The sequence below is a fragment of the Thermobia domestica genome, chromosome 14, assembly GCF_964235325.1.
Source record: "Thermobia domestica chromosome 14, izTheDome1.hap1.1, whole genome shotgun sequence".
NCBI lineage: Eukaryota > Metazoa > Arthropoda > Insecta > Zygentoma > Lepismatidae > Thermobia > Thermobia domestica.
The window spans coordinates 40,349,876-40,638,233 of NC_137467.1; positions in this window are offsets into that span (position 1 = coordinate 40,349,876).

The window sequence follows — 288,358 nt, forward strand, 5'->3', positions numbered from 1 at the left end:
GGTCGCAATGGGCCATGTGCTGTTGATCTACGACCCACTGACTCACTCCATCCCTGGTTGTATCAAATACTGTTTCATCAATTTGACTTGTCAAATATGGAAATAGGCTATTTTCAAAAGAAATGAAAGCAATTGAAGGTACTCTGCTGCTGCTCTTTCTTATCTGAACAAAATATATTTCCGTAAGATGAAGTATAAATCTAATAGGGCCCAACTGGGGCCCTGGAAATAATAAGAATGTTTATTAAGATTTTAAATTCAGAGGGGGCAAATTTATTTTTCTAGGCTCGAAACTGAATATTTTTCTACGAAATCTCCCAAATATTAATATTTTCTCCCCTAGAAAAAGTTCCAAGTTACGGTAATGACTGAAACTAATTATGAAAAATCAAATGAAATCCTACACGTTAATTTGCTCATAAATATCGAATAATTTTGCCTGGATGTATTTTTTAAAAGAAGGGTCACTGTGTCTCAGTGGTAGAGAATTCAGCTCTAGTGCACGGAGTCCTGGTTTCGATCCCAGCTCGAGTCAAGTGTACTTTGTGATGGACAAACATCGTGTGTGTGGGTTTTCTCGGAGTTCTCCCGTTTCCTCTCATTTCCTTCATTCCATCATTTCATTCATTTCTCATCATCACCGTCTCCTTTAGCCTAGCCGGCATGGATTCATTACATACCTGGAAAAGCATTACAAATACGGTTTATCTACTGACTCACACAGTAACTATTAGAAAACATTATTTATTATGGGTTTTCACGGTAATTTATCACTGATTTAGTAGATTCTTTTCTTCTGTGCCCCATTCGCTCTTCCATTAGAAGCATTCTTTTCGGAAAGCAAAAGCTTAACACAAAAACACAAGGAAGAGGGAACTTTGTGGAGATGAAAATAAAAAGAAAAGAAAACGCAAAAATGGCGATGATGACTCTGCATTAATAATGAATGGAAAAGTATATTATCAGCTTTTCTTTTCTTCTTTATATTTATCCTTATTTTCTTTTCCTTGTGCATTATCTTCTAATCTCTTTTTACTTTGTCATAGTACATTCTCCTTTTCCGGTAGTGGGAAGGAGGAGCAGTGTTTGTTTTTGTGTATTATATATTTTTTCTTACTTTGTTTTCCGTTTTGTTTTTTTGTCTATCTCAATATATGTATTCTTATCGGCAATCACTTCCAACAATGTTGCCATAAGCTTCTGCAGAGTGCTTTCCCACAGTGATTATAGATCTTGAAGGAGGGGGGTTTCAGTTTAGTTCTTCCCCTCTCCTCCTTCCCAATAGCCGCGAAAGCAAAAGAACAAAAAAAGGGGAGAAGCTATTCTTTTTTTTAAAAAAAAAAAAAATCAGAAACCAATTCTTTATGCTGCTCCTCCCTGTATCCATCCACTTCAAAATCTTTTCATACGGATAGTTTGAAATTGTATTCTTATAGGCACTACGTTGGTCTTTCAGATAAGTACCAAAAGCGAAAGAACTTGTATATTTATCATAAGAGTGAAGAAACCATTTCTTGAGGATGCTCCAGTAACTTATTTTAAAAGGAAGGTGAAAAAAATACTCTTACCTCAGCTCAGCTAAACTGAGCATATGTGGGGCAAGCAGCCCAGGTGGTGTTGCTAACAATACGTGGATATGTGTGTGTGGGGGATACTTCTTTCAGGAAGAGAAAAAAAAATTGCAAGAAAGATGAAGAGTACAACATAAAAATGTCCTGCGCAAGGTTCTTTCTTCTCTGTCCTTTCTTTTGGTCTCTGCAACAATGTAGAAAGACAACAATACCAACAATGGAAATGAACATAAGGATGATACACATTTGTTACATGTATTGTGTGAAGCAGGTAAAAATTATCATAGGTACGTACAAACACACACATACACAAACACACACACACACCAACATACACATACACGCACAAAAAAAGTATTGTCATTTGCTTTCGTAGCGTTGTGACACTCCGAAAGGACATGGGGGTTCAGTGTTACCAGTTAGAATTTAAAAATAACCCAAAACTATAGTAGTCGGTCAAAGATCAAGGTGATGTTGGTTGTATTTTTTCATTGAAAAGGCATTGTCCATCATGAATTTGTGTCACATAGTTAGTCGTTAAACAAATAATTGTACCAAGACATTTTAGGGATGTTGTGCACAGGAAGAGGTCTGAGTTATGGAAAACCCAGATTTGGATGGTGCATCGTGCCAAAGTGTACGCTTCGCTCCTCATCCGTAGATATCTGGGAAAACATCTGGCATCTCCAGTTGTGCTCCATCTACCCTCTTCTACGGACCTAACCTTAGCAGACATTCTCCTGTTTCCCAAAATTAAAATCACTTCAAAAGGGCGTCATTTTCAAACCACAAAGGAGATTCAAGACAACGCGACAAGAGACTTACAGCTCACAGATGACGAGAAGAACCCTAAAACAGGGATAGCGGGGAAAGGTCAACGACACGGTCAAGTCCATTTTCGGTTTTTGAGGTGTGGTCAATGCTTAGATGTCGTCTGCTACTCCGGGTAAAGTTATATGTATGCTATTCTGTGGTGTCCTGTGAAACCCCCTTGCGAAAAGTGGGCGAGCCCATACCTACGTCATACTACTTCTGCTAGAGTTTTTCTCGTCATCTGTAAGCTGTACGTACCATCCCAGAAAGTACGTCTCGGGAGGCTTTCCAAAAATGGAAGATACGTTGGGAATAGTGTATTGCCAGTAAGGGGAACTACTTTGAGAGCAACAGTGCTTAAAATGTTGTACAATGAACGATAAAGTTATTAAAGCGAAAGTTCGGTTTCTTTTCGAACACACCTCGCATATTCCGCATTAACGTAAGGGTGAAACCTACTATAACTACTGTTTTCAATTTCATATTTTGACTGCACTTAAATATTATTATTATTATTATTATTATTATTATTATTATTATTATTATTATTATTATTATTATTATTATTATTATTATTGGCAGTGTATTTATGAATGCAATTTAATGGAAATACATACCAGGAAATAGTACATATTTGTAGTAAACAATACATACCAGAATATTAATTTTAGAACATTTCAGTGATGCATTGAATGAATAACATTTCATTTCATTGTTTTTAATAAGTAGTGCTTTGTTATACTCTTATCAATGGAATGGTGATGATTCATTTTTTAAACTCACAATTCGTTCTTATATAGATATAAACAAGATTTAATAATAACAAAAGAATTGGATTTAATACAATGAATGATAAATATACTTCTGTAATACACAATATATGTTTGCAGATATTTTACTAAACACTAGGAATGCAATGGATATACCCGATTGCAATGAAATGAGCTGAGCGAGCTTAAACTACGTAATCAGTTTATTGTGAGTTTTTGAAACATTTGTCTTTGATCGTTTGCGGCAAATGAAATGGTGCGAATTCAGTCACTGGCGTTTCAGGAATAGTTTTAGTCTCGAGAACTCTTTGTTTTATTAGCTTCTTTTTTTGTTGAATCTTTGGAATGTCGATGCGTCCATGTGATGATATAGTGAATACTTTTTCACCAAAGAAATTGTTGGCAAATTTTGGTTAATTGTTGGTTGAGATCGGCCAAACGGTCTAGGAGGAAGCGTTTTTCGGTGATTATTCCTCGATGGTACATCGGATTTTTGATTTCGACCTATGTTGTCACTCAGCACGACATACTCTATCAGCGTGCTAAGTTTGGTTGAGATCGGTCAAACGGTCTAGGAGGAGTTCGCGGACAACCAAACGGCTAACCCGAGTATAAGAGCTTCGCTTCGCTCAGCTCAATAAAACGAAATGAATGGACTTTCTTTTATTCATAATTACAATTAGTCATCTTCAAATTTTTTACAATGTTTCGGATGAAAAACGTCAAAGAACTATTTGGAGAACAAAACTTATGATTCAAAGTGTTGATAAAATGTTTTACGACGCTGCACCTTTCTTTTTAACATTTGGCACTGGAATTCATATATATATATATATATATATATATATATATATATATATATATATATATATATATATATAGAAGTGTGCATGTGTGGAATGTCAATTTAATAAGCTCAGATATTGACTTACAATTTTCTCAAACAAAGCGATGTAAATGGGGATGAAAACTGACAACTCATACGTAACTATTAATATTGTAGAACGTTATGCTTCAATCTATTTAAATAAAAACGAAAATGACTACGTTTGTGACTTAAGGTTGGTGTAAAGGGACAAGTTTTGCCGATAGATGTCACTACAGTCTTCGTATCTCTCTCATGTATTTTTCACCTTTCACAAAAAATCACGATTTCTCTTATAAATTTCAACTTACAGACTTCAAACTTTGAGGAAAGGAACTTTATAACCTATCGAAGGCAACAATCCTTGCCGATTTTATTATTTATAATTTTCTTCACTGTTGAAATAGCTTGATTGTTGAAATGGATATCCTAACCTTTAACAATGGAACTGTTTCAACAATGAAGAAAATTATAAATTAAAAATCGGCACGGATTGTTGCCTTCGATAGGTTATGAAGTTTCTCCTCTAAAAATTTGAAGTCTCTAGCTTGAAATTTGTAAGAGAAATTGTAAATTTTCGTGAAAGGTAAAAAATACACGAGAGAAGTACGAAGACCGTAGTGACATCTATCAGCAAAACTTGTCCCTTTACACCAATCTTAATAACTCTGGAAACCACCCGACCGATCTCAATCAAATTTTCAACATAGTTGAAGTTCTGACCTGGGATCGCTTTTATCATTTCACTTTGACAGTGGAACTTAGGGGTGAAACAGGGGGGTAAGATATATAAAAAATGATCGAAAATGACTTATATTAGTGTCGAATCCATAGTTTTTGGTGACGTTGAGATCAACAACAGTGATGCTTTCGATGACTTTTAAATCCAAAATCAGCCCCGCAACTTGGGGAAGGGGAAGATATATAAAAATTATCGAAAATGGGCGATATGAGAGAGCGTTTAAGTAATACTAAAAATTGACTGGCAAATGGAACATATTAAAAATTTTTCTTATTTTAACCCAACGAAATGGGTAGTTGACTCTGGTACATAAATAAGCATCAACAATTTTAAATGATAAAATAGCGACTAGATTAGCTAGGAGGTAAAAGAGGGAGAGAAGAAGAGATTTAACTGTTGGGATAGAATACGAGCACTTGAATCGACAATGCTGTAGTTGCTACAATTAATGAAGAGACTCCCCTAAGTTGCTGTCTAACTTCTTGAGATGGAACTAAAGCTAATGTTGACGATTTTATTTCATATCTCGCCAAATCTGACAGGGGGCGATGAATGGATTGTTGTATCTAAGCTCGATGATGGTATCTGGATGATTGCCTGGGCTTCCTTTGTGGGCTGCTACTGCAATTTTACAGTAATTTCACAGTGTTACACAGTACTACCCAGAAGGAAGAAAGGAAAGAGTGGAAGCCGGAAACATCTGATGGATTTTATAGTAAAATTGCACTTTAGAGGAAAGATAAATATTCATTTTTTGTATCACGAAGATACTTTCTTCTTTCTATGGTTGTGTATTCCTATTTCTTGAAAATAACAATTCGTTACACTGAGAAAGAAATGTATGTGGCGTACGTAAAAACGTAGGTACATGTGTAAATCCTGTAGTTTTTGGACTTAACATACAGCAAACGTACCAAGTATAATTGAAAAAGTATATTTTGTACGTACTTTCCGTATAAGTGTTCCGAATAAACGTACTTTTCGTACGAATGAAAGAACTGTATATAGACGGTCATAATCTCACATAGAGATATGTAACATATAGCTGACATATGTAGCATACGTATACATATGTAATATACAGAAGACTGTTAGATGTCAGATATCCTGCAGCAGCACGAAGTAATATCTAAACGGGAAAGAGAGCAGTACGTATGTAGCATATGGATAATGTATTTTCCATACAAATTTTTATAGTAAACATAAGGATTTCGTATATTTGTACAGTATACCGCTGTCTGGATAACGGGATTTTTCTCAGTGTAATGTCCTATTAGATTTATCACATTGTCGTAGTCAGTCCGAAAAAGATGATTTGACTCGCTCTCCGGAACTCAGAGCATCTGATTATTTTTGTTTTGTGAGTCAATCTCAAAGTTTATGCGCAGTACCCGATCAGTATTAACGAGGTAAAATATCACATTTGTGATTTCATTCGAAAGATTCTAAATGACATATAACGGCGAATTGTGCTATCTTTTCTGGACAGAATACAAGAATATGTTAATCTGCATGGTGGATACTTATTTTATGTTATTTTCTAGAAATAGATATACATATTATTTCTCTATGAAAATAAAAATGCATCTTTGTGGGTAGGGATGCGCACGAGACGAGTCGAGACAGGATTTTCCTGACAAAATTCGAGTCGAGACACGGCTCTTCCAATAGAGAAATATACATTTTTCGAGTCGAGACATCAATTTTACAGCACATTTTCGAGTCGAGACAGCCATAAATCTTGTCTCGTGCGCATCCCTATTTGTGGGGAAAAAACAAATATTTACTCTTTTCCCCCAAGTGCTATTTAATTTTCGAAACCGTCAAGTGATTTTTGCTTACCCGGTATGCATAACAGTATTGCTCTTTGAAACTCTATATGTGTAAGTACAAATACAAATACAAATATATAGGCCAAACCGTTCAAGTTAGAAACGTGAAATTTAGATAGGGCATAGGATTTGTGATGTAAAGTCCCACTAAGGAGGGATTTTTGGAAATTCGACGGGAAAAGGAGGAAAGAAGGGCGGCAATTATTTTCTGAAAAATGTCCATATCTTATAATTTCTGAAAGTTAGAGACATAAAATTCGACATTCTCATTCATTTAAAATATTTAGACACGCGTTTGATCGTTATATATATATATATATATATATATATATATATATATATATATATATATATATATATATATATATATATATATATATATATATATATATATATATATATATATATATATATACAAGGGAAGAAATGAAGGTGAGAGTTACAATTGTTATAATTGGATGGTCATACCTCGAAATTCGTTAAAGATAGAGACATGAAATATGATACTTAGACTTCATTTAAAATAATTCAACACGTGTTTCAGCATTTTTTGATATTTGCCCTACAAATGAAAGAAAAAGCGGAAATAGAAAAAGAGTCGTCGTGGTTGTAGTTGTTAAAAAGATGGACATATCTCAAAATCTCTTAATGTTAGAGGTATAAAAATTGGTGTTTAGCCTATTAATTTAAAATAATTAAACACGTGATTTCGCGTTTTTTGATGTTTCCTTTAAACTAAACATGCACTACCGTATTTTCCTGACGTAGCCTTAAAATTTTTATGTGGTAGTCTTGTAAGCATCTGTCAATACGGGTTAGTGTATGGGAACCATTGTGAGTTTAGGTACTGAGGGAAGAAAAAGAGTGGGGATTGGTAATTTTTAAAATAACATGTCATATCTCGAAATTCCATAAGAGTTGAGACATGTTGATTAAAGTCTTGTTTCAGCGGTTTTTTGATGTTACCTTTAGAAGAAAGGGGGGTGCACTTGTTATAGTAAGATGGCCATATCTTGAAATTTCTAAAAATTTGAAATGATGACATTTCCAGGTCGTAGACCGATCAAACGTAGAGGTTTGTGGGTGAAGTCCCTAGCTAGTACGTATTATATATATATATATATATATATATATATATATAATGAGTAGAATCATCATCATTATCATTTTCATAACACTTTCTAGTTGTTCTTGAAACTTACCACCAACCCTCATTGGTGGTCTACTGGCTAGCGCATGTGCCTTTCGTACGAGGATTTGATTCACAATGAGAAATCATCGACCATACTACAATGGTTTATGTCCCAGTTTAAACTGTGTTTTGTTCCCGTATTCCCTCGTTGCTGACAAAGGAAATAAATTCAAAACAATCAACCAACTTTAAAACACTTCACTACCTTCAACTTTAATCAACGTTAGCCTCTCGGTCATAATCAACTTGAACCTCACAACGCTTCCTCACTCACTCACTCAACATTTACCTCGTATACAGGCCCGTAGCCAGCCCAAAAATGTAGGGAGGGGACCAGTAGACGTTAGGGGGACCAGATCCAACCATATTATAGTTCATTTGCAAGCTTAACTTGAATATTTTAGGGGACAGTAAAAATTTAGGGGAGCGGGCCCTCCTAGACCCCCTTGGATACGGGCTTGCTCGTATATATTGAATCCTCAGCATGAAACCAAATAATTATATGTTCTCAACTTTAGACTTCAAGTTTACGTTTCCTTTAGAAACATTTGTATAAAGATCGATATGATATTAGGTGTTCCACAAGGCTCCAACTTAGGTCCACTTTTATTGATTTTTAATAATAAGCATTCTGCTCCCATATATATCCAGAATTTTAATTTCTATTCTATTTTACAAACGTTAAAATCAAAATAGTTTATGTTTTGAAAGATTATCAAAGCTCAACTAAAAATCGTTTATCATACTTTCTAGTTTATTTTCATGAGATATTGTCTACTTTTCTTTTCATTTCTTTTTACTCTTCTTCATAGACTTTGGCACACTTGTTTTTTTATCTACAAAATCTTTTTTTTCTTTATATAGTTGCATATATTCTACATTTGTAAGAGTATTTTTAAAAAAAATATGTTATAATGCTAATAGTATTTTCTTTTTATCTAATTTCTCTACGTCCAGAAAAATATTTAGATACCTAGCAACACTGATATTACACGTACAGAAGAATGAATGAATGAATGTAGTAGTAGTAATAGTAGTATTGTTGAACTATTATTATACTAACAGGAGGGAGGGGAAGAGAAAAGAATTGATCTTTTATTGTGGCATTTTTTTCTTTGCTCTACCTGCCCAGATGTGAGAACTGAAAGATCAGAGCGCGTAGCGTTGCCGTGGAAAAAGAAAAAGAAATGAAAAACTGACTAATACCCCACTATTCACAACACACCCTCTCACGACATATGAATGTGTGAGTTTTTACGACATTGGGAAGAAAGAAGGAACTAAATGGATCAGATGATACGTCATTCCTTTCCGGTTTGTAAAAGTTGGAGGACATATTTCTACGTGCATATTGAAATTTTTCATTTGCAGTGCAGGATAAACTGGCAAACGATAAGAATATTGTTACCAATTTAGTACAGAAGATCTTAGTTCATTTCCCGGTTTGAACTAATGTTGTTCGATATCCATTTTAAGCTTTAGGTCCAAATCTTATAGAAACACTTGCTGTTTAACTCTGAAATTCACATTTATACAAATTTGTTAATACCATTCCTGAGGAAAATAAATCTTCAATTATTTCTGTCTTTTCGTTTCTTTCTTTAATCTTTAGTTTAACGTCCCATGATCAAAGGCGCCCAAACTCATGAGATTAGCGTTCATAGTTTGGAACTTATGTTTAATCTTAGCTCATCCTCACATAGTGAGAGTGAGTTCCAAATCATCTTGTAACTGTCAGGTCGAGTGAGCGTGATGTCGAAAGGTTGTGAGTGTCAGGTCGACTGGCTTATGTATCCTTTCGAGCTTGATGCCAAAAGGATATTGTGAGCATGAGTTAGAGTAAGCGTGATATCAAAATGACGTTTGTTTGCGTCATGTTGTGTTGATGGTGTGAGCGTGATGTCGAAAGGTTGTGAGTGTCAGGTCGACTGGCTTATGTATCCTTTCGAGCTTGATGCCAAAAGGATATTGTGGGCATGAGTTAGAGTAAGCGTGATATCAAAATGACGTTTGTTTGCGTCATGTTGTGTTGATGGTATGAGCGTGATATCGAAAGGTTGTGAGTGTCAGGTCGACTGGCTTATGTATCCTCTCGAGCTTGATGCCAAAAGGATATTGTGAGCATGAGTTAGAGTAAGCGTGATATCAAAATGACGTTTGTTTGCGTCATGTTGTGTTGATGGTGTGAGCGTGATATCGAAAGGTTGTGAGTGTGAGGTCAAGTGACCGTGATGCTGGGTTGACGGTTTGAAGTCGTGTTAGCCTGACGTCGAAAGTCAAGTGGGGCAAGTGTGAGGTCGAGGATGCATGATGTCGAAGAGATGTGAGCGTGAGGTCGAGTGAGCGTGACATTGAAATGATGTTGAGAGTGTGAGGTCGAAATGATGTCGTGAGCGTGAGTTTGAATGAGGTTAGTCCAAAATGGACACTTTTGCCCGTGATAATGCACCGATGCTAACGACGATGCGACAGTAATGACATGGATGACAATGGTGGAATGATGAAAGTGGCAGAAAACGGATAAAACCCTGAGAAAATCCACTCACACGGTGATTGTACTCCACAAAGTCCATTCAATATGAATCAATTTCAATGTTCATCTATTAGTGTTTATTTTAAAGTTATTATTATTATCTTAGAATCCAATTAGAAACCTAATGGTGCGTCCAGAGTTGTAACAAATGTCTTTAACAAAACATTGCACAGCACATGTTACTGATACATGTGCAGCCAATTTAATTGCTCGCACATAACACCGTAACAAATCATGTTATGATGTTCTGTGACGCTGTATTCCGAGTTGAGTCGGTCTTTTACCGTCACATCGAAGGAATCATAGTTTTAGGGCATGCGTTTGTCTGTATACTTTCCGCACATACACGCGTAACATTAACCCGCACATACAGTCTTACAGTGGGGCCAAACACACACAAAAAAGTGCTTTAAACTAAATAACTTTTGGAAAAAAATGAGCGGAAACCTTAAGAAAATTGGCCCACTCACTAATCTCACCCAGAAGATCGGTGGCTTAGTCAGCCAACTCAAGTTTATCATGTTAAAAGACTGAAAAAAAATTAAAAACAGAGTGAAAAGTAATGAAAATCACTTTTATTTCAAAATTAAGGTTTTCGATGTTATAACGCTTCCAATGTATATTAAGGTGAACAATTCCTGCCTAGCAAAACACTTTCTCGGAAAAATATGTTCATGTGACAAAATAAATATTAAATGATATAATTATGATTTAAAAAATATATTTCCACTTCTCTTTTAAAAATCATAAATTTATTCCTACTTACAGATGTTTAACCTATGTTGTTACAACAATTAAATCACATATTCATATAGGTAATAACACACACGTACCAGTACATATTTCTTGGAGCTAAGTTGAAATGATAATTGGCATCCATAAAAAGAATATTTAAAAATAGATAAAATAAAACGACAAATTGATTAAGAAACGAAAGTGATGTTATCAAAATATTAATTAAAAAATAATATATGAAAATATCTACTAAAATATCTGGTACAAGTCAATGTCGATGAAATCAAGCGTACCTCCATTCACTTCTTCGACAACATCTACAAAATCTTCGGAATTGTCATCGTCTTTTTCAACTTTCCATTGTTAGTTGCATCCTCAGGAAGAATAATGCATAGGAATGCATTTCTCTCCCTCTCTCGAAGAATGATGCATAGGAATACATATTTTTAAAGAAGAATGAGGCATAGTAATTCATCCTCCCTTAAGAAGGATAATATATAGGAATGTATCCTTCCTTAAGAAGGATAATGCATAGGAATCCATCCTCCCTTAAGAAGAATTATGCATAGGAATGTATCCTCCCTTAAGAAGAATAAATGCATAGGAATGTATCATCCCTTAAGAAGAAGAATGTATAGGAATGTATCCTCTCTTAAGAAGAATGATGCATAGGAATGCATCCTCTCTTAAGAAGATAAATCATAAAATTTTATAAATCATAAAGCTAGATAATTTTTCAGCCCTGACATTTTTATTTTTCAGTTTGATTGATCACCTGAGAGATTTGCCGCACTTGCCTGAACGCATTTCGGCATCGGTGGGTACAATTACTGCAGTGTGTGCTCAGGTGCACCGCGGAGGGATAGCAACTCCGAGGACAGTCATGTGGAACTGCTGAGAATTAGTTGACTTTCAGTGTTTTCTTTGATTTTGTAAACACTTAATTTGAATTCAAATACTCCTTCTGAGAAGTGATTAGGGATTTCTATATAAAATGCAGGAGTTAGGCCTAATCTCTGATTATTTATTAAGCTTGTCTTTGGACAAAGTTTGAAGATCCACATCTTGAATTCGATTGAATTGTTTTCAATTTTGCTGCTTCCTATGAAATACATTGGAAAGAAAAGGGGCTCGTACTGCCATCTATCAACTATTAGCGCTTCTTTAAGTGCCGTAGTTACTGAAAGGGAACCCGCGGGAAGGCAATTTAAAGTTTTTTCTTTTGTGGATCTTCAGCTGAACAGATCCAAGGGAGAAAAGGTGGGTTGAAAGTTTTAAGATTAGCCAATCCCTACAGATAGTTAGAAGAGTTACTTTTCATCTCAACGCCCCCGAAAATATTGTCAACTCAATTCAAATTTCAACTCAATTTTGTTTTCTCTACGCTGCGCTGCAAACACGATTAAAGAGGTCAGATTTAATTACGTCTCTTGTTCCTGCCACGATTAATATCAGAGGATGAGCTTCAAAAGTTTTTTCTTTGCGCAAATTAAGGAGCGAACGTATATTGCCTAGAAGGGAAGAAAAATGGCGGATTATTCCTCGTAACTATTAGCTATCGATAAACCAATACGCTCCATTTCATAGTTGATAGGTTCCTTTTTCCACCCTTACTCCTTATCCTTGATGAGTTCCCCATTGCACCTGTAATCCTCATCCTTGATACGTTTCCCTTTCTATCCCTAGCCCTCATCCTTGATAGGTTTCCCTTTCCAACTCTATCCCACATCCTTGATAAATTCCCCTTTCTATCCCTATCCCTCATCCTTGATAGGTTCTTTCCACTCCTATCACCCATCATTGATAGATTCTCCTTTCCATCCCTAACTCTCATCTTTGATAAGTTCCCCTTACCACCCCTACTCCTCATCCTTGATAGGTTCCTCTTTCCACCCTACTCCTTATCCTTGATAAGTTCCCCTTTGCACCTGTACCCCTCATTCTTGATAGGTGTCCCTTTCTACCCTTAGCCCTTATCCATGATACGTTTCCCTTTCCACCTCTATCCCACATCCTTGTTAGGTTCTCCTTTGCACTCCTATCACCCATCACTGATAGATTCCCCTTTCCACAACTACCTCTCATCCTTGATAGGTTCCTCGTTCCACCCCTACTCCTTATCCTTGTTGAGTTCCTCATTGCACCCGTAATCCTCATCCTTGATACTTTTCCCTTTCTATCCCTAGCCCTCATCCTTGATAGGTTTCCTTTTCCACCTCTATCCCATATCCTTGTTAGGTTCTCCTTTCCACTCCTATTACCCATCACTGATAAATTCCGCTTTCTATCCCTATCCCTCATCCTTGATAGGTTCTTTCTACTCCTATCCCCATCATTAATAGATTCCCCTTTCCATCCATACCTCTCATCCTTGATAGGTTCCTCTTTCCACCCCTACTCCTCATCCTTGATGAGTTCCCCTTTGCACCTGTACCCCTCATCATTGATAGGTATCCCTTTCTACCCTTAGCCCTTATCCATGATACGTTTTCCTTTCCACCTCTATTCCACATCCTTAATAGATTCCGCTTTCTATCCTTATCCCTCATCCTTGTTAGGTTCTCCTTTCCACTCCTATCACCCATCATTGATAGATTCCCCTTTCCATCCCTACCTCTCATCCTTGATAGGTTCCTCTTTCCACCCCTACTCCTTATCCTTGATGAGTTCACTTTGCACCTGTACCCCTCATCATTGATAGGTGTCCCTTTCTACCCTTAGCCCTTATCCATGATACGTTTCCCTTTCCACTTCTATCCCACATCCTTGTTAGGTTCTCCTTTCCATCTGTATCCTTCATCCTTGATAGGTTTCCATTTCGACCCGTATTCCTTATCCTTGATAGGTTCTCCTTTCCATCCCTATTCCTTATTCTTGATAGACTCCCCTTTTACCCCTACCCCTCATCCTTGATAGGTTCCCCTTTCCACCCCTATCCCTCATTCTTGATAGGTTCCCCTTTTCACCCCTATAACTCATCTTTGATAGGTTCCCCTTTCCATTCCTACCTCTCATCCGTGATAGATTCCCCTTTCCACCCCTGCCCCTCATTCTTGATAAGTTTACTCTCCCACCCCTGTCCCTCATCCTAATAGGTCCCCTTTTTAAACCCTATCCCTCATCCTCATATCATATAACAAGGAAGCTCCTTAATTGGTAACTAATAACCTATCAACTGCTTGGTTGATTGGATCCTTTCTAGCGAAATCGAAACCGGACCTAATACTGAAAATACCTTAGTCCTTGCCAATAGGCAAGACTAGGGCATACGACTTTCAGATGTCGGATGGAAATACCCAAAGGGTATGGGATAACCACTAGGGAGAGCTAAGTGATCTATCAGTTAAGATTAGGATTAGGATTTAGATTTTGTGGGCTTTTGGCGTCTATGGCCATATTTGCTGGTCACACATATGCGGGATGACATCTTTCGGCGATCATACTGCTTGGAAAATTGGAGAGAAAGAAAGTAAAGTGAAGGAAAGAAACGACCTGGGAATATTATGTTAGGTACCATTCCTGTATTTGCCTGGTATGAATAAGGAAAACCCAAGAATGGCTGGCCTGGAAAAGCTGTTACACACCTTTTCGACCGAGTGTCCTCACCGAGAATCGAAGCCAGGACCGCTCACCCTATCAGTTAAAACTGAATACACATGTTGATAAATAGGATATATCCAAAAAATAATTTCTTTAGCATGTAAGCATTCATAAAACTTATGAATTCTTTTAAAACCTTGAATTTCTTTTCATAATTTTACGACATCCTGTGGTCCACTGTACTTAACAAATATAATAATAATCTAAAAAGGAAGCTTTTATTTCCGTTTGTGGTATAACGATATCAAATTCCAAATGTAATAGTTTTAATCTTAAGTTAACCACACCTGCCTTCAGAGATAAAATAAAGAAAAACTTCACATAATATACGATTTTGCTCTAATATATGTATATACTTTTCTAAAGCATGAAAACAAGAATACTTAAAAAAAAGCAGACGTAAAACTCGATGTCCATTTGTTCTTGACATGGTCCAGTAATTTCCATGATGAATCATTTGTACTCTAAGGAACGCCGCGCTGGTTTCTTGGTTTCGCTGTCTTCTCAATATACGTTACACACACATACGATGGACGAAAACTGCAAAACAAGAAAGATATTAAAACATACAGGATAAATAACTTACAATTCCAATTAAAAGCAAGAAACATTTAAGATACATGCAATATCTTACAATTATCATGCTTTTATGATTAAAAAAAATTACTTAGAATAAACAATAAAATGTTTTATTTTCTCCACTTACTAATGACAATCACGTTCTTCAGGGATAAATTGCGTCAAGTTTCTTACTCCTAGCTATGTTCTTTGTGTCTCTCTTGAAATGCATATAACTTATATAAGGTTTAGGTAAATGTAAGAAAACTAATTTGCTACTTTAGCTGGTTATATTTCTTTTGTACTATCATGTTTTAAAGTATTTGGGTTCTATCCTACGAACACTCAAATTCCGTGGTAAGTGGTGTGCCTGATACGATCTCCGACCAAGTGAGTATGTAGTCAGTGCCGGATCTAGAAGGTAAAAACTAAGGGGGGGCCAACATCCAGAACCCAGACTATGATAGGTATAGCATGAGTTTACTTTAAAATCAAAAAAATAAGTAAATAATAGCTTAAATTGCTTTTGTCACTCAAGAAACTGGGAGGCCTAGACCCCCCTGCCCCGGGTTAGACCCGCCACTGTTTGTGGTGAACAACATCGTGTCCGTGAGTTGTCTCGGGTTTCAGATAGAGCTCTTAAAAATTGAATATGTCCATGGAATGATTCCGTATCTACCATGGGAATCCACAATGGAACTGATTCCGTATCTACCAGTACCACTAATGTTACATGGACCCTGGAATCATGTGTGTGTGTTCCATTGTTCCTATGCAGTCAAATGATTTGTGCGTGTATCTTCTTTACCGCCGAGTACGCGCCTTTGGCGTGGGAGGCCCGGGTTCGATTCCCGGCGGGAGCTCATGTGGTTCGGATTCCACGTTAATCAGTAGGTCCACGTCTCATATAGCCTCGCTGCTGAACGGGACGTAAAACTAAAAATCAACTCAACTCAACTCTTTACCGCCGAGGATACAGAATGTTCTGTATTGACTTACCACAATATATTCAAGAGCATAAGACATTTCGAATACCTGTCAATAAACTCATAATCAAATGGAAATTGAACATGTGTGTGCTAATACTTCAAATCATTCAGGAATTGATCAGTATTTCGGTATGGTTCGGTATTTCGGTGTTTCCGGTATGTTGATATTTCGGTATATTGGTAATTAAGCAAGTGAAAAAGAAATTTGGATATTCAAAAATATTGATTTTGATGTTTTTGTACTTAGTACAATCCTAATTTGTGATAGACAAATACCTATGAGTACTCGGGGTAGGCTACTCCCGTTTCCTCCCACTTCTTTTATTTCACCATTTTATTTATTTATTTATTTATTTATTTATTTTTTGCTAGCATCAATTACCCACTTCGTTGGGTTAAATTAAGAAAAAATATAGTAGTATGTTCCGTTAGTCAGTAACTTTTTACAGTTACTAAAGCGCTCTCTGATATCGGTCATTTTCGATTATTTTTATATTTCTCTCCCCTACTCCTCCCCAAGTTGTGGGTCTGAATTTGGATTTAAATGACATCGGAAGTGTCACTCTTTATATCAGCGGCACCGAAAACTATAGATTCGACACTATAAGCTATTCCACGCAACCTGATAGGAAAAAGAAGAAGTTTTTTCCCCCACCACGCTCAAGTACAGGTGAATGTTGCTGTTCCATCTTCCATCAGCCCCCGCACACGGAAGTATAGAGTGTACCTAAATATGTCTAAATATAAATTACAACTTTCATAATAACACTAGTATTTTAAAACAATTACATTTGTCTGTATTATAATGAGATAAGTAATACGTGTTATTATAATGGAAATTTTATTGAACAGTTGTATTGTTTATTTTCCTTCTTTTTCGCAGTCGGGCTTGTGGCATAATGTTGGCATGGCAAGGGATGGCAGGGTTGGTAATTCAATGGGTATTTATTTATTGATACAATAATTTCATAATAATATAAAATTAAAAACCAAGTACAATATATATGGGTAAATTAGCGTGAAGATGATAACAATAGAACCTGAAATGCTTCAAAAAAAAAAAAAACACTTGTCGTTCCCTCTCTTATTAACAGATGTTCTTACATTAAAAAGAACTATATATATATATATATATATATATATATATATATATATATATATATATATATATATATATATATATATATATATATATATATATATATATATATATATATACACGGATAATATTGTTCCAATAATAATTTTGTTTGTTGAGCCCCTCTTGCAGAAGACCGGGAAATGACTTTTTATTGTCTTAGAAATATTATCTATCTCCATTAATAGGAATAATCATTTGCAGTACTTAACTTGCAAGAGAGAGACGTTTATGGCGTGCAGAATATAAAATGAGTTGTACGTCCCACGGTTATTGGGATTTAGATTTCTGGGCTTTCTGCATCTATGGCCATTTAGCCCGTCATATGTGCTCATCGAGCACACTACCCGGAGAAATGGAAGGAAGGAAGCGGCCTGGGACCTATAAGTTAGGTACCGGCCGACTCCCGGGTGGCTGGCCTGTAAAAGCGTTATACACTTTTTCGACCGAGTGGCCCCTCCGGGAATCGAACCCGGGACCGCTCGCACCGAAGGCGAAAGTGTTAGCGACTACGCTATTCCACGGTTAGGCCGGCTAGGCTAAAGGAGACGATGATGATGAGAAATGAATGAAATGGTCGAATGAAGAAAGTGAAAGGAAACGGGAGAACCCGAAGAAAACCCACATACAAGGTATAAAATCGTAAACCAAGTACAATATGTATGGGTAGATAAGATGATAACAATAGAACCTGAAATGCTAAAAAAAAAAAACACAAAAAAACTCGTTTTCTCTCTTATTAGCCGATGTTCTTACATTAAAAAGAATAATAAGAAAAAGAATTATATATATATATACACTGATAATAATGTTCTAATAATAACTGTGTTTGCTGAGCCTCTATTAGAGAAGACGGGGAAATGATTTTTTATTGTCTTAGAAATATTATCGGTCTCCATTAATAGGAATAATCATTTGCAGTAATTAATTTGCAAGAGAGAGACACTTATGGCGTGCAAAATATAAAATGAAATCTTTGAGTTTTCGTCCCACAGTTATGCCGGCTAGGCTAAAGGAGATAGTGATTATGAGAATGAATGAAATGGTGGAATGAAGAAAGTGGGCGGGAACGGGGCATCCCCGAGAAAACCCACGCACACGGTTTTGTCAACCACAAAGTTTACTTGGCGCGAGCTGGGATCGAACCAGGGACGCCATGTACCATAGGTGAAAGCTCTACCACTGAGTCACCGCGGCCCCGGGTGTGCAGGATAGTGTAATGTTGTGACAAGGGTTGATTATTGTGTAAGATAGAAATAGTAATGATAAATACTGGTTCGTTCAATCATACAAAAATAACGAACGCTTTGGCTTAAAGATCTCAAAGGCTCATCGTAGCAGAAACAAACTTTTCCATTAGATTTTAATCTGCAAAATGTCAATCTTTGTTTTCAACCATCCTTTAAAGATCCTGCTTTACATTGTCCGGAAGCCTTCTCTTTCTCTCAGCTAATAGTTTCCTTCGCCTCGGCTTTTTGAATAGTACTTGGTGACTTCGTGCGCATTTCCCATACAAGCAACGTGTCATGTCGATCTTATACGTATTAATTTTGCTATCTCTTTAATACACGGTGACCTGTAGTTGCTGTGAAATAAATGCTTGTATAGCGTTTTAATTTACCTGAATGTATACCTCTTTTGCTCCAAACACTTTTATCAACATTTTATTTTCGAAACCCGGCAGTTCGAGTTCTTGTATTCGTGTTAGGGATTAGCTTCCACATTCATACAAAATTGGACAGATTGAGCTCTTAGTGATTTTAATGTTTTCGATATTTGTTAAGACAATAAAATGTTTTACAGTGGGATAAACTTTAGTACGTAAATAATATGCAATACTTTTCTACAAACAAAAATTAAAAAAACAGTAATTGTTTGTTACTCGAGGTTGATAGCTAAAAGAAACAGGAGTGCTTTCTCAACATTAGGTGCGAGCGAATTGACGTAGGAATTTAGAATTTACACGATTATATTTATTAGAAAAATTTCCCTCCCTGTGAAGGTCAACGACTAGCTTTCCCCTTCTGCAGTGGAACGTGGTGGGAGGTAGGGGAGTTTCCTATCCGGTTGCCTGGAATAGACTTTAATATCGGTCATTTTCGATCATTTTAAAATATCTCCCCGATCCCTCTCTCCTAAGTTCTACCATCAAAGTAAAAACATCCCAGTCTTGAACCTCATCTATGTTGAAAATTTGATCGAGATCAGTCAGGTGGTTCAAGGGATTAGGAGTCACAAACATAGTCACTTTCAATTTTATACAAAGGTAACCAAGAAAGTTCTGTCGCTTTTTCACCCACCACCTTCGAACATCGATATGTCACCTAAGACGTATCTGGAAGATCAAATATAGTCCAATCAGCATCGTTGACCTTCTGCCAATGTTCTAGAAGCCCGTCGATTCTATCGCGGTAGAACTTGGTAGGCCGTGAGGATAAGAAGGTATCAAGTGCATTTTGCACCTCTACTAGAGATTTGAAGTGGCGTCCTCTAAGTTGATAGTCCAAGGAACGGAACAGGTGACAATCGGAAGGTCCAATGTCCGGGGAGTATGGCGGATGTAATAATGTTTCCCATTCAAGGAGTCCCGGGTCATCCAAGTCACGTAGGGATTAGAGTTGTTCTGTAACAGGAGAACCCCTTTGCTATTCAGAACTGCTGGCTCCAGAGTTTTGAGTTTTTCTTGAACACGGCGCAACTGCTGACAGTACACAGCTGCATTGATGCTCTGATAGCTGGTAGCGATTCCCGATGCACGATGGCACGAGCAGTCCTCCAAATACACAAGAGGACCTCCTTCTGGTGCAGTGCTGGTTTTGGTTGTTTTGGAACCGATTCATGGGAGGTTAACCAATGTTGACGGCGCCGTAGAGCTTCGTACAGGACCCACTTTTCAACACATGTCAACGCCTGTCCAGAAATGGCTCTTTCCTCAGACTAGACAGCAAACAAACACAGATGTCTGCTCGCGTTGCCTTCTGGCCAGGACTGAAATTATGTGGGACCCATCGACCCAACTTGTAGTGCTTCCTAAGTTGATGGAAGTGCTGCCGAATGGGTTTTCCACTCACATTGAATTGTAGTCCTATTTCTCACACTGGTCTTCCGGCACGTGGTGCGTCTTCGAGTATTTCGTCTCCGTCCTTAAACTTGTTAAACCAGCGCTGCACTGTCCGTGGTCACGGCACCCTCACCAAAGGCCCGACATATTTTCGCCCCGCTGAAGAGGTGTTTGACTCCAGTTTGAACTCGTACAGCATACACGGGCTTATGAAGCTCTGTGGAGGTTCCGTGTTCGCTCTATCCTTACACAAGTTTACGGTGTAACTAAACTGCCACAACCAGCCAGTATGTTGGATATACCCACTCCAACTGACCTTCGCCTTATCTTCATTCACATTCAGCTCACGGTGTGAGGGTTCATTGAACGCAGACCTCCACAAAAAGCGACAGAACATTCTTGGTTATCTTTGTAATATAGATTGGATCAAAAGATTCAGCATATTTCAATAAAAATAATTCTTGGACGTCTTATATTCATAGAACTAAATATAGTGTTGCCAAACCCAAACTATCACTTAACTCAGTGAGTGCTCATTTCGTAGAAAATACGAAAATTGGATTTAGGGGCCGCTCAAAAATTTTGTGACTCCTGATCCAAAAAAACTATATAATTATTGGCGAACATCGCAATCTTTTGATCCATTTTTAGTTTTCCTAAAATTCTTGTTTTTCATTGCCACCTCCTGTCTTAGCGTCGGAGCATAAACATTGGACATTCAACTACAAAAATGACCCAACTAAGCACCTGTTTATTGTCTATGGCGCCAGGAGTTAAAAATTTATACCACATAACCTCACCCATCAAATAGTTCACAGTTATGGAAAGGAAGGGGGAAAAAAAAGAAACAATAACAAAAAAAGATAAGTAATTACCAATAAAGCATAATTATACACTAAAGGTGAAGAAAAAAGGACACAAAGTATTAACCTTAGTAATATATTTAAAGGAAGGGACGGCAAGGTACTTTTTTTAAAAAAATTAAAAGAAACTAAGCGTTTTTGTTGCTACAATATTGTTGAACACTATTTTCCCTTTCTATTGCTGAAAGCGACGTGGCCTACATAAATACTGTTGCTGCGCACGAGTTTGAATAAAATGTGAAAGGTGCAAATTGGCAGCAAAACAATACTGTTCTTCAACATGCTATTTCTTTAAATAAAAAATATTATTTCTTTGAGGCAAATGATCATACATACATGTAAACCAGCTACTGAATTATTATTTAAAATATTTAATGAGGTCTCCAACACCAGCCATTTTTGTTTCTATTTTGTTCATGCAAGGGATACTTAAAGGGATTGTCTTCAGGGTCTTAATTGCGAAGTACTCGTTCAATTAAGTCGAAGTTTGTCTATGCTTTTTCTCTCTCTCTTTTCTTATAGCACTAAATATGTTATTACAGGTGAATATAATCGTTACATCTGTGTTAGTAGCTACTGCGTTTTGTTGTTGTTTCTGCTAAGGTGGCTGAGGAGGTAAGCAGATAACACAATAGCTTGTAAGAAGGAGGGGGAAGCTTGCTCAGAGATAGAGAGCGCTTACCTCTGCTATGAAAGGTATCTTACTTATCCCTGCTGCTACTGTATGGGGGTAATAGCTCAGAACTACACCACAAGAGTTCCGCACGGAGGGTCTCTGGCTCACTGTCATGTGAGGTTATGGAGGACAAAAGATGCCCTACTTTATCTCACAAAATAAAATAAAAGTAGTTACTCTCTTACGTAATTTTTACGTGTGGTTGCAGTAAAAAAGTAATCAATAAGTAAGTTGATCAGACGTCCTGTTGTACTTGGGCCAGATCCATTTTCTTTTACAGGGGCCGCAGTGGTCCAGTGGTAGAGCGTTTACCTTTGGTGCCTGGGGTCCCTGGTTCGATCTCTGCTCGCACCAAGTGAACCTTGTGGTGGACAAACATCGTGTACGTTGGTTTTCTCGAGATTCTCTCACTTTCTTCGTTCCACCATTTCGTTCATCATCACCGTCTCCTTTAGCCTAGCTGGCATAACACGACGTAAAACTTAAAGATTTCCTTTCATTTCATTCTTTCTCTTACGACCATTTTCTCTACTTGGGATGCAGACATCTCCGCTCGTCTAGTGGCTACCGTGTGCATCTTTGTTGTATGGAGTCCTGGGTTCGATTTTCTGTGGAGGAGTCTATTGAACATATTACAGTGCTTTGGATTTAACCTTAAACTGTAGGTTCAAGTGTCATACAGTCTGGATGCTGGAAAAGGTATCTAAACATTAACCAACTAAACCAAAAATCATTGGATGGATGATCTAAGCATCCGTCAGCGGGTTGCAATTTCCAAACTGTTGATCACCATGAACAAGAAATTGTAGTGAAAACCAAGGGCGTTTTGGGAGGTCAGCAGTTGGTTATTTCCCCATGAGTTTCATATAAAAACGTCATACTCTTATGGGTGGTAGAAAAGTTTCTCATACTACCCATTCCAAAGTAAAATGTGAAATAATTCTGCTGCCGAGAATCTAAAACGTAGTTCGCTGATTGTTGAAAACACGTAATACGATATGATGACTCTCATACAGATATGCAACTCGTGTCGGACTGTGCTTGTCACAAAAGCCTGTTCCAGGTACTGATTCGGTTCCACACTCACTTTTGCCTAATTTGCTGTACGGTCTTTGGCAATAAAACTACAATATTCGGTGATTCCTGTAACTGAAGTTTGTCTCCCTTGGCTGGTACTCTCCGTTGATGATATTTTTCCATGAGTTCTGAACAGCGTCTCAATGACAGCGGATACTGTTCCACGCCAGAGAGCTAACACACTACTCACTTACGTTGACTAACAGTGTAACCACAATTTGGCCTTTTTGAGACTAAAAATAGTCTCCTATTTTGTATCGCCACCGTCTGTCCTCTTGTTCTAACCCGCCTAACGTACCACACAAGATCACCTAACAACACTAACAATGGTTATACACTTAACCTTAGTGTTGTTATCGCCTTCACATCTTACGTATCCGAACTACGATGTTACTACAATTTTGATAACTACCTGTATGTAAATGACTACCTGTGTATTAAAGGTACTATTACTTAATTCCTGCAATTATGGTAACAAATTATAATTCTCAATTTATCTTTCCATTCCAGCTCCTTAGTTTCCTATTTGTAGTGTAGCTTTCCAATTTACAAGTAAAATCTAGCCACACTACCCTTAATCTACCGGTATAGTGAATCCGCGTGGTTATTTCAGAGCAGCGATCGCCAAACCGTCGATCGCGTTAACGTTCTAGTTTGCTAACTTTGATTCCTCCACTTGTATTTTTTTTAAAGTAAGACTTTTTAAAAGTTGGTAATTATTGTGGTTGGTAGCTCACACTAGGATTTAAAACGGTACTGTAGATCAGTAACTTCATAAGTTTAGCGCAGGGGCGGATCCAGGGGGGGCGATCGGGGTGTCGCCCCCCCCAGAAGAGGAAACTTTCTTATTTTATATATATAAATAAAACCCATTCCAAAGTTTGCAACCCTTAAAAGTAGCAGTATGACAACCCACTGCCCCCCCCCCAGAAGTCGGTCCTGGATCCGCCCCTGGTTTAGCGACCACTGTCTTAGAGGATAAGTAGTCTAGAAACTGTTGAATAGTACACTTAAGCAAGCTCTAAATAAAAAAATAAAATAAAATAAAATAAAATAAAATAAAATAAAATAAAATAAAATAAAATAAAATAAAATAAAATAAAAAGCTAAAAAAAAATCGATCAACTCAAATCCACCTCCATCCCAGTGGCCTCGCGTAGCTAGTTGCTATACTGTCGCCTTTGCCGGCTGCCAGGTGGGTATTTTTTATCGCAAACTTTTGCGATAAAAACTCAGGTTATGCGATAAAAACTATGTGCAAATTCTCATTGCTTATCATTAATTAAAGTAAATCGCATCTGTTGCAGTAATTTTACGACAACAGTGTTAGCAGGGGCCGATTTTCTGTCAAAAAACACCCATTTTACAGACTTGCATTAAATAGCCTTTTTAAATGGCAACACTGCAACACCTATAAAAAAATGTAAACTAATGATATATCTATCATAGTCTGAGTTCTGGCTGCCCCCCCCCCCAGTTTCTACTATCTAGATCCGCCACTGGAATCAAGCATATAACGCAATAATAATAATGGATAGTTCTGGATGATTTCAGTGTTTCTTCCAGACATGTTCTTTTGGGCCGCACTGCCCCCAAGAACTTTATGAGTGCCCCCCGGAGAAGACCAAAACAGTACATCAATAATATAATAATAATTAGAATAGTACCATGTGAAAATAGTCCCCTCCGAATATTAGATACGTATGCTCCCCGGAACATTTTTTTTTCTGATAGAAACACTGGTTAATCTTAGGAAGAGCTCTTCGTCTTACTACTGTTTTTTTTTTATTTACCCTTAATAAAAAAGTTTTTTGTTTTTAGTACATTTAAAAAAAATACGCTTTTAAAATAATCTGTTTCTGCTGAACTTAATCTCAGTCTACATTTTGCAATATCTGTAATTTTCTTTAACAGCTCGTATGAATACTTAGGTGTAATAAATTGGTGTTTCGTTTTAGGTGTTTCAAAGCATTTACTGCATAAGTAATATAATTCTCTCTGTACACACACATACACACACACACACACACACACACACACACATATATATATATATATATATATATATATATATATATATATATATATATATATATATATATTCTTTATATTGATTGGCTTACCTTTCCATTGAGACAAATAAAGAATAACAAATATGCATAATTTGATTTTCGTGTATGATGTGTGTTTAAAGTAACATCTAAAAGCATAACAAAAACTGGATTATTCAGTAGTTGTTTTCGGGTCGGGGGCGGGGTAGAGGAAAATGAAATTATTGTGAGGAGATTGGAAGAGGTCGGCGGCGGGAGAGAAGTCAAAAATCTGACATGCATAAGAATAAAAGAGTTTTTTTTGTTTCTTTACACTTGTTTCTTCAATTAGGTACACTGCTCTGTAACGTGAAGAAGAATTGTAAAGTATTCAAATGATATGCAGAAAACGTGAGGTTCCTTCAGAGGCAAATGAAAACCGAAACTTGTGTTTAGCGAATAAGATGAAGTTCACTGTATGTACAGGGTGTCTTAAAAGTCCCCTGACATAAGATAACTCTGTTATTATCATAGTTACAACAAAATATAAGAGGGAAAACCGTCTCCAAATATGACGTTTTCAATCTAAAGTGAAGGATTATTATTATTATTTTTTTTTAAATCGGACGAGAAGTTTGGGTTGTACACTCTTTATGCGCAAAATGTTAAATGAAAATGCAACGTTGCCATTTACCTGGACCACAACATAAGTGAATGAAATTACTGTCTTTTACGCTAACGTGTCGATGGCCGCCCCCATTTCAAATATGCCCCTATTTACTATACTTTTATAAACGTTATCTACCTCCCGATAAATGGCAACGTTCCATTTTCATTTAACATTGGGCACACAAAGAGTATAAAGCCCAAACGACTAGTGCGATTTAAAAATTCCTTGGTTTTAAATTGAAAACATCATATTTGGAGACGGTTTCCCTTCTTACCTTTTGTTCTAACTCTGATAATAATAGAGTTACCCTATATCAGAGGACTTTTGAGACACCCTGTATATACGCTTCACTTTAAGTGTCTCTTAGGTTATCAATAATTCAAACCAATCCATTACGGATTTTACATCATAGTACTAGAGATTGGCCGTAGAAATAACAAGAAAGACGTCATGTGTAGTACGAAATTTATACCATCTGAATATAAAGCTCCTCAATGAGCTTTTGAAATATAAGACTCTCAGCTTACTTGTCAGAAAATGGATAACTTGTAAATGCAGTGGAATTGAGCTGTACACCCTTTTCTTCTCTTCCACCTTATCATAGTTTGTTTCCATTTCTGGTAAAGGGTACATAAATGGTACATGTAGTTGTTTTATATCCATGTAAAATTAGTAAAATATAAAGTGCTCCAGAAAAATGTATATATACACTGTTTAGAAAAAGAAACTATATATCGTTTTCTCAATTACATTTAATTATTGTTCAAACATGTGTTACAAACTTTCTAGTAAGAATATGTTTACATTAGATGTTCAAAATATTGGCCGTTGGCGGCCAAACACCTAACAGAACGACGAGCGGTCAATGTATCAATGGAGACCGATGCACATGCCTCTGCGAATATGGCAAATCGTTCCATATTCATTTCCCCAACAATGTGTTTGATTTGATTGTTAGGCGGGTTGGTGGTTCAGTACCAAACTCCCGTCTCCACTGACGCTGAACTTTGATGGTATTCCCAAACCTGATAAAACACTTCAAAACTTACTTACGCTACTCGAACGTCAAGCGTGCTCCTCCCATTTTCTTATCTCACTAACCATGCTTACTGTACCGACATCTATTGAGTGAAACACCGTTTGGCAGCACCTCCATCAACTTGAAAGCACTACAAGTTGGGTTGGTAGGTCCCACATCATTTGATTCCGGGCCAGAAGGTAACGCGAGCAGACACCTGTGTTTCTTTACTGTCTCGTCTGAAGAAAGAGCTATTTCTGGACAGGGTGTTAACATGTGATGAGAAGTGGATTCTGTAGGAAGCTCCACTGCGCCATCATCATTGGTTAGCATCTCATGAACCGGTTCCAAAGCAGCCGAAACCAGCACTGCACCAGAAGATCCTACTGTGTGTTTTCTGGACTTCTCGCGGCATCGTGCATCAGGAACTGTTACCAGCTGGTCAGAGCATCAACGCAACTGTATACTGTCAGCAGTTGAGCCGTGTACAAGAAAAGAACTCAAAGCTCCCAATCCGTAATTGCCCAATCCGAATTAAGTGAAGAAGTGCTACTTTGCCGGCATTTGACGGAGTTAAATGTAAATTGCACAACACACGTCCTAAATAATTTCTACCTATTCCGTATTCATTAGATGATCTTATTTTAGAAGAAAGATGGAGAAAGACATTAGATGGAAGAGGATATTTTCAAACAGACGATGATGTTGGATCAAATCGTCTACTGGTAAGGTATTTTGCTTCAGGAGTTGAGATTTACATTATGTGCGCAACTATTGTATTTATTTACTTCAATTTATATTTCATTTTTATTAGAGAATCATGTATCGTCATCATATAGAATATATATATAATCATTTTTATATATATGATACAGGAAGGGTAAATGTTTTCAAAAATATTTTGTCATCCACTCAGTTTGAAGTTTTATAAATTTCAAGGTATACTTTTCTATGCCGTTTTTCTGAGGGAGGGGAGTGTTCCACGGGGATCTTTTCCGTATTCTAATTTCCATAGTCTTTTTTTTTTAAATCTATTTTAGGGTTGTTCTTATGTGTTGGAGAAATGTTCTGTTCATTGTTCATTATCATCCTTTTGTTTTTCAAGATGTATAGACTAAGAACTAATAAGAATGATTATTCTAATGTAAATTTAATGTTATTGAAACAATGAATACTAATTACAGTTTTCTCTTATAGATTTTTGGAACGGTCGAAAAAGCTGCAGAAATTCTGGACGGTACATTTTAACCTGTTCCCATAATTTCCCGCCAGAATTTCTTTACATGGAAACTATTTGGGGCTGCTTTTTTTTTCATATTGAATTTGTCTTATTCCTAATAAAGAACAGAAACGTGTTTCAGGATACTAACTTTAATAGTAGAAAAGGTCAGAGAATACAGCTTTTCCTTCAATCCTACAGAAGATAGTATAATCGACTTTAAAAGAGCCGTTATAAATACTGTGATTAGCGTCCTCTCGAACGCTACAGTGTATGGATGTTTCTTTCATTACACGTAGTATTTTTTGGAGAAAGGTCCAATCACTGAGACTGGCTTCTCTGTACCAGGAAGATAAAAAGAGTTAGGAAACGGATTCGTCAGACCGCAGCTCTCCGGCTTGTTCCTTTGGAAAATATAGGTGATATTGTTCTCCATTTGCAAGAAGACACGCCAATCATTCATAACAGAGACACTATACTTTCCATGATTATCTGGTGGAAACGTGAGTAGACGAGATAGAAGCAAACTTTCATCCGTAAGTATCACTATCAAAATTAACAGTTTCTCGATTGAATCTACTTTTTACAATTGTCTATATTCCGAAAAATGTTTCCTAGTGGCGTGTTGAGCATCCTGTCCTGTGTTGGCGGGGTGGATACAGACTCTGTATTTCATCTTAGTTATTTTGAGTTTCTGTTATAACGGATTTTGTTGCGTCGCATTATCTGAATTTCTTATAACTATTTTGTACACCCATTTCACTTATCTTATTAATGATTGTATGTATAAGGAAGTATAGATATATATAGAATATGACTCCCGAATCGTATTTCGTCAAAATTCGATCATCTAGTTCACATTAAAAATGTATGTAAGTAACCAACATTGCACTTTGAATGTGTGATTTTAGTAACATTAATGTATGTATTTTCTTTTTACTTTCAGTTATGGTTAGTAGAGTGTTTTGATCTTATCATTTCAATGTAGATAATTCAAGAAGACATCTTTTTATATATTGTATAAAAAAAACACCTGTTCTTTTTATCTTACTGCACACGTGTAAAAAATTGTCCACCTGTTTCGATAAAGGCAAATCCTTTCCTTTGCCCAATTGATACACAACGGACAAAAACTTAAAATATAACAAAAATGTAGAAAATTAAAAAAAAAAAATAGATTTTAACAGTAGATATAAATATGTATATAGAAATAACATTAACTACAAGAATTTTAGGAATGATCAAAAGATTGCGATCTTAGCCATAATTAAGTTTCGGATCAGGGACCACAAAATTTTTGAACGTACCCTAAATCGAGTTTTTTTGGTTTTTTTTTAACGGAATAATCGCATCATTCTGAGTTAAGTGATAATTTGGGTTTGGCTACATTATATGTAGTTCACCAGATATAAAGCGTATTTCAAATATGCCCACATTCACCATACTACCCCCACCAGCCCCATTATACAAAATTTATCCACCTCCTGCCGTGTCCTGCCCTCCCAGCCCCTCTATTAATTTCATGAGGTTCATTTCTTGAAAATAATCCTCGGACCCAATTTATATATTTATACGAACATATTTGCAACTACATACCACTATTTACCATATGGTTACAAAATTTACCCACATTAAATTTTGCAAGACTAGGGTGAATGGGGCCTGGCGTAAAATTCAGTAACTTCATTCACATAATGTTGTGGATCCAGGTAAATGGCAAAGTTGCATTTCATTTAACATTGGGCGCATAAAAAGTGTACAAACTAAACGGCTCATCCGATTTAAAAAAAAAAATCCTTTAACTTTACAGTGAAAATATCACATTTGGAGACAGTTTGTCCTTTTACGTTTTGTTGTAACTCTGACAGTAACAGAGATACCCTATATCAGAAGACTTTCGAGACACCCTGTATTTACATTGTTGGAGTTATTAAAGCAAGAACAGCAGGAGAATGAAAGTCTAATGTTGTTACTGGAGGTAGAGAACCGGCCAAAAGTGCAGAAATTGAAGTACAACCGCTTAGATAAACGAATTAATACTTTGAAGGGAGGGACTAAAATCTAGAGTTATAGGTTTAATGGATTACATTGATACTGTATCCTATTGCATACATTTGGAAACTAAGCAGGGGTGCCCACAAGGGGGGGGCTATGACGCAAATTGCGTCATTGAAATATTTGGGGGGTTAAAAACCTATAAAAATATGTTTGAGGGGGTGTAAAAATTAATCGAAAAGATTTTTTCTCATGGAAGAACACCTATGGATAAACAATGGGGGGGGGTGCGTCATGGATATAAGGGGGGGGTGGGCACCACTGAACTAAGTAAGAGTGCATGGCAGGAAACGGTACAAGTAAATGAATATGTACAATAATATCTCTTCTCTACTGTTGGATCAAAAGATTCAATGTATTTCAAACAAAAATTTTGTTGTAGGCCCTATATAGGAAGAACTACATATAGTGTAGCCAAACCCAAAGCATCACTTAACTCAGTAAGATGTGCTTATTCCGTAGAAAACACGAAAACTCGATTTAGGGACCGTTCAAAAATTTTGTGGCCTCTGATCCAAGATCCAATATATTTCAATCAAAAATTTTCTTGTAGGTCTTATATCTGGAGAACTACATATAGTGTAGCCAAACCCAAACCATCACTTAACTCAGTAAGATGTGCTTATTCCGTAGAAAACACGAAAACTTGATTTAGGGACCGTTCAAAAATTTTGTGGCCCCTGATCCAATTGGATCAAAATATCTAATATATTTCAATCCCAAAAAATTTTTTGGGCCTTATACCTGGAGAACTACATATTATAGTGCAGCCAAATCCAAACTACCATTTAACTCATTATGATATGCTTATTCCGTAAAAAAAAAAAAAAAAAAAAAAAAAAAAAATCGATTTAAGGGCCGTTCAAAAATTTTGTGGCCTCTGAACCAAAAACTAATTATTGGCCAAGATCGCAATCTTTTAAACCATTTTTGGTTTTCCTAAAACTCTTATTCATTTCTTTTAAACCTAAGCACTGAGTCATATTTCATGCTAAAATGTTTCCATGCTCTTTTCCTGTTTGCGTTAAATCAATATCTGGATTTAAAGCTAAAATACCCAAGAAAAATCCCCAACTCAAAAATTTCCCTTTGTCTGAACAGTAGGCGAAACACGAAAAAATCTACGTATAAATATTTATCTTTATATCTAATATCACCAATATGCCTGAAGGAATCCTTAATTCTGTTTGTTTCATGATTCTGAAAGCTTTTCTTTTCTTTGCAGGCTTTCATGAAGAGGACAGTGTTCTGTAGTAGTGCCGGAATCATGGTGAACAGTAAAGTTGAGCTGCGCAATAACATCAGATTTCTGGTGAAATTAAAAAAAAAAAAAAAAAAAAAAAAAAAAAAAAAACCCGAAAAGTTGTGCAATATTAAAAGAGGAGTATGTGATAATGCTATGTCACGTGCGCGAGTTTTCGAATGGCACAAACGATTTTCAGAAGGTAGGAGGAGGTTGAAGATGATGGACAACCCGGCCGCCCTTTGAGTTAAAGAACGGACGAAAATATTCAAAAAACTAATGAACTTGCGCGGAAAGACAGACGTCTGAGCATTCGGATGACCGCAGACATGACGAACATTAACAAAGATACAGTAAGGCAAATTTTTGTTTGTGACAAAAGTTTGTGCAAAAATTGTCCCGAAAAATCTCTCTCAGGAACAAAAATACATTCGAAAGACCATTTGCTGTGACGTCATGGAACGACTCAAAGCAGAACCAGACTTGCTAACACGTGTCAACACATGTGGTGAAACATGGATTTTCCAATATGACCCCGAGACTAAGCGTCAATCCATGCACTGGAAGACTCCCACATTGCCAAGAAAGCAAAAAGCACGAATGAGCAAGTCGAAAGTGAAGGCAATGCTCATCGTTTTTTTTCGATATCTGGGGTATCATCATGACTGAATGGGCGCCTCAGGGTCAAACGGTGAATCAGACCTACTACAAAGAAGTCCTAATCAAGCTGAGGGAAATAATAAGGAAGAAGAGACCGAATTTGTGGAAGAACGATGCATGGATCCTCCAGCAAGACAATGCACCTGCCCATAATACCCTTTCTCTGAAGCAGTTTTCAGCAGCTGAGTGCATTCCTGTGCTCGACCACCCTCCGTATTCCTCAGACCTGGCTCCCTGTGACTTTTATCTATATCCAAAAGTGAAAAGTGCATTGAAGGGAATACATTTTCAGTCAGTGGAAGAGGTGAAACGAAAAACGGCAGAGTTGTTGAATAGGATGACATCTGATGACCTACAGCATTGCTTTGAACAGTGGAAGGCACGTATGCAGCGGTGTATAGATAGGGGAGGGGAGTATATTGAAGGGGATAACAGTCAATTGTAACTTTCTTTGCAATACATTACATTTATGACACCAGTCCCGTTATTTAATTGCGACACCTCGTATTTTGGGAAAATTCGACTTCGCTTGACGTCTTGGGTGTGAAACATCGGTTCTTGATTTCTGAATAACTTTGGTTGGAAGGGGGGGGGGGTTCAAGTATTGTATACTTCGTCGTCAGATATCCAAGCAAAGGTCTAAATATCCAAATTCTGGAGGGTCAGAGGTAACTTTGGAAGTTTCTGGGCCTCCCCAGCTTTCCAACTTTCAGAGAGTTCGAAATTTGTCCGAGATCTTGAAAATTCGTGTTATAACTATGGTCGACCCATAGTGTTGACCATAGTTGATGCCACACAGTGGTCGTACGAAGCACTAATGAGTCAAAATTTACACAATAAAAGTTTCTGTATTGTGGAGGAAATCGCTCTTCAGTGATTGTAACAAACAGGGACGTACGCAGGGGGTGGGTCCTGGGGGTCCGGAACCCCCGAAATCCGGACTTTTTAAAAATTTTAGTCTACTTTTAGGAGTAATTTTACAATTTTAAATATAATTTAGCCTGAAATTGTGTTCGGACCCCGCGAAAAGCTTTGGACCCCTCCCGAAATAAATTCCTACGTACTTCCCTGGTAACAAATCTTCATTATATGTACAATCTTGTTCAAAAAAAATCTTAGTCAGCCATCTTGGTTTAGAAGGTCCTATTGTGGCAATCATGTGAGATTCTAATAGGCTACTTTGACTCTAATTAAAGATCTTAATTGGTCAAAGAAAATCTCTCTTTTTTTTTTTTTTTTTTACTTGATTCTAACTGTAGGTAAGACTACAGAAATTTTTTAAAAGAAAGAGGTTCTCCAGTTTTTTAAAAATAAAAAAACACCGTACATACTGTATTTACTTAGATGTTCCATGAATTTTCACCTAATTCTTGTTCTCGTTGAACAAGTCGAGGTCCATCTTCGTGTAAAGATTGATCAAGATCGAATGACTTCTGTGGATCGCATGCGATTTACGAGGGTATTGTCAAAACCTTTCGGACCTGACACTGAAATATCACGTCACTTTAGTAATTAGGTCGTTCATAGCATGTAGTGCCATCTGTTGAAGAAATAATGCATTAGTTTCAACTATCTAGTTGCGTCAGTTCGTTGGAGCCATTTTACCAATCGAAATTAAAAGTTTTTGTTATAGGTTATATAGTGTAATGTGAATTCAACTCATCAATGTATATATTAAAAGCTTTTAAAATTTAAAATAAAAGAAACAAACAGGCTGAGGTTCCGTAAAAGCACTTTCAAGGAAGTGAAATCTAAAAATGAAAGTGAAAATGTCAAAATACAAAAAACAAAATAACAAACTTATACAGGTAAAAAGCCAAAAAACAGGATATTTAAACTAAACAAATGGTAAACAAAGGGTCAGTTATTTGGTCAGTCATTTTGACAGTCGTTCCGTCAGTCAGACAAAATAGTTAGTCGACCACTAAAATTGGAACCTTGGCAGTATGGATCAGGGGCGGATCCAGGACGGACATCTGGGGGGGGGGGGCGATAGGTTGGAATACTGCTACTTTTAAGAGGTCCGAACTCTGGGATTGGTTTTATTTATATATATAAGATAAAAAAGTTTCCTCTTCTGGGAGGGGCGATGCCCTGATCGCCCCTCCTGGATCAGCCACTGGTATGGACCTCAGCCTATACCAACAAACTTTCCTGTGAGTACTTCATTAATTATGCTAAGAAGCAACACATAGAAGTTCGTGCATGGAGGTCTTCCTCCATGACAGGCGTAAATTATTAAAAATTATAATTTCTATATGTATTTTATAACCTTCTTCTCAATATAACTTGTTCAATAATAATCAAGATGCATCTAAAATAGTATTGTCTTTCTACCGAGGATAAACAGTAAGCAATATCCTATAATAATTGATTCAATTAGCAACAAATCTCTGTATTTTAAAGTTACGAAACAATAGGACAAGACTTAACTAAAAGTGGGATCCGAAGTTCTTCTTGGGGTTTTGTATCTGACGCAAGTGTCCCCACCGGAAATCGAACCATGAACAATATCCAAAGAAAGCATATGTGTCAAACTATTTGATCATGAATGGTTAACACATTTGGGGCTCGAATTGGTTAAATATATGCGTAGCATGTCCGTAGATAAAATAATATACTCAAGATGATAATAATAATAATAATAATAATAATAATAATAATAATAATAATAATAATAATAGGACGAAACTTAAAAGGGAAAAGAAACATACTAATGGAAATAGACATGTTAAAAGTTGTAACAAAAGGTAGGAAAATAAACAATTAAGTGTGTACACAACACTGAGTCAAAGTGTATACAATTGAACATTAAATTCTAATAATTTTAACACCTCATTTACAAGAAAAACTGAGTCCAAATTGTTTTAAAAATTCCTTTTCCTATTGCATACTTTTATTGTTTCTTTTATATAGTCGAGATCTTGTTACTGTGTTTTATGGTGCAACCATAAACGGTTAATGACTCATTTCATTGTTCTCGAAGCAAATATATTACTTCATTCGTAACACCCAACGTACTTCACAACCATACAGCGATCTTATTAGAGTATTTACATACGATTAATGTTAGTAACATTATAGTTCTTTTAGCACAAAGTACATTGAAACAACGATAACAAATTTTTAAATTACAAATTCCTCAGATATGTGCGAGGATTGTCTGAAAAGTATTGGACTTTTGGATGTCAAATTTGGAAAGACATTTATTATGATTTGCAAAAAAAATCTTTGAAGTTTAGGTCCCACGGTTGTACCGGTTAAGCTAAAGGAGACGGTGATGATGAGAAATGAATGAATTGGTGGAATGAAGAAAATGGGAGGAAACGGGAGAACCCCGAGAAAACTCACGCACACGGTGTTTTTCCACCACAACGTATACTTGGAGCGAGCTGGTATCGAACCAGGGACCCCAAGCGCCAGGAATGAACGCTCTACCACTGAGCCACTGCGGCCCCAAGATTTCAAAATAACATTATGAAATCTCTAATGGACCATTTTGTTCGATTACCTTCTGTTATTGTTCCGGCTACACTATAACTAGTGTCGCAGACGAGACAAGACGAAAGATATTAAAAGTTTCTCGTCTGGTCTCGTAAAGTGTTGTAGAAGTTTCCTCTTGTCTCGATTTTCGAAGTATTCTTTCTCATCTCGTAAAGTTTCGTAGAAGTTTCGTTTCGTCTCGATTCTCGAAGGGTTCTTTCTCGCCTAAGAAAGTTTCGTCTCCTTTCGATTTTCGGATTTTTCTCATCTTGTAAAGTTTAGGGCTGACCAAAGAGTTTAGGGGTTCCCCGCAGAATCGGTTCTTGGAGATCTGGTTTTCAGAACTGGTTCCAGACCTTGATCGATAAACCCGGTTCAGAACCTAGATCCGAAAAACCGGTTCCGAACCTGGATCTGAAAAACCTGTTCCGGAACCGAATCTTCTAGAACTAGATCCGTTCAGAACCGAAAACCGGTTCCACCAGGAACCGGTTCGGGCCATCCCTAGAAAAGTTTTGTAGGTGTTTTGTCCGGTCTCGATTTTCCAAGGAATCTTTCTCGTCTCTTGAACTTTTGTAGAAGTTTCATATCGTCTCAATTCTCGAAAGATTCTCGTCTCGGAAAGTTTTGTAACTGCTTTTCTTAATTTTAGAATAATTCTTTCTCGCCTCGTGTCGGTTCTCGGCAGGACTCTTCTCATCTTGTTTTCAGAATTTGTCGTCTCCTAAATATATATACAATATACTTCCAACTATCAAGCCTAGCCTACTGCGGCGGATCGGCAAGATCTGTAATTACTTAGAGTTCTGTAATTACATTTTTGTCCCTACATACTATTAAAACAAATATTTTATATCAAATCCCACTCTTATTAATTGTGCGTGGGCTTTCTGGGGTTCTACCGTTTCCTCCCACTTTCTTCACTCTCCTATCTCATTCATGATTTCATCATCGTTTCCTTTAGCCTAGCCGGCTTAATCGTGGAACGTAAACTTAAAGATTCATTTTTCATTTTTCCCTCTCTAACTAACAATTTCTGACCAGTACTTTATAAATATGTGTTATGTATTGTAGTTTACAGAAAGTCCAAGAAAAAAAATATTGTACACATTTTAAGATAAATTTAATAATGTCTAAGTTAATTGCAGGAAACATGAAATAATGTATACCAGAGGTTCTTAACTTCATCATTGGCATACAACCATAAGTCGTTAGTACCACTCTGCATCGTGGCCTCTCGTACCACAAGTTGAGACTGTACATAGGTAAAACTTTAAAATAAACAAAAACGTTAACGTTGATAAATGATTACATAGCGTCTAAATTGAAGAAAGTAGTCCTAAAAGGTAGATGCTTCTGTTTGGCACAGTTGTATTTTGATGAAAGCGTTACAAGTAGAACAGGCCCTATACCGTTTAAAGAAATATTCCTAATTTTATTAAGGAATTTCTCTCTCTCTCTCTCTCTATCTATCTATCTATCTATCTATCTATCTATCTATCTATATATATATATATATATATATATATATATTTACTGGGCTAGGTAGTTATAAGTCTACTCTACTTGACTGTTGGAAATAATGCAAACAGTAATCTTAATAGATTCATTTAGTAATATAGTACTCGCGCCGAGTCGTGAAGCTTGGGCTCTAAACCAATCATAGAAATATTTTGCTTGAGCTCCAACACATCGGGAAACTTCGATACAATTCGTGGAGCCGCTTCCCGAGCGCACACTTGGGGAAATGTCGAACAGCTTAAATTCACCAACAATGTTGCCAAACTTTGAAGACATAGTAAACGAGTATATAAAAAAGGCTTTTAAAAATTACCAATAATAACACTGCACAATAATAACTACTGTAACAACTATTCTAAAATGGTAACAATAGCACAAATAGTAACAACGAAAATATAACGCAACAAAAAAGAATTAACAAAACGGCATTTGACGCCAATCCGACAACACTGGGTTCTCGGGAGATGTTTTTCGTGTAGCGCGAGGGAAGACACTGACAAAATTTGATGGGTGGGGGTTGACGACTTGAACACACCCTCGCGTTTTATTGGGTGGTGAAATAGGTAGATCTATGTCAAGCTTCACGACTCGGCGCGAATACTATAGTACCAGTGGCGGCTCATGTCTAAATCCAGCATGACTCGTGCGGCGCAAAATCAAACGACCATTTTCCTATAAGTTTCCAAGCATATAATTTCCTGATGGACTTTTTTTTATTATTATATTTATTTCTTAGGCTTCCACCTTCTCCTGCTGTTGCCTCTACTTCCAAAACTTATTACAGAGAAGACGCTACTGTCTGTTATTTGATTTGATTTGATTTGATTTTTAGTTTAGCGTTTCTTTTATCACCAAGGCTATATGATACATGGACCTATAATTTAAGGTGGAATACGAACAACAAGAGCTCTTGCCGGGAATCGAACCGGATCTCCCACGCCAATATTGCCTATTATTATCCGTTCTCTCTCTTTACTATCTTTTTTTTGGTTTTATCTCCTCTCATGTTCGATTTATTTCCTTTTAGCTAGGGGAGAGGCACTTTATATTTAGCACTTTACGTTAAACTTTAAAATGTGCCCTTAATCTCACATTTTTAATGTTACTTATTATTTTTATTACACCTCCCTCCACTTTATAACAAAAAAATAAAGAAAAAAAAAGAACATTGCTTCATAGGGTTTAGTCTTATTTCTCTTACGTCTGTCTAGAACTTAGTTTTATATTCTGATGCATTGCAGGGTATCCCTGTGCTCTATATGATTGGGTTACGCAAAATTAATAATGCAAGAACTCGGGCGATTTGATATATACCAATGGCCATAAAACATGCTGGTTCTATGTGTTTTTTTTCAATATCATCATGCATTATTTGGGACCTCAGGAATACTTTGCAATCAAATTTGAACTAAAAATTCGCAGGGCACTTTCATCTATCCTGGCCTTAAAGGGTAAATTCTATCCTCATTTTGGGCAACTTTTAGAAGTTTCCCGAATGTGAAATTTTCTGAAATCAGTATTTGGGACCTCAGGAACACATTATCACCAAATTTGAATGGAAAAGCCGTGGGCCCTTTTATCTACTCTGCCCGTATATGGTAGGTTCTATCGTAATTTTAGGCAACTTTTTGAAGTTTCAGCAGTCTGAAATTTTCTGAACCTCAGGAAATTTTGGCAACTTTTTGAGGTTTCCGCGATCTGAAATTTTCTGAAATCAGTATTTGGGTCCTTAGGAACACATTATGACCAAATTTGAATGGAAAAGCCGTGGGCCCTTTTATCTACTCTGCCCATATATGGTAGATTCCATTGTAATTTTGGGCAACTTTTTGAAGTTTCTGCAGTCTGAAATTTTCTCAACCTCAGGAAATTTTGGCAATTTTTTGAGGTTTCCGTGATCTGAAAAGTTCTGAATCAGTATTGTGACCTCAGGAACACATTGTGATCAAATTTGAATGTAAAAGCTATGGGAAAAGCTCTTTTATCTACTCTGCCCACAAATGGTAAATTCTAATTCGTAATTTTTGGCAACTTTTGGAGGTGTTTCCGCGGTCTAAAAATTTCTGAAAACAGTATTTGGGATCTCGGGAATAAATTGTGAGCAAATTTAAATCGAAAAACTGCGAGCCGTTTTATCTACATATGTACCTTTTGTTCAGTTGAGTTTTTACGCTACGTAAAGACAACCGTAGATACTGCACGAGAAATACGAAGCAACTCGTGCAGTAACAAAATCAAGCCAAGAACATAAGCTCGTAGCTATTAATTGGTCTGTCAGCTGTTGCACAATATTATTGTTCTGGAACACCGAGCGCAGATAATAATGAAAATAACTTATTTCTTGAAATATGGGCATTTAAGCCGTCCGGGGTTAAAACCAAGGATGTTGTAAAATAGAGGATCTGCCCATACGTATCGTCATCATATGCACTCAATGAAGCCAGAAAACAACCGAGCATCGTCCGAGGCGGCACGTCTGATTGGCTACTTTCGTTTCCGCCATGATTGTTGGCTCGAAACATTGCGATTTATTGGCGCGGAGTGGGCAGAGTAGGTGTGGCGAAGCTATGACGTATGGCTCCACAATTTTGTTGTATAGGCAGATCCTCTATTTTATAACATCCTTGGTTAAAACAGAGTCTATTCTGATCAGGGGCACATACACGAGGGTCTACCGGCAGTAGCGTCATTTCAGATTTAGCTTGGGGGGGGGGGGGTCAAGACTCCTTGATATAAGTAAAATTTCGCGTTTTTCACTGATGTACTATATTGATAAAATCTATACAGATCTCAAACTCAGGGGGGATAAATGTCCCTCCCTGTCCCCCTAAATGACGCCCCTGTCTACCGGGTCCGGACCCCCCAAAACTTCCTGATTCAACATACATTAGTACACTTTCTTAATAAAACAATACTTGTTTAACAGTGAAATGATTGATGTAGGATGAACACTTGGTTTTACACTTCGTCTGTATTCTTTCCCCTACAAAAGCAATCTACTTCTACTATTTTTTTCTGAAAATATAGGTAGAAGTATTTTAAAATTAATTATCGGGTATAGAATAATATCTGTTCAACACTACATACTACGTGTAGTGGTTTGTAATATTGGAACGGCCCTTCCAAAACTTAGAGGCCCCCAACAAAAAATTTCTGGGTGTGTGCCTTATCGTAATATTGTTATGTATTCCTATGTGTTCCACATATACAACGCTATGAAGTTGGATTGTAATTGGCAAGTTTACCTTACATGGGCGGGAGAGATTCTTATTTTGATTTTTTCTTTAACAATGTGCATCTTAACGTTGTACACAAAAAAATCGTTTGTGGCCTACGTAAAAACGTAGGTTACATGCGTAAATCCTGTAGTTTTTGGACTTAAGGGACTTAACTATATATAACGTTATGCAGCAAACGCGTAAGTGAAAAAATATGTTTTATAATACTTTCCATATAAGTGTTTCATCTATACATACTTTCAGAATGACTGTTTATAGGCAGTAAGGATCTCATATACATATGGACGTATATAACATATAACTGACGTATGTAAATACGTATACGTATGTAATATACGAAAGACTGTTAGATGTCAGACGTCCTGTAGTTGTATGATGGAACTTCTAAGCGGAAAAGGGGGAGTACATATGTAGCATAAGGATAATGTAGCCTCTGCACAGATTTCCGTAGCAAACATACGGATTCTGTATATTTGTACAATATACCACTGTACGGATAACGGATTTTTTTCAGTGTACTTTTGTTAAATATGTCGAATAATGTATTTCATAAGTCAAGCTATCGTACAAGAGACAAAATTTAAAATTTATCTATCTCTCTTTTTTTTATTATTATTTTCTTAGTTGCACAAATTCTCCTCTTTTGCAGTGAATAAAGAACACACAGGACTGTCACAATGGACTCATTTCAAAGGCTGATTAAAATAGAAAAAATAATACTTGGGTAATTTTCCTTTAGAAAAGAAAGAAAGAAAAAACATTGTTACACAAACTTAGTTCTGTAAATAGGGTAAAGTAGGGGAAAATATAAAATGGGGCAAGAGTAACATTCAACAAGGGGAAGAACAACAGAAACAACGTTTAAAAATGGAGAGAAAAGATTAGAGAATACAAAAAAAGACACAGTTTTGTTGATTTCTTCTTGGTTTTCTTCTTCTTCTCGTCTTTTTTTACTCTGCAAAGGAAACAAAAGAAGAAAGAATGACGCTATTTTAATCAACGTATTTGTTAGGTTCCGAAAAGAATGAGGAGAAAAGAAAAAAAGAAAATCGTTTTTACCAGCATTTAAGCAGATATAAAAGAAACCTATTTCCTAAGAAAGGACAGTATTATGGTATTCTTTTGTTTGACTTAACTTTTCGTTGATAACAGAAAGAGTATTATGAAGAGAAAGAGGGGACCGGAGAGACAAGGGAACAACATTCCTCTTGTGTTAAGAGTTACACAAGCCTGAAATTAATATAAAATTTGAAAATAAAGACCATCTAATGGTTCCTTTTCTTAATGTATGAAAAGTCCTATATATTGTTCAGAACAAAATACTTTTTTTTTTCAAGAATAAATAAAAACATTCAGCTACGAATGTAAAATTAATCTAAAATATGAATGTGTTCTTTTTAAAGGCTTACTAACAAAAATAAAATACAAGCATAATATGGTAATTTTGTTCTAATTACTTTGTGAATTGAAAAAAAAAAAACTTTCCAAACTGCAACTTTGTTCGTGTAGAAACTTACCGCAATTCAGAAATGAAATGAAATCTTTAAGTTTTACGTCCCACGGTTATGCCTGTTAGGCTAAAGGAGACGGTGATAATGAGAGATGAGTGAAATGGTGGAATGAAGAAAGTGGGAGGAAACGGGAGAACCCCGAGAAAACCCACGAGCACGGTGTTTGTCCACCACAAAGTTCACTTGGCGGGGACTGGGATCGAACCCGGGACCCCAAGCACCAGAGGTGAACGCTCTACCACTGAGCCACCGCGCCCCCCGCAATTCAGAACGCGAGGATAATTCGTCATTAATCGGAAAATTATTACGTCATTAATTTTACTGCAACTTATATTAGTAATAAATATTCTTAATACTATGTCTCGGTTAAAACGGCTTTAGTTTAATTTTTTGATCCTGTACACTGAGAAAAAAAATGTAGGTGGCGTACTTAAAACGATAGGTTACATGCATAATTCCTGTAGTTTTTAGACAACGTACAGCAAACGTATAACTGAAAACACATGTTTTATAATACTTTCTGTATGTGTTCCATCTATACGTACTTTCCGTATGAAACAATGTAGGCGGTCAGGATCTTACATACAAATGGACGTATATAACATATAGCTGACGAAGGTAACATAAGTATATGCATGTGATATACGGAAAACTGTTAGATGTCAGATATCGTTCAACGGCATGATGTAACACGTAAGGGCAGTGCCTATGTAGCATACGGATAACGTATGCTCCGTACTGATTTCTATAGTAAGCAAGAGGATACCGTAATATTTGTACAATATACCGCTGTCCGGAGAATGGATTTTTCTCTGTGTAGTAATTACGGCAGGATTAACGCATTTGAAGCTCCGGGCCTAGAAAAAATATGTGGCTCCTGTTGACTACACCTAATACATTTCTGTCAAAGTACAGTAGAAAAGTTAAGGGAATATGTTTCATATTTTATTTTATGATGATGATGATGATGATGATGATGATGATAGTATCTTCGTGATTCTTTTTGGATAACCACTTGAGATTTTGATTAGAGTGGAGGCCCCTGTTCAGCTTGAGGCCCGGAGCTATAGCTCCTCTAAACCCTTCCTCCAATCCGGCCCTGAAGGACTGATTATCATTATCATTATCATTATCATTATTATTATTATTATTATTATTATTATTATTATTATTATTAATATTATTATTATTATTATTATTATTATTATTATTATTATTATTATTATTATTATTATTATTATTATTATTATTATTATTATTATTATTATTATTTGAGTTTGGATGAGCTAGTCTTCTCTAAAGAACTTTGCATCTAGGTGACAGGTGTCCAAAATTACTGATTTTTGTGTTTATTAAAAAACACATCGCATTTATTTGTTGCAATTGTGTCAGAGTATTATAGGGTCAAAAGCTGTCGCTGAGATAAGTTCGGTCTCACTGATTTCCATATGTTCCTGGTTTCGTCTACCAGATCTTTATAGTTGCTAATTTTTGTACTGAATGGTGTACGAGTACACTCGTACGTGTTTTAAGTGGCGCTACTACATCTACAATAGTTACTTCTTAGATCATTTTATTGATGATAGTAATGTCGTATCTATTTGCAGACATTATTACATCTGTTCTAATTAATTACTATCAGTATATAGTCCTCCATGGTTGTTTACTGGCTAGCGCGCACTGCTTTGGTACACAGAATTCCGCATTTGATTCCCAGTGGAAAAGATTTGAAATTTGAATGCATTACAATGGTTCGGATTTCACCTTAAACCGTAGGTTCATGTCTCATATAGCCTTGTTGAAAGGGACGCTAAACTCAAAATCGATCTTCTCCTCTCTTTCCTGTCACTATATCCTCTAGCATGTTTCATGATGCAGTTCCTTCTTATTCAATATCCCAACCAATTTCTTTTCTTCTTAATAACTCAAAATTCAGCTAATGCAAAAAAATCAAAGTACGTACATTTAGGAAACGAGACGAGACGGGAAGGAATCCTTCGAGACAAGACAAGATTTCTACAAAATTTTCGAGAAGAGACAACCAGTGGTTGAAGTGAGACGGTATGCGGTGGTATGCCATACCGCCTCTGGTTTTTCAGTGATGAAGACATACCGTCTTCAACGGAATGGGGAATGGCGGAAACTTCATAACGAGGAACTACATAATTTATATGGTTTACCCAACATTGTTAGGGTCGTCAAGTCTAGGAGGCTTAGGTGGGCGGGTCATGTAGCTAGAATGGAAGAAAGTAGAAACGCTTTCAAAGTCTTGACAGGAAGACCAATCGGAAAACGACCATTAGGAAGACCTAGGCGCAGATGGGAGGACAATATTAAGATGGATCTCGCAGAGATTGGAATACAAAGTAGAAACTGGATGCAGTTAGCTGAGGATAGAAGTCAGTGGAGAGCTTGTGTGAACGCGGCACTGAACCTCCGTTTTCCATAGGCCATAGAGTTAGTTAGTTAGTTAGACATACCGTCACTGGAAAGTGGATGCTAATATACCTTTAATAAATCCATTTTCATGCACAATAATTGACAAATAGCTTTGCACGTTAGAAGATTTAATTTTTTATTTAGAAATAATTTGTGTTGCCAACACGGACATTTTTGTTATTTTTCCCACTTTTGTTTCTAAAATGGGGTGTCTGCAAAGAAGTTCACCCCTTGCCCTTACGCAAGAGCTCGTGTTGGTTGTGTTGGTCACAGAGAAGGATCCCTTGACTGAAATGAATGAATCATGGATCCAATCCAAACAAAAAGTAGTGTATTGAGGCAACTCGTTTAAATTGAAATCGGAAAGTATTGTTATGAGTTCGCCCGGACTTCTTTTGTGCCTACAATGATAAACAAATAGAGAACAGAGTCCGATATTTACAGGGAAAAATATATTTTATACCATAAAAAATATGTTGTTTTCATTAAAAAGTATTTTTGCGTCTAATTGGATTACACTGTGAATACGTGTGCGGCGATTGGGTGCGTGAGTGTATCCCTAATATTTAGATCTTTGTGGCAATTGCTTTTAGATAATTGAATCTTATATTGTTACTTAATGAAAGTTAAATATTTTCAATTTGGAGTTTTTAGTAAAAATTAAAAAGCAACTCTCGTACATGCTTCCCCCAATAAATTCATTTATTAGGAAGTTAACCCTCATGACATGAATTTCGCTGCATTTCCTGATTATCTTACTAGAGCACAATGGAAGGCCAAATTTCCTTCCGGGGGTCTGGAATACCTCTCAGTCGAGTGGGGGTTCAGGAGTTATCCCGTGAGAAACTGTTTAAAAAATGTTCATATAAAAACTCGGTTTTTGAGGATTTTCGTGTATAATTCTCAATAATATAAGGGGATATTTTTTTTTATTTTCCCAGAAAGCTAGGGACGGGAAGCAAAGCCTCTCCATGTTACCTTTCTCTGTAACTACGGAGAAGTTCTACCATGGTTTTGAGTCATTGTAGAAATAGAAATGCGATATTTTAGGCAACAGACCATCATTGTATTTCAATATTTAGTTACCTGATATGTCGAGTCAAAACTGTAATAAAACATACCACCTCTGCTTCCCCCCCACACACACACACAAACTTCGAACACTGGAGACAACCATATTTCTCGTTTCACATTTGTGAGAAATTGCCTCTATACTAAACAGGAAGTTACTTGTGCCAAACATGAGGAAAATTTAGTACCACTCTATGTGAATATTAAAATGTTAATTATTTTTGGTTCGGTCATTAATCAATCACTATTTCTTCCTTATTAATGACAATCTTTACTTGGTTGCAGAAGACAAAGGAAGAAGAAACCACCCACACTAAAGAATGAAAAAAAAGAGAATAGGAAAAAAAAGAAAGAAGAAACAGGATTGACTAAAAAATCTTGGCCAATCCATATAATATATCCCAGTTGCCGTTCAGCGAAAAGGATATGATGTCATCAATCGTGACGTCACAAGAGCCACATACTGATCCTCAGCATTGCCGTAGGGTCCTGCAAGGTCGCGAGACTTACGAGAGAAAAAAAATATATGGGAGAATAATATATTGTACTTAGAGTGAACAGTGTTGCCACTATTTCAGTTTTCCTTATTTTTTTTAATGTGGCGAGTATTAACCCTTTTAAACCCGTGCTTTTTTCTTCAGAAAAATGACTTTCAATTAAGTAGTTATTGATTCAGTGCTGTTTGGATTAGTGATTCAGTGCAGCAAATCTGAATATTATGGTTCATGCGTCGTTCCCTTCAGAATAAAACAGGTTTTGAAATATGTTCATGATGTACAGTCTGCAACAGAAGTTGTTTCAGTTTGGTAAAACTTATGTTGGGAATAACGGTGATGTGGCTAGAACGTACAGAAAATTATATTATTTTTAATTTACTGAAAACTGTACTCAAATTGTCCTTCCATTCTGAAGTTATTTGGGAAACTAATTTCATCAACGAAAGGAAGTTTTGTCACTGACTCTACAAGAAAAGAGAAATTTTGGGTAAGATACAGAAATTGCACTTTGGTGCCCTCTTGAGCTGCCCCGGCTACAGGTACCCCACTATACTCTATCTTGAAAAATATGATATAGGCCTATACGTGATGCGAGTGCTAATTATAAGCCTAAAGTACCAATAAACAATACTGATAAGCAGTGGCGTCGGAAGTATTTTTCAGCTGGGGGGGGCAAACTGCTGTCTTGAAAATAGACACGGGAATGTAACATAGGTAAGATAATACGAATATATGTTTGTAAAATAACAATAATTTGATTTGATTTGTTAATAATAATAATAATAATAATAATAATAATAATAATAATAATAATAATAATAATAATAATAATAATAATAATAATAATAATAATAATAATAAATGAAGCTGTAAACAGTTTTGTGAGTGAAATTTCCATCTATTAGAGGCACCTTAGTTTACATATTTAGATTAATTAATCCCGTGTCAGTTTTGTGCTGGATTTTGGTCTGGTGCAGAAATTCTCAACCACTGAAATCAGAATTAAAAACATATAAAATTGTAAATTTGTACTGCTCACAATGACTGTTTGTAAGTACAAATTTTACCATTTTATATACTGGTACATATTTTTAACTGTATTGGGCATGGTCACACGGACATTATTAAAGAGAGGAAATTAAAATTATATTTTTAAAAATCTAGTTCTGGTGTTGCAGTACACTGTAATATTAGAAATTGCTATTTAGAAGTACAAACTTTGTAGCACTTTGTAGTAGAAAGTAACTTGTACATTATAAAACAGGCTACATTATTAAGTAAAAAATAAGAAAATATATTTTTTCTACCTACTTGAGTTCGTACCAGAAATAGAAAAATTGAATTTTCACTAAAGACTTCATCAAATTTATATAGAAAATTCAATTACACTAATTATCCAGAGTTATTTGTATTTTTACTACACTTACTTCAGTATATCCAGTTTGTTATTACATCCCTCTCCTCCTAATCTCCTTATATTCACTTCACTTCACACTAAGAAAGTACGACACAATTAATAAGAAATAATTCAAGTTTATATTGAATTTTAAGTGCTATTTTGTACTTTAATTAATTGGTTATGATTCGCATAATATTTTCACTTACGTAATTCTACATTTATTTCTTTTCAAAATTGACCAATAGTATATTTTCTTTCGCTTGTCTTTGATATGAATTCTCTTGCAATGGTGTTTAAGTCTGGTCGCTACACATATGCAACAACAGCAGATGAACCCATCTTTCCTGCGTCATGGACGTCCTCAAATATGTCTTTAGACGACGCAAATAGCTGAATGATCTTTCGCAAATGGTCAAGAAGCTAGCATAGTGAGAACGAAAGTCCCTAGACGAACAACTTGGTCGAGAAGGCTGCGAATAGTTGAGGTTTCAGCACTAATATTCTGATGGTCGTCAGCGACTCAGTCGTCATCAAGGTAGGTGGAAGCAGCCTGAGCTGACCTTATAATCTATCCAGGTTAAAATCCGACGAGTGAACTCCCAATTCCTGCTTCAAATATTCTCTTGAGAGAGGCCCACCAGCACATATAGCTCCTTCAGAAAGTATCTGCTAGAGTTTTATGAGTTGTTTGAGACCTGGCTGATTGAAACGACGCTGCACTTCATTCAACAAATAGTCAATGATTTCTAAGTACAATTTTGGAAGATCTGATACAAGTTCTAAGGTAGCTGCTATACAAGGATTATCAGTCTCCTCCAACCTAATTGGTGTTCTCTTTTGATCTTGATGAAGTGGGCAATTTTAAATGTAGTCTGTCTGTTTTTCCTTTGCTTCCTTGTAGATGTTTTCAAATGCACTCTCAGTTCGTAGGTTTCTCAAAGTGTCCTCTAGATAGAATCGTTGCCACTCTTTTGGCTCCAGAAGCAGAAGCTTCAGAATTTTGAAGCACTTTCGCCAGTTGTCGGCAAGGTACAAAAGCACGTATACTGACTATCAGAAAAAATATCATTCCGAATTTGTTCATTCTTCTCAAATACCCTTTTAGAATTACTTTTTGAACATCATTTGGATCACTTGTATTACTGATGATTCTTTTCCAACGTGATTTGAATTCGTTTGTAGTAGATTGAAATATGATCAGAGATTTTCGCCTAACACACCAGCGAGTAGGACAAACAGGCAGCAAATGTTTAGGATTACTTTCGTTGATAGTTTTACAGGGTTCAAGAACAATGTCGGTTGCATGATTATTGCAGTGAATGTATACAGCTTTCGGATGTTGAGTCGAAGTTATCTTCTGCACACCATTCACTCGTCCTGACATGATAGCTGCACCATCATGACAGTTCGCTTATATTTTCTGCATTCAGGTTAGGTTTCGTTAGAATATCTTTGATCGTGAATTCTGTTCCCGATTTTGTGCCATGTGGGTGATCATTTCCATAAATATATTTTGGGTTTGATGAATCAGAGCCAATACAGAACACACAGAGACAACTGTTCTTTTAAATATCAGTCGTGGAGTCGGCTATGATTGCATAAAATGGAGACTCTTTAACTTCTGCTACCAAGTCTCTCTACATTGCATGTCCCATAATCTTTAAAATTTCATTCTTTCAATCAGCACTAAGCCAGTTATCCTGTCGATTAATCCATTGGCTGAGAACAGGCACATCCATTTTTCTTTTATCCAGGAGTGACATCAAATTACCCGTACTATGCAAATGTCCACCGACCACTGCGAGCTAAATATCTAACACTACTAGTTATTATAAGCAGTGACTGTCTTCCTTATTCTTGTTTACAAACTTGGTCTGAAAGGAGAGCTGAAACAGGTGTTCTGTTTCTGAACTCATATCTTAATCCTTTCACTACCACTGGGACATTTGTGTCCCATGATACATTCTCAGAGGACCTCTGGTAATTTACCACATTTTATTGCTATAAATCGATGTTCCACTGGTAAAGAGAAGCCTGCTAATGGTTCACAGAATTCTTATTAACATTATCAAATAGACAGTAGTGGAAGTGAACGTAAACAATGAAAGTGATAATGGAACAGATGAAAGTGAGGAACAATGTGCTAGTGATAAAGCATGTACTGTAATGTACTGTATGTCTAATGATGGTTGCATGTACTGTAATTTGGAAAAGGATGCCGAAATGTAAAATATTTGTAATCATAAATACGATCCATTTGTTTTTCTGACAATATACATTTCATAATTGAAAATACAAGATGATCATTCATATCAATACCACTGGAACATATAGGTCCCACTTAAAAATATCAGAGGGATACATAATGTCCCACCCTTCCCACGTCGAAAAACGAAACGGTGGAAAATGTGTATATATATATATATATATATATATATATATATATATATATATATATATATATATACGTTTGAAAACAACTTAAAATAGCCATATATTAATGTTTCTCACTCCAAAAAAAATGGTAGTGAAACGATTAAACGTACGGAGCGACAATAGAGTTCGCATTTTTCATATGCTCTGAATTATTAATCCTACCTTATACATTTTTCCTCCTCACTATAAAACGTACAGCACTCTGCATATTGTTTGCAAGAACATTAATTTAACTTTATGGAAAATGTATTTAGACCCTAAATGTCCTGTTACTCATTTAAACTGTTATATTTTTTTTTATCTGTTTAAAATCTCGTTCGACGACTCGTTTCACATTGCAGATTTACGATTACTTAAACAACAATTTTAAAAGAATTTACAGTGTTTTGAGAATGTACACAAATGGAAATAAAGAGAATTTTCAATTCTTTTTCCTACCGTAATTCTTTCTGCCTAACATGGGGGCAGAAAAAGCACCCGGTCCCTTGTTTCAAAGAGAAAGATGAATCTGGAATAGAGAATTTTTTTTCACATTACTGTAACTAACTAAACTAACTCTATGGCCTATGGAACCCGGAGGTTCAATGCCGCGTTCACAAAAGCTCTCCACTGACTTCTATCCTTAGCTAACTGCATCCAGTTTCTACTTTGTATTCCAATCTCTGCGAGATCCATTTTAATACGGTCCTCCCATCTGCGCCTAGGTCTTCCTAATGGTCGTTTTCCGATTGGTGTTCCAGTCAAGACTTTGAAAGCGTTTCTACTTTCTTCCATTCTAGCTACATGACCCGCCCACCTAAGCCTCCTAGACTTCACGACCCTAACAATGTTGGGTAAACCATATATACTATAAAAAGCAAAATTTAGTTCATCTAATCAGTGTTGTGTGATGTTTTTACAGTTTGAAAGTGAGGGGGCAAAACGAGTATCTTGCCCCCTTTGAAAATTTCAGGAGGGGCAACTGCCTCCCTTGCCCCCCCGGTTCCGGCGCCCCTGCTGATAAGCCTTTTTCCCCTTCTACTCTTGCAAAGTGAAGAAAAAAATGTTGATACGCCCAAACAATGTGCGTGGTTTCCTTTCAAGACCAAGCTTTAAACCCTTTTAAGACTGTCGGTACTTTTTTTTAAATTACCATTTTCTTTGGTCATACATTATTTCTCCTGTATGCGTTATAGTGTCGAAGCCTATTCGCCTGACGGGACTTTCTGAATCTCCTTTCCCTTCAACATCGTTGAGCAACAATAGAAGCAAAATGTATTTTTATATAGTCTAATGTACCTTCAATTTACTATAATTTACTATCATACCAAATTATAGTAAAAACATATAACTCAGTCTTTAAAGTGTTAAGTAATGTAATCATCCTTTATCTTCGAACACAAAGCACGGAAAATACATTTCGTTATAGCGTTTACCTCTTAGGCATGAAACATAATAATAATAATAATAATAATAATAATAATAATAATAATAATAATAATAATAATAATAATAATAATAATAATAATAATAATAATAATAAAAGCACTTTAAAGCGAGTATTTAGTTTTCAGGAGATGATAGTTAATGACATGTGTGCGCGACATAGTATTTATTTCGAAGCAGGGGCGGACTTCTGGGGGGAGGGGGCGTGAGTTGTAATACTGCTACCTAAAGCTACTTTTAAGAGCTCCAGACTCTAGGATGGGTGCTGGTGGTGGGGTGATCAGTATATGTTTCGTTTTCAACTATCAAAGCAAGGATCTAAGTATATATTTATCCAGACTCCTGAGGAGCATAAGCAAATTTTGACGGGCCTGGGTCACTTGGCCCTACAAATGGGCACGAGAGAGTTCGAGCGAGTTTTGTTTGAAAATCGACTCGACTCGAAAAATTTCCTCCAACTCGACTCGAATTTGGATTGAGTTTCGAGTCGAGTCGAGCCAAGTTGAGTTAAATCCTGTGTGTAGTTTCAAATAATTTCTTCAAGTATGATACATAGACAATATAAATATTATCAATGATATTACTAGAACTTATTATTATTATAACACCGTGTATAACCATGAAAGATAGGCGGCTTGTATCTGAATACTGAAAACTAGCTGACTACCGATCTGGGTCATTGACAAGTTTTCAGGAGGCAAGGACATCGTTCACGAGATTCTGGGTTTGAGTTCCGGAGGAGCAAGTATTCGGACTCGAGCCAAAAATTGTTGAAAGTTTCATAACGTCAGTCAAACATGTTCAAAACGGATTTAAGGTTGTTAACGGCTGGAGTGGCTAGGCTCGAAGCTTTCAAGCCGAACCGAGAAGTGAGACGAGCAAATAGCTTACCCAACCGAGCCGATAGTTCACCGCCGAACCGAACCTACCTGATGGTTCACCCCAACATGAGCCGGTTCAAGCCATCGGCCCAGTTGAGCTGAGTTGAACCGCGCTGAGCCAATTGACGACCTTCTGCTTGGGCTCAAAAATTCAACCGTGCAGGTCTCAATCTTGATGGTGAGAACTGTACTATATACTTACACTGGTGCTCACGACATTTGAGACTGTCTCGTTATACAAATCTATTGTCTGTTATCGAGACGGGACGAGATACTAGTAGTGTCTTTTCTCGTGAGCAACACTGAAAGTATTCCACAGTACTGCTTACATTTTTCATGCCTTTCGTTTTCCAGTCTAATCAGGTCATGATTTCAAAACGAGTTAAAACGAGCTGAACGAGCGAGCCATGCATCAAACTCGACTCGACTCGAAGCTCGACTTCGAAATCATTGACTCGGCACGGAACTCTTCTCGAGAAAATTACCTTTGGCTCGACTTGAAACTCGAGTCGAATTCGAGTAGAGTGGAGTTTTAGCTTGACTCGTGCCCATCCTTACTTCGCCCTCAGATTCGCACCATGTGGGGTCATTATGTCATCGATGTGGCAAGTCACTTAGCATATGGGATCATATTAATTTTTAATAAACTAACAAGGTGGAGTCTTTGACAGCATAGAAATTTATCTCTAGACGATATTCGATTCCGACACGGTCGATTTGGAATCGTAATCGATTACGAACGGAGATTCACTGATCCAAAATTGAGAAATAACCCGAAGTGTCTGTGTACTTCAGTTCTGTTTGAGCTGGTCAAATGCAAGAGTAATTAATTAGAACTAAATCGTCTACTATGTGCTACTACGTTACAGAGGAAATAAAGTTGATTAAATAACTTAGTTTGAAAAGGAAGTTTTCTTTTGTATGTATAATATTACTTTCCACTTCCTATTGATTGGTTGATCGATTGATTTCATGTTGATACTCCTTGTCATCTCCCAAGCTCTCCCATACTCTTTAAACCAGCGGCGGCGAGTGGACGTTAAAAGTGGGAGCGCAAGACATGATCTCAACATATGTATATCAATGTTAGTTTTCTTGGCTGTTTCTAACACTTTGACGAAAGTTTGTATGACTACTAGTATACTACATTTTTCAGTTAAAATACCATATATTGTATTTCATATTTTATTAAGTAAATTGACAAGAGCAACGCAAGTAGGTACTAGGAGCTCCTCCGTGGCTAAGCGGTTAGCGTACGCGCCTTTGGCGTGGGAGACCCGGGTTGGATTTCCGGCGGGAGCTCGTGTGGTTCGGATTCCACGTTAATCGGTAGGTTCACGTCTCATATAGCCTCGCTGCTGAACGGGACGTTAAACTCAAAATCAACTCAAGCAAGTAGGTACTAGCCCTTTGTACTCTTAAACAACGAAAGGTAAGAAGAAATTTTTTTCCTTGTTCATGAACATCTTAATATTCTGTCTGGAAAATTGTGTGATCAGATAATTTAATAACAAATTTGCAAAACAAATATATAGAAAGGATAATATTAATCATAGTAATGAATAATGAGGCTTGTTTTGCGAAAGTTATATTGAAACTGGGCATTAATGAACAACTTATATTCTTAATTCCACACATGCCATTAAATGTATGTTACTACTATTGGAAAATGAAAGACTGCAATACTACAAACATATGTTACGACATTTAAACAAATACGCAATTGCAATATTAATTGCTTTGAATTGCAATTAAAACACAATTCCTGTAGTTTTCTTAACTCCATGGGAAGACAAATAACCAATACGTATTCAAGCAACGGCAAATATTATATTACATCATTTTTTTCTATGAACTAGTAGGCCTAACACATATAAAACCTTTAGATTTCAAAATGAAATTACATACATTAAGGAGTAATTTCAAAAACGTAGGGGGGAACTGTCACCTTTTTCCCTCTAATCGCCGCCCCTGATTTAAACCGCGATAAAAACAGGTAAAGTTATAATTAGGAGTAAATTATCTAGTTCAGGGCATAACTGCATTGCCATTTTCCATTTCGTAGCAATGGAGGTTTTGGCACTTCAAGTGAATTTGATCTCAGCTGATAAACATCTTTGAAAGTTAATTCATACATAATGTACCGTTCCCATGCCGTGCCGTAGTCCACAAAGTTTCTTTACAGATTTTGTAGAGAATTGCAGCGGACTGTGGGACGAGTTCACGATTGGTGGAGAGAATTGTAAGCAAGGAGAGAAAAAAAATTCTTTTGGTGAAACTGGAAATTTGTTATTACGATCCATAAGCAAGAAATCTGAACTTTAAAAAAAAATGATTACTTGATGATGAACACAAAAAACTAATCTATTTGAGACGTTTTTAACTCTCAAATTGCTTAACACATTATTCAAAACATAACATGTAAGTAACCAAATATCATTTAAAGAAAAAGAAAAGAAAAACATTTCAGTTTAATGTGCGTTTAAATAACAAAAAGAGTAGTTTAGCCGTTTTAACTTTCAGGATACTAATTTTATGACAGTAGTTTTCATTTCAATGTCTTAATATATACAGATGTCAATAATCTTATTATGTATGCACATATTGCAGTACGTAGTTTTCTTTTAATGAAACGATTTCACCAATTTTCAGTAAAGTAGAAAGTATCCATAAATTTGGCAAAATTCTAGTTATAGTGCACTGGTGGCTTTCCTAATTCATTGACCAAACTCTCTTCAGCGACATTGTCTTAAATCTGATTCGGTACTTCTTGCTTTTCTTCACGTTTCCACATTCACTGGAAAACCGTATCAGGAACTGATCTGCAAAACGCAAAACACAAGTGTTATAGTCTTGAAATTTGGAACACTTCTTAATACAAATACAAGAACAAGAAACACTGCGTTAAAGTAACTCATATACTAAGTCCTTCTAAAATTGGCTAAGGAATTTTGGAGTTTTTTGGAGTTACCATAATCTATGCCAAAATGCTGATTCGCATCCACCTGGCTAACTTACAATATATTTAAATAAACATTAACTATTTAGAATATACTGTCCTCGTTACTAGGCTCAATGCTGAAAGCATATAATGAACAGAAAAGAGAATCATGGCATGCATACATTTAACCATTTAAATAAGAGTCCGTCAGAAAAAATGTATACCCTCTTTGTCTTCCTGTATCAGGACACTGGCATTTTCAATTGTTCTGAAATTTAAGTATGTTGTAGTACGGTTTTTCGTCCAACAGATGTCGGCCTTGTCAATTGATTTTAATTAAATTTATGTTCTAGTATGGTTTTTCGCTCAACAGATGTCGGTACTGGCAGCATGGCTAGTAAGAAAATGGCAGGAGTACGCTTGACGTTAGAGCAGAGTAAGTACGTTTTGAAGTATTTTATCAAATTTGGGAATGCCATCGAAGTTCAGCGTCAGTGAAGAGGGGAGTTTGGTACTGAACCACCAACCTAACCTAACAATCAAACGCATTGTTGACAAGTTTGAGGTGCATGGAACAATTACAGAGACATGTGCATCGGTTCTCCATTGACACATTGACCGCTGTAGCTGCAGAGACGGCTCGTCATTCAGTTAGGTGTTTGGCCGCCAACAGCCAACATTTTGAACATCTAATGTAAACATACACTTACTTGAAGGTTTGTAACACATGTTTGAATAATAATTAAATACAATTTAGAGATATATGTTTTATTCTTAAACAGTGTATACATTTTTCTGGCGGACTCTGCATAACAATATCTTCACAAAACCCTAGCTTAGCCATGCTCGGCAGAAAGAACTGCAACCATAGATACGGAAGTAAGGGAAAAAAGGAGCCGACGCAACAGGCTACGAGAACGATTCTCATACCAAGATAACCAATATCTACTTTCCTCGTTGAGTGTGGTTTCCGATGCAATAGTCCACATTAGAAAGACAATACAATTGAGTTTAGAAAATGCAGACAAATCAGGGAAATTCCGAAAATGTCTGCAGAGGAAAATTTTTACTTAAAAAAAAATGCAGACATGTCCGCAGAAATACTGAAAGATATTTTGTATCCTGTAAAGCCCTTTTCATGTGAACAATCATGTTACACAAATATATTTTTCCATTGTTTCTCTTACCGAATAAATACTTTCTTAACTCGATAAACGTTGATGTGACAAATCAGTTAAGTAAACTTACTGCATTTTCTCTAACAAAATTTTTAGTTTTTAAAGAAGTATGACTTTACATTAGGTTACTTAGTTATTAGTAATTGTTTACCCAACTACTTAGACTTGTACTCGCACACGGAAGAGAATGCAAACTAATATTTACAGTGGAAATAGCTATTTCTTCTTGTTCTTCTCCTTCTCCTAAGTCCTTAATCTTAATTGGTTGGACGCAGCTTTCCCTTATCAAGAATCCTGAGATTCACTTGTAATTTCCATATACTTTTTTTTCCTTAGATCTTGTATTGTTTGAACTATGTATATTTCTATCTTCCTCTGGGTAACTTTTGTGTTGCCATAACCACTAGAACTACAGTTCCGCCACTGTTTCCCGGTCTGTTCAAACACACGTGTTTAATCTTGTTGACCTGAAAGCACGTACAGTTATTACTGTGATACAATTTAGCGCACCTCTTAATTTCCAAGCTCTATAACTATACTTCCACCGCTGTTACTCCTGGCCTGGCAAAACTCACTTGTTTACTTACCCTCGATAACCTGAAAGCATGTGAAATTAATGCTGTGTTCTAATTTAGTGAAAACCCCTGAATTTCTCCAACCCTATAACTATACTTTCACCGCTGTTACTCCTGGCCTGGCCCAACCCACTTGTTTACTTACCCTCGATAACCTGAAAGCAAGTGAAATTAATGCTGTGTTGCAATTTAGCGCAGACCCCTGAATTTCTCCAGCTCTATAACTATACTACCACCGCTGTTACTCCTGGCCTGGCCCAACCCACTTGCTTACTTACCCTCGCTAACCAGAAAGCACGTGAAATTAATGCTGTGCTGCAATTTAGCGAAAATCCCAGAATTTCTTCAGTTCTATAATCGTACTTTCACTAACGTTACTCCTGGCTTGGCCCAACCCACTTGTTTACCCTCGCTAACCTGAAAGCACGTGAAATTAATGCTGTGTTGCAATTTAGCGCAAACCCTAGAATTTCTCAAGCTCTCTAACTATACTTCCACCGCTGTTACTCCTGGCCTGGCCCTACCCACTTCTTTACTTACCCTCGATAACCTGAAAGCACGTGAAATTAATGCTGTTTTGCAATTTAGCGCAGATCCCTGAATTTCTCAAGCTCTATAACTATACTTTCACTAACGTTACTCCTAGTCTAGCCCAACCCACTTGTTTACCCTCGCTAACCTGAAAGCACGTGAAATTAATACTGTTTTGCAATTTAGCGCAGATCCCTGAATTTCTCAAGCTCTATAACTATACTTTCACTAACGTTACTCCTAGTCTAGCCCAACCCACTTGTTTACCCTCGCTAACCTGAAAGCACGTGAAATTAATGCTGTTTTGCAATTTAGCGCAGATCCCTGAATTTCTCAAGCTCTATAACTACACTTCCACGGCTGTTACTCATGGCCTGGCAAAACCCAATTGTTTACCCTCGCTAACCTGAAAGCACGTGAAATTAATGTTGTGTTGCAATTTAGCGCAAACCCTAGAATTTCTCCAGCTCTATGATTATATTTCCACTGCTGTTACTGTGGTGTACAAAACATTTTATTAAATATCTCTTTTAGACCTTTATTGAAAACCTTTTTAATAAAAATGTAACCCCGATTATGAATCCAGTCGCTTATCAGTAAATCCCATAATTTTAACGAAGTATTGGGATGACATCTTCAATATTTCATCCCTGTTTGTACATAGTCGCACAACTTTTCAATTAAATTTAAATCTGTGGATTTTGCAATCGAGACCAAGTAGGACAGGATTTCAGAATGTACCTACAACCACATGCATAAGCTTTGAGCCCATGGCAGTTGTTATTATGGATAATGGAAGCGTCTTCTACTTATTCAACAGATTAAGTTGTTGAACAAATGGAAATATTTGGACACTGAAAATGTCCTGAAAACATGTTGGCTGTCCAAAGGCATTGCTACAATAATATCTCCACACCACTACAGAATCTTCTCCAGCTTGAATCACAGATAGTCGAAACACTGCGATCAAAATAGGGTTTTTGGTGCGTGATTGAAATACAGACAAATTCGCGGCTCATAGAATTACACTATCACATTTTCAGTGCGCTACACTCCTTGTAGCTCTATATGCCTCAGTGATGAGTGGCTTTTATTCGTAGTGCTTAACTTCAAACATTCATTGAATGAATTTTCTTTGTGATGTTCTTTCGGGAATTGGTTAAAATAAACTTGCATTTAGTGTTGTTCACGAGAAAAGAGATTTTTCGTTTCTTTTTGATTCGCATCTAGAAAACGACACTCAAATTCGAGACAAGAGGAAACCATCGCTTCGTTTTCGAGACGAGACAATAATATTCTTCAGTATCATCGGCAACACTAGTTTACGTAAGTCATAGATCTCAAGTACTATTATTGGTTTTCGTGTTACCTCACTCATAGTATAAAAACTACTCGTTTTGGTATTCAAATTGATTTTCAGCACCACAAAACAAATAAGAATTAGATGATTTTGGTCAATTTACACTTTCATTGTTGAACAATGAATCGAAGGTTACATTATATTCTTCAGTACGTATATCTAGTATATTGTCATCAGTTTGCAGACGATCCCGTTTCTTTCTATCTTTTTTTCTATTTCCCAAATCTGATTATCCTATTCTAGACGATGGGTCTAATTTTTGTCCGATGTATTTTACAACAGGGCAATATATATGCGCGCCGACTATGTGGGTGCTCCGGAACTCCAGCACCCACACAAATGATCTTGTGGGTGCGCCGCACCTACAGCATTTTTACATAGAAAAAAAAAATAAATAAATTCTTCTCACTTGTCATTATTCAAAAAAAAAAAATATAATAAACAATTAAAACATTGAGATGGAAGTTAAAATTTCTAACCTCTAAAACATAATTGTTTGTTTCAAATGTGTTTGCGCAAAGGCAACCAAGCAACAGCCCCCCCCTTTCCTTCCCTGCCCCCGGCCTAAACAAAGGCAGTCTACACAATAAAAAAAATTGGAACTATATTATGAATAGAATCGAGCACAAAACTTTATAACAGTGTTCACAAAAGATTTTTAACTAAAAGGAAATCAACAAAAAAATATCGAGACTCCCCTGGAAACACATAACACGCTCCGTCATTGATATTCATCCACATAAATTTTGGAAAGTTGGCGCCGTTGGCTACATATGAATATTTTGTTGGTTTTTGAGAATGATTTTAACTATTTTTCGCGAATTAGATCATCTGCGATAGAGCTCTCGCAGTTTTGGTGGAAGTGTAGCTGAAGGGTTTAGCACATATTTTGAGGCGCAGATGTGTACATGGGGGAAAGGTGATGTTGAAAACAGATTTGTAGAATGAAATTTTACACATTATTATAAGGTAAAAAAAAAAAAAAAAATAGCTTTTGGAAATGAGAAACATACTATCCAGCTAAGGAAACACAAAAAAACATACATACCAACACATTAATTTAAAGGGAACAACCAGGTGCTGGCGTAAAATTGAATAAAAATCATACACGCAGCGATACTCTGACAAATTATGAAATTTATGCCTTTCGTGATTTCACTTTTAATGCTTCATATCTAAAAAGTACGACCCCTGTATGTGAACTGCGTGGGAGATCATATTCCTCAAAAGTGCACCCTGCAATGCTGTTTCCAGAAGTTGAGAGCAGGGTTGCCAAACACAAAACGATGAACATCATAAACTTAGAAACGGCAACTTTTTTTCTTTCTTTCTTTTTTTTTTTTAAGGAAATAAACCATGTCAGAACTAAATATGCTTTGGCTATTTAATTGGTTTGGAGTTAAATGTTCAATTTCAGCAGCAAGGCTATATGAGATGTTAATATTCAGCTTCATGTCGAATCCGAGCTACGTGAGCTCCAACCAGGTATAACAATGCTTTGTTTACAAATTACCTTTGCTGACATAGAACAGGGATATTGAATCATAAATATTTTTATTAATGAGTTTTTTTTTTTTATCTGGAAAAGATAAGGCTTATTCTCCTCCAACGAGAAAATGAATTGCTGTTGCCTTTGCTATGTGGAATCCCCTGGCTCCTGATGGTTCCCAACCCCCGAGTTATTGCCACTTTGAACGATTCGTTTTCACATTTCAACTATTGCGAACGCCTGACAGAGCTCTACCCAGGACTTATCACCGTCTTTATTGCTAAGATGCATTCTAGACTCCAAGTAGATTTTGCAGTGGACAATTACCTTGTGCGTGGGTTTTCTCGGAGCTCTCTTGTTTCCTCCTACTTTATTAATTCCACCATTTCATTAATTTCTCATCATCACATTGTCTTTTAGCCTAGCCTGCATAAGCGTGGGACGTAAAACTTAACGATTTCATTTCTTTTTTTGCAATCTAACTTTTTTGGTCGCTGATAGAACACTTTAGGACATTTTTGGATTTTTTTTCAAGTGCAAAGGACTCATTAGTAACTGAATGGCTAAAACGAAAATAAAATAAAATATTTCAGTTTAATGTCCCACTATTATGCCTTTTATTTAGGCTAAAGGAAACGATGATTAAGGCAAGTGAATGATAATGGAAGAAATAGTGCAATAAAAGTGAGGAGAAACGGGAGTATCCCAAGAAAACTCACAAACACGATGTTGTCCACCACAAGTTTACTTGGGCAGGGATAGGATCAGGAACTCCACGGACCAGAGGCAAGCGATCCACCGTGCTCCCTTCTGACTGGCTAACGTGCGTGCTTTCTGCGTGGATGGTCTCGGGTTCAATTGCGATAGTGTACTTGCCTTGTAGTTCAGATTCCAACGGATGACGTCAAGTAATATTTCGTCACTTCAACTGTGATCCCAAGCGCAAGGTTCCAAAACTAACATTTTCGGTTATAAAAAAAATACGTCTGCTAGGTAAAGAAACCATAGGTTCGGTGTGTGTTTTCCACTTTATTTTCGTGTAAATAAGTTTTTCTTACCCCTCTTAATTTTGATCCGTTTCCTCTTTCAAGTTCCTTCTTTCGAAAATTTACACAAAGATTGCAAAACTTTCTTTCTCTCATTATAATATTTTAAAGATTAGAGAGTATAAGATAGGTGCCTCTCAATGACCAGACGTCTTAGGGTGTGTTGGATAGGAGTCTCTCAATGACCAGGCATATTAGAGAGGGGAATAAGGAGCTTCCAATAACCAGGCGGCTTAGAGAGTATAGGATACGTGCCTCTCAATGACCAGGCGTCTTAGAGAGTGTAGAATAGGAGCCTGCCAATATTCAGGCGTCTTAGAGAGTATAGGATAGCTGGCTCTCAATGACCAGGCGTCTTAGAGAGTATAGAAAATTAGCCTGTCAATATTCAGGCGTCTTAGAGAGTATAGGATAGGTAGCTCTCAATGACCAGGCGTCTTAGAGAGTATAGGATAGGTGGCTCTCAATGACCAGGCGGCTTAGAGAGTATAGAAAATTAGCCTGTCAATATTTAGGCTTCTTAGAGAGTATAAGATAGATGCTTCTCAATGACCAGCCTTCTTAGAGAGTGTAGAATAGGAGCCTCTCAATAACCAGGTGTCTTAGAACATAGGATAGGTGCCTCTCAATGACCACGCTTCCTAGAAAGAGGGATAAGGAGGTCTCAATGGCCAGGCATCTTAGGGAGTTGGTGGTCGATCAATCGGTGGAGACTGGTGTCTTTTATGGTGTCTTGTCTCCTTTTATGCAGAAATATTGTTGACTGCTTGAACTTCCCGATCGTTGGCGATGGTTGACGAAATCCTCTTTGTGGCTGTCGTCTGAAGTATGTTTACAGCTAGCACATGGTGTTGGAATACGTGGAACCTTGCAATATTCATAAGCCAACGCCAAATCTAAGCATTGTAAGTTCCATATGCCTCTCATGTGTTTGGAATCCACCGAAAACAAATTAAATCGGAAGTACTTGCAGGAATACGTCATGCTTGACCCATCCTTCAAATGAATTGTCCTGTCTCATATAAGCACGGGTTACAGAAAAGAGATATTAGGTGTCAATAAACCAATCGGATGATCAATGGTCTCGATTACAGCCAGACGATAAATTAATTTTAAACATATAAGTGTTGATATTGTTTCGCATTGTAGAGCTTACGGTAAATTTTCAAACTATGTAAAATTCAATATTCAAACCGAAAATAATAGATCCATAAACTCCGGTTGTAATACTGGAAGGTCAGAGACCATAATCTGTTGTACGAGCTTTGAATTCATATCGAAAACATTTACTTTTATATCTTACTCTTTTTATTATATTATAATACGACTCAATACTAAAACCTGAAATTGACTGTTTTTTTTATGACTTCCGGTTTCAGTAAAAAAATAGGATATGAGCTTAAATCTATCCTTGGATTCTTGAAGTCACTTCAAAACAGCAATTTTCACTCTACAGGAATCAAGTGGGTCGCAGTGACTTCGTGGTAGATTGCTTATCTCCAGTATATAGGGTTCTTTCTTCGATACCTGGCCAAGTAAGTTTGTGGTGGACACTCAGTCGAGGAACGGTCGAGAAACGCACACCGCGTCCGTGAGTTCTCTCGGGTATTCTCGTTTCCCTCTCTCATTATCATTCCACTAATTCTAACATCATTATTCACTTGCCTTAATAATCGTCTCCCTTTGTCTAAAAGGCATAACCATGGGATGCTAAATTAAAAGATTTCATTTCATTTCAAGTGGCCTCGGTGAGAGCGGTTCTAAATTCAACTTCCGGTGGAAACACTCAGTCGAGAAAGTAAAAGCTTTTGCAGACCAATCATCCTGAGTGTGGTCTTTCTTGGTTTTCCTCATTTACACCAGGCAAATGCCGCGATGGTACCTGACAAGTAGGTCGCAGGTCGCTTCCTCCCTTCACCAATCCTTTCTTCCTTCCCATTCCTCGAATAGTTTGATCACCGAGGGACGTCATTCGTCATTCATGACGGATTAACGTAGCCATAGATGCCGAAAGCCCAGAAATCTAATTCCTAATCTTAATCCTAGTGACGGGCTAACATGGCCATAGATGCCGAAAGCATAAAAATCTAATTCCTAATACTAATCCTAGTGACGGGCTAACATGGCCATAGATACCGAAAGCATAAAAATCTAATTCCTAATACTAATCCTAGTGACTAACTAACATGGCCATAGATGCCGAAAGCCCAAAATCTAATTCCTAATCCTAATCCTAGTGACGGGCTAACATGGCCATAGATGCCGAAAGCCCAGAAATCTAATTCCTAATCCTAATTCTAGTGACGGGCTAACATGGCCATAGATGCCGAAAGCCCAGAAATCTAATTCCTAATCCTAATTGTAGTGACGGGCTAAAATGGCCATAGATGCCGAAAGCCCAGAAATCTACTTCCTAATCTTAATCCTAGTGATGGGCTAACATGGCCATAAATGCCGAAAGCATAAAAATCTAATTCCTTATCCTAATTCTAGTGACGGGCTAACATGGTCATAGATGCCGAAAGCCCAAAATCTAATTCCTAATCCTAATCCTAGTGACTAACTAACATGGCCATAGATGCCGAAAGCCCAGAAATCTAATTTCTAATCCTAATCATTTTGATTTTCAATTTAAAAAAAAACGCTTCGCGCTATGTATTACCGTTTTTATTAAAATATTGTGATCAGCATTGAATCCGGAAACTGAATTTTCACCACTTCCGGTTTGAATAGAAGAGCCCTGAATCGATTGAGAGAAACTTTGCTTAGTATCAATGACAATTTTTGCTCTGATATGGGCTACCTGTTCACAAACAGACGGACAGACTTACAAACGGACATAGCAGTTTACTATATTTACAGACTAGTCAACATGGGCCATGGCTCAGGGAGCCAAGTTTTGGGGGCGGCAATTTCTTTCGAATTGGTTTTATTATACATCAGTTTTGAAAATTTCAGAAAATATCATATACGCGGATATGGATATGACGCATTTTTTAAAAAAATATTTTGAGAAATATCAATGTAACAAGAACCAGTTTGACTGCAAAATGTTATTTAAATTTTTTTTTAGTTATGAATTTACATTCATTATTTCCATTACACTGTATTCTTTTATCGTAATTCTAAAACAATTTCATTGCGGATTAACTTCTAGAATTATCTACAGTTTTCGAGGCTTATCAATTCACTTAAATATTAATTATTCACTTCACTGTCTCGAATTTTCGATCATGTGGTTCGGATTCCACGTTAATCAGTAGGTCAACGTCTCATATAGCCTCGCTGCTGAACGGGACGTAAAGCTCAAAATCAATCAATCAATCGAATTTTCGACATTGATATTTATTGATACTACTGCAGCTAAAGCTGAGCTACCTACACAGCGCATCATTCTAATATTAGGATGAATCTCCTTCCTATAGTTCCTCACTATATTTGTACATGTTTCTTTACAGACACAAGTGAAGGACAGGACTTACAAAGAGAGTGAATTGTTCTAGACAAACTTGTAAATGTAGAATTTTAATATATAGATGTTGGGCTGAGCTTGTGACAAACTTAGTCATAGAAGATGGGAAATGGAAATATTTTTTTTCTTTGTCAGCATGTCATTCAGGTTAAATAAAAGCATCTAAAATGTCCGTCAATTCGCTATACGTACAGGATGGCTACAAAGTCCCGATATTCTTTAATAAATGCTAATGTAAGTTATCCCGTTACCCTTGATAACCGCGCTAATACAAGTTTTCCCGTTACCCCTTGATAAATGCTAACGCAGGTTTTCCCGTTACCCTTCTTATAAACGCTAATACAAGTTTTCCCGTTACTCCTTTATAACCACTAATACAAGTTTTCCCGTTACCCCTTGATAAATGCTAATGCAGGTTTTCCCGTTAACCTTTTTATAAGCGCTAATACAAGTTTTCCCGTTACCCTTTGATAAACGCTAATGCAAGTTTTCCCGTTACCCCTTGATAAATGCTAATGTAAGATTTTCCATTGTTTCAGATTGTGTGAACGATGGTTGATACCCTCCAATTACAATATTGAAGAACGTGTTATTGTAAGTTGTTGGGTAAATGAGAGAAACCGCAAAGGTAAGAAACTGGCAGAAGTGCGTGCAGACTTTCGGACAAGATTTCAACGAGATACTCCCCCTAAACAAACATTTTTTTTTTTTTACCACGGAAACAGAAACTATTTGCTACAAAAAGTGTGAAGGATAACAGAAGAAATGACAGACTGTCCACACGAGCAGAAACGTGTTGTTTCTTTGCGGCGTCCGTGGAGGAATCGCCGCAGAAGTCTATATAAGTAAGCGATATGCGGAACTAGGTGTACCCCGGTCGACCATGCAAAAGTACATGAAACAAGACTTACTGTAGGTTTGCACCCATATTGACTTACCTCCGTGCAAGAATTATCGGACGCAGACATGAATCGGACAGTGGAGGCATGTGCGGCACTTCTTCAGAAATTCGGCACAATTTCAAAACACGACCAACTATGGGGATTCATAAAGGTCATCGTTGCACAAAACCGTTACGGTACACTGCCGAACTGACAGAAGCTGTGAAATGAACTTTCATTAAAGTTACACCTGCAATGCTCCGCAAAATGTTGCACAGAACTTGGCGGCGTATTATCCTTCGTCATGAGAAAGACGTTCGACAGACTGATTCTTTGGACACTTAGTGTTTCCTATCTTAATAAAATTTATCGAAAGCATTGTTGTTCATGCCATTCAGTTCCTTCCGTGTAGTTATTTACGTACGTTTAGTGGTTTATGCTACTTATTTTCAGAGGTAACAGGACTTTGTGGCCACCCTGTAGCTCTTTTGCTGGTTTCCTAATACAACTTAGCAAAAGCGCTAGCGATAATATTAATCTTATGGACTCAAAACAACCCATAAAACGTCGAATAGAAAAATAGCCACACGTTTTTGAAAATTTTTAAAAGAACTGGCAAAATTACTCAAAATTTGGAATCAATCAGCAAAAACGGGACGTATAGTTTCAGGGATCTCTTTGTCGAAAGGAATTGGCAACCAACTATAAACATTTTGAAATATAGATTAAGGCTGGAGGCATTTTTTTAATGTCTCAGGGCGGCAATAATGTAATTAAATATGAGTCTCCCCATACATATGTATAGCATAATTTGGAAGTCGAGAAAAATAATTAAACGTTGGCAACCCTGATAGAGGAGATCTTTGAGGAAGAAGAATGCGGCTGAGGGAAGTTGGGATTAAACGAAGAGAATCTGCCAACTACACCGGTCAGTTAATCTTCAAACAACAATATACAACCGTAGACTTCAGCCGCGTACTCCCCACAGGTTCATGCCAGAGTTTATTGTCCACGCAAACGTATCCTACCGGCTGGAAAACATGGTCCAATGACCAGCTAGCGATTTTTCTTCAAGTTTTTAACAGTACGAACAGCCACAGGTGTGACACTATCTCGTCGGGTACACTATGTATCCTTACGTGAAGTACCAAGTACATGATATATTTTTCCCACCCTTTTTTCATTTCCAGATAAAGTATAAGATAAAGGAAATCAAAGTCAACTAGATAGTCACTTATCATCAACTATTCCCAGTGTCTTATCAGTTTTATATGTACTGTAATTCACTGTTGATGGACAAGAGGTTTTAACACGTGGCCATTACACAACAAACCTTGAAATTACGGAGACAAAAGGTTTGGGTTCAATTGTCTTTACGACCTAAACTTTATTTACCTCACCTCTGGCGCTGATCCTTTGGAGCCAAGAAAGCCCGTAATCAGTGTCGTAACTTATGGAAGCAGGGGAGCAACTGCTTTCCCACTTAATTTCCCTGTACTTTGAGGAGGTCCCACTTCCAGATGAAACTTCCTTATTCTACACGAATGAATAAATATGAATGTATAAATGAAACATGAAATAGTTTCACCACATAAAAGACGAAAAACTCTCAAATGAAACGACAATGTGATCCGAGAAATAGATAGAAATAAGAATAATAGATATACAGGGTGTTTTAAAACAACACCGACAAAATTTGGTAGAAGATCCCTGACAACAAGATAGGACAAAAAGTATAGACCAACATGGGTGCACTAGGATACTACATGTTTCAGCATCCTAAGGTACTCAAGCGACAATTTTTATAGAGAGAGTTTGGCTACGGGTATTTTATTTAAAGTATTCACCTACTACCTTTATAAAAGTTGTTGCGGAAGTATCGCAGAATTCTGAAACTTGGATATTTGGATAGGGCACATGCTCGTTCCTTAGTGAAGTCTTGACCCGACTACGGTAGATCCCATAGTTTTGGAGCTATGGACCTTTAAAGTTATTTTTTTTTTCATGTTTTTGGCAGCCTATAACTCCGAAAGGAAGCATTTGTGCACCCAGATTGGTCTATACTTTTCGTCTTATCTTGGTGTCAGGAATCACCTCCCACACGTTGTTGATGTTGTTTTGAGACACCCTGTAGGATATAATAAAGTGGTAGAAATCCACTGCGACATCCGGTTTCAACATAGAACAAAAATGACAAGAAATAGCTAGAACCGGTTTGTTTGGAATCGATTTAGCGTTGTCAGAATAACCACTATCTCTTCTGTTAACTCTCTTCAAACTAGAAGTGGCATAAATAAACCATTTCCAGTTTTGACGTTGAACATAATAGAGTGAAAACGGCAATAGATAGCTAGAAGCATCTTTCTGCAATCAATTATACGTACGAAGAACATAGTTCATCTCCACTCTAATCTCTCTATTAAAAGCAGCAGCAACAGAAAGAAATCTATCACATTTGGTTTCAATATTAATTGAAACAATATAAACCAAACTTCTTCACGTAGTGTACACGTGACACTTGTACTTGTTTATTTATAGAAATAACTGCTTACTGATAAAATAGGGACAGTGAGAGAAATGGTGTCTTGTTTAAGAACTTTCTCAAAGAGTACTCGTATATTGGCACACTGAAAATAATTTAATTTCAGTGCGACCACTGGTTTTAATTTGGTAATATATAGACAATAGACACATTCCCATCACCGTTGGACTTTTATGCCTCTAGATATATTCCCGATTCACCTGCTGTTCCAATTTATTTTGGTATTCTGTGCATTCACTAGGATTTGAGTCTACGATGAAGCACACGGAGTACCTGGGAATAAGTACTATTTTGCTATTATTATACATAATATTATTTGTGTACCATTATAGAATTATAGTATTAGGTTGACCCGAATGAAATTTCCGTTTTGATGTCTGGTGATAAACTCACCTCAACAACACAACACAGTGATGGCAAAGGTCACGCATCTAAACTCTGTCATAAACTCTGTACCCATCTAGCAAAAAACGCTGGGGTACCCAGACGGCCAGAAGACAGTGCATTGTAGAACAGTATCATACGAAAATGCACCAGTCAGCCAGGGAGCAGTACACTGTTGAATAGGGTTGCATGAGCACCAATGAGCTAGGGAGCAGTACATTGTTGAATAGGGTTGCATGAGCATCAATCAGCTAGGGAGCAGTACATTGTTGAATAGGGTTGCATGAGCATCAATCAGCTAGGGAGCAGTACATTGTTGAATAGGATTGCATGAGCACCAATCAGCTAGGGAGCAGTACACTGTTGAATAGGGTTGCATGAAAGTGCACCATACAGCCAGGGAGCAGTGTATTATTGAACAGGATTGTATGAAAGCGTACCATACAGCTACGAAGGAGTGCATTATTGAACAGATGGTTTTAAAGTGCATCCTACAACTAGGAAGCAGTGCATTGTTGAACAGAATTGTGTCAGAGTGCACCATACAGCCAGGAGGCAGTGCATCGTTGAACAGGATTGTTTTAAAGCAATCCATACAGCTAGGAAGCAGTGCATTGTTGAACAGGATTGTTTTAAAGTCAGTCCATACAGCTAGGAAGCAGTGCATTGTTGACCAGGATTGTATGAAAGTGCACTATACAGCTAGGAAGCAGTGCATTGTTGGACAGAATTGTATGGAAATGCACGATACAGTTAGAAAGCAGAGCATTGTTAAACATAATTGTATGAAAGTGCATCATACAGCTAGGAGACAGTGCATTGTTGAACAGGATTGTATGAAAGTGCACCATGAAGAACACATAATTGCGAGTGATTTTCTTTTACTAATTGAAACTGCAATATTTTCCACAGCAAGCCGAAAAAGAAAACATTAACCTAAGGATCCATTTGGGGCAGGAATGGAGAATAAAAGCATTATTCGCCATCGGTTTCACTTCAGTGACATAGCATTGCAAAATGGGTTCCGTGAATACCAATCAACTTCATGTTCGAACGAGTTTCTCAGGAACACTGGTGAAACGGACTTTTCGGAAAGGTTTCGTACCACTGTAAACAAATTAGGCATATACCATATCACTTTCATTCTTTGGCTCCGTGCTATCGGTAAAGGGATGAAGTTCGACTCATGATTGTCATATGAATCGACATGGCCAATAAGAATCTTCACAAGGATTTCTCTTCATCCGATTTTCTTCAATATATATACTAGACCGGGGCGAAAATAACTCGAGACGTACTTTTTGTTTCTTTCGGAAAATAAGTTAAGGGGGGCAAAAGGGCACCTTTTCGAAAAACGGGTCCCCTTGGCTAAAAGGGCCACTGTAAAGAAACGAAACTTTGCTGATGAAAAGATGACTACAAAACAGGAAATTGGATGAACAGAAACCCTTGTGAAGCTACCTCCTTTACACTTTCACTTTTGGACTTGACGGGTTTTTGCCCCAAAAGTCTTCAATTGGTGTTTAGAGGTGTGTAATTCGATTAGTGTAAGGAAGATCCGGGAAAATTTCGTTCATCTGATTGTCACTTCAGATAAAAGATACAGCTGCTATGAAAAATGTAAATAGTTAGGATAGCTGTTGGATCTTCATTAAACAATCGTAAAAAAGTTAGGATGGTTTCCAAAACACAGTGGATCATTATAGTGCTTCCAGTATATATTCCAGTAAAGTAGTTTTTTTTTTTTTTTTAAAAAAAAGAAGGACGTTCTCGCCTTTAGTTCGAGCGGTCTCAGGTTTGATTCCCGATGGGGACACTCAATCGAAAAGGTGTAACAAGTAACAGTTTTTTCATACCAGCCGTCCCGAGTGACTTTTCTCCTGGGTTTTCCTCATTCACACCAGGCAAATGCCGGGGATGGTACCTAATATAATAGTCCCAGGCCACTTCGTTCCTTCCTCTCCAATTCCCCGGGCAGTGTGATCGCCGAGGGACTTCATCTCTCATATGTGTGACAGGCTGGCATGGCCAAAGATGGCGAAAGCCCAGACACATAAATCCTAATCTTAATATCCTAATTCTAATCCTTAAAGGAGGAGAATGTAGGAAAAAGATCCCAACTTTTGCAGAAGATTAAAAAAAAAAAAGTTTAAAATTTGGTCTGAATATGTAGAACGGTATAGCCTCCAGACCAGTGGTCACCAAATTTTTGAAGCTTCGGAGCTACCGTAACGTTTTTAAATCCTACTGTGAGCTATCAACCGAAATAACTACCAAATTTATTTTAAAATCTTACATGTGTTTATTGCCTATAAACTTACCTTTTTACCCATCCAACCAGGTACATGCTAGGCATGTACCATTTAACTTCCATACGGATCGTTTACGTACCTGGTACTTGAGGAAGTACATTTCACCTTCACCTTGCATGTGTCGCTAGGTAAGTACTCATCGAGGAATTTCTGACTCTTGAAAGGTATTTTACATGATTTGCTGGAATATGTGGAACGTGAATAGTACATACCTTTTGTACCACGGCATGGTCGCGCATACGTCTCTTCGCATTATGACACTCATTTGTCTACGCCCGTGCAGACGCAGTTAGTCAAGGAAAAAGCAGGTTTTTAAGAAGGCGATAGTTCATCGTGAGCTGTGTACTGATTGTGTTTACGAGTCTTCATCCCCGCGAAATTAAAATATAGCTAATTTTACACTAATTATGTGATATCTTCAAATAGATAAAAGATAATTCAAATATGGAACAAGAGCGCCCTAGACAATATTATTTTGCGTGAGGTACCGTTATCACAAGTCACCTAGTGGTTTTCCGTTTTCAACTGTTTAGAAACGCGAAAATAAATGCCGATTTTCAAAATGGCTCGAAATGAAAAGCAGATACGGTTGATGAGTCGTGATAACGGTTTCTCATGTAAAATGATATTGTCTAGGGCGCTCTTGTTCTACATTTCGATTATATTTTATCTATTTAAAGATATCACATAATTAATATAAAATTAGCGGTATTTTAATTTCGCCGGGATGAAGACTCTTTAAGTAATATAAAATACATTAGGAATATCGTCTACAAAATTTCTGTTTCTTCGAGGTAAGTTACACATGAAAGTCCAACAACTGTTGTTTTATAAATTTGGTAACGTATGCACGTGACGTATTTTTATTTCATATGTTCTCCATACCACTTATACGTTCAAACCTTTGCATATTACAGTAGATGGTCACTAGAGGAAAATATCAAATTATGTATAATTGTTATGGATTATAATATAATTAGCTTGCGACTTGGCTTCGATCTAACCTTTGTAACAGCTGGTAGAGTTGCTGACACATGGCTAGTACAGTCCTGGCACATGCTAGTAAATGTGTCAAGTATATACCCGGTACGTGATATGCACATAGCAGGTACTTTCCTCGATATGTGTTAGCCACATACTTTAGGGCGGAAGTAACTCTATTCCCTACTTGTAAATTTCACATGATTTCTCTATTCAAGTACCTATAATGTATATTCCAGTGTACCTCAGGGAACATTCTTTACACATGCCTACCATGTACTTGTGTTGGATGAGTAGTCAATATGAAATCAAACTATCCAAGTAAGCAAGTATCTAATAGGCTATACACACGAAAAACATAACGTACACTACCCCACGCGTATACACAATCAACTGTGTGATGAGGCAGACAACGGTCAACTATGAGAAACAAGCAGTTGTCGTCAGCGCCCCCTGTCGTTAGCGTCAGTTCAGTAGAGGAATCAAGGTTAACCAACCGGAGCGTTAACGCGATCTACCGAAAATGTCCCAGCGAGCTACCACTAGCTCGCGGTCGACGATTTGCCGATCACTGCTCAGTGCTCTAGATGAATAGGAGATTTATACATACATCGGAAGATACGAACGAATAGACCGACAAACATCCAAATATATAACTTTTTTGGCATGTACTGGATATGAATCGTGTACTCGCAAATTTCTTAATATTTCGAATTCGATTTTTTCTTTGCATGGTGGCGTAGTGGCAGAGCGTTCACGTATGCTGTGTGGTGGTCCCTGTTCGACCTCAGCTCGCGCCAAGTGGGTTTTGTGGTGGACAAACACCGTGTGTGTGGGTATTCTCGGGGTTCTCCAGAAACCTTTATCCTCCGCCTTTATTTATTCTACCATTGCATTCATTTCTCATCATCACCACTCGCATAACCGTGGGACGTACAACTTAAAGCTTTTATTTCATTTTTAATTCTTCCTCGATTTCTTCTTTCCTCCCAATTACCATATTTTCTTCTCTTTTGTTGTCGCTCGAAAGTGGACAAAAGAGAATGGTTTAAGTAAATCTATAAATGGCACCTGAAGTTAAAAGGAAAATAAATAGAAAATTATCTTGATAATAATGAAGAAGAGAAGAAGAGATAGATGTATATTGGTAAAATAAAATTGTCTATAAACAATAGCAATCACGGGAAAGAAAAGAATACAAAATATTAGCTAGGCGATTATTATTAGGTGGTCAGTTTCCTTCTTTTATCTTCAGATGAAAAACAGGTTTGAAGAGACGCATCAGAAAAGATATAAAGATCTCCAACCGCTAAAGTCTGGTTTACACGAAGCAAGATTCTTGCAAATGATTAAAAAAAAGAAAAAAAAGAGAAAGAAAAAATCAAATGAAATGAAATTTTTGAGTTTTACGTCCCACGGTTATGCCGGTTAGGCTAAAGGAGACGGTGATGATGAGTGATGAAGGAATAGGTGAAATGAAGAAAGTGGGAGGAAACGGAAGAACACCGAGAAAACCCACGCACACGGTGTTTGTCCACCACAAAGTTCACTTGGAGGGTTCTGGGATCGAACCCGGGACCCCAAGCACCAGAGGTGAACGCTCTACCGCTGGGCCACCGCGGCCACTAAAAGAGAAAGAATCTACATATTTAATTGTGTAATACCACAAAACATAAACTTGTATTTTCGTTTTTCCACGATAATTTTTAGTTTATTTACTTATTTGTGTGTTTGTGTTAGGTTTTACGAAACAAATATGTTACTTAAAGCAGTGGTGCCCACCCCCCCTCATGTCCATGACGCACCCCCCTCAATTGTCTATCCGTAGGTGTTCTTCCATGAAAAAAAAATCTTTTCGATTAATTTTTACACACCCTCAAACATATTTATATAGATTTTTACCCCGCCCCCAAATATTTCAATGACGCAGTTTGCGTCATAGCCCCCCTTGTGGGCACCCCTGCTTAAAGTTCAAATTGGTCAAGAAGAAAAAAGAGAGTTCAGTTGATTCTACTTTGTGTTTAAAACGTCCCTTCCAGCAGCGAGGCTATATGAAATGGGACCTACTGATTAATGTGGAATCCAAACCACATGAACTCTAGCTGGAAATCGAACCCGGGTCTCCCACAAGAAAAGCACGTACGCTAACCGCTTAGCCACGAAGAAGATAGGAAAAAAGAAAGAGATTGAGATTCCCTACGTATACAGAAATGTATTTAAGGAAAGTTCCTAATACAATATCAGAATAAATTATATTAACATTTTGTGAAAGTCACTCCCCCTATCTAAAATTAAACTAAATTTACTAAAAAGTTGGGATTTAGTGGTGGAGGATCCGGCCCCCTAGGACCCAGTTGCTACATACATTCCTGGTAAGCGTACATTCAGAAATTTTTGTTCGTAGAGTCCCAGTTTTGGAGAGGGAGATCCTACCTTACAATCTACTACGTCTATGTAGTACTGAACGGGTATTAGTCTCCACAGAGAAAGACTATAAGTATTTGTATATACGTACTTGCACCCATATTATCAGGGGGGAAAATGATAGAACTAGATTGTTTTTATAAGAGAAAAAGTACAAATGAAGTGAAAGATGAAATTTTCATGCTACATCAATAATTTCCTCGTTAAACAAGTATAGTTTTTTAAGAAAGTATTCAAATGTATGTTGAGTTAGGGAGTTTTTTTTTTTTTTTTTTTTTTTTTTTGAGGAAGGTTCGGACCCGGTGGTCCCCCTGTGAAGGCGCTCCTGGACGTTGGGACATTTACCCAATTTGAAAATGAAATGAAATCTTTATTTTACGTACCAAGGTTATGCCAGCTAGGCTAAAGGAGACGGTGATGATGAGAAATGAATGAAATGGTGGAATGAATGAAATGGTGGAATGAATGAAATGGGAGGAAACGGGAAACCCCCGAGAAAACCCCGCACACGGTGTTTGTCCGCCACAAAGACGTGTGTCGAGATAGCATACACACATTTAGCCAACAAGACCAAAAGTATACAATCGTTAGTGCTAGCTTCCCAACGTTAGTGCTGCTACACTAAAAAAAAAAAAAAAAAAGAAAAGAAAAAAATAGAGCGACTTTTTTTATTGTATGCCAACTTGACGTCAAGTTAGCATAAAGATATGCAAGAATTAAACACTAACGAAAGTAAATATACCAATGGTTAGTGCTACGTTAGTGCTGGTTAGTGCTAGCTTCTCAACGTTACTGCTGCTATACTTAAAAAATGGAGCGACTTTTTGTTGTATGCCAATTTGACGTCAAAGTAACTATACCAATGGTTAGTGCTACGTTATTGCTGGTTAGTACTAGCTTCCCAGCGTTAGTGCTGCTATACTTAAAAAATAGAATAGCCTTTTTGTAGTATGCCAACTTGACTTCAAGTTAGCATCTGCATGTGCAAAAATTAAAGCACTAACGAAAGTAACTATACCAATCGTTAGTGTTACGTTAGTGCTGGTTAGTGCTAGCTTCTCAACGTTACTGCTGGTATATTTAAAAAATAGAGCGACTTTTCTGTTGTATGCCAACTTGACGTCAAGTTAGCATATGCATATGCAAGAATTAAAGCACTAACGAAAGTAACAATACCAATCGTTAGTGTTACGTTATCGCTGGTTAGTGCTAGCTTCCCAGCGTTAGTACTGCTATACTTAAAAAATAGAGCAACCTTTTTGTTGTATGCCAACTTGACGTCAAGTTAGCATATGCATATGCAAAAATGAAAGCACTAACGAAAGTAACTATACCAATCGTTAGTGTTACGTTAGTGCTGGTTAGTGCTAGCTTCCCAACGTTAATGCTGCTATACTTTAAAAAATAGAGCGACTTTTTGTTGAATGTCAGCGTCAAGTTAGCATACTCATATACAAAAATTAAAACACTAACGAAAGTAACTATACCAATTGTTAATGCTGGTTAGTGTTAGCTTCCCAATGTTAGTGCTGCTATACTTTAAAAAATAGAGCGTCTTTTTAGCAATATTAACTATACCAACCGTAAGTGCGAATACGACTCTGATATTCTCTAACTTGACTACGAAGTTACTTTTTCTTAGGCGAATTTTTTTTTTAAATAACATTTTTATTAGTTTGTTAAAAATTACACTAGTTAACAAAGGTTTTGTTACATAAAAGGAAATACCTGTTCTTAAAGGAACTTTTTGCGCTGAATTAGGGGTGTTCGATAAGGCTGAGGACCTATCGAACTTCGGGACTGAAAATTTATCGAGTTGTCATCGGTTACTCGAAACCTTTCGAGTATTTGAAATTATCGAAGTTTCGGGTATTATCGAAATTTCGAATATTTGAAATTATCGAAGTTTCGGGTATTATCGAAATTTCGAGTATTATCGAAGTTTCGGGTATTATCGAAATTTCGAGTATTATCGAAGTTTCGGGTATTATCGAAATTTCGAGTATTATCGAAGTTTCGGAAATTATCGAAATTTCGAGTATTATCGAAGTTTCGGGTATTATCGGAATTTCGAGTATTATCGAAGTTTCGGGTATTATCGACATTTCGAGTATTATCGAAGTTTCGGGTATTATCGAAATTTCGAGTATTATCGAAGTTTAGGGTATTATCAAAAGTAGTGATGGACAGTTCGGTTCCTTCACCTCTGCAATGATTCCTTCTTGCAGCCAAACTAGTCAAACAACTTTTTTTATCTGATAAGTTATTGCAAAGGAAAGCGAGTAGAAAGGAAAGCGTGCACAAAGGGATTGCTTTTTCGTCCCCTCCCCCCCCCACACACACACACAGAAAGCGTTCATTTTTCTCTGAATTTTATCTCTTGTTTGTTATTTGCTAACAGCTAGTGTATTAGTGTTGCCAGAGATACGGTCTTAAACGTACAAATATGGTAATTTGCTCTTCATACGATATAGTATACGCCCAACACCTCAACCATATTAATCACTCACGGTGTTGCTAAAATGTTATAGCAAAATTTTATTTTTAAGCCAAATGTATTATCTTCTGTCGTGTTTGCTTTCTCTTAATGGCCACTAGTTCACACATTGCCGCAATCAGATATGATGATGCTTTGGGCGCAAATTCCCCCTTTAGCCTTTCAGTAAAATAAATGTTAGTCAAATCAGTGGTGATTTCAGTGGTTGTTTAGGAGGAATATTTCCCCACAAACATATCACTGATCATGTTCACCGTGGTTTACCAGTATTTTTGCCACTTTCACCCTCCGTGTATTCAAAATCTCCCGGGGTAGGATTACCATAATTTCTGGATATTTTTAAGAATGGTGTGTCTGTTTATTGCGAAGTTAAGAAAAGTCTAATCTTAACTTCCTAAAATGCTTATGCTCATTTTCTATACTTAAAAAATATTTTTTATATTATTGTCTTAATTATTTTCCTGAGTAAAGTATTCTTGCGAAGAACACCTTATCGTTATTAATTTTTTCATAAATATCAGCACAAGACAGAATTGCAAGCCAAGCACTTGACCAAACACAGCGAAATTTCCCAGTCTTCCATTTTCCCTAAAATTTCGGGCATTAGTTAAACCCAGACAATTTTCCGGATCGGGCTTGAATCTAGGACGTATGATAAGACTACGCGGGGGAAACCTTGAAATCATCACTAAGTTTAATGAAGGTGAAAAACGGAAATAAATCTATTTCTTCGACAGTGAATATACAGTGTACCATATGTTCTATACAGTTGGTTTGTACATTATGATGAATCCATACACTAGCGAATCCAGAAGCGTCGTTTGGCGTCGTTAGATTGCTTCCTGGACGAATAATGTAGGTTTTAAAAACGTAAGAGTTTTGCATCAATTTAGAATAACGTGGTGCATTATTTTATATAGAGTGTTTCAAAACAACACCGCCAACGTTTGAGTTGCCACATTACCTAATTTTAGCGGATACCACCAGATTTTCAGATCTTATATTTGTCCCCCGCTTAATCATCTCTTAATCATGAAAAACCATCCGCTTTTTCGGATTGGAGAAAAATCTAAGACGACTTTGTTGATAAAGTGTTGTTATATTCAACGTAAACCGCTACATTTCTGTGTCAATCTCAATCGCGAATGGACAGATGACAGAAACAAGATGAACGCAAAAACTGTCAAATTATTACTACTGGTTTTGTACAATATAAAAGACGTATCATGCGTAGAATTTTATGATAAGATTTTATGCCATCGAGATTTTTTAAAGGAAGTTAAAGGGAATGAAAAATTTTTAAAAAATTGGCATAATCATACACATTTTGGTTCAACCCATGAATACTAATGTATGATCTCATGGGTGCGTATTTCTTTGATAACATTCTGTCCAGTTCAACTGAACAAGTCTATGTTGTTACGTAATCTATATGTTCAACTTGTCTTTATATATTCAGAAATGATTGCAAATTAAACCTACGAATCCTTAGCATATTGTTTAGATTAGATTCATTATTAGTATTTTTTTCTTTTAAAATGTTTATACTGTATTTCATATATTGTAAAACTGTGGTATTTTCGTATGTTAGTATGATTTCAAGTAGAAATCTTTGAAAATGATCAGAAATTTTATAAGAGATGGACCAAGACTCCTAAATATGTTTTAGATTTCTTACGATAAAAGTTTAGAAATTATTTTGTATTCCTTAGAGAGAAAACCGTATGAACAACAGCTGCCATATATCGTTTGCATTTTTTTTTTTTTTTTTTGAAAACTTGTCTTAGATAAATTCTTATTAGAGATATTTTACTGTAATACTTATTTAATACTTACTTTACAATTCGAGACTCACATTTGTTGAACTTAATAAAACATTAAAGGCAAAAACTAAATTTTCTTTACTTTAGTTTTGTTAGAAAAGTACATTGGAAGTGTCACTTAACAAAGAAATCACTAAAAAAAAAAAAAAAAAAAAAAATAGAAGGATCGTCAGTATTTCTAATACACAAATTCACATCAGTACTTACGGTTTAGAATCCCCCACTTTTCTAATTTCAAAATACGTATGGCAACCCTATCCTGAGACCAAGATAAAACAAAAAGTATAGACCAACCTGGGTGCACAAATGCTTCCTTTTGGAGTTATAGGATGCCGAAAACATGAATAAATGAACTTTATAGGTCCATAGCTCCAATACTATAGGATCTACCGTAGTCCGGTCAAGATTTTATTTAGGAACTAGTATGTTCCCTATCCAAATATCCAAGTTTCAGAATGATCCAAATATCCCATATGATCTTTTCGCTGACATTTTCACTTCAGTAACTTGAACACACTTTCCAGTACTGTTTCAGCTTGAATTAGCAGTATAACCTTGTTTCCCATAGAGAAATCTGATTACAACCGAAGTGCAATGTAATCGTAATCGGTTTTAAAGACATTGGCTTCTTGTTTCTTAAAAGAAAGAAACAATGATAAGTAGTCTATTGTATGCAGGACACAACAGGAGAGATAGGGTCTAATATTTCTTTCAACAACTGCAAAGCAAGTAACTGCACGACCATCTTTCTTTGAAAGGCTGTTTGCAACAATATACGAAGCAGCTAAAAGAACTCTTGAGGAAATAATGTTTTCTATTTTTCCTTAAGAAGTGATCGGAAGTTCTTTTAATTTGATATGGAAATTGAATCAGAGCCATTGAAATGTAAGTCAGAGGATGTGTGTTTTTCTCCCCTTTCCCCTTCATCCCTTTTGTCCCTCCCTGGTTCGATCCCCGACCAAGTAAGTTTGTGGTGGACAACATCGTGTCCGTGGGTTTTCTCGACGTACTCCCGTTTCCTTCCACATTCCCATTCCACCAATTATTCCATCATCATTCACTTGCCTTAATCATACTTCTCCCTTAGCCTAACAGACATAATAGTAGGTCATTAAACTGGAAGATTTCACTTCATTTCATTTTCTTTTAGTCTTCGTTCTGTCATATGTAAAGTTCTCCCTTGTGCATAGCATCATGCCCATGTAGTAAGGGCATGTAGGGAGTGTGCCCTCAGTCGTAGATGAATGTGGTGTTGTCGGCACCACGCTTCGGCCGCATCCCCCCTCCCAGGTACGCATTGAATCTGAGGTTGGTAATACCCAGAGCCGCACGGCATCTTATGCACAAAATCAAATATCGTAAAGTAACCAAGAGCAACAGATACCTGACATATGCATTTAGACCAATCCTCTTTAAAATCGCATAATTCATTCGAAAGTTATCGTAGCTTTCACACGCCTACGCCCAAAGTAAGAACAAATACTTCAATTCGGGAAAAATCCCCTTGTGGTATGGCAACCAAAACAATAGGTGTCTGGTGAAAGCAAAAGAGAGCATTTTAAAATGAGTTCCATCAAAATCGGACAATCCGTTCGAAAGTTATCGTCGGATGCCACATGCAAACAGACAGACAGAACGGTCTGTAATAGGGAGCTTCACACCCAAAATTCTCAAGGTTTGTTTCACGACAATCTCAAATACTCGAAGGCATTCGAGCGCCGGAGAGTAAATTTTCGAAACGGAAGTTTGATAAGTCTTCAGCCTTATCGACTTTCCTTACCTCTACCTATATCAGTACCTATCTCTATACAGAACTTTAAATTAAACCCTCGAAATCATATTAAAATTATTTTTCTGCTTGCCCCGTTATTGGCGCAATCGGCAAAGTGACTATTAGTAGACTAATGGTGTCTTGGATTCCAATTCCATTCAGATGATGCATGTTTTCTCTTTCTCTTTCTCTCTTCTGACAGACTGCTTAAACCTTATACAGATCTGTGGGGAAAAAACTTTTCCTTCACTTCATTGCTAAGGAGAGAAGTTTTAAAATAAACACTCTGCATATATGTAATACATATTATATACAACTATGATAACCTCGAATTCATAGTTTCTTCCGAACACTCCGATAATCCCGAACTTTTCAAAATATTCAAGCGACTCGACAAATGCGATGATATTGATATATTTCTGTATTCGCTGCTTTCAAACAATTCGAGACTCTCGAAGAATTCGAGTGTCTCGAAGTTGTCTAATGTTTCTTACATTTCGAGTGTCTCGAACACTTCGAGAGTCTCGAACATTTTGGGAGTCCCGAACATTTCAGGAGTCTCGAACATTTCGAGAGTCTCGATCATTTCGAGAGTCTCGAACATTTCGGGAGTCTCGATCATTTCGGGAGTCTCGAACATTTCGGGAGTTTCGAACATTTCGAGAGTCTCGAACATTTCGGGAGTCTCGAAAGTTCGATAATTCGATAAAATTAAAATTCTTTATCGATAAAACGGTTTTGAAATTTTATCGAATTGTTATCGATTACTCGATTATCGGAACAGCCCTACGCTGAATTCGAATATGCACTCGATTTTTCTCCATCACGTACGATTTTCCCGTAACAGAGGGATTTTCGGGAAAATCCCTCAAATATTTCCCTTTTCGTTTATTTTACACCCCAAGATCTTGTCCCCTTGCATATACTAACATAGAAATTATACCTAAGTATACTTTGATTCATATTTAACAAACCCTCCAAGTTTCGTAATAATCGCTTTATTCTTTCTAGAGAAATAAATATGTTTGTATGTATACTGTGTGTACTGTTTATTGCACCTTATAGTAATGCTTTCAGATTTCTTAAGTTGAGGTAAAACGTTTTGCTTTATTACTACAAACACATATATAAAATATAATACAATATAATTTACAAGTGTGACAATTTACAATAAACAATAATACAAATGTACCAAAAGGTCATGAAAAGACAATCAAAACTATCACAATATATGAAACTTCCATTGGGTTACAAAAACGTACACTACTTCCTTCTTTTGTAAGAAATGTTGCATTCTCTAACAAGACCCCAACAATAGTCCCCCATCATTGAAGGATCCCATCGTCCCTGGTACCTTTTCTCCATTGCCATTATATCTTGGTGGAATCTTTCCCCCTGTTCGTCGCTGAGAGCACCTAGGTTAGCAGGAAAGAAGCTGAGATGGGAGTGCAAAAAGTGGATTTTTAAAGACATCCTACAACCTAACTCTTTGTATTTCTGTATCATGTCCTGTACGATTTCTGTGTAACTCTCAGCTTTGTTATTGCCCAGAAAGTTGCGCACAACACACTTAAATGCTGTCCAGGCAGCTAGCTTAGCACTGTTTAACTTGCTGTCAAAGCTATCATCAAGCATTAATTTCCTAATTTGGGGACCAATAAACACTCCCGCTGAAATTTTAGCATCACTCAGGTTAGGGAACTTATCTCGCAAATACTTGAAACCTTCACCAGATGTGTCCATGGCTTTGACAAAGTTTTTCATAAGTCCTAACTTGATATGAAGTGGCGGTAGTAATATCTTATTAGGATCTACCAAAGGAGCGTATTTGACGTTGCATTCTCCAGGTACGTAATTCACTCTAGGTTCCCATTCCTTCACTTCATAATATTTGTCATCAGCTCGGCTATCCCATAAACATAAAAAACATTGGTACTTCGTGTAACCGCACTGCAGTCCTAATAAAATACCAACTACCTTGAGATCACAACATATTTGCCAACAATGGTCCTTGTAATTTATAAGATTTAGCAAAGTTGACATGGTGTCATAGGATTCCTTAATCTTCACTGAGTGCGCAAGTGGTATAGAAGGTTTTTTATTTCCATTATGTAAAAGGACAGCTTTAAGGCTGACCTTTGACGCGTCGATAAATAACCTCCATTCTTCTGGAACGTAAGGAATTCCTAGCTCCGCCATCAACCCATTTATATCCGTACATACGCACACATTATTTTGCATTGAGAAATAGCTTGAAAATTGAACATGCCTTTTCCTGTACACTGATATGTTCGTTTCTGCATCCAATAAGTTCCACTGCTGGAGCCTTGATCCCAGAAGTTCCGCCTCTTGTTTTGTCAGGTGCAAACCACGGACTAGGTCATTAAGTTCACATTGCTGGATGAAATGTGGCTCGCGAACACAGTCAGGGATGAACGTTGGATCCTTGGATGTACATGTTGATGTCGATGGTTCATCAAGGTCATGATCATCATCAGAGTCTTTTGGCCACATCTCTTCCCAGTTGGTAGGGGGCTCGGGAAGTGGAAGTTCATCTCCGTGCGGAATAGGTCTAATTGCGGATTTAACGTTGGGATAACTTATTGTGTATTTGCTTTTTTTTAGAATGTCCCTTAACTACTGTGAGACAAAAATAACAATCATCCAGATGGTTGGTGGGTTCTCTCCACACCATTGGTACAGCAAATTTCATGAACCTCCGTTTCCCTTTGGCCCATGCAAGTAAAGTGACGTAGCACGACGAACAAATTATGTTGGGTGCCCAAGTATTGTCCTGATCTCCCACACGACATCCGAAATATATATAATATGCTAGTTTCACCGATGGCGTAATGGATCTACACTGTCCTTTAACTACAAACTGGCCACACACATAACAAAAACTATTTGGTGAGTTAACACACGAACGCCGTCCTCTTGACGCCATTGTACTGATCACAAACTAAACAATCTGTTCTTAGTTGGGTATAATGCCGTTAAGATCAAACATGAAAGCACTCTTAGCAGCAAAGACAACTTTGAAAGTGAAGTAGTGTTAAACCACACGTCAATATAAAAATGTACAAAACTCCCTCACCAGGTGTCAAGAACACAAGAAAGAAAGAAATGCGCGGGGGGAGGGGGAAACGATACCGTAGTGGAAAATTCAGACTGTCAACAATGAGTCTGTATTCCATTCTTTCTTTCTTTTGCATTCTGTTACATTTGATAACAAATATTGATAACCATTTCATGAACAAAACGAAAAAACTTGGAGAATTGTATATATATATATTAAGATATACATATACTGCACGTTTGAAAAAAATATACGTTGGAAGTACATTCTATTTTTATACACGTTTCTAATTTACAGAGAGCAATACAAGTATGTTGTTGACTATTGTAAATATTCATTTTTATGTCTGTGTTTGTAGTAATAAAGCAAATCGTTTTTACCCCAAGTCAGGAGATCTGAAAGCATTACTATCAGGTGCAATAAACAGTGCACACAGTATACATACAAATATATTTATTTCTCTAGAAAGAACAAAGCGATTTTTACGAAACTTTTAGGGTTTATTAAATATAAATCAAGGTATACTTAGGTATAATTTCTATGTTACTATATGTAAGGGGACAGGAGCTAGGGGAATAAAATATCTGAAAAGGGAAATTTTTGAGGGAATTTCCCGAAAATCCCTCTGTTACGGGAAAACTGTACGTGATGGAGAGAAACCGAGTGCATATTCGAATTCAGCGTAAAAAGTTCCTTTAAGATCAGGTGATTTTTCTCATGTAAGAAACAAAAAGTTTAAATTTGTTAACTAGTGTTATTATTTCATTTATTAATCTAATTGTTGAAACAATGGTTTTATCATATAATCTTATTATTATCAAATTTCTAATGTTAATTAAAATGTTAACTGGGAAGTTTCTGAATCAGAAAGTTGCATCTGAATGGGGAATAAATTTATTTAATAATGCGTATTATGAAATTAAATTTGAGTGGAGTTTTACGTCCCACTGAAAATACGTACTAATTCGTCACGCCCAGTACGAATCTTATTATGACAAACGTAGTCATCAGACTGCAAATAAAAGAGAAATTCTATGACGAGTTGAGTCGTCACTGGCAATTAATAGGTTAAATTTAAATGTTACAAATTTGAATGAGGCCGTAAGTTATAACAATATTTGATAGTTAAATTTTAAATGTAAAATAATTAGGCAAAAGTCGCTTTGTTTGTGATTATAAAAAATGTTAATTAAATATTTATACTCATGACAGTTATATCCAGTGGCGTATTTAAGGGGGGCTTCCGGACTTAAGCCCCCTGAAATTTTATTTATTATATTAAAGTAAATAAATGCGGAACATTTCCAGGACTGAAGTTAGCAAAGCCTCTTCCGAAACAAAATCGTAAATACGCCACTGGTTATATCAAAGCTGATAGTAATAGTATCATAACATAAATAAATTAAGTTGGTCTATACAAAGGCGATAGTTTTAGCATGAAATCAGTATTTTTAAAAATTAAAATTCCTTTTCTTCCCCTTTATTAATGGTGGACATATTTACCGGTCCATCTAATATAAAACTTGCATAATGATTTCGTATTGGTGTGAACGAAACATTTTTTGGAGATTGAAACAGCCTGATGCGATAATTTTGAGAACGATGATCACGAATCTAAACCTTATTTTTCTATGTCCGTGAACTTGGTCCTCCACATAACACACTAACGCTAAAATTAGTGTCAATCGTTAATGCTTCTTAGTGCACCAATCCCTAATTTTAATGGTTCATTAGTGTAGGTGCTACAAGTAAAATTACTGTTGGGGACCAAGTTCACGCTGCTCCGCACTTAAAGCACTAACGAAAATTTTAGTACCATTCGGTAGTGTATTACTAGTGCTTCTTAGTGCACCAACTCAACGTTAGTGCTTCGTTAGTGTAGACTCTAGAGCCAAAACAATAGTATACGCTGCTCCCACTTCAACAACTAACGAATACGTTAGTGGCATTCGTGACATTAGTGCTTCTAGAAAACACTAATTGTTTTGTTACGGCTTCACTATTATTGTGGATTGGCAAATTATATTAGATACTCCATAAGAAATACATGTGGAATTTTTCATTGGATCAAATTCCCACTAAATTCAAAAGCAATAGTGATGTCTTCTACAATTGTTAGTGCTTTCTAGTGCACCAGTTCCGAACATTAGTGCTTCTTGTCATGAATGCTTTTGTGGGGAAAGGTTATCGTGTAATTAGCTTCCCCTAAGTTTAATCTTCTAGCGTCCATATTATTGGAGCACTCATGTTGGGAATTCTGCAATAAGACCCACTAAGGTAATAGTAACCTTACACTATATATGGTGATTAATGTTTTTAAATTTGGCGGGAATTTTACAAATGGAAAATGCCACGTGTCGAAATTTAGCCCCTCAAGCACATATATTACCAAAACTTTTCACATGGTTAGTGCCTCGTCAGTGCACATTAGTGCACTAAACACTATCCTTAATGCTATGATAGTTTAGGAGTTTTAGTGAATAGCTGCCGTGGGACTAAATTAAAACTTATCAAACTCTACAATAATTATCCTACAAAGGTGGAATATACGCCAAAAGTCAAGTGCATCGTTATTGCTTTCCGAAACACCAAGTTCAGTCGTTAGTACTATCATAGTTTAGAAAAGTGAAAATACTCTTTGCTAAATTTAATTTTATTCAGTTTTACAATAAGTGTCCCACAAAGATGGAATAAACGTCAAAGGGTTATGCATCATTAGTGCTCCGAAAAACACTAGGCATTAAAGATAGTGCTATCTTTGTTTAGGAGTTGTTCATGAATATTTTTTGTGGGGCTAATTTTAGATCTTTCAATTTTGATACAATTTTACTCTAATTGTCAGACAGAAATGAGATAAAACCAGTGGTTGGTGCTCCAAAAACTAAGCACTAACGTTAGTGCTGTCATAATTTAGGAGTTATTAATGAATAACTCGTGCGAGGCTAAATTTAAATTTATCGAATTTTACGATAAATGTTCATCAAAAGGTAGGACAATTGTAACGTGCTTATTTGTCTATTTTTATAGCGTTACACTGTAGCCCACAGTTCGAATATGTCTAACATCTAGTCTAATATTATACCAAAATTCACTTAAACACTGTATCTTGATATTACCTTTTATTATAATACGTAATGAAGGAAAATTTACACCATTTAAATAACATACATGTAGATTATACAAGATGGATCCTTTGTTATATCTTATATTTCTCGTTGTTATGACGACCAATAACACATATCGTCAGATTGCTATGTTAACAGAACATCAATCATAATATCCGAAAGAAATTAATTCTAGTTCTTTTTACATTTTCTTCTTCTTCTTTTAGCTAGCTTGTGCATATTTTAATAGCACGTATTGCCCGTAAATACAAGTAATAATATTAAAAATACACAATATCGTTATATAATGTCGCCCGAACAATAGGACGATTTTTGTTTACAATATATATATATATATATATATATATATATATATATATATATATATATATATAATAAAAAATCCTGGACCGTTAGATATTACATATTGATTACCTAAGTTTTTGAATGACCCTCGTATATATAAAATTACATTTCATATAATTATTTATAATATTCACTTTATATTAATATCATTTTCTTATTTATTCTAATTCTCATAACTAATTTTATTTTAAATATTCGTACAATTCATCGACGCAAAAAGAAGGTACATTCAAAATACGGTATAAAAGCTATTTATTTTTAAGTCCTTTTCGTGGCCATTAATACTCGTAAGTTGGAAGTTAATAATATCATTATTTTCTGGGGGCATAACTAAGAAGGTTTTGAAAAAGATATTATTATGACATTCATATAATTGTTATTTTGAACGAGAAAGGATCAAATACATTATACAATTCAAATAAATTAAAAATGAATATTGCGTAAACCCAAAAGTTTCACATCCATTAGTTCAAAAAACTTTAGAGTTAATTTGTTTCATACCTAAGTATGATCTTATACGCTGGACTTTTACCATATTAGGAATTAACATACTTATCAAAACTTTGATAAGCATTATCCATCTTCAAAATCTTTTGTTATATATATTATGAAATTCTTACCAGTGATATTTATTTATATTATCTTCATAGAATTCAAATAGAGTACAAATAACAAACGAAATCATAACGGTATTTACAGTGAAATAAAACAAAAATCAATTGAATATATTCTTTCGGACGCCACAACATTAGGTTACGTTATGTTACCATAGGATTGAGTTAAGTTACATTGCGTAGCGCAATCTTGTGTATTTTCCTGTCTATTGTGTTCTTCAACAATATTTCGATTTCTATATTGCGAATTCCTGCCACCTCTGAATCTATTAGGAAATCTATTTCGTGGAAACGTGTTACGATTATTATTTCTGTTGCTATTCCTGTAATTAGATTCGGTTCTGGTACCGGTAAAATTTAATTCATTTCTTCTGTCGTTGCAAGGAAATCTATTACTATTTCGCATATTTGACACACCTTCTTTCATATTGATATTACGAAGAGATGCATAATTAACTTGGCTACGATTAGGATGGATTTGACCTCGAATATTGTTTTGCATCATAGTAATAATTTAGCACTTTCAAAATTTTGAACTATCATAATAAGATGGTTGAAGTTAACACACTGAGCTGAAATTAACATTTGTTTTAGCTTAAAGGGCAACAAAATACGAATAGACGCTATTATCCTTGATTCTGGTTGAAAAGGATTGATTGACTTCAATTCATTGTATGCCGATATTACAAAGTCAGTAATACTACGGTCCAATTTAGGATGATAATGCCTATTCCGAACTAATGCATCCCTATTAGCTAACATAAAGTCATTCTCAAAATTGGATAATAACGCATTCTTAAAATCAGAATAATCACGCAAATTGACTTTGATAGCCTTAAACCAAGTGGAACAGGGAGGCAATAAAACGTGCGGTAAAATTTTTAAGAAATTGGATTCGTCCATCCCCATTAGGTCACATTCATCTTCGAACTTTTCTATAAATGTACTGGCAGGTATATCATCAGATCTTCCGCTAAATTTTGTAAGAGATTTAATTTCACTAACACAAAAAAATTAGGTAGGTGTGCGCAATTTCGCCACGTTAAACTTTGAACGACTGTTGCAAATTCCTGATATGTCTGACGAGTACGTCCGTACTGGAAATGGATACTATACGGTGTAAGTTATCTGTGGGACAAAAATAACATCTGTACGCTAATTGTATGGTACTTCCATATACAAAAGAAAAAAGTGTACAACTGGCGAAATTGCATACACTCTGTCTACAATTTTGCCACCCCTACTGTAATCAAAGGTGACAAGTCAAACCGCTCGACAAAACAAATACTGGAGTACATATTTTCACTCCATGAATATCATGATAAGTATAGTAAGAAAAAAGAAGAAAAAAATAAGAAGTATAAGAAAAATCCTTATCTGCTTTCGTCAACCTAACACACTCTTCATGGACATAAGGTGTAAAATTTACACAAGTCTCATGTCTTTTACATTCTGTGCACACAGAAAAAAAAACTTGTACAACTATTAGAATGTTTCCTTGTAATCCTAATCCCAAGCTGTGAGACCTTGTCCTTCTGGATGATCTCGTTTATGTTTTTGACCTGGAATCTGTTTCTGGAAATAATAATCCGTTAATAACGGTAGCCTGACTGTTGATGGCTTTGCGCGTGTTCTTTGCAGGGGCTTTTCTTCCTTGGGGTAGACAGAATGTTGGCAAACGCGCCTGTCCTCTAGTTACGATTGTTCTGTGTAGCTGAATTGCTATCAGAATCGGACGTCTCATTGGTAACAACATGCTGTGTGGCTGTACTTGTAGGCTGCTGGTGTGTATTTGTATATTGCTTGGCCCAGGTTCCAATTTCGCCACCCTTTGTTCTGCATGGTGAAATTGCAAGCACTTTCAAAGACTACACAAATGGAGTGACAATATGACTCCCAATGTACAATACACAACGTTACCTTTATCATTGTAGACATAAAGCATTTGTCTTCACAATTCAATACTTAACACACAGCTTCAAACCTTTCTTCTGGAACAATGGACCGCACTTTATTGTTCTCGATCTTATAACAAACAGCACTACGTCTATCACATTCTCTGACTGCCTGTCTTTCGCGACTAACTCCTACACATCGAAATGGGACAAAACATGTTCATCGTGCGCTATCTATCTTTACACTTACCCCATCTACTAACTTATGTCAACGTGTTCGGATATATAGGCACCTGGCAGAATTGCAAACATGGCGGAATTGCGCACACCTTCCTTAATATCTGTTGGAGCTCCCTCGTGGCTAAGCGGTTAGCGTACGGGCCTTTGGCGTGGGAGACCCGGGTTCGATTCCCGGTGAGAGCTCATGTGGTTCGGATTCCACGTTAATCAATAGGTCCACGTCTCATATAGCCTCGCTGATGAACGGGACGTAAAACTCAAAATCAACTCAACTCAATATCTGTAAATAATTTACCCGTATCTGAGCCTTAAGAGATTGGTTTACTTTAAATAATGTTCTTTTTATCACACATACACATGATCTTCAATGAAAAACAAAATTTTCATACAACTTCTTGAAAATCTATTATATACATCATAACTTTTGAGTTCATTGCCTATTTGTTCCCAAATATCTTTTTCTGATTTTTGTTAAGTTCGTGTCCCACTTTCTTGTCATACTCACAAACTGTGTAATTAAATAACCACGTGGTAGCAAGGTCCTGTGTTATAAAAATTCAGTCGAATCTCAGCCGACGGAACAAGTCCCAGTCCCGTGGGTCTCAGGTCTAATTTAATGTCCCACGATTATGCCACGAGGCTAAGGAAGACTGGATAGATTAGCAAATTGGAGTATTTATTAAAGTGATCTTTGTATGTACTGAAGTTGCAATTGGATCACTATGGTATAAATCGTTTATTTTCTATTTTTGCATGTTGAGTGGGCGATGGCGCAGGAAAACATGGAATTCATCTGGCAAGAGAGGAAATCAGCGACTTAAGTTCCTTCTTGTAAGAGTACAATTGTCAAGGAGGTTAATAATGTGTTACTTAGTAGTATAATTAAACCAAGTTCTTCCTATAGCACAATCAAGGAGTGAGTGGTTCGCAGAGGCGCAAATCTGTCTTCAACATTGAGGGGAGGGGATTGAGACCGTTCCCATATATGTATATTTTTAAAGCAATGTTCAAAATATTTATGAAGTTGAAAAACAATACTGTGCAGGATCTGGGGAGCAGAGTTATCTTCAACATTGGAAGGCAGGCAGATTTGAGGCTTATTCTGCGGGGACATCAATTTCATCTTACTTTTCCCTGTGGCAATAGGACACAAATCATCACATTTCTACCCAAAAAAACACATTTCAAATCGGATTATTGGGGGGACAGCCATCCCAGTTCCAAGATTGGAGGGGATATGTCCCCCTCATCCCCCGGATTTGCGTCAGTGGGTGGTTGACTTCAGGGAGGAAGAGAACATCAACTGACAAAGAGATGCGTTTAGGATGACCCAAAAGTGCAGTAACCGTTGAGAACTTTGATTCTGTGCACTCTCAGGTAGTAGTATGAAAGTGTTTTATTATACTGTTCATAAGGAATTAGGCACGAGGAAGTTATCAGCAAAGTAGTTCCCTGAAAAGCAGAACGCCGATCACTACCAACATCGTTGATTTGCTTTACGCGCAATGTTAGCCTTTTTTTTTTTTTTTTTTTTGAACACGCACCCCCTTTTTTGTTATCTTGTAGCATGTATTATTTGGCCGCAATAAGTTAACATGGAATTTTATTTTAAAAAACCCACACATCGAATAACAAGCTTAGAATTATACCATAATTTTAACTAGTTTGAAAACAATAGTTAGGATATAGGAGAAATTTAGACAAGTGGTCTGCGCTTCATATTTTATCTCCATCTGATTTAAGGTTCATAAGAAGAAGAACCGACGAAACGTGTCTTCACCATTACGATACAGAAAATCAAGTAAGTGAAAGCAGCGAAAACACACAAGTTTACAAAGCACAAGAAATTTCGACAACAGAAATCCCCTGGCAAAGTGATGGCGATTGTGTTCTAAGATGCGGAATGAATCGTCCGCATCGATTATATTCGGCAAGAGTGAATAGGAACTAGTCCTGAATAAATTATAAGCATCCGAAAGACATGGCGAAAAAAAAAGCACCTTTTGAAATGGTTCACGTTTCTTCAGGACAATGCACCATGTCACAAGGCGCTTCTCACAAAGGAGAAACTGGATCAGCTAGACCATAAGTGATTGATCGTCCCTTTTATTCTCTGAACCCAATTACGACTGTTTCTAAAATTGGGAAAGACTTGAAAGAAACACAGTTTTTCAAACAATGATGCCGTCTTCGATACTGCCAACACACTTGATTTCGGGGGAAAGACAACGTTTCTTTAAATTTCCTCTAAGGTAGTGATCGCCAAACCATCGATCGCGAGCTACTAGTGGTTCGCGGGAACATTTTCGGTAGATCGCGTTAACGCTCCGGTTGACTAACCTTGATTCCTCCACTGAGCTGACAATAACGACAGGGGGCGCTGACGACAATAACTGCTTGTTTCAACCCGCAACTGTCATTGTCAGCCTCATCTCAGAGTTGATTGTGTACGCGTGAGGTTGTGCACGTTATGTTTTTCGTGTATATATTAGACATGCTAAACATTATGTTTTTCGTGTGTATATTAGACATTTGCTAAACGTTATGGTTTTCGTGTGTATATTAGGCATTTGCTAAACGTTATGTTTTTCGTGTGTATATTAGACATTTGCTAAACGTTATGGTTTTCGTGTGTATATTAGACATTTGCTAAACGTTATGGTTTTCGTGTGTATATTAGACATTTGCTAAACGTTATGTGTGTATGTTAGACATTTGCTAAACGTTATGGTTTTCGTGTGTATATTAGACATTTGCTAAACGTTATGGGTGTATGTTAGACATTTGCTAAACGTTATGAATTTCGTGTGTATATTAGACATTTGCTAAACGTTATGTTTTTCGTGTGTATATTAGACATTTGCTAAACGTTATGTTTTTCGTGTGTATATTAGACATTTGCTAAACGTTATGTGTGTATATTAGACATTTGCTAACTAGGATAGTTTGATTTCATATTTACTAGAAATGTAAGTTTATAGGCAATTAACAACTCTAATACTTTCAAGAAAAAGTTGGTATCTCACAGATTTATTTAAAAACGGTACGGTAGCTCAAAAGCGTTATAAATTTGAAAAATGATATTTTTGAGTTTTACGTCCCTCGGTTATGCCGGTTAGGCTAAAGGAGACGGTGATGATGAGTAATGAATGAAATGATGGAATGAAACAAGGGGGAGGAAACGGGAGAACCCCGAGGTGGGGGCTGGGATCGAACCCGGGACCCAAGCACCAGAGGTGAACGCTCTACCACTGAGCCACCGTGGCCCCTTTTATAAATTTGGCGATCACTATCCTAAGTGTTACAGTTGCTGCAGGACTGCTGTCGGAAACGTGTTGAACTGCGAAAGGAATACATTAAATAAATTGATATTCGTATTGGTACATCTGTCTCTTCCACGTTAGGCTCGAAACTATTCAAACGCTCCTTTTATAACATTCTTAAAAAAAAAAAAAAAAGAATTTACTTCCTACAACCAGTGGTGCTAATCAGCCGATTCGCACCGGTTCGCTACAACCGGTTGTTAAAATATTTCCATTTTGCAGAACTGTTTGTTGTACCCAGACATAACAGTAAATGTTACCCAGTTACACCCAGGAACAGTAAATATTAACTGTCTGTTTTTAGAAATTCTTACAGCTACAGGGTTAAACCTATGATCTCTCGGAACAAGATATAAGCATTTATTTGTTAATCTCAAATGATCAGATATCAAGCATGAGAATTGGGTTCACCTGAGTGTAGTGGTGAGGGTTATTTAAATTTATATTGGAAACGCATACATACCATTATCAAGCATTGTTGATCCATTGCTGGATTAAGGTCTTACCAATACTTTTTTTTTACAACCATCTACCCTGAATAATTTCTTTCCAAGATATTCGCAATGCTACCTAACTTCGTCACACCACCTTATATTAGGATGCTGTGTAGGTTTCTACTAGGTTCTTACATTATATATATATACAGTGGCGGATTCAAGGTATGATCAAGGGAGGAGCTAAATCATAGTTTGCAGGTATATATGTTATGTATATATGTACAGAACCGGCTGTTAAAAAAATTAGAATTACACCACTGTCTATAACTATGCTGTGAGAGATTCGAATAAATATATAAAGAACTGATCATATTTTAACGGTTTTCTCATCATTCACGTTAATTAGTATTACCAATTACCAAAATAAATAAACAATTCCTTTGGAACATTATGCATTTTCTACGTATGAAAAAGGAATGGCTTGAGCTAAGTTGAAAATCCTGCTGACTTATACCACTAGCAATAGATAATCTAAGTAGAATTCTTTCGTCGAGGAATATTGAATCGTGTAAACCGGTCTTGAGAGTTGTTTTGGGTGTCAGGTGCTAAAGTAGAAATAAGGCAGAATAAGAAGTTAAGTAGTAGTTGTGAAGGCGTGGCTGTTGGTGACGTTTGGAAACTATGGTAACGCCTACAAAGCTTCCTTTTTCTCGCCTCTTGACTTTCTTTTTTAAAACAATAAAAAAAAAGCATAAAAAGAAAGAATATTCTTCCCTTTTAGCCTTTCAACTTGTTTAGATTTGTTGCTTTTTTTTAGGTTGTTAAAAGTTTTCGGCATGTTACACATTTTACTTTTTATTTTATTGTTTTCAACTTTAGCTGTTTGGTTCCTGAATCTTAATTTCGGCCTCCCTCATCATTAGACGCGAAGAAGCAAATATACTTTGACAGTAAGTTCAATGGACTTTGTTTGTAGTGTGTTCTGGTACCACTGTCCAAGGCCTTCTGCTTAACAAGTATCTGTGTCCATTTCGTGCATGCATAGTATATTAAGGGAGTCCTTTTTCTTGCTTTCTTCTTTCGATTGTTTTTTTATTATTAACTACTGTTTCTTTCAGTTTCTCTGTCTGTAGATTACATACATACATTGTAGGCCTATATTAATATATATATATATCCTTCTGTTTAATTCTTTTACGATCTTTTTATAAGCTGTTTGTTATCTTGTCATCTGTTATACTTCTGTGTTTTGTTTTTATGTTTCGTGAACGTTGGAAGCACGAATTCATTAGTGATAAAAATCTAATTTGAAAAGCCAAAGATTACGCGAAGCATGATTAAGAAATTGGCTTCTGTATACACGTACCAATATATGTAATGGTGGTTTTGGTTCTTTTGTTCGCTTGTCTTGTTCACTTACGCTTAAGAGAAAGAATGTAGCAAAAGATGCTGATGAAGATGCCGCCCGGTGGGGTATAGTTGAAGAGTCAAGAAATATAATTGGGAGCAAGATGATAATGGCCTTGTGGTACACATGTTAAACATTAAGTACCTCATTTTCATGAATTAAAACACAAAATTTACTTTTCCAATCCAGACAAGTTACATTATATGTATTAGTTCTTCACAGTGGCGTATTTAGGGGGGGCTTTCGGCTTAAGCCCCCCCGAAATCTTACTTATTATCAATGAAATATCTTACAAAATTTTCGCATTTTCAGGCAAAGTCCCCCCGAAAGTTAGCAAAGCCCCTCCCGAAACAGAATCGTAAATACGCCACTGGTTCTTCATATAGAAAGCACTTTGTCTGAAATTCATTGACTGTATTAGAAAATCGAATAAAATGAAATATTTCAGCCTAACGTCCCACTTTTAACGCTAAGGGACACAGTGATTAAGGCAAGTGAGTGGTGATGGAAGAATTGATAAAATAAAAAAAAAGTGGAAGGAAACGGAAGTACCTCGAGAAAACCCACAGACACAACGTAGTTCACCACAACTTACCACAACTTACTTGGTCGGAGATCGAACCAGGGACCTAACACGCAGAAGTAAGTGCTCTACCACGGAGTCACCGTGGCCTCCATTCGGCTGTATTGGAATTTAGAGTCGCTTTTAGCATCGAAGCTATATGAGACATGGATCTACAGTTTAAACGTGGAATCCAAATCACATGACCTCCCCATAAGGTATCGAAGCCAGGTCTCCTGCGTCGAAAGCGAATACGTTGACCATATGACCAGTGCCGTGCCGTGCAAAATCAGCGCACGAGGCGAGAGTATACGACGGCGCCCCATACATATATTCCAAGTAATTTTTTCCTTTCTTTTGCCCCTTTTCTCCCGATTTTTTCGCTCCCTTACTTTGCCGCCCGTGGCCGTTCTTCCGCTCGTCCTTTCCCCCACGGAACGGCACTGCATATAGCCACAAGGCAGCTTCGTCTTAAATGTTGAGAAAATTTGTAAAGGCTAGAATCCTAACAATGAATAACTTTTAGCAATATGAGACTGTGCCGTACGCAGAATTTCATGTTCAGGAAGTGTGATTAAATCCCAATATCATTTTACTACGTGTCTGATGAGTAACTGCATTTGCCTTGAAGAGTCTTTACTATTGTGTTTACGCAGAGGCGTATTTACGAATTTTTTTCGGGAGGCGCTTTGCTAACTTTCGAAGGGGGGGGGGCTTTGCCTGAAAATGTGAAAATTCTGCAAGATATTTCATATACTTTACTATAGTAAGTAAGATTTCGTGGAGGGCTTAAGCCCGGAAGCCCCCCCTAAATACGCCACTGTGTTTACGTAATATTATTGGGTTTAAGAGACATTGGGAACGGCAACAAGTGCTTTTCTACATTATTTTACATGGTAGCCAGAATATGGCAGCATTAAAAGTCACTCTTATGTTAATAAATAACTATACTTATTGATATAAGTAGATCCTTTCTATTTCAAATGTGCCCTCGGAAAATATGTGAAACATACTTCGGTCCCATCCCCGCCATCCCTGTTCCGGAGGATAAACCTCCCCTTTGCTTTGGGGAAAGAAGTGAATGATCTCAACTATGTTGCCAACTTGTCATTCAGTCGTTTGGTCTTAGCGAGTTAAGATCGTAGGCTTACTTAGAATGGATAACAAGACAGACCACAGCGAAACTCTTCTATGTGGCAACTCTGTTTTCATTCAACTATTGAAGGATCTCGGCCAAAGCAACTTATCCTTCCTCTTTCGAGGGAGGCACGCAAAGCATACTTGCAATAGAAAGACTCTAGTCTATATTACCATACACTTATTGACTTACCCTCGTATACAAGGGCGCCCATCGGGGGGGGGGCAAGCTGGAGCGCTCGCCCCCTTAGAAGAAATTGTACTTCGGAATATCGAAACCCAATAGAATTTTTAGAATAGTTACAGCAAAATTTGAAACTATATTTGAAATGTCGCTTTTTCTTGCCCCCCTTGGAAACCACAACATGGGCGCCCTTGCTCGTATATATTAGGACGATACAGGGGTATCAAAAGTCTGGTTCCATAAGGTAACTTGGTTATGAGTAAAGATATGAAGAAGTGAAAAGAGAAGAAAGTTGTTTGAAATAAGTGATTATCAATGTTTTTAAAAAATGGACTTTTTTCAATCATAACCAAACATTTGGGCTGTACATTAGTAAGGTGCTCTATATTAAATGGGAAAGAAACAGCCAATTCAACAACTGTTTCCCTGGGCTCTCATCTTAACAACATAAGACCATTGGGAAATCGTATTTTAGATGCTCTAGTTTCTTTCACATAAACAATACACTGCTGCTGAAAAGGACACACAATCAAATAAATAAATACATAAATAAATATAGTATAAAAACATTGTTGTTAGTAAGCACATCATCTCTGTTGAAATAAAGCTGTAACCATATTTGGACTAGTAGCGACACTACGCAGTGCAGCTATAAAGCTTTTGTCGACTGCTACGTTCTTATGACTTTGCTGATTAGTATATACGAAATAAATAAGGCTATGAAGTATTTCAGCTTAACGAACATGAACATTTAATACATTTTATAAGATATTATAATTCTGAATTAAACTTCATAATTAACGCCAAGCTTACTTAAAAATAAGTAGTAGGGGAGAGAGGTCGAATTCTACGCATACAAATTCCGTGGTTTAGAGTGACTTAACGGGAATGCTGCTGCTGCTGGTGCTGATATCTGCCCACAGTCTAGAGACCTGCACGGGCCAAATGTTTCGGCCCGAGCCCAATCCAGCCCGAATGTAAATATGGCCGGCCCGTGCCGGGCCCGAAAAATTGTAGAGATTTTCGGCCCGATAAGTTTCTTAAAATTCTTGGCCCAAGCTCGGCCCGGGCCTGATAAATTTTAAAAGTTTTTGGTCCGACCCCGGCCCGATAATTTTTTTAAAAAAATTTGCTCGAGCCGCAATCTTTGTCAAAATTTAGTATTAAACTTGACCTAACCCTTAGAAACATTTTCTAAACTCTGGTTCACAACTTGACGCTTGCCTCCCGAATGGTACCTCCTACAACTTTGCCTCTCATCGAGAGAATAAAAACTCCATTTCCTGTTACAAAAATCTAACTTAATTGATTTTTAGCATAAAGTGAAGATGGCAATATTGTTTAGCGACAGGCAAAACTTTCCCACCCCTTCTTGTCATATTTTGGGTTCAGTGAAGGCCAAGGTCAGAGCTCAATTTACCGCGCAATGCCTGCAATCCTCTATAGTGAAAGTGGAGCCGCTAAGCAACACAAACTGTAAATAGCTATTGCATTCTTTGTAACATTTTTCACGGGCACACTTCTTCAACGTTTGGCTTTATTCCAATTATCGTTTAACGAAAGTCAATAATTATTAAAGAATTGCAATTAATTGGCCCCAGCCCGGCCCAACCTGAAGAGAAATCAGTGTCGGCCCGGCCCGTGCAGGTCTCTACGACAGTCATAAGAAACACAGCGGCCGTGGTTTGCACCAAATGACAGTCTGTTCGAGAACGTGGCAGGAAGAAGTTTATGTTTATTGATTGTGTTATAATATTCGCAGTGTTTGTTCATAAATGTAAGAATAGAATAAGTGTAGTTATATAGAATGTGACTTTTCTTTTTTTGTTTTTGCAAAAATGAAGTCCGAACAACCCCCTCGAAATATCAAAACGGCTGTGGCCCTATCCTCCCCTCAAAAAAAAAAAAAAAAAAAAAAAAAAAAAAAAAAACAATACGTGCTTGCCTTGACCATATAGTCTACTGTGTAAGAAACTTTAATTTGAATTATGAAGATGATGAAGATTGTTTATGCATTTATTGATTTGAACCTTTCTCCAACTCTCAAGCAAAGGAAAGGTGGGTGAGATATGCACAAAATGCAACAACTAGGTACACGAAAACTGTACAAGGGAGATGTATTTTTGTTTGTGTTTATTGTGATTCAGACAATGATTTTTGTTAACTTGTTGATTAGGCCAACCATAATCTCACTTCTGTGTACTGTCCAAGCAATAAACAAAAGATACATTTTCAGTAAAAGCATAGATTTATTACCTGTGTTTTAACATGTGAAGTAGTTAGAACACTTGCCCCTGCATAGTTTTAGTAGGTTGGGCAACTTGCCCCGCATAAGGGGCACATTTTCCAATGGCACATGATCACACTTAACCATTGGTAGTGAAAATCAATATTCATTTTGTGAAAAAATACCAGTTCCACTTCGTTCATAAAGGTATAAGGAATATAATGATATCCTGTTTACCTCTAAATGGGTTTCAGGACCGGGACACATGCAATTAAAAAATAAATTGTCAAATGTGCCCCGGTCTTCCCTACTCTGGTTAGGTACTTCATTTGCAAGTTTTCGAGTTTCTTACTTAAAACGAAAATACGTGAGAAAGCGTTTACTTTGTGTCTTACATAACGGGGTAATTATACGCAAAAACGAAGAAGCGTGGTATTACCCCACGTCACGTGCATGGTATTCCCCCTCACATAAATTAATAGCAAATGAAACTACATGAGCCATTTGCTTTGTTTCATTACAGATGCCCCGGAAATATCAAAGGAAAACGGAAAATGGCAAATGGGCACAAGAACAACTTCAGAGTGTTATATCTGCAATACAATCGAGGAGAAAGATACGAGGAGTAGGAAGAGCGTTCGGAATTCATGAGGATACTCTACGGACTAAAATGAACTCAGGGAACATAACTGCACCTAAACAAGGCAGAAAGACTGTCTTTTCCGAAGAGCAAGAAAATGAATTGGCATACATTCTACTAATGGCAAAGCTTTTTTATGGAATGACATGTATACAATTTCGAAGGTTAGTCTTTGAATATGCTGAGGCTAACAGCATTGCACACAAATTTTAATGCCGCTTCGAGATTAGCAGGAAAAGATTGGTTGAGACTTTTCTTAAAAAGACACGAAAATATGAGTCTAAGAAAGCGAGAGGAAACTAGTTTAAATCGGACTCACGCTTTCAACAAGGAAGAGATTACTTTAGACTTCAAAAACTTGGAAGAGATTTTCGACAAGTGTAAATTCAAAGAAGACCATATCTACAATGTTGACGAAACAGGTATCAGTGCACTACAAACACTTGAACGTATTCTAGCTCCCAAAGGGTTGAAACAAGGAGAAGGTGTAACATCTTGGGAAAGTGTAAAAAATGTTACCGTTGTATGTTGTTTTAGTGTTGCTGGCTCATACATTCCTGCGATGTTTATTTATCCTAGGTAAGGGATGTCTGTCAGCACTGTTAGAAAAGAGATGACCTATCTATCACTGCTCAAAGAACGTTTGGAGTAATGAGCAGTTATTATTATTATTATTATTATTATTATTATTATTATTATTATTATTATTATTATTATTATTATTATTATTATTATTATTATTTTGAATGGATCCGGCATTTCAGTAAATATGCAAAGCCTTCTATTGAAGATCCAGTCCTGTTGTTACTAGGCAACCACGGAAGTCATATCTCCCAGCAAATATTCAACTTTTGCAAAAATAATGGAATTCTCATGGTAACTATTCCAGCCTACACATCGCACAAAATGCAACCGCTTGACCTTGCCTCTTTGGCTTTTGAAAGCATCGTTTAATGGCGAGTGTGACCCTTATATGAAAACTCACGTTAATGAGAAAATTACTCCGGATGAGCTGGCAGAATTAACATAGTCTACCTTAAGGGTCTTCACTACAGGGAAATTAAGCTTCAGCTAATTTTAGAGTTTTTCTGTAATATCTTCAAAACAAATAAAATTATTCCAAAAGCAGAAACGTAGTGAACTAGATAATACGATTTTTTATGTGATACCTTTATCACAATTCACCTATCTGCTTTTGACATGCTGCTATTTACAGAACCCGCAAAAAATGTTAAATCTATCTTCAGTTCCAAATCGAAAGTAGATAGGTGAGTTGTGATAACGGTATCACATGCAAAATCGTATTGTCTAGTCCACTACGTTTCTGCTTTTCGAATATTTTTATTTGTTTTGAAGATATTACAGAAAAACTCTAAAATTTGCGGAAATTTAATTTCGCTGAAGTGGGGACCCTTAAGGTAGCAACAATGGCGAAAGCATAGTCTGGTTTTCAAGCAGCAGGAGTGTGTCAGTTAAATCCTGATAGATTCCAAGAAAGTGATTTGAGACCACCTGAAGATTTTAGACCAATTGATCTCCAACAAGAAGACTGTCTTCAGGAAACCGAAAAAAATTGCAAATAGTGAAGTACTAAAGAAGACTTCTGAGCACAGTGCTTTACCTAACAACAGCAATGGATCAGTATCCAGTCAAAATAAAACACACTTCAACAGATTCCTGGACCTTCAAGACAAGAAGTCCCTCTCTTACTGGAACCATCAACAACCACATTTAAAGAAGGACAACCAACACATATTACGGTCACTGACATTTCCCCCATCCCTCAGTTGCAAAGAAAAATATCAAAGTCCAGTGTACGGAAGAGACGATCAACTACTTTAACGGCAACACCAGAAAAGGCCAAACTGAAAATGGAATTTCAAGATAAACAGGAAAAACTTTCCAAGCATAAAATGATTCAACAAAAGAAGAGAAAAAAGAACGGAAAACAATTGAGGCAAACGAAAGTGTCAAGAAAAAACACAAAGAACAATTATAGGCGTAAATCTCAACGAAAACTCACATGGGATGGCGCTAGCTCAAATGAAGATATAGACATTGATCCTAACGCTTTGTGTGATGACAGTGACATAGATGAGAGAAGGAAATTGCTATTTGCCCTGCGAACCCTCGCCATTGCAGAGGAAGTTGACCCTCGACCTCGAGCACCCTCACTCTCGCAGTGACAGATGGTCCTCGCCCTCGCTGTCGAAGCTTGTCCTCGCCCTCGCGTAATTGTGGGCGAGGGAATTTGAGGGTAGGAATGCCCTCTAGAGAGCCACCCTGGCGAGGGTGAATATCCCTGCCTCAGAGGGCGTCGCTTCGCTTCAGATTTCGTGACAACGTAGCTAAACATGCAAGGACATGATTTTTATCAGGAGGGAATCTTGAAACTCATTCCACAATGCGGTAAGTGCTTCAACCAATATGGCGACTATGTCAAAAAATATCCTAATGTATTGCTATCTGTTGGTTTTATTGGTTGCATGAAATAATATATACACGTTCTTCTACTGCAGGCTTTATAATTTTACTTTCTGATTAGACCTCGTATGAGGTACGAGGCCGTAGGCTCAGCAAATGCGGAGTACTGGACGCGAAGCCCTACGCTAGCCGTATGCTAATAAATGAATAATTGTTCATCGTTGTAAAAGTGAAATAGAAAATACATCCTCTGGAAGTACTGTAAACCCTAATGAGTGTTTTGGTTTATTAATTAATAGACCCGTTGAATTTTCGGGAAAACATAGTAGTACAGCATGGGTATGATAATAGCACAACATCTAAGAAATTCAGGCTACCTGAGTCAGTAGGACTACTATGAAAGAAATAAAAACAATAAGCAACTGGGAGAATGAGAAACAGAAGCAAAATAAAGGAGAGAAAACATTCTTGAAATTCGTGCTTGAGGTTAGTTGAGAAGCTAATAAAAACACATTACTAATTATGGGGAAGCCGCTTCTATTTTCTCCTGTCCATAAATGCCCTGCTTTTCTTTTAATCTTCTTTTATCTTCTTCATCTATTTCTGTTTTTTGGAAGAGATATACCCGGCAAAAGTTAATGGCTTCTTACGCTTCTGCCATGTCACGGAGTGAATCATGAACTCTGTTGCTAATTGTAGGTGTTTTCTCCTTATACCTGTTTATACATATACGCATATACCGTTAACTTTCACTTACTTAAATATACTATTAAGCTACGAACTGATACATATATTTGATACATGCACACACACACAAACATGTAAATAGCTTTTATTTTAAAGAAGAAGAAGAAGAAAAAGAAACAAACTTGTGTGAGAAAAATGTTACTTTTTTTTAAAAAAATGTTTTTTTTTCTTCGTTCTTGATTAAATAACTAAAGAATTGCTATCTGTCATACGAATTGCAACAGAAATCAAAAATGAAATATTTCAGTTTAACGAGCCACGAATACGCTCGGAAGAGGATGATTAAGGCAAACGAATGTTGATGGAAGAATTGGTGGAATGAGAAAATGCGAGAAAACGGGAGTACCCTGAGAAAACCCACGGACACGATGTTGTCCACCACAAACTTACTTGGCCGGGGATTGAAGTAAAGACCCCACGCACCAGAAGTAAGCTCTTTACCACTGAGCCCCCATAGCCCCTCCTGCAACAGAAATTAAATTAACCTTGTAGTAATTTGATTTCTGTTGGTTCTGCACAGTGTCGAGTCTAGAAGGTAAAAAACTGTGGGGAGCAGCCAGAACTCGGACTATGATAAGTATATCATGAGTTTACTATAAACTTTCAAAAATAAATAAATAATAGCTTAAATTATTTTTGTCACTCAAAAAACTGGGTGACTTACGCCCCCGGTCCTGGGCTAGATCCACCGCTGCCCCCGTCAAAATATATGCATTAGTGCTTGAGAGAACCCTCCTTTTAAGGACAGTCTTCTGTTTCCCCCAATGTTTTAGAACCGTTTCGGTACGAATCATTCTCAGTCCATTATCGTAGCACAAAAAATAAAACCCTTTTAAGCAAGTTCACCAGTAAATTGCTGTGACAATGAAAACCTCCAATTATCCAGCAGTTACACTAATGTAGAGACCTGCACGGGCCGGGCCCAGCCTAAGGCCCGAAGCCCGGCCCGGCCCGATGCCGGGCTTGGGCGGGCCGACTCTGCTATTTCTTTGGGCCGGGCCGGGCTTGGGCGGGCCGACACTGTTATTTCTTTGGACCGGGCTGGGCTTGGGCTAGCCGACACTGATTTCTCTTCAGGTCGGGACGGGCTGGAACCGATCAATTGCAATTCTTTAATAATTATAGACTTTCGTTAAATGATAATTGGAATAAAGCAAAACGTTGAAGAAGTGTGCCCGTGAAAAATGTTACAACGAATGCAATAGCTATGTACAGTTTGTGTTGCCTAGAGGATTGCAGGCATGCACTTTCACTATAGAGGATTGCAGGCATTATGCGGTAAATTAAGCTCTGACCTTGACCTTCACTGAACTCAAAATATAACAAGAAGGGATGGGAATGTTTTACCTGTCGCTAAACAATATTGCCATCTTCACTTTATGCTAAAAATCAATTAAGTTAGATTTTTGTTACAGGGAATGGAGTTTTTGTTCTCTCGATGACAGGCAAAGTTCTAAGAGGCAATGGTACCATTCGGGAGGAAAGCGTCAGGTTGTGAACCAGAGTTTAGAAAATGTTTCTGAGGGTTAGGTCAAATTTAGTACTAAATTTTGAGAAAGATTGGGGCTCGAGCTAATATTTTTTAAAAAATATCGGGCCGGGATCGGGCCAAAAACTTTTAAAATTTATCGGGCCCGGGCCGGGCTTGGGCCAAGAATTTTAAAAACTTATCGGGCCGGGCCGGGCTCGGGCCGAAAATCTCCAAAATTTTCGGGCCCGGGCTGGGCCGGGCCTAGGTACGTTCGGGCTGGATTGGGCTCGGGCCGAAAAATTCGGCCCGTGCAGGTCTCTACACTAATGTCCACAGAAATGTACCGGCAGACAACTATTTCCAGACATTTCCCGAACCTAGTCATTAACCACCATAATTGGTGAGTTCTGTGTACATTTTTAGTATTTAATACGAGGAAAAATCAGAAACTAAGGTTAGAGAAATGAGGAATGTGCGGTAATTTTAGTACATGGAGTTGGCAACTGTGCAGAGTTTCAGCTACCCACCATCTACAGCACTAGTTCTGGATAAACACAAATGGCGACTCGTTTGGAAAACTGGTCTCGTGAAGAAGTCCGCTCAATTATTCGATTTCTGTGGACGAAATATATCACCGCGGCTGAAATTCACCGGCAGCTAATAGAGGTTTAAGGAGAGGCTTAATGTCCCGTCAGCATGTAGCAGAATGGTGCCATCTTCCTTGATGACAACTCGCGCCCACATACAGCACAGAAGACCACCACGCTGTTTAAGTCAAGGATGTTATAAAATAGAGGATCTGCCCTTACAAGAAAATCTTGAAGCCATACGTCACAGTTTTGCCACCCCTACTCTGCCCACTCTGCCCAATAAGATCGCGATGTTTTGAGCAAACAATCATGGTGGAAACGAAAGTAGCCAATCAAACGAAGGCGGAAACGAGAGTAGCCAATCAGACGTGTCGATGCTCGGTTGTTTCTTGCCTTCATTGATTTAATAGGACGAAGATACATAAGGGCAGATCCTCTATTTTATAACATCCTTGGTTTAAGTAGTTTCGCTGGAGCATCATCGACCACCCTCTCCACACCCCAGACGTCGCTCCGAGCGACTTTTACTTGTTCCTGCACTTGAAGTAGCCCTTAGGAGGCCGTCGATTGGCTTCAGACGAAAAGATGGAACACTTCATCACAACGTCACTGAACACGCAAGGACAGGATTTGTACCAGGAGGGGATCTTCAAACTCATTCCACAATGCAAGTGCCTTAACCAATATGGATACTGTGTCGAAAAATAACCTAATGTATGTACTATGTGTTGGCTGTATTGATTGTATGAAATAATATATACATATTTCAAAGCAGGCTTTGTAACCTTACTTTCTGAACACTCCCTGTAATAATCTTGTATGTTCTTTCGTTATTTTTACTTTTAGTACACTCAGTATATGTATTAAAGATTTTTGAATGTACTTGAGAATAAAATTGCCGCACAAACAGTATATGTTTTGTAGTAGTTTTGTTCAAAGTCCAATCTATCTATTAAAATGCTGCAACAGCAATAAGAGTGCCTGAACTCCAACCTATAACCTATAACCTTAGCTTTCAAAACTTTCATTTACTGTTATGTGTGATTTCACGTTTAACAGAGACAAACATTTTAAGTATTTGTACTTTAAATAGTCTAAATTAGTTAACTATATCTTTTTCATAAAGTTTATGATATAAAATTATTCTTCAAAGCCTTTATATTTTAATAAGCCTTCTCTAAAATCAATGCATGTGAATTGTGCTTCCAGTTTCCGAGTTCTTTTAAACTATATGTTGAGGACGTTTATATGTTTCTGGTCAATCCTTTCGACAATGAGATCTCGGAAACTGCAGGCTGTAGAAAGATGACGTTTCTACTGATCGATTGGAAATTTTGAGTAGATTGTCCACTTCTTATTGAATATATAAAAAAAAACATGGCCATTATTTCTTTATTACATTTTTTTTAGTATACGCTGGAAGCGTTGAATTTTTTTTAAAAAAACTAAAGCATCATATCCTATGCGTTATACATTCCAACAACACATTGATGTATATTGGGGTTGTATATATCTTTGGCGTTTGTTTCATGGCCAAATAATAATGAAAAAGGAAGGATTAACCATTTCTCCCGTCTAAGATAAATCTTTATTTTTTGAATGTTTTGCCCAATGAACCATATATAACTGACATTATAATTAATTGTATATGTAATGTATTTGCTTATTACATACTGCATGCAAGAAGAAAGAAAACACTGGTCATACATGAATTAGAACTCCAACCGGAAGTAGGCTCAAATCTTGCAAACGGTGCGAGATATTGAGAAAAAATAATTGAAAAAATCTCCCCTTTATGATACCCCTTGCCGATTTTTTTTTTATCAAGACGTCTTTCACTTGTGTCTGTAAAGGGACATGTACATATGTTGTGAGGACTGAAAAGGAGATTTATGCTCATATGCGAATGATGCGCTGTGTAAAGAGCGTAGGTTCAGCTAGTAATTCAATATTAGAACATTTGAATAATAGACTCTTCGAATATTCAAGTAAAAAAATAATTATTACAACAACGAATATGATAAAACGAATACTGGAATATTCGAATAACAAAAGAAAAAATCAAATAACGAATATTCTCATAAATTTAACAGCTCTATTAAGAAGGTATTTCGCTCTCGTCCCGCCAATAATTGTGTATAGTATTTCGATACTAGATGATACAATATTTCCCGATATTAGCTGTTATTTACTGTAATAATGTATACAATTACCACACAAACTATACGTAATCTTAACTTATATAACCTCCCAATAAACGAACAACTTCTATTTATTGAAATAAACGTTCCATGATTATGTCCTTCAGGATAAGGAAACGGATAAAAAAAGGTCAATTGATTTGGCGGAATGCAAATGTGGGAGGAAATTGTAGTACCAAAGAAACCTAACGGACACGATGTTGTTCACCACAAACTTACTTGGCCAGCGATCGAACCGGGACCCCCACACATAACAGGTATGCGCTCTACCACTGAGCCACCGTGCCAGCTTCCTTATGTAAATTGGTCATGTCGGTATCCATTATTCAAAAGGTTTCATTCTACAACAACAATTAAAAGAGAAAATCATTTAGGACAAAAATTTTGAAAAAAAGCTTCCATTTTAGAACAGGAATTCAGTGAGAACACTTTAGAACAATAAATTTTGTGAAAGTTTTTTTATTTTAGAATAAGGATTATAGGGAAAATTGAATTAGAATAAGGCATTTTGTAAACGCTTATGCTTTTGTAGAAATATAATTTTAGGAAAACTCATTTTAGAAAAAGAAATTTTGCAAAAGCTTTTATTTTACAACAAGAATTAAAGAGAAAATCATATTAAAAGAATATTTTTTGTAAAAGCTTTTATTTTACAACAAGAACTAAGGGAAAAGAAAACTTCATTATAATATCATTTACGTACTAAGTAGCTTTATTAGAACAAAAATTTGGAAAAACTTCCATTTTAGAACAAGAATTCAGGGAGAAATCACTTTAGAACAAGAAATTTTGTGAAAGATTTATTTTAGAATAAGGATTAGAGGGGAAAATTGAATTAGAATAAGGTATTTTGTAAAAGCTTATACTTTTGTAGAAATAGAATTTTAGGAAAACACATTTTAGAACAAGAAATTTTGCAAAAGCTTTTTTTTACAACAAGAATTAAAGAGAAAATCATATTAAAAGAATAATTTTTGTAAAAGCTTTTATTTTACAACAAGAATTAAGGGGGAAAAAAGCTTCATTATAATATCATTTACGTACTAAGTAGCTTTGTTAGAACAAAAATTTTGAAAAAAAAACTTCCATTTTAGAACAGGAATTCAGGGAGAAATCACTTTAGAACAAGAAATTTTGTGAAAGATTTATTTTAGAATAAGGATTATAGGGAAAATTGAATTAGAATAAGGCATTTTGTGAAAGCTTATACTTTTGTAGAAATAGAATTTTTATGAAAACTCATTTTAGAACAAGAAATTTTGCAAAAGCTTTTATTTTACAACAAGAATTAAAGAGAAAATCATATTAAAAGAATAATTTTTTGCAAAAGCTTTTATTTTACAACAAGAATTAAACAGAAAATCATATTAAAAGAATATTTTTTTGCAAAAGCTTTTATTTTACAACAAGAATTAAAGAGAAAATCATATTAAAAGAATAATGTTTTGCAAAAGCTTTTATTTTACAACAAGAATTAAAGAGAAAATCATATTAAAAGAATAATTTTTTGCAAAACCTTTTATTTTACAACAAGAATTAAGGGAGAAAAAAAGCTTCATTATAATATCATTTACGTACTAAGTAGCTTTGAATGTGTGCCAACTCAGGTTATCCTCTAGCTCCCAGCCCCCGGAAAAAATCTCAGCACCTACGTTTTAGTGCTTGGACTACGGTCTTGCATATAGACTGTTGATGCCCCCCGATAGACATACAAATACTCCCACCGAAAATTAAACCCGACTCTTCTGGGTTGTGTAACTTAAAAATAAAGAAGAAACGTTTCCATTAGAAAAATCCTTCCTTTAGAGTAATCTCGGGATGACCTCCTAAGCAATTGATTATAACGATGAAATTGTAAAGGTTACAAGAGGACACAGTCTTTCACAAATAACAGAGACGTGTCACACACTCAGATAGAGAGAAGAGCTAGTGAACCCTTGTTCGTGAACAACTTCTACCCAGTAGGCGGTCCTATTTTTCTTGCAGAGAACCATAGTGTAAAAAACAGTATATACGAATATCCTTGGTCTCATATACATAGATCAGGTCGTCCGCGTACTGTACTGTGACAAAATCTTCATTCTTTACACCACATGCTTTGGTCACTATATAAAAAGTAGCATTCTACATGTATGTATATACGTATCTGTATGTAGACGCCTATGTTTAAAATGACATGTAAAATGAAGGTTGCCATCTGACCAAAGTTTTATATATATATATAAAAAAATGTCTCCGGAAGACGTCTTGATTGCATTGGGACTTCAGAAAATCTGTTTTTATGCTTATTTCGTTTTGTTCACTTCAGATCTATCAACAGATTCAATTTGGATGGAAGTTTCTAATTTCTGTCTGTCTGTCTGTCTGTCTTTCTTTCTTTCTTTCTTTCTTTTTTTCTTTTTTCTTTTTTTTTAAGAAATGAAACCAAGTCTTTCTCACGATTATGCCCTTTTGGCTAAGGGAGTCAATGATTAAAGCAAGTTACTTTGCGACGATCAAACTAGGCATTCAACACACCAGTGTTAAGCTACCATTGAGCCACCTTTTACAAAGTATTATGTGAAAAACCATAATTTTGTCAGAAGAGTGATTTTCCTGCAATAGTAATCATGGCAGCCTCCAATGTAGGGTAAAGAGGGGATAATTGACCCTCCTTGAATTTTCGAAAAACGTCTTAATAAAAGAAGGAAACAACCGTTTAAACTTCCTTTTACACACCACAATCCTCTTTAGATGCGAATACAATAACTTACAAAGAGTGAAAAAGTGATTTGACTGAAGCGAGACTTGAACCCGGGATCTTCGGCCAGGGTTGGGTTATGAAATCACAACCGTCAAAAGGTGTTCTCAATATATATGAACACTGGACTGTCCAAGCACAGCAACTAGGCTGTAGTACAAGCCATGTGGTCTGAGTGGAGAGCAGACTGCAGGCGTTGCAGGGTGTTTGGATTTTCTGAGAAGTAGACTGGATGGCGTAGTGCTTAACGCTTCGGCACGGTATACCGGAAATCCCGGGTTCGAGTCACAATCCAGTCAAATCGCTTTTTTACATTTTGTAAGTGATCTGAGATGTATTTGTGGATTTGAAAATCATTTGCGTGTAGGTGTCAATTACAGTACAGGACAGGGCCAAGGCAGCTTTCTTGAGGGACTCAGTGAGTGAGATTCTGTAGTAAAAGATTGGATGCTGTTACAAATTGCTGCCGTCCCTGTACATAATTTTGAACCCATTTCACAGCACCATCGGAGAAGTTAACAATATAAGGACGATGTGAGACTTAAAAAGAAAGAATAACGCCATATACAAACATGTTAATGAAACTTGGCATGATATTGATTTTGAAGGGGTGCAAGGTCTAGAAAAAGAGGGTAGAACAATAATAAGAAAATAGAAAGAAGCGCGGAGAATTGAAGGGTGTGAGCCAAGAACATGGTAACACACAATTTTAATGTTTTAAGAAATTAGAGAGTTTTCTCCTGCATAATTCATTTTCAAAGTCGGAAAGCTGATTTTTCACATAAGACTATACATAAATCATTAAACGGAAAAAGGTTAAATGAAGCGGTATGCGTTGCTCTCTATTGGGTGCTGCAAAACGCAGCAATTGCAAAATTGTGGGGTACCATGTTCCTGCCTCACACCCTTCAACTAAGAAAGTAGTGAACGATTAATGAACTGGAGAAATGGACTTCATGAATTATACATGAATTACAGAATAGATTTTTAGAAGGAATTGAAAGAATAAAAATCACAGATAATAGAAATTATTGAGAAACAATAGGAATAAAATTATATGACAGAACATTGAATAGAGACGAAACTTTAAAATTAACTGATATTTGGAATACAGTGGAGTCACGGTAATCCGAACACATTTAATCCGAACACATTTAATCCGAACACAGTTAATCCGAACAGATCCGGGAGAAAACTTTTAGTTTATTTATTTATTGTGACGAAAATACGCAGTTTTACAAAAATTAATACCACAATATTGTTCAAGCTTTGCACTCCCCCCCCCCTCCAGTCACAAATTGTAAGCTTTGCTAACCCATTCAACTCTGTGGCCAATTTAGTCATTTTCATTGTCTTAACTAAACGCTTCAGAGCGTTTAGCTTATTTTTAAGAGTAAAGGTTGTATGTTTACGCTTACTCGCCATAACAATCGATTCTCGCACTGTGATACGCAAAGGGAACAACGTTCGCCGTAATAATCTGGGGAGCAACAGCTGACAAAATGCTGAACTACACAAAGATAATAATACCCCTAACGGAAAAATTTGTAATTACTGTACGTACTGTATGTGGAAAAGTAAAGGCATCCTGTTTTTCCAACATTTTAAACATTTTTCCAGTCTATACGCTAATCATTACAACAATATTGACCTGTTCACCCACTTCAAACCGCGATTTTATTGTCATTCCGGCTGATTCGAACAGGATTCGGTCCCAATTTGTTCAGATTAGCGGTACTCCATTGTAATTTGTTAAAATAATGATAATAAAAAAAGAAAAGTGAAAATAATAATGATTAAGAACACAGTTATATTATAAATTTAAATTTAATTGACAAGAATTATTACTTACCAATGCAAATAATAACGTGAGAAATAATTTTATTTCAAATTTTGCACATTTTATGATGTGTTTTCTTTATATATATATATTTTTTTAAAATAGCAAGTAAACGGCAAATTGAAAACAACGTTGTGTACCTTTTAAAAGGGTAATAAATTGTCTTTAAATTGTCATGTATATCATTCAGTTTGGTTAAGAAACAACGAAATTATAACAAATTAATATTTCCTTTTTTGCTTGATTTTCCCCCATGAATAGAGAGGGCTAAGAGTAATAAAATAACCAAAGAGTCGTTTTGCTTAAATCTTTCCAGTTGTACAGTATGTGTTATTATGATACGATGAAAGAGGAATTGAAGTGGTTTCAACCTGACAGGTTGGCCGAATCCAATATGACTGCCATCAAAATGGCTGCCATAGCGAAAACTTGTTCTCGCTTACACCTGGTAAGCACCTATTATATTGATCCGTGGGTGATATTTCTGATGAGCGAAAATTGGTACTCTGGTTATTGCTTTTACCTTCGACAACCGAATTCAGAGCTTGCAAGCACATGTAAATAAATTATTCTCTATTCCTCCGTCCTGCTCATGTTTTCTTTTGGTACGGGTATTAATTAAATCACATTCGGATTGTAAAACACCATTTTATTTGTTTTAACAAACTTCATAATAATAATTCAACATCTTTAAAACTTAAGAAGAACACTTAATGGGCGGTGAAAATAGTTTGCTCAGACAACACAAACATTTAAAAAATTATTAAACTTTGTGAACGCAAAAATACATATTTAAATTGTATATTTTAATTATATTTTGCTAAGATAACGCTAAAATAGAAAGTATTTTGGACAGCGTTATACAGCAGCCGTTATGCGCAATATGGTAACATGCATCTTCAGGAATAAGCACCATTTGTTGTTTCCAAAAAGAAAAAAAGAAAAGTTTGCGCACGTAGGATATTTCTCTGTTGGTATATGCATCAATATGTTTATTTAAAAAAAAATACCGCCCATTTACTTGATTCACAACGCTATAATTATCCTGCTATAGTTTAAAACGCAAAATACATGAATGTGGAGACTTAAATGTAGATTAGCGAATGTTTGTGACAGTAGTGTTTATCAAAGACTCTCTGGATTTTTTTGTTTCCCTTCAAACAGTGTGAAACTGTTTCGTAGTTATACTGATTCTTCTTCAGAATTACTTCTTCATAGTCTAACACATGATCTACTGAATTTTCGCACTCATCTTCACACTGACACAATTCCGTGCAAGGTACTTTGAGTTTTTTGTAACGGAACGCATTGCATCCAGTTTTACAGACACAGTGAACATTCAACAAAATTGTGTCCTCCGCCGGTGGCTGCAAACACAGAATAGGCTGGAAACGATGTTATTCTACTGTCCATCCGTAATTTGTTGGGGGTGGAACTTTGGGATGAGAAGGTGACTTTTCTCCACACAAGGCACACGTAATGGGCTCTCCAAATGTGAGGTTTTAACCTTGCGCATGTTGGTGGAAGTTGTTCCCCTTCGGCATTTTTTCGTGAGAAGAGTTGCCATCGCAACTCTGAGAGATCGCTACTGGAGTCAGTGCCTGTTGAGTACATACCACAAACAAATCGCTCTAAATTGCTGCATGTTTCCTCGGTTGGTAGGTTCACAGTCTGTCCTAAAGAGGCAAAGGACTCTAATAATTTTTTGTCGCTGTTTTGGTAGATTTTAAATGCTATTTTTTTTTTCAATTTTCCAGCAAATTTTCCAGAAACATATGTATCAATGAATGCATGCAAACTTAATAGTCCTCTACACAAACCAGTTCCGAGAGCTGAATAGAGATCCCAAAGGTGAATTACGCGTCTTCCCTGGAGGTCACCGACAAAGGTGACTTGCGGGCGAATGTCTTCAAAGTAATGTAACAGAAGCAGTGCTACGTCTGTGTCTGGTGAATATATTGTCAAGTGAGCGTCAGGGTATTTTCTTAAAGCATGGATTGAATGGAGAATAATGAGTGTATCGGCTTCTTCATGACTGTGAATTTTCAACTTCTCTTCCAGCCTGATGCTGCTTCTGCGCAATCCTCCCACACAATGATGACCTGCTTCTGTGAAGACATATTTCGGAAGTAATCGATGGTCTCTTTCGCTAAGAATGCTGTTAAATGTCATTTTGTGCTGAAATGTGGAAGAAAATAGCTCATTGATACATTACTGATGTTTGTGGAAGCATCCACACGGAACTCGAGTGATGTACCTCCACTTCGCTTAGCTCGCATTTTTTCTATAAAGGAATTTTCGATGTACTTATCGAATAGGATGCGAATTTCGTCTGATGATCGTGAGAACCACTCTATTTTTTCACAAATTCGGTTACAAAATCACTGCAGGTTTTCACCATCGGGGTCTTCTTCATGCTTTGTACAATTGACATTCCATCAATTATCATGATGTTTCTACTTTGAATATTCCTGTTCGAGTTTACATCAATTTCTGGCTCGATACTATTACGTGAATCTAGCATTCCTTCCGAAGTGCGAATAATAGTGGCTTTATCTGTGCCCAATAGGAGCGAACCATCTGCAGCAAAGAGTGCTCGAGGGATCGTAGATAGCTCAAACTCTCCAATCACTTTTTCTTTTATGTCTAAGTCATTGCGTGTACGACAGATGATTACAAAACGCGCTAACAAACTTCTCTCTTCCTTCAATTTGATGATTTTACCGGCTACAGTTTTTGTTAGCTTCTTCGCCAGATGTTTGAAGGATCCCAAATTAAGCTTCCTCATTTTATCAAACACTGTCTACGCGGAACCATAAAGTCCAGATTTCAAGAACTGACCTGCTTGCTCTGTCCCCTTGTCATCACGGAGAAGAATATCTGTTTTTATTTTCTCGGGAACAACTGCTTTGGTTGTGATGTTTACAAGCTCTCCTATTCCAGCAAAAGGATTACCATAGTGAATTAGAATCTTTCTCAACTCATCTGCATTTTGCAACACTCGAGTTTTTGAAGTTCCAACGAGACGATGATGGTTATGTGACTGCAGGTATTGCTTTGAACCATATAACATTGCAATTCTTGGAGGACTTGAGTTACAACGGGTGCCGACCTAAGATAGCGATCTAGAGCTGACTCATTTTGTGTCAATCCAGTGATACCTCCTGTTACTTTCAGTGATCGAATCTGATGTTCTATCCCTTGATCTGAGCCAATCGATGTAAAAGGATGACCTGACTTGTTGAAGCAAAAGTTTTCTTCTTTTAGGTTTTCAAATACTTCAGGCTTGCTTTTCTGCAGATCTCGCATTTCTGCACAATACAGAGTGGTCATTCTGGCGTAGCTTAGTTGATCATTTGCAAAGAAATATTTTATAAGGCCTTCTCGAGCAGAAAGATGAAGAGACCAGTTGAGCTTCGTTGTGGCCCGAATATTAATTTGTTATATTTTCGTTGTTTCTTAACCAAACTGAATTATATATATGACAATTTAAAGACAATTTATTACTCTTTTAAAAGGTACACAACGTTGTTCTCAATTATTTGCCGTTTACTTGTTATTTAAACAAAATATATAAAGAAAACATAAAATGTGCAAAATTTGAAATAAAATTATTTCTCACGTTATTATTTGCATTGATAAGTAATACTTCTTGTCATTTTTTTAAAAATATTATTTTCTACGTCGTTTGGTGTTTGTTGCATGCAAATTGGTCAATTAATTTGGGAGATGTAGGCTTTTAAAGACAGCGCTGTGCATTCGCGAAGGCGCCCATCTTTGATAGTCGCCATATTGGATTCGGATGAACAAAAAAACGGCAACCATGTCAGAATTTCAAAGCATCACCGAAAGGACAAAAATCAAGTGTTAGTTTAATTTTAACAAGAAATGCATACAGATGTGTAATTTCAGACATAGCGCACCCCACTAATTTGCCTGCGGGTTAGATCCTCCATTGGCATAGGATTTTCACATTCGTTTCCTAGTATATTAGCAGACAATAGATTAAAATATATTTAATTCTCAAACTTAGGTGAGCAATTGCGCCCCTGCTTCCCAGGCCCGTATCCAGGGGGTCTAGTGGGGCGCCCCCATAAATTTTTGCTGGCCCCTAAATTTTTTACAGCAGGCTTGCAAAAGAACTATAATATGGTGATGAACTATCATATGGTTGGATCGGGCCCCCCCTAACTTCAGCCGGCCCCCCCTACATTTTTGGGCTGGCTACGGGCCTGTTGCTTCCCCGTGTTTTGTATAGCCCCCCGAAAAACAAAATTCTAAATACGCCAGTGTATTGTCTGGTCAGGATGGAGTAGCTAAATTCCGTCGCCAATTTATGGAAGAATGTTTTGTGTAATTGATTTTAAAACTTTTGAGAAATCTAATAGAGCAAGAACAGTTAGTTCTACTGTACCTGCTTTGATCCCATGGGTCTTATTTTTCACTTCGAGAAGTTGGCAACCCTACTTGTGTATGTACGTATCATGATAACATATGTGTGAAAGTATGTATGCCATACATAAAGAAGTCGTCAAAGATGTCCGTATGTGAGAAAGGAAGATTTAAACGTGGGAAATAATATTACATCGTTGCATCTATAACCAAGCTACAGCACAACAATTAAAAGGTTAAAAAAAAAAGACTCAATAGAGATATCTTTCTATTATATTAAACGATTTTTATATAAAAAATATTTGTTGAAGAAAAACGTTTCAACAATACCTTCTAACGTATTATAATTTTGAATAAAGAAGTCTTTTAAATAATGAAAATGAAGGGGTCACAGCAGAAGAATTATAACAATAGAGCAAAGCTTGATCTTCAACAATGAAGACTTTTAGCTCGAGGTGAAATAATGGTTTTGCAATAGCTTATATTACTAGCTTGCAAGGGGAGGGGAGGTACGATTTTTTCCACCCTTGCACAATGATGAACATGCAACAATAGAATATATTGTTAGTAAGATATGTATTATGTGCCATTAAGTCAGCGTTGCTGAAAGAAAAAGAAGAGAAAGAAAAAGAATGCACGATGTTAAACATTTGTTTACTTAGAAAAAAAAAAAAAAGAAACTTGTCGTACGTGTTGCTACATACGATAATTTTCGGCTTAGAATGTTAGTACGAAGCACTTGGTGCCCAATCTAATTTTTTCCCTACCGTCAATAACGAGTATTTACGTTCGCACGACTGGCAACACTTAATAGAAACTGACTTTTATTAAATACATATGGTTATATAGTTGCAGAGAGAGAGAGAGAGAGAAGAAGAAGATTGACAAGGAATGGCGAAGGGGCGGTGGCAGGTGAGTATCATGTGTGTAATGTATCAAATACAAGTTTCGTGTAAGTGGATACTTTATATTTAAAAAAAAAAAGTAAAGGTAAAGTTACTTATATAGACCTACGTCTTTTTCCTTCTCTATACTATAACGTGCAGTGATGTGTGAAAGAGGGACGCCATCCATCTTCCTAAACCCATTGTAAGAGGATGTTTAAGATGAAAGAGATTTCACATTCATTATATATATATATATAATATTCACAGAGATTCGAACCTGGTCATACAACTTAATATACACTTTATGCATCTTTATTAACTGTAAACTTGCATCTTGAATACCTACTGAAGAAAAAATATGTACAACACGTTATTACTGTACTGTAATGATGCTATGCTACCTGGTTGCACCTAATCCCAAGAACCATAATACCTACTAGAAGGATTAGAAGTGGGACCGGGATGGGGGGCTTATTTCGATTTATATTCAGATCGGTGTAAGTAATGAATACAAGATTCTCATCGTAATTACGGCATCAGGTTTTTTGTCATTGACATCAAGACTCACACGCTGGAATTTTTTTTGGGGGGGAGGGAAGGCTTCGATTTCAAATGTTTAATCCAAGAAACCTACTGTAAATCAAGCAAAGACAATGTAAAAATCTTTGTAAACTGAAACAAAGACATTTTGTACATTTTTTTTAAAAAAAAAGTCTATTGTAAATTAAATGCAAACGTACTTTAAGGAAAAATCTTTGTAAATTGAAACAAAGACACTTTTATTTATTTCCAACAAAATTACTGTAAATTAAACACTAAGATACTATAAAAATATTATGTAAATTGAAAAAAAAAAAGACTTTGTTGTGCATTTTCAAAAAATCTTTTTGTTAATTCAAAGGGAAGTATTGCAAAAAGTAAAATAAAAATACTACCCAATTCGTACAAAAGAGCGGCACAATTTTGTGTTATTGTGTGACCACGAATTGAGATCTTCTTGCAAGTAGGAGGTCACGTGTTGAGTGCAAAGTTAAAAGAAATAAAAAAAATATTGAAACGGATTGGATAAAGTATCAAGTGTGTTAAAAATATTTTTGATTTTTTAAAAAAATAAAGTGAATTATTATTATTTTTGTTATACAGAACAAAACCATCAAATTATATATTCGTATGTCATCTTGAAATCAATGCCTCTATCGCAATACCTCCTCTAACATTTGTGGGATTACAATAAAAATTCGCACTTGTGATACAGTTTTCATTTGTAGATAACTAAATAGAAAAAAAAAAAAACATGAGGAAAATAAAGCAATGTAATCTAGCTCTTGCAAATTGAGCTTGCCAAGCTACAGAAATCTATATTAGGTTTCAAATTGAGGAGAGGCAATTAACACTAATAATGTTAAACAATGGATGAAGTTTCTTGAATTAGTAACCTTACAACGATATGTTGTATTCTTTTAAACTTTTTCTGAGCAATATGTGATATTTCTTTAAATATGTACTAGTCAGCTATTTCTATGGTAGTAGAAGAAGAAGACAAAATAATTATATTTTAAAAATCAATGTTTTCGTGTATGTATTTGTTTGTTTTGGGTAACCATGACGATAGGTTAAGTGTCGACATAGAAACAGAGTTACTGTAAGCTATAATATAAATAACATCAGAGAGATCACAACGAACATAAAAGGTATAATAAACGACATTTTGGTACCATATTAATTTTTTTATTGGTGTGACTCAAAATATATCCAAGGATTAAGGCTATACAACATCAATTAAGAGTAAATAGTTTTTATTATTCGTTCTATAAATGGTGCCGAAACGCCAGGAAGTTGTGTATCGTTTAGAAGTTAAGTAAAACGATTACATCATTGAGCCTAACCTTAATTATACCGTTTTAAGAAGTGGCACGGTAATAAATAGAAATATTATGATGAGTGCTACCGAAAATGAAGTAATCAATAACAGAGAAACCGGAACAAATTCAGCGGAAAATATAGTTGATCTTCTAAAACAATTGTCTCAGGAAATTGATAATAAGCTAGAACAATTACAACAGCGAAATGATGAGAAATTGGAGCAGTTACAACAGCGAAACGATGAGAAATTGGATCAAAAATTGGATCAACTTCAACAGAAAATTGGCGACAAACTGTCACAACAACTTGACAACAAATTGGAGCAATTACAACAGAAAAATGACAGTAAATTGGATCAAGTACAGCAGCAATTAAATCAGATGAATCGGCAAATTAGTGCAAAATTTGAACAGTATGATCATAAGATGGGACAAATGTTACAAAGGTTCACTGTGGTACAGAATTCAGTTGAAACTATCGAAACTGTCGTGAATGAAATTCAAACCAGATTAGAGAATTACAGGATGAGGTGAATTTTCTCAAGGAAAAGTGTATTTCTGCGAATGAAGATCGCGATTGTGAGCACAAGAATGATATTCGTCCCTCCCTTAGTGGAGTGGAACCTGTACAGTACCCCAGAACAACTTTGGAAGATAGTGAATCTTCAGGATATAGTGAAGATAGTACAGAGACGGAAAGAAGAACGAAGCGTTCATTCCGTAGAGGTAAAAACGCACATGGTGGTTCCAGATATTCGAAGTACAATAGTACAGGTAAACCATTACTATTCAGTGAAGTCAGATCTCTCACAACATTTAGTGGGGTACCCGAGGATATACCTGCTAGGGTATTCCTCAAGAAATTCGAAGATGAATGTGAGTTAATGGGAGTAGATGAGTCCAAATTCCTAAAAATCCAACCTCACATATTATTACATCCGTGTTTAACCTGGTTTAAAGCCATTAGAGGTAACCTTAGTAAATATTCTGATTTTAAGGATGCGTTGTTGTCCAGTTATGAAAATGATTTCATGTTGGCTAATAGAGACGCTTTATTCCGAAGAAGGCCTTACAATCCTTAAGTTCACAAAAGTGTTACAGAGTTTGTAGTCTCAACTTACAACGAATTAAAATCTATCAATCCAAGCCATCCTGAATCACGAATAATAGCTTCGATCCGTATTGTCTTCGTGTATGTATTTGTTTGTTTTGGGTAACTATGACGATAGGTTAAGTGTCGACATAGAAACAGTTACTGTAAGCTATAATATAAATAACATCAGAGAGATTACAACGAACATAAAAGGTATAATAAGCGACATTTTGGTACCATATTAACTTTGTTTATTTGTTTGGCTCAAAATATATTCAAGGATGAGGGCTATAGAACATCGATTAAGAGTAAATAGTTTTTATTATTCGTTCTACCCTTACAAACAGATTAAGCTCGAAGTAGCAAACCTGCAGTCGCAGTGATGGATGAAAACAGTCATGTGGGCACACGAACACTGTATGTATAAGATGGTAAGATGGTTGGTTGCGGACATATTAGTTGAGTTGATTTTGAGTTTAATATCCCTTTCAGCAGCAAGGCTATATGAGACGGACCTACTGATTAACGTGGAACCCGAACCACATGAGCTCCCGCCGAAAATCGAACTCCGGTCTCCCACGCCAAAGGCACGTACGCTAACCGCTTGGCTACGAAGGAGCTCTGCGGACATATTAATATAGAAACATTAATGCATGAACTGGAATATAGACAAAATGTATGCAAGTGAGTACCGTGACACCTAACCCCTTTAATAATGTGAACAAAGAATGGGCGTGCGCAAAACTCTTTTGAAATGTTTCGACGTGTTTTTTTCAAGAATGTTGTTATAGAGAATGAAATCAATTTTTTTAATGACCCAGAAAGCATTAATACGTCAATAGAATGACCTATTTTTTTCACCGAAACACAAAAAGTGAGAAACACGTGATCATCATAGAAGGTGAGCTGGCGATGCTCTGAAATAGGAAGGGTATCATCTGTACAGATTTTTTTTTTTAGAACATCATGCATGAAACGGTGAAAAGTACTCGGTATGTACAGTTTCTTTTAATGAAGGAAGTTATTCAATGCAAAAGAAAGAATATTCTATTTGGCAATGTTCTTCTGCACCACAATAATGTCCATGCTCACATGTCATTGGAAAGTCACAGACTATTGTCAAAAGTAATGGTCAGTAACATACCAAATCTTTAGTCTTAATTTAGCTCCATTCGACTTCCATCTGTTAGGCTTTTCTTTCTTCAAAAATAACCTTATTAGACAATATTTACGGGGTGTGAAAACATTAAAATCATTGTGAACGTATATGGAGAAAACAACCTCCGAAATGTTTCCAGAGCAAATTTTAGTATTAAAATGAACTGGTGTGTGGTAAGCAAATTACAATATTTTGAATATCTAATTTTAATAATAAAACAAAATGTTCAATTGTTATCTGTTTGCGAGTATTTTCAATTGACAATGCGCAAATATTTCCCTGTTATTTCATTTCTGCGTTTTAACAATATTGCATTTAGTGTCTGCCATACTGAATTTTACACAATGCCATGTATTCATTGATACTCCTGAGATTACAAAGAATACATAATTCATTACAGTCTATCACGCATTTCGATTCTTCGGGAACAAAGAAACACACAAACGTATCTATCTACACCTGAGAAACGTTATCTTCCTTTTAATTTCATTGCTTTTGCAATTACTCAATTCTCTAACCTTGGTAAATAACTACCAAGATAGATTTAATAAAAGCAAAATTTTTCCCGAGAACCATTTTAAGTTTTCATCACCTCCATAAATAAATAAATAAATAAATAAATAAAATTGATTAGCTTAACTGTAACATGTGTCACATTATCAAAAATCTCTGCTAAGTTAGAACAAATCTATTGTAACTCCAGACAAAACTTCTAATCAAATCGAACTAATCTACTGTCAACTGATTGTAAATTTAAACCAAAGTACTGAAAATTTGAGCAAATCCATTGTAAATTCAAAGAAAAAATTATTATATTTTTCCAAAAAAATCTACCTTGAGTGTTAATAAAACTAAAATACTACACAGTTGGAATATATTTACTGCAAATTCAAACCAAAATGTTGTATAGTTTGAGGAAATCTCTAAATTTAAACAAAGGTATTGTACTACTTGAACAAGTCTATAGCAAATTAGAACAAATCTACTGTAAATTCAAAACAAAGATATTGGGATAATGGGAACTTATTTACTAAAATTTCGAGTAAATATATAATATAATTTGAACAAATTTGTAAATTCAAGGTACTGTATGATTCGAACAAATCAACTTAAAATTCAAACAAGAGTACAAACAATTCGAACATATATACCAAATCGAATAAACATACTGTGTAATTTAAACAAATCTACTGTAAATTATATATATATTCATAATATACATATATATAAATTATATACATATATACATATATATATATACATATATATACACATATATACATATATACATATATATACTGGACACTTCTAACAAATTCGCTCTCAGAATTGTATAATTTGAACAAATCTCTAAATTCAAACTAAAATACTATGTGATCAGAGGAAAACTACTGTAAATTCAAACAAAAATACTAATCAATTAGAGCTAGCCTACTGTAAATTCAAACTAAGTTACTAAACAATGCAAATAAATTTACTGTAAATCAAAACAAAACTAGGAAAAAAATCACATTACAATTCGAAAAATCGACTGTAAATTCCTATAAGACCAAAATGCTGCACAATACGAACAAATCTATTCAGATTCAAAATTATGCACTGTACAATTTGGACTAGCTAGTTTATGGTTGTTCAATTACGGCGTATGTATTGTCGATTCTCACCGTTTTCATATTTTCCTTTCTATAATGAAGTTTGCTCTTGATTCATCTAATTTTCAATTGATTACAGAAAGGGGTAAGAAAAATTATTTACTATATGAAGATATATGTGGTTTCGCGTAGTGTAGTCATTAACACTCTCGCATTTGAAATGCGAGCGATCCGAGTTCGATTCCCAATGGGGACACGGTCGGAAAAGGTAAAAAAAAAAAATGTTTTCCAAGTCAGTCATCCTAAGTGGGGTTTTTCTGGGTTTTCCTCAGGAACACCAGGCAAATGCTGGAATGATATCTAATATAAATGTTAGGCCACTTGCTTCCTACCTTTCAAATTTCCCGGGTAGTGTGATCACCGGGGAATCTCATCCTTCACACTTATGGGCTAACATGGTTATAGCTGCCGAAAGCCAAGAAATTTTTTTTAAAAATGAAATGAAATGAAATCTTTCAGTTTTACGTCCCACGGTTATGCCGGTTAGGCTAAAGGAGACGGTGATTATGAGAAATGAATGAAATGGTGGAATGAAGAAAGTGGGAGGAAACGGGAGAACCCCGAGAAAACCCAGGCACACGGTGTTTGTCTACCACAAAGTTCACTTGGCGGGAGCAGGGTTTGAACCCGAGACCCCATGCACCAGAGGTAAACGCTCTACCACTGAGCCACCGCGGCCCCGCCAAGAAATCTAACTCCTATTCTAATCCTAATGTACAAAAAATCACGCTTGCGCTGAAAGGATATGAAATTGGATGTTTGAAACCCCCTTGATGAAATTCAGGATACGCCACTGTACCCGAAACCGCAAGTGTCAAATAAATAAGTAAATGAACAACTAAACGTTAAGACTAAGGAAAATACATTTTTCTGTTTAAACATATTTCGAAACAGAGACAGTCTATTTTTTCTTTTTTTTTTTTAATTCTTAGTTCCATTATGAATTCAACAAATCGTTAAAGAAATCAAGAACATTCTATGATTTGGTAACACTGAAATGGATCTACACTGAGTATTGGGTGAATATTCACATAAAGAATAGAACGTGTTAGATGAACATAGTTCCTGGATTATGCAAATTGCCCAGATACACACACACACACACACACACACACACACACACACACACACACACACATATATATATATATATATATATATATATATATATATATATATATATATATATATATATATATATATATATATATATATATATATACCAACAAGAAGAATATGGTCTTTATGACAAGGAAGGGGAAAAAATCCTAGGCTATTGGTTACGCTACGGCCGGTTTCAGTCAAAAGGACAATATGGACTCGATCCCCTGGACTGTTTCGTTGTAACCCAGCGGGAGTTAATGTGTCTGTGTCTCTACACATATGCAAAGATCAAGAATAATAGAAAAAGGAAAGAAAGAAATAAGAAGAAATATTTAGCAAGACAAGGAGCAGAGAGGTTTATCTTTACAAAGAAGGAATTTGTGAAGGTACCCTTTCTTTCAAATCACTAATGCCGGAAGCTATCTATGCATTTATTCTACAGTTTACAGCAGAAGAACAAGCAGTAGTCTCCCATCATTCATTGTATTGTACGATAGCCATTATGAGTCAATTTTTTTCTGCTTGTTCCAGCAACGTGATTATTGTTACCATAAAACTATGATGATTTATGATTTTTTTTTAAAAAAAAACAATCTATTATAAAACACATTAAAAGCAAGAGGAATTAAGGCTCAAAGTACAGGCCGTCCTCTTTCTAAGTTGAGGGGTAAAGCTTTTATACAGAGGTTGATTCAGTTATATTGAGCCGAATTCGATTATGCTTCTTAATTAGTATATGCTGGGTTTCCATCACCGATTGTGTTCGATCTAAAGGCCACCCTTATTGACTATTGCCTGGCATCGAAGTTTACATTGTAGGAGACTACGTTGCAGCAAGACAATGAATATAGGATTTCACTGCTCTTACGAGCTTTCCCCAGCCCGGAAACGGTGTGGATTCGACGATGAGACAGTCGCCGCTTTAGAAGTTCGGCGCTTTAGAATCTATTGAGCTGGCATCTGGACTTTTGAAGGAGATGTTAGAGAAGTAAATTGTCGCAATTCCAGTTTCCTATTCCATTCGGCGCGTCGATTGAATTCCACCGATGGCACAACCTACACGAAAATTACGCACTTTACTCATTTCTATGCTGTGCAAAACCTACACTTAATTGATTATGAAGAAATTTCGTTCTGAGGAGAGTGACAGAAGATATGAGATTTGAAGAAAAAACTGGGATAGAATTTGAAGGATTTTTTTTTAAATATAATGAAATCAAAATCGATAAAAGTATATCCTGACTTAAGTATCAAAACATCAATCAAGAGTCAAGAGATTCATGCCACTATATTTCCCATGTCAATGTAGATAAACGTCAAGATTGGTTGATCCAAGTTGATCAGATGCTATGATATAATTAAAAACTTTAATACGAGTTAAGTGGACAGTGTTCCGATATTGATCAAACGGAAATCTATCACATAATACTGAATACAAGTTTAATTTCTATGTAGGAGGCAGAAATACAAACGGGTCACAACACAAGACCCGGTTTCAATCAGACCCGTGACACGATGACCCGGACAGTTCTACCATCCAGGGTGACCTGGAGTGACCCGGACAGACCCTTGTGATCTGGAGACGACCAAAATCGTCATGCACATGAAAATTGTATGTGTTGCTGCTAATCTGTTTCTAACAAACACGATTTTCACCTCTTGTCTCTCTTCTTACTACATCTAGTTTTCTTTCTTTCTTGTTGTGTGTCAAATCGTTGTACTGAGAGTTAACTACAAGCTGTATCACACGGACAACTGCTATAGTAACAAAACGAACAGTGGCTGTGGTAACAAAACGAATAAGTAATATGGTAATAAAACGAATAATTGTTGCAGAAATGAACAATTATTGTTATGACAACAAACTGAACGACTTCTGTGGTAAAAGAACGAATTACTCCTGTGGTAACAAAACAAATAAGTATTATGGTGATAAAACGAATAATTGTTAGCGTGAAATGAATAACTAGGATTACAAATTAGATTTCTGGACTTTCGGTATCTATGGTCATTCTAGCCTGTCTCATATATCAGGGATGAGGTCCCTCGGTCTGGGAATTGGAGAAGAAGAAAGGAATGGGGGAAGTAAAGAAGCGGCCTGAGACTATTGTTAAGTACTATGCCGGTATTTACCTGCTGTGATTGAGGACAGGAAAAATCTCACTTAGAATGGCTGGCTTGATAAAGCTCTTACATCTTTTCGACCGAGTATCCTCACCAGGAATCGAACCCGGGACGGCTCGTACTAAAGGCGAGAGCTTTAGCTCGGGGTCACAAACGAATAACTGTATTGATAACAAAACGAATAACTTATGATAATGAAACGAACAACTGCTAAGGTAATGAAACGAGGTAGCAAAATGAATAAATTTAAAGAGGTAACATAATGCTAGAATTTTTGGAAGGTATACGCTCGATTGTTTAAAAAAGTATGTAGCGTATATTCACCCATGTTTACCCTTGTTCTTTCGTAAATTTAAGATGAGTATACGCCGGAATATATAATGTATGAGAATATGCAAGTATATTCCTTATATTCCTCATTATAATCCTGATATTATGGTAACAAAACGAAGAACTGTTATGGTAACAAACGAATAAGTTTTACAGTAATGAAACGAGTAACTTAGGTAATGAAACGAATAAGTTTTACAGTAATAAAACGAATAACTTATGGTAATGAAACGAATAAGTTTTACAGTAATAAAACGAATAACTTATGGTAATGAAACGAATAAGTTTTGCAGTAATAAAACGAATAACTTATGGTAATGAAACGAATAAGTTTTACAGTAATGAAACGAGTAACTTAGGTAATGAAACGAATAAGTTTTACAGTAATAAAACGAATAACTTATGGTAATGAAACGAATAAGTTTTACAGTAATAAAACGAATAACTTACGGTAATGAAACGAATAAGTTTTACAGTAACAAAATGAATAACTTATGGTAATGAAAGAACTGTTACGCTGAAAATAATGCATAAATTATATGTCAAAACGAAATGACTAGCATAGAATCATTTTCAATTTGTGTCATGCCAGTATAAAAAGTGGCATACCAGCAGTTGTAAGTTATAATACCAGTGATGATGGTACTGACGTTTGTCAAAGAAACATACACGATTTTATATTCGAGTCCAAAATTTGCATGCATCAAACACGAGTATAGTTACCGTTCAACTAAGCACTACATGGTTGGTGATTTAGTGAATATAAAAAGGGCAAAAAAAATTAATAACTTCATTTTTTCACAACGTTTGTTGCAAAACTAGTCACGCTAAAACCACATACAGATAATAACATATACAAATATACGTATGTAGATTTTGCTTGTTAGTATCACGAAACTCTGACATTTAAGAATACACTAAAAGCATACACATATTGTACTTAACACATACTACCACTTCAAGAGAGAGAGAGAGAAAAGAAATAATATTTATAAGAAGCTAACAGAACTTCTTGTATACAAAGGAGCACGGACACCATTTATAATAAGCTGCACCAAGCATGTACAGGTATAATACATGTGCGTTATTTCTGTAATGCGTCTTGGATGTACCGGAGTTTCTATATCAGGGGCTAATTATAATATATGGTGCTTCGGAAGATGTATTATCGCTGTCTTCTGATGACAGCAATAAAGAACAGAGGATTTTTAGACTACAAAGCACGCATGTAAGATGAACTTCTTTGCTATTACAACAAGTTCCAGTAAGAAACTAGAAGGGAAGCTGGTTTTTAAGCCTGTGCTATTCTACCGCTTAACCGCATCGTCATTTCTTGTATGTCAGTCTTCGATAATCCATCTTTTAATTCTCTTTACGTATTTTAAACTATTTCTTCTTTTAAGCTTGATGTGTGAAGTATATAGAGTAATTATTTAGTACTATAACCGTGGTGTTACAACCTACTAATTGCTACTGTGGCAGGCAATCACCTTACTATTGGACGATCAGTGGTTGAATTTTGTGCCTGTGTTTTATGACCTTCCCAACAAAGAGGTTATGAAGGACAGGAATGAGAGACCCCGGTTCAATTCCCACATTAAGCTGTAGGTCCACGTCTCATATAGCCACACTGAAGAACGGGACGCTGAATTTAAATCAATCTCAATCTCAATGAAAGACAGGATCTCCTATTATGTGGGATATGACTGGGGGCTTGGATTCCATTCAGTTGACCATCATGGAAGTTCAATCCGCATGCTAAGGACCGTTCGTCACCATGTTATCTAGCCTACAAGAAAACAGACCAATGTCAGCTACCTCAGCATGATAATCGGTGGTCATCATATAGATTTGAATAGCCTTTACTTTTGGATTTTGTAGATTGAAATTTCCTGCCTACTGGTTCAATATCTTCTCAATTGCCTCGCAATGTTGGCAAAAACTACAAAATAAGTTTCAGAACCACGGACATAATAAGACGTCTACCTGAAAAAATTGTGCTGTGTGGGTTCAATCTCTGGTGATGTGACTCTGAGGTTGACCTACTCGCTTCAAATTCGATACGAGCTCATTCGTGGCTAAGCGGTTAGAGTACGCGCCTTTGAAGTGGGAGACCCGGGTTCGAACTCATGTGGATCGGATTCCGCGTTAATCAATAGGTCCACGTTTCATATAGCCGCGCTGCTGAACGGAACGTTAAACTCAGAATCAACTCAACCCATTCAAATTGGATACTTGGGTCAAGCTAGGAAAGTAAATGGCGTTTCGATGACTACATCACTTCCCCCAGTGCTGAAATTAAGAATGAGTAAATCTCTTCCACACCACACACAACCCGTGAACGTAAATGACCTGTCTCGAAAGGAAAAACGACTATTCTTACAATTAAATTAACTTTTACCTACAGTTTGAATTACTATCAAACTCTCGACAGGAACAAGAACATGGAAGTATCGAGAATAGTTGAAAGTGTCCATGCTCTTCACTGGGACTCGAACCCCCGTTAATCAACAGCCTAACGTCTTAGGCCGATGATTCGAATCATTTTTAGACCCCTGACTGCACAACAGTTTACAACGCGCTGCTAAAAATTCAAATATTTCCTACATTACAAAATTTCAAATAATAACACTGTTTTACAAGGGTTGTATTTCTGAAATGAAATTTTGTACTATGGAAGAAATGTGACATGGAAGCTCAAATGAGACATCCGATTTGACCCGTCAGGGATAGTTCACGAGTAATTCAAGCATTCATGTACTACATATATTCATATACATGCCAAACACAGTATATGGTGACAAAAGGGAATTTGGAAAGTAAGACCTTGCAACATTGACAGTTTTCATTTTTCAGAGGTTGACAAAACTTGCCCGTCAGTGTTTTGTTGTTGCAATGTGATATTGGGAGTAGTTTGTGAGTTAAACTGAGAGTGTGAATCTGGTATTTTATCGGGCGTTAGTACTACTTGCTGTATGTAAACTGAATGCTGTGGATTCATTTTGTTTGTGTTTAAGTGAAGTAAAAAAAAAAAAAAAAAAAAAAAAAATGCCTCACACTCGTGGTTATAAGTACGCAGCTAACAACTTCTGTTATGTTTGTGGCGAGTTCACCTTCGTGAGGAACAGGAAGAAAATCACACCCATCATCAAGAGAGCATATAAGCAGTACTTTGGCGTCGGAGCTGGTGATTTTGATAAGAAGCGGTCACCTAATATGTGTTGTGCTACATGTTATTGTAAATTAATTAAGTGGTGGCAAGGAAAAATGTTTCATTATTTGATGTACCGAAGGTTTGGAGGGAACCAAGGGACCATTTGACTAGTGTTGCCACGAGACGAGACGAGACTTCAAGCTGGCTCGTCTCGTCTCGTGCAAAGCATGTCTCGTCTCGAAGAAATGTGCTCGTGCCGTCTCGAGAGGTTCTGTCCCGTCTCGTCTCGTTTGTCTCGTTTTGTCTCGTAAAAAATATAGCAGCATACCATGGGAACGAAAGTAAAATGTAGCAGACTGCATCATGCTAATCAAGATACAACTAAGTTATTACCCAGAACACACAAGACAAGAAATGTCACGGTAGCTACACCGTGAAGCATTAACCTCCTGTGTGTGTGGTAGTCGGTTTGATCTCGGTTAGTGCCATGTAAGCTTTGTGGTGGACAAATATCGAGTGTGTGTTTTCTCGAAGTTGTCTTGTATCCTATCACTTTCTTCATTCCACTAATTTTCCCATCATCATCTATTCGGAGTGGGCCAAAGTTGCCTAAAGGTATTAAAAATAAATTCGAATAAGCTCACAAGATAAAGACAAGTAGTTTACAAGATAATATATCTCTGCTGTTAGTTGTCTGAGGATTCTCGACCCTGGCTTTTTTTAACATTCTGAAACATTTAAATTTGTTTCACCAGTTTCAATACACAATATACAGTAAATTGCTCATAGGTACGTCGCAGATGAAGACACTAATGTCAAACAATGTTTACACGACAAGCAAAGTTCGATGTAAAGGTGGCACCATCCCCGACACTACCTTACACTATCAGCCCACTTGCTTTATAGTGTCGGTATAATATATATATATATATATATATATATATATATATATATATATATATATATATATATATATATATATATATATATATATATATATAGAGAGAGAGAGAGAGAGAGAGAGAGATGTGTGTCTACACTTTGATTTCATATATTCCAGCCTTTAGGTTTCACAGTGTTAATCCATACCAATCCAAAAACTACTTTCCATTTTAACATGTTTAGATTTGTTGCAATTATATATATGCAAAAGCTTGGAAGCAAATAATTTTATTGAGTAATGCAAAGTATTTGATTGAAATTTTATAGGTTACTGCACAGTAACCTCTACTTAAAGTACCATAGTAATGGGAGCTGAACGACACATCGGAGGAAAGAATGCTTGGGGCCAGTCTTTACCTCCATGGTAGAAATTTGTTCCCATACCCGCGGGGTGTGTGCCCCTATATGGTGGTTGCCCCGTTTGTGTAACCAACTCATGACAGTACACCCAGATTAGCTAATAATCTAAAAAAAATATTTTGGGGTGGCCATTTTGGATTAAAGTTTCTTATATTGTCGTGATCTATTCGTAACCATACAACGCACACATTCATACCAAGCCTAGAGGTCTGCGGCGATAGACCATCGGCTTGAAGGTCCCGGGATGAGTCCCGGAAGGGTCATTTTTATGGATTTTAACAGCATTTGTTTTTCCGTTTTGTGTCAGGGGGCGAAATTGTACGGGATAAAAGGATTTCAGTCTGAAAAATTTGGAGAGAATATCCTCGCCAGGTTATTTTCATGGGAGTAAGGAATTAGTAAAAATATAGGATATGCATTTTATAGCAAGGTTAAAAATATGGTTTGGGTATCCTATTTCTTTTCTGATAATTTATGTTCTTCAATGTTCGAATTTTGATTATTCTCATGATATTTTCTGCTTTCAACGAAGTTCCACGTTCGAAAGGTTTTATGTACCTGTAAGAAACCATTTTTGAAGATAATTCAGGTTCTAATGAATATTATTCACTAGGAAAGGGATGTATTTCCCTCCTCTCAACATGGAAGCAGAGGGCAATTTCGCACTCTGGTCAGACAAAAGGAAGGCCTCCCTGTAAAACCTCTTCACCTTCAGTGTTATTGTTAGTACCATAAATTCGCTGAAAGCAAACAATTTGAAGGGTTCGTTGACAATACCTTTGCTTTCTTTGTCCTTCGCCCGGCTTCCAAACGAAGAGGTGAAATTTACATGAATGCTGTAAGCGAGCGATTGGTAAAATGGTAACAGTGTGTTTATATATATATATATATATATGTATGTGTGTTTGTGTGTGTGTGTGAGAGAGAGAGAGAGAAGACAAAATTTTAGTTGCAAGATGACGTACTTCAATTGCCGTTTTCGGTTCACTTAGCAAAAAGAATACCCCCACCAGAGAATAAAGACAAGTGTAGGCCTAGTCTGTTTTCTTCCGCCACCTCAGCCAGAACTTTCAACTACAGCCTGTGATGAGTATAGACCTTACCCAGTTTTCAAATTGAATAGATGGTGGTGGTAGTTCGGTTTCTTGACCTTGTAAAAATCTTTCCTTTGTTTTGTTTGTCATCATTCCAGCCAGAAATTAAAAAAAATGAGAATTCCCCAGTTTACAGCAAGGGGAATTTGGGACAAGAGATTATTCCTGGAAGCTCATGTATCACGATTGTTTCATTCAATAGACAGAGGACACTTTTCTATGAAGGCTTTTCAACATGTTTTCTCACAAAGGTGATTTTCCTTTTGCAATCTATATGACCACTGTCTCGCCTCGTGTCTCGTCTAAAAGGGTTCTGTCTCGTCTCTTTATGAGACGAGACACGAGAAACGTCTCGTCTCGTGGCAAGACTACATTTGACAGACTGTTATTTCTGGTTAACAAAATTCAGGGATTCACGAACAGCAAATCAAAGAAACATATTGTTTATCCGGATCTGCCGTCAGCAAGACGACCTGTGGCACATTCTGAAGCTTTACCAGTTCCTTCAGGGCCCACAGATATAGAAGAGATGAGTGATAGTCAAGAAATTAGCACTACAGAACTTACATCTTCTCCGTAAAAAAGAAGGGATCCCCCGTATCAAGGCACGAGTACGCCCACGCCACATGTATTACAGCATTATGATTTAAATTATTTAGTGCGAGACTCAGTAAACAGAAAGCAGAATTGTTAGGCTCCAGGTTACAGGAATATAACCTTCTCCACGAAACAACCAACATAACCTTCAGGAACAGAGAACGTACTTTTATGTCTTATTTTGCCAGTGGTAGTTCCGTGACATTCTGCAATGATGTTCATGCATTAATGACAGCCTTGCATATAACATACGAACCTGGTGAATGGAGATTATTTTTGGATGCTTCGAAGAATAGCTGAAAAGGTGTATTGTTGCATATCGGGAATAAACTGCCTTCAATCCCAGTTGCATATGCCACTTTTACCAAAGAGAGTTATGAAATTTTCAGAAAGATATTGACCTTAATTAAGTACAGTGAACACAAGTGGAAGTTGTGTTGTGACTTCAAGGTAATAGAATTATTATTAGGGATGCAACAAGTTTACACGAAGTATGCATGCTTTTTGTGTGAATGGGATAGTCGGGAAAGAACTTCCCACTATGTGAAAAAGGAGTAGTCTAAACGCAATTGGACAGTTGGGGAAAAGAATGTGCAACGGGAGAGTCTTGTAGATCCTAGAAATGTTCTTGTTCCACCCCTACATATAAAACTTGGACTTATTAAACAGCTTGTGAAGCAATGGATCCCAATGGGCCAGCTTTTGCATATCTTGCTGACAAATTTCTTCGACTGTCAGCTGCAAAAATAAGAGAGGGCGTGTTTGTAGTCCGCAGATACGAGAACTGCAGAAAGATAGAGGTTTTGAGGCATGTCTCACAGAGAAAGAAAAGTGCGCATGGATGAGTTTTACGAAAGTAACCCAAAACTTCCTTGGGAGAAGACGGAACCCTAAATACAAGGAGATGGTGGATTAAATGCTTGCAGCTTATCAGGATTTAGGGTGCAAAATGTCCTTGAAGGTGCATATCATGGACTCACATCTGGATTACTTCCCCAGTAATTGCTGTGACATTTCCGATGAACACGGAGAAAGATTTCATGAAGATATATCCATCATTGAAAAACGCTATGAAGGGAAGTGGATGCCCACTATGCTGGCAGACTATTGCTGGTGTATCATTAGAGACAAGAGAGATACTCAGTACAAAAGAAAAAAGTAAACCATTATGTACGGTCGACAGCTGTTTCGCAAACCTACAATTCTATGTAATATATAGTGTCAACAATATATAATAATGCTTTACAAACACAGACATTACGTGCTGATTACTCCAAAACTATCCCTGATGCAGAAAAACTAAAATCAGATTTGAATTCAGGAATAAAAATCCTTTCAGAATCACTACTTTGTTACCCAGAAATATTTATTTTTTATTTTTTTGTAGAACAGCAATTTATTTAAATAAAGTGGTAATAATTTATTTAAATAACTGGTAACCTGAATAACGAATTATCGTTAAAGTAAATATTAAAAAAAAGCATACATTTGTAGGAATAATTATTCTAGTTACGAACAACAGAAAGAAAATCGGATATATGTATTTAGAACACAAAGACTAAATAAAGAAATTACGTACTAGTTGAATTTGAATATTCTCGCATAATTAGTACCTTGTTTTAAGAATTAGCTTCCTTCCTTTTTATTGCAATGTAAAATAATAAGAAGAAGTCGATATTATAAAGCAGGGTGTTTAAAGATTGTTGAAAGATTTTACCAAGGTAGGTACGAAGTGCCGATTAAGAGGGCTTGGCCTTAAATCGGCTTGGGTAGAGGTAGGAGAAGGGCCGGGTCTATTCAGGGACGGATCCAGGACCGACTTCTGGGGGGGGGCGGTGGGTTGTCGTACTGCTACTTTTAAGGGCTCCAAACTTTGGGATGGGTTCTATTTATATATATAAAATAAGAAAGTTTCCTCTTCTGGTTGGGGGGGGGACAATCGCCCCGATCACCCCCCTGGATCCGCCCCTGGCTTTACAATATGTGCAACACATGCATTTGCACAGAGCGGCAAGTTTCGAGAGGCGGCAAAATCTGTCATAACTATATTATTTAAAATAACTATTTCTTGTTAGAAACATACTTCATGATGATGGCAGTTAAATTTACGAAGCTAGCCTTCTATTTGAAAACTACATTCATAAATCATGTTTAGGTCTCATTAGTTTAAGGTCACATGGGCAGTGCTAAAGCAAATGTTCAAACAAATCCCAGCATGAATTGCTTGATTGCTGTCAAATACGAGAACTCAATTCTCGAACAGTAACAAACACCTGTTCCATTTATTAAGTTATCATAGTTTTGATATGAAAACTAGTTTTGTCTTTCTCACAAACAGGTTCCTTATCGTTGAAGGTTGAAACGTTTAAAAAGAAATTAACAGACGTAAAATTAAAATCAAAAAATAAAGATAGAAAGAGCTAGGTGCACTGGAATTACAAACTGAATATTTTGATTGAAGGTTGATATTGAATTGTATATTTAAAAAAAAATATATTATCGCCTTTCCTCTTCAGGTGTGTTTGCTTTACCTTTCACTAATATAATAGGCTATTGTTTAAAGAAGAAAAAACAGACACGAAGAGATTGTGTTTGTACTGTTTAGGCCTTTCTGAGTGTCAGTGCTCTTTCCCTCCCCATCATTGCTTCGTTGTTCATGAGAGGGGGAGCATACTTAAAGTCGTGGCTTTTAAGATTTGTTCTTTCTGAAGAAAGGGGGCAGCAAATGATGTCATTGCACGGGACTGCAAATTGCCTAGGGCTGGCCCTGGGTACGAGAAGTTACAAAAACATACGAAGGTAAGATTCCAGGATTTACGAAGTGAAAAAAAAACAGAGTGGTTTTCGTCATATGGTCCCCACTAACAAAATATTTCTGTGAGGGAGAATGTGTTTTGAAAACATTAAAATGATAAAGTCAGGTAGGGCGAAATACGGACCATAGAATGGATAAGAAAGAGATTCCATAGGGCGAAATACGGACCATAGAATGGATAAGAAAGAGATTCCATCAGTTGAATACTGAAAATAATGCCATTTCCCTCAGTAGTCTAACATTGCCTCCTTGGCAGATAATTCCGCATAGGAAATAACTGCGTATGTGTATTTCTAGCTTAGTCATATTAGTGTCATAATGGTCAAAAGCAGTGGTTATTTGGCTATCCGATCAATGAATTCTATCCACTTTCATAACACAAGAACTGTTTTTTTTTTTTTTTTTTTTTTTTTTTTTTTTTTTTACACCTATGGGCTTATGTATTTCTTGTTATATGTAGATCAACTAACTACTTTAGTTCACAGCTTTCCCATATACTCCCATTTTTCAGCGATCTCGTTAATCCTATTTTTGCAATTGAAGAAATCTATTGCACGACGTAGCAGTGCTGTTTGCTGTTCCTCCTGTTCTTGAGTCAATTTAATGGTACCTATTTATTGAGTTGTATTGTATTGTTCTGCTTGTGGTTAATCAGAAAAGTTTATTCATGTAAAGAATGAACTATCTTCTTCTGCACATGGGTAAAAGTGAGGGGGAATGTGGAACGGGAACGCCCTCCCCATACTTCCAAAAATATGTACGGCGTCCCCTCCCCAGTCCATAAAAAAATACAATGGGTAAAGATAGGCAGGGAAACGGCGTGACGTCATGCCTCTACCTACCGTCCCCCTACATTTTCGGACCCACTTTCACCCCTGCTCCCGCACATATGGATGTCAAATATGAGATTGCTTTTATATTCGCAAACTATTGTATGGAAATTCTTATATTACGAACCTATTCGTTTGTCTGTCTGACGTTAAGTATGGGAGCAAAAACAGAAAGAGATAACAAGAAATAGTTTCTTCGTATGGATTCAGCATATCGAATATATCTCAACTAGCCCATTACCCCTCTATTAAAAGCAGAAGTTCTAGTGCTTAACTACTTATATTTCAATGCAAACAATAAATTAGGGTTTCAACATGATTTGCAGATTTTTAGAAAGAACTTTTGGTCATTGTTAACTGCCCCGTCTGATGTGTCTAATGAGTACACGGGCAAAGAAACGACTTTGTGAATGTATTAATGATAATGTATTAAGTTTCCTAACACTGTTGACAAGTCGATTCTTTGCTCGTGTACCGATTGGACACATCAAACGTTCAGATGTATTTTGAACACTATTAGGGCTCTTCCTATTATCCACTATTAGGACGCATTTTAAACATTACTTGTTCACTGACAGAACACTTCAGGATTTTTTTGAACATGTTCAATAATGACCAAAAATCCTTTGTAAAAATTTGCAATTAATTTTTAAAACACTGATTTATTTTTTGCGGTGTTCAATCTATATTGATTTCTGGGACCAATTGCTTCACCTCTAAAGTCTTTAAAAATCCCTAACCAATGAATCGATTAAAATCGAACTCCGAGAACATTATCGATAAGAGCTATCGATAATGGTGTATTGATATGGATTCATCGTCTCAGAAATGGATTCTATTCTCGTCCCTTATTCCACTTTATTAAAAACGAAAATGATACAGATCTCTCACTAGGTTATTGTAATTAGACCAATTCAGTACAGTATGATAGTATAGTTTTACAGTATGAAAGCTCATTTGTTTTTCGATAGCAATTGTGAATTGTGGTCTAATTAAGGACTAAGAAGCGGAGCATATCTTGTTTTTGTTTTAGACGTTCCTCTAGTCAACACGAAGTCTTCAAAATTACAACTTCTAAAATTATATAAGATTTATAGACTTTTTCGTAACTGCGGGGCCGCGGTGGCTCAGTGGTAGGGCGTTCATCTCTGGTTCATGGGTTCCCTGGTTCGTTCCCAGCTCGAGCCAAGTAAACGTGGTGGTGTACAAACACAATTGGGTTTCCTCGGGGTTCTTCCGTTTCCTCCCACTTTCTTCATTCCACCATTTCATTCATTTCTCTTCATCACCATCTCCTTTAGCCTAGCTGGTATAACCGTGGGGCATGAAACTCAAATATGGGCCATTTCATTTCATTTCATATGTATATATATATATATATTTTTTTTTTTTTTTTCGTAAGTTTTATGACTCGGAAAGCTACCATAGGAACCAAATCAAGAACCAAACCAGTAGTCATGCTGCAAATCTAGAACCCGAGAAAGTGTAACAAATAAAAGAAATATGCAGTACATACCAGTAATTATATATAAGGGAGAGGTGGGCAATGGCGATCACCTAAGAAAAATGGGTTGATACGCAGTTTCATTTGCAAAATGTATTGAAACAAATTTGTAAATGCATACTCTAGTCCTTCTACAATAAGTATGTAAAATAAAAAGATGGCCATTCTTTCAGTTCGGGAACACGATGGAGAAAACTCAAATTGCTACTTTGGTTGCCATACCCATCACATGTTGGTAATGGCGATCACAGTACAAGCTTAATAAACACACATAGATCCATAGGCAGTTCATGCTTGTTGGGGCAAAACTGTGCCATCGAAACACTGATTGACGTCAACTGGGTGTATTATTGACGTTTTTCCAAACACACTCACAGATATATACACGTGGTGAGTCCACAGCAGTACAGTCAGCATGCGCCCACGGTCCACAAAGGTTACACCGCTACCAAAGCTCGTCGCCACTCCCAAGTTCCACACATATAATACGTAGTTCATTTTGCTGATCAACTGTTTCGAACATGTTGTCCATTGTTTTCAGGTTATCTGCTATTTCTTTTTCATGCGTCGGAGTAAAAACAGCACTTGTACTCAATGTGGGAGAACCCATGTTGTTCCTTGCAGCCCTATTATGAAGAGTTGTATGGAATGCTGGACTGCTTGACTGCTCCTTTCATGGACTTCCCTTCTCCTACAGCGTGCATAGCTGCCTCAAGGTCATCTGGGCTCCACTTTACCTTATTAGTTTTTATTTTATAGTTTCCAACCATCTGCAATAACAAAAGAAAGAAAGGGTTCTAAATATGGGGCAACAATAGGAAGAACAGGAAAAGTTAATGCTTTAATCACACAAAGCTAATTTCACAAATTATTGTATATTCATTTCAAATAGAATATGTAAGTAATGTATGGTGTAGGCTTACATCTCTGACAAAGCTCTCCATTTTGCCTTGAAGGACTTGTATCTGCACAGTTTCCATCTTGCGTTAAATTTGAACTCGCTACCATGTGTTCCATAGATTCAGGCTTTTACAAATGTCGCAACCAATAGAAACTACCTCCTAGAGATTATTATTTAAAAGTAAATAGTTTGATGAATCCGTTTACTACTATTCCGAGGTTCTTCGAACGGTAAACCCCGCAATAATATTGTAAACGTTTCCATTCGAATTCATTTTTAGAGTACCCGTTTTTCATTTCTTTGGCCACACCTATGTTCGATTTTACCCCCCTCCCTTTCCCAACCAATAGCCCGGAATTCCTGAAGTATGTTTCCACATTTATAAAGCTCTTATAACAGAAAAGAGTTAAATTCGTTTTTAATTATAGTTTTCATTTTCTGCATTTTTGCACTTCTATGGGAGGTTTCATCTTGGTTCGATTTTCTTCCCCAATAACCTTGACATATCATTTGAAACAATAAACAAACTGTAAAAGTTGCATTCAGATCGGTTTACACGTTCGATAGGCCCTAGCTATTGTGAGTCATACAGAAACACAGAAGACATACAGATACACAGACAAGTACACAACACAAATGCCAAACGTTTCAACTAAAAGACCTTTGTTGACACTCGCTCAATTATTGAAGGCGGTACGTACACAGGGGAGTGGGTGCTGGAGATTTGGATCCCTCAATTTCAAACTTTTTTGTAAAGGTAATATAATTTTAGGATCAATTTTATGAATTTTAAATATATAACCTCAAATTAAATTTCGTCCACCGAAAGCTTTGGACTCCCGACATAAATTCCTGAGTACATGACTGGTTCAAGGCACATTGGTATGAACGTAATTTTAGCCTATACCAAACAAGATGGGCGATAGGCCTACTCGGATGATAGTTAGAGTGAAAATGAACATTTTTTCCTTTTAATTTGATAAATAAAATGGAGTTACCATTGACCACTGTATTATATTTTCAATAATTATCACGTCCAAGTAAATTCTGTGTTCCAAAATTTCAGTGTTTGTCTCAAGTAGGCGTATTACCTATCTTAGGTCTAGCTTCCTTTATAATTTCTGGCTGGAGAAGTATTCCAAAAGTTTGTTGGGAATGACTATCGCCATGATGGTAAACTGATCACGTTGATCGGCATTCCCAACATTGCGCCATTTTGAAAATTGAGCTGGTTATTTGAAATATAATTATGTGCCATGCATTAGACATAAATATAACTTTTTAATGAAATGTAGTAACTTCATTGTACTTACCATGAGTTTAAATATGCAGATCCTTATAAGAAAATCGACAAAAAAAAAAAAAAATCAGGACGCTGTAGACTTCAGCCCTCTCTGACGACTTTCTCGACAATATACAAAAAAAAAAAAAAAAAATCCTTGCTACAAGAGGCAGATGGCAGCACTAGTTTGGGTTCTCCTCGGGTCACGCAATAGGTCAAAGTGGGCTGAACGCCATTCCCTTCCTCTCCTCTAGTAATGCTGAAATGAAAAATATAAAACGAAAAATCCATGTTTTTCATACACAGAGTTATGATAACTCTAATTTTGAAAAGAAGCGTATTGAAACTAAAGTTTCCTCAAGTATAACCTAAAATTTCAACGTATAATTTCATACATCAATATAATTTAATCGAATATTAATTAAAACTAATTACCGACAGAGAGAGATAAAGAGATAATTATCAATTATATACAAGGTGTTTCAAAACGACACCAACAATTTTTGGAAGGTGATTTCTGACAGCAAGAAAAGAAAAAAAAAGTATAGGTCAACCAGGGTGCAGAAATCCGTCATTTCCGAGTCATAGCCTACCGAAAACATGAAAAAATGAACTTTAAAGGTGCATAGATTCAATACTATGAGACCTACCCTAGTCGGGTCAAGACTCCACTTGGAATCAATATGTGCGCTATCCAAAAATACAATGTTTCAAAATCCTACGTAGGGATGCGCACGAGTCGAGTCGAGACAGAATTTTCCTGAGAAAATTCGAGTCGAGACACAGCTCTTCCAATAGAAAAATATACGTTTTTCGAGTCGAGACATCACTTTTACAGCACATTTTCGAGACGAGACAGCCTCAAATCTTGTCTCGTGCGCATCCCTAATCCTACGGTGCTTCCTCAACAATTTTTATAGAGGTAGTTGGCGACTACTTCAAATTATACTCCCGTAGCCAAACTTCCTCTATAGAAATTCTTTCGTGAGTCCTTAAGAATCTGAAACATGTATTTTTGTATAGCGCACATACTAGTTCCTAAGTGAAGTCTTGAGCCAACTACGGTAGATCCGATAGTTTCGGAGCTATGGGCTTTTAAAGTTTATTTTCTCATGTTTTCGGCAGCCTATCACTCCAAAAGGAAGCATTTGTGCACCGAGTTTGATCTGTACTTTTTATCTTATCTTAGTGTCAGGAATTACGTACCTTCCAAACGTTGTCGGTGTTGTTTTGGAACACCCTATATAGTGCATGAATGAAGAATTTCGTTCAACATTGTACGTATTACAGAGACACTTACATACTACTACTATTATTATTACTACTACTATTTGGTACTGTTCTTCCTCCTTCTACCAATATTACTACTACTAATAATAGTAGTTTAAAATGGAATAGTCAATTATACATTCATCCTTTAAATGTAACCTTTACCTATCCTAGACTCATTCTAGTTCAATCTCTTACTTCGAAGTTGAATTCTTAGTGTTATTGCTGATTAAAAATTTAATTTAATAATGTTAGAGCACTATCCTATTATAGTTACCTTATTTAGAAAGGATGGAAAAAGAGCAGACCCCTGTGGTACTCCAACTATATATATATGACAAGTTGAAATGAAGATACATTTACCATATAATAACCACATTTATAGTTCATTATGCAAAAGGAAACGAAACCTAAATGCAACAGTTGGAACTAGAAAATGACTCAGTTGTAAACTTTTGACAATAATAAAAATGGACATCATAATGGGAAGAACTCATTTGCAAGCATCATATGAACTACCTGCTGGGATTAACCATTTGCCATCTCTCTAATGGACAGAACACTTCCTGAATTAATAAAAGGAATTGTTTTTTGTAGCCATTCCTTTGCTAGTGGTTGCTCTTTGTAACTGTTTTATAAATGTCTCGCCTTTAGTTTATTTAGAGACTTATTTGTATTAATATCTCGCGCACATGAGTTATCGTCTATTAAATGAAGGCTTTAAGCATAAAGTTCATATTATTAAAATATTATTCTTGTTTCAAATTACATATAAATTAGGGTTTCATATTTTTATTGTCTCAATAATACAATGTCTCCTTTACTTAAGGAGTTTTGTCCATTTATATAACTAACTACACTATGCAAAATTTCGAAAACAAGCATAGACAGTACACATGTCATCCAATTACTTACAAAAATCAGCTGTTACGTATTTGCCACATATTTTTCTACCTTTGTTTTTCACCTTCTTGCTTCTATAAAATAGACGTAATGTCAGATTTGAAAACCACAGCATCCAAAGTGCAAAATTTTCCATGCCTAATACGTATTTCAGTTTCTCATCAAACCACTCTACACTTGGAAATTTTTTATTTATGATGATTTACTTACTAGATAACACTAACGAAAACGTACAAGCATACCAAATTTCAGGTTTTTATTCCAATCCCATGTACCTAAAATATAAGATTATAAATCCTAAAAAGGCCTATTTAAATAACATATAGGACTTCTTCATCTCCCCTTTAGACCCCCTAAAAATTGAAAATATTGACTTTTCTGCAATTTTCCTGTAGATTAGTACTGGAAAGCTACAATCATCCGAAATTTCAACTTGCCACGTCAATCGCAAGTACCCCTTTATTTTGTGTCAGTTCGTGTAGTTTTATTTATACTTAGGCTATGTGGTCAGCACATTGGTTTTGTTAATTTTATTGACTGAAGTATTCTACATCTTTCAAGGAGCTGGGTGAATGCCATCTGTGTTTCAACAACGGTTTCCGATCTAAGTGCTGACCAGACCCAGCGCACTTTACCTTGGTTTTGTCTCACATTAAACAGGTGGACCATTGTGTCTAAGGCAATGGTTACAACCTTTCTAACTACGGAAAGTAATTGGAAGCAGCGGTAAAAGTTGGGGGTACGCGGGGAGACGTCGTCCCCCCACTTCGAAAAATGTACGGCGTCTCCCCAGTTCCTAAAAAAAATAATGGGCAAAGATAGGCAGGGGGAATAGCATGGTATCGTCCCGTTACCTACCGTCCCAATACCTTTTCCTATCCACTTTTACCCCTGATTGAAAGCAATTTTATTAATTAATAAAAGAAAAGAAAAGACCATTTCTGATATATCCGGACAACAAGGTGGCTCAGTGGCAAATAGTTTACCTCTGGTGCGTGGGGTTCCTGGTTCGATTCCCGATCCAAATAAGTTTCTGGTGGACAACATCGTGTTCATGGATTTTCTAGAAGTTCTCCCGTTTCCTCTCACGTTTCCATTCCACCAATTCTTCCATCATCATTCATATGCCTTAATCATCATTCCCCTTAGCCTGAAGGGCATAATCGTGGCAGGTTAAATTGGAATATTTCATTTCATTTCAATTTTGATATGCCTAACTCAATGAGCCTGTAGGGGCCGCGGTGGCTCAGTGGTAGAGCGTTCACCTCTGGTGCTTGGGGACCCGGGTTTGATCCTAGCCCCCGCCAAGTGGACCTTGTGGTGGACAAACACCGTGTACGTGGGTTTCCTCGGGGTTCTCCCGTTTCCTCCCACTTTCTTCATTCCACCAATTCATTCCTTACTCAGTATCACCGTCTCCTTTTGCCTTACCGGCATAACAGTGGGACGTAAAACTCAAAGATTTCATTTCATTTTTTCAATGAGCCTGTTTACGATTAACCAGTGTATTGAAATTATAATATGGGAAACGATATCCTCTAAACGGTGGGGCGCTAATAGAATTACTGATCTCAACTCACTCGTTAGTATATAGGTAAAAAAGAAAAAAAGAAAGAAAGACGTGTATTCCTGTCATGAAGAAGGGAAATTAATAAAAATGACCCTGATCACGCATAAAGGATAAAGTCATTTACACATTAAATGTCATTAATATGAATATTCACATACATAATTGATGGTGGTCATTATGATAATAATACATGATTAATGATCGAATTTATTAGATATGCTCTTTTTATTTCGTGCTATCAAAAGGAACTGATGTGGCATTTTAATGACAAAAGACAGAAGAAATTCAGAATATGTCTTTTCCTCCAGACAAACGTTCAAGATTACAGAATAAAATAAAATAATAATAATAAAATACTTCGTGAACTGTTGTCTGGAAGACTTAACAAGAAAATAAAAATACAGGACAGGACAGAAAAGTTTAGAATACAAACTCAATTATTTGGAAGAAGAAAAAACATCCGAGAAGAACTAGGAATTCTCATCTGCTTACTGGCTCATAAACATGACGATTTTTTTTTTTTTTTTTTTTTTTTTTGTCTCCCAGTAAATGAACTGAACTGGTCCGTCTGATCAATAGGCTAAACTCGCGCACGGACTACAAAAACCACCATCAGTTTGTTATCGCTACGCGTTCTTCTTTTGTTCACCGTATTCTGGATTATATATGTATGTATATAGAGTAGTAGCTACCGGACAATGACTTTGGGTTGGGTTGGGTTTTTAAAATAGGGTGTGCCTGCCACCTTTTTCTTTAAAAAAAGAAAAAAAAAGAAAATCTTTTCTTTTCAAGCTACAGGGAGAAGTCAAAAATAATGAGAAAAAACGAACACTGTTCCTGCTTAAATGTTGTAGAAGCTACTTACATACATACGTGCTTGTGCGAAGAATTAAAATAGAGAGGGGGGAGGGGAAGAGAAAAAAGAAAGAAACAAGGAAAATGGTCAAATGTAAAACTGCCCAAACCACGAAGAAGACAACAGCAAAACTGTATTAAAGAAGAAGAAAACAACAGCAAATTGCACAGACGAGAAAATGGACGAAAAAGAATCAAAAACCTGGTGGCTGATAAGTCATTTGCCTACTGGTTCTTAACGTATGTTACTCATGTGTATGTAGAACATACCACAGAGCAGAAGTCTCTTTTGTTACTTTCTTTCTGCAAGCGTTGTTAAAAAAAAAAAAAAAAAAGTACAAATACAAAATGGGGCTCGCCGGGTGGTGACCACATTGAAAAGCCGGTATAAATTATATCAAAAGACCTCCCCGAGTGTTTTAATTGTAAAATTTCGTGCAGAATAAAACACAGAATGTATTTACAAGGTCATTTTATTAATTCGGGAAGTGACTTTTAGTAGTAACTCAAACTTGTATTATGATTAGTTTGTGTGGCAATTCTTGTTTTAATTCGGGAGGGGAGAGCAAAGTGGCTCAGTGGTAGAGTGCTTACCCGTAGTGCGTGGGGTCCTTAGTTCGATCTCCAGCCAAGTAAGTTTGTGGTGGACAGCATCGTATCCATGGGTTTTCTAGGGGTATCCTTGTTTCCTCCCCCATTGTTATTGCACCAATTTTTCCATCATCATTCACTTGCCATAATTATCGTCTCCCTTAGCCTACAAGGCCTAAACGTGAAACGTTAAACTGAAAGAAAAGTTTTGTTCTTTTTTTAATTTCTAAATTATTATTAGGGATGGCCACAAAGTTCCGGTTCCGGCGGAACCGGTTCCGCGAGGAATCGGTTCTCGGAGATCCGGTTTTCAGAACCGTTTCTGGAACCGGTTCCGGACCTGGATCCAAAAACCCGGTTCCAGAACAGGATCTTAGGAACCGGTTCCAGACCTGGATCCAAAAACCCGGTTCCAGAACCGGATCTTAAGAACCGGTTCCAGATCTGGATCTGAAAACCCGGTTCCAGAACCGGATCTTAGGGACCAGTTCCAGACCTGGATCCGAAAGCCCCCAAAGACCCGTAAAGGAGGCACAAAGTTCACCTTCAAAAATAATGCAAAGAGGACCATGCGCTTGTGCCTTCTCCGCCCAGACCCGCTTGTGCCCCCAGAAAAAAAATTTGGTCCACCAGTGGGTGTTTAGCCAAATGAGTTGGCCAGTTTGCCTGTTTAGCCAATGAGTTTGCCAGTTACCCAGTTTACCCTGGTATTTAGCCAAATGAGACAAGCTGCCGCCGAATGGGCGCCTGCCTTTCACTTCCACCATTTCATCTAGCATACTGTTCACAGCTTGCCAGCAGCTCGCGTTTAGGTAGGGATGGTAACAAAGTTTCGGTTCCAGCGGAACCGGTTCCGCGAGGAACCGGTTCTGTTTTCAGAACCGGTTCCAGACCTGGATCCGAAAAACCGGTTCTAGACCTGGATCCGAAGAACCGGTTCCAGACCTGGATCCGAAAAACCGGTTCCGGAACCGGACCTTCTAGAACCGGTTCTGGCCATCCCTAATTATTATCACATCCGTACGCTGATTGTCCATAGTTCTGATTATCCGTGATTTCCCTTTCCTGTCTTTTTATGTTTTGCTTCTGGATTATTATTATTATTAGTGAAAACATAACCCAACAATCATGTAAGCACAGAAAAGTATTGTCTATTAAGACATAAGTGTAAGTGTAGGACCTCTATCTATCAAGTAAAATGCTACAATAGCAACAAAAGCGCCTGAGCTCCAACGTATAACCTTTGATTTGCGATTATTTGTGATTTCACGTTTAACAGAAAATAATATTTTAAACTATGTGTACTTTAAATAAATTATTTAAGTAGACCTTTTTCATATAAAGTTTACTTTTTTAAAATTATTGTTCAAAGAGTTTGTATTTTAATAAAGCTTTTTCCAAAATTTAATGCAAATGAATTGTGCTGCCATCTTTGGAGTTCTTTTAAACTATACGTTTGTGGGCGTTTATATGTTTGTGACCAATCCTTTCGACAATGAGATCTCGGAAACTACAGGCTGTAGAAAGATAAAGTTTTCACTGATCGATTGCAATTTTGTGTAGATTGTCCAGTTCTAATTGAATACTTAAAAAACATGGCCATTATTTCTTTATTACATTTTTACGGGTACACTGGAAGTGTTGAAATTAAAAAAAGAAAAAAGCTGAAGCATCATATCCTACACATTATACATTCCAACACCACATAATTGTATACAGGGGTTGCATACCACTCTGCGTTTGTTTCATGGCTAAATGATAAAGAAAAACGAAGGATAACCATTTCTCCACTCTAACAGTAAGTTGAATCTTTTTTGTTTGGATTGTTTTGCCCAATGAACACCATATATCACTGACATTACAATTAATTGTGTGTGAAATGTATTTGCTTATTACATACTGCATGCAAAAAGAAAGAAAACTCTGATCATACATGAATTAAAAACTTCAACCGGAAGTAGGCTCAAATCTTGCAAACGGTGAGAGATATTGAAAAAGTAATCAACAAAATCTGCCCTTTATGGTATATCTTGGCAATTTTTATCAAGACGTCTTTCACTTGTGTCTGTAAAGGGACATATACAGATGTGAGGAATAACAAGGAGATTCATGCTCATATGTGAATGATGCGCTGTGTAGAGAGCGCAGGTTCAGCTAATTGTAAATAAAAATTCTTGAAAAGGATTTTTGTGTTGATTTCGTGTGTCCCTTTTTTTCGGTCATTTTACGGAAAATTGACTGTCTGTCTACTTATTATTAACTAAAACGACAGAACTCTCAGCCATAAAAATGAGAACGTTATGATCCAAGGAGTATTTATTCTGAAGTAGATGGTCCACTTGATTTTGATAAAAATCGTAATAACAGCTACGAAAATTTAAAATATTTAAAATTCATATATTTTTAGGACCGCTTTAAAAGGGTATAATAGAATCGAGTAAGGTAGAATAGAGTAACTTAAGGATAAGTAGGGTAGGGTAGGGTAGGGTTAGCTTAGGGTTAGGGACGTTTGGACCCATTTTGTTCAAATTAATAGAGTGTAAGTTCTCCTCTCTGTCAACTGGAACGTCTCTGTACGCTTGGAGCCATGTTCAAAATACAAATGCTAGTTCCTTTCCCATAATCTAACCAGTGGCGTATTTACGATTTTGTTTCGGAGATTGTTTTGCTAACTTCATTCCTGAAAATGAGAAAATTCTGCAAGATATTTCATTTACTTTAATATAGTAATTAAAATTTCGGGGGGTGGCTTAGGAACGGAAGCTCCCCCCTTAAATACGCCACTGATCCAATCATACGGAAACCTTGCACGAATTGGTTCCCTCGGCTTGCCAAATAGTTTCATAATTATATTCGCTTATAAAAATATTAAATACAACTTTCGCTCTCCTTAACTCTTTGACGGTGTTATTGCTACAGTCTGTTGAAGTTTAGCATCCCTTTCCACCACAGAGGCAATATGATACGTACGCACCTTTGAAGCGGGAGACCCGCGTTCGATTCCCGGCGGGAGCTCATGTGGTTCGTATTCCATGTTGAACTGTAGGTCCACGTCATATATAGCCTCGCTGCTGAAAGGGGCGTTAAGTTCAAATCGACAGCTATATGATACGTGAACTTACAGTTTAAGGTGTAATCCGAACCATATTCAAATTTCAATGCTTTTTTTTATTAAGGAGTCGAATCCAGTACTCCGAGTACCAAAGCCACGTGCTAGTCACCAAACAAGCGAGAAGGGCTTGTATTTGTTGATCAGCAAACGATTTTTAAGAAAATTGTTTTTGCATTTTAATCTTATGCAACAGGATGGTTACAAAGAACGTTATTCAGTGCAATTCGGATTCACAAACTATTGCGCAAAATCATCTGAAACAAAATAGATTCTTCCCCAACACACTATTTTGCCTTCGGTGAAGTTCGATTTTAGACCAACACTTCAAATATTTGCTCACAATACGTACAAGAAGAAATATTCGCTGTAATGTGACAACGAAAAGTAAAGGACGTTCATATTGGGAAAGTGGAAAGATGTTGAAACATAATTAGAAATCTCTATATGTAGTTTTATACAATTTTGTAATAAAGTTGAAAAACTTTGTCTTTAATTTGATTTTGGGTTTAGTGCTCCTTTCAACAGCGAGGCTATGTGAGACGTGGACCTATAGCTTAACGTGAGTTTTGTCCTACATGAGCACTCGTCGAGAATCTAACCCGTGTCTCCCACCAAAGGCGCGTATCGTAACCGCTTAGCCACCAGAGAGCTCTGGTTGAAAAACAAATGATAAATCAAAGTATGAGTTTCTTGCAAGGGCGCTGATCCTGGGTGCGCCGGGGGGCCCGGGCCCCCCTAAAGCTCATGTGGGCCCCCTATTTTATTTATGAATATACAATATTTGGCATAATTTGAATGCAATTTGTTTTAAAATCATATACAATGAAACCTCTCTAAAGCGGACAGCCGTGGGGAATCCAAAATTGTCCGCTATAGAGAGGTGTCCGCCTTAGAGAGGTTTCAATATTTTCTTACGTAAATTAATAAACAAGGTAATGCAATTAGAAAACAATATTTTCGCATGAATCACGTATTTATGAATATTCCCAAAATGTTACTGTACCTGCATTATCTTGCGCCATCCAATTCGAGGCACAACATGGGAATAAGATGTTATAGTTCTCTGCATTTTACACTTATCGCTACTTACTACGTTTTCGGTTTGTTGCTTTAATTTGTGAGTTAATTGCAGTCCAGCAATGACTTTTTTTTTTTTTTTAAAAAAAGACAATATGCGTACCCGTGGTCAAAAATACCAAACTTGTTTTCTGTTTGGTTAGAGATTCCAGCGGGACAGTAGAATGATGTGTCATCCCAAACAGTGGGCAATTGTCAATCACTTTTGTTTCTGAAGCAGATTGGGTGGGAGTGGAATGCAAGCAAAGGATATAAGTGTTGTGAAACAGAGACTCTTCCTCTGGGTTGCTGAACAGACAGTTGAGGAGACAAAATGTTGTTACATCCACATGTTCTTCCTTGGTGACATACGTATGAATTACTAAAAGTGTATTTTTACTGCACTTTCCAACTTGTTTTTAGAGAAAGTGTCCGTAATAAGAGGTAAATAATACCTATAAAAGATAAGAAAGACTGTCCGTGTCCGTACTAAAGAGTGTCCGCTTTAGAGAGGTTTGCCAATATGTTTTTTTTCTATTACAGTGTTTGGGGATTACAAAATATGTCCGTTATGGGAGGTGTCCGCTTTATAGAGGTGTCCGTTAGTAGAGGTTTCACTGTATATACCTTCTGCATCTGAATCGTCACCGTGCAATTTTATCATCAAGTGGCAAGGAAGTTTACGTAACAAAGTGGTAAGTTTTTTAAAGTTAATTTTCATTGCAGTGTAATTTCACCTACCAGTATATAGAAAGTCTATGAACATTAGTTTTTAAAGTTATTTATTGCTAGTTTACTTGGCTGTTCAACAATTAGAAAGCACGAAGAAACAAAACACAAGTTTTTCTCAATTACTGTTTAATGCCGTGTAATTATACCCTCTCGTACTTAGAAACCACTATGAAACAAAGTGATAAAATTCTTTTTTAATGAGTTGCTAATTGCCGCTAATTTCACAGCCCTTTATGAGACTCTGTGTCAGAAGGTCAAATTACTCAGGGATAAGCATACTGCTTAACTGTCACTTTTTTAATTCGATCCTATGTGGACACTAATTAAGATATCGAGACAACTTTTTTATTGGGCCAAATGTAGTTGGACCATAGTTTATCATATTAATTTCTTTTTCTTCTGGGTGTCGAAATTCCTTCTAAAATTTCAGCCCAAAGTCAAAATTTTGAGAATTTTCGAATTTCGATTTTTTCTTTTTTCCTTGTTCGTTGTAGAAAGATCTAATTAAGGCTTGTCAATTAGATACATCGGGTGAATCAATTGGACCTGCTCGCGCTCAGTGTTGCCAACTAGATAAATTAAAAAGTCCCTAAATTTGAGCAAAACAATCGAAATTTTCGAAAATTTTGTTTATAAATCTGTACCTCTAACATGTAAGTCCGAGCGCAAATCAACTTACGCCAGTAGAACATTAGTCTTTACTGAACAAAAGCGGGTACAGATCGTTCCTATGGGATAATTAGGAAGCGCACGAAAAATTCGTATTTAGGTTCTGACCCTTGATTTTCCTTGTTTTCCCCTACTTTTCTGTTTACCGTAATCTATTTTTAATAATTAGAAGCTTTATTTCTTAAATATCGCCATGAAATTTGTAGGAAACATTAGTGATGTACCAATGTTTATTTTAAGATAGATTGCGTCCTTCTGGTAACAGTGTTGCCAGCTACAGAAAATTTTAATTCAAGAATTTAGGGAAAGGTTTGGAAAATGCCCTTTTTTGTTTCTATTTCCTTCTTGTTGGCTATATTCGAACAAACGTATCACTGTCCAAAAGCCTCATCCTTAGCCTGCACAACGCACCATAAAAAGTTTCAGTAGGATAATTAGAGGAAGTACAGTTGAGGCTTATAATAAACCATTTTCAGTAAATAGTTAGAAACAAAATAGTGTATTTCCTAGGTAGCATTATATATATATATATATAAAATTTCATGCTTACTTTGTAAGATATTACCATGATTCTTGTAGGATATATTATTGGGGTACGAAGTTTTATTTTCAAATAGTTTGCGCCTGTCTGGTGGCAGTGTTTCCAGCCTACAAAATTAATATCCTATTTTAGGCGAAAATTCGAAAAATTTCCCCTTTTCCCCTCCATCATTTACCTCTTGCTGCCTGCATCGGAACAAACGTACCATTATCTGAAAGCCTCCTCTTTGGTCTACAGAACGCACCATAAAAAGTTTCAATAGTATAATTAGGAAAGCCATAGGCCTGGCATATCTGTTGATTTTTGTTTCTGAGGCGTAAAAAGAGTAAAAATTTCATGTATGATGACAAAGATTTTTTCTTTCTTTCTTTGTATGGCACCCACAGTCTTGAGGTTTTCACTGTATATTAACAAGACACCCCCAAAAAATTAGGTGACTTAGATCCATGTGGCAACAGTGATGCCAGCTACAAATTATCTTGAAATTCGGTTAGGATTTTTTTTTGTAAATTTTCACCCCTATATTTCCCATTGGCATCACTGCAATGTAACTTTAAAAAAAAATGGCCACACTCGTCTTTTAAGAAACCAAGGCCTTAACAATACCAATCGGGTAAATAGTTTTTGAGCAATAAGTCACTAACTGAAAATATAGGAAAACGCCAAAAATGACCTATCCGAGAGGGTTAAGTGGTTTATGGAATTCCTTCTGGTCTCATCCTAAACCAGTGTTTCTCAACCGTTGTGTCGCGACACATTGGTGTGTCGCGAATACATATCAGGCGTGTAACGAGATTTTTAATATCTTCTAAGATCTACTGCAAAGAAATTATCTTTAGAAAGAAATAAACATTTATCGCCAAGATTTATTTCTCATACTCGTTCCAAAATTAAAAAGAAATGTATGTATTTTTATGTGTTTGCATTTTTGATCTAGAAAAAAATCACATGCAGGGGTCTCGCGAAAGTTTGAAACGCAGTTAGGTGTGCCCCAAAGGAAAATAGGTTAATGAACACTCTCCTAAACGATGGGAAAATGCAAACCTATATATCATAGTAGGAGAAAACAGGCAACAATTTAGGGGGCCAATGTAGGCACATAAATTACCGTTTTTGCTCTAAAATGATTAATGTTAAAACTGGAAATGGTTTGTTCTCTATCACTTCTGGTTCGAAAATCGTCTTTATCAACAAACGGGACTCGTAACTTTTGACTCTCCACATCCTAGCCAAAATGTATGGTGATCCACTAAGTAGTTCTTAGTAGGCTTTTTTTTGGGATGGGGGTTTCCCGGGAGGACGATTACGCGAATAGACATGATTTTGTCTTCTGGACTAACAGGCTAATACTGGTATGTGCTCAACACATTTTTTTTTTTTTTTTTTTTTTTTACATGGTACATTAGCTTTCGAATGTAAGAAGAGTGGTGTTGTCCATAGAACATTCAGAATAATATAGTGGTCCCTACAAAAAAAGAAAAAGAAAAAGAAAACAGTTGAGAATGCTCCAAGAGCATTGCCAGACGAACTTAAAAGTAATTAATTTTTCTTATTAACTTCTACAGGCCTTATACCAACTGTTGTGTGTACTTTATTATTATACTCATTAAACAATTCTTGTAATATATTTATCCATTTATAATTTCCTAAAGTACTAATTTTTTGCCATATGTTTTATGTAAGAGTTCTGTTAAAACGATAGACTGTTTTACGAAGCCACATGTTCACAATGGAGGGCTCAAATTTGAAATATTCGCAATATATCAACTCTGTATGACTTAGGGTCCGGTTCCGAGATATGGCTCCTTAAATCTCTCGAAATCGGATTTTTTTTTTTTTTTTTTGCCAATATCTCGGGAACGGTAAGAGTTACGCGAAAAATTCCATCACTTCTTTGAGATAGTTGTTGATGCTCTATAAGTGGAGGGCTCAAAATTGAAAAAAATCGCCAGTAACACACACACACACACACACACACACACACACACACACACACACACACACACACACACACACCCACACACACACACACACACACACACAGAGAGAGAGAGAGAGAGAGAGAGAGAGAATTCAGTAAAGAACTGTTAAAGTTCGTTGGAAAAAGAAGAAATTTGAGAAATGCAGACCCTAAGGTGCAGCAGAACGTTTTCACCCAATGCTGGATCCCAAGTTATGACTCAAATAGAAGCTACAAAGTTCTCATTCGTACATCATATTCTATTTTCAGAGATAATTGCAATTGAACCAAGGACTGCTGAGTCCTATTAGTAAGAGGATTGGTAACGTTACGCACCAATTTATCTGTGTTCCTATCTAATTAATATCACTGTAGGTGATCTCACTAATTGAGTCAATGTAACGTTGGTTCGATTACCAGTTAGGATTATGTTGTTCTACAATGGTGTCACCAACCACACGACCCATTAAGCTAATAGTAAGATCAACACACACACACACACACACACACATATATATATATATATATATATATATATATATATATATATATATATATATATATATATATATATATATATATATATATATATATATATATATATATATATATATATATATATATTAATTATTACTAATAGGCATGTACATCCCACATTTACGTACCAATTATTCTTTATGTACTAATTGCTGTGTTTTAAAGACAATTTCCTAGTTGCCCTAACTAGATGGGCGTTAGGTTATAACAATTGGAAGAAATAAGATTTTTATACAATTTAGAACTTAGTTGCTCTAAGAAGATAGAAGTTAGATTGTACAAGTTGGAACAACTTTTTTAAAAAAAAAATGTAATTTAGAACTTCTTATTTCCTTATTTTTCAACTTTTTGGTATTCATCTTCCTGTTACCTATTTTTTTTTTCCTTCTAGCTACATTTTCTCAGTTGGATATCCACTTCGAAAGTACTGTACTACTGCAAGAATATTAATATCCCAAGTTGAAGGTGATCGGAGAAATACCCCGACTAAAATTCGTATCTCCCGTGGAATTTTGCCTTGGGCCTAACCCTGAAATCATCACTAGTATCATAGTTCTTTTTTTTTGTACACTAGTTCTTTGGTTCAAATCCCGTTGGGAGAGCATTTGACGCATTACGATGATTCATATTCCTTTTTAAACTGTAGGTCCACGTATCATATAACCTCGATGCAGAAAAAGATGGAATGAAATCTTTGAGTTTTACGTCCAACGATTGTTCCGCTAGGCTAAAGGAGACGGTGATGATGAGAAATGCATGAAATGGTGGAATTAATAAAGTGGGAAGAAACCGAAGAACCTCGAAGAAACCCACGCACATGGTGTTCGGTGCAGAAAAGCGACAGAAAGCATCGATAAATAATAACAACAACAATAATGCAGTATGAACAGTGTGCGTACTTTTGTCGGCAGATTACAATAGGAAACGGTTTAACAAAATGACTAATATGTAAACTTAAACCAGAAAACATATAGCTATATGAAACATGGCAGATTTGGTAGTTCTTACTTATAATATTAGAAACATTTCAGTTTCTGAGTAACTTTAATTGCTAATAGTTATCAGTTATGCTAACAGTTGTTGCTAGCTGCCTGATACTAATAGATGTTGCTAGTATCGGATTTCAAACTACTGTGACGATTTAATTGAAATTTAAAAATGCATTATTTTAAAGTGTTTATTAAATTAGTATGTTGGATGCAATAACTACTACTGGTAATGGGAGCTGTGTTATCCGTGTTGGTATTATACTAAATCAGCTTATTATTATTAAAGTACTGGAACCATATATGGGCACTGTAACCAATATTTGCACCTTTCAGTATTTCACAGTGGATGTTTGAAATAGAGTTTGAGTAATGTAGAAATTTTCATGGTGTTCCATACTGAAGGAAAATTAAGTTGACTTTGAACTGGCAACCTTGTGAAGAGAGCAGGAGCCTATATTGTGTTGTGTTGAGGCCCATCTAATATTTGGTAAGGGCTTTTAAATCTTTCACGTTGCTAATTAAAGAAATTTTACACAGCAAGGTAACTTAAATTGTATAAACTTCCTTGTAGATTAAAATAGAAATGCCACATTTCACGGGATTTTGTTAGATGCTGTTGCAGAAGCCACTTTTTAAATTACGCAATAGGAATTAATATCGGCATCTGTCATGGCGATGGGCTTCACCGTGCCCGCTTTAGATCCCCAGTGCCCATACCGTAGAACATTTTCAGGCTGCTCCGTGTCTGCCACGGAATTTATAGACAAACGATTAGTTTAAGGGTTATTTTTGCCCATGACTGTCATTCTGGTTTATTATTTTATCGTAGAAATTTCGACTAATAATTTAATGTTTAATGAAAATCAATGTTTTTCTTTTACAATGTTAGTAACTAGTTATACCCATAATGTTATAACTCATTACATGCTTATAACTCTGTTATTGTGCTTCTGACGCTATTTGAATAATTTAATGTCACTGTTTCTCTTATTACAATAATTTATCACTTATTAACTGATTCTTATTTTCACTGATATAAATCGTGCTCATATTAGACGACCTTGTTTCAAATATGGGCACTTTGCAAGGGTCCAGTTCCGAACTTTTCCTTCTCTAACACGTCAATATCTATAATAATTAAATCCCTCATTAGATAGAGGAAGGTTCAAGGAATATTATAAGCTAATTTGAGACTGATAGCTGAATCTGTTTTCTCACACAAACCCAAAATGTCTAAAGGTGCCATTATATGGTTCCAGTAACTTATTATTATTATCAGCGGCGCAAATCTGTCTTCAACATTAGGAGAAGAGGACGGGTAAGACCGTTACAATATTTTATTTTTTAAAAGCGATGTTCAAACTATTTATAAAGTTGAAAAACAATGCTGTAGAGGATCAGAGGAGCACAGTTGTCTTCAACATTGCAAGGCGGGCAGATTTGAGGCTTATTCTGGGAGGGGGAGCGGAGATTAGACTCATATGACGGTAGATGAATCTGATTTCTGAGATGAACCTGTTGCATATTATACAGCAAGGGGCATCAATTTTATCTCACTTTCCTTTGTGACAGTCGGGCACAAACTATCACATTTCTCCCCCCAAAAAAACACATTTCAAATCGGATTATTGGAAGGACAGTTCCCCAGTTCCAAGATTGGAGGGGACATATCCCCCTCATCCCCCCAGGATTTGCGCCACTGATTATTATTATTATTATTATTATTATTATTATTATTATTATTATTATTATTATTATTATTATTATTATTATTATTATTATCAGCTATATGTATATAAAAATGAAAGTGACTATGTTTATAACTTAGTAACGCTTGAACCACCCGACCAATCTTGATCAAATATTAAACATAGATTAGTTTCGGGCCTGGGGTGCTTTTTATCATTTTACTTTGATGGTGTGACTTGCGAAAGGGAGAGAAGGAGATATAAATATGGTCAAAAATGAACGATATTAGTGTTGAATCCACAGTTTTCAGGGTCGCTGAGATGAACAGTGACACATCTGATGCCATTTAAATCCAAACTCAATTCCACAACTTGGGGTAGGGGCAAGGGGAGATGATCAATATTAGTGTCGAATTCATAGTTTTTGAGGTCCCTAAGTGATTGGTGACAGTTTTGGTGTCCTTTATGTCCAAAATGAAACGTATTCTCCCCGTGCGAAGAACATGCATTCTGCTAGTTATTATTATTTGAATTCAAGCTGTCGTTAATGGTTGCATGATCCAGTGATCTAGCTCTCTTGAAGGTGAGATAATGGGGTAGGGAATGACCTATTATGTTATGCGGCTTGACTTTAGTCGGTGGTGTGTTGGATTCAAGTTCCGCTCCCGTCCATCATATCCTCACTCTTCCAAAAGGAAGCAAAAAAAAAAAAAAATCCAAATTCCATCAGTATTCAGTTTCAGATATCATTCATCTCCAGTATCCTCAATATATTTCCAGACATGTTTTGGAGGGGCACTAACTACCCTTTCCCGGAGCTCTGAGAATGTCCCCTGGTGGAGGCCAAAATAATATCTATTAGTTCCGTGTGAAAATAAAATGTGCCCCTCCGAACACTAAGTGTGCCACTCTGTAACATTTTAAAAAAAAGAAACACTGATTACCCTACAGGGCATTAGACCCAATGCATTTTGAGCGGCGCATGTAGCCCGGTGACGAAGAGCGTAGGCCGACCCAGTTTTTTTGAGTAACAAAACTAATTTATGCTATTATTTATATATTTTTGAAGCTTTATAGTAAACTCATGATTAGAGCAACCCATATTACACTTTATTGTTTATTTAATTATGTTTTATTTTTTCCAAATTATGCTTTATTATGCTTTATTCTTAATTTCAGTCATTGTTTTACATTAATCGTATATAATTTATAATATTTACTAGATATTAACCCACAAAAAAGACCCAAGCATTGTTCAAGTAAGAATTTTTGAACAAAACTTTCATGGTTCACTAAATGAAGGCCTCAGATAACAGAAATGTCCAAAAAAATGTTTTTGAATGAATTGGAAACCCAATGTGATACTTGTGACTCAGCAAGAAACAGACGTGGTTTACAACTTTAACTTAGTACATGAACAATTACTATTTTACCAGAGTAATTATTGACCCTTTTAGATACAGGAAAAATAAATTATTAGGGTGTTAAATATTTACTTATCATAGAAATAAATAAAATATATCCGGAAGCTGAAAGACACTCGAGAACTCCATGAGTCACATGCAGCTACTGACAAGAAAAGTTGAATAAAATTGCTAAAACCTGAAGAAAAGGAACGAAACAAAGCTTGCTACAAAAGTTTATGTGTGACTTATAAAGTACAATGGGTATTTGTGTAAAACGTTTGAAACTAACTTTATAAGGTCAACAGGAAATCAATGTGACACCTGTGATACGCTGGGGATTTGTGGGTTAAATATTCTAAATATCTGGATCTATTTATTAATATTTTATGCAATCAATTTCTTTCATATTTAACGAACTTTCTACTTAATGCACTTTAAAGAGATATGCTTTACTCGAGTCAGTTTTTTTTTTTTTTTTAATCACTAGTGTGTGTGCCTTTGAGGTGCATATATACAGAAAGGGACAGTAAAAGATGCCACCAAAAAGTACACAAGATGCTCAAGTTCAACAGGTACACAAAACAATATATTCGAGTTCTTGTGTATTATTCATTGTTGGCGGAAGTGTTCTTTTTTCTTTCTTTTCTCCACATCAAAGGATTACACCAAAAAGTTTACAGAAATAAAAATAAGCTTTTCATTGTTGCATTGTTGTTCTCAATGCTTTTGTATTGTAAATATTGGTTTCAAAAAGTATTAATACACTATGTTAAACTTGTAGTTAAAGAGATTTTTTTAAAAAGAATTGTCCTATATATTTTAAATTATGCTTTATGCTTTATTTTCTAAAATTATGCTTTTAAAATTTGTTTCTTCTGGACCTTAAACAATCACAACCATATATGTAAATTGCTGTTATGTTTTTTATGCTTTTGGGTTGCTCTACTGATTACCCTACAGAGCATTAGACCCAATGCATTATGAGCGGCGCATGTAGCCCGGTGCCGGAGAGCGTAGACTAGGGTGACCAAATCTTCAACTAGAAAAAAAGGGACATTTTTTACGTTTGGATAGGTTACTCCCCTAAATATATATTTTTGCCTCTCCGTTCTCTCTCTCTCTCTGTGTGTGTGTATCTCTCATAAAAAAGGGCAAATTTACACTTTTTCATTTTAAAACCTATTGATAAGGTTGTGGAATTAATTTATTAAGTGCAAGTAACTATCAGCAACTAACAAAAAATGAAATTTTGAAAACATTACTAAAATATATATAAAACATTCATCAATATCTGATGCAGTGGTCCCCACCCCTCTCATGTCCATGACGCACCCCCCTCAATTGTCTATCCGTAGGTGTTCTTCCATGAAAATAAAATATTTTCGATTAATTTTTACACCTCCTCAAACATATTTATATAGATTTTTACCCCCCCCCTAAATATTTCAATGACGCAGTTTGCGTCATAGCCCCCCCTTGTGGGCACCCGTGATATCTGTCAATCAACATAATCTGTCAGTGGCAGAATTGATAACAAACTACTCTGAGCATCGGATTCCAACTCCCTTTATTTGCTTTTTCTGACTTTTAAACATTATTTCACTTACAGCTAGTTTTCTTTTTTACTTTCACTTTTATAGTTCTATACTTTTGTTCCCCTTTCGTAAATGCCAGTATATTACATAGTCAAATCATGGAAACACTGCACTGCACTGGTGACAGTGCCTCAGTCTTCCACCGCCCGAAACAGAGAGTAAATACAGTTTGTTTTTCATAAGACTTTCAGCCCCTTGCACTGTCGTTTGCGGAGTGGGAGTCTTGGAGGGGGAGGCCTAGGAGGGAAAACAGTGCAGCCACCACATCCAATATCGCAAACGTCGTAATGACGTTGTTCAGCAATTAGACATATTCCAATATAATCGCATAGCTTAGAAAATAATAATATTAGTATTTTCCAAGCTATGTGATTAGAAAATAATATAAATTAGGAAATTTTAGATTGGAAAGCTTTCTTGTATTTAATGTAAGTAAATACGGGACATTTTGGCGTCCCGGGAAAACTTTTCGGGACACCGGGAATGGTAGTGAAAAAACGGGACAATCCCGTTTTTACGGGACCGTTGGTCAGTTTTTTGAGTAACAAAACTAATTTATGCTATTATTTATATATTTTTGAAACTTTATAGTAAACTCATGATATACCTATCATAATCTGGGTGCTGACTGCTGCCCCCAGTTTTTACTTTCGAGATCTGCCACTGTGCGTGAGATGTTAAAACTACAGATTCTTCTATTCTTTATAGTGTAACTAACACATGCATATATACTGTACATTCAAAGAATATGAATCAAGGACACAAAAAATCTTAATGCTTAGATGATATTTAAGAATGTCCAACGAAGAGAAAAAAAAAACAACTGAAAAAGAAAAACTAAATTCATTTAACAAAAGATCTTTTTTTCTTTTGCAGGGATAGGTACCCAGTCTCTCCTACATTTTATTTTTAAAGCAACAAAGGCACCGTAGAGCCATAGTGTGTAGATATGAATGTATCTATGTCTTTTATATTTAAAACGCCAAAGCAATAAATCACTTACCATATGTTAAAAGAATTACAGAAGCCTTCTGGTTGTCTTCTATTTTATCTTATCTATTTTTTTTGATGACATCTATTGTTGAGAACAAGGATAGAGCACGAAGAAAGGATACATTTTTCTATTATTCTTTATTATTTTTTGTATTCTTATGATTGTTCGTTTATTTTTTTCCCACCTTAAACATTCTTTTCTTTTTCAACCTACGCGCGGTATCTCAAGGAATATACAGAAAGTGTTTGAAAAAAAAAAAAAAACAATAAGGTGTTAAGGTTGTTTGTGTGGAATCTTTGTAATACAAAGAAGCAAAAGATACCCCCCTTCCTTCCTCTATCCCTTCCTGCATAACAATAATAATAATAATAAAAATGACATGTCCTTGTAATACCCATAATAGTAATAACAACAGTGACAGTAGCTATGCCGAAAAAGGCTCGTCAATCAAGCGACAACTCAGTGTAAATTCATCTCATAAAGTAGACTTAACGTTTATTTTTGTGTGTGTAAAAAAAAAAAAAAAAAAAATACACCTTCAGTTACGATGAAATGCCTCATAACAAAGAGTGAGATTTCTTTCTCTATAAGTAGTAGCTGTGATGATGATGATGATGATGACGATGACTCACCTCCAGTACACAAACCAACAATCAGTGTATTGTTGAACACTGGACAGATCTTAACACCGCATAATCAAAGAAACTATGCTTAGAATATAATATCAAACTCACTTTTGTTGTTATTATTATTATTATTATTATTAAGCAAAGATTCTTGTTTTGATATTGCGTCATGATATCGTGGCACATGGACAGATTTTTTTTTTTAAATATTTTCTCTTTTGACAATGACAAGAAAAGAGACAAATAATATGGAAGAGAAAAGAGATCTCAATGACAAACGACTGTAACTACTGTTTAGTTTTGGAATATCAATGTATTATGCAGTGTACCGGTATTCTGTGAAGCAGTCGGAGAAAAGAAGCGTCCTTGCACTGCCATACTTGTATAAGCATAAGCTAGCTACTAAATCAAAATGCTTTATTATTTCTTTTGTAATAACACTCTTGGTAACGAAATGGAACTAGATGATCTCAGATTAAAAATATAATACAAGTGTGTTTGGAAAGTTTACTAAATCCTTGGGGCGTTCTTCCTCTATTTAGCGCACACTACAACGGCAGGACATGAGCACACACACACACACACACATAACCATACATTTTCCAGTATAACAATATGCTTGTTACGCTCACTTCTCACCTTGTACATCTGTCGGATTTTTTGTTGCGTTATGCGGTTAAAGCTTTCACTTGGCTATATTCAGTCATCTTTCTTAGATGGAAACAAGGGATGCCAAGCCACCAGATAAAAAAAAAAAGAAAAAAAAAAGACTACAAAAATATTTCCTATCTGAAATAATCTTCCTTAGAAGATCACGATTGGAATTTTTCAAACATAAATATTCTTCATGTTGGATTTAGATTTCTCGGATAAAATACTGTTCAAAATATATAAATTTTCTATCTTTCTTTTTCTTTTATTTCATGTTCTTAACTTTGGCACCAAAAGATTGGCCATTGTTGCCAACAAAAGACTATCCTGACGTTTGACGTCGTTAGTCAAATTAAATCTGCGATTCTTTTTTTCTCCTTCTCCTTTATTTTTATTCCAAACATATTTATAATGTTAATATATATTAGTCATGAAAAGTTCAAATGTTATGTTAAGTACCTGTTAAAAATGTGTAAGACGTTAAAAAAGAAATCTACACCTCTTCTTCATTTGTTTCTTTGGTTCATCATTGTGTCTCTTTTTTTCTTGTTGTATTATTCGTTTTAACTTGATGTCATCAAGTTTAACAGTAGCAATGTATTATTGTTAAGTAGAATATATGGTGATCTCTTTTCGGACGTTGAAAAGAGCTAGTTAAGAAACAAAACACTATGTTTCTTTCTCTTTCGTATAATTTTCATGTTTCTTTTTTTTTTTCTCTTGTATAGAGTTAGACTGAATCCGCTTTTGACATAGGTAATTTAGCCTTCCTGACATCTTACGTATGATCAATAACTATTGTTTGAGCCGTATACGTGACGAGAGCAACGTATAAATACGCTTTAAGTGCATACACCTGCAAAATACTTTTTTCCCTATGTGCTTGAACAAAAAATTAGTTCAAGAACGCAGCAGCGAAAACTAGTTTGTTCCTTTTACCATCATTATTATGTATCTTCTTGTAAAGTCAGTGTCTTACTATTATCATCAATTTTTCTAATTTTTCGGTGTGATTTGATGGTGTTATCTTTTAGCACCGTTAAATTTCTTATTTTCATTGGTCATTGGTACGCTATCACGAAACTAAAACGACGAATGTATTTTGTATTATCGGATTTATTTGAGTTAATACACGCCTCACATACTTATGAAAATGGCAAAATTGCGAAATTATTTCTTGTTCTTTTACAAGCGATGTCTGACATAATTTGACAAAGTTGTAAAATTTATTGCATATCCATATGTTTTTCAACAAAGACGAAAGGGAGAAGATAAGTTTAATCAAGTTTCTGTGAGATCAGTGGAATTTTATTTGACGTCAACCCTTGTATTACCATGGGGTCCTTTAGAGACCCCAGAGATATTTAAAGCAGCATACCTCTTGTGAATATCTCAAAGTCTGTTCTTGTATTTTCTCTCTAGTGTATATTTAATGTATTGAGCACAAAATATCGTTGTTTTGCTGTTATGAAGAAAATGATTGTTTAGAACTGGGGTCATAAAAGGACCCCAAGATAATGTCCTGTAAATAGTCACATTTTTCTTTATTTTTTCTTACCAAATAAGGACAATTACTAGTCTAGGTAATGCTTAATAGCTGGTAGACATTTCTAATATATTGTTCTCGAAAATCACTTCATTATTGACATAATGAAGTAAGTTGGGTGTTAATAAGAAAAGACGTTTTCTTCCATTACATTACGCTGTTTATGACCGTGTCTCTTTCTTCCTCAGGTTACAGCTTAAAGCAATAAATATCGATTTTTAAAGGGTTTGTGAATAAAAAAGGGGTTAGTTTCAAAGGGTTAAAGTAGGTTACCTCCAGCAACAACGCCAAGAAAATGACACGATTTGACTATTTTGGGTTGTAGTTGTGCCAGTTATCGGGTGACGAGGTAGTCAAGTATTTCTTTTTATTTCGGATTACGATGTCGAAGCTGACAATCTGAGTTACAGTGCAATTGCAATAAAATGCTGTTTTGAAATATATCTGTATAAAAATTCTGTCCAGAACACCAATAATTACTTATTTTTAATTGAGGTCTCAAAAGGACCCCACGGTATTCCCTGTGTTATATTTTTCATGGTAATACATAAGGCCTAAAGTAGTTTTGTGTTAAATATTTAAAATTATTTAACATGGGACCAAACCTCAGACCGCCTGGACGGCAGTTAACTTAGTTTCCCTATATGAATAAAATAAAATAAACATCATTGAAAAAAACTTTCTTGTAAAAAAAAGAACAAATATAACAAATCCTATTAAAAGTAAGAAAGTAATCCTATTTTCAAGGAATTTACTTTTTTTTTTTAAAAAAAAGAAATATATTTATGTATAACTAAAAAGTAAAGTATGAGAGATATTCTGGTACACAGTCAATTTATAAATTATTAAGTTCTAATGTAAATCACTTCACTATATATGAGAGTGCTACATATGCTCTTATTTTTAGTCATACATAAATATACAAAAATAAAGTAATTTTCTTACATAATTAACTAGTTTATTAATTAATAATTAATTAATCATATACTTTTCTGTGCAACTTGTTTTATTTCGTTGGTTAATTTTTTAAAAGAAAGCGTCTTTTCCTTTTAAAAAAAACTTCTTCATTTTTTCTTTTTAGTACAACTTGATTTACTTTGTTTTTTTTAAATTCTAAAACTATTCATTATGTTTTATTTCATTTTAAAAATGTTTTTAAAAAATAATGAAAATCTGAAAAGTTTGTTCGCACTTGTGAATATTAACTCCTGTATACTATACAATCCCGCTTCATTCATAAGTAAAACTGGTTGCATGCAAAGAAAATGCTTTATATCGATCTTTGAAATCAAACTTTATACACTGCATATCCTGATGATGCTAACTTAAATTGATGGATTAAATGGATGGATGGATTGTATTGCTGCGCTTAATTTTATGGAGTAATGAATTGAGTTAAATTAAGCTTGCATGATTTAAGGATGCGTTTGAACCATCATAAGGTTTCTTTTTTTTTTAAAAAAAAAGTATCTAAAAGAAATTTTAATAATAAAAAAATGTTTTAAAAAGCATAAAATTAATATGTTTAGAATGTAAGGTAATTTCCTTCTTCACAGAGTTTCGACTCTGAACATAATTTTTCTCATATAGGACCGAATTACTTTGTGTGTGTGTTTTTTTTCTTTTTTTTAACGTTTCCATTTTCCTCTTCAAATCGCAACAACCATTTCAACAATCCTATAAAGTAAGAAAACAAAGCGGGAAATGTACCCTGCCAACTGAATTTTATTTAGTGTTGCCTACGAGAAGAGACAAGGCAAGAAATAAGACTTTTTCGAGTCGTTTCGTCATGAAATAAGACTTTTTCGAGTCGTTTTGTCAAGAAATAAAACTTTTTAAAGTTGTTTCGTCAAGAAATAACTTTTTCGACTTATTTCGTCAAGAAATAAGACTTTTCAAGTTATTTCGTGAAGAAATAAGACTTTTTCGAGTTGTTTTGTCAAGAAATAAAACTTTTCAAGTTATTTCGTCAAGAAACAAGACTTTTTTAAGTCATTTTGTCAAGAAATAAAACTTTTCAAAGTTCTTTTGTCAAGAAATAAGACTTTATCGAGTCGTTTCGTGGAGAAATAAGACTTTATCGAGTCGTTTCGTGAAGAAATAAGACTTTTTCGAGTTGTTTTGTCAAGAAATAAGACTTTTCAAGTTGTTTTGTCAAGAAATAAGACTTTTTTGAGTCATTTTGTCAAGAAATAAAACTTTTTAAAGTTCTTTTGTCAAGAAATAAGACTTTATCGAGTCGTTTTGTGGAGAAATAAGACTTTATCGAGTCGTTTCGTGAAGAAATAAGACTTTATCGAGTCGTTTCGTGAAGAAATAAGACTTTTTTGAGTTGTTTTGTCAAGAAATAATACTTTTGAAGCTATTTTGTCAAGAAATAAGACTTTTTCGAGTCATTTTGTCAAGAAATAAAACTTTTTAAAGTTCTTTTGTCAAGAAATAAGACTTTATCGTGTCGTTTCGTGATGAAATAAGACTTTATCGAGTCATTTCGTGAAGAAATAAGACTTTTTCGGGCTGTTTTGTCAAGAAATAAGACTTTTCAAGTTATTTTGTCAAGAAATAAGACTTTTTCGAGTCGTTTTGTCAAGAAATAAGACATTTTGAAGTAGTTTCATTAAGAAATAAGACTTTTTTGAGTTGTTTCTTCAAGAAATGAGAATTTTTCGAAGTTTCGTCTCGATTCTCGAAGAATTGTAAAAAGAAATTCTCGTCTCCTTTTGTAAATTTATGTATATACAAAATTTATTTCCTACTTATTTTCTTAAGTTCATTTACAAGTTATCGCATCACGAGAGGTCTGCAAAAGGTGTGATATAACAATATTTTAGAAAGTTATATTTATTATTGGAGTATTATATATAACCTGAAACAGCATTTGAGAACTAAGACTTGGGTGAAATAAGATTCGTAAAATGTCTCGTCTCGACTTTAGGAAAGGTACTTCACGTCTCATGGGTAACATTACTTTTACTCCTCTTATATTCTGATAATCCGTTAAAAGCAAGTATGTGCAAGTTGGAACAGAGGGTAAGCCAATCACAAAGGACTTACCGCCGTCGAGGGCCGTATGAGACAATGTATATAACATTTTTATAACAATCGAATGACCACAGTTAATGGTGAAACTCATTCAATGTCCACTAACATCACAGAAACACAAAAACTGTTATAACGGTAATCAAAATATTTATTTACTAAATAAAAGCAGAAAAATCTATTTATTTATAATTTTGGTGAGGAATTTGATTCTTAATGTTCTAAACTAGTCTCTTAAATTTTCCATGGTGCACTGGATGTTCGAACGCGGATGATATTTTCTAAGCCGGAAATAGTTTATCCTGGAAATATTTTGAATTTAGTATAAGATTACGTAAGAAGTATACTTTCAATAAGGGGTCAGAGAGGCCGGGACTGAACCGGGAGCCGGCTATTGCACACGGCTGCTGTAAAATAATGCAGAAAACCACTCATGATTTCTCTCCCTACATCCAACAATCGAATAACGTTGTGTAAACACAACAGTAGAGCGACTTCAGAGACCAATGCAGTAATTAATCAGACATGTAGTCCGTAAGTTATTCTGATCTACAGCCATTGTTGTCATTCTTGCACTAAAAATGGACTTACAAGTAGTAATAATTGGATAATATTTGCCAGCAGAGCAAGGGAGAAATTCCGTTTCATTCTATGCGACCCCCTCCTTTATATTATTTGGTAATTGCTCCATTAATAGAGTGGAAATTAGATAAGAACAAAAAGTGCAATTTTATTTATCGAAGGCCTTACATAAGCCTGTTTCCTTGTTTTCTGCCAGTTAAAATTCTACAAATGCCATATAGAATAGAAGCTTTCATTGTTTCTTGTAAAATTCATTTTTTTTTAAATATTAAAGTTAATAAAACAGGACATCAAGTTACTAGCATCGCTGACAAAAACGAAACGAGAACAGTTGTCTCGTCTCGTAAATACTGTAGAAATCTCAATTCTCGAAAACTGTTTTCCCATTTCTTCTTGGTTCTCGTCTCATTTGGGATTTTTCTCTTCTTATTTTTTAAATGTAAGTACAAAATTTATCACCTGATTTGTTTCATTAATTTCATCTAGAAGTTATCATAATCCTTCTGGAAGTAAATTTTAAGTTTAATATAGCAAATTTAAAAATATAGTAAATTATGAGATTGTGAAATAAATAATTCAATGAAGATAGAAGTAGAAGTGACACAATTCATTTTGTCTATAAAAGAAATTACCCGTACATCTAACACTGACAATTATTTGTAAAGGAAATGGGATCTAACACCAACAAATCTTTGGCTGTGAAATAAATGACATTTAACACATCCAATTCTTTGTGAAAGAAATGGCATCTAACACTGACAATTCGTTGTCTGTGAATGAAACGGCATCTGCTGCAGAAAATTATTCGTTTATGAAAGAATTGCATTTTTAACACTGACTATTCTTTGTCTGTGAAAGAATGGCAACTAACATAGAAAATTCTTTATCTGAAAAAGAAATGCCAAATAACATAGACAATTTTTTTTTTTTGTAAGAGAAATGACATCCATTCCAAAAAATATTTTGCCTGTTCAAACATGATATCTAACACTAGTTATTCTTTGTCTGTGAAAGAAATGGCATCTATCACAGATAATCTTTATTTGTGAAAGAAATGTCATCTAAAATAGACAATTCTTTGTCTGTAAAAGAAATGACATCCATTCCAGAAAGTTCTTTGCCTTAAAAACATAGCATTAACACTGGCTATTCTTTGTGAAAGAAATGGTATCTAACACAGATAATCTTTATCTGTGAAAGAAATGGCATCTAACACAGATAATCTTTATCTGTGAAAGAAATGGCATCTAACTGAGTCAGATATGTTACAAAATTTACGATTTTGACTACATTTCATCTTTTCTTTTTATTATACAGAAAGAAAACTTTGAACTAAAATTGTTCACACTTTTTTCTTCCGTTATAAAAATGTTTTATGTAGTATTTCACCTTCTATAAACTTGATTTCTAAATTTGTTTAACTAAAAACAACAAAAAGATGTGCTTGCAACAGCAGCATATCAGACCACCTGTTCTCCTTGCACTTTCATTTGAATTATCTTTAATTAGTTCTATTTCTTAATTCTTTTTTTATTTCACTCTACTTGTCTACAGCAAAATGTTTATGAGCTTTTGCACAAAATTAAGTCTCCTCTTGCGAAATTATTTATATTTCAAAAAGTGAAGCAAGGTAACATCATTCATTAGTAGAATGAAATAGAATATTTTCTTTTATTTATTTTATGAATAGTAATAATAATAAAAACACTATGCTATACACTATGTATGTATGTATATATGGAATACGAGATCTTGTAACTTTTTTATATTATTATTAAAAACGGCCTTTTATAGAAGATGAACACGCCCCAGTTGTAAAATAATAAAGTTCAACTGTCATCAACCAGAACATATACGTATATATATACATATATCTTTGACAGTCACCAGTATCTAATTTCTTTATTACTTTTTAAAGCCTTTAGGCTGATTTCGTTAGGTTGTTTGTTTGTTACAGAGGATACAGAAAAGAAACCAAGTTGTTTTAACAGATTCGGCAAGTTTTATCCTCTCTTTAAAAAAAAATCAAAAAAGGGATGCGTGCGTAGTTTAATTATCTTATTGCATTTGTTTCTTTTCCAAAATGAAACAAAATCTCCATGTTCTTAATAACAATTCTACCTAGCTTTGCTATCAACTGGATGGATATACTTGTATGCAGTGTGACCACCCAGCAAAATATATTTCGTACTAACCTATGCAGGAAAAAAAAAAGTACTAGATCTGGGGGGAAAAGTATCTGCTCCCGTTTCACTCTTATTTATGACATTTTATGATATTAATATCTTATTAGAAGGTTCTCGGCAGCTCCCCTTTTCCTGTGGGTGGGGAAGTCACCCCACATTCTTGAAAGGACTTCCAACTTTAATTGAATCGTTCAGTTCGAAAACCGGTCATCTCCATCGAAGCTAATTTGAAAGGAGTGACAAACAAAACTAAATTAGTCAATATGTATCTGACATATAAGGTTCTTTCCATTTTTGAAAAGTAGAAAAATGTCAGTTCTACGGTCCGAAAATGAAAACAGCCCTATATGCCACACGCATATTGACTAATTTAGTTTTGTTTGTCACTCCTCTCAAATTAGCTTCAGACTATGTGGTGGACAAACACCATGCTCGTGGGTTTGCTCGGGGTTCTCCTATTTCCTCCCACTTTCTTAATTTCATTCATTTCTCAACATCACCGTCTCCTTTAGCCTCCTAGCGGAATCCTTGCTTAATTGTCGTATTAGAACTCACTGTAAAACCACTAAAGTAACACAAGTAAGATAAATATGGAGGATGTCGGGAGAAAACAAGAAATATCAGAAAATAGGCTTATTAAGAAAATCGAGTTTTAATTCCTTGATAGCCTACTGTTTAAACGAGTTACCAAAGATGTAATATTGTTTACTGTGGTCATTTATTAGTTGAAGGAGGTGACCGGACAGCACCTATGCCCCACTTCCGCTCTTGTAAATACCACTGTTGAAAAAAGAAGAAAAGCACACAGAAATAGTTATCAGGAACAGTGAAATTTTCGTACATTGCCAATTTTCACGAGATTATTTTTTCTCTTCAAAATGTATTTATGAGAAAAGAAGAGAAAGAGAAAAGTACTAGATTTGTTGGTTAACGTACTAGAACACTAAAATATTATAAAAGGTACTAGATCTAGACTTGCAGGAAGCACTTTCAAACTTCTACGGCCAACTGGAAAAACATGCAAAATGAAGATAAATAAGAAGAAAACCAAAGTGATAAAGTGTACAAGAGCAGGACAGGAAGGGCAAACGTATGACTGGATAGAGAGAAAATCAAAGATGTTAAGACGTTTCCCTATTTAGGAAGTCTAATATCCTCTGGCGGAAGAAGTGAAAAAGACGCAAATTCCAGAATAGCGCAGGTTAAACAAGTATTCAATAGGAAAAGGGGACTACTAACATCAAGAAATGTGCCGTTGGACGTTCGTAAACGATTTATTAAGACCCTGGTATCCCTAACAGCACAAGATGTGCTAGCATGTGCCATTTAGGTGTTCCAGATACTTTTTAGGTACCCGACACTTGATACATATGATATTCATGTGCTAAGTATGTACTTCAGCTACCTACAGTTTTAGGTACTTGTTACACCTAATTGATATTTGCAACTATGTACCACAAATATAACATTTATATACCTGGCTCAGTTTCGCACTCTAACAGTCATTTGTTTTTATGTCGTCTAAGTACGTCCTTTAGGTACATATTGTTTCAGATACCCTAACAGCACAAGATTACTAGGCATGCGCCATTTAGGTGTTCTAAATTCATCTCCCATATTTGATGCATTTGTTGTTTCTTTTTCTAAGCGATTGTGTACTAGAAGCAACAAACGCATCAACTTTATTAGATGGCAACTGTCCCCTATCATTTGAAAGTGAATATGGAAGAACCATGAAATAAAGTAAATAGACACTCGTCAATTTGTTATAAAGTTACATGGCGAGCAGATTTTTATTTGATCCCAAACGGTTATAGTCGAATATATGCGGTTAAAGGAGCACTCTGATTAGCCGAATGCAAAAGACCTCAATAATTTATCCCTCTACAAGCGACGTTCTCTTCATCGCTTCTGTGGCCAAGTTGAAAGAGCACGTGGCTAGTAATCCAAAGGTTTGTGTTTCGCGCCGCCTGTAGGGTAGCCCTACATTTTTTTTATTTGTTTAAAGTGTTGTTTAGCATATAGGCGATTTAAGATATTTCGGGGGAATAATTTTGTGGTTCATTGACGCTTACGGCATGGGGAACATACCTAGAACATACTAGGCCGTTCCCCAGGTACATGTCAGGCATGTGCCTAGGGGCGGACATAGACTGTGACTATCACTTACCATCCATGTGATTTCTTTATCAGAAGTATATAAGGCACATACTGGACACATTTCCATGTACACTCATGTCCAAAATGATTGTCGCATATCTGTAACTGTCTTTGCGTAAGAATATAATTTGGTAATGATTTTGCAGGATACTTTTAATACTGATATGTTGTGTATAATCGGGAAATGTACATGCATGGTAAATTTCATAGGAAAAGAATTATAAATACGAAAATTAGAATGAGTAAAACAAAATGTTGCTAAATGTACAAGAAAGTTTTGTTATCGTTTTATTGTTCTTATTTACTGCTCTTTTGACACGAAACTTGCCACACATATGTCTTTGCCGATTATACATATACTAACATTGTAAGAAATACTCGGCGAATTCGTTATCAAATTATATTCCTATAACAACATATTTATAGACATACGACAATAATTTTGGACATGAGTGTACCTGAGGGAACATGATAGGCATATACTTGCTATGTAATTGTGCTGTTAGGGATGGAGCGTGGCACTTTACAGATCAGAGACGTGGACATTGAGAAAAGCTGAAATATCGAACTTGGAAGCATTTGAAATGTAGTGTTGGCGAAGAATGCTGCTCATATCATGGACCGAAAGGAAAAGGAATGAAGACGTACTAAAAGAAATTAATGAAGGACGACAAATAACGAAGATAATAGGAAAAAGAAGAAACATCATGCTAGGCCATCTTATTCGGCACTCCAATTGGATCATCGTGTTGATAGAGGGAAAAGAAGAAGGAAAACCAGGAAGAGGAAAACCAACAATAGAATATCTAGATGCAGTTACGAAGAAGAAACCTTATCAATTTATAAAACAGCTCTCCCAAGGGAGGAAAAGTTCTAAAATTTCCATGTTGCCCACCAACCTATGGTTGACGTGAACAAGAAGACTAGATCTAGTACGAAAGTACTAGCGGTGGTCACACTGTTTGTATGCAAAGAAGCGAAAGAATTTCTCGTGTTGATTGTCACTTTAAACGCAAATTTTTCTTTCTCCCCCGTTTTCTTTTCAAAACAACATGATGGCGAAAGATGGCTGTTAAGCTTTTTCTTTCTGAAAAATGCAAAACAACAAATATATACACAAACACAGTTACTAAACATGTTTTATGATCATCTTTTAATAAATGATGTGTTATAAGGTGATAAGAAAGTTGTCCAAGCTGTATGATTACCCTAAAATTAACATACTTTCCAGGGCTGCGCCCTCATCACGATTTGAACTAATTCAATTTTCATGTTTATTTCTTAAATCACTTATAATAATAACAACAAAATAAAATCCCATTTGCCAATTTCGTGATGCTACAGTTTGATCATCTTGTTCAATTTACGCACTTTTTGCAATTTTTATCACATACACCCATTTTAGGCTTTTATACGCATTATATAAATTTATTATTTGTATATTCGTATGCGTTCTTCATGTTCTGTTAAAAATGTAAAAAAAATATGTGTGTCACATCAATTCTGTTGTGGCAGTTATTTTCGTGAAATATTTATTGCCAAAAGTAAAGCATTAATTTGTTTATTACATCAAGGTTGTGTTTCTTTAAAAGGACATTTTTATTATCATAAAATTAAGGAATTCAAAAATCTTGGCAAATATATTCAAAAATAAGTGTTCGTGACTCAATATTTTTGTAATGTAAACATTTAAGTGTTTTGTTACAAATTCTGTTGGTGTGGTCCAGTTCTATTCGAGGCCAAGGAACTGAGGTAGAGAACAAAATTTCATGTGATGGTTGTTCTTTTGGTAGAGCGCTTATCTCTGGTGCCTGGGGTTTATGCTTCCATCCAGGGGCGTCATTTAGTGGGGCAGGGAGGGGCATTTGCCCCCCCTGAGTTTGAGATGTATATAGATTTTATCAATAGAATAATAGTAAATCAGTGAAAAACGCGAAATTTTAGTTATATCAAGGGATCTTGCCCCCCCCCCCCCAAAGCAAAACCTGAAATGACGCTCCTGGTTCGATCCCAGTCGCGCCAAGTGAACTTTGTGGTGGACAAACACCGTGTGCGTGGGTTTTCTCAGGGTTCTTTCGTTCTTTCTCATTTTCTTCATTCTACCATTTTCATTCATTTCTCATCATCATCACCGTTTTCTCTAGCCTAGCCGGTATAATCCTGGGACGTAAAACAAAGATTTCATTTCATTTTTTTCTTTCAGGTTTGTGCTGATGTTTGCATATTAATGTGAGAGTTCGTGAAGTTTATTGGTAATCACACAAGCTTTTTCATATTGAGGTTGGATATCTTTATGTGCGTAAGTCCGCTCATTAAAGGAAGTCCGAAAGGGGTAACCGGACTGGAGTTCACGTGCAGCAATGTAAATAAAATAACTATTTTAAATATTTTGGCTCTATCTAATTAAAATTGAGAATTCTTTATTTTTATTTTTATTTTATTTTATTTATTTTTTTGTTTGGCAATTGAAAATTTATTATTAATTTACGAAATCAGACATTCTTGTAAGCAAGGATTGTAGGAGAGGAGTTTACATATGTTTTGCATACCAAAAATTCTTTAACCCATTATCTACAACAATTATCGAAGACCTCAGTAAGGTACGTCACAGTAGTCAATTGCCTTCAAAACAATTCAACAGTTAAATAAGGCACGAGCGGAACAATGAAAAACTCATTTTTTTATTAGAATTAGGAATTAGATTTCTGGCAGCTATGGCCATGTTAGCCCGTTACATATAAGCAGGCCCGTATCCAGGGGGGTCTAGGGGCTGGTCTCCCAAATTTTTGCTCTCCCCCTAACATTTTCACGGTAGGCTTGCAAATGAATTATAATATGGTGATGTACTATAATATGGTTGGACCAGGCCCCCCTAACTTCAGCTGCCCCCCTACATTTTTGGGCTGGCTACCGGCCTGCGTATAAGGAATGACGTCACTCGCCGTTCACACTATCCGGGGAAAGGGAAGGAAGAAAGGAAGGAAGCGACCTGGGACCTGTCGCATCCCGGCATTTGCCTGGTGCGAATGCGGAAAATCACACTTAGGGTGACTGGCCTGAAATATATTTTACAGTTTTTCGACCGAATGTCTCCGCCGGGAATCGAATCCGGAACCGGATTCATTTATTGAATAACTACAATACTTGTTCTAATAAATTTCCCCATGTTCATTTTGACTCACGTCAGCTCAACACGATTGACACTCTGAACTGAAAAAGTATGTAATAGGCCTATATAAATAGACCTATTATTTTACGGTGGGATATAACATAATTTTTTAAAAATAAAACGGTGTTATGAAAATATAATTCTTTATTTCTGCATTATTTTGACACAAAAATGAATATAAAATTAGGTCAAGAAGATAACTATGAGAATCTTTTGTTATAATCTTTGGAACAAACATTGTGGTCAAACTGGCCACTCACGAAAAAGACTTGTATCTATTGTGTGCCAGAACTCACGTTGAAAATGGCCCAAAAATTGTTTATATTGATATTTTTTGTTGATGTTCTATAGAACTAGTACATCCCTTGTTTGCACAATATCATTGTCTTGCTGTTACCAACGATATCAATATTTAAACCCTTTTGAGCAAAGAAGACAAGTTCCATCTTGACCTGTAAACAAATGAGAAACGCAATTGCGAAATACAATGCAGAATACAACAGACGCTTCTTGCAAGAGATAAATTGATAGTACAACAAAAGGTACAACAACAAAAAGAGAGAGAGAGACAATTGAACAGGGAACCAAAGCATTGGATTGGGGGATCCAAACCAAATCAAGAAGCCAGTTGGTGTTCGGTATCACAAAGAAAAAAGATCATAAGGCTTTCTGTTAAGATCTACAGTTTAAAGGAGGAGATAATCCTCAAGGACACAAAAAAAGAGAAACCCATATGGGAACTTCAACATCTGCATACAACTAACATAGTTAAGCTGTAATAAGAATGGAGATTTCCAACCTTCTTTGAACTATTCAAACATCCTGGTTTTCTAACCGTGAGCAACCAATTCTAGATTCGAAACGACAATACTTGCTTCTTGGAGACACTGGAGGATAACAATACGAGGTCAACAATGACCAAATGTTGGAATATTCTTTTCTTACGACCAGATTAAGACGACGTAGAAGCATATATAAGATCTAACAGGGGATGGGAGACGTTCGAAGGGAGGTGGATAGTGTTCGAAAGAAAAATGCCAACATATCCTAGCTTCCCTGTGACGAATGATTCAGAAATCTTTTGATCAAGAATCTTTCTCCTTCAGCTAAAACCTTTTTAGAGGCACCAAAAAAAAATATTTCGAGAAAGCACCTTCGTGCACATGAAAAGAAGATTCCTTTTTACAGTGGGGGCGAATTTGTTTCATAAAAAACACCACACAAAAGGCCCTGAGCATAACAATAGGGCTGGTCCAACAAAGCAAAATAAAAGAAAGGATTAGTTCTGCCAACTCTGATTAAGTCATCACTCTTTTGGTGATACAAGGGCTGCTGCTGCTTTTTTATTATTTACAAAGACTTACCTGGCTACAATGTGTGAAAGACCTTACAAAACCAGAATATGGTGGAAACAACTAAAGTGACCACAAAAGATATACATTTTTTTTCCCTTTCGTATTCTTTCTAAACTTGCACGTAAAGAAGAAAATGTTTCCAGTTCGTCTTTAACGACTCCTTCCCGCCATTGTTCGTTACATTCTTTTGTGTTTCAACTTTCAAAGTTGTTCTGGTATAGTTTACAAAAATGTCACCACTTTTCGAGATACATGTATCAATGCGAAGAAGAGTTATCATTCCACGTGCAATATTCGTGCAACAGTATGGAAGATACACATTTTTTTTTTTCAACCAGTGGCTTCGAAGACGGATACAGAACGGTCATTTGCTCTTTCTTACTATTTTATTGGAGGGAGGGCTAATAGATTTACCACTAGACTCGGAGACTAGGAGTGCACGTTGGGCGAAAATTCAATAAGCAAAGACGAAAAAGTAGCAGAAGTTGAATAATAATAATAATAATAATAATAATAATAATAATAATAATAATAATAATAATAATAATAATAATAATAATAATAATAATAGGGGAGAGGTCGGCAATGGCTATCACCTAAGTAAAATGGGCTATTACGTAGTTTCATTTGCAAAATATATTGAAACAAATTTGTAAATATATACTCCAATCCTTCTAAAATAAGTGTGTAAAACAAAAAGAGGACCATTCTTTCAGTTCGGGAACACGATGAGAAAAACTCAAATTGCTACTTCGGTCGCCATTCCCATCACATGTTGGTAATGGCGATCACAGTACAAGCTTAATAAATACACATAGTTCCATAGGCAATTCTTTGTTTTCTTTTTCTTTTTTATTTATTTTTTTATTTGGTAAACTGTGCCTTCGAAAGACTGAGAAACGTCAACTGAATGTTTTATTGACATTTTTTAAAAGACACGTTACAGATATATCCACGTGGTGAGTCCACAGCAGTTCAGTCAGCATGCACCCACGATCCACAAAGGTTACACTGATACCAAAATTTCAGTGTTTGACTCAAATAGGCGTATTATTTATCTTAGGTCTAGCCTCTTTTATATGGCTGGAAAAGTATTTCAAAAGTTTGTTCGGAATGGCGATTACCATGATGGTAAACCGATCACGTTGATCGGCATTCCCAACATTGCACCATTTTGAAAATTGAACTGGTTATATTGTAAAACGAAGTTTATTTGAAATATAACTGTGTGTCGTGTATTAGACGTAAATATAACTTTTTATGAATCTTAGTAACTTTCAAGATCTTACAACTTAAAAAATTGTACCTATAGTGAGTTGAAATATGCAAATCCTTATAAGAAAATCAACAAAAACAAGTTTCAGCACGCTGTAGACTTCGGTCTTCTCTGACATCTTCCTCGATAATACACAAGAAAACTTGCTACAAGAGGCAGATGGCAGCACTAGTTTGACTTCTCCTCGGGTAACGCAAGAGGGCAAAGTGGGCTGATTGCCATTCCCTTCCACTCCCATAATAATAATAATAATAATAATAATAATAATAATAATAATAATAATAATAATAATAATAATAATAATAATAATAATAATCCTCCAAGACATTCAATATGATGAAGTAATAGGCACCTTTGCTCAGAGAAGAACAAAGAGAAACAATGACAGATTTACCCGGGGCCGACGGGGCCTACGTGCCTCAGTTTTTTGAGTAACAAACATAGCCGAAGCTGTTCATTATATATATATATATATATATATATATATATATATATATATATATATATATATATATATATATATATATATATATATATATATATATATATATATATATATATGAAGGTTTTTGATCAGCGTTGCCTTTTATTCTTTATTGGAAAAATTGTTGAAACATTAAAATCCTAGATATAATTTCAGTTGCAATTGTTCTGTTCTGCAATGTGTAACACAATACTTAAGATCAACAATGTCAACCTCTAACCTAGCCGTAATGTTCGAAACTTTTGGAGAATACATGAAAAATTGTAAATCAATTTGTAAACATAGACAATCGACAAGTAAGTTCTTGAATGGATCGCAATTTGAATCACTGTTTACTGGAAGCAAAATATAAGAAAATGAAGACAAAAAGTAACAAAAGTGTTTGCTTTCTCTTATTTTACAGGAGAAACAAGAATTAATTGTTACAATTTCTTGTTACACCTTTCAAAATTTTGCTGAATAATGAACACCTCTAGGACAACATTACTAGTAGTGAGCTGTATTTATTTATGTTCAACATTTATTTTCTCCGACAATTTCTAACTTGAATGTTAATTACAATTTTTTGCAGTTCAACAAACATATAAAAAAGCAAACTAATATATTTAACTACCATACATGTAAGTGTCTACAACTTACTAATTGCTAATTCGTGATTCATGTGTAACTGTAACTGGTAAAATGAATTATTATTATTATTATTATTATTATTATTATTATTATTATTATTATTATTATTATTATTATTATTATTATTATTATTATTGAAAAGATCCAATATGCTTCAATCAAAATTTTTTTCCTACACCTTATATCTGTAGAACTTATATAGTGTAGCCAAACCCAAACTATCATTTAACTCAGTATGATGTGCTTATTCCGTAGAAAATACGAAAACTCGATTTAGGGGGGCCGTTCAAAAATTTTGTTTCCCCTGATTCAAAAACTAATTATTGACCAAAAAAATGAAATGAAATCTTTAAGTTGAACGTCCCACGGTTATGCCGGTGAGGCTAAAGGAGATGGTGATAATGAGAAATGAGTGAAACGGTTTAATGAAGAAAGTGGGAGGAAACGGGAGAACCCCGAGAAAACCCACGAGCACGGTGTTTGTCCACCACAAAGTCCATACGGAATTATTGACCAAGATCACAATCTTTTGATGCATTGTTTTGATCATTCCTAAATTTTTTTCCCTAGTAATTGTTAACGAAGTGCGTAAACGGATTTCAAATTAAAATGACGCACGTAAGCTCATAATATACCTATCATAGTCTGAGTTGTGGCTGTCCCCCCTCTTCCCCTAGTTTTTACCTTCTAGATACGCCACTGAGGAGAAAGACACTTTAAATTTGTGTTAAAAGTAAATACTTACGGACAACGACCAATTTTCTTATACTGTTTCGTAATACCCTTTTCTCTTCTTTTTAAAATTACTTTTGTGATCTTAGCCGAATAAAAAAGGCAATATAGATTTTTTTAAAAAAGAGTGGTTTGATTTATTGTAATCGAAAATGTTTTTTTTTTTTTTTTATCACAGCAGAAACATAAATTTCAACATCAAAAACAATTATTCTCTTCGTTTTAGTGGCATTTTTTAGTGTTTGAATATAAACAAACTACAATGGACTGCTCATTTCCAGAAACTTGTGCTTAAAGCAAAAAACAGGCTACAATTGCTTCGCAGGCTCGTAGAACAGCATTGGGGGCTAAATTCAAGGCTGCTTATTAACACTTATAAAGCGTTCATGCGTAGCATACTTACATTCGGACATATTGCTTGGTCCCCAGCACAGTCTAGATTCTACAATAGGCTCGAAATTATGGAGCGCCATGCAGTGCGCTTAGCATACCGCATACCGCACCCATATCCTAACCGAGAACTATACAATCGAATAGACTTTCCACCACTTGTAGAACATATCTCACTCCTACGTAAACGATACATAGCCAAATACCTAGAATCTCATAAAGATATTTTTCTGGACATAATATTCATAGACTCAGAGCAGGATTCCGATTTCAAATACTGTCATAAACCTTTAAGTATCTTGATCACACTTCCTATGGATCACTTTCATCACTTTCATCGCAGATTCTTTCAACGCCAAATCATTCATAAAGTCATCCCTAATCTTTTTCCATAGCTGCACAGTTTTTCCTCAACAATAATCTGGGCTCCCCATGTCTACATCAGTCTTGAGCCGCCCCAAGACAGAAGCCTAACATGCATTCGTTTATATTAACCATTTCATTGTGTTGTGGCGTATAATGCACTTTCATCTCATCAATCATGCTAATATATTTATAAAAATTCTAATTATATTCAACATATTATATATCCTTTCAATTTATGTTTTCATTATTTTTTCGCTTATTCCTTGTTTATAACTTTCTCATGTTAGGCCTATATCTTTCGCAATGCTCAGTATCTTAATGTTTATTATATGTGTCATGCATATTGTTCTATTAAGCACTTTTGGTAGTACATATTTCATTTCGTACGTATAGTTTTCTTTATATCACATTTTACAACTAATATTATTTATGTTTACACTTGTTTACAGCACATCACATGCCGAGAGAGAGGGCGTAACCCTCTAGTGGCAGTTCCATATGCAAATAATTGATGATTAATACCAATGGAATGAATTATGCCCTACAAATAAATAAATACTACACCAAAAAAATCGTATAAGAAAACCCATTCCTTGTTCAACCTAAAATCTTCCTCTCAAAAAAAAAAAAAAAAAAACAAAAAAAAAAAAAAAACAGTATATTCAAACTTTCAAGGACGGAAGTTCCAAACGAATTTCTTTTATTATTATCTTAGTCCATATTATGAAAATAAAACTGAATATTCTCTGTAATTTTACTTTAAGCAGAAGTAAATTTGTAACAATTCAAATTTTTCTTTAGAGTAGATTCAAAATAAAAATTTATTAAAATTTATAGAAAAATGTTCAAACAAAGGTACAAAAACTGTTTTATTTTTTATTCTATTGCGTTAAAATTTTGTACATTGTGTCGAGGGTTGGCAAACAGCGTTCTACTTTCGGGCGGGAAAATATTAAATTCAGCTTTGGGTATACATTATCATCATTATCATAAGTATATCAGCATTTTACTTGTCGTACTTGTTAGGATGAACTGTGTGTCACCACTGAATTGTTTTGACGTCTCGTTTACAACGATAATAGTTTCTGCATTGACCATCAGTGCTTGGCTATTAGCAGGATGTAATCTTCTTTTTAGATTAAAAGAAATAGGTCTATAACTTATTGTATTACAAGTAATATATGTGTTACTGTTAGGAGTGTATCTGTTACTGTTATTACTGTTAGAAGCGCATCTGTCACTGTTAGGAGTGTATCTGTTACTGTTATTACTGTTAGAAGCGCATCTGTCACTGTTAGGAGTAGATATGTGCCATTGGTGAGTATGTACAAGTATGTTACTATTAGAAGTATGTACCTCAATATTAGAAGTATGTGTGCCAACGTTAGAATTATATGTGTCACTGGTATTAACATGTATATCACTGTTAGGAATATATGAAGCACTTTTATTAGTGTATCTGTCACTGTTGTCACTGTTAGGAGTATATGAATCAGTGTTAGCAGTATATAAAAGCTTTCCTCTCCATCAAATAGCAGGTAACACGGGAACAAAAATATAATGTAATTATACTTCAATTGTCATACTATTTGGGTAATACATGTTACTTACTGTTGTTAGGTATGTGTAAGGTGTAGTAAACAAAAAAGTTTAAAAAAATACTTATCTTTACAAAAACGCAAACTTTCGCCCGCTACGACTACAACCTCCGTTGTTGAACTAATGTGATCACGAGAGACCTCTTGTTTCATGTTGAAACACACCACAACGTAACACAGAGGAGCCAATCCTAAAACAGAGAAAGTACTGTTGCAACGTGCCTTACCTTCCCCAATATGTATCACTGTTAGGTGTACCTGTCACTGTTAGGAGTTTATGTATCACTGTTAGGTGTACCTGTCACTGTTAGGTATATGTGTGTAACTGTTAGGAATGTATCTGTCACTGTTAGGTGTATATGTATCACTGTTAGGAGTATCTGTCACTGTTAGGAGTATATGTATCACTGTTAGGAGTATCTGTCACTGTTAGGAGTTTATGTATCACTGTTAGGTGTACCTGTCACTGTTAGGTATATGTATGTAACTGTTAGGAATGTATCTGTCACTGTTAGAAGTATATGTATCACTGTTAGGAATGTATCTGTCACTCTTAGGAGTATATGTATCACCGTTAGGAGTATATATCACTGTTAGGAGTTTATGTATCACTGTTAGGTGTACATGTCACTGTTAGGTATATGTGTGTAACTGTTTGGAATGTATCTGTCACTGTTAGGAGTATATGTATCACTGTTAGGAGTATCTGTCACTGTTAGCAGTTTATGCATCACTGTTAGGTGTACCTGTCACTGTTAGGTATATGTGTGTAACTGTTAGGAAGGTATCTGTCACTGTTAGGAGTATATGTATCACGTTAGGAGTATCTGTCACTGTTAGGAGTTTGTGTATCACTGTTAGGTGTACCTGTTACTGTTAGGTATATGCGTGTAATTGTTAGGAATGTATCTGTCACTGTTAGGAGTATATGTATCACTGTTAAGAGTATCTGTCACTGTTAGGAGTTTATGTATCACTGTTAGGTGTATCTGTCACTGTTAGGAGTTTATGTATCATTGATAGGAGTATATATCACTGTTAGGAGTATATGTATCACTGTGTATATGTGTGTGTAACTGTTAGGAATGTATCTGTCACTGTTAGGAGTTTATGTATCACTGTTAGGTGTACCTGTCACTGTTAGGTATATGTGTGTAACTGTTAGGAATGTATCTGTCACTGTTAGGAGTATATGTATCACTGTTAGGAGTATATGTCACTGTTAGGAGTTTATGCATCGCTGTTAGGAGTACCTGTCACTGTTAGGAGTACCTGTCACTGTTAGGTATATGTGTGTAACTGTTAGGAATGTATCTGTCACTGTTAGGAGTATATGTATCACTGTTAAGAGTATCTGTCACTGTTAGGAGTTTATGTATCACTGTTAGGTGTATCTGTCACTGTTAGGAGTTTATGTATCATTGATAGGAGTATATATCACTGTTAGGAGTATATGTATCACTGTGTATATGTGTGACTGTTAGAAATGTATTTGTCACTCTCTTACGAGTATCTCTCTTACTGTAAGGTGTATGTGTATCAACAGGAAAAGACAAACAGCGAAAGAATGATCTGCTACTTAACAATGTACCTGTCTCTACTATGCAGTATTACAAATATTCAAATAATATGTTTTAGCAGAATTAAAGAAAAAAGAATTTCCAATTATAAGTGGCTGCGAATGACGCACTTTTTAACTCCATAATAGTTTGTTCTTCTTGAAAACTACACATTAGAATTTATCGTGAAGTATATCGCTTTGATCAGCTAGATGTCACCTAACGATTTATATATTTGGACAATATTACTGTCAAATACAAATGAATACAAAGTAAATTAATACAAATACTGAGGTTATGTAGTAATATATATCATGATCGACAGTGTCAAATGCCTTTGCTATATCAGTATATGTAACATCTATTTGTCCACCACCAGAAACTCACATGATTGGAGATCGAACCAGACATCTTTTGCACGAGAAGTGAGCGGTCTGCCACTAAACGGCCATGCGCACTATACGGGAGCAACTCTTTATTATACATTATAATTCCGTTCTTAATTACTTTTTCATTTTGCAAAGAACACAGGGAGAAATTATATAACAGTCTACGTAATCAGGGACAGAATGGCGACACCTATCTTAAAACGTGAAGAAGAAACAAATAATAGCTAAAAAAACAGGGACGATACCTTTTTCTTCTAAAAAAAAATACACACAACGCATCAACAAAAATTAGTCAAGAAAAATAAAAAAAATAAAAAGAATTTTGCTTTTGTAAAAGGTGAAAATAAATGCGAATGAATAAATTGAAGAAAACATACACACAGAAAAAAAAGTAAAAAGAGGAGGACAAATTTTACAGAGTGAAATCGTGATTCGATCACGAATTTGAGTTACAACATGAAAACACGATCTAATGGGAACATGTACGCAAAATTTATATATATGTAAGTTTTAAACTACGTACTTTGTATAATGCTATAGTTGTTATGTATACCTACTCAGTTTTCAATCAATTTACTTACAAAAAGAAAAAAAAAGAAAAACAGTAAATATATAAACAAGAAAATTAAATTTATAAAAAAATAGTTATTTTCTTTCCTTCTTGTTTTGTTGTATTTATTTCAACTCACCAACGTGTCAAGACACGTCGAAAGAAATGATACTTTTATACAAGAGGTCATCATAACAATCTTGCCCTTTTCTCCTCCTCTGCTCTTGTATTATTTTAAGTTAAGTGATACGCCTCATTTGATATATATGTAAAGATCGAACACATACCTTAAAATACTACCTTCTATACCTATGCATTAAAAAAAATCTATGTTGATATTTGCGTGTCGAAAATTGGTCTCACGTTTTCATAGCTACTACAACATAAATTGTTGCTTTCTTTAAAAACTTTGTTCCTTCTTTAAAAGGTAAGAGAAAGTGGAAATAAATAAAAAGGTACGTAATATTACGTATTAGAGTAAAGGATATATTGTTTGTCCTAAATGTCTGAAAAATTGACATATATTGCAACATTACTGTGCACTTTTTTTTTTTTTTTTGCTTTGTTAAGTCTCTAGCCTCTGTGGGTGCTTTACATGCGTAAAATACAGTATAACGTATGTTTTTTTGTTTTAAATTAACTTCTTAAACTTTACATATGCAATTTTCTTTCTTAGTGAAAATCCTTGTTTCTCCGTGTATTCAAATCACCCATCCTAAATAAAAATAAAATTAAATAATCATAATAAAGTGTATGATGTATGTCTTTGCGAAAAATTTCCTTACAAACCAGAGAGATTCTACTTTAAAAAGATATAAAAAAACGGAATATTTGTGGGACATATGTGAGACGGAACATATGTGAGACAAAATATAATATTTTAAATCTTGCTTCTTGCGTAACAATTCATCGTCATCGTCATCATAGGTACTCTGCCATGATTGCCATGTCACTGGCCGCAACTGAGAAGCTTCCATGTTGCACGGTCTTCCGCTAACCATATCGTCTTCACGTACAATTTTTCTCTTTTGATATCTTCCATTAATTGTAGTCTTCTTCGCCCTCTTCTTCTCTTTCCTGAAACCATGCCATCTGCCACGTCCCTCATGATATAGTTTCTTCTTAGCCAATATCCCAAACAATTTCTCTTCCTCTTCTTAATAATATTTAAAATTGTTCTTTTCCTCCTACTATTTCTAACATCTCGTTTGTTTTCCGCTCGACCCTACTAATTCTCTTCATTCTTTTTCACGCCCAAATTTCGAAAACGTCCAGTTGTTTTTCATCATCTTCGCGTAATGTCCATGTTTCTGACCCATACGGTACAATACTTCACACGAAGCATCTCATGGGTCTTTTTCACAACTCTTTAAGATCCCACAATAATAGTGTTTTCTTCCTCCTAAAGGCTTCTTTCGTCATTACTATCATTCCTTTTATTTCATGTTCACATTTCATATCATCACTGATAATACAACTCAGCATATCGAAAACAAGACACCTGTTGTATTTTCTTTTCTCCTACTTTCTCTTCCGATTCCTTCGTTCTAATCATCACGGCTTTTGTTCTAATATTTATTTTCGTACCATATTCTTCACAGCCCTTCCTCAAATTTTCTAACATTTTATTGATTTTCTCTTTAGATACCCCAACAAGTGTCGTATCATCTGCAAACCATATACAAATAATCGTTCTAGCTGTTACTAAAATACCGTCTTCATTCTGTAGGCTTATTTGTTACTTCCGCCGTAGTATGGATATTATATTATTTTTAAAATTTTCAATATTTAAGTTTGTTTCAAAAATTGCGCTAGGATTTGGGAAGAATTTTAGATTTTATTTCTGCCAATAGCATAAAGAATATTTAATTTTTTAAAGTTTCAATTTAAAAGTTTGTTTATTTTCGCTTCTTGGACTTTTTTTTTTTAAATACGATATTTTAATAAAGTGTGCTTATTATCTATAATTCATTTTATTTTAATCCATATTCTTTACTAAGTAGTGTTTCAGATTAAGCTCATAATTTATATTACATAATAATTTTTTCTTTCTTTCATCTGTTTAAATTGAAAGGGACCTGTTTTCGGAATGTCTTTTCTTTTCTTTTTTTTTTTCAAATACTGACAATCATGGGCGCCCGAAGTGGGACCCTGGCTCACGAAAACAAATTTCTTAAGATTTTCTCTCTTACCTATTGGACAAATATTGGTTTGTAACAGTAGCAATAGAAACCAGTGGGTCTTAGGGTTACGAAGGATGTAAGTTCATTAATGAGGTTGGTCATCGAATAGCAATCAAAACTGGTGACTCCCGAGCTACTGCATTCCTTTTCCAACGTATCAGCATCGCCATCCAGCGCGGGAATGTGTCATCAATCTTAGGCACATTACCTCCTGGTAAAGAACTGGACGAGATTTTTCTTTTAGAACAGACAAGAAGACGGAAGTAGAGACATCCTAGGAGGCTGACAACCACTTTGACTATGTTCATGAAGAATGTTTTGAATCCAGTTTGGATAAATATAAATTCTTGGAAGTCATGGCTAATACCGGTAAATTTGAGAGTGGTAGCAACATTATCTACAGATTTTGCTTTGTTGATCAAAATCGTTAAAGACCTGAAAGATATTGTTGTCAAGCTGTCCGATGTTTATTTTAAAATTATATAGCTATATTGAATTGTTATCGAATTATTATATTATTATATAACATATTGTAAAATTATTGTAAAATAAAATTATATATATATATATATATATATATATATATATATATATATATATATATATATATATATATATATATATATATAATAAAAAATACCTAACGCAATATACACTGAGAAAAAAAAATGTAGGTGGCATACTTAAAAACGTAGGTTACATTCGTAATTCCTGTAGTTTCTGGACTTAACGTACAACCGTATATAGCATCCTGCAGCAAACGTATAGCTGAAAAAGTATGTATTATACGTACTGTCTACATAAGTGCAATGACGTCATTCATGTGACGTCATCTACAGTAACAAGTATATACGGAGGTAATATCTAGCTTTGTGACGTCAGGATCGTATGTAGCATGTGGGTTAATAATGACGACACTCACTGACTATCAGGACGGAGCGTAATTTCAAGAAGTATGCAATATACGTTCTGTACGTGTGTTTCTTGCGTTCAATCCCGAGACAGCATCTATATTGTACTTGTGCCCCGTACGTACGACTAGATACAGTGTACGTATTGTACCTATGTATTATACAGATTTTCCTTATGTCGCACACAGCTTGTCCCGATACAGCATACAGAATATCCGTATGCACCATACAGAGTGCACATATGCAGCTTACAGACTGTCTGCATGCGGCATATAGATTACACGTATGTCGCGTACAGGCTGGCCATATGTAATGTATGGACTGGATGTATGTAGCTTGTAGATTGTCCATATGAAATATACGGATTTTACCTGTATCGCATACGTATTGCCTTGTTGTAATATATGAATTGGACATATTCAGGATCTAGATTGTACGTATAGTGCACCATTATTGAAGTGCTGCAACATACTGAGAAATGCATGATACATTCTTACTGTAATGTTGCCACATATTGTTTTTCTCTGTATGGAAACAAAAATAGCTTAAAATATGTCTCCTTTGTGCCAATAATAATAAAATTAAAAATACTACACTTTTCAAATTTTAGTTTGGAGCAGTGAAACTGTCCAGAGAAATGTATTTATCTGCAGGGTGTAAGTTTGGACTTCCTGCTAATTCTTTGGAAAGCTACTGCAAAGCCAAGTGTTGAAAAGTGGCACAAGAGTTAATTTTAAAATTATTGGCACAAAGGAGGGTAACCATATGTTAAACTATTTTAGTTTTCATACAGAGTAAATCAATATGTGACAATATTACTGTAAGAATTTATCATACCTTTTGCAATAACTTAGTTGCAGCACTTCAATAATAATGCAAAATTCACAGCCATGTACAATCCTATGTTCAAACTCAAAAAAGACTTACGTACAGTCATTTATTAAGCCGTTATCATCCATTGCTTATACAGTCACGAAAGAAAATATTCTTCAGTTGACAAAATTTGTTTTCCTAAAAACTCAACAATAAATTAACCTATCAGAGTACCGACTTTGGCAGGTTGTCAAGTTATAACTATTCGAAGAATAACAACAAAAAGATCCAAATTAATTAATTTGTTGCCGACCTATTGGCAAAAGAAAATTTGTCAACTGTCAAATACTTTCTTTTCCGTGTGTACTATATACAGACGACTTTACCTCATTCTTTTCCTTAATAATATCCTCTTCCAAAATGCAGTTGTTACCACAAGAGGCGTGAATAGGATTTTCCAGAAATAACTTCTATGAACATTTTAATTAACAGATAAGTTATTTTTTAAATGAAGCTATAATTAAAAACATGGTGTCAGCTGAAAACGTTTTCCCTCACAAGATGATTCCTAAACAGTACTCCCCATTAAAAATGCAACTTCAAGGAGACAGGGTAGCTACGCCAAAGTTCCCAAGCCGATATCTAATAGTAAGTGTCGAATATGCTTAACCCTTAACATACCAAGCGGGGTACTCTAGGGACCCCAGAGAGTGATATTTGGTGATACTGCCGCAATTATAAGAATCAATTTATTCTCGATTTTTATATGTATCCTGCAACCCTTTGAGATATCAATTACATGATTAGATCAACGATGCGTTTCTTTAAAAAATACAAAAAATAAAAACACACTTCAAAATGTAAAAACTTCATTGTTAAACCTGTGTTTCAGATTTACGAACACACAAGTATGAAATTGTATGAAGAACTGAATAGTGTTCAAATATACATAATATTTGACGTCAACAATGTTCATTTAACTTAAGTATGCTTCTAGACATCCAAAAAATAATAGTTGGAGTAACCCTCTGCAATACTATGTTGAGAAATTAAAATAATACTTGGGGTCCCCAGAAGACTCCAGCTTGGTAAACAACTTTGACGACTTAGGCTTGCTACGTTAAGGGTTAAACTTACCGCTGTATTCGCTGTGTGACAACGTGGTGATAGCAGAGCAGAACTGACCCAACATTGACAACCAGAACGACTGTAACACAGCGAGACATCGAGAGGATGTTCTCTTCTGGTATGGTAAGCCATGCGTCTTACGATCCAATGCCACAGCTCATCAACTGTAGCTGGCGGAGTTCACAGGTATGAGAAGCTGTGCAGCCATCGACCAAACATATTTATCCTTCCCTGCTCTACACATTCTGCAAATTTGGACTTTCCTGGATGTATCCTTCTTAGTTCAACATTTTAAGTAACGAGCAGTGTAATAGTCTCATACATTATTTAAAGAAAGAGCGATGATTCTCAGAATTACTCGGAAGTTTCTAGTTTACAATTATATATATATATATATATATATATATATATATATATATATATATATATATATATATATATATATATATATATATAGATAGATAGATATAGATATAGCTATATAGATAGATAGATGTACAATAATTTAAAACGGTTATATCAAAGTTTGCATTCAGAGCACAAAAAGAAGTATAGCTCTCGGAACATTGATTTTAGCCAGATAATACCACTAGTAAACTCAACCACACTCAGTACCGTTAGTTGCTTGGTATTGTCTATGAGGCAGAGATCATCGTATCTCATTGCGTGTAGATTTTTGTATTTGTTTAACACTAAAAATTGTTTGTCGCTAACCGAACCCAGTAACATATATATACCGACAGGACGTACGTTAGTCACAAGGTTACATGAGTGAAACACTAAATTATTCGATTGACACTTGCGGCCTTGTCAACACTAGAGAAAGGTACAAAGTGATTAAATAAATACGAAACATAGTACATACAAAATATAGCGATGTATGAAGTCTCCTTTTCATACGATTTGGAGAAAGGATACATCTGTAGAGAGCAACATAAATGATTTCTCTGGATAATTTGGATTAGTCCAGAATTCGAACAAAAATAATTTTGAAATTCGTTAAGTCCAACATTTTTTCTTTCTTTCTTCGGATTCTCAATAAAGTTGACTACTGAAAAGCTGAGTTACAGATTTTATGTTAAAACATATTCACTATACCATTGCCTTATTCACAGAACAATACATTAGTTATTAATGTATGACTGAAATAATAGTGCTTCGTGCAGATTTACTTTATCCAATCGGAATTGCACAATGATAAAAAAAAATGTTGCAAGGTATAATGTTCTTATTTACAGAGAAAAAGAGTTGAAAAGACCTTTAACTAACAAACATTTTCTTTAAACAGACATACATTTATTCTAATTTATGGAAGAAAGAAATAATTTGCGGAGCAGTATATTTATTAAGGTTACATATTTGTACAAAAGAATGTAAATACAATCGGGTCTGTCTTCAGAAAGGACGTGCTTTTAGCCACAAATTACACTGCTTCTTTTCGCTGTCTTTCATGCAGAATCCTGGTTTTGTTTTGATACACGAAATACCTGAAACAAAAATCCAAAAATATTTAAAATGTTACATTTTAAAATATTTAACATTTTTTAGATTAAATGGACAAAATCTGTTCGGTCAGGTATGGACTTTTGGGTTTCTGGTAGAAAAATGATGAATTAAAAAAAAAGTGTTTGTTGATGCTGAACAACTCGAAATGTATTACTATGCAAAAGTAAGTGGGTACCCACTGGCGTTCGAGGTACCATGGGGTACCTAATATGTCTGCATTTTTAGATATGTGGAAATATATGTCTCTAAAATGTAAAGAACTGATATCTGTTTAGTACAGAAAACCGCAACTCGGTAAGCCTTATGGATACCGAGGTATGGGAAAATAAAGGACAACACCATAGAAGTGTGAGTTTTGCGTACTAGATTGTGCAGTTTCGAAAACGTAATTACTGAGGGCTATCAACAACCTCAAAAGTAGTTTCAATTTAATACACTACACACACGTCCTTATGGGGGTTTTCGGGTACTATGGCATTCGCAGACCTCCCATTTCTAAACATTCTAAAATATATCTTAATAAACTTATAAAGAACGTTACAGGTGTGTGTTTACCGAAACCGCAAGTCGGTATGTTTAACAGTTACCGAAATATGGTGAAATAAATAGGAACACCATAGGTATGTGGGGCTTCCATACTTGACAGTAGTTTAGAAAATTAATGAAAATATGACTAATGGCTATCAAGATATTGTCAAATAAAGGGAGGACCCACACAGTTGGGGTTTTCGTGTTAGGTGGTGAAATTTCCGAAATCGATCATGAAATCTGAATAAGCACCAGTAGCAATTTCATCCTAAAGTAACTGGGTATTTCCATGGGGTTTTAGAACATCATGGGTCTAAAAAGATTAAGTTTTAAAAGCTTTGGAAAATATAATTTGACATTTGTAAAGAGTATTAGAAAAGAGAATAGAGTTACCCAAAACTTCCAGCCAGTACATCTTACAGCTAGAGAGACACCGTGAAATAAAAGAGTATTAGATCTTGAAATTTCATAAAACAACTTTTGATCTTAATAAAAGTTAAATAAGATGGTACTTATATGGGTTAAGTGAGTACCTCACACTCGTCAGGGCAATTCCGATCGAAAGATTAATTCAGCTCGAAGTTTTCTTCGGGTAAATCCAAGCGTGATAATTCCTAGCGTACAAAAAGAATGAAAATTCTTTGTCAATATCTAATATAGCAACCGAGATATAAGTAATTATGTATTTTACGAGGTCGTAAAAATGGAGACCCACATGGATTTGTACTGTTGAGTCTTTGCTGTAAGAAGAAGAAATTTCAGAAAACTACCGTATACACCTTAATAGACAATTAAATGGGTGGAGGCACGGTGGCTTAGTGGTAGAGTGCGTACCTTTGGTGTATTGGGTCCCTGGTTTGATCCGTGTCCAAGTCAGTTTGTAGTCGACATTGTATTCGTGGGTATTCTCGGTGTACTCCTTTCCTCCCACCTTTACACTCCATCAATTCTATCATCAACATTCACTTGCCTTAATTTCATTTTAAAATTAAATGGGCAGTTAAGTGTGATCGTATCTCTGTGGATTAAGAGAATACTCCAGTGTAGTTTCTGCAAAACATACTAGGTACACACCCCACCACTAAGTTACTGTGTCCTCACTGATTTAATTGCATATTAAGGTATATACAGTAGGTTTTTGAATTTCTTTCTTATAGCAAAGACCCAGAAGTACAAATCCTTAAAGATCTCTATTTTTACGTCATAAAATAAATGACTCGTTATATTTTGGTTACTATATTAGATATTCACAGGGCATTTTCACTCTTTTACACAGCTCGATGAACCTTTGGAACTGCCTGAAGAAAACCTAGAACTAATCTTTCCATCGAAATTGTACTGAGGTACTTACTTAACCCATAGAAATACCATCTTATTTTAATTTTGTTGGGACCAATAATTTTTCCGAAGTTTCAACATCTCATACTCTTTTATTTCACGGTGTTTCTCTATATGTTAGATGTACTAGCTGCAAGTTTTAGGTAAATACATATTTCTAATACTCTTTACAAATGTCAAGTTATATTTTCAAAAGCTTTTAAAATTTAATCTTGGTAGACTGTAAGATGTTCTAACACCCCATGGAAATATCTAATTACTTGAAGATGGAATTGCTACTGGTGTTTATTAACTTTCCATGACCGGTTTCGGAAATTTTATCATCTAATACGAAAATCCCATACCTGTATTGGTCCTCTCTTTATTTGACAATATCTTGATAGCCGTTAGTCATATTTGAATTCATTTTCCAAATTGTACCTTCAAGTATGCAAGCCCCACATACATATCGTGTCGCTCTTTATTTTCCCATGTCTCGGTATCCGTAAGGCTTACCGAGTTGCAGTTTTCGGTAAACAAATATCAGTTCTTTACATTTTAGACACATGTATTTCCATATATCTAAAATGCAGAAATTAGGTACCGCATAGTACCCCTCTACCCCATTGGGGTACCCACTTACTTTTGCATACCAGGGTAAAAACACCAGTGGTCGTTACTTTAAGGTTGAAAACATACTCTTTTGTCTCTTCTGTGAGCACCGTGAATCGGTCGGAGCTGTACCATAGTTGGAAAGAGACACTGATCCTTCCTATATATGACCATGTAGTCAGAATTCAAAATCAAATAGCCGTTGAAGGAAAAACAATATTTTAAAATCCCTTGTATTGCACCGGTAGTAGTCATCTCAAAATCGAAATGTTCCAGTGGTAGTTAGGGTTTTGTACCAGTGTTCGTCACTCAAATAACTTGACATAATTTATTCAGAAACGCACTGTTTATCAGTTTAAAATTAAGAATAGAGTATAAAGTACTAATCTTAATAACTGTGCATCACTTTTGGCACTCAAGAAAGAAAATAAAAAAGTTTTTACATACTTTTTAAAGCAATTTCAGTAAGAAAAATGTTAACTGAATTCAAAAGTTAACTGTATATTATTTTAACGTTAAGAGTACAATATTAATTACTATGTTTAATAACTATAGTGACTTTAAGCACTCAAGAATGAAAATAAACATGTTTGTACATACATTTTTAATACAATTTGAGAAACAAAATAAGTTAACCGAATTCAAAACTTAATTATATATCACCTTAAGATTAAGAATGGACAATAAAATACTGAGGTTAATAATAATGCATTAGTGAAGAATGAAAACAAAAATGTTTTTAACTACCTATATTGTATTTACATGTTGTTATTTCTCATTAACATGCTTTTTGATAACGCACGATATGGGCTAGGGGTACGCACGAGAAATGATTTGAGACTGTCACCTCTCGCAAAGGTGTCGCGAAAGTTGTCTCGTCTCGAAAACTGTATCTGTTTCTATTGGAAGAGCTATGTCTCGTCTCGAATTTCGTAACAAAAATTCGTTACACATGCAGTTTTGTGTAAAAAGTGAAATGTATAAATACAGGAGAGAAAACATTGCAGACAAACATTATGTTAGTATATTGAACATACTTTTTTGTATGTGGTGCAAAATATCTTCATCTATGGGGTTACTTTGCACCAAAGTTTATATGAAATGAAATCTTTGAGTTTTACGTTCCACGATTTTGCCGGGTATGCTAAAGGAGACTATAATCATGAGAATGAATGAAATAGTAGAAGGAAAACTGTGAGAGAAAACGGGAAAACCCCGAGAAAACCACACACAGTGTTTGTCCAACACAAAGCCCATTTGGCACGTGCTGGGATCGATCCAGGAACTCCACGCAGGAGAGGTGAACGCTCCATCACTGAGCTACCACGTCCCCAAAAACACAACCTCAGAATATACTTCATATAGAGTAGAAATGAAACGAAATCTTTGAGTTTTACGTCCCACGATTATGCCGGTTAGGCTAAAGGAGACGGTGATGATGAGTAATGAATGAAATGGTGGAATGAAGAAAGTGGGAGGAAACGGGACAACCCCGAGAAAACCCACGCACACGGTGTTTGTCCACCACAAAGTTCACTTGGCGGGGATTGGGATCGAACCCAGGACCCCAAGCACCAGAGGTGAACGCTCCACCACTGAGCTACCGCGACCCCTCATATAGAGTAGAAGTAACAAGATGTAAAAAAAAAAAAAAAAAAATTGGCCCGTCTGGAGGACATGTAAGCTAAACACCAATACAATTGTTACAGATTTATTTACTTGCACTGTTTAGGCTGAACATCGCAACACCAATATCATTATGTCACATCCTTTCAAAAGTATGCTAACTGCAACGTAGACCTGCTTTGCTTCGTAATGTCCAAATAGTTGATTACTGTGCTCGAAAGCAGGCAAGTAGCATACAAATTTACGATGTTGAAGTCGTTATTTTTCACAGCTATGGAGAAAAGACATGAAAACGAAAAATAAAAATAAATCTTTGTTTTACTTCCTACGGTTATGCTATGTATGCTGACAGTCACAAATGAGTATTGAAAATTGATGATCTTGGAATACGATTTGGTGGAATAATGAGGGGGGGGGGGAAATAGACATTGATTAAATATAAAATTGAAAAGAAATAAGGGCCTGACGCTCAAATATTTATCTATCTGGCAGCCATCTTGATCCCTCTAAAATATCATGAAGTACTTGATTGATTCTAAACCCAATAATAGTAATAGTAATTATAACAATAAACACAGAATATACCTAGATATAATTTACGCACCTTGAAGTGTAGAAATTAATGATTGCAATCCTCAGCATTCCAATAGTTCTTTGGTTTCTCCAAATGAAGATTCGGACATCGGTTTTCTTCTCAAGCAATAATGGGGTACAATAATCAGTTGCAGTCCAAAGCCAAGTCACTAAGTTAAGCATGAATATAAAAGATTTTGTGTTAAATATTTCAATGTAAATTTCATGAAATAGAATTCATTAGTTAGTTACATACAAACTCTTACGCATGTAAGTCAGAATCTACTTGTAATAACTTGTAAATTTAAACAAACTAAATTATACTACAGTTATAGGGACATCAAACATATATTCCATAAGATATATAGGGTGTCTCAAAAGTCCCCTGACATTAAGTAACTCGATTATTATCAGAGTTACAACAAAATGTAATTGGGAAACCGTCTCCAAATATGATGTTTCCAATGTAAGTTGAAGGAATTTTCAAAATCGGATGAGCCGTTTGGCTGTACACTCTTTATGCGTCCAATGTTAAATGAAAATGCAACGTTGCCATTTACCTGGACCCACAACATAAGTGAATGAAGTTACTGATTTTTACGCTAACATGTCGATGGCTAGCCCCCATTTCAAACAGTAACTTCATTCACATATGTTGTGGGTCCAGGTAAATGGTAACATTGCATTTTCATTCCACATTGGGCGCATAAAGAGTACAGCCCAAACGGCTCCTCCGATTTAAAAAGTGTTCACTTTAGAATGAAAACAACATATTTAGAAATGGTTTTTCCTCTTACGTTTTGTTGTAACGTCAGAGGACTTTCGAAACACCCTGTATACATCATACGAAGTTCCTTTCTAAATTCTACACGGGTGTAGTTTAATTGAATGTGAGATGGGTGATACACATTAGGCCGTTTGGAAATACTCTCACAGACGGCCGCCATTTTGGATTAAATTTGTTTGTTATAAACTGGTGGGTAATGTGATATATATATGGCCACAGGCTAGAATTTTCTCAGTATGTCAAATATGCAATCAGATTCCATGGAGCTTAATTTGGTGAAAAGTTATTGCCAATTGAACGTTGTATTTACCTCTTTCTTCTAGATGTAGAACCATACCGTTAGCACGTGAGGAATGCATCGAAATATTCAAACTGTGGAGCGGGAGGAGTGCCTGTACAGTGGTTACCGATTGCAAACAGAATCATCCACAATGTGACTGTGTTACATGTTGCAGTGTCACAGTAATTAACTAAATTTGAGGAGACGGGCACATTCGTGAACATACGTCGTAGCGGACGATCGTAGAGAGCTACAGATGAAGCAACGCCTACGGCAGTGCTGACTTCTTTCTGGATGTGGCCCCAGAGGAGCACACGTCATTTATTAATGCAATGTGGGTTGAGTCATAGGGTCTGCGCGTGTATAAGTACATCCGTACAAGGTGCAAATGAAGCAACATCTCCACGAGAACGATGTTGATCGCCAAGTGTAGTGAGTAATTATGGTTAACATTTTTATGCAAATACTCTTTTCAGATGAAGCTGACCTCTACGTAAATGGGAAGGTTAATAGGCAGAACATGCACAATTGGTCACCTGACAACCCCGCGTGCAAGACCCCTCCAACATGACCAGCGCAAAGAAAATTAATTATGTTGTTGGCAGACAAATGAGGAATACGTCTAATCAGTCACTTTTTCATTCCATAAAATTAACTGCGGAATAATACCTCACGCTCGTACAGGGATAGATATTGCGAGCTGCGATGCCCGAGGATGGTACATTCTCGCAGTTTTTTCAACACCATGGCGCTTTCTTCATTATGGATTCGTATTGCGTCACTACTTGAACAATTTTCTAGAACATGGGTTGATCGACGAGAGGCAGTTGAATGGCTGCTCGATCACCGGACCTAACGCTGTTCAATTTCTAGCTAAGTGGAAAAGTTAAGGCTATGGTTTGTGCAGTAAATATTCATAATTTTTATCATCTAGAACAAAGTATCGCCATCGTCTGTGCACAAATTTGACCCTATATCCTACTTTGTGTCCACAGCAATTGGAAGAAGCTTCTGCAAATGTTTATTGCTCAGTAGGAACATGTAGAACATATACTATAACCAGGGGTAAAAGTGGACCTGAAAAGGTGGGGGGACGGTAGGTAGCGGCATCACTCCACGCCGTTCCTCCTGCCTATCTCTGCCCATTGTACCATTTTAGGATCTGGGGGACGTCCTACATATTTTTCGAGGTGGGGAACTGCGTCCCCCGCGTTCCCCCTCGCTTTTACCCCTGACTATAACAGGGAAATGTGTTCGAAGTGGGAAAAATCAGAGGCGGTGTGTTTTATTACGATTTTGACTCGACATATCGGCTATCTAAATGTTCAAATGCAGTGAGGTGTGAAGCCTACAAGATTGCATTTCTATTTACATAATGTCTGAAAACCACTGGAAAGCTTCTTTTAGTTACGGAGAAAAAACGGAGAGACTGATCCATCCATCGTGAACAACTTTCTGGAAAAAAATAAATAAAAATAGCCCTTACCTTGTATCAGAGAATTATACACGAAAGTGCTCAAAAACCGACTTTCAATATTAACAATTTCCAGCGGGAAAACTCCTGGACCACACACTCGAATGAGGGGTATTTCAAACTCCCGTAAGATCTGCCCCCACAGCAATCCCCTAAATCCGCCCATGCTCAAAATACGACGCTTATAAGAATTCAGACAAGACGACACATACATACATACGAAAGAAACAATTCAATACGGCACATCAAAATATAAACTAGATGAACTTCTTTGAAAACACCTCATTTTACAAACCGAAGGTAGAAAAAGGAAAAAATGTCAGTATTGTCAACTTAGAATCTACATAAGAAATAAAATCTTTTTATGTGCAAAGCTATTCGTCAATACGTATAAAAAAGGAATTTATTAATGGTATTTAGCATTTATTCTTCCGTGAAGGTTTATCTTGATCACTAAAAAACCAGAAACGGTATGTCTCTATCACTGGAAAAAAAAAAAAAAAGGGTATGACATACCACTACATATAGTCTCACTTGGTTCACTGCCAATAACATTTCACCAGAATAAGTTACATGATATCTGATTGCATATTTGACATCCTCAGAACATTTTAGTGCATGGCCATGTATCACACTACCCACTTATCGTCCGTATTACAATTTCGAATCTAAGATGGCGACCGTCCGCGTGATGTAATCCGAAAGTATCCCTCTGGGCCTAATGTGTATCTCTTATCTCGCAATCAATGTAACTACATCCCTGTAGTTTTCAGAAAGGATGACAAGGGACTTCTGATGCATCCTGTATATAATAGTTGTATCAATAATGACGGGTATACCGGCTAGGCTAAAGGAGACGCTGATGATATAAAGAATGAAATGGTGGAATGAAGAAAGTGGGAGGAAACGGGAGAACCCCGAGAAAACCCACTCACACGGTGTTTGTCCACCACAAAGTTTACTTGGCGCGAGCTGGGATCAAACCAAAGACCCCAAACACCAGAGGTGAACGCTCTACCACTGAGCCATCGAGGCCCGACAGGAATATTTGTTGAAGTCTACTGTCTTCTTCAGTACCAAGGTTACACAAAAATGAGCCTATGGTTTTGATGGAATTCGAACCAACATTATATGTATACTCTCTCAGCGAGAATCAAAGCTGGCACCAAGTTTACATATGCGCGCGCATTGTATTTTACTTATATAGCTCACAGAGCTATGGGCGAGCAAGCAAGGCACGTGCCCCGGGCGTGTGGTTGGAGGGGCTACTAAAAGAGAGGTTATATATTAGTACTTTTCCATTTTGGTGTTTAATACTTTTCATCAGAGTGCGAAATCATGAAATCAAAGTCGGGGAGACTGAAGGACTGAAGAGAGCGAGAGAGAGGGGAAAAAAAAGCTGCGCAGTCTTACACTTCAAAGAATTGTAGTGAAATGAGGTCAGAATTCAAGATGACATTCGGATGCTTGGCACGAAGAAAAACATTGCAAGCAATTTTGAAAAAAAAAAAAAAAAAAAAAGAAAAGAAAGAAAGAAAAAAACTTAAATAATGTGATATATTTTGTAGGCTTTGGATATGTATGTTTTAGTTGGCATCAACAATTATTGGTGTGTTTTGTCACAATTGACAGTTTAGCGAGAGACTAGGCTAACTGACAATTTTAACTTTCTGAAAGAAAAGGAAACAAATGAAAACAGCACGTTTCAAAGGATACGACTGATATTCATAGTTTGGTTTAGTATACAACAGGGGTGGATCCAGGATGGACTACTGGGGGGCGGTGGGTTGTAATGCCACTACTTACAAGATAGAGCTACTTTTAAGAGATTCAACTCTGGGTGGGTTTTATTTTATATTAAAATACACAAAGTTTCCTCTTCTTGGGGGAGATAGACCCTCCCTGGATCCGCCCCTGTCTCAGGACAAGCCACACAGACAAGTGGTTGAGGCAAAGGTCAATTAATGACATTAGTATGCTGTTCCGTCAAAATCTCAATCTTGACCTGGATGTAAGTTAGCCTGGTCTCTCACTGAACCCCTCAATTGAATGTTTAATATGTAAATTAGGCACTTCTACATCACAAACAGTAAATATAACCTACCTTATTCTACGTTTTTAAATGCATTTCTACAACTGATTGTAACTTTAAAGGTTCTCGTGAAGATTAGCTGGCGGAGGTTACCTAACATAGCCATGAGTTATCAAATTAACAGTTGTGCTTCGTGGGTGATGATAATGATCCTGAGGTTAGATGTTAAATTGGACTCGAGAGCGGAACAAGGGCTGATCTTATTCGTGTCTCAGACGGGGGGCATGGAATGGAACGAATATGAAAATAAGGTTGCTGTAATAGTTTTTCATAGGGTTTGTAAGATTTTCGAAACACTTGGCATTTTTTTTTTTTTTATCAAGACTTGACATTTTTTTAAGATAAAAATCAAGACTTGGCAATTTCAAGTTTCATCCCCCTCCCAATCTTGTAATGCTCGCTACGCCGCTGTAAGCAATGCATATTTTCGACAATATTCGTTGTTCATCTGTTTCCGCTGGGTTCCAACGTGGTGAGCTGCATATGGGACTTTTAATAGTGTTATTATAATGAGAAAGAATTGTAAATTATGTTGATGTTCCTAAAAGAGGGAAATTGAAAGAGAAATTAAATTAAAAATAAATAAGGGAGAGAAAAGTAATTACTTGAAAATAAAAATAAAGTCTTTGAGTTTAATGTCCCACTATTATGCTGTTAGGCTAAGGGAGTCGGTGATTAAAGCAAGTTAATGATTATGGAATATTTGGTGAAATGAGAAAGTGGGAGGAAACAAGTCCCCGACAAAACCTACGAGCACGTATATGAAAATGAAGTAAAACATACACTGGACTATGCTTTCTTTGTCTAGCAGAGTCATAGTTTGGAATCGAAAATGTGTTCTGAATCCTTGTATTTAGAGATTAAGAGTGTAAGTAACGAAATCACTTAATACATCCATTAAGATTTCGGAAAGCGAAATCTAAATTTAGGTAAGCTAACTCCATGTACTAACTGCTTGCATCCGCTTCGTACATTGTTCGAAGGGTCACGAAGCAAATCACCTCATTTAGTCTACACATACCTAGTACTAGCGTTAATTACCTGCTTCGTTGGGTGAAAATAAGAAAACCAGTAATACATGTATGTTACGTTAGTCAGTCACTTTTTTTACTATTACGAAACGCTCTCTCATATCGGTTATTTTCGATCATTTGTAAGATCCGTCTCCCCTCTTTCCCTCCCCAAGTTGCTTGGCTGAATTTTGATTTAAATAGTATCGGAAGTGTCACTGTCCATTTCTGCGCCCCCGAAAACAATGGATTTAGATTAGGATCAGTTCACTTAACTTAGTAAGCCTACAACTTTGGCGCGGCTCGACTTGTTGGAAAGCAATCCAAAATCTAAACAAATATATCGATGTCATTGGGGTTTACTAAAGTGTGTCGTAAGTCAAGAAGATTGAGAATCACTGCCTCGATTATTCACTTCAATTAATCATCAAACTCCTTTAACCTGAAGTATATAATCGTGGAATGTTCAATTAAAATTATAATTTTATGGCATCTAGAAAATGCACATATCGTACATTACGTTACATTACCATTCAATCGCAATAGGTTATTACAGACATGTGGTTGGCTTGAAGCTTAGCGTCCTATTCAGCGCCAAGACTGTGTACTACCTACACCTACAGCATAATATGGAATCCTACTCGCATGATCTTCGATCAAGATTTGAATCAACGGGAGGATGAAGATTTTCCCTCTCGTCAAGTAATTTCCCCAACTCGCCAAAGAATTTCTCCCTTGCCGGGAAAATATGTTCCCTCATTTCATATTTTACATATTATATACTATATATTATATCTTGCATCACTGAGAAATAAAAGGCTTGGATTGTATATCTGAAAAGTCGCCCCCTCCCCGCAGGCACGTAGCCACGATTTCGCAATACGGGAGGTCTGTGACGAAATACTGTGGTTATCACACCAGGGGTTCGATCAATGTAAACTATTTTACTGACAACATATCCATATTGATTTGTTAGGACAATAAAATGAGGATATGTTAGTAAGTATTTTAATTAAAGAATTATGAAGAAATCTTGCGTAAAAGAATAGAAAAAAGTATTGACAAAGACATAGTCTTCCAAGGTCATTCGAACTCGGTTCTTCTCGTCTTCTTTCTATTTCTCTTATCTTAGTTCAATGCCGTCAAGGATAGCAACGAGATCTCTTTCTGGAGTAAAGACATCCTATAAAATGGATTAGTGTTGCCGCGAAATTCAAAATGGTTCATATTATTGGTAATTCTGGGCATTGCTTAAGTTCTGACAGGCTATCTGAAAGAACCGGTTTATCGATCGTCATTTGTAGTCCATAGGGTTACTGGCGCAAGTCCCGGGGGGATGAGGACATGCCCCCTCCAATCTTAGAACTGGGGGAGGGACTTTCCCCTCAATAATCCGATTTGAAATGCGTTTTTTGGAGAGAAATGTGATGATTTGTGTCCGATTGCCACAAAGGAAAGTAAGATGAAATTGATGTCCCCACCCCAGAATAAGCCTTAAATCTGCCCACCTCACAATTTTGAAGACAACTCTGCTCCCCTGATCCTCCGCAGCATTGTTTTTCAACTTCATAATTTGAACATCCTTAAAAAAATTATGAGAACTGTCTTACCCGTCCCTCCCAATGTTGAAGACAGATTTGCGCCGCTGCATACGGTTAACATGGAGCTAGATGGAATTCGGAATGTTCCGTTATAATAATATCCAATTTCAACTTGATCCGCCCCCCCCCCCTCCCGTTTCCTCCACACAAAGCTCCTCGTAAGAAAGAGTAACCAAAACGCTTATTGTAGCTTTATATTTTTGAGGCTGATTCATCTGTTTCTTTCTGTTTCATCTTTCCTTAATATTTTTCATTTCTGGATCCGAAGGGGGGGGGTCTGGACCCACCCCTTGGCTACGTGCCTGCTTCCCGTAAAAAGCTTCATTCGAACCCTGAATCAAACAACTCCATCTGTAAAGCAGTGCTGAGTTGATTTTAATATCCTTTTCTGCAACGAGGCTGTATGAGACGTGGACTTACTGATTAACATGGACTCCGAACCACTCCCGCCGGGAATCGAACGCGGGTTTCCCACACCAAAGGCGCGTACGCTAACCGCTTAGCCATGAAGGAGCTCATATCTATAGCAGTGTAAGCAACAACAACAACAACAACAAAAAGAAACACACATACATACTAGAACAACAACAACAAAAAGAAACACACATACATATTAGAAGTTTGCGCAATTGGGGATCAAAACATTCTCAATGAAGTATGAGAAATAGTAAACGTCAAAGTGGGCTTCTGCTTATTCTTTACTTCGTTAATACTTAATTCCTTCTAGAAATAGTGAAACAATACTATGAAGACACAGTACTTAAACATAATCGAAAGAATAAGACAAGGAAACAGAGTAATTTCCGACTAATTAAACTAGTCATATATACTATACCTAACTGTTACATTGTATTTCTTACCATATTACGAAAGCGATATAACTTTTTTACCAGCCATAGAAGCTGGACGCAATCCAATACTGCAATTTAGACGCTGTAACGAAAGTTGCAAGTCAAACGCCTGACACTCAACTGTGTAATAGCTGTTTCAAGCGGCCTACAACTTATGACCTTGACACTATGTGCTAGTAACCAAATTAATGCCAAGGTACGATACAAACACCCCAACTTGCCACAATGACGTCATCACAAGGAAAAAAAGAAAAACATCTAATTTTTGGTTCGAAAATTATGAAACAATAATAATAATAATGTAATTCTCAGGAACTCAAACATTAGTTAACTAGAGAACATAACAAGCAAAACAAAACAAAACAAAACAAAACAAAAAGAATCTTAAACGTGAGCTCTCCCTGACTGCTGTTTTTAAATTTCAGTGAGGCTGTAAAATATGTTTTGTTTTATTGTTAAAAAACAAAAAGAAAAAGAAAAATAAAGAAAGAAAGGAAATAAATTTTGTTGCAAATATCCTAGTAAAAATAGGTTTCCTAGACACAAGTGGCTCCGCGTAGCGTAGTTGCTAACGCTCTCGCCTTCGGTACGAGCGGACCCAGGTTCGATTCCGGTAGGGGCACTCGGTCGAAAAAGTATCAAAAGCTTTTAAGTCCAGACATCCTGAATGAGGCTTTCTTGGGTTTTCCTCATTTCATACCAGGCAAATGCCGGGTAGTACCCAACATATAGGTCCCAGGCCGTTTGCTTCCTTCCCTTTCCCCGGATAGTGTGCTCACCGAGCGACGTCATAACTCACATGTGACGGGCTAACAAGGTCATTGATGCCGAAAGCCCAGAAATCTAAATCCTAAATCTTCACTACACAAGAAAATGTTCGCGCTGAAAACGGTTTCTTAGCAATTATGTTAAGCAGTCCTGTAGTAAATCTCCATCAAGTAATAAACCGTCACATATAAAAAGGAAAGAATAAACACATAACATTCATTTTGCGTACCTTGAAATGTAAAAAGTTACAGAACATTAATATTCAAAGATTTCTCAAAATTCAGATTAACCCATTTCTTTCTCCTCAACCATTAACGAGTTACAATAGTAAGAATTGTGGTCATAAATCACATTACTTGTTTAGTACTATTTTAAAGCAAGTTATACTAAAGGAATATATAATTAATGGAATATTTAACTAAAGTGATAATTTACTATTGCACTTACCCAGGCTTTTCTTTCCTTCCGCTATTCTTTTCCGTTTGTAAACAACCTCGTTTATAAACCAGCTCGCAAGCATACGACAGTTGTTTCATGACGTCATCTATGGTGCAAGAAAGAGGTGTCTATAGGCGGTCAGGACCTCACACACAGATGGACGTATATAACATATAGCTGAAGTATTTAACATACGTATACGTATATAAAATACGGAAGATTGTTAGATATCAGACATCCTGCAGCGACATGATATAACATCCAAGCGCGTTAAAGGCAGTAGCTGTGTAGCATATGGATAAAGTACGCTCCGTACAGATTTCCTTAGTAAACATAACGAATCCTTGTATTTGTACAATATACCGCTGTCCGGATAATGGATTTTTCTCAGTGTAGCAACTAGGGAGAACTCCCCTCTAGAAAATTTTGTTCAGGCGCCCATGCTGCCAATATAGTCTTATGATTTTTCCCCAGGTCAATTGCTTACTTCATTACCATAGAAAGAGGCATACAAGGTAACTAAATATAGTATTATTTCCAGCTTGCGGGACATTTATCTCAGATTGGTATTTTCGTTGATACAGCGTGTTCAGAAACTCTCTCTCTCTCTCTCTCTCTCTCTCTCTATATATATATATATATATATATATATATATATATATATATATATATATATATGAGTTTCCATTAAATCCATTCGAAAACAAAGAAACACATATAATCTACATTTAACCTCTATTTATCGCAATTTCTAATACTAGCGTCAAAATTGTCCACACAAGGTGGTAACAAAATAGTGTTGGAAACTTTTGTACAAAATATTTGTCTTTGTGGCTTTGAATAGGTTCACGAATCAGGTGTATATAGAGACTTTCAGAACAAACTGTATAAGGCGAAAATAAATTTAGGATTCATCTTTAGTATAGCTTCTCTAATTCATAATAAGAAGTGATTTTCTGTAATCGATTTAGCGTTTTAAGGATACATTTCCTCTCCATCCTTTTAACTCTCCACTAAAACCGGAAGTGATAAAAGTCCACTACAACTTCCGGTTTCAACAGTAATAGAGAAAATATCACGTCACACACCAACTAAACAGTAATCAGGTGATGTGGACAGGACACTGTTTCTTGCTTACTTCAAGACCAGTTAAATTCTTTCTTTTTTTAAAATGAATTTACGATCTACGTATATGAATTTAATATTATTTAAGTTAAAATTTGGTTATTAAATATAACAAATTTTAATTTTCACAAGGAAAGGTAGATTGAGATAGTTTTGAAAAAGATAACCAAACCAATAAAATTTCCTTTCATTTCAGACAAAATGAAAAAAAGTTATTCCCGATATAAATCAATGGGCTAAAAATATGTAAGAGGAGTGTTTGTAAGTTTTCTTTAAAAAAAATTCCCTCGATTGACACAAAATTTTCCGTTTTCTTATCAAATGCCCCTAGTTTGTGGAGTGTCCATTTCTTGTGACAGAAGTTATAAAATAAGATTAAGTTAGCTATACTAAAGGAAGTATTAAGCAGCTCTGTTTTATTCATTTGTTTTTTGCTGCTATTGTCTTTACTTTTTCCTTCACTTAAAAAGAATACAAATACAATTAGCCAACAAATGGTCCAAATTATGCTACTTTGAATACACACACACACACACACATACACATACAAACTATTGCCATTGTGCTGATTTCTTTCTAAAGAACAAAAAAAGAACTAGTATTTATCAGTCAGCCACGGGGAGAATTTCCCCGTATTTTCACGTTTTATCGAATGATTTCCTTTTTACCTTTTTGCTACCTACTTATCTTTTCCCCATTTTACCTACGAAATTTCCCCAGATTAGGGAATTTTCCCTCAAACTACGAACAGTGTAAAGATAACATTACGTATTTTACACCATGAAGCACTGTTGCCACACTTGGTACAATTGTACCAAATTCAGCCCTTTTTGTCATTCATCGGCCCCTTGGTATCACGCTGGCATTTTCAGCCGCTTTTGTGGAAAAGTTGGTACAATTCTGCCCAATTCAGCACTATTTAACAAATATAAATACACATTTTCAAAAATGTCAGTAGGACTTTTCCTACATCTCACGTTACTCATACTGTGTTGGACTCTTAAAAAAAAAAAAAATGTTGTTGAACATTTATTCTGTGACGTTGCATCGCATAACGCCACGAACTTTGTGTGCGAAATTCGTAATTCGAACTATACCGGAAAACAAGTGATGCTAGATGGACGCTATCCTGATAATTTACCGGTATATCTTAATATTTTATTATAACGTACTGTTTACACGTGAACTCGGAGATCATTGATTTGTTCCTCATTTTATGTATTTTTTCATATATAGCCATAATACCCTTTAGGTTTATTGGTCACTTTGAAATAGAGGCGCGTTTGGTTTCCTTACAATACATACCGAAGATGATAACTGTTTTCTCTTTTAATTTGCGGCTTCTGTTACACTTCCTACGTATGAGAAAAGCTTCATATACTTCCATGGTTGTTCAGGATCCTCCTATTTGGATGTTTTTATTAAAGTGATTTTTAAAAAGAGCACTTTCTTTAGACTCTTGGAAGAGGGATGAGAGATCTAGAACTTTTACTCTTTTAGAGCCATGTATTACAATTGGTATAAAGAAATGAATTCAGCCCTTTTTGTTTCAATTTGGTACTATTTTTCAGCCCACTCCAGGGCTAGGACTGTGGCAACACTGCCATCAAGTACTCTTGTCGTTAGCAACGTTCTCAAGAGATGTCACTGTATGTAAGTTAAAGTTTTGCCCATTAAAGCACAATTATTTGTCTGGACATAATACATATTGAAAGAAATTTATTTAGGCGGAAAACAAACTGAAGCAAATGAATACAAGTTCTTGAAAATATATTCAGGAAATTAACCTCGCAGACTATGTAAAGAAATATATCCACTGCCATACTCGATAATTTATGTTGAAAATAGTTAAGTATTGTAGTGTATTGGTAATCACGTACCTTAAGTACTAGATATACAGTCTGAATCTTCAATAAGCGATTACGAATGCTTTTAAATGCTGGACATTATGTTGTAAACAGCCCAGTAAGTTGTAGAGTAAAACGAAATGTCTTAATACTAACATAACTGTTGTGGCATTATAGTGAGTTGGCGCACCTACGAATAAGGTAAAAGCACCTGTAGTTGACACCCCCTCCAGTAGTTGACACTTTAGAGAAACTTTTCAAATAACACTGTTCAACAAATTTTGTTCGAAAGTATGTAAATTCTTTGAAATTGCGATTTTTACATTCATTTAAGCATAATATGTAAGGAAATGATAATAGAATTTCCTTAGCTCAGGTTGTGAAAAAAAACGCCCTTGTACAACAGTAGCTGTATATAAACAAATGTATTAATATTTATAGAACATTTAAGCAAAATCCTTGTAAAAACCTACATTTCACTTTTTTTTATCTATTTCACTGTAATGTGATAAGCTGGGGAGTTAAGAAGTACCCTAACCTATAGCTTTCTATATCCTTGTATTTCATTTTTCAAAATTGCTCAAATACCAGTTTCACAGCGATACAGAAAATAAAGTAACCGTGGTCAAGTTAAACATTAACAATTCCGTAATAAAAATCAGTATTAACATCAAAACATGAAAAATATGTACAAATACCTTTTTGTGCAAGAACTACACTGCAATGTAGACAAAAGTTTCAAGTGATCCCTTGTACAGGATTATGTTTATTTTATTTTGAGCGTCTTCGCTTGGCTTGCCTTTTGTAGGTTACATCTGGAGCATCCATTGCAATAGTCCAACAGTAGTCGGCCAATATGTTAGAACTCCACTTTCCCTCATATCTCTTCTCCATGGCTGCAATATCTTGGTGGAAACGCTCACCATGTTCGTCACTTACTGCTCCACAATCTTCGGGAAAGAAGTCTAGATGTGAATGAAGAAAGTGGAGTTTCAGAGACATATTGCAACCAAGATTTTCGTAGCACAATAACAACTTTGCTACCAGTTGTTTGTAATTTGTTTCTCGGTGTCTTCCCAAGAACTGTGAACAAAAACTCTTCAAGCTTTCCCACCCAGCTTTCTCCTCACCTTGGAGAATTTCGTCGAACTTGTGATCTTTGAATAGTTGCCTAATGTGTGGCCCTATGAAAACACCCTCTTTAACTTTGGCATCACTTAATCGAGGGAATTGTCCTCTTAGGTACTTATAGGCCTCATCCTCTTGGTTCATGCTCTTAACAAAACTTTTCATAAGACCTAATTTAATATGTAGAGGGGGAAGCAAAATTCGGTTACGATCTACCAGTGGTTCATGCTGCACATTTTTCACTCCCGGCTGAAGAGTTTCTCTGGTACTCCAATCACTTTTGCGGTAATGAGATCCACGATCTCTACTGTCCCATTCACATATAAAGCAACAATACTTTGTATACCCTAACTGCATACCTAGCAACAGTGCTATTACTTTAAGGTCACCACAAATGAGCCACTGAAAATCGTAATATTTAATGGCTTGAAGTAAACGTTTTAAGTTTTCATAAGATTCCTTCATATGAACTGCGTAACCTACAGGAATTGAAGGAAGTTCATTTCCAATATGTAAAAGCACTGCCTTTAAACTCACCTTGGACGAATCTATAAAGAGCCTCCACTCCGTAGGTTCGTAATTAATTTTAAGTGCCCTCATGAGACCATTTACATCTGTACATGCCACAAGTGTGTCTTCCATAGTAAAAAATGAAGTGAACATCTTCTCCCTATTCCGATACACTGAAATATTTACTTTTTCCTGCAATAAATTCCATTGCTTTAAACGTGACGCTAAAATTTCGGCTTTGCTTTTCGAGAGGTCCAAGTCTCTGATTAGATCACTTAGTTCCTCTTGAATAAGTCTATGTGGTTCACATGGAGGTTCTTCTACAACAAACGTAGGGTCCTTCTAAGTACTTGATTCAGGAGCTTCAACTTCTTGATCATCATCAGGAAAAAGATCGTATTCTTTAGGTGGGTCAGGAACAGGTAGTCCTTCTCCATGTGGAACAGGGCGCATTGCAGAAGGAATGTTAGGATAGATCAAGGCCCGCTTCTTCTTCCTGGAAATTCCCTTCTTGACGGAAGGAACCATACAAAAATAACAGTCTCTGATGTGGTCGCATCTCCCTCCAAATCATGGGCACTGCAAAAGACATTGAGCGCCCCTTCCCATTAATCCAATTTCTTAGATTGCTGGCACTAGTGTTACACACAATGTGGGGTGCCCAAGATTTATCTTGGCCTCCAATTTTACAACCAAAGTAATATTGATAGGCTTTTCTTATTAGTGGTGTTATAATCTGCTTTTGTGAGGAAAATGTCACTTCCCCACACACGTAGCAGAAGCTATCCGCACTGTTTACACAATTTCGCGGCATTTTTGTTTATTAAAATCCTCAAAGTGTCACTTGAAATAGTTCCGACAACTATTTAAAAATATACATTCGAAATACCAGTATTTTTTCGTTCTTGTAGTTGTATTTTTATGTCCTGCACTACACAAACGTCACACCCAAAACGCTGATAACTGCACTAAACCTGTCTTTTCTAACAATCGCAGAACACTACTGAGATAAGGAACACAATGAAACCAAGCGTTCATATAGTTTCTCCAGTGTTGCCGGATCAGTGTAACATTTTACCCCAAACGAAGCGAATATATTTATTTTTAAAGCGTTATTATTAGAATGCCTGTAAAACGAAAAGTAGAGCTAATATTCGAAAATAACTTTCAAATTCGTGATCAGCACCACAAAATCAATAAGAATTAGCTGATTTTGTTCAATTTACATTTTCGTTGTTCAACAGTGTAATAAGGTAACCAGTGCTCAGAATCGTTTGAAACACGGCTACTACCCTCTATCGTGAAAACAAATAAACTAATTGGCTGTACTGCATTGTGGGTAGACACGGCGAAGGATCTAACGAAGGTTGTGTGCGTTCGATGAGCGTTGTGAGTTTTTGTAAAGGAGTTTGTTAAACAAGTGAGTATTTCTCTTAAGGTTTTACTCTTGTGTTTTTGGTTCTATCTGGTTCAAAATTATTCTTTGTTATTTTCTGAAAAGTGCTTAACGTATTTCAATAGAGATCTTTGTCCTACAAGAAAGTTGTTGAAGTATGGCGTGGGTGTCAACTATTGACTATAATTTTTATAATGTTCACTAGTAATTGACATCCCCTGTCAACTTATAGCAGAAACCAGAATTATAATAATATTGCTGTAAATACAATATTGTTCTTGCTTTTGCTTTAAAAGACAGCCCTAGGATCGGCAGCGTGTGAATCTAAGTGGATCTAGTGGTTGACAGGGGTGTCAATTACTAGTTAACAGGGATGTCAATTACTAGTTAACAGGGCATGTCAATTATTGGATTAATAGAAAAAAAAACTTTTTTTTTTTCGATTAGCGTCCCCATTCTTTCTTTGTCTGAGTTCCGAATACTTAATTCTTACATATGAATGACAACTTATCGGGTAAAAGATATTTTTCTGATGTAAAATGATATTAGAATAACGTTCAGTTAGTGTAGATGAATTTTCTGTTTACTGAATTTAAATTTCCCGTTAAAGTCAGGGATAATAAATTATTTCATCGTGCCTCATATAGCCTCACTGCTGAAAGTACACACTAAACTTAAGCACCTTAAACTTTAAACCAAATTTTGTCAGGAGTTTGAGGTCGCTGAGTACATTTCTGAGCGTATATGTCCTTATACATCCTTCACTTTTCCTTTTTTCCCTGATACATCTGTATTTAGAGGGCAAAGGGTTATGCAAGTATGACTACTTGGATAAAAAGTATTTTTTGAAACGTTTCACCTGTTAATCACGTTCTGCCTTAAACTAGAACATTCAAAAGCTTTGTTAAACGTAATCCATCAATTGCAAAAAGAGTCGCACAAAACTTAACAGTGTCACGAGCATCCGTCACTCAGGAAATGATTTTAAATTGGTTTTCGGAAGTATTATTTTATCTAAGTGAAAATGGGTATGACCACATTCTACAAGACCCAAACAGACTGTTTAATTCTGATGAGACTGCTTTCTTTTTAAGCCCCAAAGGTAAGAAAGTTCTTGCTCAAAAAGGTGACAGGAAAGTCTATCAGCGAGTAAACAGTGATGAGAAGGAGTGCTTGACTGTGCTAATTACTGGTAATGCATCTGGAATATTTGCGCCTCCCTTAGTCGTGCTTCCTTATGAACGTTTGCCTCAAAATGTGGTTAATAGTGTGGATAAGCAGTGGGGAATCGGTAAATCTGAATCTGGATGGATGACTGAGAACTCTTTTTCGAATTTGTGGCTAATGTTTTTCATCCATGGCTAATCACTCAGGAAATAGAACTTCCTGTTATTCTGTTCATTGATGGACACGTATCGCATCTTTCTTTGAACACAAGTAGATATTGTGAGCGGAATGGTATAATTCTAATTGCATTGGCCCCTAATGCTACTCATCTTATTCAGTCACTTGATGTTTCTGTTTTTCGTGGTTTAAAAGAATCTTGGAAGAATAAAGTTCATGAATGGAGAAGTAAACACATGAATAAAAACTTCTCAAAAGAAGAGACTTTGCACCTTAGTTGAAAGAGGTTTTAGAAAAGTCGGTCTCTCCGACTGTTCTACAAAATGGGTTTAGAGTTTCTGGACTTTACCCTTGGAATCCAAATGCAGTGGAAATTGTGAAACCCAAAAATACTTCTACATGTTCGGAGAACTTAAGTGTTTCTTCTTTACTAACCGCTAAGAAAGTTTTAGAAGATCTAATTGAAAAAAAAAAAAAAAAAAAAAAAGAGAACAGTTTTCATCAGCCTTGCAAAATGGATGGATGGGGCCTAAAGAAGACTACTCGCTGTTTGAAGTGTGGAAGAAAATAGTATCTAATACTCCGGAAGAAGAAATGAACGCGGATAAAGAATTACAGGAAAACATTAAGAAGAAACAAGAAACAATTGTGAGAATAAGTGAAGAGTCAGTTTCTGCTCATGAAGTTGGAAGACGAAATAGTAAAGAAACGAAAGTAAGAGAAGATCAAACGGCAAATGATATAGAAATGGAAGTTACATTAGATCGAACGGGAAGTTATAAAGAAACAGTAGTTGGTGAACATAAAACGGGAAGTGATAAAGAAATGGAAGTAAGAGAAGATCAAACGAAAAGTGATAAAGAAACGAAAGTTAGACAAGATCAAACGCACGACTGTGAAGAAACACCACAGAAGAGAAATGTGTCTGCAGTTATTCCAAGTCCATATAAGAGGTCACTATTCTGGCCCAAGAGAAACCAAGACGATAAGAAAAGGAAAAGGAAAGAAAAAATACCGAGTGTGATTACTTCTATGCAATGGCAAGATTATTACAAAAGTAAATTGAAGAAAAAGGAAGAACAACAAAGATTAAAGAAAGAAAGAGCTGCAGCAAGGATGAGAAAAAAAGAAGAAAGAGAAAGAATGAAATAAGCAAGAAAAGCGAATCAGAGCTCTAAAGGGAGAAGAGCTGGAAAAAAGCAAAACAGTAAAGAACTTTGTTCATTTTCAATTGCTAGAAATAACAATACAGATACTTCGGATTCAGAAACAGATGAAGAAGTGATATATAAGGAATCCTCAAGTGTACTGAATGAAGATGGCGAAGACAGCTCAGAAGAAATGAACGCGAGTACTTTGGGACTTGTGAATAGATATGTCGGAGAATTTGTTGTATTCACTTACGACGAAGAATTATTTCCAGGAAGAATTGTCACAATCACAGAAAGTGGTGCAATTACATCTGTGATGAAGAAATGTGGTAGACTGTGGAAACGGCCAGAAAAAGCAGATGAACTACAATATGAATGGACTGACATTATTGGCCACATCATAGAACCTAAATCCATTAGCAGTAGCCGGAATATTTTTCGTGTTCCTGAGTTGGACTTCTTTCATATTTAGTGTTCTCTGCCAGTGTTTCAATATTTAAGTTTGCTATGTTTCACGAGTAGTTTTCCATTCAACTTATAATGAATTTCGAACCCTTGCCCTTGTATGTAGTGCGGGCAGGGTTTGAAACTCATTAACAGTTCAATCAGAAACGCTTCGAGTGTCTTACTAGTTAAACGTACTCCTGAAGTCTTTAATTATAATTACACAGGTTCGAATGGTGATATTTCTCTTAAATTGATTTAAAATTGATTTTTTTTTAAACTTTTAGGCTAGGTGCTTTTGTTATAAGCCATTATGCTTACTGTCATAAAAGTATCAGCAAAATAGCATGTTTGACTTTATTTTTAGGGGAGAAAAAACGAATGTCAACTACTAAAACCAAAAAGTTAATTACTAAAATTATTTTAAATTCAGCCTGTCAACTACTAACTCACTTACACAGTTTTGAATTAAAATAAAATAAAATATATGAAGAGATCTTTTTAGCATTTCAATGGTGTGCATAGTAGAAGAAAACCTCAACCTTCGATTTGGAAAATGAATTTTGGAAATACCACTTCAAAATATTCAGAAAATTAAAGAATTTCAGAAAAAAACGTCTTTAAGGGTGTCAACTACTGGTGCTTTTCCCTTACTGTAATCATCGGTTCAATTTTCAGTTAAGGCGTAGTATAGAATTTTAAGTACTGGTTTCTGCATCTCATTACAACTGCGCCTTTAGATTTTTATTTTTTTAAGAATCTAAGATTAATATGAATATTTGGTAAATGTAATTTTTTTCGTTGTTATACGAGGATTATTCAAAATATAAGGTGACCGGTAACGACCACTTATGGGCACACTTTTGCTCTTGACGTTCGGATTTCCTATCGGGGTGCAGCAGATTACCTGTTTTAAAGTGAAGACGTTTTCCTTAAGTAAAAAATAAAATCTTATTAAAGCATATACTTACTATTATTATTAATGTGAGTTATAATTTCGGCAAAATATATCAATCTCTTAGGTCGATGTGGTAGCTTACTTGCAGAGCGCACACATCTGGTGCGTAGAGTTCTTAGTTCGACTCTAATTCCCGCCAAGTAGGTTTTGTAGTGGACCGAGAGCGTGTGCGTGAGTTTTCTTGTTTTCTTTCTTTCTTTCTTTTGTTTCTAAACACTTCTTCATTCCGTAAGTTCATTCATAATCATCAAGCTTTTTTCCTTGGTCGCAATGATATTTTGCCGAGACTGTAACAAAGATTAGAACTTATAATAGAAATTGTTTGCTTTGGTTACATTTTGTTTATTTAAGCTATACAGGGTGGGTCAAAAGTCACTAAGGTGTTTTAACTGGGAGTAGCTTTCTTGAGTTGATGAGTTGATTTTGAGTTTAACGTCCCGTTCAGCAGCGAGGCTATATGAGACGTGGACCTACTGATTAACGTGGAATCCGAACCACATGAGCTCCCGCCGGGAATCGAACCCAGGCCTCCCACGCCAAAGGCGCGTACGCTAACCGCTTAGCCACGGAGGAGCTCGAGTAGCTTTCTTATTTATTATTAGTTTCCATTAATGTTTCAGACTTAAAAACCAAGGATGGGAGATGGTTTACACTTATATGTGGAGTATAGTCTCAGGTAGGTGTCCGCTATTATGGGCATCATAGGTAAAGGCCCTGTACAGCATATGGTTGATATTTTGTGTGAACGCAAACTGCATCCTGTGAAGTGAACTGTGTGGTGTGGCATGAATCAACCTATCATTGGGCCATACATGTTTGAAGATGATGAAGCTAATCTTCAAAGTAAGCAATCAGCAGTAACGGTGACTGGTGATCGATATTGAAACATGTTTAAGACTAGTGTGCGTCCTGCAGTGAAGAACATGTCTGAGATAAGGTTTCAACAAGATGCGGCCACAGGACACACTGTAAGGGCCTCAATTGTTCTTCTGAGGACCATCGCATCATCCTGAGAAACACTGGCCATCCCGTTCGCCTGACCTCACTTCCCTTTATCTTTTTTAAGGCTATCTGAAGGACAAAGTGTATGTTCACAAACCACAAACAATACAGCAGTTTAAGGACAATATTTGGAACAGAAGTGTTGATCCGTATCTTTGTCCATAATGGCGGACACCCACCTGAGATTATATTACACACATAAGTGTAAACAATCTCCAATCCTTCGTCTTTAAGTCTGAGAAATATCAATGGAAACCAATGATAAATAAGAAAGTTATTCACAGTTCACAGTCCCTTTAATGACTTTTGGACCACCCTGTATCTGGCTTCAAAGCTAGAATGATTAGTATTACACATGTTGCTTCAGACTCTTGTAATATCAATTGATAGGTGGCTGCGTTTAAGAAAACATGCCCAAACTTCGAAGTACGTAGTACAATCAATATTAGAGATGGCCAGAACCGGTTCCTCGGTGGAACCGGTTTTCGGCTCTGAACAGATCCGGTTCTAGAAAATCCGGTTCCGGAACCGATTTTTTGATCCAGGTCTAGAACCGGATCCTAAGATCCGGTTCTGAAACAGGGTCTTTGGATCCAGGTTTGGAACCAGTTCCTAAGATACTGTTTTGGAGCCGGGTATTCGGATTCAGGTCTTGAACCGGTTCCTAAGATCCGGTTAAGGAACCGGGTTTTCGGATCCAGGTTTGGAACCGGTTCTGAAAACCAGATCTCCAAGAACTGGTTCTGCCGGAACCGGAAATTTGTGGTCATCCCTACTCTAAACCCGTGCTGCTAGCCGCCTGTGACCATGTAAACTGGACCAGAGTCATGCAGTATGCGAAGTAAACACATGTTAACGGATTCAAATGACTGCCCATAACGAACTAACCCAGCTAGACAATTGGAACTGATACATTTTTCTTTCATATGTATTATCCTAAATGTTACATTACAATTTTCGTTTTAATTTGTTATTTAGCGTCTTGACATTTATTTATTTACAATCAATTCAAATATTATATGCATTTTGCTGTATAAAATAAATGTTTGAGTACATACAAATTTAAGATAAATATTGAATTAAACTACTATTTAGAATCTTTGAAGCAAAGACTTAGATAAAATATTGAAGTTTAAATGAGCTACTTTTATCTAGAAAACAAATTTATTTATCTCTAGTCTTTATTACCCAACGTTAGTTTTAGATTTTTCGAAATGTTGCTTAGGAACGTAAATTTGCTGCATCAAATCTACATGGTAAGAAAACAGTATTTCCTGTTTATAAAACTGTTTTTTTCTGATTGAAGACAAAATTTTATTTCTGCATACCTGAAAGAACTATGAAAGCGGCAAGCTAAATTTGGAAACAGTGCGAACGTAACCTTACTAATACTCGAAATGATAAATATCTGTTTTGACCTTACTAATACCCGAAATGATAAATATCTGTTTTAACTTTACTAATACCCTAAATGATAAATATCTGTTTTAACCTTACTAAGTTTAATACTCGAAATGATAAATATCCGTTTTAACATTAATAATACTCGAAATGATAAATATCTGTTTTGACCTTACTAATACCCGAAATGATAAATATCTGTCTAACCTTACTAATTCCCGAAATGATAAATATCTGTTTTAACCTTACTAATACACAAAATGATAAATATCTGTTTTAACCTTACTAATACCCGAAATGATAAATATCTAAGTGGTATCTTGTGTTTTCAGGAATTGCTTGGAAATTCGTTACAGTAACTTTAGAGTTAAATTTGAATTCTGAAGGGAACGCGGTGGCTCAGTGGTAGAGCGTTCACCTCTGGTGCTTGGGGTACCGGGTTCGATCGCAGCCTCGCCAAGTGCACTTTGTGGTGGACAAACACCGTGTGCGTGGGTTTCCTCAGTGTTCTCCCGTCTCCTCCCACTTTCTTCATTCCATCATTTCATTCATTACTCATCATTACCGTCTCCTTTAGCCTAACCGGAATAACACTGGGATGTAAAACTCAAAGATTTCATTTTATTTTTTTGAATTCTCAAGTATTTATTGTCGTATTTATTTAAAACGAATATTTGGCAATAGTAAATATATATTAAAAGTCACTGTTTAGCTAACATAATCAACAAATAGAATGTACAGCCAGCGACAGTAGAAAATGGAGGTTGGATACATAAGAAATGATAGCTTTTTCCAGTATCAGAATAGTTTCACTCGATGTCTGATAGTTGGACAACCAACATGACAGCAAATACGTGCCCGAAAACATAACATGCCAGGATATTCCTCCACTCGGAGGAAAAAGTATTACTATCTGAGAGCATCATTTAGAGAAACAACCACGAGATAAATCTGCAGAAATTCCATTCACATTAAGTTCAAAGAGATAGGAATTAATGCAAAGAAAACGAAAAGAATAATACGCTTCATGCAGAAACCGAAAAAGTACGATAGCTAAACAAAATGAGAAAAGAAGGAAAGAGCAAAAGATATGGGAATAAATTAAATTTTAACACTTAAGGATAAACAGTTTCCGTCTTTCCCGCTGCCCCCATCTTGGGTTTTCTTCCTTCATAGGATAAATCTCTTTCAGTACCAAACGCGAACATCATTTAGTGTTGAATTCCTTGAAGAAAAAAAATTAACTCAGCTTAGGCCGAGACTCGAACCCCAGACCCTTAGAATGACAGTCTCACGGGGTACCCATTTACCTACACAGGCTCTATCTACTATGTTTATAAATCTACTATTACCCACGCTGTTATCAAACGTGTTAAATGAGCCATTGTCGGTGAGCCACCCAAGTTCCATTTGAAGTTTAAATTTTATTTACCTCATTTAGCCATCTATGTGTAGCAGTCCCCTTGCTTTCATAAAAAGCATTTGTTCTGTAGATTAAAATCAAGAATGAATTAATCTGTACTCTTGTGAGCTTACTGGTACACCAACATATCTATCTATCTATCTATCTATCTATCTATCTATCTATCTATCTATCTATCTATCTATATATATATATATATATATATATATATATATATATATATATATATATATATATATATATATATATATATATACATATACAGGGTGGGCCATTTTAATCAATCCACGGAAATATCTGAAAAATGATAAAACATAGAAGAAATGTTTGAAGTACACGTTATATATTGCTAAGGGGGAAAATTCCGTCAAAAGTACCCCTCTCCGCCGCCCGTAAATGGGGGTAACGGAGGGTAACTCTGAAATGTCAAATGGGAACATGAGTCGAGTAATACCTCGTTCGAAAGGTCTTGGAAAACTAAGTAACGCTGTACTAAAAGATGTTTCATATGGAGCACCAGTTTCAAAATGGCCGCCATGATATAGTTCGGAAACTCCAGTGCCCGCAGTATGAAAACCATGGAAGGTAAATGAAAAATTGAAATGAAATCTTTGAGTTTTACGTCCCACGGTTATGCCGGTTAGGCTAAAGGAGACGGTGATTATGAGAAATGAATGAAATGGTGGAATGAAGAAAGTGGGAGGAAACGGGAGAACCCCGAGAAAATCTACGCACACGGTGTTTGTCCACCTCTAAGTTCACTTCACACTAAGCTGAGATCGAACTAAGGACGCCATGCATTAGAGGTGAACGCTCTACCACTGAGCCACCGCGGCCCGACCAAGGATAGATGCAGCTACGAAGAAGAGACCTTATCAAATTATAAATCAGCTTTCCCAGGGGAGAGAAAAGTTTTAAAATTTCCTTCTTGCGCTTCAACCTATGATTGAAGTAAGGAAGATTATTATTGTTATTATTATTATTATTATTATTATTATTATTATTATTATTATTATTATTATTATTATTATTATTATTATTTTATCGAGAATGTACTTCTGGGTTTCCTCCTAAAAAAATACACACACTATTTCCAACTATAGTTATCCTACTTTTTACAAATTTGTCTAATTCAATATTGGTTTAAATAGTAGTAGTTTTCAAGCTACATATATGAGTTCTTTGACTAACTGAATAGTGCACGCCCCTTCTGGCTCACTCGCCACTATTTAACATTAAATTTCAGATGCTCGATATATTTGCGTAAGTTTATTATTTTTAAAATAAACATTACGTAAAAGGTCTATTCAAATTGATATCAAGTTTTTCTGACATTTGTATATTACGCATACCTTTCTTCATTTGCATTACTCACATTACCCCAGAGAACGAACAAAGTTTAGAGTTCTCGTTTGCACTTCTCTTACAATAATAAGCAAATATACGAGGAACAAATTTACCATTATTGACGATGCGGAGGGGAGGAGATTTTCTGGACTAGGAAGGAATGTGTGCGGGTACAGAGCAGAGATCTGCACGGGTCGGAATTTTCAGCCTGGGCCCGGCCCGTGAATTTACAATGTGAGGCCCGACCCGAGTCCGAAATATGTCTTAGCATTTAGGCCCGAGCCCGGACTGAGCTCCGTGATAATCAAATGAGCCCGAAATAAGCCCGAATCACAGAAACTTAATTATTAATGCAAGATTGTATTTTTATTTACAGCAATTCGAGGTTTGATTTTGCAGTTGTGTTTTAAAAGTCCTTCAGAAAGAACGGTGCAATTTGTGTTTTACACTATATTTACAAAGTTAGGCCCGAAAAAGTCCAAGAAATATGGTTGTATATTTAAAAATTCACAGCCCGAACCCAGGGGCGTCATTTAGGGGGGCAGGGAGGGGCATTTGCCCCCCTGAGTTTGAGATTTATATAGATTTTATCAATAGAATAGTAGTAAGTCAGTGAAAAACGCGAAATTTTACATATATCAAGGGGTCTTGCCCCCCAAGCCAAATCTGAAATGACGCTACTGCCCGAACCCCTCCCGGGCCCAAAGTGATACATGCTTTGTAGGCCCGAGCACGTGCAGTCCTCTAGTGCAGAGGCGTTTCAAGTGGTGGGCGACTGCCCACGGCCTTGCATCTTTAGGGACCTCGCAAAGACCAACGAGCCTAAATCGATTTGGCTCTCACTTTTGTCGATGCAACAATAGAAACAAGTATGAATTCGGACTTACTTACAGAAAAACAATACATAAGGCTTCAAACTAACTTTTCATCTATTCGTATATATTACATCGCTAGCATACGCGACAGGCGGCGAGTTTATTTTAAGATTGCAATAATGAATGTGTATAAGTCTTTATCGTTGGGATAAATTGTTTTCGATAAATTTTATTATAATTAGCAATTTTTAAAAAAGGGGCAGAAAAAAGGGGCAGGAAGGACTCGTAAACCTTACTCGCCTTGCTGTGCAGATGGTATGGTCAAAATCAATACTGGATAGTGAAAGTGTAAGTGTAAAGGCTAATGTGGAACAGAGGAACAAAAGAGAACTTCTTCAGAAGGGAATTGGGAGGGGAGGGGAGGAGAGTACAATGCTGTGACACTTGAAATGCGTCTTGATCTGTATACTTCAAGAAACTTTTCTTATTAGATTACGCAATTTCTAGTTTCTTACTCCGATTACTCAAAGTATTCAAATGTTCTCGGAGGGAGTGACCGCCCCTCCCTTTAATCCGTCCGTGGTGTCATTCAGTTTTGCTTTTTGCTACTAATTCAAAATGCTTTCCGAAACAAGTTGTCTTCTTGTGACTGCAGGGGGTGGAAGAAACAAACAAACCGTGAAAGGAAGAAAGAAGTGGTTTTGGGCTCTTCCAGTCCAGACCATTCTAACCACTGAGAAGTGAGAATCACATTAAAAGCAGCTAGAACAGATGGTCAGCCCTCTCCCCTCTGCAGCATACTTTTTATTCTCTGTTGCCAAACTTACTGAAGAATATATTGCAATTAATCTAACGCATGTAACGTAAATTGGAAACCGTGGTTGGATTTATATGGATCTAGTGTATTTGTATTAAACATTTCAAGTCATTACCTGCAATACTTTGTTAGAAATTACCATATTAAAATTTACATGTTTTCAAATGGGAACTTAGAAACATAAGCGAAGAGGTAGAAGATCCAATTAATAGGTGAATAGAAGGGACCCGAATCCATGACGTCAAGACCCCATTCCTTGAGCTTCGTGGCCTGGGCCAGACTTTTGACATTACTACTGCACTCAGGGGCAGTGGTTAGGGATGGGCACGAGCGAGTTCGAGCGAGTTTTTTTTTTTGAAACTTGATTCGACTCGAAACAGACATCTTTTAGCTCGACTCGAGAACTCGACTCGACTCAGGGGACCCGGACCTTTCCAACGCTACCACTCGCGTCCAGCAACTCCATGTCTAACATGGTCGTCCTGACGTAGGAGAATCGACTCCATGCTTTTTTCATAATTATTCTCCAAATGGATTTGTATACAAGGTAGTTTGGCAAGTTTAGCAGCAGGTCTAGAATAAGCCTCTTGAGAGTGACTCTTATTTGTTAAAGAATACATAACGATCGCTTTTGGCTGTCTAAGCGGCTTGGTAAAAAAAAAAAAAAAAAAAAAAAAAAAAAAAAAAAAAAAAAAAAAAACAGCGTAGCATAACAACAAAAAGGTGTTTCTCTTATATGTTAAAAATAAAAGCACATAAAGTAAAGTCAAATCTTGGTAAGGTGAGTGTCGGGGGACGCCGAATTCTACTTTGCCCCGGGCAACGAAATTTCTAGCTACGGCTCTGACCTCCAACACATCGGCCTTTCAGAGTCTCATCCCTTACCTACAACAACGTAGTTTGATTAACCTGTTATACAAAACGTTTGGAAAGAACCTGTGAGTCTGACTTATTGATAGCTATGCAATATATTGACAGAGTGCTAGTCTTCAGTTTAGCGATGAAGTGCCCTTAGGCGAATATCATGTTGCTCTCTACTTTTGTCTGTGCCTTGTAAATCGTAACATTGTGTTTAAAGGCAAACAGAAACAATTTCAGCTGTTTAGTTGTTTGTAGAACAACTTGATAAGACGTTTGTGTCTTTTACACAAAATACTTTTTGCCAGATTGCTGTTTAAAGCCTTTTGCATTATACACTATAAAACAACATATCCAGATTCAGAGAAATACACAGAAAGTTTAAAGAAGGGTGAAAAATATCTTTATATTCAGATGCTTTATTATTATTATTATTATATTATTATTATTATTATTATTATTATTATTATTATTATTATTATTATTATTATTATTATTATTTTCTTGAGTACAGAGATACAAAGAACAAGAGCTCCGTCACCAATAACATGGAAGCGAAAATGACTTCGAATTGGATAGAATAGATCAATGTATTTAATTTCGGGGAGAGGCTGTAGGGCAGACACGGATCCAGGGAGCGATCGGGGCAATCGCCCCCCTCCCACGGAAGAGGAAGCTTTCTTATTTTATATGTAAATAAAACCCATCCCAAAATTTGGAACTCTTAAAACTAGCTAAGTAGTAGTATTACAATCCACCCCCACCCCCAGAAGTCCGTTCTGGATCCGCCCCTGCTACAGGGGTACTTTAGGGTTCACTGCTTTTCCTTGCAATCCACGCTCATTGCTGGATAAGTATTATATTTTATTATATTATTTGTCAAATTGAGCGAAATAGTTTTACCACAGCGGCAAATTCAACAATTAGGTTTAGGAAAAACAACTCATTGGTTCAAACACACACAGAAAGACAGAGTCCATTTGTTCGGGATGTTTTTTGAGGTTCGCGGCGTCTCCCAAGAAGAAATCTTGCTAAAACATATGTTGTTTTTAACAAGGAACGTAAATGGGTATCAGGTATATCAGTACTTCAAATGAAAAGCAAAAAGAAAAGAGAGACAAAGATGAGTGTAATTTCCTATACTGTCTTTTTGGCATTGAAGAATACCGTTACTGTTTTACTGATCTACTGTACGCACTTCTGCGTTTTACTAACCAAGCCACAATCATGCTATATATACCATATATCGGCTAGGTCCAATCTGATGCCAATGCGCCTTTTCTTCAAGGAACATTTTTTTTTTATTATTACACGCTCAGAAACAAGGATAATCACCCAAAACTTGAGAAAATCTGAAGAATGACCCAGTAACAATAAACTGACAAAGAGAAGGAAAGACAAAAGTGGAAAACTATTGTAATCCAAAGTCGAGGCATTTTTTCTTGCAATAACCGACCCTTCAAGTCGGGGGAAGTTTCTTGAAATAATAGTAATATATTTTTAACTTGCTCCTTATTTTAGCTTACGTAGTAATTTAAGACACAAAGATGTATCGCAATTTGCAATACATTTTTCAATTTGCAGTGCAAACATGTAAATGCAATGTTGCATTTCCATGTTTGCACTGCATTGCATTCCCATTTGCACTGCAAACTGCGATGCGATACTCCATTTAAAAAATGCAAGGAGATTCCTGACCAGTTGTTCTTTCAGAAAAAAATGTTCAGGGTGGGGGAAGGGGCACTGCTAGTACTATTCTATTTATTATTGTATTATAGACGTAATATTTTGGTCTCATCCGGGGGGCACTCTCAGACCTCCGGGAGGGGGGCAGTGACCCAAAAACATATCTGGAAGAAATACTGTTCCTGACACCAAGATAAGACAAAAGGTAATAACAAACCTGGGCGCACAAATGCTTAATTTCGGAGTTATAGGCTGCCAAAAATATGAAGAAATGAACTTTAAAGGTCCATAGCTCCAAAACTAGGCGACCTACCGTAGTAGGGTCAAGACCTTATTTAGGAACTAGTACGTGAGCTATCCAAATATCCATGTTTCAGAATTCTGCCATACTTCTGCAACAATTTTTATACAGGTATTTGGTGAGTACTTCAAATTATATGCACATAGCCAAAGTTCCTCTCTAAAAATTGTCGCATTTGTACTTTAGATTCTGAAACATTGTATATTTGGATAGCGCACATATTAGTTTCTAAGTGAAGTCTTAACCCGACTACGATAGGTAGGGATGTGCACGAGAGAAGATTTGAAGCTTTCTCGTCTCGAAAATGTGCTGTCTCGACTCGAAAAATGTATTCTTTTTTATTGCAAGAGCTGTGTCTCGACTCGAAATTTGTCAGGAAAATTCTGTCTCGACTCGTCTCGTGCGCATCCCTAACGATAGATCCCATAGTTTTACAGCTATGAACCCTTAAAGCCCCGGATCTAGGATATGATCAAGGGAGCGACTAAATCACAGTTTGCCGCTTTATTCAGTGTAAAGCAGGATTGAAGCTTATTTTATCCAGTGTATACCTGAGTGTCAAGAGGGCTGTAGCTCCCCTTGGATCCGCACCTGTATAATAATAATAATAATATATATATATATATATATATATATATATATATATATATATATATATATATATATATATATATATATATATATATATATATATATATATATATATATATATATATATATATATATATATATATAACTGTTTCTGAGTAATTAGTTTCTTCAAAACTATTTTTAAAAATATGTGAAGAGTTTTGAGACGTTCGAGTCGAATCAAGATTTTTACGAGCAGTCTCGATTCGACTCAAATTTTACAAATTGTGTCTCGACTCGTGCGCATTCCTACTTCTCGGTTCGGTTCGATATTGAATAAGCTGTGAGCCAAGCCGCACAAGTCGTTGACAACCGTAGACCCAGGCAGAACAGTTTTAAACATATTTGCCTGGCACGCTATAACTTTTAACAAATTTTGGCCCAAGCACGAACACTTGCTCCTCTGGAACTCAAACCCAGAACCTCGTGAACGATGTCCTTGTTTCCTAGATTTCACGACTACCGAAATCGGCAGTCAACTAGTTTTTAGTATTCAAACGCAAACCGCCTACCTTTCAAGCTTAATTACAGAATTTAATAATAATAATAATAATAATAATAATAATAATAATAATAATAATAATAATAATAATAATAATAATAATAATAATAAGTTGTAGTGGAAGTAGCAACATTGATAATAATTATATTGTTTATGCAGAATAAGTGAAAAACGAACTTGAAACTACACACAAGATTTGGCTCGACTTGGCTCAACTCGACTCGAAACTCGATCCAAATTCGAGTCGAGTTGGAAGAAATTTTTCGAGTCGAGTTTTCGAGTCGAGCTAAAAGAATGTCGAGAAGAAGATGTCTGTTTCGAGTCGAATCAAGTTTCAAAAAAAACTCGAACTCGCTCGTGCCCATCCCTAACCAAGTGTGATTATAAACCAGCCGTTACCCGCGCTATCAAACGTCTTAAATCAGCCATTGTCGGGAGTTACCCCACTTACACTTGAAGTTTGAATTTTATTTACGGCCTTTAGCTATCTACGGCAACAGGCCCCATGTTTTCATTAAAAGCATTTGTTCTGTAGATTAAAATCAAGAATAACTTAATCTATACTCTTACTTACTGTTGTCGAGAGAGAGAGAGAGAGAGAATTGTAGGTATATAAAAATCGGATTAATGGGGGTTAAAAGAGTGATTTTGTAACTGCGAAATGGGTGATCGCATCACTACTGACATCTGGTAGCGGTGTTACGTAATACACCCATTAGAAATAACGCTTCGAAACGACAAATTGCATGTTGTGCCGTGGATAAGTCGGTAAGGGGTCTGCTTATTGAGTAGGCAACTCGAGTTCGAGTCTTGAGTACACCAATATTTTTTCTATATATTTCTAAATTCAAAATACATTTCTATATTTTTTATATATGTTATTAATAATTGCTTTCCTGCATTTTTTGTAAATTATCTTAAATTAGTGAAGGTTCAGTAAAATCAAGAAGGTTAAAATACATATATATGATTGTTTTATCCGTATGTACAGTCCAGAGATAGAGCGGGTCGGGGGCCGCGGGTCAACAGAACGTGACCCACTGCAACCCCCCACTCTGACTTAACAAAGTATTACGACCCACAGACTCATTCTGCTCAGTGCATTGTAGACAGCTTCTGAACACTGGTGAATTTGTCTTCTTTCAAGGCATCCTTTTTCTTTTCATTTGTTTCTATTGACAAAAGAACTTCAGGCAATTTTAGATATTGATATTTGCAACTGTAATAATAGCAATAGGACTTATTTGAGACGCAGCCTGTGATTTCTTAGAGGAGCTAACTACTGGGAAAAATGTTTCAATCATGTGTAATATATGAATTATTATATAAAAACTTAAATGTAACTATGTATGCATGATCATCATATCCAAATTGCAAAGTCAAATGAAATGATTTTTGGTATATACTTAGGCCTCAATCTCAACTAGGAAGTTATCATAAATTCGGTTTCGATTTCATTATATTACATATTCTAAGAGGGTTCGAATTTTTGCGAAAAATTTAGTATCTCACAAGCCGTTCAAGTTGGAGAGCTGATATTCAGTATATTAATTCTTTATCTAATATAAATAAAATAAAGAGTTTGTTTGTGTGTTTGTCTGTCTGTCTGTCCGTGTGCGACCTGGGAACCAGACGAGTGGACCGAGAGTTACCAAAATTTGGTCAGGGGTACCTAGCCCAGGCCCCAGATCAAGACGAAGTCGTTTTTTTAAATTTCGAACCAGGGGGTCTCAGGGGGCTTTTACCGGAACCGGCTTGGGAACCAGACAAATAGACCGAGAGTTACCAAATTTTAGTCACAAAAACCTTGGTTCACGCTCCAGATCAGAGTTAAACGTTTTTCTCAAAATTCGAACCAGGGGGTCTCAGGGGAGCGTTTATCGGGACTGGTGTCTGGTGATTCACGTGTAGAGAATTCATTTATGTCTTTTAATACTAATTTAGATAAAGTAAGTGTAGACATTGCTTCAGACAGCTTTAGTAATTTATATAAACAAATCCCTATTTGTGATGGACAAGATGATTATGTATTATTTCAATTTCTATTGTCAGTTTATAAAATAGCTAGTTTAAAAACCTTCCCTGAAGAAAGCATTTTCACGGCACCTATAGGAAAAGTCATAGCCCATTCAGCCCTGACCCACACAATTGTGCACGTAGAATGAATGACCAATCTTTCCATCTTTCGTAATTATTAAAATAAAATAATACTGTTTTTGTGGAAAACTGAATTTGTGATTTGTAACGTAGCCTGAGTAGAAGATAAAATATTTCCACAAAAACTAACGCTATGGGACAAGTACTGGTAAAGTACATAAACAATTGGTTTTAAATAACTAAAGAAATATATATATATATATATATATATATATATGTATATATATATATATATATATATATGTGTGTGTGTGTGTGTGTGTGTGTATGTGTGTAATAAATAAGCTGAAACAGAAGCATTAATACTATCAACTGAGTAAATCGCTCAATAGGCTATTTGAATTATGCAATGAAATAATACATAAAGTTCGTCGGATATAATATGTAAATTTCATTAAGGAAACAGGACATAAAATTTGACTTAAATAATTTTATAAACAATTTGATCACTCCAAAATAGATCCTACAACAAATATAAAAAATTAATAATTGTGTATTCATTGATTATCAGCACAAATATATTCAATATTCTATTAAAGTTATTTTATTTGATAAACTTCAATAATCTTCAATCAACTTAATAGGATAACTTTGAGATAAAAGAGTTTTCAATTAGGAAAGTTAACATTTACCAATATTTTTCGCATATCAATACAACATCTTTCATAGCGAATATTACACTTTATACAATAAATATATGGTTTTGTTCCAAAACAAGCTAATAAGGAACCTTCGAAACAACTTTAAACACAATTCATTTATACTCAATACTCACAAGAATTTGACTAATACATACACTATAGCCGTATTCACAAAATTCATGAAAAGCAGAATAGCATTTGCCACTAATAAACTTCAACATATTTTTGGATCAATCACAGAATATAGAATAAATCTTGAGATATTGGAAGAAATTGCTATATAACTCTACTATCCATATAGCAATAACTTGAGCGTTGTTATCACAAAATTTCATACAAAACTTAACTTCCCGTAATAACATACAGATTCTTGCCTTTCACGTTTCTCTTCCAGTTTCGGAATGAAATTCTTACAGAAAACATTTCGTCGATATTTGATAAATAATACTCATGAATTTGTATACATTTCCATGTTTTCACTTCTGACTATGTATAACTTGTAGAAAACTAAAATGAAGACCCAGGGTCAGATACTGAACCTTGAGAATTTGACTGTCCACTTCTCTATCGTAGTCGTAATTATGAACATACGGACGGCTACGGACAAATCACAGCCTAGCGCACGAGTTCCAATTCTATCCACTATCACATGAGTAGTGCTATTTATACTTTAAATTGACTGCCGATTTCCTCACCTTTTTAACTTCAATGAAATCGTTACACACATCCAGCAGTATATTTACAAACAAATGCAACGTATATTTTTTCCTAATTATGAATGTAAAAGTACAATAGTCATCTGTCAAAACAAAAATTAATAATTTAATTATCTATACCCAAGTAATAATAATATTCTAACTACAAAATAAAAATCCCCAAAACTAAAAATTCCCAAAATAAACTACCTAAATACAAAAAAGAAGTCCCAAGTCTAAACGTCAAAACGTAATCTATAGTCTTAAAAGTCCAAGTACTAAATACATTCATAAACAAACATATAAATAACTAGAATCCTGAAATAACTATAGAAATCAAATTTTCCATAGATGTGTATAAATAAATGTATAAAAATTCACAAAAGTAAATCCCCACGTTAAGCGGGTTTTCATATCCAGGCTCCTAACTATGAAAACATTTACGATCACTCCAACCCCAATCATTTCACAGATTCAACCTGTTGTATATAAGTTATTAGGACGTAAAATTGAATGTAGTTTATACGAAAAAGATTTTTATGCATTGCAACACCTGTAACGCCCAAATATTCACCACAAACTTATAGTCGTATCGAAATAAACAAAAAAAAAAAATGTGGAGCAGGAAACTACTTTACACAAAAGTCTAAAGAAGCTCAGTGAAAACGTACGAACTGGTGGAGCGGTTTGGGTGAATAGTCTATCAATCATAAGTGTATGTGTTCAAACCCTGTAGGTATTATTCAATTTGTTTTTTTTCTTTCTTAAAAGTGTGTTCATACTTTCATCAGAGGACTGAGAACATTTCTTTGAATAAATCTTTGGCAACTACTTTTCTCTCAAATTCGATTAGAAAGGAACACTATATGAATTGCAGACCTAAAATCCAAAGCTGAAAACAAAATATTAAGTATGTTCAATATTTCATTATTATCCTTTGATTTGTAATAAAAAACTAATTATAAGCATTGATAATTTCAGAAGATTCTCCCCGGGTAATGGTCAAGATATGAATGAGAGAAAACTGATAAAACATTATTAGTCCACTTTGAGCATGATCGAAAATATGGCCACGAAGGGGGAAATTTATGTCGACAAGGTCTCAAATTCTCGAACAAGTAATGCCCTGAAATCATCACTGTTTGAAAGGTTTCCTTAACAAATACCTAGGTAGAATCAGGGGCGGATCCAGGAGGGATCGGGGCGTTCGCCCCCCCCCCCGCCAGAAGAGGAAACTTTATATATAAGGTTTCTATTTATATACAAGGTTATATATAAAGGATAACTTTATAACTTTATATAAATACACAGGAAGCTACATAACTTTGTAGTTACTTCTTGTTAGTTAGTACGAATAATTACGACTACGATTTTGTTAACATAGTCTGAGTGGGGGGAATAAAATATTCCAACAAAAACTAACGCTATGGGACATGTACTGGCAAAGTACATACATAATTGGTATTAAAGAACTAAAGAAGTATATATATATATACCAGCTGAATATACCCGTTCTTCGCATGGGGCCAGTACTTGGAAGTCAACGCTTGTGGAAGTATTACTATTCATTTCGGCGACCGCGAAAACTTTGGATGTGACACTAATATCGATCATTTTGGATTACTTTAAAATGTCTCGGTATCCCCCCTCCCCGCTGACTCCCGGCCGCATACAATTGTAGCTGAATTTGCAAGTCATCGCTAATGAAAGTCTCACCATTGATCTCACCGACTGCGAAAATTATGGAATTGACGCTAATATCGGTCATTCTGGATTATTTTTACATGCCTGAGTATTCCCCCTCTGACTTCCGGCCCGCATACATATATAGCTGAATTTGCAAATCATCGCTAATGGAAGTGTCACCATTGATCTCAGCGGCCGCGAAAACTATGGATTTGACTCTAATATCGGTCATTTTGGATTATTTTTACATGTCTCGGCATTTCGTGTCCCCTCCCTCCCCGCTTACTCCCGGCCCGCATACAATGGTAGTTGAATTTGCAAATCATCGCTAATGAAAGTGTCAGCATTGATCTCACCGACTGCGAAAATTATGAACCTGACGCTAAAATCGGTCATTTTGGATTATTTTTACATTTCTCAGTATTCCCCGCTGACTCCCGGCTTGCATACAATTGTAGCTGAATTTGCAAATCTTCGCTAATGGAAGTGTCACCATTGATCTCAATGACCGCGAAAACTATGGATAGGACACTAATATCGGTCATTTTAGATTACTTTTAAATTTTTCGGTATCCCCCCCTCCCCGCTGACTCCCGGCTCGAATATGGTGAATTAGGAAGTTAATGTGATCAGAGTTTCACCATTGATTTCAGCGACCGCGAGAACTACTAATTCGACACTAATATCGGAAATTTTCTACTACTTTTACATGTCCCGATAAACGTCCCCCTGAGACCCCCTGGTTCGAATTTTGAGAAAAACGTTTAACTCTGATCTGAAGCGTGAACCAAGGTATTTGTGACTAAACTTTGGTAACTCTCGGTCTATTTGTCTGGTTCCCAAGCCGGTTCCGGTAAAAGCCCCCTGAGACCCCCTGGTTCGAAATTTAAAAAAACGACTTCGTCTTGATCTGGGGCCTGGGCTAGGTACCCCTGACCAAATTTTGGTAACTCTCGGTCCACTCGTCTGGTTCCCAGGCCGCACACGGACAGACAGACAGACAAACACACAAACAAACTCTTTATTTTATTTATATTAGATAAAGAATTAATATACTGAATATCAGCTCTCCAACTTGAACGGCTTGTGAGATACTAAATTTTTCGCAAAAATTCGGACCCTCTTAGAATATGTAATATAATGAAATCGATACCAAATTTATGATAACTTCCTAGTTGAGATTGAGGCCTAAGTATATACCAAAAATCATTTCATTTGACTTTGCAATTTGGATATGATGATCATGCACACATAGTTACATTTAATTTTTATATAATAATTCATATATTACACATGATTGAAACATTTTTCCCAGTAGTTAGCTCCTCTAAGAAATCACAGGCTGCGTCTCAAATAAGTCCTATTGCTATTATTACAGTTGCAAATATCAATATCTAAAATTGCCTGAAGTTCTTTTGTCAATAGAAACAAATGAAAAGAAAAAGGATGTCTTGAAAGTAGACAAATTCACCAGTGTTCAGAAGCTGTCTACAATGCACTGAGCAGAATGAGTCTGTGGGTCGTAATACATTGTTAAGTCAGAGTGGGGGGTTGCAGTGGGTCACGTTCTGTTGACCCGCGGCCCCCGACCCGCTCCATCTCTGGACTGTACATACGGATAAAACAATCATATATATGTATTTTAACCTTCTTGATTTTACTGAACCTTCACTAATTTAAGATAATTTACAAAAAATGCAGGAAAGCAATTATTAATAACATATATAAAAAATATAGAAATGTATTTTGAATTTAGAAATATATAGAAAAAATATTGGTGTACTCAAGACTCGAACTCGAGTTGCCTACTCAATAAGCAGACCCCTTACCGACTTATCCACGGCACAAAATGCAATTTGTCGTTTCGAAGCGTTATTTCTAATGGGTGTATTACGTAACACCGCTACCAGATGTCAGTAGTGATGCGATCACCCATTTCGCAGTTACGAAATCACTCTTTTAACCCCCATTAATCCGATTTTTATATACCTACAATTCTCTCTCTCTCTCTCGACAACAGTAAGTAAGAGTATAGATTAAGTTATTCTTGATTTTAATCTACAGAACAAATGCTTTTAATGAAAACATGGGGCCTGTTGCCGTAGATAGCTAAAGGCCGTAAATAAAATTCAAACTTCAAGTGTAAGTGGGGTAACTCCCGACAATGGCTGGTTTAAGACGTTTGATAGCGACGGTAATGGCTGGTTTATAAACACATTTGCTATAGCGTGTGTAGGTAAGTGGTTACAGCATCTGACTGTTATGCTAAGGGTCCGGGGTTCGAGTCTCGGCCTGGATGGAGTTACTTTTTTTGAAAGATTTAAACACTATAAATGATGTTCGCATTTGATGCTGAATGAGATTTATCCTATGAAGGGAGAAAAACCAGGACGGATACAGGGGGCAGGAGGAAAGACGGACACTGTTTATCCTTAAATGTTAAAATTTGATTTGGTCCCATGTCTTTTGCTCTTTCCTTTCCCTCTTTCCTTCTTTTCTCATTTTGTTTAGCTTTCCATACTTTTTCGGTCTCTGCATGATGCGTATTATTCTTTTCGTTTCCTTTGCATTAATTCCTATCTCTTTGATCTTAAAGTGAATGGATTTTCTGCAGATTTATCTCGTGGTTGTTTCTCTAAGTGATGCTCTCAGATAGTAATACTTTTTCCTCCAAATGGAGGAATATCCTGGCATGTTATGTTTTCGGGCACGTGTTTGCTGTCATGTTGGTTGTCCAACTATCAGACATCGAGTGAAACTATTCTGCTACTGGAAAAAGCTATCATTTCTTATGTATCCAACCTCCAGTTTCTACTGTCGCTGACTGTACCAGTCTCTGCAATTCTGAAATAAAATACTTTGTTTGCCAAGTGATGAGTAACATATGAAATGTAATTTATAAATGTGGAGGCATATCAGATAAATGTCTTAATTAATATTGTGTCATACTCAGTTTATCTATAGTACACTGGGAAAAAATCCGTTCCGACAGCAGTATATTGTACAAATATACGGAATCCTCTTGCTTACTACAGAAATCAGTATGAAGTATATGTTATCCGCATGCTACATAGGCACTGCCCTTATACGTTACATCATGCGTTGCAGGATGTCTGACATCTAACACTCTTCCGTATATTACATACTTATAGGTACATGTATGTTACATTCGTCAGTCATATGTTAGATACATCCATTTAAATGTGAGACCCTGATCGCCTATATTGTTTCATACGGTAAGTACGTATAGATGGAACACTTATACAGAAAGTATTATAAAATATGCGTTTTCAGTTATATGTACGTCTGCTGTACGTTAAGTCCAAAAACTACAGAATTTACACATGTAACATACGATTTTATGTACGCCACATACATTTTTCTCAGTGTGTGAATTTGAAAATAAATAATTATATTTTCTGTGTATGTAGATGTTTGGTGTTCGTAATTTGTATGCATGGTTGAAAATATATTTTGCCTAAACGTAATTGATACCTATGTGATTAGAGGGATACGGTGGCTAAGTGGTAGCTCTATTACCACTGATGTATGGGGTGTCTGGTTCGCTCTCAGGGAAAGTAAGTTTGTGGTAGATAAAATCGTGACCGTGGGTTTTCTCAGGGCTCTTCCATTATCTCCCACTTTCTTATTCCACCAATACTTCCGACAGAGTAGTCTGTATCATCCGATACACCAGCACCCTGTATTTGGAGATAGTTTGACAGAGGGGTCGTCATTTGTAATATTCTCAGGAACACCTGTGCTGTCAGAATTGTTTTGAACTTGAGAAGATCTTTTAGATATTTTTTCGCTTTACACTTAGCTTTTAATTCGATATTTTCTGTAGAAGCAATTTTCTTCATTGTTATACGATGTAGAAAGTATTTTCTGGGTTCGAAAAATGACCAAACTTTTTCTGCAAAACAAAGTGTTTGGTCCACCATCTTGTTTCCACAATAAGACGCCTTTGTTGACACTTGATTTTCCAAATGTCCATTCGCAGGCAAGACTCACGTATAAATATCACACAGTAATTTGTCAGAAAAAAAAACGACACAGAATCAATGCGTTTTTTTCTTTTTTTTGTCAAATCACATATAACAATATTGAGTATATGAGCATAACACCACACTTGTAATTGATCATAGGTGTTTTGAAAAATCCGAATATTGTCCTTCCATATTACATGCGTCATCGGTTGAATTTCCAATACATTCCTTAATATCAAGGTTCAGCTTCTGCAGTATTTCCAGTAGTAAACCGCAAAGATACTGACCTGTGGTAGATATGCATTTTACAATGTCAACAATTCTGTCTTTAACAACAGTTTACAACATACCATAAAACAACAGAGCACTAGCTGAAACTATTATATCTTAAGTAGTGTCTAATACAACAGAAAACATTCCAACTTGAGATACTTCTTTTGAACTATCTTCTCTGATAAGTGTGCTGGTAGCATCCAAAACATAATTCACCGTGTTGTTTAAAAGTTATACAGGGTTTCCATAAAGTATGGACGGATTTAATTCGCTTATAATTTACATAAAAATGCTCATATTGAAATCAAATAAAGTGCAAAAGGTAGCGGAAGGATTAAATTTTTACCTGTAATCTGCACCAGCTCAGTTCATTCACCGCCACACCTCCAACTGGGCGCCATTTACGTCCACACATTCGCGTAGGCGGCGCTGGAATGATGCTTTCCCTTACCCTGCTCACTGTTGCAGGCGATGTTGGCGGCCGGCCTCCCGGTCCAGGACGCTTCCTGTCTCTAAGAACTTAGCATGCCACTTTCGGATTGCACTCTCAGTCGGTGCCGGCTTTTTGAACTCTTTGGTAAAGTTTCGACACACCAGAATTGGTGATTTTAGCTCTGCGTACCACAGAACACATTGCGCTTTCTCTTTCACCGACGCCATCTTTGATACGTAACAGTGTTGCCAACTAAAAATTTACTCCTTCCGCTACGGTTTGCACTTTATTTGATTTCATTATGAGCATTTTTATGAAAATTATAAGCAAATTAAATCCGTCCAGACTTTATGAAAACCCTGTATAACCACCATCCTGCTTACTTCCTCGTACATGACTCAGTTTACTCTTTTCGATGACTTTATCTAAATTACTTTTAAACAAAAGGTCTAATTTGCTTAACAAAAGAATAATATAAAAAGTTTCCATGATCTATAGCTGTGTCTTCCAGTCTATAGGTCGCTACGTTTCCTTTTCCTTTGTAAGTAAGCCCTCTTTTACCAATGAGTTTCAGCACTTTGACAACTCACTACATTACCTGTCTGTTCTACTCAACCTGGTACCGTCATTGTTTTACCTGTTCATGAGGAAGTAGTTTCTTAACATTATGTTCTCTTTTGTTAGATATGTATGCATCCACAATAGTCTGATGTATTTTGGAAGACTCGTGTTCTCGCCGTTAAACGTGTTACGTTTACGCTGTTAATGTTAAATTTGTTATACGTACAGAAACTTTAAGAAACATGTTTGCTCGATATGCAGAACAAGCTTTTCACACACTACATAAACGCATTTTGAGCTGTACAATATGACAGCTAAGCTCTGTTGGTGCCATCTGCTCGTTTATAAGCGAACTCAGGCTTAAAGGGTATGCTTCATTTTGGTTGATGGGGATGGAACTCAAAAGCTTAAGGATACCATTCTCTCGTGGAAGTATGAAATAAAACGTTGCTCTTCCGAAACGGCATCACTAGAAGTGGAGCTTTTCTGTTCATTTTCTTCTTTGACAATCGTAGCTGATGTTGGAAGTACACTAATTTTTGAAAGTCATGGAAGGGGAACCTTCTTGTTCATTTTCCGCTCTGACAGTGACATTCGTAGCTGACGTGGTGGAAGCACTAATTTCAGCATTTATGAAGCTAGAATTTTTCACTGTGACAGTAGCATTAATAGCAGATGAGGTAGGATCGCTAACTTCAATACTGTGTTCAGTCTGTTGACAGTCAGTAGTTGATAGTCTTGCAGGTTTGGAGGAACTAAATATGTATGTGATCCTTTTGCAGGCATCAGTACCTGCTTTTAACAGTCTTGCCTTCTTTCCACGAGGCCGCATCCATATTCACGACTTAAAGCTAGGTCCATTCAGTCCCAAATTTGCCTTTATATATTGCATCTCGGGGTGCTTCGTTGAAGAGGGCGCACCAGGCGCCGCCCGGTAGCCCGGCGGCCCTATCATTCCCTGGGTCCTGAATTTTTGAAAATACCTTCGCAAACAATGCTAATATCATGTCACAGAAATAGGTGGGGGTTTGGCGCAGTGATTTTGTTAACGACGGGTCAGACCTGCAAGATTAACATTGAACTGGCCTGCCAAGCATGGAAACAGCCATCGCCAAGCATAGAATTATCTTTGGCTCATTCCATAATTGCTAGTAATGCATAAATTATTATTGTTAATACTCGAATGTGTCCTTTGTACTACTTTTTTTACAGTTGTGCATTGTCCTCACTGTAAATATTTTACGTGTTTACATTTACCAGCAGAAGTCCGTATCCATTTTCTTTCTAAATTATACGGCATTGTTTCAAAATGACGACACCAATACAGAGTGTTTCAAAGCAACACCGACAACGTTTGGGAGGTAATTTCTGACACCAAGATAAGACAAAAGTATGGATCAACCTGAGTGCAGAAATCTGCCATTTTTAAGTTGTAGGGTGTCGAAAGCAACAACAACAACAACAACAAAAAACTCTACAGGTTCATAACTCCAATACTATGGGACCTACCGTAGTCGGGTAAGACTTCATTTAGAAAATAATATATGCCCTATCCGAGAATACTTATTTCAGTATCTTGCGATATTCACGCAACATTTTTTATAGAGGGAGTTTGGCTACTGGCATAAAATTTGAAGTACTCAATAACTAACTATATAAAAATTCCTGCGGAAGTACCACAGGATTCTGAATCATAGATACTTGGATAGGACACATACTAATTGCCGAGTGAAGTTTTGACCCGACTATGGCAGTTCCCATAGTTTCGGAACTATGGACCTTTAAACTTAATTTTTCATGTTTTCGGCAGCCTATAACTGCGAAAGGAAGCATTTCTGCACCTAGGTTGGTCTATACTTTTTGTCTTATTTTGGTGTCAGGAATAACCTCCCAAACGTTGTCTGTGTTGTTTCGAAACACCCTGTATAAATACGCAAGTACTCTCCTATTCCACAGTGCTAGACTTCAAAACTATTATGTGCATAAGATTAAGTAATTTTATAACGGCAATATTTACTACTACTTCCAGTTTAAATATTAATTTTCATGGAGCAAAAGAGGTAACGGACAACGAAAAATGATGTTTAGATACGGCATCCCTAACGTAAGTTTAGTCTCTACCACTGTTCAGGGCCGTAACTTGTGGGTGGGGGCAACTGCCTCCCAGGGAAGCTCTCCACGGTTCGACACTTTAAGACAAAATTTTCTTACTCCATATACGATATGAACATGAAATTATAAATGAAGCATCAAACTACATTACATAAACAATTCAGCACACAAAAGGTAAATAAAAAAAAGAGTCGTAGGCTAATTTCAGTAAAAAATGCCTACTATTAGGGCCCAAGAAATATTATTTATCAATATGACTTAGAGATTTGTCAATATTGTCCCCTTAATTGATTTGTCATGTATGGAACGGGGCCCAGGGGAGTAACTAACGGCCTCGCAGCCCTTGCCGTACGGGAGGGCCCAAAGTCTGCGAGGGGCCCATAAAGAGTAAAAGAAAGATGGAAAGAGGGTGCCCAAGAATTAGAAAAAAAACAACTTTTCCTAGGGGGCCCAAATACGAGTATTAATGATTCCCCCCGGGGAAAAAAACTTAAGTTACGGCGCTGCCATTGTTTCTCTATTTGAATCGGGAATTTTGGAGCTTTCCGACTTCCGGTCTGAAACACTGATCCCCGCCATAATGAAAAATAATAATAAGCAGAGAGAAGTAGTTTTATGCTGTGGATTCAGTACCGCCAGGACTATATTTTAACTTCGAATTTTTTCTTCTATTGCAAACGGAAGTGGTAAAATTTACTACAATTTCCGGTTTCAATATTAATCTTTATAAAACGCAAACGGTAAAAGGGAAGATGGCTTTTGGTAGGGCTTCAATGTTCCAAAGAATAGGATCCTTCCTTGACTTTTCCTCCATTACAACCAAAAGATTGGATTTAGTATTTCCGGTTTTAATGCCATATTCGCATAGTTTGCAAATCTACCGTAGATTCACACTATGAAACCAATTGAGTTGAGTTGAGTTGATTTGAGTTTAACGTCCCGTTCAGCAGCGAGGCTATATGAGACGTGGACCTACTGATTAACGTGGAATCCGAACCACATGAGTTCCGGCCGGGAAACGAACCCGGGTCTCCCACTCCAAAGGCGCGTATACTAACCGCTTAGCCACGGAGGAGCTTACTATGAAACCAAACCAGGGACAGATCTAGAAATAAAAACTGGAGGCTAACAAGAATCCAGACTGTGATAGGTATATCATTAGTTTGCTATAAAGTTTCAAAATATATAAATAATAGTTGAAATTATTTTTGTTATTCATAGGACTGCTGACCTAGCAGGCCCGTATCCAAGGGGATCTAGGGAGGCCAAGCCCTACTTAATTTTTGCTGCCGCCCCTAAAATGTTCACGGTAGGCTTGCAAATGAACTATAATATGGTTGGATCGGGCCCCCCTAACTTCTACCGTCCCCCTACATTTTGGGGTTGGCTACCGGCATGGGCCTAGGCCCCCGTCCCCGGGATAGATCCGCCATTGAACGAAATTAATTATTGTTCAGACAAGAAATTATGTATTTTGATTGTACATTGGACAGGCGATTGTACATGATTTAGGACTATTAATACGATAATCTACAGGCTAAACCAAGGAAAGGTATTTTTTTCAAAGGGAATTATATTTGTAGTTTTGTGCAATTTTGCTTACAGTAGATAGCACTGTAGTTCTTGGTAGTGCTATGTAGAAATGTTCCATCATGGAGACACAGTGATAAAAAATTCTTCAAATATTTAGAACAGATTTGGAAAAATGTCTATTATGTATTTTCACTCCAGCACCAAATGTCTAGAAAATGTCTATTAAGTATTAAAGTAAATATATACATCTTTATTTAATAGTGAAATCTGCTTATATTTTCTGTGAAAGGAAAAGGGTTGAGAAGAACCATTTTGTTGGTTTTCGTGTATTTGATGTAACTTCTTAAAAATATAATCACAAAAGTAGTGAATGTCCTGGACCATATCTACCATTCTGCGTAGGCCTGGAGGTGCACATTGAACAAAAATTAATAAGTCAAAAACAGCAAAGTAATAGTAATAAAACATGATTAAAGTCAAAACATAATTATACTCCCTACAAGATTCAGTATGATGATGTATAGAGACCTTCGCTTGGAGGAGTACTTTAAAATTATTACAAAGGCAAATGATTATACAAATGTGTTTCTGATGACAAAAAATATTTGTATAATAAATGATGTAGATGCTTTGGAAATGAAACAGACACAGTGTTAATAACAGCGCCGTAACTTAGATTTTTCCTGGAGGGGGGGGGGGGGCAAGCATTAATATGCGTATTTGGGCCCCTAGAAAAGTTGTTTCTGTAATTCTTGGGCTTCCTCTTTCCATCTTTTCTTACTCTTTATGGCCCGTCGGAGCCTGTGGGTCCTCCCGAACGGCAAGATCTGTGGGGCAGTTATAGTACTCGCGCCGAGTCATGAAGCTTGACCTAGATCTACCGATTTCGCCACCCAATAGAACGCGAGGGTATGTTCCAGTCGTCAACCCCCACCCATCAAATTTTGTCAGTGTCTTCTCTCGCGCTACACGGAAAACATCTCCCGAGAGTACAGTGTTGCCGGATTGGCGTCAAGTTCCGTTTTTGTTAATTCCTTTTCGTTGCGTTATATTTTCGTTGTTACTATTTGTGCTATTGTTTCCATTTTAGAATAGTTGATACAGTAATTATTATTGGGAAGTGTTATTATTGGTAATTTTTAAATGGCTTTTTTATATACTCGTTTACTATGTCTTCAAAGTTTGGCAACATAGTTGGTGAATTCAGCTGTTCGACGTTTCCCCAAGTGTGCGCTCGGGAAGTGGCTCCACGAATTGTACCGAAGTTTTCCGATGTGTTGGAGCTCAAGCAAAATATTTCTATGATTGGTGTAAAGCCCACACTTCACGACTCAGCGCGAGTACTATAGTTACACCTCTGGATCCATTAAATACACGACAAATTAATTAAGGGTACAGTATTGACAAATCTCAAAACCGTACGAATAAATATTATTACTAGGGCCCCTAATTGTAGACACTTTTCACTGAAATGGGTCCACGACTCATTTCTGTTTTATTAACCTTGTGTGTGCTGTTTTGTTTATGTAATGTAGTGAACCTGTTTGATGCTCATTTATAATTACTCTTCGTGTCGTATATGGAGTAAGAAAATTTTGTCTTAAAATGAGCTCCCTCGAACGGTGGGGAGCTTCCCTGGTGGGGTAGTTGTCCCCTGCCCCCATAAATTACGGCCCTGGTTAACAATCTTTTGATATTCTGTTACAAGATGACACATTAAACTGTAGAGTATGAAGAGCACCACTCAGTTTTCAAAACGTTCACCTTGGGCCTGGATGCAGGTTAGAAATCTCGCGGGCCACTCGTCAATGGAATTTACGAGCAGCTTCGACGGAGAAGTGGCTTCTTTGACCAGAGCACGGTTCAGAGATTCAACATTAGAGTGTCTCTTGTTCCAGGTCATTGATTGAAGCACTGACCAGAGTTTGTAGTCGAGCGGGTTCAGATCCGGGCTGCTAGCGGATGAGCCTTATGTGGAAATGAAGTTTGGGACGTTGCCCCATAGCCACTCCTGTGCTGACCGTGTATTGTGCACACGAGGAGAATCCTGTTGGAAGGTCCACTATTGTCTGGGGAAGATGGTGTTACTAAGTGGTTTCACAATGGGCTCTAACACTATAGTTTGGTTCACCCTTTGTTCACAAAAATGGAGTCGTGTTGTGCCGTTAAAGGTCACACCCCACCACATCATGATGTGATGGGTGATGAGACCTTTGCATCCTGGAAACACGTTCAGTAGCTTGCCCTTATGATGGTGCATGGACATGGTCATTCTGAGCATTGAAGGACTCTTTACTGCGAACAGCTTCTAGTCAGAAAAGATAATTGTCCTGTGTCCATTCCCTGAGTAACACTCTCTACTGGTGTAACGCCTGTACGTTCTGTGTAGACTCTGAGTCTCAGGTCCTGATTGAACACTCGTGACATGATTGTTCTCGAAATGGACATCTCCCGGGACATCAATAATTGAGTCTTGACGGGATTTCGCCGAATACTTGAAGCTATAGTTTTATTTGCTTATGCTGTCCTCACTGAGCGCGGTCTGCCACTGCGCTGCCGATCACTGACTCTTCTCATTTCATTATAATTCTAGATGGTACGGTAGACAAATTATTCATTGATTTGCATGGGTTTGAGAGTTTCGAAGATTCGTGATGGTATTATGTCTACCTTGTGTAACTATGATTGCAACACGATTCTCGCAGTCGCCTCACTTCATCATTACACTTTCTCATTGCAACGCATATTTTAAAATCACGCTCGACCCTATCCATAGGAGTTAAATACTCGGTTCTGATTGGTTGAATGTATCCGTTTCTCTCTACGTAGCATACATATACATATTTAGCTCTAAATTCTAAAATTCTGAAAACTACCGTCAAACCGATTTAAAATTTTATTGAACTTAGGAAGTAATTATTAACAAGTTAAAATTTTACATAGATGTTGATAAAGATTATTTAAATTACATATTAAAATCCCACAACTTCTTCGTTCGCCATATTGGAAAATGTACAAATGTCCGAAGTAATTGAAAGATAATATTTTGTTAAGAAATACAAAATCTGGACCGGGCTAAATATTTGAGAAACTGTTAATGCAGTCGATCCGAAGCCAATTGGGATCAATGGTGATGCAATATGGAAACATTATGACGTGTTTAAGGTCATCCTACGCCATCTTGGAATCAACTTGTTTATTTTAAATGGTAACATGGTCGTGTGACATATTAAACAACATTCTCGTTCGAAGAGAAACCCAATGGTAAGGTTATTTTTCCAAAACCTACAACTGTTTTGAAGTTGTGAATAGATTTAGGATATATTATATGTAAAATGCTGTGAATACACATGTGAAATACAGTGCAGAACTCATCAGAATTTAACTAAATTTGTAATAGATGTTAGAGCTTAATTACTTGATATTTATGTGAAAGACAGTGCAGAATTCATGTGGTCATAACCAAGTTTGTATTGAATTTAGAACTTGTGAATAACGTGTCAAAGTGCAGAAACTCATCCGAATTTAATGAAATTTGCAATGGATCTTAGAGCTTATTTACTTGATATGTATGTAAAAGACAGTGCAGAACTCATCTGTCCATAACCAAGCTTGTATTGAATTTAGAACTTGTTAATAACGTGTCAAAGACAATGCAGAACTCCTCCAATCCTAAGGTGTAATGGATTTAGAGCCTGAATGCTTAGTATATATGTGAAAGACAGTGCAGAACTCATCTAAATTTAACTAGACTTTAATAGATCTTAGAGCTTGATTACTTGTTATGTATCGCAAATACAGTGCAGAATTCATCTGACTTAATCAAGCTTGTAATTGATTTAGATCTTAAACGGCTAGTATGTATGTGAAATACAGCGCAGAAATATCCGATTTTAACCATGTTTGTAATGGATTTGGAATGGTTTGGAATTAACCTAAATGCTTACCATGCATGTGAAATATAATGCAGAAGTCATCCGATTTTAACAAAACTTGGAATGGATTTAGAACTTGAATGTTTAGTATGTAATATGTACAATGTGAAACATGGTGAAGAACGAACTCATCGAATTTTGACGCAACTTGGTACATAAATTGACATTTATTCGCTTAGTATGTGTGCAAAATATCTTTCTGTACAGACCTGTAACTTCCGAGTTGTGGGCATTCAAATTTGGGATTTAAACTTAGTTAAATGGTGGGAAAATATTTACTAATTGCTATTTAGAACAAAAATTAGGGGAAAATACGTGAAACAAAGGTGTTAAGCGTTAATTTTAGGTTAAACGTTAAGTGTATTCATTATGTACTTATAATAGGAAAATACGTGAAACAAAGGTGTTCACGTTAATTTTAGTTAAACGTTTTGTACTTATAATAGGAAAATAGTGAAAGAAAGGTGTTAAGCGTTAATTTTAGGTTAAACGTTAAGTATATTCATTATGTACTTATAATAGGAAGATGCGTGAAACATAGGTGTTAAAAATTAATTTTAGGTTAGACGTTAAGTATATTCATTATGTACTTATAATATTCTTAAAATCAACGAAAAATCAAATTTTAGGTTAAATACGTACTTATAATAGGAAAATACGTGAAACAAAGGTGTTCACGTCAATTTTTAGTTAAACGTTTTGTACTTATAATAGGAAAATAGTGAAAGAAAGGTGTTAAACGTTAATTTTAGGTTAAACGTTAAGTATATTCATTATGTACTTATAATAGGAAGATGCGTGAAACATAGGTGTTAAAAATTAATTTTAGGTTAGACGTTAAGTATATTCATTATGTACTTATAATATTCTTAAAATCAACGAAAAATCAAATTTTAGGTTAAATACGTACTTATAATAGGAAAATACGTGAAACAAAGGTGTTCACGTCAATTTTTAGTTAAACGTTTTGTACTTATAATAGGAAAATAGTGAAAGATAGGTGTTAAACGTTAATTTTAGGTTAAACGTTAAGTATATTCATTATGTACTTATAATAGGAAGATGCGTGAAACATAGGTGTTAAAAATTAATTTTAGGTTAGACGTTAAGTATATTCATTATGTACTTATAATATTCTTAAAATCAACGAAAAATCAAATTTTAGGTTAAATACGTACTTATAATAGGAAAATACGTGAAACAAAGGTGTTCACGTCAATTTTTAGTTAAACGTTTTGTACTTATAATAGGAAAATAGTGAAAGAAAGGTGTTAAACGTTAATTTTAGGTTAAACGTTAAGTATATTCATTATGTACTTATAATAGGAAGATGCGTGAAACATAGGTGTTAAAAATTAATTTTAGGTTAGACGTTAAATATATTCATTATGTACTTATAATATTCTTAAAATCAACGAAAGACTGAATTTTTCTGCATTCGGGTAACGTCTCACTGGTGTTAACTGGAATACTTTCGTCGTCTCATCCTGTATGTTTGTGTGTATATGTGTTTATGCATCCCAGAGACAAAAAAATCATTTAAGAACTACATCATAGATCACCATTAATTTTGGACAGGATGTACACTGTCGAAAATTATTAAACGAGTTCGTAGATGGATGTGATATTCAAACCGGAAGTGGTAGAAATCAACAATTTCCGGTTTCAAGAATGATGAGTATAGAGCAAGAACGGTAGTAGCGAGAAACGGCTTCCTGCTAATCTATTAATAGGTACCGGTATAGTCACAAAAATACGATTCTACCCCGACTTTTACTCTCTTCTAAAACCGGAAGTGATAGAAATTCACTACAACTTCCGGTTTCAATATTGATCTACATAGAGCAAGAATGATAAGAGTTAACAAAAGAAAACTGTTATTTTGGAATTGATTAGTGTTCTATGACTATGTACATTTTCTCTCTTAACCCTCTATTGAAATCGCATACGATCGCTATAGAGTACTCCACTATAATCTTGGGGCCGCGGTGGCTCAGTGGTAGAGCGCTCACCTCTGATGCATGGGGTCCCTGTTTGATCCCAGCACGCGTCAAGTGAGCTTTCTCGTGGACAAACACCGTGTGCATGGGTTTGCCCCGTTTCCTGTTACTTTCTGCACTCCACCATTTCATTCATTTCTCATCATCACCGTCTCCTTTAGCCTAGCCGGCATAAGCGTGGGACGTAAAACTTAAAGATTTCATTTTATTTTTTCACTATAATCCCTCTACTAAAACCGAAAGTCGTATATATATAGTACCACTTCTCTTTTCAATGTTAATTGAGACAGTATCACGCCATTCAAATCAAATTATTCACATGGTGCCACTGCTACTTGTGGAGAACATATGTGTTACTATTAAAGATATGTTTGTCACTGCTAGGGGCATGTGTATCATAGTTAAGGATTGTGTGTGTCAACGTTTGGAGGAAGAAAAAATAACATACATATACAACAAAAGATACATAAGTAAAACAGTAATATCACATTGCTGGAAAATAACGCTAATAGGGTTATCTTTTATGTACACATTCATTTTATTCATGGTAACGCTTGTCATTGTTTGAGACTAGCAACTTTACACATATACGCATTAAACACAGCTGTACTATACTGTGCAGAATTTGCTCTGTCGGTGAAAATTAATATCTAACACAGTGCTCTTCCATGTGCAGTTACTCATTTTAACCGTAAAGTCTTATGACGACTTATCCTCAATGTGATTAAGTTCGTATCTCAAAGTATCACTATATTTACTGTGTCATAGGCCAAAAATGAGCCTAATAAATCCACAGTTTATTGCAAGATGTCTATCCAATTACCCGGGATGTCACTCACATAAATTTACTATATTAATTTGTTAGTAATTATTACTAAGAGATAGTGGGGTTTATTGTTTAACTGTTTTGCATATTAGAACTCAGAAATCCTTTAAAAATAACATCTCTTCAAAGAAAATCATTTTACCAAAAATAGAGTGAACCAACCAATGTAATTTTGTGTTTATATATTGCCGTAGTTAATATTAAAAACTGTACAAGCAAATATATTCACAGACATATTGATAAAATTTAGCTAAAAATTCTTTAGAATTACAAGGTAGATATTGGTCTTGTATTATATCTTTATTACTTCAATTGAGAACAATATTTTTTGAATGGTGGACCTTTTAGTTTTGCATGACGTAGTATGTAGAACGTAGTATACGAGTCCACAGAAATACAGAGAAATAACATAAGTGACTACACATACGTCAGTATAAACCCGTTTTAACCGGTACAAATTAATACGTTGTTGATCTAACTTTAGTTTGAAGTCTTAACCTGTTCGGGCATACAATTAATGAGTTCCGTGATTTTTAGCCATTTTTCACGCAAACATTGGAGATGTTCTCCACAGGAAAAAAGGTTTATGAGGACTCGATCTGGGGACATAATGTAGAACAACCCAAACATTTTCAATTGGGTTCATAACCGGAAATTGGCTGACTCAAGTTAGTTTTTAAATCCAAATTTGGGTGTTTTTAAGTGTTTGACAACGAGTGCCATCTATCATAAACAAAATTATTGCTTTTGGAAGCAACCCAGTGGGAAAATATCGGTAGCACATCGCTCTGCAAAATGTTAATGTATCCAGCGTATCAACAAACCTAGCAACTCGAAATGCCCAAAGCTCCGAATGGCTCCCACATCATCAGTGAAACCTATCCATGTTAGACTGTTGGCTGTAAGAGATCCAAGTGAAATTCTTAAAAGGATTGCCTAAAGACCTTATCTATATGCATCCGTGGGGTGAAAACTGGAAAAATATGAACTCTCCAGAGAAAATTACCTGGCGTCAAAACTTGACAACGTGCCGCCCCATAATGTTTGTTGCCTACTGTTTCCATTTACGGAAAGCAAGGATTTAAAGTCTTGGAGCTCTCTCACGATAGTTTAGTTGATGTCTGACAGCTCAAATGCAGCCCACTTTCAGACATTCTCCCATGTTTTCAGCCTTGTACTTGGGATTTTCCTCCACGGACCTTTTGGTAGCCATCAACTTGCATTGCTTTGGGTCTAGTTGGCCAGAACGTGGACTCACACTTTCTTTTTGATGTCATTTACACTATGTAATAACCTGATTGATGTTGGACATTGGAATCTGAAGGTTTCGGATAATTTGTCCGGCGTACACCGAGGTTGTATTGTCCCACTGTTCGACCACATTTGAAATCGCTCAGCTCTTTGGCTCGTTTGGATCGCGGAACCATTGTCTCTCTTCTGAAATCTTCACGCTGTCCGCACCTGAAATAACAAACAAATTACGAACGTTAATGATCCTATAAATCTTATGTTTCTTTAGGTTGCAAAGTGTCTATTTACTTATGATATCTCTGTGTATAATATTTCTTCTAAAACGCAGAGTCAAAGGATCAGAACGCACGTATTTGTACTCTCCCATGAAATCTAATAGTCATCTGCCGTACCTATAAATCAGTGTGGTCGTGGACTCTATTCTTAGTGAGGTCATTCAACATTTAATGCAATTAGTCGTTGACTTACGACTAACTTTAGTTGCAACTAACCGGTCTCAAGTCCATTTAGTCGTAAGTCGGGCAGTGGAAGCTTACTTACTACATAGTAAAGTTTAACGCTCCAAAACTAAGCTCTGAGGCTAAGAGAGACGGTGATGATGAGATGGATAGTTATAGTGGAATGAAGAAAGTGGGAGGAAACGGGAGAATTTCTATAAAGAGGACGGAATTGGAACGAAGAATACCATTAGTCTACAAACCATCATTTTACTGATTAATAACTTTCGAACGGATTGATCCGTTTTGATAGAACTTACTTTAAAATGTTCCTCTTTGCTTTCATCAAATGCCAATTGCTTTTAATTGCCTTACAACAAATGGAACTACCCCGAAGCCGAGTATTTGTTTTTACGTACTTAGAGCATAGGCGTGTAAAAGCGATGATAGCTTCCGAACGAATTGTCCAATTTTAATTCAAATTGGTCTAAATACATATATCAAGTATCTGTTGCTTTTGGTTAACCAACGACATCGGAGTTCTAAATTTGGGTATGCAGACTTCATTCAAAATTAGTTTCTGTATACATGTTTGCCTGGAGCCTCAACTGTGTGAGAAGACTGTTACCGATCAGCGTCCTTTGTCAAGCAGATGATTAAAATGTTCGAAAGTCTCAAGTTTTTGATACTTGAAATGTTCGAGATTATCAAATTACTCAAGCATTTATAATTGTATCACAATAGTTGTAATCCAAAGAAAAAAATGAAATGAAATCTTTGAGTTTTACGTCCCACGTTTATGCCGGTTAAGCTAAAGGAGACGGTGATGATGAGTAAGTAATGAATGAAATGGTGGAATGAAGAAAGTGGGAGGAAACGGGAGAACTCTGAGGAAACCCAGGCACACGGTGTTTGTCCACCACAAAGTTCACTTGGCGGGGGCTGGGATCGAACCCGGGACCCCAAACACCAGAGGTGTAATCCAAAGAGTAATTTGAATCCCGTCAATTAAAACTTGAACTCATACCTGGTTAGAAAATTGGATTCCTGTAGCTTAGAAGTGTACCTAGTTTCACAACGTGAAACGAATCTTACTTATTTACATTTTAAGAGGTGGCAGTGCAATTTTGTGTAACGTTATTTAAAAATAAGTGTCAATTTGTACCATGGAAATGAACAATTCTTAAAATATTAAGAACAGAAGTGCATACTATATTTGGTTGATGTTATTCAAATGTACTTCTTTTTTGTGAGTTACTAGAGAGAATTGTGAAAGATGACTCCTTTAGCTATTTAATTCAAAGAATGCATATTTAAAAAATATTCAAGTTTATCTTGTATTAGAAAAGAATGCATTTGACAGACTGTGACGATAATGCCAAGTATATATTACATTATAATATTTCTCAATCTTTTCGAGTCTAAGCTTCCTTTGGGTGAATCCAATTGCCCTAAGAGCCTCGTGCTATCTTAACTAATTATACCCATGCACAAGGGCGCCCATGTTGTGGTTTCCAAGGGGGCAAGTATAAGCGACGTTTCAAATATATGTTCAAATTTTGCTGTAATTAATGTAAAAATTCTGTTGGGTTTTCGATATTCTGAAGTACAATTTCCTCTAGGGGGGGCGAACGCCCCACCTTGCCTTCCTGATGGGCGCCCTTGCCCATGCATAAGGCCTGAGCGTAAAATAAAAAAAAAATAACCAGAAAAAAGTTTATATTCTTAAAATCAGCCTGAATAATCTACATTATTATTTCTAACAAAGAAGTATAATTTTGTGATAATCCAGTAATATTAAAAAGATTCAAAAGGTCATAAAATCACAAAGGTCCCCTAAATAATCTATATCCTCCCCTACCCCATTCACCATTTTTTGTTCCAGAACTCATTGGAGTAAGAAGGATATTTTGCTCGGTGGTCCCTTCCTGAAAATTGCAAGAACCTTTTTAGAAGATCTTGCTATAATAATGCCTGCATTACTTTCTGAAACCCAGAGCTCCTCCGTGGCTAAGCGGTTAGCGTACGCGCCTTTGGCGCGGGAGACCGGGGTTCAATTCCCGGCGGGAGCTCATGTGGTTCGGATTCCACGGATTTGGAGTCCACTTCTCATATAGCCTCGCTGCTGAACAGGGACGTTAAACTCAAAATCAACTCAACTCAACTTTCTGAATCCCCTTCCTCGTCATCATTATCATCTCTTCAAATTTCTTCCTCTTTCCTTTGTTTCTCTAGTCTTTTGCGTGGATTCTACATTCCAACTGGGTTATCGTGCTCATATATATTAATCACGCTTGACCCTAGCCATAGGAACTAAATACACGGTTCTGGTTGGTTGGAGTTAATACGTTTCTCGCCACGTCGCATACATTCACGCTTGACCCTAGCCATAGGAACTAAATACACGGTTCTGGTTGGTTGGAGTTAATACGTTTCTCGCCACGTCTCATACATTCACGCTTGACCCTAGCCATAGGAACTAAATACACGGTTCTGGTTGGTTGGAGTTAATACGTTTCTCGCCACGTCGCATACATTCACGCTTGACCCTAGCCATAGGAACTAAATACACGGTTCTGGTTGGTTGGAGTTATCCGTTTCTCGCCACGTCGCATACATATGGCAGAAAAAAAGACCAGATCCTATTGGCCCTCGTAGTCGAGCGTGCTGGTAATAAAAATTGCTTTTGGCAGGATTCAAACTCGGCCCAAGGAAAGTTTTTTTTTTATTTTTTTTTTAAATTTTCATAACACTTTTTACATTAAAATAAGTTTCAAATAATAACTACTCATTTTCACTTGTACGTTATATACAGGGTGTTTCAAAACAATACCGACAACGTTTGGGAGGTAATTCCTGACATGAAGATAGAACGAAAAGTATAGACAAACCTGAATGCACAAGTGCTTCCTTTCGAAGTTATAGGCTGATGAAAACATGAATAAATAAACTTTAAAAGTCCATAGCTCCAATACTATGGAACCTACCGTAGTCAGATCGAGACTTTGTTTAGGAACTGGTATGTGCCCTATCCGAATACCCATGTTTCGGAATCCTGCGGTACTTCCGCAACAATCTTATAGAGGTAGACAGTGAGTACTTCAGATTATATGCCAGTAGCCTAGCTCCCTCTATAAAAATTGTTGAGTGAGTACCTTAGGATTCTAGAACATGTATTCTTGGATAGTGCAAATACTAGTTCCTAAGTGAAGTCTTGACCCGACTACGGTAGGTTACTTTTGGATCTATGGATCTTTAAACTTATTTTTTTTTTCATGTCCTTGACAGCCTATAACTCCAAAAGGAAGTATTTGTGCACCCAGATTGGTCTATACCTTTCGTCTTACCTTGGTGTCAGAAATCATCTCCCAACGTTGCCACTGTTGTTTTGAAACATCCTGTATAATGCATAAATTTTGCACACACCACTTTTATTGATAAAAAGTGATTTACTTACGTTACGAAACATAGCTGAACGAGTGTCAGCGAGCGAAGGGGGTTAGAAGCCCCGCAGGGCTCGTTTTGTTCCACCTTGTTGACTTCCATGATAATGTATCACACTCGGGTGGTCCAACTTCGATGTAAATGTAACCTCACCTGCTTCCTTATGACCAACTTAAAATAGGTAGCTAGGGTCGAGCGCAAAAAAAAAAAAAAAAAAAAAAAAAAAAAAAAAATGCGTATCGCGCAGTCCCACCAAATGTGTCGTAAAAATTTTCGAATTTAAAACTAAATTGTATATTAACTACAAAGCTTTTATGTCTAGAATTTATACGACACATTTTATTTATTTTTTTTTTTTTTTTTACCATGAAGATTTTTATAACAACTTGAAATCAACCTTAATACAAGTGTACCAGTCAACAGGTGCAACAGTTCTCAATTCTAACCTACATTTGTCGTGATACCGCAAGCGATCAGCGTGATACCGCCAGCGCAGTAGAGGAGGCCATATACCCGTCGTCATTCACCATGCCTGAAATCGGAATGTGTGATGAACATGCTTATGAATTTTGTTAGTGTATTTTGGAAAATTAAAGTTCATAATTTGATGTAACAAAACCGGCGCGCTTTTTGAATAACGCTATACATGCTACACTATTGCCATGTTCCTTATAATTAAGCACATGCTCTGTGGAGTACTGGGAATGACTATGAATTAATCTATATCCATATTGTACAGCCAGATTCGTAGTAAACAGCTTGAAGACGAAAACACTCTGAAAGGGTATAACTTCACTACTGAAATAACTATTCTATCTATTTGGTGACTGCTGCAGAACTTTACGAAGTTATTAGAAGTATTGACATTAATCACAAACAGTTGATGATAAGGGAAACATCGATGACACAATCGAGCTCTGACCATTAGCGGATGCAGAAGATTCGTTTGGAGGGAGCGAATCCCCTCATGAAAGAATGGCAGGGTTGAAATATGCAGTTTCACATCCAATCAAAATACAGAAGTGCAATAATGTATATATACAGACCTATGAAAAGGTAGTCTTTGGAGAAGGGGGGCGGTCGCCTTATTGTCCTCCTCGTGGATGTCTCAGTTGCTCTTACTACCCATTGCGAAGCGTATCCAGTGTAACGAAGTTACCATTACACTAATGAATTTTCGAACCAGGGACCCCAAGCACCGGAGGTGAACGCTTTACCACTGAGCCACCGCGCCCCCCAAAGACCATACAGACTTGCTATATAGTGGAGATACATACTCCTTGCTGTTAACTAACTCCCACTGAGAAAAAACACTAACAAACAAGTCCGGAGATCTTGGTGACCACTTGCAAACAACTTGTCATTGGGTTCAGCAGTGGTGATTTCAGATTTTCTCCGGGGAAGAGACTTCCAATATATGACGGGTTAAAAAGTAATACTGTGAAAATAAGACAGTGTATTTTAACATACCTAGGTATATTGTGATTTAGCTCCGGAAGAAATCCTTGTCCCCTACTCGGTTCCATCCCCTAAAATTTTCACTGGGGTCCAGCACGGCCGACCCATTTGGTTGTCGTGGGGGATACGGTAACTCAGTGATTGAGTGCTTACCTCTGGTACGTGGGACCGCTGGTTCAATCCCTGACCAATAAAGATGGTGGTGCACAACATCGTACCCTTATACTCTCGTTTTCTCCCACTAATTCTTCCATCATCGTTCACTTGCGTTAATCATTGTCTCCGTTAACGTAAAGGGCATAATCGTGGGACGTTAAACTGAAAGATTTCACTTCCATCAACTTGGCATGTTTTCGTTTTGAAATATACGTACAGTAAGATATCAGTGTGGCGGGTTTGCATCTTATTAAGAATGTATTCAGCTTTCTCTGCAATAAGTTGAGGAATCAACCAATCATGTAGCAATATTAAGTAACTTTCACCTTATTGTTCCTCAAAGAACTGACTTTACACTCGACGGTCTGATAGACCACATTTCTCATTGATTTTCGGAGGGTCACGTTCGACATCCAGTTTTGGACATGGATAATCGTTTCCCGAGATCTTTACATTGTGCTTGTTCACCTTTCCACAAGAATTCTCTTCAAATCTTATCTTCGTTAACAGAACTTTATTAAAGTCTGGATAGGCTCGAAAATTTCACATCAGGTTACCTTGACTTGGGGTACAATTTTTGCTTAAATTGCAGCTCGAACTGGTGAAGTGGGAAATACTTGCACAAGAGTTTGCTTGTTGTTTGTGGCAATTGAATCTTACGTATTGACTTCTTTTGGACTGTGCAAGACTTGTCTCAAGTGATCTGAAACTCCTTCCGAGTAGGGGTGTTCGATAAGGCTGAGAACCTATCGAACTTCGGGAGTGAAAATTTATCGAGTTGTCACCGGTTACTCGAAACCGTTCGAGTATTTGAAATTATCGAAGTTTCGGGTATTATCGACATTTCGAGTATTATCGAAGTTTCGGGTATTATCGAAATTTCGAGTATTATCGAAATTTCGAGTATTATCGAAGTTTCGGGTATTATCGACATTTCGAGTATTATCGAAGTTTCGGGTATTATCGAAGTTTCGGGTATTATCGAAATTTCGAGTATTATCGAAGTTTCAGGTATTATCAAAAGTAGTGATGGACAGTTCGGTTCCTTCACCTCTGCAATGATTCCTTCTTGCAGCCAAACTAGTCAAACAACTTTTTTCATCTGATAAGTTATTGCAAAGTTGTATTTGTGAGGAGAAATGAAAGCGTACAAAAAGGGATTGCTTTTTCGTCCGACACACACGCACACACAGGAAGTTCAATTTCTTCCTGAATTTTATCTCTTGTTTGTTATTGGCTGACAGCTATTGTATCAGAGTTGTGAGACATACGGTCTTAAACGTACAAATAGGGTAATTTGCTCTTCATACGATATAGTATACACCCAAAACCTCAACCATATTAATCACGTACGGTGTTGCTAAAATATTGTAGCAAAATATTATTTTTAAGCCAAATGTGTTATCTTCTGTCGTGTTTCCTTTTCATTAATGACCACTAGTTCACACATTGCCGCAATCAGATATGATGATCCTGGGTTCGATCCCCGCCCCCGCCAAGTGAACTTTGTGGTGGACAAACACCGTGTGCGTGGGTTTTCTCGGGGCTCTCCCGTTTCCTCCCACTTTCTTCATTCCACCATTTCATTCATTACTCATCATCACCGTCTCCTTTAGCCTAACCGGCATAACCGTGGGACGTAAAACTCAAAGATTTCATTTCATTTCATTTCAGATATGATGATGCTTTGGGCACAAACTCCCCCTTTAGCCTTTCAGTAAAATAAACGTTAGTCAAATCAGTGGTGATTTCAGGGGGTTGCTCAGGAGGAATATTCCTCCACAAACATATCTCTGATCATGTTCACCGTGGCTTACCAGTATTTTTGCTACTTTCACCCTCCGTGTTCAAAATCTTCCGGGGTAGGATTACCATAATTTCTGGATATTTTTAAGAATGGTGTGTGTTTATTGAGAAGTTAAGAAAAGTCTAATCTTAAGTTCCAAAACTGCTTATGCTCATTTTCTATACTTAAAATATATTTTTATATTATTTCTTAATTATTTTCCTGAGTGAAGTAAAAATGAAATGAAATCTTTGAGTTTTACGTCCCACGATATGCTGGTTAGGGTAAAGGAAACGGTGATGATGAGTAATGAATGAAATGGTGGAATGAAGAAAGTGGGAGGAAACGGGAGAACCCCGAGGAAACCCACGCACGCGGTGTTTGTCCACCACAAAGTTCACTTGGTGGGGGCTGGGATCGAACCCGGGACCCCACCTGAGTAAAGTATTCTTGCGAAGAACACCTTATCGCTATTGATTTTTTCATAAATATCAGCACGACTGAACTGCAAGCCAAGCACTTGAGCAAACACAGCGAAATTTCCCGGTCTTCCATTTTCCCTAAAATTTCGGGCATTAGTTAATCCCAGACAATTTTCCAGACCGGGCTTGAATCTAGGATGTATGGTAACCCTATCCCGGGGAAACCTTGAAATCATCACTAAGTTTAATGAAGATGAAAAACGGAAATAAATGTATTTCCTCGATAGTGAATATACAGGGCGAGCATAAAGTCTTGCCATGATTACAAAAATTTATTACAGAAGAACCATTTGACATAATAATGTAAATACTGGTCAGTTACATAGGTTAGTATTACAAGTTTTTTTAAAGACCACTTACGTTACTTATGTTACTGATGGGCGATTTGCTTTCGTGATACCACAGCACACATGGCGCTTTCTCTTGCATCGATGCCATTTCGCCAACTAACCCGCGCGCGCCAAGTAATGTATTGCGTCAGTCTTGGGTAGCACTGTTAGTGTACTAAAATCAACAAAGATACAGACTTAAATTCTTCTGTATATTTACTTTAATCTTTGCCGTTATATAACACAGCTATCTATATCAATCTTACTTTACAAGTACATTAATCTTCTTACACATCCACCTATATCATTATACTCTGACTTCCAATATAATCTGACTTCTATTATGTTCTAACTTCCATTATATCCTAAGTTACATCATAATCTAAATCTGTTTCCACATACTATATCTCTTAGCTACCGTAACAGTTTGTTTCTTATTTTTAAGCACTTTGTGCCCTATTCTCATATCCTACACTTCTCCCCCCTTTACATAAATCAAATATACACTAACCAAACCCAAAACGTAACAACGAATATCCTACTCCGATCTAGGATTCCAAATCCGATTCATTTTCTTGCAGTTCCTCTAATTTTTTTCTTTTCTTTCGCTTATAAGCTTTGGCCCTCATAAAATCCATCTGTGCCTGGTTTTCCATGAGTCTCGCTATAATTTGTTCTTGCTCCAACACATGATCTGTCAATACTGTAGTTTTTGCCACTGAAGGATATCTGTTCTCAGACTGGTGCAGAATCGTATCACCCGTAGTATTGCAGAAAAGCAAACCAAGGCTGCTACCCCTATCTGGGAGACACGGAAACTTCTATAGTACCCTCGACGAAGAAATTGAAGCAAGTAGTCGCTAAGTGGGTTGCTAACAGCAGAACAAGAGAAAGAAGAAGGAATACTACGAGTGATACGACTCTGCAGCAGTCCCAGGAAAACAGATATCCTTCAGTGGCAAAAACTACAGTATTGACAGATCATGTGTTGAAGCAAGAACAAATGATAGCGCGACTCATGGAAAACCAGGCACATGTGGATTTTATGAGTGCCAAACCTTTTAAGCGAAAAGAAAGGAAAAGATTAGAGGGATTGCAAGAAAATGAATTGGATTTGGAATCCTAGATCAGAGTAGGATATTCGTTGTTACGTTTTGGGTTTTGGTTAGTGTAGGTTTTGATTTATGTAAAGGGGGGAGAAGTGTAGGATATGGAAACCGGGCACAAAGTGTTTAAAAATAAAACATAGACTGTTACGGTAGTTAAGTGTTATAGCATGTGAAAAGAAGGATTATGATGGGAAGTTAGAATATGATAGGAGTCAGATTATAATGGAAGTCAGATTATAATTGTAGTGTTTTAACATCTGTGTGTAGGCAATTCTTGAATTTTTCCCATGGGGATGAGAGTCTAGAATCCTTTAAATTAAACTGTGCCATTCTAGGAACGTAGCTTTCTTCTAATTCGACTGCGCCAATGTTAGTGTACTAAAATCAACAAAGATACAGACTTAAATTCTTCTGTATATTTACTTTAATCTTTGCCGTTATATAACACAGCTATCTATATCAATCTTACTTTACAAGTACATTAATCTTCTTACACATCCATCTATTGTAACACTGGGGGTTCCGGTATTGGAAGCCAAGTTTGGTAATGATAATGCTATTGTCTCGGGCGCTAAGTTTTGCAACGATAGAAAATTACTAATAATTAAAGGAAAATTTCTGCTCGGGCTGCCAAATAGAATTACTGCGTGATATTATGAATAAGCAGATCTTACGTATTTGGGCGACGAAGAATATGAAACGTATTGTTTTCGGAATTCGATTCCTTATCTCTAATTTGCATATTTAATCTGAACGAAAATGAATAATTAAGGCACTCACGGATGAGCCTAATATGCATCAGAAAAATGAATACCTGACCTTGTACTTGAAAAGTGAATGGTATTGATGAGTGGCAACTCATCTGCCTATTACACAAATAACATTAAAAAAAATGAATGAGAGTTTGGAGAATTGAAGTTGACTCCACGGGGCTCGAACTTCAGTTCTCCAAGGTAAAGATACAGTTTTGCTAAGATGGTTAGGAATTAAAAAAAAATGATACATATAACGAAAGATGACCTAAGTCTAATCGATCCTGTTTTCCCCATAACGGTGTCTCCAAGGCGCTAGGAAAACAGGTGCGTAGTTAATAGTTAAGTGATTTAAACATGCGGAGCAAAAATCTCACAAGCTGCAAAGCTGAAAGAAAGATTTTTCGCTAATGGCTTGTTCAGTTGGCTACACTGACTATCACTCTGTCACCGAAGTGTGTGGAGATAGCAAAAATAGTTAAAAAGCAACAAACAAGGAAAGTTTAATTTAAAGTTAAAAAAAAATGAGTTAATTTAGATAAAAATTTCTGATGGTCAATGTAACCGTGCTTCAACTTTTTCTGTTCAAGGTAATTTGAAATAACTTCTAGGTATGCTAATATCAGTTAAAGAAATAGGCATATCTTTGAAATGATAACCACATAACTGCTTTGGTTCTAACGTCAAATAGACTTTTAATAAATTTAACGAGAAATAAGGTGATATCTACAAAAATCAACAAGAAAGTTAATTTGGATTTACAAAAAAAATGAATTAATTGACTTTACTGCAAATGAATCAGACTTTTGACTGTTTTGACCAAATAATATGATTTCTCTTAACACATTCTTCACTGTACAACGTAATATTCAAATTATTCAATCTTGACTGTAAAATTTAGCAACAATCTATTTCTACTCAACTAAACTGACAATATTCGATTCTTTATAATTACTATGACGTAGTTATACAAACAAAAATTTCTATTAAACTGAATATTAATTAGCAAAATGATTTATTGTTTTCCCCCTAGACATAAACGACTATTAAGTAATTCGCCCACAGTTACTACCTCTTTTTATTAATAAAAGAAATGGAAATAAGTTTAAGAATCGGATTGCGGAATGAAAGAATTAATGATTTAGGTTGCTTGCAAGACTTACTGGAGAAATAGTTTAGAAGCGATAGTATGCTTTTGAGAAAACTTAGTTCACTGTTTCTAATGAACTCTAATGAATTTTCAATATTAAAAGATTTGCATAAACAAAACATAGCTTTGTACACATACTATATCAGTTGGTAAATAATACAATTCACAATAAAAATCGTTACACAACACTAACTACACAAATATTTCATATTCAAGTACACTACACAGAAATATATATATTTAGTACTACCATTATTATAGTTTGGCCAATTGATCAAAATAATTATATTGTCGACGCTTGCTGATTTTCTCACTGATTCCTTATTTTGCGAATACACGTTTCTCCATAGCTATGGACCCTATCTGCGTTCGTTGCTCAGATAGGTACCTCCGAAGGGATTTACTCGAGTATCTTAAGTTTGTTTACCTTATTTACGAGACTCTAACGATATTACGGGATAAGAATGTTTACACTTATTTGTCTGAAACTTACTCAACATAGCACGTCTTTGTAAGCTTTATATTGATTGTTTCTTTTAAGAATGAGTATAATAAAAATTGACAAGTTACAATAAAATCATATTAAGCCTGTTTACCGCTCTGACACATATTTCCCTAACACAACCTATACAACTGTTAAAATTTGAAAAAACTAGACTTTGACGCTAAATCATAGTTTACTCAAAACAGAAATTACATTACATTCACACATCTTAAACGCGATTTATGTTTAAAAGAGAAATAATTCATACTTGATATAAATAAATACTGGATTGCATATAAATGATTATAATGACGGCTTCAAGGATCTAAATATTGACACATTACGATTACAAATAAATGCATGATTGAAGATCAAATCAATGTATACAAATTTCACTAGTAAAATAATCAAAAATTTTATGGTACTTATTCAAGAATGAAATTAACAGTTCCTATATCAGTAAATTAATTTTGGAAATGCAACCAAGGCATTAGGCTATTTGTTTACTTCTTTTAAAAAGAATTTAAAAAAAATGCTCTAAATGTTTACGGACAGTTCCGTATGAATAAACAATGTCCCGAAGTTTCTAGAAAAAGGTGAGTATGGAGATCACGAATCACGGAAATATTGGCCATAGTCCTTCTTCAATAACGAAAATAACAGAATACTTTGTCCTACCTTAATAAGTCCTTCCGCTTATATTTCCACACTTCAGAAGAAAACTGCATTGTACTTAACTGACCGTCACAATGCTTCCTAATGTCCCTTCTCAGACCCCGCTTTCCTCTGGATTCAACTCCCGGAGAAGAGGTCCTCGTTTGTCTGAAGCGTCTGGGTCTTCCTGTGGCAAGGCATCTGTCTCGAGTATCGGGGATCGAACCCGTGTCTCCGTCCTTCATCTCCATGTTGTTGAAATGCAACGATGCGTCACTTATCAAATCCATCTGCACTTAAATTTCACTCGCACAGTTTATATATATATCCGCCATACATCGCACTACTTTTCCTGTCTTTGCACTTTATGCGGGAAATCAACGTATATAGAATCACAGACTCACTTCAACATCACCATTTATGTAGCGTTACCGTAAGATGATAAGAATTATGTCTATCTGTCGATGTTTTAAATATTTGTATAAATAATCTTGTAACGACGAAGTTGCTGTGGATAACGCGTGGTTTAAGTAACTGGCTGCTAACGGGTGTTTAGCTAGCCATTTTTCTGAAATTTAAACACTTAAATATATATATATATATATGTATATATGAGTTGACGTACGCTTATGAATCGCGTGTTGGTGATGTTTTCACGATGAAGTGTCGACTTAGAGTAACCTCTCTTCCGTGTGGGCGTTCTCCCAGCTTTCTTTATTTTTTTTTAAAAAAAATAGACGCTTCATTCTTCTCTTTGTGAATTTTGAATTTCGGATTCTGATTCGCCGCTTTAAGTTCGTGACACCATTTCCCAAAAATCGGTTGATAATTTGGCTTGGGTCTCTAGCGTCTCTTCTGGGCTAGTACGTGATGTTAAAGAGTTTCATAAGCACTTGCGAAGATTGTAGATAAAAAATTTTGGTTCCTGTGTGTCTGTGACGTGATATTTGCGATATCGAGGTACTTAGGTAGCGCGACAGTATGGCTGGAGTAACAATAGCAAATTCCATTACCGTTTACTGGCGAGGTAGAAAACTGGGTGGTCTATTAGTGCGGTTACCGTCTTATGTTTTTTTTTCTTTCTGAAAAGCAGAGAAACTTCTTTACCTGGGACAAATGAAAGAGGTTGCTTGGCTGCTAAATGAAACAAAATAAAATTTTCCTTGACTTTTAAAATAAGTTGAATTTCTATATAAATATGTTTTAATTTGAATATAAGAACAATTAATTGAGTGTGTGAGCGTAATTGTCACAATACCCCCCTCCCAAGATGTAGCAAGTGCTGCAACAGAGTGAAGCACGGCTGCATCTAAGGAGAAGTAACATTTGATAAATATAAAAGTTCAAATTCTGACAGAAAGTACAAATACATGAAAGTCCTAACCCTAATCTATGTTGAAGAAGAAAATTTAAATATTCACAAAAAATCCGAACCCTAATGTTAAAATTTCGTGCAAGCTGAGAGAGATAATCTCAATCTAGATGAGAGGTCTCAGGTATTGAGTTGTTGGTCAGTTCAAGCTGCTGGACACAAGCTTATGAGGCATGTTTTAAATAATATGACCTTATTCTTAATCGTCTTTTGGAGTTCTTCTTTAATTTCTCTGCGCGGGATACAACTTCTTCTATTTCTTCCAAAGTTCTGGCTGCCCTAGGTAACAAAACAACAAAACAACAATATTAAATAATCTTCAGCGTCTTGTATCATCGGGAAAGAGAGCATTGGTACAGAGGGTGGCATGGAGCTTCAATTCCTCCATGTGCGAGGGCAAGGCCACTGCTCGCACTTTTGCTTTTATTCTTCGGCCATGATTCTTCTTCCGTAACATCACTTTAAAATATAAGGAGAGTAAAATTATTGAGGCAAAGTTCCATGTTGCGAACATCCAATTGTGGGAACTTGCAAACATCTTGGTGGAATTGTCATCTGCTCGCAGCTCGTAGCTCACTATTCTTTGGCTCGGTGCGTTTTCGCAGGTATCATCACCAAGGCGAAGGGGTGCGTTGAGTCTCTGCTCTAAACGCAAACTCCACTTCAGAGAGCTCAAATCGGGAATCCATCTCTACCGATTGCTCCGTATACAGGCACTTCTTCGTGCATAACAAAAATTATATCTCCTGGGCCGGTTTCAATGCTGGGTTGCGCACATTGGTGAACATCTTTTTCCAATCTTCCTCTGTAATTTTGATTGCCTCACATCCGATATCTGAAATAAAGTTAAAACAAATGCTGGTAAACAAATTCATTTCTGGGCATTATGCATCCATATAGTACATATTCTTATTCTTTATGTTTATCTTCTAGGGTTAGCCGCTTGGACAAGAGATGCAGGTACATTCAACTGAGCTATAGACACAATTCTCTTATCTTTCTTTCATCAGTTTCCTGCTAAGTTTTCTTTCTTCGCGCTAGTACTTGATTCTTGACTTATACTTTTCTTGCAGTATCTTCTTGCAATTTTTCTTTACTTCTTGCCTACAATCATTGTATTTCTGTGCTTCCATTAGTTTTCATGCCATTGTGTATCTTAGTCTGTTTTCCAGCAAGCTGTCACGTAACCTCGACTCGAACCTGGACCGTTGCAAGTCAATTTTTAGTTTTCCTGCTGCCGCTCTGCCTGCAGGACCAGTGGGTTGGTAGCATTGCTGCTGTCTGGTGTACTGCTACCTCTCCCTCGTGACCCATGATTGTTTCCTCTGGTGTGACCTCTTCGCTCCGAGCTGTTCCCTCGATGCGTGGTCACTTGTCGGACTTGTCTCTCTTCATTTCTTGACCTGTCTCCTCTGTTTCTTTGATTGCGGCGGAAACGGTGCTGTGCGTGACCTCTTGTCGGTGCTCCTGTACTTCTCTCGCTGCCGGAGCTGTCTTCATCAGTCCGCTGTGATGGCTGGTGAGTGTTGCGCAATCGATTGTCCTCTCTTCGATAAGGATGGTGCCGTTGTCTCCTATTTCCGGAGTCCCTATATACGGTTTCCTCCGTTGACTGCCTACGCACATTCTGTACTCTCCGTTGGCCTGTCGTACCCCCGTTATTCCTTTGGGCATTTCGGTCTCTCTGGAAACTCTCTATCCTGTCCAGTTCTTCGCTGTCCCAGAGGATCATTGACAGTTGCTCCGTGTCCTCCAGCTGAACTCCGATGAGCTGCCTTTGGATACGTAACGGTAACATGTTCTTCACGTTTGAGAGAACTTCCGCTTCTGACATAGAAGGACTTAGTTCCCGGAACGCCTTGACTTGCTCCCAAAAGAATTCACGCAGGGACTTACGTGAATCAGCCCTATAGCGTGTGTTTCTGAGGCGAGTGAGCTTTCGCTGAATAATGGCTTCGCTTTGGAAATTCCTCAGAAAGGCACGACGGAAGTCTTCAAAAGTTCTGAACTGTTGGATGTGATTGTCTATCCACATCTTTGCTGCTCCACGTAGGATACGTGGAATTATGTGGAGAAGTTCTTCCTGCGCTATTCCGTATAGCCTGCAGTCATCCAACAACCGCTCAAGGAAGGTTGATGGCAGTCCCACATCCGTATCCGGGTCAAACGATGGCAATTCATCTATTTTAGGAGCTCGAAGAAAACTTCTGCAGCTAGCGTGAGAGTCCACAGATCTTCCACTCTCCTGATTCCCTTGACTGAGGTCTTCTAAAATTGGATTTGAAACCGGAGGCGTTGGAGTCCTTCGAGGGGGTTCTGAGAAGGCGGGTTGAGGTATGTTTCTTACTGCTTCCCCAACTCTCCTTTCTACCAACTCGGACATCTTCTCCGTTAGGGATGCTGTCAGTTGGTCCACCGTCTGCTGAATAGCTCCTGCTTTCTCCCGTTCGACATCTTGGATTTGCCGGAGTTCCTCAATCCTGGTGCTCTGATTAGTGAGGCTCTCTATTAGCTCCTCTTGTCGTACAGTCATGGAATGTTCAATATTCTCCATCCTTGTCTGCAGCTCTATCCTTTGTGCTTGGGTCTGCGTCTCCAAGTCCATCCGCATGCGCTGCATATCTTCTAGGACCTGTTCCTGCCTTTCCTCCATTTGCCTGACCATCCTCTCTTCCATTTGGCCAGCTTGTGCCGTGAAACGTTCTTCTGTCTCCTGCAACTGCCTGTGCTGCCGCTCTCTCTGTTCCTCCAGACTTTGGGAGATGGTGCGCTTGAAGTCCTCCAGCGCTTCCTTGTTTGACTTCTCGTGTTCGTCCAGCCTCCTGGCTTGCTCCTGTAGTTTCCTCGAGAGGTCTTCTGCCAAATGGTCTTGTTTTTCCATGAGCTTGTCAAGTTTTCTATCTTGTTCTTCTCTGAATTCTTCGTTTTTCTTGTTCTGTTCTTCTATATTCTTCCTCTGTTCTTCTATATTCTTCCTCTGTTCTTCTCTAAATTCTTCGTTTTTCTTCCTCTGTTCTTCTCTAAATTCTTCGTTTTTCTTGTTTTCTTCTTTTTGTTGTCTCATGAACTCATGTAACGCTGATAGAAGAGATTCCTGAAAATCGCCATTAGTGCTGTTCGGCCTGTGATGCTGTTGAATGTTGTCTCTACTTCCTTGAGTGACATCATTTTCCATAACTGGACTTGTATTCCTCTGGTCACCACATTCAGGACAATTTCGAGCCTCATCCGTGGGATCCAAATCCTGTTCCCATAGGTCACGTCCACACGTGCGACAACGTTGTGCTTCTTCCATTGCAGACATCCTGTTTCTTGGTCGTTGCCTCAAGGTAGATGGCCTCAACTGTGGCATCTGCAAGTAGACTTAAATAACTGGATTGTCAGAATGATTCTTATTAAAATTTGTCTAAAATTAATTCTAATTATCTGACCTATGCTGTCAATCACTCTAAATTTCGTACTCTAAGTTCACCTTAATACGCAAAATATTACTATTTCATCAATGTAGCATGCCAAGCTACTTTATCACCACACGTTTTCCACAACAACTTAGTTCATTCTTTTTTTTTTTGTTCACATGTATATTTATGTGTGTGTACAAATAGTGTATTAATTAACAGATAACATGTCTAAAACACAATAATATGTAAGTAATAAAATGCATGTGTAAATAAAAGTATTATATCTAACCTATTCTAAACATATATCTATATATGACTATATAATTATATTAATACTAATGTTATTCACTAGAAACAAACTTAGCTAAATTTATGCATCAATATGCCAAGAATTTGCATGTTCACTTATATTAATCGCTTACCTGGTGCATTACCTTTTTGTTTTCTTCTTTCCTTCTTTTCTTCTTTTTTTTTAAACAAACAAAATGGTGTATCTCCTGTCTCTTCCAATCACACAAACCAATAAACAAACATGAGGTAAGAACAATTATTATTATTGTTATTATTATTTACGCATGTGCTGAAATGAAATAAAATTGGTTGCGAGGGGGAGTAGAACGCTTAATCGTTCCCTACGGGTAATCTCGAAATAATGATTCTTTGAATACAAAGTTACCTAATTTCCTATCACGCTTCCCATTCTTAATTTTAGTATTACGTAATAGACTTGATTACTGTTTTCGTTCGCTGTTCGAAATTTACTATGTATGCTTCTCCAAACTAAATTTCCTACTTTTTTTTTTTTTTTAATGCTTACGACGCTTTTCGGTCCTGAAATAAAGTTAACTACGCATGTTGGTCCTTCAAATAAGATTAACTACGCATTCAGGTTCCTGTTCGGGAAGCCATTTCTTGTAACTCTGGGGGTTCCGGTATTGGAAGCCAAGTTTGGTAATGATAATGCTATTGTCTCGGGCGCTAAGTTTTGCAACGATAGAAAATTACTAATAATTAAAGGAAAATTTCTGCTCGGGCTGCCAAATAGAATTACTGCGTGATATTATGAATAAGCAGATCTTACGTATTTGGGCGACGAAGAATATGAAACGTATTGTTTTCGGAATTCGATTCCTTATCTCTAATTTGCATATTTAATCTGAACGAAAATGAATAATTAAGGCACTCACGGATGAGCCTAATATGCATCAGAAAAATGAATACCTGACCTTGTACTTGAAAAGTGAATGGTATTGATGAGTGGCAACTCATCTGCCTATTACACAAATAACATTAAAAAAAATGAATGAGAGTTTGGAGAATTGAAGTTGACTCCACGGGGCTCGAACTTCAGTTCTCCAAGGTAAAGATACAGTTTTGCTAAGATGGTTAGGAATTAAAAAAAAATGATACATATAACGAAAGATGACCTAAGTCTAATCGATCCTGTTTTCCCCATAACGGTGTCTCCAAGGCGCTAGGAAAACAGGTGCGTAGTTAATAGTTAAGTGATTTAAACATGCGGAGCAAAAATCTCACAAGCTGCAAAGCTGAAAGAAAGATTTTTCGCTAATGGCTTGTTCAGTTGGCTACACTGACTATCACTCTGTCACCGAAGTGTGTGGAGATAGCAAAAATAGTTAAAAAGCAACAAACAAGGAAAGTTTAATTTAAAGTTAAAAAAAAATGAGTTAATTTAGATAAAAATTTCTGATGGTCAATGTAACCGTGCTTCAACTTTTTCTGTTCAAGGTAATTTGAAATAACTTCTAGGTATGCTAATATCAGTTAAAGAAATAGGCATATCTTTGAAATGATAACCACATAACTGCTTTGGTTCTAACGTCAAATAGACTTTTAATAAATTTAACGAGAAATAAGGTGATATCTACAAAAATCAACAAGAAATTTAATTTGGATTTACAAAAAAAATGAATTAATTGACTTTACTGCAAATGAATCAGACTTTTGACTGTTTTGACCAAATAATATGATTTCTCTTAACACATTCTTCACTGTACAACGTAATATTCAAATTATTCAATCTTGACTGTAAAATTTAGCAACAATCTATTTCTACTCAACTAAACTGACAATATTCGATTCTTTATAATTACTATGACGTAGTTATACAAACAAAAATTTCTATTAAACTGAATATTAATTAGCAAAATGATTTATTGTTTTCCCCCTAGACATAAACGACTATTAAGTAATTCGCCCACAGTTACTACCTCTTTTTATTAATAAAAGAAATGGAAATAAGTTTAAGAATCGGATTGCGGAGTGAAAGAATTAATGATTTAGGTTGCTTGCAAGACTTACTGGAGAAATAGTTTAGAAGCGATAGTATGCTTTTGAGAAAATTTAGTGCACTGTTTCTAATGAACTCTAATGAATTTTCAATATTAAAAGATTTGCATAAACAAAACATAGCTTTGTACACATACTATATCAGTTGGTAAATAATACAATTCACAATAAAAATCGTTACACAACACTAACTACACAAATATTTCATATTCAAGTACACTACACAGAAATATATATATTTAGTACTACCATTATTATAGTTTGGCCAATTGATCAAAATAATTATATTGTCGACGCTTGCTGATTTTCTCACTGATTCCTTATTTTGCGAATACACGTTTCTCCATAGCTATGGACCCTATCTGCGTTCGTTGCTCAGATAGGTACCTCCGAAGGGATTTACTCGAGTATCTTAAGTTTGTTTACCTTATTTACGAGACTCTAACGATATTACGGGATAAGAATGTTTACACTTATTTGTCTGAAACTTACTCAACATAGCACGTCTTTGTAAGCTTTATATTGATTGTTTCTTTTAAGAATGAGTATAATAAAAATTGACAAGTTACAATAAAATCATATTAAGCCTGTTTACCGCTCTGACACATATTTCCCTAACACAACCTATACAACTGTTAAAATTTGAAAAAACTAGACTTTGACGCTAAATCATAGTTTACTCAAAACAGAAATTACATTACATTCACACATCTTAAACGCGATTTATGTTTAAAAGAGAAATAATTCATACTTGATATAAATAAATACTGGATTGCATATAAATGATTATAATGACGGCTTCAAGGATCTAAATATTGACACATTACGATTACAAATAAATGCATGATTGAAGATCAAATCAATGTATACAAATTTCACTAGTAAAATAATCAAAAATTTTATGGTACTTATTCAAGAATGAAATTAACAGTTCCTATATCAGTAAATTAATTTTGGAAATGCAACCAAGGCATTAGGCTATTTGTTTACTTCTTTTAAAAAGAATTTAAAAAAAATGCTCTAAATGTTTACGGACAGTTCCGTATGAATAAACAATGTCCCGAAGTTTCTAGAAAAAGGTGAGTATGGAGATCACGAATCACGGAAATATTGGCCATAGTCCTTCTTCAATAACGAAAATAACAGAATACTTTGTCCTACCTTAATAAGTCCTTCCGCTTATATTTCCACACTTCAGAAGAAAACTGCATTGTACTTAACTGACCGTCACAATGCTTCCTAATGTCCCTTCTCAGACCCCGCTTTCCTCTGGATTCAACTCCCGGAGAAGAGGTCCTCGTTTGTCTGAAGCGTCTGGGTCTTCCTGTGGCAAGGCATCTGTCTCGAGTATCGGGGATCGAACCCGTGTCTCCGTCCTTCATCTCCATGTTGTTGAAATGCAACGATGCGTCACTTATCAAATCCATCTGCACTTAAATTTCACTCGCACAGTTTATATATATATCCGCCATACATCGCACTACTTTTCCTGTCTTTGCACTTTATGCGGGAAATCAACGTATATAGAATCACAGACTCACTTCAACATCACCATTTATGTAGCGTTACCGTAAGATGATAAGAATTATGTCTATCTGTCGATGTTTTAAATATTTGTATAAATAATCTTGTAACGACGAAGTTGCTGTGGATAACGCGTGGTTTAAGTAACTGGCTGCTAACGGGTGTTTAGCTAGCCATTTTTCTGAAATTTAAACACTTAAATATATATATATATATATGTATATATGAGTTGACGTACGCTTATGAATCGCGTGTTGGTGATGTTTTCACGATGAAGTGTCGACTTAGAGTAACCTCTCTTCCGTGTGGGCGTTCTCCCAGCTTTCTTTATTTTTTTTTAAAAAAATAGACGCTTCATTCTTCTCTTTGTGAATTTTGAATTTCGGATTCTGATTCGCCGCTTTAAGTTCGTGACACCATTTCCCAAAAATCGGTTGATAATTTGGCTTGGGTCTCTAGCGTCTCTTCTGGGCTAGTACGTGATGTTAAAGAGTTTCATAAGCACTTGCGAAGATTGTAGATAAAAAATTTTGGTTCCTGTGTGTCTGTGACGTGATATTTGCGATATCGAGGTACTTAGGTAGCGCGACAGCATGGCTGGAGTAACAATAGCAAATTCCATTACCGTTTACTGGCGAGGTAGAAAACTGGGTGGTCTATTAGTGCGGTTACCGTCTTATGTTTTTTTTTCTTTCTGAAAAGCAGAGAAACTTCTTTACCTGGGACAAATGAAAGAGGTTGCTTGGCTGCTAAATGAAACAAAATAAAATTTTCCTTGACTTTTAAAATAAGTTGAATTTCTATATAAATATGTTTTAATTTGAATATAAGAACAATTAATTGAGTGTGTGAGCGTAATTGTCACACTATATCATTATACTCTGACTTCCAATATAATCTGACTTCTATTATGTTCTAACTTCCATTATATCCTAAGTTACATCATAATCTAAATCTGTTTCCACATACTATATCTCTTAGCTACCGTAACAGTTTGTTTCTTATTTTTAAGCACTTTGTGCCCTATTCTCATATCCTACAAGCACTAGTGCCATTTATTGGTCTTTTAAAAACTTGTAACACTAACCTATGTAACGGACCAGAATTTACATTATTCTGTCCAACGGTTATTCCGTAATAAATTTTTATAATCAGGGCAGGACTTTCTGCTCACGGTGTACAGTGTAGCATATGTTCTATACAGTCGGTTTGTACATTATGATGAATCCACACCTTAGCAGATCCAGAAGCATCGTTTGGTGGAGGCAGATTGCTTCCTGGACGAATAATGTAGGCGGCTTTAAAAACGTAAGAGTTTTGCATCAATTCAGAATAACGTGGTGCACTATTTTATACAGAGTGTTTCAAAACAACACTGCCAACGTTTGGGAGGCGATTCCTGACATAGGGTTGCCATATTACCTGATTTTAGCGGATACCACTACATGTTCAGGTCTTATATTCGTCCCCCGCTTAATCATCTCTTAATCACGAAAAACCGCCCGCTTTTTTGGATTGGAGAAAAATCTAAGACGACTTTGTTGATAAAGTGTTCTTATATTCAACGTAAACCGCTACATTTCTGTGTCAATCTCAATCGCGAGTGGACAGACGACAGAAACAAGATGAACGTAGAAACTGTCAAATTATTACTGCTGGTTTTGTACAATATGAAAGACGTATCATGCGTAGAACTTTATGATAAGATTTTATGCAATCAAAAATTTTTAAAGAAAGTTAAAGGGAATGAAAAATGTAAAAAATTTCGCATAATCATGCACATTTTGGTTCAACCCATGAATACTAATGTATGATCTCACGGCGTGCATATTTCTTTGATAACATTCTGTCCAGTTCAACTCAAGAAGTCTATGCTGTTACGTAATCTATATGTTCAACTAGTCTTTATATATTCAGGAATGATTGCAAATTGAACTACGGTATCCTTAGCATTTTGTTTAGATTAGATACATTATTAGTATTTTTTCTTTTAAAATGTTTATACTGTGTTTCATATATTGTGAAACTGTGGTAATGTCGTATGTTAGTATGATTTCAAGTAGAAATCTTTGAAAATGATTAGAAATTTTATAGGAGATGGACCAAGACTCCTAAATATGTTTTAGCTTTCTTACGATAAAAGTATAGAAATTATTTTGCATTTCTTAGAGAGAATACCGTATGAACGACATCTGCCATATATCGCTTTTTTTTGGGGGGGGGGGACAACTTGTCTTACATATATCCTTATTAGAGATATCTTACTGTAATACTTACTTAATACTTACTTTACAATTCGAGACTCACATTTGTTGAATTTAATAAAACATTAAAGGCAAAAACTAAATTTGCTTTACTTTAGTTTTGTTAGAAAAGTACATTGGAAGTGTCACTTAACAAACAAATCACTAAAAAAATGGCCAGAAGGATCGTCAGTATTTGTGATACACTAGTTCACATCAGTACTTATGGTTTAGAATCCCCCGCTTTTCTAATTTCAAAATATGGCACCCTATCCTGAGACCAAGATAAAACAAAAAGTATAGAGCAACCTGGGTGCACGAATGCTTCCTTTTTGAGTTATAGGCTGCCGAAAACATGAATAAATGAACTGTATATGTCCATAGTTCCAATACTATAGGATCTACCGTAGTCGGGTCAAAATTTTATTTAGGAACTAGTATGTGCCCCATCCAAATATCCAAGTTTCAGAATGATCCAAATATCCCATATGTTTTTTTCGCTGACATTTTCATTACAGTAACTTGAACACACTTTCCAGTACTGTTTCAGCTTGAATTAGCAGTATAACCATGTTTCCCATAGAAAAATCTGATTACAACCGAAGTGCAATGTAATCGTAATCGGTTTCAAAGACATTGGCTTCTTGTTTCGGAAAAGAAAGAAACAATGATAAGTAGTCTATTGTATGCAAGACACAACAGGAGAGATAGGGTCTAATATTTCTTTCAACAACTGCAAAGCAAGTAACTGCACGACCATCTTTCTTTGAAAGTCTGTTTGCAACAATATACGAAGTGGCAGAGAGAACTCTTGTGGAAATAATGTTTTTCTTTTTTCCCTTAAGAAGTGGTCGGAAGTTATTTTAATTTGATATGGAAATTGAATCAGAGCCATTGAAATGTAAGTCAGAGCATGTATGTTTTCTCCCCTTTCCCCTTCATTCCTTTTGTCCCTCCTGGTTCGATCCCCGACCAAGTAAGTTGGTGGTGGACAACATCGTGTCCGTGGGTTTTCTCGGCGTACTCCCGTTTCCTTCCACATTCCCATTCCACCAATTATTCCATTATCATTCACTTGCCTTAATCATACTTCTTCCTTAGCCTAACAGACATAATAGTAGGTCATTAAACTGGAAGATTTCATTTAATTTCATTTTCCTTTAGTCTCCGTTCTGTCATATGTAAAGTTCTCCCTTGTGCATAGCACCATGCCATGAGGGCATATAGGGAGTGTGGGGTTAATTCTCCAAACTTTTTTGATCTCAGTCGTAGATGAATGTGGCGTTGTTGGCACCACGCTTCGGTCGCACCCCCCCTTCCTCCCAGGTACGCATTGAATCTGAGGTTGGTAATGTCCCAGAGCCGCACGGCATCTTATATACAAAATCAAATATCGTAAAGTAACCAAGAGCAACAGATATTTGACATATGCATTTAGACCAATCCCCTTTAAAATCGGACAATTCATTCGAAAGTTTCGCAACTTTTACATGCCTACGCTCAAAGTAAGAACAAATACTTGAATTCGGGAAAATTCCCCTTGTCGTATGGCAACCAAAACAATAAGTGTCTGGTGAAAGCAAACAAGAGCATTTTAAAATGACTTCCATCAAAATCGGACAATCCGTTCGAAAGTTATCGTCGGATGCCACATACAAACAGACAGACAGGACGGCCTGTAATAGAGAGCTTCGCACCCAAAATTCTCAAGGTTTGTTTCACGACAATCTCAAATACTCGAAGGCATTCGAGCGCCGGATGGTAACTTTTCTAAACGGAAGTTTGATAAGTCTTCAGCCTTATCGAATTTTCTTACCTCTATGTATATCAGTAGCTGTCTCAATACAGAACTTTAAATTAAATCCTCGAAATCATCTGCCTGCCCCATTATTGGTGCAATCGGCAAAGTGTCTATTAGTAGACTAATGGTGTCTTGGATTCCAATTTAATTTGGGTGATGCATGTTTTCTCTTCCTCTTTCTCTCTTCTGACAGACTGCTTAAACCTTGTACGGATCTGTGGGGAAAAAACTTTTCCTTCACTTTATTGCTAAGGAGAGAAGTTTTAAAATGAACACCCTGTATATATGTAATACATATTATATACAACTATGATAACGTCGAATACATTGTTTCTTCCAAACACTCCGATAATCCCGAACTTTTCAAAATATTCAAGCGACTCGACTAATGCGATTATATTGATATATTTCTGTATTTGCTGCTTTCAAACAATTCGAGACTCTCGAACAGTTCAAGTGTCTCGAAGTTGTCTAATGTTTCTTACATTTCGAGTGCCTCGAACACTTCGAGAGTCCCGAACATTTCGGGAGTCCCGAACATTTCGAGAGTCTCAAACATTTCGGGAGTCTCGAACATTTCGAGAGTCTCGATCATTACGAGAGTCCCGATCATTTCGAGAGTCTTGAAAGTTCGATAATTCGATAAAATTAAAATTCTTTATCGATGAAACGGTTTTGAAATTTTATCGAATTGTTATCAATTACTCGATTATCGGAACAGCCCTACTTCCGAGACGGAAAATTGGTCACGTTCTTGTTTGATCAGAAATGAATGTCTCATTTTATACTTCTTCAAAATGGATTTGTGTATCGGTAAATCAACATCAAAATCTATTTTGAAGGAGTACTTCATATAATTTGCACTGCACTGTTTTTGTAACACACCATCAGCTGTGTAACTGTAGGGTGGACACAATTTTTGATGTCATTATTTTCCGGCGTTGGGAATTATGCCTAAGATACTGATCACAGCTATAGAAAACCTTCGAATTGTAAAAATTCACGTTTGTGATATTTTCTCGTGACTTTACACATAGAACACTGTGTTTAACTGCATTTTCTGTTACCTAAAGTACAGTTAATCTAAAAATCTTTTACAACTAATATGCATTGTCTGATATAAAATTAAACAAATTATTTCTTGTTATTTAACCGAGCCTGTGCTGTGTTATATATTTAAACAATACTCTCTAACGAATTCAAAGGATTTTATGTTCATCACTGTCATCTATAGGTCTTTAGATATATGTATTAGGGATGTTGGAGAATAGTAATCTGGACTTCTACTGAATTGGTTTTCGAGAACAATTGGAAACATTTAGAATCATTGATTCGAGCTCCCATCTTCAGTGAAAGAGTATAGCCGGATAAGAGGGTAAAAAGTGCCATTTCACAGATTGCTGTAATACGTATACCAAAGGTACATCATATCCAAAGAACTTTGGCCAGAAAATCAACATCAAATTCGAAAGAAACATTTTACCCCATAAATTCAGAGTCGCGACCTGTTCGAGAGAAGAGCTCACAAGAATTGAAAAAGTCATTGTGGCAACGAAATTTCAAATTACTGTTGACCTTGCTACTAATCTTTGATGGATGATATATTCGACACGGTAAGTGTTCGAATAATGAGTATGAACGAAAATCGTACCCTGGACAAAAAAAGTTGTCTCTATGTAAGACATTCACTATTTATACTAAATTGTAATCTGATTATATTGTAGATAAGCTGGGGCCAATTTCTGCAATCACCAATGACACAGCAATAGTATCATGTGTGTTTCAAGATCCAAACGGGCTAGCAAGTCTCATTTATGACAAGTCAAAAACTCAAACGTAACCATGTTTCACTTTTGACAGTATTTGTGCCGGCCAAAACATTTATGACATAACGCGTGTTGCATTTCTTCCAAGCGTGTCTCACTTTGGTTTCCCTCATTTTACAAGTTGCACCTAGGATATCAAACCATGATCAAAATATATTATAGGCGAGTTGACGCTGCTTCTATGGTGGAATATTGAAGGTATAACTCAAACATAAAATAAAAATATTTGAATTTGAATATTTTCGACGCGCTTTTCACTAGAAATTTAAAGGGCGAAATACAATGTTTCTCGTTTTTGGTAAGGCTCTTCAAGCCAAGTATATTCATATATTGTTTCACGCTCGTAACTTATGTCTTTTCCGAGATATGAGCGATTTTTTTGTATTTTCAACAATAACTTCGAAATTCGAAGGAATTTGAAGTTGATTTTCTGTTATCTTTGGATATGAGGTACCTTTGGTATACGTATCACAGCAATCCATGCAATGGCACTTTTCATCCCCTTGTTCGACTATACTCTTTATTGTTGCTCAACAACTTGCGGGTCTATAGTTAATTAGAGCAGTGATTTGCAACCGCTGGTAATAAATCTGGTACCCGGGAAATTATTTTTTAATAGTTTAACTAAACCTGTTCACTATTAGAGTGACCCGAAACAAAACGAATTCATGTTGTCGATTGGTATTTGTTTTGCCACAACAACCGAAATGCAACTTAAAAGGGAAATCCACAGAAAATAGATTCAATTTTAAAACCCACAGTAAAGCACTAAATACGCTTTTACTATATTACTAAATGTCAGGATTCAAACAAGGCAATCGTAGAAAAGAAGTATCTTCCTACATTATTAGAAGAAGGTAAATTCAAGAAAACTTTCAACAGTCGTGTATTATGTGATTAAGTAGCCTCTTCACCAACTGCTGGTCTTTCAGTTCGGTTCAGCGCTGTGAGATCTACAACAGCCATGTGCAACAGCTGGCCCTTGGACCGGTTGCTGCCCATTGAACCCTTTTATCCGGCCGCCTGATCAGTTATTGGAAATGTATTTTTTTATGTAACGTCTTCACTTGAATTGAATTCTTATCTTGGATAACTGATGTCCACGATGAAAATAACCTTCGCGTTGGAACATCCAATATGTCACCGAATATTAAGAGACTAGTCAAAAATATGAAGGATTAAGTTTCCGACCAAAAATAGTAAGTAAAATGATTTTTCTGCGTTTCTTTAGCAAGTTAATATTTTGGTTACCTTTATAGCAGTTTTTCTCTTCTTGTGGTGATACTGTAAGATGAACAAGTTCTCCGTTTTGGCTATTCAATATACAGTGTTATACATTGTACATATACAGTGTTATACAGTGTTATACATTCCCAGTGTTATACATTGTCTCGTACGGCCCTCGACATTAGTAAGGTCTTTGTAATTGGCTCACCCTCTGTTCCAACTTTGCAAATGCCTGGTCTAAAAATTTCTAGATCTACGAATTTTTAAAATAGGAACGTGGAGAGTACAATTACACTTTGTTTACATTAGGATCATTCTAACGGGAACATGGTTTAGGAGTGTGGTGCTTTCTGTTTGATCTTTTCATCAACATATCTTTGTCTTTTGCCTGTCAGCGAGCGTCGAAAGGTTGAAAACCACTGAATTAGAGGAACATACAAATGAAAGATTTAATATTACCGTTCAGATGTAGTTCGAAGATGTTTTCTTCAATAGCAACATGACACAAAAGACATATGTTAAGTGAAAAAAAAGTAACAATTCATTTGGAACATACTCTGAAGTTACTCTAAACCTTCATTGTGTACTTTAGTGATAAATTGGGTATTGTAAAAAGTGTGCACATTTTCAGTGACCGATCTGAGCTTAATGTTGGATGATTGTGTGAGTGTGGTATCTAATAAATGATATTGCATAGGTTAGGTAAGCGGGATATTGGGTTAATAGCATGAACATGAGATCGACTAACGGCTGAGGAAGATATAAGATTTGCTGTCATCTGTCTTTTCTAAATGTCTGATGCAGTTGACGTTAGGTTCTTGAAACTGTAACAAAAAAAATAATAATATAATTCATTTTGTTCTGGTCAGAACTGTGTTTTAAATGTTATTGTGATTGTTCAGAACTATGGAGTTTGTTTATTATGAGATCGAGTGTAAGGGATGTTCATATGATGAAAGGTGATGCCATATTAGTAGTGTGAGCGTGATATTAAGTGAGCTAGTAGTAGAAAAATGATCGATCTGGCTCATATTAAGCCATAGGAGACCAATCCATGTCCTGCCTGATACAAAGTACTCGATAGTCCAGTCTCACACGATACGCCATGACCCACGTACTATCCACCCATGGAAAATCGAACACAGAAAATTCGTTCTCTTTTATGATCACTCTCTTCAACCCCTATTTTAGCATAGCAGAAATTACACAGAGACTACGAACACAACTATGTAACATAGCAGAGCTAATAAAACAGTATAGCTTACTTTCAGCCACTATTTAACATAGCATATATTACATAAAACTATGATCGTTATATTTTATGACAACTTTTTAGGGATGTACTCGTTCCCTTTCATGTCCACATTTTCAACCCCTATTTTAACATACCAGACTACGAACACGTAGCAGAGCTAATAAAAGAGTATGCCTTATTTTTCCACCCCTATATAACATAGCACAGATTACATAAGACTACCAACATCTATTTCAACAGCACTCCTATGTAAAATAATATGGCGTATTTTTCTACCCCTATTTTAACATAGCAAGAGTTACAGAAGACTATGAGCACAGAGACTACGAACACATATTTTAGCAGTACTCCTATGTAACCTAGCAAAGACTACTAACACAACAGAGAATAATGGGGGTGTATTCGTTCTTTTTACCGCGACACTGGACTATCGAGTGGTTTGTAGCAGGCGGGACATGGATTGGCCTGTTATTGCCTAATATGAGCCAGATCGATCATTTTTCTACTACTTCAGCAGTATGGCGAGATAATATGATGAATGGTAGAGAAGCGGTTCACTGGTTTACTTCTTCTTCATCTTTTTATTTAAAAAGTTCTAGAGAAATTTATATACACTGTACTACAAATAAATAGATGTCTCTAATAAGTTTTGTTTCTCTATGAGTTTGGACTTCCTGCCCAGAGGAGAGCACAGGTCTTATACTTAATAGTTAGGAACCTCCTGTCCAGAGAAACACGGACATTGGGAAGGAAGCTCTTGCTTGAAGCAGTGCAGAGCTTATAACGAGATACTTTGTATCGGTCCATAATTACATATATCTCGGGCAGAAAGTGCTTTTACACAAGCACTATACCTGTTATAATGTTAATTAAAAATAATAAAAGAAGAATGTTTTAATATATATAAGAAATATACATTATTGTCTAGTTGGTTGCTATGTTGTTGTTTATAGATACTCAGTTAACATCTTTGATTGCAAGTCAGTTGTTGTGAATATACATTTAAAAGGAATCAAAGAATAAATTATTCAATATTCATCATGGACTTGTAATTTCAGTAGAAAAGGTGAGCATACTAGTGAATATAACTTCAGAAGATATTTTAAGGTGTAAACGATTACTGTCACTAGAGATATAACTGAACCAGGGTTAACGACTACCTTTGGTGAGTCGTTGTAAAATTTTTGGTTTACCTCACCCGGGATTCTTGTAAATTCATATCCCGAAGTCTAAAGTAAGGGTGAATTTACCTTAGTAAGAAGGTTCATGAATACGAACTCAACCGTTCTTAGAAGTGGCAGAGTAATCACAAGAAAAATCATGATTGGTGAGACAGTAGAGAATGAAACTGTTGACAGTGCTAACAACGAGCAGAATATAGCTCCTATTGCACCCGGAATGTTGACCCTAGAGGATAGAATTTTAATAGCATTGCAGCGACAGGAACAACGACAGGAACAAAGCCGAAAGGATGATTTAGAAATTATGAAACAAAATTTAGCTCAGATGTCCGAAGAAGTAAAACAAACAGTACAGCAAAAATCCGAAGAATTGAGTAGACGGTATGAAGAATTGAATGGACGATTAGAAAGACAGTATGAAGAATTAGGTAGACAGTTAGAACAAATAGATCAAAAGTCAGAAGAAGCGAAACAATCTGTAATACAAGCTGTGACAGATATCACGTTACAATTTGATGAGAAGTTAAAAAGATTATCTGAAGATTGTAGGAATAATTACAATCACGTAATCCAAGAAGTTAATATTGTAAAAAAAGATTTTGAAGTAATAGAATCTTCTGTTCGTCAGCAAAAGATTCAGGTGACCGATAATTCTAACCAAATACGTGCAAATGCACAATTGATATCTACCTTACAGGAAGAAATTAGGACGTTACAGATTAAAGACAATGCGTACAACAACAACATTGTTACTGATCGTTTGGAGTTCCCTCATCCACAAGAGATGCCCTCGCATTCACCCGAAGCAGATCGACAAGGACCTTGCGTTATCTCTTCTTCAAGTAACCCATCCGATGAGGATATTATTTTGGAAAGAATTCAACCAAGGAATACAGATGGGTGGAAAAGAGATGGTGGAACCACACATAACGCAGTAGGTAGAAATTTTCACTCAACACGAACACGAAAAGGTGAAAGAAATGTAAAGTTAAGTGTAAAAATGAGCGAAATACGTGCTATGAGTAAGTTTAGTGGTAGATGTAATGAAAATGCTACTTCTTTCCTAGAAAAATTTCAGGACGAATGCAGTATAATGTGTATAGATAAATCTCAATATATGAAACTATTCCCTCATTTATTACTTCCACCGTGTTCTTTATGGTTTAAAGCGGTACGGGAACACGTCAACACATATGAGGAATTCAAGGCGGCGCTGATTGCAAATTATGAGAATGACTTTTTACTTGCAAACAGAGACGCTACGATTAGAAATCAACCTTTTAATCCTCGCTTGCACAAATCTGTTGTTGATTTTGTTGTGAATACGTATAATGAATTAAAAATCGTAAATCCACTACAATCTGAATCTAGAGTGATCTCATCTATTCGAAATCTACTACCGTTTAAATTACAACAAATCCTGTTTTCTACGCAATGCATGAGTTTTAATCATCTATTAATGCTTGTTCAATGTTATGAAACTCAATACCAGGCTCAGAATCATCAAGCGGGAATAGGCAAAATTAAAAACAATTCAGATAACTTTAGATCAGTACCACTCCGGAATCTAAATATCCGTAATGTAGACGATACGGAACATAACCTAAATCGAGTAAATTTAAACAATCAGAACAATCAGAATAGGCAAAGATATGATGGGAACCCACCTAACCTAACTAATCGTAACAATAATTATGTCAGACCATTTAACCAAAGTAGATTCAAAAACAGACGAAATACATGGCGAAATTCTAGAAATACTGTAAACTACATTGATAGACGTAACCGTAGTTTAAGAGATGGCACTTCGTATCAAAATCAAAATAATGACACAATTCCTGTACAGAATAATAATGCGGAACATAATCATGATTGTGCGGTACAATGTACTTTATTGGAATCATATACAAGTACGAATCCAAACTGATTGCAGTTGATGTGGTAGGGGTTAAACCCATATCAGCTATTGATTCTTATGAATATTTATGTGTGAAAATAAATTTAATTTCTTCTTTTCGCTCACTTGAGCATAGATTATTATATCTACCATACGGGAAGATGTTAATGTTGTTACTGATTAAAAACAAAGATTATTTATATTATATTGATTTATGTTGAAACTTTATTGTCAAAGATTATATTCAGTAGAAGGTTCATTCTATTAAGCTAATTATCCGACGACTGTACTCATGTGTCACCTTACATGATACTTGGATAAGATTCTTTTGTATCATGACGCCTTGTTGATATGATGTATTCTTTAAAATACCATCTTACGTAATTGTCATATAATGCGCCCTGGAAAGAGCAAACATTTTTTTACATGACCGTTTTTAATGATGAATGAAATCGTTGATCATTGTAATTTGTGTTTTAAAATGTAATTATCTCTTACGCTTTTGATTTCGCATCCTTCGTTGATTGTATTAGTAAGCGACGACATTTTTAATGATAAAAGATAAATAATAATGGAATGAATGTTTTAGTATAAATGTATTTATATAAAGTAATTGAACAAAGTTATATATGAAGGGCGATCAAAATGTAGAGAACACGATTATTATCATGTCATTATTATAAACGGACCAGTGGTTCTTAAATATAAAAGTCAAGCTCCCTTGTAACTTTTATATTTAGTCCCTTTATCGGGCGACATTTTATATAACGAGATACTTTGTATCGGTCCATAATTACATATATCTCGGGCAGAAAGTGCTTTTACACAAGCACTATACCTGTTATAATGTTAATTAAAAATAATAAAAGAAGAATGTTTTAATATATATAAGAAATATACATTATTGTCTAGTTGGTTGCTATGTTGTTGTTTATAGATACTCAGTTAACATCTTTGATTGCAAGTCAGTTGTTGTGAATATACATTTAAAAGGAATCAAAGAATAAATTATTCAATATTCATCATGGACTTGTAATTTCAGTAGAAAAGGTGAGCATACTAGTGAATATAACTTCAGAAGATATTTTAAGGTGTAAACGATTACTGTCACTAGAGATATAACTGAACCAGGGTTAACGACTACCTTTGGTGAGTCGTTGTAAGCTAGATTGGAGTCTCTTGTCCAACGCAACGCGGAGACAGAAAGGAATCTCTTGTCCATAGCAGTGCAGAGGTGGGTTAGTATCTCCTGCCCACAGCAGTACGGAGATTTGGAAACGACCCTTTTGCCCGTAGCAGCGCAGAGCTTGGTTAGCCTCTCCTACCCAGTGCAGCATGGAGATGGTAAGATTAAGGAGTCTCTCCTGCCCAGAGCAGCTTGAAGAGAAAAGTAGAAATTGGTCAGCTGGAATTGATGTCTTCTGAATCTTAATATGCTCTTTTATAGCCAATTTTGGAGATGGGGCCTGTGGACGAGTTGTAGGGGTTTCTTTGTATTCTCCGTGTCTTCGTATTTCCTTGGAGATGTCATCCATCGGCTGCTTGTGATTCTTGTGGAGAAGTACGTGATATTTGTGAATATGAGAAAATATTGCAGTAAAGTCGAGTTAGTGTGATGTAAAAATGAAGTTGTCAGTAAGCGGAAAGTTCGAGTCAGATTCATGTCGTAAGCGTAAAGATGACTGAGATTAGGTCAGAGTGGGAACCTCTAATTGAATGTTAACAGTTAAAAATTAAAGAAAACTTCTACATTAGCATTTTGATTTAACATATAAATATAAAATGTTCTAAAAATGGAGTCCATGGATTACAAAATACTATTGTACAGGTGAAAATTAAACGATAATGCTATTAATAGTATTCTCTGCGGACCCTCCCTTAGGCGGTGGGGTATAGCAAAATTTGACAATATGGCAACGTCGTAAATGAACTTAGAACCATTTGACAGCATTGGTTTACTAATCTCAGAAGCAATTACAATGATCCTTGTTAGATGGCAGTTAAATCCGCTTAACTTCGATACTAATTGATATTAGTATATTAGTATTTATGCTAATATACTAATATACTTTGATATTAGTATATTATACTAGTATCAAAGTATACTAGTATATTATACTCCTAAGAAAGTCAGTCTGTGAATTTGTCTCTGAATTTGTTTGTTCCACTGTCAGTAAAGCAGCAACATATTTTCATTTATATGGCATATTCCGTTACTACGGTGATAGATTACATTGAAACAAAAATTTTTAACTTGTCAGCTAAGTATTACCACAAGCAAAGAGTTATTCTAAAATTTATAGAAATGCTAGTTATTTTTAACTGAAAGACAAATTCCGCACCGGCAGTAGCGTACGCAGAAATTTATTTCGGGAGGGCTCCAAACTCAATATGATGATATTTTAAATTAAAATTCCTCAAATTAGGCTAAATTTACACAAAAGTCGAAATTTCAGGGGGGTCCGGACCCCCAGGACCCGCCCCCGCGTACGTCCCTGCGCGCCGGCCATATTGATTCCCTCTACCCAGCCGCTTCCAATGACACCTGGTACCAAATGATTAACTACGTGTCTTCCAATGAAGATATTCCTTCTACCCGCAACATACATTCACTCAAACAACTACGAACTTACAAATCCCTCTGAACTATTATGCCAACATGTTTGATATATTAAAATATGAATATATATTTATACTCATAGTTGAACAACATATTGGTTACTGTGGTTACACTTACATTGACGTATATAAGGAGAAAACATGTAAATTAAAAGAAATAGGGATCTAATAATTTATATTTTATTAATAAAGAGCTTAATTAGTCTTATTAATTGAGGAGTGTGGATTTGGAAAGTCGAAGTGATCGTATGTATGATAAATGCCTATTACTTTAATTAACAACTAGCTGAACCTGCGCTCTCTACACAGCGTATCATTCACATATGAGCATGAATCTCGTCACTCCTCAGAAAATATGTAGACCTATATCTTTACAGAATCTCAAAAGGCAAGGGTTTGATAATATTACTTTGCACCCAAACGTACCCATTTCGTCAGTGTTGCCAACGAATTGTAAATACAACGTGGCAGATGGTTTCTGTAACACTGGATGTATATCCATGAAACGTGGCATAAACATCATTCGTCAGTAGATAAAATATACTTCGGATATTTCCCTTATAAGGACCGCCGTTTTGTCAGTGTTGCCAGTCAAGTATAAAAATAAGAAAAATAACACTGGCAACACTGACGAAATGAGCAAGTTTTTGTGGAAAATGATATTATCAAACCCTTGCCCGAGTCACGTTCTAGCAGTGAACCAAACAGGAACATGATGGGCTCAGGGGCTTACGCGTGATGAATGGAAACATTCGTTTCTATTTCAGCGAAAATACCATACATAGGGTCACAAACACCAACAATCTGGCTCCCATATACAGTCAGGTTGCGGGTTTCCCCGTGATTTGAAAACGGTTTTGTACTTCTCATGGCAAGAGCTTTCAGACGATATATAGGTATTCCCCAGCTACATGGTCCCGGTTTGGAATCATCCCTAGTTAGAGCTACTTTTAAGAGCTCCAAACTCTGGGATGGGTTTTATATATACATATATATATATATATATATATATATATATATATATATATATATATATATATATATATATATATATATATATATATATTTTTTTTTTTTTTTTAAAGATTCCTCTTCTGAGGGGGATCCGCCACTGGATGAAGCTTCAGTGTTCTATTTAAAAACACTGTTTTGGAAATGGCATTTTATATCGAATAAGAAGGCTATTCCTAATATTGAATTAAAGGTATGACGATGTTTACGACATAAATTATTGCTCCTCTTTGCTAATTCTTCCTCGACTGGATTATATTGAGGAGGCGAGGACCCCACCTTTAAATATTAGGGGGTCCAAAAGTGTCCTGCACCCCCACAAAGTCGGCACCTATGGACATCATTAATTTACATTTGCATGGCAAAAGCAAAGCAAGTGCAAATGTAAGCCAGTTTTTTTTTGTGTGCAAGTGCGTTACCTATTTCTTTTTACATTAATTTCGATAATTTAAAAATTTCCCCTTTTTTCGTTAAACCATTAATAAATTTGTGTAATAACATTTGTTTCAGTTTGTCTTTTGTTGTATACAAAGTATTAAATTATTTTGATAATAATACGAGGAGCAATCAAAATGTTCACGGAATTTCGTTGTAGCTCTTTATTACCATAATATACTGTAAGCACACATTTACTTGATTGCATTCAAAGTAGGCAACGTTGGATTTACAAACACTTGCTCCACCTCTCCAGAATGGTACGAAATGCTCAAAACTTAACCAAAATTCAAAATCTCTTTCAAAGTGCAGAAAAATGTGTATGCTGTGGTTTTTTACCTCACTGATCACCAATTTTATATCAAAATTGAAAACTTTAAAATGGCGAATCCAATGTGACGGATCAAATTTAAAAAAAAAAAAAGTGGAATAAAGTAACAAAAGTTTTTTGTTTTCACCTAACTGATTACAAATTTGATATCAAAATGAAAAATTTGAAAATGGCCGATCCAATATGGCAGACCAAATTAATATATTTAAATACGGTGGGTACAATTTAGAATCTTTTGCCAGTGCCTGTTTATCAATGTTTGATATTTTCTTCTTGATATTCCCGTGTCTATGAAAAAAGCTAGTGCTTCATTATTGGTGTACATGTCCGTGTGTGAAGACACTGATGTCACAGCTTTTATATACTTCTTTCTCTGCTGTCGATGGACTTGAAAATAAAACGTCTTTGACAATTTCTGAAGCCCTATTTTTTATTTTATTTATTTATTATATATATATATATATATATATATATATATATATATATATATTTGGAAGAGCGAAGACTCATTTGCGTAGCGTATGCCAATGTATTATAATTATTATTGAGAATTTCTTCAGTTGTTCTTCGCTTTGAACGTTCGCCTAAACACAAAAATTCCGAAGAAGATGGTCGACCTTCTTGTTTCTTTGGTGTCTTCCCAGCATTTCCAGGTATACAAAACGATAATATAACACTTAATCATTCATTATTCTTGTTTAAAAAAAATCAGTCATCCTTTCTACTACTCGTATATTGGCCTCTTGATATTTGTTCCTCGTCTTATAAAATAAAGGTGACTGATGACTGATATTTGTTCCTCGTCTTATAAAATAAAGGTGACTGATGACTGATATTTGTTCCTCATCTTATAAAATAAAGGTGACTGATGACTGATATTTGTTCCTCGTCTTATAAAATAAAGGTGACTGATGACTGATATTTGTTCCTCATCTTTTAAAATAAAGGTGACTGATGACTGATATTTGCTCCTCGTCTTATAAAATAAAGGTGACTGATGACTGATATTTGTTCCTCGTCTTATAAAATAAAGATGCGATATCTGTCCTCATATCGTCACATATTTTAATACAGCAACCACGCCTCAAAGATAGACGATTTTCCAAATTTTCAATTATAATTTTTTCATCGATTCTCAAATGGTCTTTTACCGTCTCCTTTAGCCTAGCCGGCATAACCGTATGACGTAAAACTCAAAAAAAAAATTCAAATCGTCTTTCATCACAACAAATATCCCTTTTTTCAATGATTAGATGTTTTCATTTTTTGATCCTGAAATTAATATAGTTAATATTATCAAATAATCAATAAGTTATTTAATTTTATTAAATTCATTTTATTGTTTATATTTCATAAAAAAGTATAAAGTAAGGGAAACTAAAAATGTATGCATCGAATATCCTTCTCTATGTTATACTGAAGTATTTTTCTCTTTCTTTACTTCTTGCCCTTCACTATCTTACTTGTATGTATCTTATAAACATCATTTTCACTTATTTCATAATAATTTTAGTTTTTTTTTTAAAGTTTTTGTTCAACATTAACAAAATGCTTAAATATCCATTAACTGCAACTTTTTATTCATTCTTAACGTTCAAAAAAAGGGGCAGGTGCTTTTATCACATTCTTGTAGTAAATCGAACATAGATTGTGCGACAATACAAAATTTAGCGGAATGGAACGTCATACATACAGGGGCGTCATTTCAGACTTCGCTTAAGGGGGTCAAGAGCACTACCGGCAAAAGACTTTCAAGTTTTGTACTAGTATATTAGTAGACAATCGATTAAAGTATATGCTTTCCTCAAACTTTTGGGGGGGGGCAATTGTCCCCTCCTGCCTCAATAAATGACGCCCCTGCATACATAACTTTTGAGTTCACTTTTTAATCCACCTTGTAATAATTTCAACAATTTTTTTATATAAACATTAATGAAAGTAAATGTATAGTAAATAATTTATTATAAATAATATATGATGTTAAAATACTTTACATACTTCCTTGAACAATGTCCTACAATAAACTATTACATATGAAACTGGAGCTATATTTCTCTGGTTAATCAGCTATCACGAGGCGCACAAAGTAGGTTCACTTTGATTTCTAATACTAGCTCTGGAATAAAGGGTGGACCGTTTCGAGGGTGAAGTTTAGACCAAATGTCACTGCAGCCAACCTGATACTTAAAAATAACCAAATGGAAACTTTCACGTTCTCATTTTTGGCCACATTTTAGGCATTTCGTACCATTATGTTCTCCTTTGATTGTCTCCTTTGGTTGCTGGAAACACCGACGAAAGTCTTCTTGTGGTATCTTTCGAAGTTCAACCGTCGCGTTGGTTTTGATCTCTCCTACGGTGGCGAAACGGGTATCTTTGAGACCAATTTTTAGCTTTGGGAAAACAAAACATACGATGGTGTTAAAACGTTCTTAACGTTATCAAAATCTCTGAAGGATATTTTCTCCAGTTTGCAGATGAACATGTTTGCGAGTTGCTTGTTCTGTGAAATTGCGCCAACAATCACCACACACTCCTATGTTCAGCTACCGGTACACTATTCGTAATATGCAAAACCGTTTATTATAAAAATCGGAAACCGGTTTAAAGAAAACCGAAAAACCAACATTACGGTTTTCTCCAAAACCGGTTCGGTTTTCAGCGAAACCGGTTTCGGTTTTTCCCCAAAGACCGGTTAGATTTTTCGTCGAAACCAGTTTCGGTTTTCTCCAAATCCGGTTAGTTTTTTTTTTACAGAAACTGGATTCAGTTTTCTTCAAAACCGGTTCGGTTTTAATTTAAATTAGTTTCGGTGAAAACTTTTAGAAAACACGTAAAACTATTTCTGTCGAAACGAATTCGGTTTCCGGAGAATAACGAAACACTATTCTGGTCAGAAAAAGAACAAATTTTGGAAAAAAGCGGAACCGGTTTTGAAGAAAACCGAAACCGGTTTCGGTGAAAAACCTAATCGGTTTTTGAAGAAAACCGAAAAACCTGTTTTTGTGCCCACCACTAATTCGTACACTCTGTTGTAACCAGTTCACACGTGTCAAATTCATAATTATTCAACGTAAGGACCAAATTCATTGTGATTGTATCATAGATGTCAAAACTACAACACTTCGAGAACTTTCGACTGCTCTTCGTATATTTTATTTAATACTAAATAAAACTCAAAAAATCAGGCTATGTTATTCTTCCATGTTGCCTCAGCGTCTATGAAACGTGATATCCCTGAAGCCGCCAGTGGTGTCAAAGAAATGCCTCCCGAAATATTTTATGTTGCTTTGTCTCGAGTCCTAAACTTTGAAAACATCTTTCTCCAATCAACGCTCCTTTACGAAAGGATCTCATTCAACCACCCAAAAATGTTAAGAGTCTTAATCCCGGCGAAATTAAAATACCGCTAATTTTACAGTAATTATGTGATAATCTTCAAATAGATAAAAGATAATTGAAATATGGAGCAAGAGCGCCCTAGACAATATTATTTTGCGTGAGGTACCGTTATGGCTCGAAATCGAAAGCAGATAAGTGAGTCGTGATAACGGTTTCTCATGTAAAATAATATTGTCTAGGGCGCTCTTGTTCCACATTTCGATTATCTTTTATCTATTTGAAGATATCACATAATTACTATAAAATTATCGGTATTTTAATTTCGCCGGAATGAAGACTCTTAAGGCGTCACGTGAGGCTCTACGACACTTCAATAAACACTATTGGTGGCTTGAGCTTTTACGTCTCCAGATTCGACGTATCAGAAAGCGAATCTTCTGATTCTGAGCATTATAACAGCAAGCACGACATCAGTTTCACGTCCACTGACGGAGAAGAAAGTATTAATTCGGATTCTCTAGTCAAAGGTTATTGGTATTTAGTTACCTGTAACAAAAGAACGACTGCAGTAAGCTCCATTGATTCAAGACAAAGTAAAAATCATTCTAAAAAAAAAAAAAAAAAAGGTTGTAAATGATTTCCGATATTTCATGAGGAATTGTTATCGAAAGAGGATAGGACAACATATGTCTGTACAAATTAAGCATATTTTCGATAACCGTAACAAACCTTTACAAAATTTCAATCCTGACTGTGGAGATTTTGTTATGTCATTCTGTCAACTCATGTTTATTTAGAAATATACAGTCGCGGTTGAAGACATCCCTGAAATTCATACTCTGCTAGCTAACGAAATAACATCTGTAAATAATTTCCCTGGCATCTGAGCTTACGTTATTAATTCCCATTGAATAACGTTATTTTTATCACACAGTTGCTCTTCAACGAAAAATAACTTTTCATATAACTTCTTGAAAATCTATAACATACATGATAAATTTTTATTTCGTCGATTAATTGTTCCCGAGAATTCTTCTAGTTTTCTCAAGTTTGTGCCCGCTCTGACAATTAGGTGAACGCGTTAGTAGCATACTGGCGAGGACCTGTGTCATGAAAATACAGTCGAATCTCACCCTACGGAACACGTTCCAGTCAAGTGTTCCTCGAACCTAGTAATAATATATATATATATATATATATATATATATATATATATATATATATATATATATATATATATATATATATATATATATATATATATTCTTTTTGAAGTGTGGCTTATATATTAGAGTGGAGTTGATTTTGAGTTTAACGTTCCTTTCTAGCAGCGAGACTATACGCTGCTGAGACGTGAACCTACTGATTAACGTGGATTCCGAACCACATGAGCTCCCGCCGGGAATCGACCCCGGGTCTCCCACGCCAAAGGCTCATACGCTAACCGCTTAGTCACAAAGAAGCTCAGCTTATATATTTGAAGATACCGTAACTCAGTAGCTGTGCAAAATCGATCGACCTGGAAACATTGAACTAAATCCTTGTGCCATTTCATTCTCCTATGCTCAGCAGCCTGGGTCACTTGCATGCGTGCCTCGATATTTAACGGCTCCACACAAGCTGCATGGGATACCTGTAAAGAAACTGAACCAGTTATTCATTATGGTCGCTGACTTATGGAATACCCAAAATATCAAACTTAAAGTGAAAGAAAAAGAAGTCGATTAACTTAAAAATTAACCAACGAAGCGATAAGTGTAAAGAAAATAATAACGAAGAAACAATTTGGTGAACAATTATGACGTGAAGATCTTACTGCACTACAAAGCTATTATAATTAAGATCAACAGCGCCGACTTTCCAAAATTTATGTGGCTGCATATCAATGGCAGGTCGTGTTAGTCTATACATTTTCAGGGAGGTCTCGATGTTTGATTGATTTATTTTTTAGTTAAAATATTTTATGAACACTTTGTGCCCAT